The 243,793-nt window shown below is 55.3% G+C and overlaps 11 protein-coding genes and 1 non-coding gene across 37 annotated transcripts; 8 read left to right on the top strand and 4 right to left on the bottom strand.

Annotated features, from left to right (window-relative positions):
* The first annotated feature begins 20,997 nt into the window (after positions 1-20,997).
* On the top strand, positions 20,998-101,890 carry ARHGEF18 (Rho/Rac guanine nucleotide exchange factor 18). Of its 3 annotated transcripts, none has more exons than XM_045989624.1 (29): positions 20,998-21,169; positions 32,118-32,239; positions 38,593-38,837; positions 39,505-39,655; positions 40,317-40,431; positions 41,387-41,444; positions 41,755-41,799; positions 42,295-42,372; positions 43,712-43,814; positions 43,950-44,091; positions 83,098-83,236; positions 84,049-84,161; positions 84,319-84,459; positions 86,112-86,362; positions 87,297-87,422; positions 88,895-89,012; positions 89,664-89,912; positions 91,060-91,136; positions 91,706-91,884; positions 92,610-92,734; positions 94,652-94,834; positions 96,011-96,148; positions 96,496-96,617; positions 97,372-97,428; positions 97,526-97,573; positions 97,695-98,165; positions 98,353-98,695; positions 99,530-99,655; positions 99,743-101,890. In XM_045989624.1, the coding sequence occupies exons 2-29, from the start codon at positions 32,225-32,227 to the stop codon at positions 99,889-99,891; spliced, it is 4,107 nt and encodes a 1,368-aa protein (XP_045845580.1). In that variant the 5' UTR covers positions 20,998-21,169; positions 32,118-32,224; the 3' UTR covers positions 99,892-101,890. The 3 variants fall into 3 exon arrangements, with proteins under 3 accessions (XP_045845580.1, XP_045845579.1, XP_045845578.1); XM_045989623.1 differs by lacking the exon at positions 20,998-21,169 and adding an exon at positions 24,163-24,257 and having other exon boundaries at positions 92,643-92,734; XM_045989622.1 differs by lacking the exon at positions 20,998-21,169 and adding an exon at positions 24,163-24,257.
* Positions 101,891-102,014: 124 nt separating this feature from the next.
* PEX11G (peroxisomal biogenesis factor 11 gamma) lies at positions 102,015-109,844 on the bottom strand. Its single transcript, XM_045989633.1, has 5 exons — positions 109,777-109,844; positions 108,097-108,285; positions 106,539-106,717; positions 104,710-104,772; positions 102,015-104,158 (listed from the first exon to the last, which is right to left on the bottom strand). The coding sequence occupies exons 1-5, from the start codon at positions 109,834-109,836 to the stop codon at positions 103,924-103,926; spliced, it is 726 nt and encodes a 241-aa protein (XP_045845589.1). The 5' UTR covers positions 109,837-109,844; the 3' UTR covers positions 102,015-103,923.
* On the top strand, positions 109,835-119,610 carry TEX45 (testis expressed 45). Its single transcript, XM_045991470.1, has 10 exons — positions 109,835-109,848; positions 109,976-109,995; positions 115,304-115,948; positions 116,855-116,961; positions 117,048-117,148; positions 117,379-117,491; positions 117,601-117,710; positions 118,057-118,261; positions 118,793-118,878; positions 119,383-119,610. The coding sequence occupies exons 1-10, from the start codon at positions 109,835-109,837 to the stop codon at positions 119,608-119,610; spliced, it is 1,629 nt and encodes a 542-aa protein (XP_045847426.1).
* A 7,154-nt stretch (positions 119,611-126,764) lies between these two features.
* Positions 126,765-130,804, top strand: ZNF358 (zinc finger protein 358). 3 transcript variants are annotated; one of them, XM_045989628.1, is made up of 3 exons: positions 126,765-126,964; positions 128,619-128,724; positions 128,983-130,804. In XM_045989628.1, exons 1-3 carry the CDS (start codon positions 126,767-126,769, stop codon positions 130,725-130,727), a joined length of 2,049 nt encoding a protein of 682 aa, XP_045845584.1. In that variant the 5' UTR covers positions 126,765-126,766; the 3' UTR covers positions 130,728-130,804. The 3 variants fall into 3 exon arrangements, with proteins under 3 accessions (XP_045845584.1, XP_045845586.1, XP_045845585.1); XM_045989629.1 differs by lacking the exon at positions 126,765-126,964 and adding an exon at positions 127,044-128,153; XM_045989630.1 differs by lacking the exon at positions 128,619-128,724 and having other exon boundaries at positions 126,833-126,964.
* An 800-nt stretch (positions 130,805-131,604) lies between these two features.
* Positions 131,605-131,706, bottom strand: LOC123933309. Its single transcript, XR_006816556.1, has one exon. It is a non-coding gene; the product is annotated as a small nucleolar RNA U13 (small nucleolar RNA).
* A 1,115-nt stretch (positions 131,707-132,821) lies between these two features.
* Positions 132,822-142,167, top strand: MCOLN1 (mucolipin TRP cation channel 1). Of its 7 annotated transcripts, none has more exons than XM_045989859.1 (14): positions 132,822-132,961; positions 136,098-136,294; positions 136,956-137,123; positions 137,206-137,371; positions 137,746-137,854; positions 138,107-138,203; positions 138,418-138,517; positions 138,736-138,842; positions 138,975-139,124; positions 139,213-139,314; positions 139,632-139,754; positions 140,036-140,251; positions 141,726-141,856; positions 141,954-142,167. In XM_045989859.1, exons 1-14 carry the CDS (start codon positions 132,931-132,933, stop codon positions 141,988-141,990), a joined length of 1,734 nt encoding a protein of 577 aa, XP_045845815.1. In that variant the 5' UTR covers positions 132,822-132,930; the 3' UTR covers positions 141,991-142,167. The 7 variants fall into 7 exon arrangements, with proteins under 7 accessions (XP_045845815.1, XP_045845813.1, XP_045845812.1 ...); XM_045989857.1 differs by having other exon boundaries at positions 141,444-141,856; XM_045989856.1 differs by having other exon boundaries at positions 132,826-132,961; positions 136,050-136,294; positions 141,444-141,856.
* Positions 142,168-142,259: 92 nt separating this feature from the next.
* Positions 142,260-163,840, top strand: PNPLA6 (patatin like phospholipase domain containing 6). Of its 3 annotated transcripts, none has more exons than XM_045989854.1 (34): positions 142,260-142,391; positions 143,371-143,576; positions 143,902-143,989; positions 144,134-144,216; positions 144,385-144,482; positions 146,268-146,408; positions 146,500-146,659; positions 146,992-147,072; positions 147,280-147,408; positions 147,732-147,812; positions 147,914-148,076; positions 148,332-148,415; positions 148,706-148,815; positions 148,943-149,110; positions 149,196-149,273; positions 153,372-153,577; positions 153,825-153,956; positions 154,038-154,161; positions 154,612-154,725; positions 154,964-155,039; positions 156,684-156,824; positions 157,030-157,093; positions 157,364-157,532; positions 157,694-157,876; positions 158,063-158,181; positions 158,382-158,538; positions 158,806-158,922; positions 159,010-159,079; positions 159,520-159,636; positions 161,363-161,664; positions 162,805-162,921; positions 163,131-163,227; positions 163,341-163,450; positions 163,550-163,840. In XM_045989854.1, exons 2-34 carry the CDS (start codon positions 143,550-143,552, stop codon positions 163,622-163,624), a joined length of 3,981 nt encoding a protein of 1,326 aa, XP_045845810.1. In that variant the 5' UTR covers positions 142,260-142,391; positions 143,371-143,549; the 3' UTR covers positions 163,625-163,840. The 3 variants fall into 3 exon arrangements, with proteins under 3 accessions (XP_045845810.1, XP_045845811.1, XP_045845809.1); XM_045989855.1 differs by having other exon boundaries at positions 142,305-142,387; XM_045989853.1 differs by lacking the exons at positions 142,260-142,391; positions 143,371-143,576 and having other exon boundaries at positions 143,709-143,989.
* Positions 163,841-190,152: 26,312 nt separating this feature from the next.
* CAMSAP3 (calmodulin regulated spectrin associated protein family member 3) lies at positions 190,153-204,653 on the top strand. 9 transcript variants are annotated; one of them, XM_045991288.1, is made up of 19 exons: positions 190,153-190,395; positions 195,865-196,118; positions 196,424-196,546; positions 196,629-196,724; positions 196,900-196,932; positions 197,836-197,883; positions 198,145-198,283; positions 198,838-198,977; positions 199,062-199,155; positions 199,250-199,304; positions 199,444-199,517; positions 199,768-199,837; positions 199,936-201,391; positions 202,391-202,530; positions 202,611-202,903; positions 203,299-203,398; positions 203,687-203,799; positions 203,886-204,004; positions 204,101-204,653. In XM_045991288.1, the coding sequence occupies exons 1-19, from the start codon at positions 190,248-190,250 to the stop codon at positions 204,404-204,406; spliced, it is 3,801 nt and encodes a 1,266-aa protein (XP_045847244.1). In that variant the 5' UTR covers positions 190,153-190,247; the 3' UTR covers positions 204,407-204,653. The 9 variants fall into 9 exon arrangements, with proteins under 9 accessions (XP_045847244.1, XP_045847249.1, XP_045847243.1 ...); XM_045991293.1 differs by having other exon boundaries at positions 199,250-199,322; positions 199,987-201,391; XM_045991287.1 differs by having other exon boundaries at positions 199,250-199,322.
* A 1,139-nt stretch (positions 204,654-205,792) lies between these two features.
* Positions 205,793-217,603, bottom strand: XAB2 (XPA binding protein 2). The gene is made up of 19 exons (XM_045991900.1): positions 217,411-217,603; positions 213,099-213,247; positions 212,732-212,855; positions 212,340-212,537; positions 211,454-211,588; positions 211,203-211,367; positions 209,888-210,032; positions 209,405-209,556; positions 209,188-209,307; positions 208,887-209,018; positions 208,651-208,782; positions 208,436-208,549; positions 207,356-207,518; positions 207,082-207,272; positions 206,875-206,997; positions 206,620-206,791; positions 206,214-206,343; positions 206,000-206,109; positions 205,793-205,902 (listed from the first exon to the last, which is right to left on the bottom strand). Exons 1-19 carry the CDS (start codon positions 217,459-217,461, stop codon positions 205,841-205,843), a joined length of 2,568 nt encoding a protein of 855 aa, XP_045847856.1. The 5' UTR covers positions 217,462-217,603; the 3' UTR covers positions 205,793-205,840.
* Positions 217,604-217,710: 107 nt separating this feature from the next.
* LOC123932793 (protein PET100 homolog, mitochondrial) lies at positions 217,711-219,234 on the top strand. 3 transcript variants are annotated; one of them, XM_045991410.1, is made up of 5 exons: positions 217,729-217,797; positions 218,069-218,144; positions 218,494-218,580; positions 218,747-218,779; positions 219,104-219,234. In XM_045991410.1, the coding sequence occupies exons 2-5, from the start codon at positions 218,121-218,123 to the stop codon at positions 219,185-219,187; spliced, it is 228 nt and encodes a 75-aa protein (XP_045847366.1). In that variant the 5' UTR covers positions 217,729-217,797; positions 218,069-218,120; the 3' UTR covers positions 219,188-219,234. The 3 variants fall into 3 exon arrangements, with proteins under 3 accessions (XP_045847365.1, XP_045847366.1, XP_045847367.1); XM_045991411.1 differs by lacking the exon at positions 217,729-217,797 and adding an exon at positions 217,840-217,929; XM_045991409.1 differs by lacking the exon at positions 218,069-218,144 and having other exon boundaries at positions 217,711-217,797.
* PCP2 (Purkinje cell protein 2) lies at positions 219,231-221,241 on the bottom strand. Of its 2 annotated transcripts, none has more exons than XM_045991407.1 (4): positions 221,136-221,241; positions 220,474-220,588; positions 220,063-220,187; positions 219,231-219,418 (listed from the first exon to the last, which is right to left on the bottom strand). In XM_045991407.1, the coding sequence occupies exons 1-4, from the start codon at positions 221,187-221,189 to the stop codon at positions 219,299-219,301; spliced, it is 414 nt and encodes a 137-aa protein (XP_045847363.1). In that variant the 5' UTR covers positions 221,190-221,241; the 3' UTR covers positions 219,231-219,298. The 2 variants fall into 2 exon arrangements, with proteins under 2 accessions (XP_045847363.1, XP_045847364.1); XM_045991408.1 differs by lacking the exon at positions 221,136-221,241 and adding an exon at positions 220,678-220,730.
* Positions 221,242-225,316: 4,075 nt separating this feature from the next.
* On the top strand, positions 225,317-233,078 carry STXBP2 (syntaxin binding protein 2). 3 transcript variants are annotated; one of them, XM_045992060.1, is made up of 19 exons: positions 225,317-225,382; positions 226,579-226,628; positions 226,891-226,972; positions 227,289-227,365; positions 227,533-227,611; positions 227,693-227,796; positions 228,138-228,286; positions 228,482-228,566; positions 228,651-228,781; positions 228,871-228,978; positions 229,259-229,316; positions 229,459-229,524; positions 229,605-229,685; positions 230,042-230,180; positions 230,681-230,790; positions 231,668-231,763; positions 232,305-232,390; positions 232,507-232,664; positions 232,943-233,078. In XM_045992060.1, exons 1-19 carry the CDS (start codon positions 225,346-225,348, stop codon positions 233,026-233,028), a joined length of 1,782 nt encoding a protein of 593 aa, XP_045848016.1. In that variant the 5' UTR covers positions 225,317-225,345; the 3' UTR covers positions 233,029-233,078. The 3 variants fall into 3 exon arrangements, with proteins under 3 accessions (XP_045848016.1, XP_045848018.1, XP_045848017.1); XM_045992061.1 differs by having other exon boundaries at positions 225,352-225,386; XM_045992062.1 differs by lacking the exons at positions 231,668-231,763; positions 232,305-232,390; positions 232,507-232,664; positions 232,943-233,078 and adding an exon at positions 231,309-231,622.
* Positions 233,079-243,793: the final 10,715 nt, after the last annotated feature.

Raw genomic sequence — 243,793 nt, 5'->3', positions numbered from 1 at the left:
GAGCTCTCAGTAGGAAAGCATGAGGGGGCGGGGTGGGGGGAGGAGACCACAGAGCTGGGAGAGAGACCTGGGTGGGCACCAGCAAGTCCACGTCCAAGTCCACGGTACCACTTATCTGGGTGTGATTTCAGACGAGTCCCCTCACTTCTCTAGACCCCGTTATGCAATAGCCTCATCTTTAAAAGGGCACCTACCTTGTACATTCATTCTGCAAATATTAATGAGCGCCTACTGTGTGCCAAGACGGGGAATCCAAAGGTAAACAGAGCAGTTCAAGCTTCCTTTCCTCATGCGGCAGGAGAGGGAAACACACAATAAACAAAATGAGTGACTGACCTATACGAAGCCCATCGGGCTGGCATGTCCACCGTGGAGTAAAATAAGCCAGAGATACAGATGTTGCCAGCCAGTGGTTTAGAGAGTGAAACTTTATACAGGAAGATCCAGAGGGCCTCTCTGATGTGGCAGCACTTGAGCAGAGATCAGAAAGGAGTGAGGGAGGGAGTCATGTGGGTTTCTAGAGGAAGAGCATTCAAAGAAGAAGGAGCAGTCAGTGCAAAGGTCCTGAGGCAGGTGCTGACTTGCTGGAGGACGAGCAGGAGGCTGGTGTGGCTGAAGCAGAGTGAGAGGCGGGCAGTCAGATGGGTAAGAGGCGATGTTCATACACCACAGGGTCTCATAGCCCATTGGAAGAACTTCAGATCTGACTCCTACGTCTGTGGATTATTTAATTTGGACTAAATGAGATAAGGCAGGCTATGCACTTAACACAGAGTCTGGCGTGTAGCAAATGTTCAGGAAACACCTGCCAAGGGTTATTTCTCGAGACCGGCAACAGAAAAGAGTATGGAGCCTTCTGTAAATTGCAATGAAAAAAATGGAACGTCATAAATAATAATAAAATAATTATCTAGTAATTAAATAAATAGTAATAAAATAATTATCTCCCACCATCACCACCAGGCTATTGACAGTCAACAAAATTCCTAGAACTCAGTCCCACCCTTACAGTTCTCTGATGTGGCCTGACCTCTAGTCCAAGGAATGGGTCTGTCTGAGACCTCATAGCACGTTCCCAGCCCAGAAGAACCCAAAGGACAGTTTTGAAGTCACATCTGCTGTCCACCATCAGGCACATCCAAAAAACAGTAGCAGATCAACCGACTCTGTTCCGAGTAGGTCCCCATGCCCCACCCGGCCCTAAATGGAAAGCTCTCCTTGGCTGAGATACGTAAAGGTGCTCAATCACACAGGAAGAAAAAGGGAATAAAATGATTCCAAGTGAGGAATTCAGACAGTTAGGATAGTCAGTTAGGTAAACCCCAATGTTTTAGTCCTGTCTCCGGATCTCAGTTTCCACATCTGTAAAACGGGCACTCTGGCTTGATGACCGATGATTCAGAGATAGCTCCCTCCACCTTGTGCCTCTGCGCTCCCTGGCATCTCTGCACACGATTGCTGCAGCATTCCTTGAAGGGGGACAGGGGAAAAAAAAACCCCAACTGTCCATCTGCAGGGGACTAAGTAAATAAATACTAAAAAAACATTCATGTCGTCGAACAAGGGCCTGTTTTCGGAAATAAAGTTTTATGAGCACAAAACCACACCCATTTGTTTCTGTATCGCCTGTGACTACTTTGGCTCAATGACAGCAGAGGTGAGTGGTTGTCACAGAGATCATTTGGACCTACAAAGCCTGAATACTTACTCTCTGGCCCTTTAATAAGTTGGCCAAGTCCTGGTACAGAATATTACACCACCCTTAAAAGTAGCATGCCAAGTCTTGTTTCTCCAGATAATGACATGGAAGGATGAACATGATCTATGATTACGGCAAAAAAAAAAAAAGTGCAGAAAATTGTGCATAGTACAATTCCACGTTTGCAAAAATATATGGGTATGATTTATTTATTTGAGAACAGGCAGAGAACCCTAGAAAAAAACATAGCGGCGTTTATGTGTGTTTATAGCATTCTGGGATGATATACAAATGGCAATTTTCACGGTTAGAATCACAGTACCTTTGCTTTATCCGTTTGTCCTTCAATACACATCTGGGTTTCTTCCACCTTTCGGCTCTTGTGAATAATGCCACTATGAACGTGGGTGTGCAAATATTTCTTATGCCCCTGCTTTCAGTTTCGTTGAGTATGTACCCATAAGTGGAATTGCTAGATCACATGGACAATTCTATTGTTAATTTTTTGAGGGACCACCATACTGCAGTATTTTACATTCCTATGAGCGATACATAGCTTCTAGAATGAAATACAGGGGCGCCTGGGTGGCTCAGTTGGTTAAGCGTCTGCCTCCGGCTCAGGTCATGATCCCAGTGGCCTGGGATCGAGCCCCACATCGGGCTCCCTGCTCAGCAGGAAGCCTGCTTCTCCCTCTCCCTCTCCCACTCCCCCTGCTTGTGTTCCCTCTCTCGCTGTGTCTCTCTCTGTCAGATAAATTTTAAAAAAGACTTGTTAAAAAGTTCAAGAAATAGGTAAAGATATCCAAAAGAGATGGAAAACATCCTAGTCATTCTATAAAGAGCCCAACCCTGATACAAAAGTGACAACCTAGAAAAACATTTGAAGACCAAGTTCCCCAAGTATATATACGTATATACATATACATATACATATACATACATATACATATAGATATACATATACATATACATATATATATAAAGAGCAAGGGCAAATGTACTGAATAAAAACCCAAGACTCATCATAATTCACAGACTCATCCATAATTCTGAAACCAAAAAAGCTCTTACCTTTTGGGTAAAGTTGCCAGCCAGTTTGACCCAAAGTGATGGAAGCCTCTTTATAGCATTCGTGACCCAGAACGTGTGATGCATTTTTGCTGCTAACATATTGACGTGCCTGATGGTAAGGTCCTCCCACACACCCCACTAGGAATATTTGGTGCCCACATCACATGCCATCTATGGTATGCGTGTGTGTGTTAAATTAATAATTTGCTATGACCTTAGAGGTCACATCAATGAGCGTGCATCAATGTTGGCCCGAACAGAGAGCATCTCCTCCTGACCCCTCACTCAGCGATATCGCACAGGAGGTGTACTTACACCCCAAAACCCAACAAAAACCAACACCCCCAAAACCAACATGCTTCCTTTTCCTCATTTGCCAGCACTCTACGAGTACGGAAGTCTTTTAAATGAAATTCACTATCAGCCAGTGAAAGAAAACATAAGGCATGTTCATCTCCAAAGAAGTCAAAAAGCTACTCTGATAAACTCTCGATCCAGCCCTGATGGTAAAAATGTAGCAAGTTAGGGGTGCCTGGGAGGCTAAGTGGGTTAAGCCTCTGCCTTCAGCTGGGGTGGTGATCCCAGGGTCTTGGGATTGAGCTCCACATCGGGCTCTCTGCTGAACGGGGAACCTGCCTCCCCCCACTCTGTCTCTGCCTGCCTCTCTGCCTACTTGTGATCTCTGTCTGTCAAATAAATAAATAAAATTTTTAAAAATGTAGCCAGTTAGTAACGGAAGGAGGTTTTTATGATCCCTGTGGCACATAGACACGAAATCAGAATTTCTTTTACCTGGGCTCAAACCCCAATTCCTCCATTGGCTGATTTTCCTTGAGTTCTCTGACCCTAAGCTCCTTTCTGTGTAAATAGGAATAACGAGTAACACCTTACCTCTCAAGGCTGTTTTAAGGAATTAAGTGAAATATTCCCTGTAAAATGCTTAGAAAAGTACTCGGCAAATATTAAAAACAAATGATAATGACTGCTATTCATTGCCAAAAATGGGGGGGGGGACCTTCCTCATGAGAAACTGCGTTTTATCTCAATGACTCCATCGCATTTAACAGGGAAATACGAACTTTCTTGTTACAATTAAAGGAAAAGAATATGTCGCCATGATTAGAATGTCTGCTGTCATTGTTAGTATTCGGACGTCCTAACCATCAGTTTAACAAGAAAAAATAAGGAGAAAAAAAGCATTAAGAGAAAAGGAAATCAAATAATATTTCTCTACAGGAAGTAACCTTATTTACCCTAGGAAAACTAGCCAAGAAGCTATTATAGTTAATAAGAATTCAGGAAGGCAACAGGATACGAAATAAATACATAAATATGAACAGACCAGTAATTACCAGGAAACATGGGGAAATGACTCATTTTATATTATTCACCCAAAATGTCTACAACCTATGAATATACTTCACAATAATGGCATAGGGGTTCATAGGAACAAAATCATTAAGTTCTTAAGGAATATTAAAAATGCTAACTAAAGTGTGCCTGGATGGCTCAGTGGGTTCAGCATCGACCTTTGGCTCAGGTCATAGTTCCAGGATCCTAGGATTGAGTCCCGCATCAGGCTCCCTGCTCTGAGGGGAGTCTGCTTCTCCCACTGCCCCTCCTCCCACTCGTTCTCTCAAATTCTCTCTCTCTCTCTCGCTCAAATAAATAAAATATTAAAAAAAAAAAAGCTGGGGCGCCTGGGTTGCTCAGTGGGTAAAAGCCCATGCCTTCGGCTTAGGTCGTGATCCCCGGGGTTCTGGGATCGAGCCCCACATCGGGCTCTCTGCTCAGCAGGGAGCCTGCTTCCTCCTCTCCCTCTGCCTGCCTCTCTGCCTACTTGTGATCTCTGTCCGTCAAATAAATAAATAAATAAAATCTTAAAAAAAAAAAAAAACTAAACAAATAAATATTCCTGGATGGGAAGAGTATTATGAAGATGTCTCTATGGGACAGATAACAAAAACGAAAACGATCTATAGAAAAGAACAAAAAATTCTTAAACAGACCCAAATATAGATAATGATTTGGTATTTATAGGTGAAGAACTTCACATCAGAATGCAAACGGCTACTCATTCCGTAAATGGACCTGGGACAACTCAGTCATCATTTGAAAAAAGCAAAATGAAGTCTGACATGCCTTCCCATCATCCCTCACAACCAAATAAATTCCAGACAGACAAAAACGTGAAACCTAAAAACACCGCAGTAACCCACCACTAGAAGAAAATACAAGATGGATATTAACCAAGAATATAAATAATAAAGGAAAAGACTAAAATATTTGACTAGATAAAAAAAAATTTAAACTTCTAGGGGCTCAAAACTACTTTTAAGAAATTAAAAGAGGGGTGCCCAAGTGTTTCAGTCAGTTAAGCGTCCAACTCTTTTTTTTTTTAAGATTTTATTTATTTGATATAGAGAGAGATCACAAGTAGATAGAGAGGCAAGTAGAGAGCCCGAGCAGAGGGCTGAGCAGAGAGCCCGATGCGGGGCTTGATCCCAGGACCCTGAGATCGTGACCTGAGCCGAAGGCAGAGGCTTAACCCACTGAGCCACCAGGCGCCCCAAGTGTCCAACTCTTGATATCAGCTCAGGTCTTGATCTCAGGGTCGTGCGTTCAAGCCCCCCCACTGAGCATAGAGATGACCTAAGTATATAAAGCTTTTTTAAAAAAAATAGTTTTAAGTTAAAAGGGAAAAGAAAAGCTAGAAAAGAATGTTTGAAATGTATTTGCTGGGATGCCTGGTGGCTCTGTTGGTTAGGCATCTGCCTTCTCCTAAGGTCCTGGGATCAAGTCCCGCATCAGGCTCCTTGGTCAGCGGGGAGCCTGCTTTTTCCTCTGCCTGCCTCTCCCCCTGCTTGTGCTCTCTCTCCGCCTCTCTCTCTCTCTCTCTCTGACAAATAAATAAAATCTTCAACAACAACAAAGAAGAGTATTTGCCAAAGGGTGCTTTTTCCATAAGAAATTTTAGAAATCCACATAAAAATATGAACAACACAAGGCCAGGAGACGCGTGAAAAATCTGACTTTTTAAAAAGGTGTCGACAGTTTATAAAATAAAATGAGCTGCGCTACTTGCCTATTGGTTTGGTAAAACATAATATCCCGTGCCAGTGAGGACGTGGGGAAGCAGAAACAATGAGTAAACTCAACGAGCATCCTGAACGTAATAAAGAGACTAGTGCCCGGTGACCTGAGGGTGAGCGATGGGTGGGGGTGTTTCCACTCCAGATAGCAGATACCATTTGACCCAAGGCCTGGGGAATGAGAAGAGCCCAGCTGGGAAAGTCTGGGAGGGAAGAGAACAGCAGACAGAAGTAGCAGCGAGTGCAAAGGCCCTGAGGTCAGGGAGATCTGTCAGAAGAAGAGACAGGCAGCCCGTGTGGCTGGAGGGTGGTGAGCAGTGGGAGCGGGGTCCACTTTGGAAGAGGGTGTACAATAGCACGGAGAGCATCTGAGACCAGTGCCCGGTCTGGCACACAGCCGAGGCTCAGTAAATGTAACTATTGTTATGAGGCTTCAAAGAGGTGGGAGCCACTTTACTGCCCTAGAGGCTGAACTTTGGGATGTTCCCTGGACTTCAGATGAGGCCAAGGTACAAGTGTCGGTCGTGGGAACCTCTACAGGGTGTGGCTCAGAAAGACCCTGGCTTGCCATCTTCCTCAGGTTCTCAGACACCGCCCTGCCGCCACCCACACCCGCCTGCTGGGAACTGGGCTGGAGATTCGGCACCGTTCTGCTGTCCCCCAAGAAACCTCTGGTCAGACATCAGTGACTCCTTTTTTATACAATAGCCATGCTCTGGGCAGAGATCTTAAGAAGCCAGAGCCACTGACCTTGTAATGGATGTCGATGCCCACCAAGGACAGAAAATCCTGAATCGTGGCATTTGAACTAGGCTCCCTCTTCCAGTGGGAAGCCCCACGGGCCCCACACCGCCTGGTCTTGAGCCTGGACAGTGATTCTCTGCCTGATCAGATCCAGCCCGGAACCCAGGCTGGCCACGTGACTTGGCTTGATGGACAGAACATGGTCGGACCCTCTAACATTCCGCCAGCAAGAGGGGAGGGTTCCAAGGGCTCCGTAATCTTGCTAACATTGGCTGTTACTGGCATTTCCCATGTTGGCCACTCTGGTGGGTGTGTGCTGGTATCTCATGGTGGTCCTCATCTGCATTTTCCTGATGAACGGTGATGCCGAGCAGATCTCCATGGGCTCCTGGCTACTCATCTGTTCTCATGCACTGAGCCATCCATCAAGTTTTTAGCACCTGAGACACCTTTTATGTCTTGAAACTCGGCTCACGCCCCGGGACCCTGTCTGCCTCCCATGATGTCCGAAATGCCTTACAAGGGTCTCTCAGCCTCAGCACCGTCAGCATTTGGGGCTGTATCCTTCTCTTCAACAAAGGGGGCCATTCCATGCTTCGTAGGATGCTTGGCAGTGTATCTGGTGTCCATCCACCCCTAGAATACAGAAGCACATCCCCCTGGCTTCAAAAATATCGTCAGACACGGACAGATGTCCCCCAGAGTGGGGGGAGGGAACGGCCCCTCATTTGAGAACCACAGGCTTGGAGTCACCCAGGCTTGGGTGACACCCCGCCCCTCTGGGTCTCTCTAGCTCTGGAACCGGAACTAACTGACACCACCCCTCAGAGGGGCCTGAGAATTCGGTGCCATAAGCTTCCAACTCACACCAGCTGTTCCATAGATCATGTTTATCACCTGGTTCTGTGTCTGAGCTTGGCAAGGGGGTTGCGGTGCTGGGTCTGGCCGGCAGAAGCAGTCCCCAGACATCCAAGCAGGTGTGGTCCCAGCTCCTGTACCCGGGAGCCAGGGGCCCCTTCCAAGAAGGCTGTTTCCACTGAGAAAGCTCTGGAGTCTTCCCTGGGAACAGCCCAGAGACCCGGAAGCTGCCCGGAGGAATTTCCTCTACTGCATCCTGGTTCTTTGAAGGCTCTGGGGAGGCCAGAGGGGCTGGGTTCAAGGCTAGGAGGAGAAAGGGAGTCTCTGTGGGCCAAGCTCTTCTCTATGTTTGAAATAGAGCAGCACGGCGGGGGGGGGGGGGACCAGGGCAGGGGTTGGGGGGTCAGGAAATCCCTGGGATCAGGCCTGGCCAGATCTGAAGGCATGTGGGCACCGTGCATGGACACGTGCAGACACACGTATGTGGGCGCATACAAAGGCATGTGGGGGGCACGTGTGTTCGGCACACACACAGACATGCTTAAGCACACGTTTGCACATTGGTAGGCACACAGGCAGGGATACGTTCAGACACACTCCTGCAAACACACGCATGGACAAGCCCGGGGGCACATGGACGCCCGCGGGATCCCACATTCACGGATACGCTCCGACGCACCCACGTGGGCGCACACACAGGCGTGGTCAGCACACACGTGACACACACAGAGGCGTGTGCAGACCCACACACAGCGTGGTGACACGTCTTTGGTCCCCGGCACCCTCTAGGGCCCCTACCTCTATTCCCGGTCCCCAGGTCTGCACACACTTAGAGTCGTGTCCCCAAACGTCTATGGAGCACCTTGTATACGTGTGGGGTTCTGGACTTGACTCTGGGGATCCCGTGGGAGCTTCAAAAAAAAAAAAACAAACCAGCCTGATCTCACCCTCCAGGAGCACACAGACCAGAGCGGAACCAACACCTCAAACCCAGCCACCTGCCAACACAGACCTAGGGGACCGCAGGAGTCAAAGATTTCCAGGGGGCATGGGGCGGGTGCAGCCAAGGGAGTCAGACAGGGTGGCCTCGGAGTGAGCCTCCCCCAGACACAGGCTTGAGTTCAGGAGCACCCACATATTTGCACTCCCCTCCCCACCTTCTCCCCACACTTTCCCCACAAGGTATTTACTCCCTAATAAGAAGCCAGGAGGACCCACAAGGAGCCGATGCCTCCCAGGGCGCACCTCCAGACCCCTCCCTGGAACTCCAGCTCCTGCCATCTGCCACCTCCCCTTGCCCCCAGCTTCTGACCTTGCCCCTCACCCCTATCCCCACTGCCCCTGCTCCTTCTTCTAGGCCCCCACCTTCTCCAACCACCCCCCACCCCGTGCTCAGGCCAAAACCCTCAGGGAATTATCACCCACAGCTTTCTCCTGTCGTACAGCCCCTCCAGTCATCCACTGTACTCAATTTCAAATCTCTCCACATGCCCAGTCTGCAAAATACCCAGAATTCTACCCCCTTCCATCCTCCACTGCCTCACCTTGTCAGCAAACATCACCCCCCTCCCCGGGACCCATGCGGTCCCCTGCCCCTAGTCCCCCTGTTCACACCCTCATCCCCATCAACTGTCCTCCCTGCGGTGGCCTCCAGAGGAGAGTGTGGTCCTGCCCTCCTCTGCCCATAGCCCTCAAGGGCTCCCACCTACTTTAGAGTAAAAGCCCAAGCATCCCAAGGCACACAATGTCCTGCAATCTCTACTCCTGTCCCCTCCCTCCCCTCATCTTCTCCCATTGGCCCCCTCACTCACGCGGCTCCCTTCTGTTCCTCCATCACACCAGGCCAGGTACTACGCCAGGACATTTGCACTGGCTATTCCCTCTGTCCAAACTGCTCTTCTCCCTGATATCCCCACATCTCTCTCTCTTACCTCCTTCAGGTCTTTATTTTCACTCTCTGTCCCCTGCCACTTGAAAAGGCCACCCTAACCGGGCTTGTCCATAGTCTTCATTCTCTGCTGGAGTTCCAGTTCCAAACAGCACAGGTGCACAATACATGCTCCATAAATATTCCTTAAATGTTGAGTAAATGTTAGGCATTATTGTTGCTATTGTCATCCTATTACTTGTCTCTCACCCCCCACCCCATCATCTCCCTGGGGGCAGGGGCTTTCCCCTTCTTTCAACAGATGTTTATTGAGCACCTACTCTGTGCCTAGTGGCAAAGGAAATAGACAAAAATCCCATTTCCCCCTAAATCTGCATTTGAATGCAGGAGGCAGATCAATGCTTCTAAACCCCCTGAATGACTTCAGAGAACAGCCAGGAAATAGAGACACTAGAGAAAATAACAAGGGACAGGTTGCCCCAGGCAGGTGCTGTTTGAGCAGAGGCTGTATTAAGAAGGAGCCAGCTGCCCGGAGGTGGGGGCGGGCGGGGGGGGGGGGGGGGGGGGGGGGCTTCAAGCCCAGCTCGCACCGTCTGGGCAGCTATAATGGGCACACGCAGACACGGGTGCACGCGCTCCAACAGGCAAGACGTGCACCCGGGCCATGTGCATACGTGTCCAGGGAACCCAAACATGCATGCCCCAGCCCCCCACGTGGACCTGGGATTCCTTGACCCCTGAGTCCACGAGGGCATGAGAAGAGAGGCCCCCATGGCTGAGACACCCTGCCCTTCCTCCGGGGTTCCCAGCCGCCCTGACATAGGCTCCCCTGGAGGAAAAGGAAGAGCGTCAGCCCGGGGCAGCCTCTGGCTTGCGGGCCAGCTGCTGGGGTGGGAGAACGTTTTCCCAGCCCCTCTTCCTTCCAGGGGACCAGAGGGGCTGCTGGAAAATCTCAGGCACAGGAAACGAAACGGGGCAAACGGCGGGAAGCAGGCAAGGAGGTTACACCCATAACCTCCCTGTAACCCAGGGAGGTTACACCGGACACGGAGACCCTCCGTCGCAAGCGCTGACCCTGGAGCCTCCCCCCACAACCTGCCATCTAGGGAGCCGGGTGAGAGTCAGGAGGCTTGCTCACTCTCTACCTAGCATGTCTCCACAAAGTCAAGCTCATTCTGCCTTCTGAGTCCCCTTCAAAGCCACCCACCGCTCTCCCTCCCGTGCCTGGGCTCAGCCAGCACCGTCTCCCCAGATAACAGCATGGCCCCTTAACCAGCCTTCCAGCCTCCAAGAGTGTACCCTGGATCCATTCTCGCCTTCACCCTGCCCCCACCCAGGCAGAGGGATCTTCCCTAAACAAAGAGCAGCCCTCACCACCTCCCCCTGCCTACAGCCTCTCATGGCTCCTCCTTGCCCTTGGAGCAAACGCTAAAGTTCTCTCTAAACCCAGGTCTCAGGACGGAGCAAACACCAGCCTCCGTCTCTAGCTTCCTTATTAGCGCTACTCCCCCCCCGCCCCCCCCCATGGCTCTCCTTGTTGCAGACAAGCGGGATCCCTGTTGGTCCCCGCTAGAGACCTGTGCTTGTCACAGGGTCCCCCAGCCTCACCCATTCTTCAGGTGTGGGCTGAGCACCACTTCCTGAAGGCCTTCCTGGACTCCAAGTTCAAGTTCACCTGGGCTCCCCCTAGAGCACAAGCCATATCGCTTTTTGCTCCCGCAGGTTGTCGGTCTCCCAGTGGACCTGAGCTTTGCAAGGGCCTCCCTCACCTGGCACAGTGTCTGGTCCTAAACAGATAAGCATGTGACCTCTTGTGCAAGGAGGCGGGTTTCATCTGACTGTGACAGGCACGGGCAGCCTGCTGCTGTTCTAGCCTGTTCCGTGGTTGGCCGGGGGGAGGGGGGGGGGGGGACGGTGATTACTAGGCACTTACTGTAGCCCTTCATGGCTCATACTTCAGGTGGTCAAAGGTGATCCCCTCTTCTGCTCTCTTAGCCAAGACAAGATCCATGGGCTAGAAAAGAAACCTTCTCAGCAGTGCCCAGGGCAGAATTAGAGTCTAAGAGTTAGTTATAAGCCTGGCTCTTCCCAGCAGGAGCCTTGGATGACCTTGGTGTTGGGTCACTCCCTCTCACTGGTGATGACCCAGATCACTGGAAGGCAGCCTTGGGCAACATCTGTCTCCAGCCTCTGTGAAGCCCACCCAGCGGCTGAGCATGACCCCTACCCCACCCCAAAGAAGCCCCCAGAGGGAGCTTTGGCTGGAAGAAGAAGCCACCAGACTGGGGGTCAAGGGCGACAAGGCACTGGGGAAGGACAACGGGGCCTCAGCCTTTTCCAGGGAGGCTGGAGTCTCAGGCTGGAGGAACCACAAGATGAGTGAAAGGTGGCAAGAGCCAAACTATGGTGAGAGCCCAGATGTCCATGCACAGACAGATGGATAGAGAAGAGGCGGTATATTTGCACAATGGAATAGCACGCAGCCACCCGAAAGAATGAAACCTTGCCATTTGCAGTGACCTGGATGGAACTAGAAGGCATTATGCTAAGCGAAATAAGTCAGTCGGAGCAAGACAGATACCACATGATCTCGCTCATATGTGGAATTTAAGAAACAGAACAGATGAACACAGGGGAAGGGAAGGAAAAGAAGATAAGATGAAAATGAAGGAGACAAACCATAAGAGATGCTGAACTCCAGGAAACACCGAGGGATGCTGGAGGGGAGGTGGGTGGGGGGATAGGTAACGGGGGGATGGGCATGAAGGAGGAGGCCCCGTGATGTAATGAGCTCTGGGTTTTCCCGCAACCGATGAATCACTACATTCTACCCGAATAACTAGTAACTAGTAATGCAGTACATGTTAACTAAATTGAATTTAAATAAAGAATTAAAAGAAAAAAGAATGCAGGGATGGGAAGGGAGCGGCTGGGGAATGGCGCTGTGTACCCTGATGTGTCTCCCATGGGTGTGGGGTGGGCAGAGGCTGTCCCTGTCACTGGCCACACGCGTCCCGGTCACTAGCAGAGACAGGCAGGGCTAGCAAGACAGGTGCATGGATGGCCCCCGAGCACAGTGGCTGACGCAGTGGCCCAGACACCGTCCCTCTCAACATGTCCTTAACCAGGCAGATGTTCTAAAGGTTTCTACACACCACAATGCCGGGGGCGGGCGTGTGGCACAGAGCCGCACCTCACCATGGCTCAGTTTCCCCAGCAGCAGAATGGGGCCAAGGGAACCCATTTCCCTGGTTGCCCATGATGATTAAACGAGAGAAATAAGCCATATAGAAAGTTCTCAGAGGGTCGTGACCCCCCTTTGTGAGTCACCACTAGCCCTGAGAGCCAGTCCAGGACGCATCTGACAACTGGCAGTACGGAAGGACACAAGGCTGTGCTTCTGCGGGCATCTCGTTATGAGAACGTTGGTTTCCTGGGTTATATTAAGATGTGGTTTTCCTGTTCAAGCCTCTGAAATCCCCTGTGGGTTCTCTGGGGTTGCAGCAGCAGGAGAAGAGGTTGGCTCTCAACAAGGAGTGGGCAGGAGAGGGAGGCCAAGCCTCCCTGCCCTTTGTGTTGCTGTCTGAACTTGGGACCTTGAGGACCTTTCCATGAAGGGTCCTTCCCGGGGCAGGGTTACCACCATCAGCAAATAAAAGCAGAAGAGGTCCGGGATGCCTGGCTGGCTCTGTCGGCTGAGGGTCTGGCTTGTGATTTCGGCTCAGGTCACGATCGCAGGGTCCTGGGATCGAGCCTCGAGTTGGGCTCTACACTCAGCCAGGGGTCTGCTTGAGGTTGTCTCTCTCCCTCTCCCTCTGTCCCTCTGCCCGCTCACATGCTCATGGTGTCTCCCTCTCCCTCTCTCAAATAAATAAATAAATCTAAAAAAAAAAAAAAAAGGCACGGGGCGCCTGGGTGGCTCAGTGGGTTAAGTGTCTGCCTTCGGCTCAGGTCGAGCCACGCGTCGGGCTCTCTGCTCAGCGGGGAGCCTGCTTCCCCCTCTCCCTCTACTGCTTCTGTGCCTACTTGTGATCTCTGTCAAATAAATAAATAAAATCTTTTTAAAAAAATAATAAAAAATTTAAATTTTTTTAAAAACTAAAAGGAGAAAAACGAACAACATAAGAGCTCCAGATGCCCGTATATTCTCTGACAACAACCCTGACCCTGGCCGTGTGCCTAGGACGGAACTCATATGATTCCCTGCATGTGCATAGGTCTATTTTTTGGTAACGTGGATTGGTGCTGTTTGGCTCCAAAAATACAAACTGATTCAATAAACTCCTCTTACCTCGTTGCTTAAACACACACACGTACGCACGCACATGCACACACAGAGTTGTGTAGTTGAAAGGAGACCAGAAGAATGTTCCAGCAAAGCGTGATACAGGGGCAAAAGCCTGAGGCTGCAAGGGGATGGCGGAAGGAGCATTGGAAGGTCTGGCTGCTCCTGCCCTGGGCCAGACTGTGTTCCAAGCCTGTCACCGGCGTCGTCTCAACAAAGCCTCTGTCACGGGAACCCAGGCACATTACAGACGGCTGAGCTGCAGGGGCAGACAGCTCGTACACTTGGTGATGACCGAATCAGGAGATGGACCCAGAGCCCTGCTCTCCTAGCTCTCCAGCTCCTGCCTCCACTTTCCATCACGATATCCGGGATATCATGAGCCCCAGCGGCAACCACCCCAGTTCTCTGATGTTATAGGGGGTCCTCCCACGATGAGGTGCCACTCTCCACCGGCTAGAATGGCCAACGTAAGTGTAGGGCCCCCCTGGGCGTTCTCCATCATTGCTGGTGGGAATACTATATTTTTTCTTCCGCTAACACAACAAAAGAGAGGATTTATGGTCTGCGTGTTACATTTGGCCACAAATAAAAACTGAATTCATCCCAAAGTCACAGGTCCAGGGCAAAGGACCCAAAGGGACTGTTTTGGTAAGAGCGAGGTGGGTCTCTCAAAGGTGGGCGTGGTGATCGCATGGTGATGGATGGTCTGGGTCCTTGAGTCACGTTCTAGAAAGCAGGTGTGCCGTCCAGCAGTTTGTACCCATATCCCCAGCTTCTGGCTCTCCTTATTTCTGCTCCTCTGGGCTCAGAAGGAAGCACAAGCTAGAGGTTCACTGGGACCTCTGCCTCAGCTTTCTTCTCTTTCACAAATCAGTGCATTTTATTTTTTTTTAATTTTTTTTATTTATTTAACAGAGAGAAATCACAACTAGGCAGAGAGGCACGGAGAGAGAGAGGAGGAAGCAGGCTCCCTGTGGAGCAGAGAGCCCGATGTGGGGCTCGATCCCAGGACCCTGGGATCATGACCTGAGCTGAAGACAGAGGCTTTAACCCACTGAGCCACCCAGGCGCCCCAAATCAGTGCATTTTAAACAGCATTTTGGAAGACAGTTGAAATGATCCTCATCAAGTTTAATGTACCTTCCCCAGAGGACCCAGCAGCGCCCCTCCTAGATATTCTCCCAAGAGAAATAAAAACTCGTGTTCTCACAGAAACCTCAGCACAATGTTTATGGTGGTGATATTCATAATTGCCCCCACTGCCTACAGTCTAAAGGACCAGCAGTGGGTCACTAGACAAATAGTGGTATACCTTATAAAAGTGATTTTAAAAAAAGAAAGAAAGAAAGACACAGGGGCACCTGGGTGGCTCAGTGGGTTAAGCCTCTGCCTTCAGCTCAGGTCATGATCTCAGGGTCCTGGGATCGAGCCCCACGTCTGGCTCTCTGCTCAGTAGGGAGCCTGCTTCCCCCTCTCTCTCTCTGCCTGCCTCTCTTCCTACTTGTGATCTCTGTCTGTCAAATAAATAAATAAAATCTTTAAAAAAAATAAATAAAAGAAACACACAGAGACATCTGGGGGAAGCATCTGCCTTCAGCTCAGGTCGTGATCCGGAGGTCCTGGGATCAAGCCCCGCGTCCGGCTCCCCGCTCAGCAAGAAGCCTGCTTCTCCATCTCCCACTCCCCCTGCTTGTATTCCCTCTCTCACTGTCTCTCTCTCTCTCTCTGTCAAATAAATAAACAAAATCTAAAAAGAAAGAAAGAAAGAGACACACATCTCAAATGCATTACGCTGGATGGACGACGTCAGATTCAAAGGCTAAACACCTGATGATCCCACTGATAGGCCATTCTGGAAAGGACAAAACTCTAGGGACAGAGAAGAACTCAACAAGTTCCAGAGGGAAAGAAAGAGGATGCCTACAAAAGGGCAGTAGGAAATTTGGGGAGACGATGGAATCATTCTATATCTTGATTGTGGCGTGGGGTGCGTGAGTGTATAGATTAGCCAAAACTCACAGACCTGTGCACTCAAGGGATTGCGTTTCACTCTTGTTAATCGTATCTGACTTTTAAACACTGAAAGAAGAGGGAGGGCCGTACTCAGAAAATGAGACCCCACTGGAAATTTTTCCTGCTTGGGTCTTTCCTGAAATGCAGGAGAAAAGGTAAGCAGATCCTGAGTGTAAATTCCACTTATGGAACGGGAGACCAGAGAGCAGGGCTGCTAAGGCTGTGACCATTTACTGGTGCACGCATTAGAAGAGCTTCCTTATTTTTTTTTTTAAGTTTTATTTACTTGTTTGACAGAGAGAGAGATCACAAGTAGGCAGAGAGGCAGGCAGAGGGAGGGGGGAAGCAGGCTCCCCCCTGAGCAGAGAGCCCGATGTGGGGCTCGATCCCAGGACCCCGAGACCACGACCTGAGACGAAGGCAGCGGCTTTAACCCACTGAGCCACCCAGGAGCCCAAGGAAGACTTTCTAAATACAGACAGTCTCTGACTTACGTGGTTCAATTTACAGATTTTCGACTATGCAATGGTGTGAAAGCGATATTCCTTCAGTAAAGACTGTACTTTGATTTTTGAATTTTAATCTTTTCCCATACTGACCCTATAGGGTATGAACCTGCCATGATATTGGGTAGTGGCCGTGAGCTGAGGCTCCCTGTCAGCCACGGGATCAGAAACTTAGGCCATCGATATATTATTGACTGCACAACAGTGTTAATGGGTACACTGATAACCATTCCAGTTTTCATATTCAGTACGGTACTTAATAAATTACATGAGATATTCAACATCTTATTATAAGATAGGTTTGCGTTCGATGATCTTGCCCAGTGTAGGCTAATGTAAGTGTTCTGTGTATGTCTCAGGGAGGCTAAGCCAAGCCATTCTATTTGATAGTTTAGATATATATATAGATAGATAGATAGATATGTATATATATTTTTAAGATTTTATTCACTTGACAGAGAGAGATCACAAGTAGGCAGGCAGAGAGAGAGGGAGAAGCAGACTTTCCGCCGAGCAGGGAGCCTGATGCGGGGCTTGATCCCAGGACCCTGAGATCATGACCCGGGCGGAAAGCAGATGCTCAACCCACTGAGCCACCCAGGTGCCCCTATTTTTAAAGATTTTGTTCATTTATTTGACAGAAAGAGAGAGAGAGAATGAGAGAGGGAACACAAGCAGAGGGAGTGGGAGAGGGAGAAGCAGGCTCCCCGCTGAACAAGGAGCCTGACATGGGGCTTGATCCCAGGGCCCTGGGATCATGACCTAAGTCTAAGGGAGACACCCAACAACTGAGCCACCCAGGTGCCCGATGGTTTAGGTATATTAAATGCATCTTGACTTACGATATTTTCAACTTAAGATGGGTTTATCTGGGTGTAACCCTGTTGCAAGTCAAGGAGTATCTGTGTATAACAATACATGTCACTACTCTTTTCTCTGCATCTCTGTCAGCAATAAGTGTTATCATTTTTTCATGTTTTTTATCATATTTTTACGTGGTTTTTTGACAACAGCTTGGAAATTTTAGTTCAATCTTAGAAAATATTGGAAATTATAGATAAATTAAATATATAGAATTTCACGAATTTTCTGATGTCCCCTATTATTTCTTCTACAATAAGATGATAAGCAGACATACATTCTCAGTCTTTTCTGTTGTTGTTGACACTCTCTTGGGTGTAAAGTGTCAGCCATTGTTACCGAAATTCATACTCTCTGGGCTCCTGAGAACTATATTTTCATATATTCTTTGGCTCTTGGTTTCGAGAAATACACCTTCATGTGATTTCTCAGTTTTCTATTTACGTTATTTGTCTTTTTCTTATCAATGTACAGAAATCCTTCCTACATGAAGGTACCAACACTTCACAGACAACTAAATGCTCCTTACTCATTGGTTTTGTTTATAACATCTCCTCCCTATATTTGTGTTAGTTTATATATATTCAGATATTTCTGTCTTGTCATTCATGCCTTCTGAGTTAAAAAAAAGAAAAGAAAAGAAAAAAGCTTTTAACCCAAAGTGTAAAAATTGCCTTGTAAATGCCTTCTACAATTTGTATTACTCTGAGGTATTTAGTTTTTTTTAACAATGGCCCTTTAGCCCATCTGGAAATTCCTTTTCCTGCAGCACAGCAAATAGCTCACTCAACCACATCTCCATCCAAAAAGTGAGAGAAAGAAAAGTAGACATAACCCAAGCAGGTGTCCCTTGCTGATGCAAGCCATGGCCCCGCCCTTAGGCAGTCTGTGTTGCAATCCCAGCCTGTTTTTCTGAGGCTTTTCTCTCTCTCTGTGGTCTTGGGCTGGCCAGCAGAGAAGCACTTCCCCCTAGTGGCCACTTCAGTGATACCAAAAGCAGGATGGGTTCATTCCTTCTGGGGTCAAAACTCTCCAGCAGCATATACCCAAAGGGGTTCGAATGAGGGATCCCAACAGGTGTTTGCACACACATGTTCATGGCATCATTATTCACGATGGCCAGAGGCGGAAAACAGTCTATGTGTCTGTCAACAGGGACGGGTAACCAAAATGTGTCCATCCACACAGTGCAATGTAATCCAGCCTGGAGAAGGAAAGGCATTCTCATACCCGCTGCGATGTGGATGAACCTTGAGGGCATTGGCTCAGTGAAATAAACCAGACACAAAAAGACAGAAATTGCTCGACTCCACTCATAGGAGGTACCCAGATGGCAAATTCAGGGACCAAGCGAGTCCCGTTGTAGACACCAGGGGGAGAGGGTGGGGAGTCAGAGTCGCACCTTGGGGAGGTGACAAAGTTCTGGGGACGGATGGTGGGGATGGTTGCACAAAACAGTGTCCCTGTGCTTCATGCCATGAGCTGTGCACTTAGAAATGGTTAGAGGGGCGCCCGGGTGGCTCAGTGTGTTAAAGCCTCTGCCTTCGGCTCAGGTCATGATCCCAGGGTCCTGGAATCGAGCCCCGCATCGGGCTCTCTGCTCGGAGGGGAGGCTGCTTCCTCCTCTCTCTCTCTGCCTGCCTCTCTGCCTACTTGTGCTCTCTCTGTCTGTCAAATAAATAAATAAAATCTTTAAAAAAAAAAAAAGAAAGAAAGAAATGGTTAGGATAATAAATCTTACGTTATGGATATTTTACCAGCAAGGAAAGCAGAAAAAGGGTAGTTCAGGTGGGGGAGATCTCCCTGGGGGAGAGCCAGGGGTACACAGCCGCATGATCAGCATCCAGGAGGCCACTGGGACCTCAGCAGTGGGAGGAGAGCAGTGAGGAGGGGGTCTGGCACAGAGGGCCAGGGAAGCCCCTACTGAGAGCGAGGAGAGGATTCCCTAGTGATCGGACCACAGAGGGAGAGCAGAGCAGGGAGCCCGGGAAAGGAAGAGGCCTGAGAGAATTGAAATTCAGGCAGGGGAGCCCAGAAAAAGAGGCGGAGATAAATGGAGGTAGGGGAGAGACAGGGACAGAGAGCAGCCCCTCCCGGGGCTAAAGACTTTAAACCCACCCGCCCTCCCGGCACCACAAAGTGATGGCGTCTGGGCAGGTATCTGGGGCTCTGCACCCTCTGAGCCATCTTGTCCCCATCTCTGCCCCTCCATTCCTTGCTTAAGAACCCCCCACCCCAATGACGCCCACCAATCACGCTTCTAATCTGGACCCCAAGGTCCTGCAGGTCTGAGCCCCCAGACTCACCTTCTAGGACTGTCCCCCTCCAGCCTCACGCCCACCACGCAGGCATTCCCCCAAAGACACTAAGCTCAATCCTACCCCCTGGCCTTTGTCCCTGCAGTTCCTGTCCCACGGAATGTCCCAGATCTTCATTTACACGCCTGGCTCCTCGTGGGCCTTCCCCACCCACCACCACCCCGGGCAAACGCAGCCTTCACCCTACCCACTCTCGGTCACATCATCAGGTTTGTTTCCTTTCACGGCAATTAATTATGGGGTGGGTCTGTTTCCGGCTTCACAGCCTGCCTCCAGCCCTCCAGAGCAGGGGGTTGTGTCCGCCCTGCTCACCACTATCCCACCCCCTCTACAAAAAGACCCAGTATACAGTAGGCGCTCAATAAATGTGTGTTGCATTCAACAAGTAACCAGTGGTCACAGAATACTTGTGCCCGTGAATCTGTGTGCTTCCCTGCCTCCTTGGGTCCTGCGTGTGTCTTGTGTTTGCATGTTTCTGCGGCGTTTGCCACCGTGTCGCTACCTCTCAGGGTGGCCCGTTTCCAAGTACCAGCGTGATGTCACCAACCTCGGGGCTGTCCAGTATCGCCCCCCAGACAACTGCAATAGTCGTAAACAACCTCAAGAACATGGATAAGAGGGAAAAAACGAAGCGAAATAATTAAGGAGGGCTGAATTTCTTTGTTTTGTTACAGTCCACCAGACACGACATAAAATCTACCACTTGAACCATTTCTAAGCATACAGTTCAGTGGCATTAAGCACACGGTGTTGGGTTCAAGGGGTTATTACTTTCGTTCTTGACGTGATTTATTCAACTGTAAGTTTATATCATCGAACGTTTATAACGGCAGCATCTAACACCCAGCCCGCGAAACTCCCGACCTGCTTACAATGGGCTCCGCAAGTGGGGGGGGGCCAGCTGGCTGTCCCTTCCTGTGTCTCCTCTCTGGCCTCTCGGTGTGCACTCCCAAGTGCCCGTGTGTGATTCCTCGTGTCCCCATTCAGAACGTTGCTGTCACACCCCTGAGTGCGAGTGTGCCCACCCTTCTCTGAGCATAAAGGAGCCTCCGTGGGCCCCACGTGCCCCCGGGGACTCTGAGGTTACACCACTCTGCATACCCGCACCTCTAGCTGGACCCACAGGTATCCACGCACCCGCCCGCCGCGGGGACACATGTCTCTGCACAGGAAACACTTACACCAGGAGTCGGCAAGTGTTATCTATTAGGGCTTCTTTGGGGCGGGGGGGGGGAGGAGAGCAGGCAGAGAGGTGATCATTAAACATTGACCGCAACACCTCGGCCTCGTGTGTGAACCTACACACACGCCGGTGCAGGTTCTTAGGGGTCCGAGAGCTGCGACTCTGCGGATACACAGGGCTGGCATGTCCCACGCATTTCTGTGCCCCCGTGGGCCCTGGTGAGGCCCTGGCACCCTGTTCCTCTCCGGCAGGCAGGCAGTTCCACAGGAAGCTGCTGGGGTGGGGGTGAGGGCGCCCAGGCTCCCCGCCCCTTTCCCCCCCACCCCCACCCCACCTCTCAGGACACCTGCACGTCCGGGGCTGAGCGCCGGGGGAGGCTCCCTGCTGCTGGAGCCCCAGCCTGCGCTGTGTCCCCAGGCCTCCTGCCCCGGCCCACGGCTGGGGTCATCAGAGACGCCAAGCAGGCGGGCAGGCAATTGAGGAAGAGGAAGTTGGGGCAGAGTTAGGTCACCCTGCGGTTCCCCCAGGGGCCCTGACCCACCAGTGCTCCCCCTGGGCCTCCTGGAAACCTTAGCCACAGGTCTTGGGGGCCGCAGGAGCTGGTAGCCAGGCCGGGGACCCACAGCAGCGAGGACAAGCCTCCCTCTGGTGAGTCACCGTCACAGGGGTGTGGGGACAGAGGGATCAATGGAGAAGAGTGGCGGTGGGCTGGGCGGTGGGGGAGTCCCTAGGGCAGCAGACAGACCACCCATGGTTTCTCCCCAGCTGGTGCCCAGCCTGCTCCCTGAGGGGGTGGGCAAGGCTGTTTGACCTGGGGATTGGTCTGCAGGGGTCTGCGTGCCCCCAGAGGTCACCCCAGGGAGCTGGGGTCCGTGACACGTGCAGTCCACAAGACAGGAAGATGGGGCTCCTTGTAGCCAAAGCCTCCATGGGGGACCCTGCCAGGGGGCAAAAGGGGGTGCTCACTGTGCCGGGTCCCCAGGCACGTTTCCTAAACTGGATCCCTGGGGCTCCCCCCGCCCCGGGCCCCCTGAAGCAGAATCTGTAGTTTGGGGCTTAGGTGTCTGACTTTCACAACAAACACTGCCTGCTAAGGTTGCTGTGTGAGAGCTAGTCCTGAGGACGGCGCCCCCCACCCAATCCTCCAAGGTCAGCTGAGGATGAGGAGGAACCCTCCTCCAGGCAGCCCTCCAAGTCAAGCTCTGGCCCCAAGGAGGCGCCCCCTGGCTCCCACTGAGGCCCACCTTGGGGAGCCTCACACCCGCCCGCCTGGGGTGGTGCGGAGGAGCCGGAAGGCTGCGGTCTGTGCAGGGCACACCCAGCCCTGCTTCCGGCCCGGCCCCAGGGCCACACAGCTAGTGGGAGGCTCTATGCACCTGAGGGTCTGGCGGGCCCCAGGAGCAGCCTGGAGGGGGAGAACTGGGAGGGGAGAGCTGGGGCTGGGGGAGTGGAGCTGGTGAGTCAGGCTGGGGGCACATGGGGAAAGCCTCGAATGCCATACTCAGGGGGCTGATTCTCCAGAGTGTTCAGCGGGCCCGATCACCTGCAGTTCTGCAGAATGGCCCTGCCGAGCAAGTGCAGCCCAGGGAGCGCTGCCCCCACTCTCCGTCACCTGTGGGTTTTCTAGTCTCAGCTGGGAGTCCCTCTGGGAGGGCTTCCTGGAAGAAGCAGGCTTTCATGGGAATGTCAGCTGCACACACATTGGTGCGTCTGCTCTGGGCAGTGCTCCCCATGTCCCCTCAGGCCCCCAGCACCTGATGCATGACTGGACACAGGCTGGTGCTCAATACTGTCCCTGGGGATGGCAGCATGGCTGCGTCGGCCAGGAGTGGGTTCAGATCCCGGCTCCCCTCACTCCGTGTGGCCACAGGCGAGGGATTTCACTACTCTGGTCCTGTTTGCTCCTCTGTGAAAGGGGTGTCCCGGGCCTTGCACGTGAAATCTGAACACAGAGCCCAGCCCACCCCCAGGAGCTCGGAAAATACGGCCAGTCTGCCCCATCCCCGTAGCCTATCCCCATCCCAAAGCCTTGCTTCAGCTGCCGTAGTAGGCTTGCAAGTAACCCTTCGAGAGGGGTCACAGAACACAGAAGAGTGACAGCCTTCTCCTCCAAGGGGATGGCGGTGGGCCAGGATGCAAGGAAGGAGGAGGCCTTGATCCTCTCACCAGGGACAGCGGCTTGGGGCTGGGAGGTCACAGAAAGGATTTGGGGAGCAGAAAGGGGCGTCAGCAGGGAACAAAGGCAGAATTTCTCAGCACAGGGAGTGAGGCTGCAGTGGAGAGGATCGGCCACCAGGGGGCAGCGCTGGCATGGCCAGGCGGGGACCTGCGCAGGGCCGCCCGCCCACCCGGCCACACGCCCAGCCCAGACACCCAACTCACAGGTGCACGACCCCACAGACACACAGAAAACCAGGCAGGAACCCGAACCCCTCACAGGTATGGACACAGATCCCCCCACGTCCCGGGTGAGCCGTGTAGATCCAACCCCGCGATTCCAACGGGCATTCAGACCTATGCATATACACATACATACATACATATTTAATGCCCATTTAACAAGATTCAGCTGGAAAAAGGAAATCCTGCCATTTGCGACAACATGGATGGACTTGGAGGGCATTCTGCTACGTGAAATGAGTCAGACAGAGGAAGACAAATACTGTATGATCCCACTTCAGTGTGGAATCTACAAACAGCACCGAGTCATGGATACAGAGATCGGATTTGTGGTTTCCAGGGGCAGGGGGTGAGGGAGGGGAGGGGACTGGAGGAAGAGGATCAAAAGGGACAAACATCCAGTTAGGAGATAAATAAGTCCTGGGGATGTAACGCACGGCGTGGTGGCTAGCGTTGGCACGGCTGTGTGGTATAGGGGAGAAGTTGCCAGGAGAGTAGATCCTAAGAGTTCTCATCGCAAGGGGGAAAAAAAGATTTTTTCTTTTCTTTTCTTGGGATGAATCTTTTTTCCCGTATCTGTAAGAGATGATGGGTGTCAAGTAAACTTGTGGTGATCATTTCACAACACAGGTTAGTGAGATCGTGCTGTATGCCTTAAATTTGCGTACGGTCGTGTGTTCATTATATCTCAATAAAACTGGTGGGGGGACCACCTAGGTGTTCATATCCACCCCCACATAGGCAAGTTCGCACTCAAGATTTGCTCTCAAACACACACTCACAGACATGAAAATACACACTCTATGTGCAAACTCACAACCCCCCCAAAATCACAGACAATGACACACACACACACACACACACAAACACTCGGACATTCAGACACGCACAGGCTCACCTCAGGACCCAGTCTAGACTTGCTCTCTGAGGACCCCAGTATCACCACCACTCACACCGCCGTCTTTGGCTCCTCCTGGGAATGTCTTGTCCAGCCAGGGTGAGAGGTTTATGGGTCAAGGAAGAGGTGGGGGGCTGTACTAAGGGCTTGGCCTCCCCCCAGTCTGGAGTCCCTGGGCCCCCAACCCAAAACCCCAGGCCCCCCTGCCCTAGCCCCAAGCTCCCATCAGCTGATGCATCTGGCAGCCCCTGGCGGGAGTCTCCGCCCCTCCTGCTGGCAGCCCCATCTTGGCAGGGCTTCCCAGCCAAGCTCTCGCTTCCTCCCCTTGCTGTTCACCCACACTCTCGTGCGCATGGGCCCCCATGGCTAACTCGGCGCTCAACCACTCCTGGCCAGCCCTCTCCAAGCTGTGGCTGAAGCGGTGGGCCTTCAAGAGAGGTAAGGGGGCGGGCAGTGACCAGCAGGCAGGGCTCCCTGGACAGCCTGGAGCCTTTTCTTGGCCCGGGACACAGATTCGGCCTGATCCAGCCCCAAATTCCATGACCCCTAGCTCCCGCAGCACCCACAGAATATCACAGACTTCTGTGGTCCCTCTCACTTCAGAGGAACCATCTTCCCAGGCTCAGCCAGGTCCTTGTCTCAGGAGGAAAATTTGCGGAAGAAGAATCCACCCCAGAACTCCCTCTGGGTAGCCCGGTGACTTCCTGGGGGTTCCTGATGCTGTTTGCTCCTGGATGGCTGCAGGACGGAGGCTCAGGGAGTTTGCAGGATCCCAGGGGTTCTGGTAGATGCCTCCCTTGAACACACACACACATTGTCTGGTGGCAACGCCCTCCCAGGTCCTAGGGCCTCAGTTTACCTCTGTGGGGGCTGGAGAGGCCCTCATAGTACATCCCCAAGGTGTGGGTGAATTGCTCTGGCAAATAGACACTTCTTAAATCTCGAGGCAAGTTCACTCTTGAAGATAGCCAGATGGTGTCCGGGGCCACAGGGCATGGAGCCTTCTGGACATCCTTGTCCCTCTGTGCCTCCCACCTTGCACAGCCCTCCCCCACCCCAGTCAGGCCAGCCCACTGCTCAGCCTCACAAGTCCTAGCCACTGCCACTTGCATGAGTCAAGTACTGGTCCAGGGTGGCAGTGGGTGTCCATGAAGGAGGGAGTCCAGTGAGAAGATTCATTAGCTCATTCTCCCCGCAGACTCCGTCTGAGGGCCGACTGGGTACCAGGCACCCTGCTTGAGTCAGGAAAGAGATGGGAGTATCAGAGACCCTGGAGGCTGGGTTGGGAAGAGAGAGGATGGTGTGGAGATCGAGATGCAACAGTAGTGAGAATGATGAAAGCTGCTGCCAGGTGTTGAACCCTCGTGATGTTCAGAGAGGTTGAGTGACTTCCTCGAGGTCCCACAGCAAGCACATGCTGGAGAAACCAGGATTTAAGAACAGTTCTATTCCAAGGCTACCTTTGTGGTGTGTTCTGGCCAGCAAACAAAGCTGCCAGTGTGGGCGGCTGGAGGGCCTGGGGAGGGTTTTCTTTGTTTGTTTGTTTTTTAAGATTTTATCCATTTATTTGACAGACAGAGATCACAGTAGGCAGAGAGGCAGGCAGGGAGAGAGAGGGAGAAGCAGGCTCCCCACTGAGCAGAGAGCCCGATGTGGGGCTCGATCCCAGGACCCTGGGATCATGACCTGAGCTGAAGGCAGAGGCTTAACCCACTGAGCCACCCGGGTGCTGGGGAGGGTTTTTAAATCCACCAGTGGACGGCAGTACCAGAGAACTAACACATCAACCAAGGACCACCAAAGGGCTTATCTGTGACCCAGACCCTTATGAAGTTCCACCCACTCCTGGCCTCTCTGCCCAGCCCATCTTCCAGCCCAGGCAGACTGAGACTGATTCATAGGCTGGCAAGGAGGGGAGTGAGCTGAGGGGAACCAGCAATGCCGCTTACACCCTTTTATGGCTGGTGCTGCAGGGGCTGATGGTGGAAGAGTCTGCCTGGGACCTAAATCTAGGCTTCTCAGCGTGAAGCATGGTGCTGGGGAGCAGAGTCTTTCCTAACAACGTCCTTCCAGTCTTCAGCCCTCGGGGGTGGGGAGGCAGATAGGCAGGGGCATTTTTGTACCCCACTAAAGCTCTGCAACTGGCCATCTGGGCACCTAATGGGACTTCCTGGGAAAATGATGGGATTGGATTTGAGGAAGTAAACGAGGCTGAGGAGAGGGTGGTTGGGACCTACAATGAGGTTCCCCCACTGAATGTGTAAGGAATACATTTTGTGTCTTAACTTGATTTCCTTCTTGCCTATCTTCTCTGACTCTGTTCTACCTCCCTTCCATCTACATGTCTTCCCATCATGCCCTCAGAATGCCGTCTCCTGAAGTTAATGCCTCACTGCCTCTAAACACAGCCACAACACCTATCCCAACTACCCATCCATCCATCAATGCATGCATGCATCCATCCATCCATCCACCCATTCATCCATCCATCCACCCATCCATCCATCCAACCATCCATCCATCCATCCAACCAACCATCCATCCATCCAACCATCCATCCATCCATCCATCCACCCATTCATCCATCCATCCACCCATCCATCCAACCATCCATCCATCCATCCAACCAACCATCCATCCATCCAACCATCCATCCATCCAACCAACCATCCATCCATCCAACCATCCATCCATCCAACCATCCATCCATCCAACCATCCATCCAACCATCCATCCATCCATCCATGCCTCCATCCATCCAACCATCCACCCATCTATCTATGCATCCATCCATCCATCCATCCATCCATCCATCCATCCATCCATGCCTCCATCCATCCAACCATCCACCCATCTAACTATCTATGCATCCATCCATCCAAATAGCCAGCCAGCCAAGCATCCATTCATTCAGGCATCCCAGCATCCATCCATCCATTTATATAAGAATCTACCCATCTAACTATCTATCCATCTGGCCATCCACCCATTCATTCATCCAAATATCCACCCATTCATTCATCCAACCATCCAGTCAGACAACTATCTATTCATCCAGCCAGCCAGACAGCCAGATAGCCAGCCAGCCAACCAATCATTTATTCACCCACCTGTCCAGTCATCAGCTTACCACAAGATAGCCTGGTGGTCATAAACCCCTGCTTTGGAGTTGGAAACCCCTGGGTTCACATCCCAAATCTTCCTCTTACCAGTATGGTGTGGCCTTGGGCAAGTCTCTAAGCCTCAGTTTCTTCTTTTGTGAAGTGGGGACTTGGGGGTTGTTTTAAGGATAGAAGAATGCAAAGTACATGGCAGATTTAACAGTAGGCAAGGCATAAAGGAAACGATCAGTACACCTAAGATTTTACTAATTGGGGCTTGGAGATGTAAAAGTGGAACAGAGTGTCTGCCCTCATGGACCTCATGGTCTGGAGCAGAGGTCAAAAAACTTTTTTCTGAAAAGGGCCAGAAAATAAATATTTTCAGTTTTGCGGGATACATACTCTGATGCAATTACTGAACTCTGCTGTTATAGCATGAAAGCCGCCATAAATAATGCATACACAAATGGGCATGACTTGTGCTAATAAAACTTTATTTATAAAATCAGATGTTGAGCCAGATTTGGCCCATGGGACTCCTGGCCTAGAAGGGAACAAGTAAACCAATCACAGTGCAACAGGGGGGTTAAAATTGTGGTTGATGATTGTTTGTGTGGGAAAACCAACAAGAATTGTGGTTGTGTAGGGAGAGGAATAATGGGAGCTGAATTTCAGACAGTGACAGAGGAAAGAAGAGAGGATGGATGGAGAAATGTCTGGGAGGTCACTCTGACAGGGTTTGGTGTCCTGAGGGGTAGTGAGTAGGTAAGACTGGTCTCCAGGTTTCTGGCCAGGTCACTGGGAAGATAGTGCATTCACACTGCTATGGGACACAGTAGGAGGAGAGAAAACAAATTTGGTCCTCACAGCTTGATGTTGGGTATGGGTGGGAATACTAGGCAGCAAGACCAGAGGCCACTGGAAATAATGCCTGGGGGGAGAGAATCTTCAACCAAAACCAGAGCTCACTGTGCAACATCAGAGCCAGAGCTCAGTCTGTGAGCAGCATCAGGGTTCAACCTGTGGCTTTAGGATAGGAACTCAGTCTATGACACCAGGATCAGGATCAGTCTATAATATTAGGATTGGGGCTTAGTCTATGACACCAGGATGGGGCTCAGTCTATGATATTGGGATTAGAGCTCAGTCTATGACACCAAGACAGGGCTCAGTCTGATATTGGGATTGGAATTCAGCCCATGACACCAGGATGGGGCTCAGTCTTTGATATTAATATTGGAGCTCAGCCGTGACACCAGGGTGGGGCTCAGTCTATGATATTGGGATTAGAGCTCAGTCTGTGACACCAAGATGGGGCTCAGTCTCTGGAATTGGATCTCCATCCACGACACCAGGATGGGGCTCAGTTTGGGACTGGGGCTCAGTCCATGACATCAAGATGGGGCCCAGTCTCTGATATTGGGACTGGAGCTCAGTCTATGACACCAAAATGGGGCTCAGTCTATAATATTGGGATTAGAGCTCAGTCTATGACACCAGGGTCAGCTTTCAGTCTATGATATTAGGATTGTGGCTTAGTCCATAACACCAGGATGGAGGCTCAGTCTCCAATATTGGGATTGGAGCTCAGTCTATGACACCAAGACAGGGCTCAGTCTCTGAAATTGGGATTGGAGATCAGTTCATGACCCCAGGATGGGACTCAGGCTCTGATATTGGGATCAGAGCTCAGTCTCTGATATTGGGATTGGAGCTCAGTCCATGACACCAGGATAGGGTTCAGTCTATGACACCTGGATCAAAGTTCAGTCTATGACCCTGAGCATCAGGGCTTATACTCTGTGACACAAAGATTGGGGTTCAGCATGAGATGCCAGGATAAGAGCTGAGCGCATCATCAAAGTCAAGCCCAGCCAGTTCTTGGGTCAGAAACTTCCACAGAAAGAGTAAACTCATCCTTGGTCTTTCACTTTCAGCCTGCAGAGCCCAAACCCCCAGGGTTTGCAGACTCAAGGTCTGAGGTTCTGCCTGTGGCCTCCACAAGCTGTCAAGGGCCTCAGGCCTCCATGAGACCCCTGCCCAGTGAAGAAAGCAGACCCTTCGGTCTTTCCTGAGACCCCCGGCATGCTTAGCCAAGGGATGGGACTGACCCTCAGACCAGTTCCTCCTCCTCCTCCAGGCTCGCATCAGCCTCCAGGACCCAGCTCCACATCTGGTTTTTCTCCTTCACAGCCTGCTTGTTTTGTCCGGACATTTCTCTGAGTCATAGATGCCTCCTTGGCTTCAGGGTGGGGAAGGGGGGAGATACAAGGCTTAAGTAAGGTACAGCAGAGCAGAGTCCCTCAGTCAGCCTGGGAGGGGAGCTGGGAGAACGGGGATGGTGGACACACTGATGTTCTCACACACGGTGGCAGGCCCAGACCTCGTCTACCCTGAAAGAAACGGAGCTGAAGGCCATAAGCACCCAGCCAATCAAAATTCAGCAAGGGGCCCCGGCGATATTTTGGGGCAACAATTCCATTGAGATAGAATTCACATATCCTAGGATTCATCCGTTTAATGGGTACAAGTCAATGACTTCCAATACATTCAGTGGTACGCAACCATCACCACAAAGCATTTTAGAACATCCTCATCACCCCAGTAGAAATTCGCATCTTCTAGCTGTCCCTCCACCCCCCATTCCCCCCACAGCCTCAGGCAACCACGAATCTGCTTCCTCTGTCCATAGATTCACCTATCCCAGACAGTCTGTATAGAGGGACTCGCACAGCATGTGATCTTTGTCAGCTGGCGTCTTGACTAATAATGTTTTCAAGGTTGAACCCCCCCCCCTTGTAGCAGGTGTCAGGATTTTGTTTTCGTGGCTGAATACTATTCCACTGTAGGTTTCCACCACACCTGTTGTCTCTCTCTATTCGTCCACTGGTGGATATCTGGGTTTTTTCCACCTTCTGACCTTCTGACTATTATAAATAATGTTGCTCATAAGCTTTGGAGAAGACATGCACTTTTTTAAAGATTTTATTTATTTATTAGACACAGAGAGAGAGACCACAAGTAGGCAGAGAGACAGGCGAGGGGCGGGGGGGGGGGGGAAGCAGACCCCCTGCTGAGCAGAGAGCCTGATGCGGGGCTCGATCCCAGGACCTGAGATCATGACCTGAGCCGAAGGCAGAGGCTTAACCCACTGAGCCACCCAGGCTCCTCAAGACATACAATTTTATTTCCTGGGGGATATGCCTAGGCGTGGATGGCTGGGTCACATGAGAGCTCTACAATTCTCTTTTTTAAGGGACTACCACATAGTTTTCCGGTTCCCGGTGTTCTTGCACACATGAGTGTGCCCACCTAATCCCTGGGCACTCATCTATTCATGAAGCGTGTTTATTTCTGCCTTGGCCGTTTTCTGCTGTCCTGGTTCAGAGGCCCTGGCAATTTTGTATTCATAAGAGGCTCCTCCGGATTGTGTATGTTTCAGGGTCCCAGAACTTGGAGCAGTGTTTGCAGGTAGCCAGGAGGAGAGGGGGCGTGAGCAGGTGCAGACAGCCCTGTTGGGATAAAAGGACACCATTGACCTTCCCCTCTGACAGACCCTTTGGACAAGGAACAGGGGTGTTGCTCATAATCACCCTGGCTCAGCGTTAAGTAGGACTGTCCACAGCAGACCAGGACATGGGGTCACCTAGCCATAGGGGACCCAAGCTATCTATTTAACTTGGCACTTTCCAAAAGCATCTGACGTCCCGCTCGCCCACCCCATCTCAGCCTCACCTGAAGCCACCGTTGTGCCTGTTAAGAACTCGCTGGTCTGGTCCGTCCCTCCATGTATCCCTCCACTGGTCTCCCCTGTCCTCCACCACTACCCACCTCCCCAGGCCTCTCCTCTAGGCACTCTCCTGTCCCCTCCCTGGTTTCAGCAGAGCCCGGAACGTCTTGAGAGGGGATGGAGGAGTGAAGGGAGTCCAGATGGCAAGGCAGTGCCGTGAAATGACATGCACGTGAGAGAGGCGCCATGAGTGGGGGGCGGACAGGGATTTCTGGAAGAAATAGAGTGAGGTCTTGAGGCAGACAGCCTCAGGGCAGGGATGGAGGGGGAGGGTCTCATGCAACAGGTCCTGCTGGAGCAGGCACAAGGCACAGAAGGAGTATCCTGGGGGACTTTGGTGACTGGGCCAGGAGTCTCCGTATTCTTCCTGCATGCAGTGAGGAACCTCTGCAGGGATCTGAAGGGGGGGGACCTATTTGAATAGGGTTGACCACTCTCACTGAGCTGTAAGAGGCAGTGGGAAAGAAAAGGGGGTACCCACTCCTCCCACAGCAGGGGGCTGAGTCCAAGACTTGATATCTCCTGACCTAGACAGCAAGAAAGATGGCCAAGAGTGGCCAAGGACCATACACACGCTGGGTGCCTTTGCCCTCCGCAAAGCTCTGAGCCTCAAGCTGCCTTCCACAAAGGGTGGGCAGCCGTTAGCGACAGGTCCAGACAAGGACACAGTCTTCTTGACCCTAAAGCCCTGGTTTTCTCCTCCATCCCACGGCACCCAGAGGTCCCTGAAACTCCAAATACAGCATCGGGGCAGAGGTAGTCAGAAGTCCCACTGTTAGAGACCCTACAAATGTGGGCGCTGGGCGCTTGAATTTGATCTCAAGGACCCATTCCATTGAATGAAGGCTTTTCTTTGCCAGAGCAGGCATGACCAACCAGCGTCATCTCAGGAGCCCCTCTAACTAACTGGAGATAGCTGCTGGAGATGCTGTCCCTGGTGGGGGCGGGGACATCCTAAGGGGGTGACGGATCCGCAGGAAAGAGCCTCATGATTGAACACAACTGTCTGCCACAGGCACAGGACAGGGAGGCTTATAGGCTGGCTTAAAAGTCATCGAGACCGGGGCGCCTGGGTGGCTCAGTGGGTTAAGCCGCTGCCTTCGGCTCAGGTCATGATCTCAGGGTCCTGGGATCGAGTCCCGCATCGGGCTCTCTGCTCAGCGGGGAGCCTGCTTCCCTCTCTCTCTCTCTGCCTGCCTCTCTGTCTACTTGTGATCTCTCTCTGTCAAATAAATAAATAAAATATTTAAAAAAAAAAAAAGTCATCGAGACCATCTTCCTCCACCAACCCATTTTATAGATGAGAAGACCGAGCCCCAGTGGAGCAGCAACAGATAGAAAACTCAGACCCCCGCTCCTCAGCCCTTCCGCCTTGGCCCTGACAGCTGGTCCCTCCTTTCTCCACAGGGTCTGATCCCAAGCCATGCGACCAGCCCTTTGACCCTGAGGCTGCAGCCTCGGCCACCGAGAGCAGCGGCGGAGCCTGGAGTCCCGAGCACCTGGACTTCCCCGGCATGGAGGATACGCAGGCAGGTGTCCAATGGCGGAGACGGGCGGGGGCGGAGGACACTGGGGCAGCAAGTACACTTTATGACACACAGGCACTCAACCAGGCACCTTATGCGCATTTTTTTCAGAGAACTGTTGCTAAAACTTGGCTGAGTGGTTATGATCCCATTTTATAGAAGAGGAGACCGGAATGTTCCTGGAAAAGGGGAGGGAGGGGGAGATCAGTAGAAGGCAGTTGAACGGATGGATGGAAGAAGGAAGAATTGACAGAGGGATGGATCCACGGATGGGTGGACGGACGGGAGGAAGGAAAGACGGTTAGATGGGTAGGTGGGTGAATGAAACAGGAAGAAAAAGCGTCCACGGGGAGCTCTGAGCTACAGCAGCCCTGCGGAGTGGTCTCAAGTCAGGCTGAGACGAGCAAACCATTAGGTCCCCACATGGATCAGTGGTGGCCTGTGGGCGGCCCAGGAAGGGGTGTGACTTCCCTGCAGGGGTCTGACAGCTGACAGCCCTCTGCAGGCAGCCCCCCTCCACGCATCTGGGGAGGCATGTCTTCACTGGAGGGGGTTCTGGGTGGCATTTGGCACTGCCCCCCACATTAAGGAAGAAGGGTCTAGGACAGTTAAAGCATATAGCACAGGGCACCTGGGTGGCTCAGTGGGTTAAGCGTCTGCCTTCGGCTCAGGTCATGATCTCAGGGTCCTGGGATCGAGCCCCACATCAGGCTCCCTGTTCAGTGGGGAGCCTTCTTCTCCCTCTCCCACTCCCCCTAATTGTGTTGCCTCTGTAGGTGTCTCTCTCTCTCTCTGTGTCAAACAAATAAATAAAATCTTAAAAAAAGAAAAAATTTTTGCTTGACCCACCAGGCCTGCTAATCCGGCCCAGGTTCCCCCTCTACACCTCCAGCCAGTGAGGAGCTCTTGCCAGTTGTTGGAAATCACCAGGACCTCCCAAGCCTTCAGGCTTCTGAACACCCTGTTCTTTTGATGCCTGGAATGCCCCTGCCTGTAGCTTCTGCCTAGTCGACTCCTATTTGTTCCTCAAGGGTTCACTGGCTGTTACCTCCTCCAGGAAGACACCCTGTGTGGTTCCTTCCTTCCTTCCTTCCCTCTTTCCATCTTTCTTTTATACATCTAGTAGGACTTCTTGAAAGTCTATAGTCTCCTAACTGGTAAGACGTGGATCTTTTCTTTTTCCTTTTCGTTCTTTTTATTTTTTTAAGTAGACTCCACGCCCAATGTGGTGTTTGAACTCATGACCCTGAGATTAAGAGTCCCATGCTCTACCGACTGAGCCAGCCAGGCACCCCAAGAGGCAGAGCTTTTTTAAACAATATGAAATGTGACTGATGTGTGAAACTTGGTGAGTTCAAGAGATCACTTACGTGTCGTGCGGATGCTATTTTATGTGGTCAGAAATTGGGTTTTTGGGTTTTGTTGTGCGATGGAAGCTGTCTAAAGATTGTCTACCCTAATTGAGTTGTACTTAATAGGTTTCTTACACCGATGATTATTCTGGGTTCCGTGCTTTACAATAGAGGGGACTTTCTTTTTTCTTTTTTTTTTCTTTTTAAAGATTTTATTTATTTGACAGAGAGAGATCACAAGTAGGCAGAGAGGCAGGCAGAGAGAAAGAGGAGGAAGCAGGCTCCCCGCCGAGCAGAGAGCCCGATGCGGGGCTCGATCCCAGGACTCTGGAATCATGACCCGAGCCCAAGGCAGAGAATTTAACCCACTGAGCCACCCAGGTGCCCCTAGAGGGGATTTTCGAGTAGAATTCCAATCCAGAATTCCTGTCCCTTCAGACAGAGCCTGCTGACCACCCCCCCCCACCAGTTCTTCAGCCTGCTTTCTGGAATATTCTATCATACTTGGTTATGACAGCTGAGTTAAACCATCCCTCCCCCTGCATCTAGCTCTGGGAGGGCAGGGGATGGGCTGTGTGACTGCATCTGACATAGTCACGGCTCCCTCGGAGGGAGAGCCCTGACCCCCGGAATAGAAAAACATCAAGCACCGTCAGATCTGCTTCCACTGACCCCGGGCTTGCGATGTGCACACATCATCCCACTGTACCCACACAGCAAGGACTCCTACAAGAAGGCAGCCTTGCACCCATTTTTCAGAGGAGAAAACTGAGACCCAGAGAGGGCTTGGGATTTGCCTGAGGTCACACTGAGCTAGTAAAGGTCATACAGGGATGCAAACCTTGACTGAGGTTTTCCTGCCTTGCGAGCCCCTCAAGGACCATTTGCCCTGTCATTCGTTTGCTTTTCTGTTCGATACCGATTTTCTTTCTTACCTGATCAAACGGAACCAGAGAAACAATATGCTCGAAGCTGCCTGGTCGTGCCACGCTGGCTCATAGACGATGAACTAAACAACTATTTACGTTTTTAAAAACCAGTTTATCCATGTACTGTCCAACGCTGCACCCAGTAAGTCCTTCTGCAGAGTGAGCATTCCTGGGACGTCTGGCCTCTGAGTCCGACGGACAGAGCCCATCCCCCAAGTTTCCCCAGGGTCCACGCAGCGAGAGCCTGGATTTATGGCATCCTCTCTGGGGTGTCAGGGTCAGAATACACTGTTTAGTCAGATGCCTGGAAAAGCCCCCCATTGGGTCGGTCCTGCCTTTTCTCACCCGGGCCACGTTGGAGGAAAGATTCGGGGTCCCCAGCAAAGGATGGGGCTCCCCTCCCCCTGCCTCCCTCAGTGTACCTGCTGCCCAGAGCTAGGACAGCCTGTGCCCGCCGCTGCCCACCACCCCTGCCACCCCCAGCTCTGGCCGGGTTCCCACTTCTGCCTCTGGTGAGGGAGGCCAGATGCAGGAGAGGGGGGGGGGGGCCCGGCCCAGGCCAAGAGGCTGTCCTGACATGTTTATATTTACAGAAGGATAAAAACCAGAGACACAAGGAAACCTTTCGGGCAGTGGCCGAGGAGACAGGAGTCCACAGAGGTTGTCCAGGCACCAGGGATGGGACAGGAGTGATTTGGGGAAAGTGGAGACCCGCCAGGAGGCTGCTGCCCGGGTCACGGGAGGGACAGGCGAGCCTGAGCCAGCCGCGACCAGAGACGGAAGAAGAGGGACCGCGGCATATAAAGGACAGAGGGAGGATGCGGAGGCAGAGAAGGAGCATCCGGGGAGGTGGGAGGGACAAGGATCGACAGTGCAAAGGAGAGATTCCAGAGAAAGGGAGGTCACTCGAACAGTAAGGTGCGTGCTCCAGAAGTCAAACCCAGAATTACTGCCGCTCCAACAATCCTCCTTCCCGGTATCTACCCAAAGGCATTGAAAGCAGGGACGCGAACGGGCTCTCTGTATGCCCATGTTCACAGCACACTTCACCACAACCCAGCGTGGAAGCAACCCACATCCATTGCAGGATAAATGGGTACGAAGAGGAAGTAAGGGGTAAAAACCATGGAGAGCTCCGAGGGGGCGAGGTGGGAGGGGGGCGGGGGGGCAGGATCCTGCCCAGCTCCCCTTATCCGGCACTTTCGACTTTGCATCGGATGCTTCTCCGTAAATCCCCCACGCCAAGCATTAGCAGGGGGACTCCCTGTCCTCCCTCATCTGCTAAGGACTGGCCCTGCCCAGCCAAATGGTCCGGGGGTAGGGTGGCAAGATGGAGCAAACAAAATGAAAGACACCAAAGACACCCAGTTAGATTCGAATGTCAAATAGTGCAATGTTTTGGGATATACTTATACTAAAAAAGTACTTGTTTATCCGAAATCCAAATTTAACCGTCATCCTGTATTTTGTCTGGCAATCCTGTCCCGGGGAATTTTTTTTTTTAAGATTGTTTTTTTAAAGATTTTATTTCTTTATTTGACATGGATAGAGAGAGAGAGAGCATAAGCGGGGGGAGAGGCAGAGAGAGAGGGAGAAGCGGGCTCCTTGCTGAGCAGGGAGCCAGATACAGCGCCTGATCCTAGGACCCTGGGACCATACCCTGAACCAAAGACAGACACTTAACCGACTAAGCCACCCAGGAGCTCCCCCTAAACATTTTATATATTCATTTGAAAGAGAGAGAGCAACACTGGGGGGAGGTACAGAGGAAGAGGTGCCCTGGATGACATTTATTGGGTGCCTGGGTGGCTCAGTGGATTAAGCCTCTGCCATCAGCTCAGGTCATGATCTCAGGGTCCTGGGATGGAGCCCCGCATCGGGCTCTCTGCTCAGCAGGGAACCAGCCTGCTCCCCCCGCCCCGCCTGCTGCTCTGCCTGCTTGTGATCTCTGTCTGTCAAATAAATAAGTTTTTCTTAATCTTTAAAAAAAATCACATTAGGGGCGCCTGGGTGGCTCAGTGGGTTAAGCCGCTGCCTTCGGCTCGGGTCATGATCTCAGGGTCCTGGGATCGAGCCCCGCATCGGGCTCTCTGCTCCGCGGGGAGCCTGCTTCCTCCTCTCTCTCTGCCTGCCTCTCTGCCTACTTGTGATCTCTCTCTCTGTCAAATAAATAAATAAAATCTTTAAAAAAAAAAAATCACATTAACTTCACTACCTATCTATCTATTTATTTATTTATTTTAAAGTAATCTCTACACCCAACATGGACCTTGAACTCATGACCCCAAGATCAAGAGTCGCTCAGGGCTCCTGGGTGGCTCAGTCGGTTAGGCATCCGACTCTGGGTTTCAGCTCAGTTCATGATCTCAGGGTGCTAGGATCGAGCCCTGCATTGGGCTCTGTGCTCAGTGTGATGGCTACTTAAGATTCTCTCTCCCTCTGCCCCTCCCCCTGCACTCACGTATGTTTTCTCTCTCTCTCTGTTTCTAAAATAAATATAAATAAAATAAATAAATAAACCTTAAAAAAAAAGTCACATGCTCTACCAACTGAGGCAGCCAGGCACCTCTCTTGTGGGTCTTTTGTAGAGTCCATGGGAGGGCATATCCCTTCAGACCACCAATTGGGACAGTCTATTGAGGGCTGCCTGAGACCACAGAGATGCCTGGGGCCACGTCTCAGTATTGGCTTTGCAGGGAGCAATGGGAGAGGCCCACCCACTCTCCTACCCACCAAATCCTCTCTGAGGTCCGTCCCAGCAAAGGTCTGGACAAGGAAAGTCCCCAGGGAGCAGATCACGACAACCCAGAGGAGGAACATCTTACCCTAGTCTCGAGGAGTCAGGAAAACAGCCTGGAGGGCATGCCCAAGCTGGCTTTTGAAGGATGAATAGGAGTTCTCCAGGCCAAGCTGTAGGTGGGCTGGGAGAAGAGGTTTTCCAAGGAGAGCGAAAGGCAAGTTCCCTGGCTAGGGGGAAAAAAAGGCAAATAGAATGATTTGGAGGGCACGAGAGAAGAGAAAAGGGAAAGGAGGAGAGAGATGGGAGAGAAAGAGCATAGGGCTTGCATCCAGACAGACCCGAGTTTGAGTCCGGCTCTGCTGTTGGTTGGCCCTGTGATCCGGGGCGGGCTTTCCTGGCTCCCTGAGCTTCAGTCTTCTGATCTGTAAAGTGGGCTAACAATGCCCCCTTGTGGTGGAGTGGCTGTGGCAGTAAAGATAAGGCCTGTTTAGTCTGGCGTGGCAGGGTGGCCGTGTGTTGGCGGTTGGTGGCTGCCACGTGGCCAACCACGTCTGTGTGTCTTCAGTGTCTGACGGGGCCTGGCACACTGCTGGCGGTCTGAGGCTACAGAGGGGCCAGAAGTGGAGGTGGCTGACCCTGTAGCCTTTTGTAACGTGTCCCCTGAGCTCCTACCTGTCCAGGAGGGAAAGGGATTGGCTTAGGCGCTCTGGGGTGGGAAGGAGCAGGGCCAGGAGCAGTGGACCCGAGCCAAGTGAGTGGTAGAGCGCAGGGTCCAGTACTGTCCTTATTTAACAGTTTGGTAACTCGCTGGCCCAGCGTGGATCTCCTCGCATTACCCAACTTTAAAAAAACATACGCCACTAACCTGATCGTTCTGGATTCCTGAGGGTGAGGGCACACCCTCTGAGTTTGTGCCTGAGGCAGGGTCCTGACCCGCCGAGACGCCCCCACGCTCCCCAGAGACATGACTGGGAGCCCCGACACGGCCTGAAACTCGGCATTAGCGTGCAGAATAACTTAGGCCCGCGCAGCTGCATTCCAAGACCTTGAACAAGCCAGGTGAGGGGGCAGGGCTGAGGTCAAGCCCGTTAGAGGGAATGTCAGCAGTGAGGTGACTTCGGGTAGAGACCAGACCTCCAGCCCCTTTTCAGGAATGAGGCCTTGAAGGCCCAGGTTAAACAGAATGCTGGGGGGCCTACCCCCGTTCCACCCCACCTGCCGCGAGCAGGGCGCTGAGCCCAGCTTGGATGGGAGGGGGATGGGCAGGGACTCGGTGCTGGGGCATCTGCTGCCATCAGTCAATGCCTTCTTCCCTCCCCCAACACCGGCCAACAGGAGGATGGTGTGCCCGGGCAGCTCGGGGACAGCACGGAGGACCTCAGCCTGGACCTGGGGGCCCTGCAGGGCAGCGAGTATCTCCAGGATCTGGGCCACAGCCAGCCTGGGGGAGCCAGGGACAGCGGACCCCCCAGCGAAGAGGCCGGAAGAGCATCGACCTTGTCCAGCTCCGCGGAGTCCCAGGGCCTGCCTCGGAGACGCAGCTGGGAGAGGTCGCGGAGCTGCTCCGACAGCTGGCAGAGGTCCGCTCCTGCCGCCAACAGCCGCCTTCTGGGACCCACCCCCAGGACAGGGCAGGGCCGCACCCCTGCGGGCACACGTCTTCGTGCACAGGCCAGCACCTGCACTCCGAGTGAACACACACTCCGTCCCAAAATGAAGACCGCGGGCTCACGCTGCGGGCACGCACAATCCCAAATGTGCACACGTGCCCTGCAGGCTTGCCCACTCCCCCCCTCCAACCCATACAGAAAAGCTCGTGTGCGACGAGCACGCGGGAGTGCACAGACCCACAGATGCACTTGCGGTTCAAACGCAGATTCCACACTCAGTAGCAGGCCCAGGCCAGTGGGGGGGCGTGGGGGGGGCGTTAGCCACCCCCACCTGCCTCCCTTAACACCCTCCCCAACTCACCGCAAGTAGAAATCCAATATGATTTTTCTGCCACTCAAAGATGTTCAAAATGTGTCCACCATTCAAAGACATGGATCTCCCTTCAAATTCCCCAGCAAGGCTCCCCCGACGACCCCTGTGATGGAGGGAACCGAAACCCCTCCAGATTCTGACCACTCCTCCCTGCCCCAGAAGGATCGCCCCGCGGGTCCCCCCAGGCCCCTGGATGCTGGCGCCAGGGCAACTGCCGGTAGAAGAGACGCCCTGAGGACCTGCCTTCCTCATTTCTTCCCCCAGGCTCAGCCCTGAGGCGTCCGCTGTGACGGAGGGGCCCTGTCTCCCTCGGACGCTAGCCAGCCTTGCTCTGAACCTGCCGGGAGAGGACCTGCAGGCCTGGACCCAAGAGTGTCTGTCTGGGGGTGTGACCCCAGCAGAGCACCCAGGCAAGGTGGGTACAGCCTCTGGCCACCTTGATAACGGCACAGCTCTGGGCCCAGGGGCCAGCGTGGAGGGTGGGAAGGAGCTCCTCACCGGTAGCTGGTTGGACTTACCTGTCACAGCGGGGCTGTCCTTGGGGTACCCCAAGATTAGGGAATCCCTGAATACTGAGAGTCCAGCCCCAGACTGAGGGTTTTTTGCTGGGGTGGGGGGTCCACAGGAGGGGATCCCCGGTTACAAGTACAACCCGTGATCCGGGAGGCGGGGGAGATCGTCTCCGCATCTTTGCAGCTTGAAGGAAGCCCCGCTCACTCCTGGCAGATCTTGTCTCAGGTCTGCGATCCCAGCTTCAAGGGCCATAGCCCGTGTCTGGGGCATCTTTGCCCAGGACCATGACCTGGGGAGCGATCCCTGATGGGCTGGAATCTGGAGCTCAGAGTTTTGGGGCTCCAGCCCACAGCTGGGGACATTCTTGGCCAGGACTGCAGCCCATGACTGGGGAAAGTATGGCTCCAAGCTTCAGCTGCTGCAACAGAGGTCCAGCCCCGTGCCCTGGGCTGAGCGGAGCCCCTGCCTACGGCTGGAGGTGGCGGCTGTGGACCCTCCAACTGGGGAGCTTGCCAGCCCCCCTCGCTGCCTCCCTAGCTTAGCAAGATGCTTATTCCCCGCAGGAATGTGACAGCCCTGAGAAAAGAGTGAGGTCACGGTCCGTTCCCGCATCCTTCGATGAGATCAGCTCCCTGGAAATCTCTCCGGCTTTGGACGCGCCCAGTCCAACTGCTCAAGGTAGCCCAGCCAGGGGGCGGAGAGGGTTCCCGCATTCAAACCGAAAGGGTAGGGGTTTCTGCTGGAGGGGTCCCTGGATGGGGACCCAGATGGGCCTGAGAGAGGAAAGACCTACTGATGGGGGGAGGCGGGGGCTTAGGGTCCCATGGGCAGGAACTGGGCAGAATTCCTGGGGTGGGGGTAGGGGGGCATGTGGAGGGGGAGGGGCATCCAGAACCGGCCTCTCCCCTTCCCTTTCCCCATCCCACCCCCAGGGTCTCCAGCCCCAGCGGACTGCACCACTACAATCCCTTTGCTCCCCTAGGGCTCACCTCCTGTCTCAACCTCTGTCCCCTACATTATGTCTCTCCTTATCTCTGGATCTCTGTCCTAACAGCTTGTGTCTCTCTGCTTTCAGAGGGACCTGAAGTCTATAAACCCAAAGCTACCACTTTCCAGTAAGTCTCTGAGCCTGCGGCTTTCTCTGTAAGAATCAGGGGTGCCCGAGTGACTCTGTCCGTTGAGTCTCTGACTCTTGATTTTGGCTCAGGTCGTGATCTCAGGGTCATGAGATGGAGCCCCAGGTTGGCCCTGCGCTCACCGGGGAGTCTGCTTGAGATTCTCTCTCTCTCTCTCTCCTTCTGCCCCTCCCCGCCCCGCTCTCTCTATAAAATAAATAAGTAAATCTTAAAAAGAAAAAAAAGAATGGAACAACAAGCGTATCTCCTTAGGGCTCCTTGGAGGGTCCACAGGGTCCACAAGCAAAGCCCTTGGCACGTTGTCCACCATCTTAAGACCCAGGGGTGCGGCCCCCGACACTGGCTCTCTGCCCTCTTGGTGCCTCTCCCCACCGAACAGCAAGCCCCATCGGGAAGGTCTCCAGTTATGCCGGATGGGTCACCGGGGACCCAGGCAGGGCTGGTCTACCCCAGAGTCCCCTCAAGCCTGTCCCTCCTGGGGTGGGGGCTGCTTCCAGGTTTGGAGCCCCCGGTGCTGGAGTGCATGGAAAAGGACCACGTGGAGCCCGAGCACGTGTGAGTGTCTCCCTGACGGTGGGGAGGGGACCCCAGGGGACAGCCACAGGGTCATGGCTGGGGTCCCTCCCCAACCCCCCATAACCTGGGGCTTCTCTCCCACACCATCCTTATCCCAGAGGAGACACCCAGGCCTCTCAGAAGGGTTCTCAATAAAGCATCAGGGGACGGGTCGGGTCTCCCAGTCAGGGTCTGCGTCAGGACCAGGGGGCCTGTTTGGGCAATCACAGCTCGTCTGGGGGAACACGTCTATGACCTGGGGCACCTGTGAGCTGTTTTTACCCACACTCCCTCCCTGCCCCCTGCCCAGGCTGATTGTCCAGCAGGTGCTTCAAGAACTTCGGCAGTACCATGGGTAAGTGGGAAGAGGGACAGGTGTGAGGGAGCGGGGGGGGGGGGGGGGGTACAGACGCAGAGGACAAGTATGGGGGAGAAGCAGAGGGGGACAGTGTAGGAGTGGACAGGTGGGGGACGGGCGTAGAGAAGACAGGGAGATAGGGGAGAGAAACAAGGACAGGAGAGGTAGTGGGGAGGGACTAATGTGAGCAAGGAGAAGGGACATGAGCCGGGAAGGAGCGAGGCCATGACGTACCTTCGCACAAATGAGAATCAGTGCCTCTTTCCCAAGACACGGCCATTTGCTAGAAAATCTCCCTGACCTGCCGATGTTGTCTGACCAAGATGGGTTGCCCCCTTCTGTGGAAAACCAATCAGTGACCATGGAGGGAGCACAGAGTGGGAGGGATGGTGAGGTCTCCAGGGGGCAATGGGGGGAGAGAGAAGGCAGGAGATGGGGCAGCTGGGGAAGGAGGGGCCGCTGACCGGGGGTCTGTCCGCTCTGACCCTGCAGGGCCCGGCAGAGGGCTGGCTTGTCAGGCAGCCCGGGAGGAGCCCGCTCCAACCTCACCTGGTTCGAGTTCCTGTCTGAGTACGTGTGCGGAGCTACCACAGGGGGGCGCTTTGGGCTGGGGCTTGCACCAATCTGCACACGCTTTCCCGCGGCCCTAAGCTGGGGCCGAGAGGTGGAGGCCCGTCCCCTCCCTGGAAATGCCAGGGTAACGGTGGTGGTGGGGTCTGGGAGGCTTCTCTTCCACGCTGGGAGGGCAGAGGAAGGCTTCCTGGAGGAGGTGACGGCTTGAGCTGGTCCTCAATGGAAGAGTAGGAGTTTGCCAACCCATGGAGAGGAGTATTGGGGAAATAAAGAGGCGCCTTCCTGGAGAAAGGGCAAGGCCTGAGGAATGGTGTCAGGTGGGGCTGGGAAGAGGGAAGGGGAGGGAAGTCAGCAAAGGCCAGATCACCTCGGTGACATTAAGGAGCCCCGTTCTTTGGTGACTGATGTTGGGGAGCACAGGCAGGGCTGGGGGCAGGCAGGGGCTGCAGCCTGCAGGGCTGGGATCTCCAGCCAGTGAACAGGTTCTACAGGCTCTGGGTTTGTTGGCTGCTGACATTATAATGAATACAGCTGATCCTTGAACAACGTGGGTTTGAAATACACAGGTCTACTGATAACATGATTTTTTTTTTCAACAGAGTATAGGGCTGTAAATATATTTTCTCTCCCTTATGATTTTCTTAATGACATTCCCTTTTCTCTGGCTCACTTTATTGTTAGAACCCAGTACCTAATACCTATAACAAAGGATACATGTTCATTGACTGTAGACATTATCAGTAAGGCTTCTGGCCAACAGTAGGCGATCAGTAGTGGGGAGTCAGAATTTAGACATGGATTTGTGACTGTGCAGGGGGTTAGGGACCCTAACCTCTATGTTGTTTAAGGGTCAACTGTATTTATTAAATGAGACGGTACCAGTAATCCAGGAGAGGCGTGACAGTGATCTGGGGCCAGAGTGTTAGGGGAAAGAGGGGAGTAGGATTTGAGAGATATCCCAAAGGAAGAATGAGTAGGATTTGTAAGCTGATTAGATATAAGGGTTGGGGTGAATCAGAGGGAGAAGGCAGAAATGGACAGAGCCAGGATGTCCAGCCTTGCCCACTGAGGGACCCCAAGCTTGAGACCACATCGCAGTCCCCTCTGTACAACGAGCCCCACAGTTCCTGGAACTTTGCAAACATTCATAAATGTTTGTTGAGTGAATAAGTGAGAGGCAGAAGGAGAGAGTTCAGAGACCACAGAAGAGAAACAGGACTAGGGGGTGTGGGGAAAGGGACAAATTCCAGGTGGGATCCAGGAGCAATCGGCAGGACAGGCTGAAAATGGCCCTCTGGCCCTGCTGTCCCCCCTCGTTCATCTTTCCATCCCTTAGGAGCGAGGATGGCGCCAGCAAGATTGAGCGGAGTAACAGAAGCACCAGGGTAAAGCGCAGACTGAGCTCCCTCCGTTGTCGGGTCACCAGGCAGAAGGAGAAGGTCAGGGGGCCGGGCCAGGGACAACCTCCCTCTACTTTCTCCGGCTTTTCAGTACGCCCCCGGCCCGGGAGCCCCGTGATTCAAGGTAGGTCTGAATGCATGAGGCGTTCTAAGGTTCACTTCTGTCCCCCACAGGGGAAGAGCCCAGTGGTTCTAAAGGACAAGGGTCAGGAGGCTAGAGAGAAGAAGGAATGTATCAACGGGCACCAGCTGGCGCAAGGGACCTACCTTGGCCACTCCAGCTGCCCCCTTTGTGGCAAACCCTTTCTGAGCTCTGGTAAGTCCCGTGGCTCAGCCTCAGCCCTCTGGATGGCAGCCACTTTCTCTCCTTCTCATTCCCTCACATGGCCTCCTTTTGCCTGTTGTGTTTTCATCCCATTTCTCACCCTTGCTGGAGGCTGACCTCAGCTCTCTGGAGAGCTCCAGGTCCCTTCAGGGCAGGGACCATGTGGTTACCTCAGGGCCCACAAAACACCTCTAAATCTCAGCTTTTGTCCCTGCGAAAACCCCAGGCGGTGTATTAGTCAGCTAGGGCTGCCTCGCAAAATACCACAGTCTGGGTGGTTCCACCAGGACAGCTGTCCATTTCACCCTTGAACAGTGCAGGGGGTTAGAGACGCTGACGCTCTGCCCCCCATACAAACACAGTCGACAATCCACATTGTCGACTTAACTATCTTGACACAACAGACTAACTCATTGTTCCCCTCGACTTTTAATTTAAGAAATCACAGAAAAGTGGAGAGAGCAGAGAGGGTCCCCCCTTCTAACTTTCCCCCGGATTCCTGTCGTGGTGGCATTTTCCATGGCTGCCTTTGTCCCAACTCAGGAATCAGCATTATACCGTATTATCGCCTCATGTGTCCCCAAGGTTTCTTCCTCCATTCGGGTTCTCTGTCTTTCCGGATGCAACTCGGAATACTGTGTTCTCTCTCATCATCCTGTCTCCTTCGTCTCCCTGGTCTGTGAGGTTTCTCGGTCTTTCCTTATTGTTCCTGACCTTGACAGTCTTGAGAGGTATTAGCCAGATGTCTAGGACAATGCCCTCCCGCCGCCCCCAATCTGGATCCGTCAGGTGTTTTCTCGTAATTACGGTTACGGGTTTGGGAACCTTCTGGCCTCATCAGATCAGGGGGTAAGTGCTATGGACCTCACATCCCTGAGGACATGAACCCTCATTCCCTGGTTAAGACAACATCTTCCAGGTTACTGTTCTTTCCCTCTCCCTACTCTATTCTTTGGAAGCGAGTGCCTCAATCCAGCCTTCTCGCGGGGTGGTGGAAATCAAGCCCCCACCTTCTAGAGACAATATTTGACTTTCAGGACAGCCATTTGAGATCACAGAAGATTGGAGTTGGTGTAAAAGAAAATGTGTAGGTTGCCCTTAGCGTGGTGCCTGGTACAAATGGGCAAGGATAGCATCTGTTGCCTTCGTCATCATCATTCCCCTGGGCTGCTGAGTTAAAGCAAGAGCTCAATCACAGACCCACAACCCTGGGCTTTGACCGCAGCTCCCACACTTGTGGAGGAGGCCCGTGGGGCCAGATCAGCTGTGGCTCACGCCCGACGGGCTGAGAGCAGGCACCTCCCAGGCATTACCAGCCACACGCCTATCCCTACTGGAGGTCTTCAAAGCCAGATGTTACTATCTGTCCCTTAGAGGAAACAGCCCCGCAGTAAGTTAAACAGAACAGGGAATGAGTCACACTCCCGGAAATTATGGAAGGTGGGTCACCAGGGCAGAGCTGAGATGCTTTCCCAGAGACCAGCCCTACTGACAGAACACCGTTCCAGTGTCCTTCTTTTTTTTTTTTTTTTAAGATTTGACTTATTTATTTGAGAGAGAGAGCATGCACTCAAGCAGGTGGAGCGGCAGAGGGAGAGGGAGAAGCAGAGAAGCAGACTCCGAGGTGAGCCAGGACGGTGGGATCATGACCTGAGCCAAAGGCAGACATTTAACCGACTTAGACACCCACACACCCCTCCAGACAGTCTTATTACTGGCCTTGACCTCTGAGGTTCTTCATGATCTGACCTCCACCTACCTGCCCACTTTTTCCTTCCACTAATCAGCCACCATGAAGTCTCGTGGCTGCCCACACACACCTGCACCTTGCTCACTGGGTGCTGTTCCTGGAACTCCTTTGGCCACCTAACTCTTACTCACCCTTTAGAACAAAGCCACGGCCACCTCCCCCAGGAAGCCTGGACTGTGGATGGGGCGACTGTATCAGTGTCTGAATGTCTCTTAGGCCAGGTGCTCTCAGCCAAGAGGACGTTGGCAATTATCTGGAGGCATTTTTTGTTGTTGTTGTCAGGACGGGGGTACTGCTTGCCTCTAAGTGGATAGAGGCCAAGGGTGCTGTTCATCATCCTCCAATGCACAGAACAGCCCCGCATCAACAAGCGACTATCCAGCCCCCGTTGTCAGTGGTGCCAAGACTAAGAAACACTGCCATAGACTTACATTCTGTGTCTCCTTAGCTCTTAGCAGAGTCCCTGGCCCACGAGAAAGGCATAATAAATGCACAATGGAAAGAAAAAAGAAAGGCATGAGACGCCTCTTCTTGTTGCCAGCCTCCTTCAGAAAGTTGGTTTCTACATTTAGGGGAGAAGTATGTCAACCTGAAGGTTTCTGTGACCAAGGTAGCTATAGCAATAAGGATCAGGCCGCTTTTCCTGCTTAAAATCTTGGATGGCTCCCCACTGCCTTTGGAATAAAGTCCCAAAGTCATAAGAAGTCAGAGAGTGAACATTTACGCATCCATCAAGACCTCAAAAGTCTCTGTGAGGTTTCTGACCTCTGATGGAGCACGTCCTTACACTTCTGGAAACTCCAATTTCCTGGACGTGCTCCCTCTCTTGACCATGACAAAATGGACTTAAACTGGAGGCAGGTTCCTGGGGACTCCGCCAACCTCAGAGGTCAAGGCCAGTAATAAGACTGTCTGGAGGGGTGTGTGGGTGTCTAAGTCGGTTAAATGTCTGCCTTTGGCTCAGGTCATGATCCCACCGTCCTGGCTCACCTCGGAGTCTGCTTCTCTGCTTCTCCCTCTCCCTCTGCCACTCCACCTGCTTGAGCGCTGTCTCTCTCTCAAATAAATAAGTCAAATCTTTAAAAAAAAAAAAAAAAAAGAAGGGGCGCCTGGGTGGCTCAGTGGTTTAAGCCGCTGCCTTCGGCTCAGGTCATGATCTCAGGGTCCTGGGATCAAGTCTCGCATCGGGCTCTCTGCTCGGCAGGGAGCCTGCTTCCCTCTCTCTCTCTCTACCTGCCTCTCTGTCTACTTGTGATCTCTCTCTGTCAAATAAATAAATAAAATCTTTTTTAAAATAATAAAAAAAAAAGAAGAAGAAGAAGAAGAACACTGGAACGGTGTTCTGTCAGTGGGACTGGTCTCTGGGAAAGCATCTCAGCTCTGCCCTGGTGACCCAGGAAGTGAGGAAGTGAGGGCTCTCGGCCACAGATTGTAGGTGTTTTGAAGGGAGTCTGGCTTGGACAGATCTCGGCCTGGTGGGCTTGAACCTGGTGAAAGAGGTGTTTGGCTCCTCTCCTGGGCACTGCCAGGCTGTCTCACCAGTGGCCAACCGGGATTGGAACAAGCAGCCTCAGAGCTGGGAACTCTGATGGCACCTGAGGGGGCGGCAGCAAGGGGGATGGCATCTGGCATGCCTTGCGGTGTCGCAAAACACCTGTTGGGGGATGGTCTGGTACGTATTTTAGACTCTGAATACCTGTGTGGGGGTATCTGACAATATCTGTATTGGGGGTACCTAGTATGTGTTTTGGGGGACTATCTAAATGTTTCCAGTAGGGTCTCTGATACGTTTCTCTTTGGGGGTATCTGATGGCTCCTGGGTGAAGGCGTCTGGTACTTTGGGGTATTTTGGCATGTTTTTCAGATTCTGGACACTTCGGGGTAACTGACAGATCCAGATGAATGTCCTAATCTGACCTATTCGAGGGTACCCGAAGGCATGTTTTGAGTATCTGATGGCACCCGCCTGGGTGTCTAGCGTGTGATGGGGGATCTGGTCGCACCCACGTTGGGCTGTCTGGGGCCCCCTGAGAGGCATATGGCTCATTTCCCCCAGATCTGTCTAGCTTCCTGTAACCTACACAGCCCCTTCTTCCCAGGCGACGGACCTGTTTTCGCCATCGCTTGCACGCTGCCCTCAGACTTCTCGCCCCAGGCTCAATCGCCTTAGCCATGCCCAGGCGCCCGCTGATCCCTCGCTCCAGGCACCCCTGATTCCCTCAAGACGCCCCCCACCCCCGCTGACCCGCCCCCGAGGATCGCCCTCCCCCCGCAGAGACCCTCCCGGCTAAGTCCACGAGTCCCCCACAAGGCCGGGAGGAGATCCTCTCCCGACCCCTCCCGCAGGGTCAGCCAGAAACAGCCTGCAGTTCCCGGGGACCCGAGGGCCCCGCCCCCTTCCGGGCCCCGCCCTCTGGCCCGCCCTCGGGGCGGAGACACGCACGCGCAGCTCGCGCGCGCGGCTTCCCGCTTCCGGCCCCGGGCTGCGGGTTGCTGTGGATTCGGGGAGGTCGGGCGGCAGCTGTGGCGGCGGCGAGCGGCCTGCGGGGGACCGGGGCCGAGGTGAGGGCAGCGCGGCGGGCCCGAGGAGGACGGAGCTCGGGAGGGAGGCCTCGGGCCCCGGGAAGGCGCCGTCGGGCCGCGGGAAGGCGCCGTCGGACCCCGGGGGCGGCCTCTGGTGCGGGACCCCCGGGGCTGCCTCAACCTCGGGCCGGGCCCCCGTGGACCCTCCGAGCCGGCGGGCGGGTCCTGCAGCTCAGGCTGCCCCTTCAGTGCGTCTGGGGTCTGACTGGCGAATGCAGGGGTGCAGACGATGCCCGCCGGCGCCATCCGAGTTCCAGCCCTTGGGCGGTGCAGCCTCCCCCGGCGCCGGAGAGGGAGGTCACCGGGCTCGAGGTTCAGGAGCGCCCGGGGCAGGACCGGGGATGTCGTGATTACCGTAAACAGTAGCCAGCGCCGTGGTGCTTCGGGCCTCTGCGGAGAACTCACTCCCTGGAGTCGACCCCCCGGTGCTGGGGAGCTTTGGGGTAACAGCTATACGGGGCGCGTGTGCTGTGGCTGTTCCCTTGCCGGTGCGGGGCAGCTTTCGCTGCAGGGAGAAAGCAGAGGCCCTTGATCCTTGCTTGGTTTGTGGTCGTTTCCTTCCCCGTCTTTTTCACCTGTTGCTCTGTTGAGATGGGAGCCTTAGGAGAGATGGCTGGCGCAGAGTGCAAAAAGTTTTGTTGGGAGGGAAAAAAAAAAAAAAAAAGTTTTCTATAAGTTGTACCGTGGGAGTGAAGGACACAACTCTCCCCCCTGTTCGCCTCATTCGGGGACAGTGGCAGAAGCCTTAAAGCACCTTTTTCCTTCTTGTTGGGTAGAGAGAGTTCAGGACACCGTGAACAGCCCCCCTGGCCAAGGGCGATTTGGGGATGATTTTGCAGGTATCTGGCTGAATGATTAATCCTGAAGCTGCGTGGAGTAGTGTCAAGAGCTCAGGCTTGAGTGTCAGATAAGCTCTGGGTTGTGGTCCCTGTGCCACCACATCTTAGCCATGTAACCTTACTAAGCCTCAGTCGCCCCACCTTTAAAATGGGAATAAGGATTGGGTAGAGAATCCATGAGGTAAGGTGTCTTAAGTGCATAGCAGAGTTCGTGGCATATCGCGAAGGCTCAGTAAATGTTGCATATTCTGTGTCGATGTGCATGCCCCCAGACCTGTATTTTTAGGCTGACGTCGCAAATAATAAAGAGCCTGGAAAACTTAAACATCTTGGTTGTTGTTTGGACGGGGTCAAAGTGTACGCCTTATCAGTCGTTTGCTGTCTTACGGGTCAAGCCCTTTTGAGAAAAAGGTTGTTCTAAAGCTAGTAAGAGCATAACGCCAGAAGGCGTAATAAATTCAGTCCTTGTAAACATAATTTGTTTGGGGTTTCTGCGGCTTATTTATTTTTAAATGGCATGCATAGAGAAATGGAAAAAGCGATAAAAGCGATCCTTTTCTCTCTCTCTCTCTCTCTTTTTCTCAGTTGACTTGAAAATGCCTCCACTTTGCAAGCTCAAGTGGCACGTACATTGTTTCTGGCATCAGCTGTGTTATAATTTTCATTCTTGTCACACAGTAGCAATTACCACTGGCTGCAGGGCCATTACCCTTGTCACCAGCCCCTGGAACTAGGGCTGTGGTCACCAGCTGTGCCTCCCTGGGTGTTTACCTACCACATGTTCAGCATATTTCTGATCCTTGTGTCAAGGTCTCCTTCGTTCTTCCTCAGTCACCCTAGGTTCTGTTTCCATTTCTTCAAATGCCCTCTAAGACTTCCAGAACCTTTTCATCTGGGCCCTCTTAAGGAATTTAAAACTTTACACGGAGCCCAAAGGATTTGTTTCTTTGTTATTTATTAGTCGAGTTCTACTGCGCCCCACCCCATCCCACCCTCCCTGTGCCAAAAGTGCTGGAGAGCTGCTGTGTTTTGAAAACCCTTTCTCCAGGTGCAAACTAATTCCTCTCAGCTCCTGAGCTGCCGGTAGGAATTTTCTGGAGGAGGAATGTGACGGATGGGGGAGGGGGCAAACTGATGAAAATAATGTCCTCAGTGAAAGGGCCCTTGCTGCTGTGCTTAATTTTTGTTGTTAAAATTGCCCTTGAAGGGGCACCTGGGTGGCTCAGACGGCTAAGCATCTGCCTTCAGCTCAGGTCGTGATCTCAGGGTCCTGGGATCGAGCCTCACATCGGGCTCTCTGCTCAGCAGGAAGCCTGCTTCCCCCTCTTTCTCTGCCTACTTGTGATCTCTCTCTGTCTGCCAAATAAATAAATAGAATCTTTCACACACACACAAAAAAAATGCCCTTGAAGTGTAAAATTCAACTTGCTTCCTTCTCCCCTCTTGTTCTGAGTTAGTTTTCAAGGGAGAATAAAGTTGCACTTGGTTGTGTTCAAAGTAGCAAATACACAAGGTGATGTACATCGTATCTTGAAAAAAAATGTTGCCAGGATTTAACCAAGCATATACATGGAATGCATCGTGGGCGGTTACATTTTAAACTCATGCCGCTCCTCTTTTACCCTCAATATAGCAGCTTTATTGAGCTGTAATTCACGTGCCATAAAATTCACCCTTTTAAAGCGTGCCATTCAGTGGCTTTTTCAGAGTTATGCAACTGTCACACTATCTAATTCAGAATATTTTATCATCTGGTTGTTCTCGTGGGTGAGTTTCAGGAGGTGAGAAAGGCCAAAGAAAGAGGTGGTCCAGGCAGGTGCCCCGTGGCAGCATTGCAGCATTCAACAGAGGGAGGGAAGGACCACATCAAAGTACTTGGCTGGAATCCAGCCTGTTCCTGCGCACAAGGACATTTATGTACTGTTTATGGACCCCTCGGATTTGCTGAGATTACTTTGGCAGAGCGAAATTGACTTGAAGAATAGTAAGTGGTGAAGCCATCCACAGTAGCTCCCCAGCCCCGCACAAGACTGAAATGGATAGTGACTGACTGGACATAATGCAGAGTCAAAAACCAGCATCTGTGGGCATAGGAAGCAGGAAGGAAGGTAGCTCCGTGCTGCTCGTAATACCAGGATATGGTGATGGGTGGCCCCTGTGATCTGCAGTGTCCACTTGGAGGCTCCTAATCAAAGAATTTAAAGAGAGATGGGAAGATGGATAAACTGAACCCCCGGCCCCCATATACTGCTGGAGGGGCTGTAGGAGGGGCCAGCCACTGTGGGAAAACAGTCTGGCAGTTCCTGGAGAAGTTAAACACAGAGTTACCGTATGATCTAGAAATCCCACCCCTAGGTAGACGCCCGAGAGGGATGAATATAGATCCATACAGAAACTGGTACACAGATGTTCCCAGGAGTGTTATTCGTGGTAGCCATGAAGTGAAAACAACCCAAGCGTCCCATCAGATGAAAGGAAAAATGAAATGTGCTGCATCCATACGGTAGCACTCAGCAACGATAAGGCGTGACATTCTGATACCTGTTACAACATGAGTGAGCATTGAAAACGTCGTGCTAAGTGCAAGAAGCCAGTCCCAAAAGGCTGTGTATCTTCTGATTCCATTTATGTGAAGTATCCAGAACAGGCCAATCTGCAGAGACAAAAAATAGATTAGCAGTTGTCTGGGGCTGGAAAGAGGGGACCAGGGAGTGATAGCCAAGGGATGCAAGGTTGCTTTCAGGGGTGATGAAAATGTTCTAAAATTATGATGGTCGATGCACAACCCTGGACACACTAAAAGCCATCGACTCGTACGCTGTGAAAGGGTGAGTTGTATGTATGTGAATTCCATGTCCGTAAAGCTATTGAGTAAGAGAAGCAGACAGGGGCGCCTGGGTGGCTCGGTGGGTTAAAGCCTCAGCCTTTGGCTCGGGTCATGATCTCAGGGTCCTCGGATCGAGCCCAGCATCAGGCTCTCTGCTCAGCGGGGAGCCTGCACCCCTCTCTCTCTCTGCCTGCCTCTCTGCCTACTTGCGATCTCTGTCAAATAAATAAATAAAATCTTTAAAAAAAAAAAGAGAGAGAGAGAGAGGCAAACAGAACACAGGCTGAGAATTAGAAGCACAATGGAAATGGTTATGGGCATGGGACAGAATCTCAAGAAGTGTTTGCAACTAGGAAGCTAGAAATCCAAGGGGAAACGATAAGAAAACCCTGAAGAGACAGGGAGCACCTCTCCAGCACGAATGGGAGCCAGGGAGCACTGAGTTGGGCATCTTACAGGCTGTCGTGTCACCGCGGAGGACTTTATGGCCCTAGCCGTCAGTGGGTGGAGGCCCGTTTGGAAAAGGCAGAGGCTGGAGACAGAGAGTTCTTTGAGAAATGACCTGGGCCTAATCAGAGACCGTGTGCGAAGAGGTCTTGCATCTGTGCAAAGAGGGGTGTGTCAGGGCTTCGATGGCATTGTGAGAGAGAGTAGGATGTAGGCGACCTGGTAGGTGATGGGCCCCGAGGTCATTGGCTAGTAGGGCTCTTTCTTACGCTGTAAGCCCGGCCTGAGGCATGTAGGTGCTGGCTGTGTGACCAGTTTGGACCTCCCTGGAGTTTATCTTGCCCCGGAGAGGGGGAAGCTGTGTTCCCTGGCCTTGAATCAGGGTCTCTAACCGGAAGCCCCCATCCTACCCCAGCCACATCCACCCGATCCCAAGGCTTCCAGGGTCTAAGCTGTAAAAGTAGCCCTTCATAGACCCTGGGGGGGCCCTGAGGTTGGAGTGCTCTGGGATGGAGTGGGGGCAGGACAGGATAGCAATCCCACCCGCCGGGGGTGAGGTAGGAAGGAGAGAGGCTGAGGACCTGGCAGCGAAGTGACGCGAAGCCCATCAGAAGAGAAAACGGAGTGACTGACGGTAGAGCCATGATCTGGTTAATGTGCTTATGTAAGGAAAGGCGACGCTGTGGGAGTTAGACTTCCTTAAGCCCTTGCAGTTCCCGGGCTCTCCTGTCCATTCGCAGCAGCGACCAGCCACCCCTCTCCTCCCCGTCGGGACTGGGAGCCTGGAGGGAGGGCCATCTGCGTCTCTCCTCTGTGCTGTGACTTCTGGCCCGCCGCCTCTCCCACCACACTGATGGCGGTGAAAACATCATAACTGGTGTGGGCAGGACAGTGGCCCGCAGAGATGCTCGCATCCTAGCCCCCAAGACTCACAAACATGTGACTTTCTATGGCAAAGGGGACTTTGCAGATGTGATTGAGGATCCGGAGATGGCAGGTGAGCCTGGATTATCCAGGTGAACCCGGTGTCATCCAAAGGGTCCTCATGAGAGGGAGGCGGGAGGGTCCAGGTCCAGGGAGGTGTGATGGCAGAAGCCGAGGTCAGCGGTCAGAGGTCAGCGTAGGAGATGGAGGGAGGGGCGGGAAGCCCAGGAGGGCAGGTGCCCCTAGCAGCTGGAAACGGAGGGGAAACGTGTTCTCCCCTAGAGCTTCCAGGAGATGGCAGCCCTCCCGGCCCGCTCATGCCCTCCAGCCCCACGGGAGAATAGCCTCAGTGTTGTTTTCAGCCACTGTTTGTGGAAATCTGTGACAGCAGCCAGTTGGGAAGCCCACACCCACTTTCCAGCTCCAGGGCTCGAAGGCTCAAACTCTCATTTGACTCAGGACCTGCCCTGCCCCCTACCCTCTCCAGCACTTCCTTCTCCTGTGGAAGTTTCTAGAACTCCGCGCTGGCCTCACTCAGGGTTCTGTGTGCCTCCAGCCAGGCCACTCCCATTGCCCCTTCTCCAGACACATGTGCACTCGGGAGCACCGTGAGCAGAAAGATGGTAGCGGAGAGTTAATGCCTGCTTCTCTGGTACCACAAAAGCTACTTAGGCCCTTGGATCCTCGGTTTCCTGGCTCTAAAATTACAAGTCTAATAGCATTCCTTGTTTCATAGGGTTGTGATTACTTGTGAAGGGCTCCACAGTGTCTGGGTGTGTCCATCTCTTCCTTCAGCACCAGGGATCAGGGACCCGACGTGCCACAATGAATACAACTTAGCTCGTTTTTTTTTTTTCTTTTTTAATCTGAAAAATATAACTTCGTTCACAAGGTGCGGAGTATATGTACAATTCGATAAAAAGGCATTGTTAAAAAAACGAAGTCCCACCACTGTGGGTTGCTCCCAAAGTCTGAAGATGCATTATAAGTCACATCTTGTAAATTAGTGCTTTTAAGTTTGTTATTAGCTCCACCCGGCTCACAGGCAGGAAGCTAAAACCTTCCTTTTGGTGTTTCTCCCTCTTCTAGAATGTTCCAAAAGCCTTGATCAGAGGGGAAGGCCCTCCAGTTTCCCTGCTGTCCACAGACTTGGCCATTCTCCTGCTTTTTTTAAAAAATGGGGCTATTACAATTCACATACCATAACATTCACCACTTGAATGTGTATGATTCAGTGGCTTTTAATATATTTATATGTACTTCTCACCCCATTCTCTTCACCCCAAAAGGAAACCAAGTAGCCACGAGCAGTCACTCCCCATTTCCTGTTCCCAAGCCTCCGGCAGCCATGATTCTGCTTACCCCCTGAAGATGTTCCAAACTGGGGTAGCTTTCCATCGGTCAAGAAGGTTCCCCTTGCAGATGGGCCCAAAGATGGGGGTTTTGCGACTCTACAGTGTGTTTGGTTTTGACCATGACCATGAGGAAAACCAACATTTTATGACATTGTGATCTTGTAAGCACATACATACACATACGATCGGATCCAGAGTTTCAGCAAAGAACAAGAATACTCATCTTCCTTACTCAAGATCGTTTCTGGCATTTTCTGTCCTATTTTATTTCGTGGGAAACTGTTTTCCCCAACTCACAAAGGGGTCATGGTCCTCCATGTCAGAACACTGCCTTGGGATCCCAGTGCACTATGCCTTAGGAAGAAAGTTTAGCAAAAGAGGGAGCGTTTGGCCGTACAATTAATAGCTTGGACTTCTGAGAAGCGTACTAGTTTCTTAGGACTGCTCTAACAAATTGCTGCCATCTCAGGTAGCTTAAAATAACAGATTCATTCTCTCACCATTCTGGAGGCTATAAAAGTCCAAAATTGAGGTGTCTGTAATGCTGCGCTCCCTCCGAGGGCTCTAGAGGAGGATCCTGGAAGGCTGCCCTAGGCCGTGGGTCCTTGGCTTGTGGCTGCATTATGCAAGTCTCTGCTTCTGTATTCACTTGACTTTCCCCTCTCTGTTTGTCTCTGTATCTGTGTCTCTCTGCGTCCAGATCTCCCTCTTGGCCTTGTAAAGATGCCAGTCACTGGATCACCCTTAATCCAGGACGATGTCATCTTGAGATCCCTGAGTTAATGATATCTGCAAAGACCCTTTTTCTGAAAGAGGCCACGTTCCGTAGAATTTCAGAGAATTCCGTGAATTCTGAGGGGACCGTATTCACCTAACCACAGAAGCCTTCCATTTCTATTGACTTGTAAGGGAGAACAAGCTGACAAGCTATTAGTATTCATTTCTTAGATTCTTTACAGCCATAGTAATTTTCACATTATTTAAAGTGAAAGGAAGCATTGGACTCAGCTCACGCTTGGGAACCCAGCAAGTGAGGAGAGGAAAGCAGAGGAGATCTTAACTAGTTTCTTGCCGGAAAAGCTTCTAAATCTGGTTCCTCTGAGAATACCATTCGCCATACGATATAGAGGTGCCTGGTGCTACCATACGCTGAATGTTCGCTTGTCTGTCTTTATATAATCTGTTCCTTTCCCCCATGCATTCAAAGACCACCTTCATCAAATATAAAAGTTTTATCAATTTAGAGAGGCAAAAATAGTTCCATCTGCTTGGCCCAGCACCTAGCTTACGTAAGTACATGAAACTGCTTTCTTCCTGACCTTGAGACGTGAAATATATTAAAATATATTCACACTCACACCTTTGCAGGACTAGAAGGAATACTAATGAAGGTCTTTGCAAGGTTTTGGAATTTTCCTAATATAGGAGCGGTTGCCGACTTACGTTAACTGTTGCAGCCAGCGTCCTTAGTAGTGACGGGATCTTGAGATGCTCAGAAAGCAACTTGGTACCTGTTTGCTACCAGCATAGACTTATCTCAGGGCTCTGGAATTCAGTAATGACTTCGCACAGTTAATCCACTCCACTGCTCTCTTTATTCTGTTGCCTTCCGTGTGCCAGGGATTAAAAATGGGAGCTCCTCGTGCCACATGAGCCCCGCCGGGTGCGTTCTGGTTGTTGGAACAGGCCCTCCCTTCCAGAACAAACCAAGCAGAGAAGGTAGACCAGGAATCAGCAGACTTCTTCTGTAAAGAGCCCCACAGTAAATATTTCAGACTTTGCAGACCACACAGCCTCTGCCGCAGCTACTCCCCAAAGCAGCACCAGACAACAGGGAAACAAGTGGGCGTGGCTGTGTTCCGATAAAACTTTATTTACAAAAATAGGTGGCTGGCCTTCAGACTGGAGCTTGCCCACGGCTACAGAAGACTCATGGTTTTTACCATTCTGTGTCTAGGGCTGTGACTCCGATGTTGTAAATTTGGTGAGGGACGCGCGTGAAGGGGACAGGGGGATCCTCTCGGATGTGCATTTGCACTGGGCTATGGAGGGTCCTTATGAGCCTCGACACCCCACCACCTTTTCAGTTGTCTTTTTTACAGAAATGCAGAGTCCTTGAATAATTGTGCAGGCCACTGAAAGCAGACGGGGTTTTTCTGGCATCGTACGCGCATGTTTTTGTTCCTCGCCTTCCACCTTTAACAGAATCTGCTTTTTATCCGGCGAAAGGGAAACCCACTGGACGCTGTCAAGTGTTTGATTTCCTCTGCCCTCCTTATAGCCACCTCTGCTAACATTTGCTCTTTATTTTCCAAATAAAAGGTTTATAGAGGGGCGCCTGGGTGGCTCAGATGGTCGCATGTTTGCCTTGGCCTCAGGTCATGATCTCCGCTCCGGGTCCTGGAATGGAGCCTTGCGCCACCCACCCCCACACCCCACACCCCCGCCCCTGTGGCTGAGCCCTCCCCACCGGCTCACATGCTCTCTCTGTGTCTTTCTCTGGACTAAATAAATAAAGCTTAAAAATACATAATAGCAATATAAGGCCGGTTGGGGTTTCCCGGAAGATTTCAGGTGTGCAGTAGGGACGCCTTGAAGTAATCTTTTCAAAATCGCTTGTTTTCATTAAAATGGTTTTCAGCTGCATCGTTTTGATTTCGGTACGGTCCACTGAATTCACATAAGTGTTTCAAAACACCAAGGAGGAAAGCAGGGCGGCCCTTCCTGGCGAGGCCCGGGGGAGTGGGTGGCATTGTCTTGGTGGGACCCCTACAGATCAGCCCCTGGCCTTGTACCCCGGCCACAAGGCATGGTGTAGGGAATACTCACATGGCATAGGTTTTTCAGGGTCTGAACTGCCCATGGCTGATGCTGCACGTACTTCCTTCCTGACACCAGGAGTCATGTGAACTTGAGCAAAGGGGAGCAGGTGATTCACGGGACAGGCCCGGGCAGTGCAGGGCATCCGCTCCCCATCCTTACCTCTGCAGGCTTTCTCCGATCTGTAAATAACGAAGTGGAACACCAAGTTTCTCTTACTTTAGCAGTCCCCCTCCAGCCCTGAGCTCACCCCTGTGTCCCTCTGACCAGCTTCGTCCCTCACCGACCCCACAGCGAAAAGGTCATTTCCACTGGTGTCGATGTCATTGTGGTTGTTACTGGTTCTGTCTCGGTAGAATGTTCCAGAGCCACCTGCACCTGGCTGGCCCCTGTGAACTGGTTGAACTTGTTCATCAGAATGAGTCGAAACACCCGATGGAGCAGGTTTTTTGTTCCCATATTTCCACTGACCATCCTCGTTCATCGCTAAGGGCGCTTTGAGGAGAGGGTGCGAAAACGCAGCGGCGGGGCCCCCTTCCAGACCATGTGGGGAGCCCTGCACAGTTCCCTGGGTACAGGAGCCAGTCTCCGGATGAGGCTAGTAGGTCTGGTCACGCCGAGAAGTGCCAACAGTGAAAGCGGACAGAAGTTCTTAAGTGGTGCCTTGTGTTTCCCTTCTGTCCTGGGGAAGGCCAGGTTCCTGGGAGAAAATCTAACTCCACGAGGACCAAGCGGCAGCTGCTCTGAAATTCAGGCCCCCGGAAGGACTAGTTGTGTCTTTAAAGACAAAACAAACAGAAAACACGTTAACCATTTTTCAGTGTCTTGTTGAGCAGCAAAAGTGTCGTCCTTGTTGGGGTACTGTCCCTACCACTCCTCTCCAGAACGTGTTCATCTTCCCCAAACGGAGACCCTGCCCGCATGGGACACTGTCTCCCATCCCCCTCCCCCAGCCCATGGCACCTGCAGTCTCCTTCCTGTCTCTCTGGAAGGGACTCCTCTAGCGACCTCACAGAAGCAGAACCCAACAATATTTGTCCTTTTGCGTCTGGCTTATTTCGTTGAGCACAGTGTCCCCAAGGCTCACCTGTGTTGGAGCAGGAATGGTCTTCCTTTTTCAGGCTCAATCATAGTCCATTGTATGGATGGACCCCATTGTGCTTATCCGTTTCCCCGTTGAGGGACACTTGGGGTGGTGTGGGCGCCCTGTGGCCACGGTGAATAGTAATGTTGTGAACGCGGGTGTGCAAGGATCTGAGTGTCTGCTTTTCACTCTTTCGCGTCTACACCCAGAAGTGGGATGGCTGGCGCTTGCCGTTCTGTCCGACTGTTCGAGGAGCCGCCAGGCTTGTCCACAGCAGCCGCACCGTTTTCCCTTCCTACCAGCAGTCCCTGCAGATTCCAGTTTCTCCACATCCTCATCAACACTGGTCATTCCCCGTTTTTAAAAATGATAGCATCGCCGTGGGTGTGAAGTGGCTTCTCGCCGTGGTTCCGGGTTGCATTTCCCCAATGATGGTGCTGTTGACCATCTGTCTTCTCGTGTGGCTGTTGAGCGCCTCTGTATCCCCTCTGAGCGATGTCTGTTCAAGTCCTTTGTCCACGTTTGTCTCGGTTGTTTGTTTTCTTCAAGGGTTCTCGCTAGTGGTTGCATCTGATGCCGTAGGGTTTTGCCAAGAACTGAAAAGCAAGTTTCATGTGCCTACAGCCTTTGACAGAGGTGGTGGGGGGGGCCCAGGCCCAGGCAGGAAGCAGAACTGGCATGGTGTGGCCTCCCAACCACAGACCAGCCTCCACCTTCCACTGAAGAGTGGGCATTTTTGGTTTTGGTTTTTTTAGATTTTTATTTATTTGAAAGACAGAGATCACAAGTAGGCAGAGAGGCAGGCAGAGAGTGGGGGGAGGGGAGCAGACTCCCTGCTGAGCAGAGAGCCTGATGCGGGGCTTGATCCCAGGACCCCGAGATCATGTCCTGAGCCGAAGGCAGAGACTTAACCCACTGGGCCACCCAGGTACCCCAAGAGTGGGCGTTTTAAGAGGCAACAGCAGTCATGAGCCCAAGAGCCAATATGAACCATTAGGAAGCGATCGTGACCCATCAGCCTGGTTTCCTCTTCTGGTGGCAGCAATCCAGCCCAGCAGACTGGTGAAAGGAGGTGGAATGTGTGGAAGTGGGAGGCATCTAATCGAGTCCCCATGACATTCTTGGGGTGGGATGAGAAGCACACAGAGGTGTTATGATAATCCTGAGCTAATCATCCTTTAGCCAGGCTCATAACTAGTTGGATAAAAGTTCCCGAAGGGTGTTAATTAGTGTCCCGGAGTCAGCTGAGGGGGACGCCGCCCCTGGGTTCCATCCTCTGCTCTGTCCCAACTGGCTGTTTGCTCTGTAATTTAGAAAGATAAAAGATGTAGAAAGTTCAGTTATCAAAGCTGGGGATCACAGCTGGAGGGGTGGCCTTCCTCCCAGTGTCACGGAGTCAGGGTGCAGAAATCTCAGCAACAGCAAGAACTGGTTGAAGGCAGTGAGGTAACATGAGTGAGAAGAGCGTGTCGGTCTCCGTGCCTGCCTCCGAGTCATCGCTTCCCAGGCTGGCACCCTGGACATTGGGGGCCGGGGGAGTCTCTACCGGGGGGGGGGGGCCCTCCTGTGCTCACGGGATGTTGAGCAGCATCCCTGGGGCTGACCCATTCCATGCCACGAGCTCCCCCGCCGTCATAACAGTCCAGAATGTTTCCAGACAACACCGCATGTTCCCCAGGACACAGAATCCCCCCTGGTGGAGAACCACCGGTCGAAATAAGCTCCTCCAGAACCACGGGATGGGAATCAGGACTGAATGACAACACGGAGAAACAGCTCAGAGATTCCAGTTAAAGATAATACCAGTTTGAGCAGTGTTTGTGACACAGCACTCCTACCCTGTTCTCTCCTCCCCCCTGCCCCCAGAGGAACTGATGCAACTAAATTAGGTTGTTCTGGTACCCGGAAAACTCGCAACAAAGCCAGGACCCTAAGACTGGTTAATTCCAGGTCTCATCTGGTTCCATCCCAGGATCCCCGGAGCGCTCGCCCTGGAACCACGCCCGCTCCCAGCCTTTTGGTCTTCGGCAGATTTCCCTCCCTTGTTCATGTCTCTGCGCACCGCCATATTCCAGCGTCCACCTGCCGTCCCCTGGAGTCCTCAGGGGCAGCTTGGGCCACCCCGCACGGAAGTCGAACTCGCCACCTCTCCCCACAGCCCGTCCCCTGGCTCTGTCCTTCGCGGGGCACCTGCGTCTGGTCCCAATACCCTCCTCGCCCGTCTCCCTGCATCCGCCAGCATCCCCTTGCAGGTTCTCCCCCACCACAGCCTCTACTTCCAGAGGCAAATATGACCGAAGACTCCGTGTATAAACTTGTCCGTGACTGCAGTTTCAGGGATAAAGTGTAAACTGCGAGGATCGCAAAGGCCCGCGACAGACCCCTCACACACAGGGCGTTCCCTCCATCCTGCCCTTCTGCCCGCTTCGTTTCTCCTCGTTTCTCCCCTGACCTACCCCAGACCCGGTCTCCCTCTGCCCCTTCCTTCAGCAAATATTTATGGAGCACCCACCCCACCCCAGGCCTTGTGCCAACGATGAACCACAAGTAGAGATCCCCACGCGTCCCCTCTAAGGACACAAATAGAGTTCACTGTTTGTGGCTTCCGTATTTACGAATTCACCCACTGGCGATGATTTATCCGTAACCCCCAAATCAGTACTCCCAGGGCTTTCTTGGTGCTTGGACAACACGCAGAGAGGCAAGACATTGGAGTTGCCCAAGGCACTGATTCCCACAGGGCCTCTGTCGAGCTCATTCCGTAAACAAGTGTCCTTTTTCCAGTGTATTTAAATTGCCACGCTCTGTGCATTCTTGTGCTTTTTGTTGGTGATTTTGCTGTTGGAAGATGGCTCCCAAGCACTGGGCCAAAGTGCTGTCTAGTGTCCCCAGGCCCAAGAAGGCCATGATGAGCCTTGTGGAGAAAACACGTGAATCAGACGAACTTCTTGCAGACACGAGTTAGAGAGCTGTTGGCTGTGTTGGGTGTTTATGATGCAACAATGTAGATTAAATAAGGTCTCTTCCAACCAAAACGCAGGGAACACAAGGTTGGGTATTGATGGGCTGACAAAAGTACGAGCAGAGTCTTCTAGGACCTGAATTCCCTGGAAGCAGGGGCTCAGCCTTTATCAGATCTGTGTTGGCAGAGCCTTGCGAGACTTGTCACAAATCCTGAGCGCCCACTGTGTAGCGGGAGAAGTGGCCGGAGACGTGGCGAGGAGGGCACAGCCATCTGATCCTGTGGGTTCCAGGGCGTGAGGAGAGGAGGTGGAGACCGTAGGGTGTGGGGAGGGGGTTCATAGTTCTTTTGCATTTCCCCAAAAACTGGTTTCCTAGGGGTCTTTCCCAGCACTAGTGACTGAGAGACCTCCCACATTGGGCTTCCCGGCTCCCCTTTCCCTTCATTTCTGCAGTAAGGGTGTGTCTTTCCTCTAACCCATAGTTGTCCCTTTTTGTCCCAGCCTCCCCGCCCCCCCCCCCATGCAACTTTACCGCAACCCATGGTGTCCCATTCCTGGTAGAGGAAATGGCCCGTCCCCAGCCTGTCTTGGGAGCACACCCTTGGCCTTAACCAGAGCCTGCCTTTGGCCTCGGACTCCTGTGACCCAGGCTTCTCTGATCCACCATATTCCAAAGCTTTTTTCATTAGATTCATTATTCCATGCTTGTCTACAGGCTCTGGACCAGCCAGCTGGAGGATAGGTTCGATTAGGGCGCAAATGAGTCACACAGGAAGTCTTGGCAGGGCCCTTTTCTCGGAGTACAGGCTTTTCAGCCTCCAGCCTGCCCAGGTGGCAATCTGCAGAAGGACTGAGCCCCTGAGCCCAGCCCCGGGCCCTAGCTGCAGCCCGTGTGCGCTTAGAGGTGATCAACGGACCGAAAAAAGCAGTTATTTTTTAAAATTAATAAGCCTTAACTACTTTGTGTAACTTAAAGTAGATAAACGTGCTTGTGTTTGTCAATCTTTTGGTATCCGGCGGCCTTTCCTTTGCGAACGGATATCCATCCCCGTCATCTTTCTTGCTTTAAAGCAGACCTGGAGAGGGTGCCTGGCTGGCTCAGTAGAGCACACGACTTTTGATCTCCGGGTTGTAGGCTCAGGCCTCATGTTGGGTGTAGAGATTGCTTAAAAATAAAGTCTTCTCAAAATGAACAAACAAGCCAGACCTATAGCATAGACTCTCCACTCTACTTTCCTTTGAACGAGAATTTCAAGGAAATGGGAAGCCTTCTGAATGCTGAACACTTCTGCACTAAAGCGGTTTGTTAGCCCTTATCTGGCTAGATCACCTTCTAATCAGATGGTACTTTGGTTTGCTTGTTAAGTTTTAGAAACACGAGCTCTTTTGCATTGGTGGTTCAAAAGTTGAAGTAGCATATTTTTAAGGAATGTATCTGTAACGCGGAGTACCGCCGGCGTGCACAGCTCTGGAATCGACTAGAAGTGGCTCTAGTTAAGCAAACGTTTGCCGGCAGATGGCCACGGAGCATCCTGGCCACCTCATTGGCCTCACCTTGTGTCGTGCACCCGGATAGAGAAGAGGCCCCAGTTACGGGTGGACCGGTTAAATGAAAGTTGCTTCAGAATGTACCTGTTCGGGGCACCTGTTTGGCTCAGCTGGTTAAGTGTCTGATTCTCTCTCTTTCTCTTTTTTTAAGATTTTATTCATTTGAGAGAGAGAATGAGTGGGCCGGTGGGGAAGGGGAAGAAGCAGACTCCCCTGTTGAGCAGGGAGCCTGATGCAGGGCTCAGTCCCAGGACCCTGGGACCATGACCTGAGCCAAAGATAGACAGTCAGCCAACTGAGTTGCCTAGGTGCCCCAAGCAAATGACTCTTGATTTCAGCTCAGGCCATGGTCTTGGGGTCATGGGGTCAAGCCCCACATCTGGCTCCGCGCTCAGCGGGGAGTCTGCTTAAGATTCTCTCTTCCTCTCCCTCTACCCCTCCCCCATCTCTAAAATAAATAAATACAATCTTTAAAAAAAAAAAAGTACCTGCAAAATCCTGTTTTTACTAAATATCATTCTTCAGAATCGCTGTCTTCAACTACTCTCATCTTATTTTCCTTGACTGTTCCAGCTGTGTCTACACATGGATTGGCCCCAAGTAGACAGTCCCAGGGTCCACTGTTACCCTGTATTTTCAGCGACCTTCGGGACTTCTGTACTAGCGTCCTGGGGCCGTTTCGGACTAATGGTGTCCACAGTGAGAACTTCGTGTTCCCCTTGCCACGGCTCCCTCTTCCTGGCTTCTGCCAGTCCCAGCCCCTGAGGGTGCCACCCGGTGGCCCAAACCACACGTCTCAGTCTTCCCAGTTTTCTGTGGCCGCCACACCCTCCCTGCCTGCATTAAGGACATTGTCACCGGCGTGCACACCTACGGGACTGGTTCCCTCCCTCCATCATCATTCCTCTGCCTTCTTTCTTTGCTCACCGCTGTCATCACCATCCTGTCGAAGAACGTGGGTCCCATCCTGCTTGTCCTTCACTTGAAATCCCCCATGGTTCCTCATCAGGAAGTCAAACACCTGCCCGTGGCGCATGAAACACCACACGCTCCAGCCCAGCCTGCCTTTTGATCTTCGTCTCTGGCCACACTCTTCCCCTCCCCACTCCCATGCCCCCTGCCTGCCCACCCCACACGGACCCCCACCACCCTCCCTTGGAATGGCCTCGCCTTACCCCTTCCTCCTTTTCTCCTAATGACCTCCTACTCATCCTTCAAGACCCAGTGCAGGTGACCCTATAACCTTCCTCCTCCCCTCCACCAGGAAGAATGACTCATCTTCCCCTGTGGGACACTCCTAGCTGCCAGTACTAGAAATCCCATAATTGTTTGCTAACGTGTCACCTTCTTGATCATCTGGGTTCCTCAGGGCTGGAGGTCTGCCTTACTCAGACACCATTATTAAGAGGTGTTTTATGTTTTCTAAACCAATTCGCAGACTTTTTATCAGTATTATTTGGGGGAAAAACCTAAACCTTTTAGAAGCTGTGACCACAGCGCAGGGCTCCGCGGGAGGAGCTAAGCCCCAGTTTCCCCACTTCCCAGTGTTCTAGGGTCTCGCGTAGTCCGGTATTGAACCCCATCCCACAGTCTTGTCTGTGTTCAGGAATATGTTGTCAGTCTTTCTTTAATGAGGTGCGTGGATATCAGGGGCAGGCATGAGGAAGCCACCAGTTAGCCCCTTGCCCCACTCCTACTCCTGGGGGTAGATTTATTTCCTCCCCAAATCCTCCCCAGAGCCCTGTGAGGTAGGCACCGTGTACTTTTCTGCACAGACAATGAAACAGTGTTGGGGAGACTAAGTAATTAGCCAAGATCACAGAGGTTAGCAGAAGCAGGTGACAGTCAGGATTCAGACCCCTACTCTTCCTGACCCCAGAACCTGTATTTCAGAAGAGAACAGTCATCTCCCAGAATGTCCCTAATTCTGTACCTCCATGCTTAGGGGTAGAACCTCAGGTGGTGGATCTTCTCTAATGTGACTCTGCAAAACCCAGCACAGTGCTGATTTGCGGTGGCGGCAGAAATTGTCACCATCTGCTTTGAGCTTTTTCCCAAACTTGTATTTTGAAATAATTTTAGATTTATGGAAGAGTTCTGAAGAGATTATGCAAAAAGTTGCTGCAAACAGGCCCTGCACTCAGCTTCCTCCTCATGCAAACCTTTTTTTGGAATTTATTTATTTATTTGACAGAGAGAGATCACAAGTAGGCAGAGAGGCGGGGGGGGGGGGGGGGGGGGGGGAGAGCAGGCTCCCTGCTGAGCAGAGAGCCCAATGCGGGGCTTGATCCCAGGACCCTGAGATCATGACCTGAGCTGAAGGCAGAGGCTTTAACCACTGAGCCACCCAGACGCCCAACCTTTTTGTTTTTAATTATAAAAGTCATACCAGCATTGCAGAAAATCTGGGAACTAGAACTATGAGGGGAAAGAGCCATGATCCCACACAATTACAGTGTGTCTACAGCTACAGTCCTCTGTCGTGTCACCTTCCAGGATTTTTTGTCTTTATCCGTATTGTCCTACACGGATGTCCTGGGTGGTGCAGTCCTTTGGAAAAGCAGTTTGGTGATAACCAATCCAACATCGTAAAACATGGGTAACCTTTGCCTCCAGAGCGCTGTCTCTGTGAGACTCGGGTCTGAAATTAGAATGAGTCAAATGTCTGACAGCAGAGGAGGAATTCAGAGAAGGTATAAAAGTGGAACTTACAAACACCAGAGCAGTGCGAGCCCGCCATGGTTAATGAACGGGAACTCCCGGGGCGCCTGGGTGGCTCAGTTGGTTAAGTGTCTGCCTTCAGCTCTAGTCATGATCTCAGGGTCCTGGGATCGAGCCCCACATTGGGCTCCTTGCTCAGCGGAGAGCCTGCCTCTCCCTCTGCCTGTACCTGCAACTCAAGCTTGCGGGCACGCACCCACTCTCTCTCTCTCTCTCTCTCAAGTAAATAAATAAAATTTAAAAAAAAGACGAACACTATGCAGATACAGATCAAGGTATAGAGAGACCCCTGTGAATGACAGAAAAAATATTGACTCGTGTCAGTTTTAATTTTTCCTTTTTTTTTTTTTTTTTTACATTGAAGTTCACTCTTCAATTGTTAATTAAGAGGGATCACATCCAGGTAACGGGGACTTGGGCGATGTTTTCTCATGTGCCCTTGTCAGTGTTTGGTGCGGGCCCCCTCTCACCAGCCAGGAGGGAATCTCTGCAGTCCGAGAGTTGGTCCCACGTGCCGGGGGCTGGATTTGTGCCCAAGAATGTTCTCTTTTGTTCCCTTCTTTTCTTCCCCTGCGATGACTCACTGTAGCCGTTTGCCTTTGTTCGTTCTTATCTTTATTAAACACAACAACTTAGAGAAATACCATCTTGGTATTAGACATGACTTTGGAGAAATGCTTTATTTATCAATAGAGTAAATAAAATAAGCTGGTGCCCCCCCAAAAGCCCTCTGAAGTTCAGGTTTATTAAGAATGCTGAAGATTGACCCCCAGGCAGTAGAGCAGGTTCTTACTGGACTTCTGGCGTCTGGGTACTAAGACCTCGCTCTCTGCCTGCCTGTCCCATCTGGGCCTCATTTTCCCTCTTGGGCAAAGTCACAGTGCTGTTTTTCTACACATGTCACAGAGGCGAGGGTGGGCTGCTCAAGGGAGCACTAGAACAGCATGGGCCACTTCTGCCAGGATTAAGGTCTTCCTCTGTATTCCCGGTGACAATACACGTGTGTTGTACCACAAAGCACCCCTGAGTCTTAGACATTCCAGAAGGAGCAGCAGCTCCAAATGGTTTCCGTGGAGACCTGGGGTTTCTCACCACGGACCCTGCGGTTTTTCTTAGTGTGCTAGCACAACTTTCTTATCGTGGGTCACCTCGCAGTGTTGGATCTGAAGAGCCTTCTGGATCTCAGAGGAAGACAACTCAGAGAGTTCCGGGGCTGGAGGAGGCTGGAGGAGCTCAGGTCCTGCTCCTGCGGGTTAGAGATGAGAACACCAATGGCCCCTTCCCCAAGTTTCCCTTGACAAGCTAGAGGCCACAAGTCCACAGGCTGGGGCCAGGGACAGGCACGCATGCACAGTTCCCGAGGACAGGGATGCTCTGGGCACCGGGCGGAAGGGAAGGCTTGTCCTTGTGACATCAGCCGGGGTAGCACGAGTCCCCCGGAGACTCGAGGAGAAGGGTGGGCTGGGAAGGGTCAGCAGCTGGCATGTCCGCTCCAGGGGCGGAGTTCATGAGAGCGTGAGCCACGGGGATTGCCAGTCCCTCACTTCCTAACCACGTCTCTCCCGTATCTTCCAGCAGAATCCAGGGGCCACGTAGCCTGTTCGGTGGAGCATTTTTTAAAAATCCCACAAGAGATAGTAGCCCTGAAGACAGCAGGTTGCCCTGAAAGTGAACCAGTCGGCCTCGCCTGTGGGTGCCCTCCCTGTCCCTCTTCCCTCTCCACCCAGTGCCCTCCCCACCTGGCGGGGACGAGGTCTGTGGACCCGTGCTGGGAGCGGGCTGGCCCGGCACATAGATCAAAGCAATGTTGACATCCAGATATGAGTGACATCTGACCCTTGCCCTCCAAGAGGTCAGGGTTCCATGAGGCATGAGGCAGTGTGATAAAAGCCATAACCGGTCGTGTGCACAGAGGTAAAGGGCACAGGAAGGCCTAGGCTGTGGGGGTTGGGAAAGAGGGAAGGCAACCCAGAGGGACTCTGGCCAGGCCCCAAAGCTCTCCAGGCAAAGGGGTGCCTCAGCCAAGTCACCCAGAGCTGCACGTCAGCATGGTTGGGGTGCAGAGTGCAAATGGTGCACAGCCAGGCCAGGGAGTCAGAGCCAAAGCTGTGGGATGCCCACAGGTATGTGCTGAGACCCTCGGGCAGCAGGGCAGGGAGTGAAGGGGAGGGGATTGGTAGCCCCCCAAGGAGAGGGCAGCTTGGGCTAACTGACCAGGGAATGGGCCCACACCCTGTGAAGTAGACAGAAAATAGGGCCAGTGTGGGCCCTGGGGGTGCAGGAGAAGGCTGGACTGAGGGTACCACCTCCCCCCCCCAGGAGCCGGCGCATGGAGGGAAGGTCCTATGAAGATGAGGGAGGTTCCAGAAGAGCACGGGGCGGGGCCTCAGTGAGAAGGGAGAGAATTTTACAGCGAGGGGAGGGCATCTCTCCTGGGAAGTGAGCCTCTGGACCTGGTTCCCTGGTGGGGCAGCTGGGCTTGTGTTCCCAGGGCACCAGGAACGCCCAGAAGAAATCTGTGGAACGTGTGCCGAGGGATCGGAGAATCCTCACCCTCTGCCCCACTTGCAGAGTGCAAGCCAGCATGCTCCAGGAAGCTGCAGATACAGGGCTTGACCGGACAGACTCTGGCCTGCTCTCAGGAAGCTTCGGCTGGAGGGGAACACTGACAGTCTGCACTGTCGTGAGAGCAGAGGGACTGACGAGACTTAGGGCAGGGGACGCAGCTATCCATACAAATTTATCCCAAGAAAATATCCAACGCAGATGGGCTATTTCATCCATCTGCCTGCCCATTGGGAGTTCCTTCCTCCCTTCCTTCCTTCCTTTCTTCTTTAAATTTATGTTCAGGTTACTGGACATATAGTGTAGTATTAGTTTCAGGGGTAGAAGTAAGTGATTCGCCAGTTGCATATAATGCTCTTAACCAGTGCCCTCAGTGTCCAGCAACCCTCAGTGTTTCCTGGAGTTAGGAGTGTCTTATGGTTTGCTTCTCTCTGTTTTTATCTTATTTTATTTTTTCTTCCCTTCCCCTATGTTCATGTTTGTTTCTTAAATTCCACATACGAGTGAGATCATAATGGTGTCTGTCTTTCTCTGACTGACTAATTTCACTTAGCATAATACCCTCCAGTTCCATTGGTTTTGTTATAACCATCGGTAGCATCCCGGGCACATGCCGTTGGAGGAATATTCCCGTTTACTGTTGGAGGAATATCCCCATTTAATACGCAGTCTCACAGCCACTGCAAGAGATTTCTGTAGGAAAGAAATTGTAAAAGGTTCCTGAAATATACTTTACAATATTAAAGCTTAAGCAGAAATGCAAGATGCAAATTTTGTATTTTCAGTGAGAGCTGACCCGTGCCTTAGGTCCAACTGTGTGAATTTTCCTAGGTTATAAGTGGCTGATTATTAGCAGCCAATTCCGCATAAATGGAATTAATAGAAATGAGAATGGGACTGGAATGTGCTAAAACAGGAGTATGGTTCTTTGTGGTTTGTGAAATACCGGGTGGTTGCTCTTTTATTCTTACTTAATAGAAATTCCTCACGTGCACTAAGCTCACTGCTGTGAGCCTCAGAGGAGAGAGACTTCTCCACGCGTGCCAGCAGGCCAGCCCTCCGAGAGGACCATCCTTGGGTTCCTTTTCCCTGGCCAGCGTCCCCCTTCTGACGCTCTTCCCCGCACGTCATGGCTTCAATCCCTTGGTTGTCCTAGCCACCCTCTGGGCCTGCTCCACGTGGCCTGCCTTTGGCCCTCGTGGGCTCCTCAACCCACCTGCACTGACCCCCTAGGGTACTGGTCAGAATACAGCTTTCTGGGTGCCATCCCGGCCGGTGTCACGATGTCACATCTACTCATTGAACTTGGCCTCAGCCTGAGATGAACCCCAGGGCAGGCTTGGCTGGCCAGTAGCTTGGCCCTCCAGACTCTTGTCATCCCACTGATATTGACAAGGTTTAAGATAACCCAGCTCTGCACGCACCCCATTGCTGGTTTGCTGAGCCTGCGGCGGGCACCCAGCAACCCTCTAGATGATCTCACCTAGAGGACCCCCCACCCAACCCCACCCATCTTTGCTGAGTCTCTTCACATTTTCTTCATGGCAGCCGGTCAAGTTCGTGTTGGGTCAACTCATCTCCCTGCCTTTATTTCCAAACCTAATTTGAAGGAGCTCCTCTGTTCCACGTGAACTTGATAAGCAAGCCATCTGTGTTCCCATGTCAGGCAGGCTGAGGACAGAGCCCGTTGGCATCCCACTAGAGATCCTCCTTCTGCCTGAGATGGGGCTGTGACCAAGCTCGGATACGAATGGCCAGCAAGTTTTAAAGGCATCCAACCTGTACTCCTCCGGCTCTTATGTCTCCCTCAAAGTCACTGGGATGCTGTGTGGGTTTCAGCCAGTACCTGCTGATAGCCCAGGGGCTGGTATATACTCTGGCTCCCCAGAGCCACCCAGGACAAGCCACCTGTTCGCTATAATGGCCATAAACACTGCTCTCTCTGCTCCACACTTGGGCCACAAAGCACAGCTCTGAGTTTAGTCTCTCTTTGTTCAAGGTAATGGGAAACCCTGATTCATGGCCTGTTTCCCGTGTTCACAGCTCATAAGCCTTTTTCTTTTTTTTTCCAAGGTTTTACTTATTTATTTGACAGAGAAAGAGGCAGCGAGAGAGGGAATACAAGCAGGGGGGAGTGGGAGAGGAAGAAGCAGGCTTCCCGCTGAGCAGGGAGCCCAACACAGGACTCGATCCCTGGACCCTGGGATCATGACCTGAACTGAAGGGAGATGCTTAACAACTGAGCCACCCAGGCACCCTAACAATGAGGTTTGGTTTTTTTAAAAGATTTTATTTATTTATTTGATAGAGATCACAAGTAGGCAGAGAGGCAGGCAGAGAAAGGAGGTGGGAGCAGGCTCCCTGCTGACAGCCGGATGCGGGGCTCGATCCCAGGACCCTGAGATCATGACCGGAGCCCATGGCAGATGCTTAACAACTGAGCCACCCAGGCACCCTAACAATGAGTTTGTTTGTTTTTTTTTAAGATTTTATCTATTTATTTGACAGAGAGAGATCATAAGTAGGCAGAGAGGCAGGCAGAGAGAGTGAGAGGGAAGCAGGCTCCTTGCCAAGCAGAGAGCCCGATATGGGACTCGATCCCAGGACCCTGAGATCATGACCTGAGCCGAAGGCAGCTGCTTAAACCACTGAGCCACCCGGGCGCCCCCCCCCCCAACAATGAGTTTTTAAGATGAATTTCCTTTGTCCTTTCGCGAAGCATCATCACTTTGCCCTCCTGCCACCTTCTGTCACTTCTCTCCTCCTCGGCTGCCCAGAGCTGCCACATAGAGGCTCAGACAGGCTCACCTTGACCTGTCTTCATGGCTACGGTGAACTTTTGATTTGGCGGCTTTGATTTGTGCCGTTTTGTGGTCAGCGGCTGCCATGTGCTATGCCCTGAGAAGCCAGGGTTAGCTATGTGTTCCTCTCTCTCTCCTTTTACCTTCCTTCCTGCCCTTCTAAGCACATTTCTCTGGCCCTTCTCTATGAAAGTGCCGGGTTATGTAAAGATCAGAAATTTGTTTCTCACATTCTGCTGGCCGCAGTTCAAATTCAAGGTGCCAGCAAATTTGGCTTCTGATGAGAGCTGCCCTCGTTATGCAGAAGGGTGGCGTGGGATGAGGGAGGCATCTGGGCTCTCTGGTGTCTCTCTCGCGTGTGCGCTCTCTTTTTTAAGATTTTATTTATTAGAGAGAAAAAAGCAGATGCCCCATTGAGCAGGGAGCCCAACACGGGGCTCAATCCCAGGACCCTGAAATCATAACCTGAGCAGAAGGCAGACGCTTAACCCACTGAGCCCCCCAGACACCCTTCTGGTGTCTCTTCTAAGATAAGGACCCTGATCCTATCCGGATCAGGGCCTCACTGGACGTTCTCATTTAACCTTAATGACTGCCTTGGACACCCCATCTCCAAAGACAGCCACTCTGGGGGCTAGGTCCCCAACGTACAAGTTTTGGGGAGACAGGAACACAAACATTCCATCCATAAGAGGGAAGGACTTTGAAAACATGATGCTAAGTGAAATAAGCCAGGCGCAGAAAGGCACATACTGTGCGATTCATTCCACTGATAAGAGGTACCTTGAGGGGACAGACATTGTTAGGAAACATGGTTTTATTCAGTGTAGGGTGCTATGGGCTGAATTGTGCCCCCCCCCACAGATGCCCATGTTGAAGCCCTTGCCCCCAGTGTGATGGTATTTGGAAGTGGGGACTTTGGGAGGTAATTAGGTTTAGAGGAGCTCATGAGAGTGGGGCCCCCATGATGAGGTTAGTGCCCTTGTAAGAGAAGACCCAGAGAGCTTGCTTTCGCTCTCTCCACCCCCTGAGCATAAGGGAGACCTGGGCTGGCTGGCTGCAAGCCAGAGAGAGAGAGCCCTCCCCCAGGACCGAGGCTGTCCGCACCTTGATCTTGGACTTCCCAGCCTCCAGAAATGTGAGAAATTAACTTGTGTTGTTCCAGCCCGCCAGTCTGTGGTACTTTATTATGGCGGCCCATGCTGACCAAGACCTTGGTCATGAGCGTCTCTCTGGTTTTGGTGGTGGTGCTGGTGCTGGTGCTTTTGTTTATTTCTGACTGCTCCTTTTGAAATCATTGTGGGCTCACAGTCCATTGCACAGCTCACATGTCCCCTTCTCCCAGCTTCCCTGGCGGTTCCTTTCTGAATAACTCTGTAGGATAGCAGAACAGAAAATTGCATCGGGCAGTGAGTGCGTCTACTTCTGTGCCTTTTGGTCACAAGTGCAGACTCCCGTGACCGCCTCTGTTACAGAGGTCCAGGGTGGTCCCGGCACCATGAAGATCCACCCCGGCCCGTCCCCTCCACCATCGCCAGCCCCAGCAGCCACTAATCCCTTCCCATCTCCCGCACTCCGTCATTTGAAGGAGGTGACATAAATGAAACATCCAGTGTCCCCCGAGATTGGGTTTTTTCTCTCGCCACGGCGCCTGGGGGGATCCACCCCGGTTGTTACATGTTATCAAAAGTTCCTTTTCGTGGCAGGGTAGGATTCCATGGTCTGGATGGACCACGACTTGTCAGGCTGTTTGCCCCGCAGGACAGTCTGAGGGGTTTCCAGTTAGGGGCTGTTCCTGAATAAGCTGCCACAGACGGTCACGGCCTACTGTCTGGCCGTATGTTCTGTGCGCTGAAATGAATACGCACGGGTGCCCTTTCTGTGTTTTCTCTGCAAACCTCCCGCCACTCTGCAGGCTGGTGGCTGTTCCCTTCCCGCCAGCCAGTGTGGGAGCGACCCAGCTCCTCCACACCCTCGTGGGCTTTACACTCGCCTAGCAGCCCTGCTGGTAGTGCCTTCTGGGGGTGGCTTTATTTGCATTTCTCTCGCAGCTCATGAGTGGAGCTCCTTCCCCGGCGCTTTTTTACCATCTGTAGGGTTTTTTTGGGGAAATGCATCTTCATCTTTTTTGCTGATTTTCGAATTGGGTTATTTGTGTTTTTATTATGGAGGTTTGAGAGCTTGTTGTATATTCTGCATGCTGGTCCTTTGTCAGATGGGCAGCTTGCAGTTACCCCTCGCCCCTCCCCCATCCTTTTTTTATTTTTATTTTTTAAGATTTATTTATTCCCTTGAAAGAAGAGCACTGGGGAGACAGTGAGCAAGCATGGTGGAGGGGGGGTTGGGCAGAGGGGGAAGCAGGTTCCCCACTGAGCAGGGAGCCTGATGCAGGACTCAATCCGAGGACCCTGAGATCATGACCCGAGCCAAAGGCAGATGCCCAACCGACTGAGCCACCCAGGCGCCCCCCTCTTCATCCTTTTTTTTTTTTATTTTTTTGTCTTAAGATTTTATTTATTTGACAGACAACGATCACAAGTAGGCAGAGAGGCAGACAGAGGGGGGGTAGGAAGCAGGCTCCCCGCTGAGCAGAGAGCCCGATACAGGGCTCCATCCCAGGACCCTGAGATCACAACGTGAGCTGAAGGCAGAGGCTTAACCCACTGAGCCACCCAGGCACCCCGCCTTCATCCTTTTAACAAGCAAAAGTTTCCAATTATGAAGTCAATTTTGAGGGTTTTTTTTGTTTGGTGGTGGTGGTGGTGGTGCTTGTTGTCGTCATCGTCGTCGTTGTCTTTTGTGGATCAGACATCCGGGGTCTTATCGAAGAACCCCTCATGAACCAGGCTCTAGTTCCTGAAGGTCGCATCCTTTTGTTTCCCGTGAAACATTTTACAGTGTTACATTTTACAGTGTTACATTTTACAGTGTTACATTTTGCAGTGTTACATTTTACAGTGTTACATTTTACAGTGTTACATTTTGCAGTGTTACATTTTGCAGTGTTACATTTTTCATTTCCCTCTGGCCCACTTGGAGTCCCTGTTTGGGAAAAGCATGAGGTTCCGGTTGCTTATTCCCCGGACACATGGGCATTATTGCCCTTTCTATTTTTAACTTCCAAAATCGTCCACGGAATAGTAATACTAAATATTTTGTAGTACTGTAATTCGCTCGTCGGCATGACCCACCTGTCCTGCGTGATATTCTTGCCAAAAATACCTATAGGCTATTAACATTATTCCTTTGCTGTCTGGAAGGGATTTCCGATGTTAAGATCACTCACTATTAAACATTATTTCAACTTACAACACCCATTTATACCGGAGCAATTAACTGTGGATGGCGGCATCGTGGAATATTTCTACTTTTATGCCTTTTTGGTGATTTTTAAGTTTTCTGCTCACCCAGTCAAGAAGATAAAGCGCATTTTCTTTTATGGCGTTTGCTGGGTTTGACGTAATTTGGGAGTAGAAAGCTCGTGAATGATTTCTATTGGGTAATATCAGGTTTAGGAGGAGTGTTCTTTGTGGCTCACAGGGACCTTCTAAGCCCCAAGCTGCTCCCCTCCCCTTTGTCCCCTGAGGCACAGGGTTAAGGTTTTTTGTTGTGTCTGTGTGTCTTCTGTAGTTTTATTCGTCTTTATACCATCTTGCTTGTGTAACGTCAAAATGAAACAGGCAGAGAAATCAATGAGTTGTCTTGGCATCGATCTAGTCTAGTCTCAGGTGGCTGGAAAGCCAGGAACTGTGAACTGAAAACTTCATGTTGTCTCCGATTTTCTTAATTGTCTCTCAAACACTTGCCCGAAGCGCGTGCTTGCTAGAACTCTCCAGAGACAGGCGGCAAGCTCAGCCTGAAAGAAAAGTCTTCACTGAGACAAAGAATGGGGGCAGGGACAGGGACACAGGACTTCAGTAAATACGAGAAAAGTGGCCGTTATTTTAAAGCGGCTGTGCAGCTGGGGAGGGCCAGCCCCGCCTAAAGCCGCCACTTGGCTGGTCCCTTTGTGTGGCCTTTTGCAGAAAATTGGGGGTGGGGGGAGGACTTCTGTGCCAGGGCCCAGCTGCCTACAAAAGATGTTCCCAGTTGCTCTCCCATTGAGCAGCTGGAGGGATCTGCCATTGAGAATATAAAATTCTTGCTGCAAAGTCAGTATTTTTAGAAACAAATGTGCTTCTAGATTATAAAGGACAATTTAAAGCCAATGAAGATGGTCACTGGCTATGTCATATTGGGCTGCCTCGAAAAAGGACTTTCAGCAGGTTTGTAACTATGAAGTCATGTTATTGGGTTTTCCCCGTGAGCCCTTGTGATTCTGCCAGAGCTAATGGGTCGTGCTTGTGTATCAGGGAAAAGTCTGGGGCCCAAAGGACCTGTGAGAGACCAGGGTCCTGCTGGGAGTATCACTATGCTGGAAATTAACCCCTCTGAACCTGAACTTCACAGTGTGGTGTCTGATGTGCGAGGGAAATAATGGGAATACCTCGTTGTACTGCGCGGGCCGATAACACGTTTTTTTACAGATTGAAGAAGCAAGTCCGTCCAAGCCATTTTCCTCACTTTGTGTCTCTGTCGCATTTCGGTAATTCTCACACTATTTTTATTTTATTTTATTTATTTTCTAAGATTTTATTCATTTATTTGTCAGAGAAAGAAGCAGGCTCCCCACTGAGCAGAGAGCCCAATGTAGGGCTCGATCCCAGGACTCTGGGATCGTGACCTGAGCCGAAGGCAGACGCTTAACAACTGAGCCACACAGGCGCCCCTATCTTATTTTATTTTTTAAAAGATTTTATTTATTTACTTGACAGAGAGAGAGAGGTCTCAATGAGGCAGAGGGGCAGGCAGAGAGAGAGGGGGAAGCAGGCTCCCTGCCGAGCAGAGAGCCCGATGCAGGGCTCCATCCCAGGACCCTGGGATCATGAGCTGAGGCAAAGGCAGGTGCTTTACCAAATGAACCACTCAGGCACCCCAACAATAAGTGTTTCTTTAAGGAGCTCCTGGGTGGCTCAGTCAGTTGGGCAGCCGGCTCCTAGTTTCGGCTCAGGTTGTGATCTTGGGGTCGTGAGATTGAGCCCCACGTTGGGCTTGGTACTCAGCACAGCGTCTGCTTCAGACTCTCTCTCCCTTTGCCCCTCTCTCTCAAATAAATACATAAATTTAAATATATGTGTATTAACCAATAAAGTGTTTTGGGGGCCCCTGTCTGGCCCAGTCAGTGGATCATGTGACTCTTGATCACGGAGCTGTGAGATCGAGCCCCACGTTGGGAGTGGAGATGACTTAAAGATCTTTTTTAAAAGGTGTTTTTAAAAAAAAAAAAAAAAAAAAGGTGTTTTTTAATTAAGGGACAATTACCATCTTTTTAGACGTATTGCTAATAGTCTATAGCATAGCATGAACATAACTTTTACAGGCACCGGGAAACCAAAACATTCTTGTGACCCGCTTTACTGCTTTACTGGGTCTGGAGCCGAACCCACAGTACCTCCAGGATATGTAAGTGGGATCATATCTGCCACACGGCTTCGTCGCCCTTAGTGCTCACAGAGCCCACTCTTCAAGACACCGAGACAAACAGGTTTTAAAGAATAATCATCATGAGAACAGGCAGCTGTCTGTGTTGCTGAGAACAGCATGTATATTTTCTTCCCCCTCTGGAAGAAGACCTTTTTCCATTTTCTCTGCTTGCTTCTTCTTTTTGTCCCTCCCTCTTCCCCGGGTCCCCTTGCAGAAATGGCTCTGCGGCATATGGTCTGCAGCAGGCCCGGTGCGCGGCGATCGATGGCCCCACTCAGCAGTGGGCAGACGGTGCTAATTAGGCTCTGAGGCCACTTCTCATGGCGGTGCAGACAGCGCTAGGCGGCTGCGTGCCAAACCCTGCACGGTGGCCCAGATCCCAGCACCGCCACTGCCCCTCCGTCCCACTGTGGCCGTCTGCTCTCAGAACACATGGTGGTGGGACGAGCACACAGTCCTGTCGCTCTCAGGGCCAAAGTCAGAGCGACTGGCTCAGGCTGGGTTCTCCTCCTGCAGAAAGATGTTTCTTCCTCCCGGAGTTTATTCATTCATGTGCTAACTTTGCTGAGATGGGACTCACACACCATACGGTCCCCCGGTTAAGTGTACCAGTCAGTGACTTTTCGTGCAGTCTCCACGATCGGCATTAGCACCCCCAAAGAAACCTTATACCCATCAGCCATCACCCCGGATCCCCACCCCTCCAGCCCAGCCCTGCACAGCTCCCCTTCCTTCTCCACGGATTTGCCTCTTGTGCCTGTTGCCGAGCAGCGGACTCCTACAGGCTATGGTCTTTGTGTCTGCCTCTTCCACGTGGCAGATTTTCCAGGTTCATCCATATGACAGCCCAAATCAGTGCTTCCTTCCTTTTGTGGCCGAATAATACTTTGTTGTATGAACGGACCACCTTGTGCTTCTCTGTCCTTCGGGTGACAGATGTCTGGGGTCGTTTCCACTTTGGGCTGTTGTGAGTTACACTACTGAGAGCACGTATGTGCTAGTGCGGCGATGCCTTCTCGCTTCTCTTGGGCATACACCCAGGAGTGGAAACCCCAGAGTGCAGGGTGACTCTCTCTTTAACCATTGGAAGAACCCCCAGTTTTCCAAAGTGCTATGCCATTGTATCTTCCCACCAGCCTTCCCTCATAGCCATGTGTCTAGATGTAGGAAAACTGCCCCTGGAGAATGTTCGAGGCTCAAAGCCCTGGCAGGGAGACCTCTGGGCCCCTGGGTGCCTCGTGTTGGAGGGGATCCAGGATTTGCTTTAGCCGGGTATGGTAAGCCATGCAGGTATGCGAATGAGTGCCAAGAAAGAAGTTTGTACTCGCAGTCCCCTAGGAGGAGAAGGCAGGGCACGCCACTGAGGGCCACAGGGGAGGCCCTGGAGCCAGAGGGCATGACAGAAGAAGGTGGGCCAGAGCCTTTGCCGTGGTTTCTGTGGGGACGAACTGGTGGGGCAGGGTAAACAGGGTTAGGACTGGCTAATTTGAAAACTCTCAGTGGGCCCTGGAGCGCAGGGGCTGTCCCTGGTTGTCTGGCACCAGCCCAAGGGGTGATCAGGGCAGGGGGACGGTGGCCCTGAGTGCGAGAGCCCCACAGAGGAGTCGTTCCCAGTGCGGGCTCTGGATTGGTGGGTTTGCATGTGACAGGCGCTCTTGCGAGTGAATCCTTCATGGGCTCTTGGAGTCCACCAGCTCTGGGAGGGGCAGGCCTCTGGGTCAGCAAGGGCCCCGATGTCAGATCCTCAAAAATACAGACTAGAAAGACGTGGTTGGAATGGCTGGTCTGTGGCAAAGCCACCAACTCGTGTCCTGATCAGGCGGTTGTCTGCATGACTGCACAAGTCACAGGAAGACTCGATGAGTGAACATCCACCCCTTATTTAAAAGTCTTAAGTCGTTTGACAGGGGCAGTGGTGGTTAGACCCTCCAGGGAAAAAGAAATATTTCTCCCAGCAGGGCCATATTGCTGCCGAATGAACGGCATCATGTTTTCCTGTAAGAAGTCCCCCCAGCTCGGACACTTCTGGGGCAAATGTGTATAATAAGCCATAAAGCAATGCAAAGAATATCGGTGCCCTGAAGAAATATCGTATGCATTTGAGCAAACAAGGGCGTTCTAAAACATCATAATCATTTCTCCCTCGATATCTCGCTTGCATACACTCAGTCCTCCTTTATTCACGGATTCCATATTTGCAAACATACCTGCTCGCTGAAATTTATCTGTGACCCCCAGATCCACACCCACGGGGCCTTCACGGTCCTGTGGGGCCATGTGCAGTGAAAAACAGGAGTCACCCACCCTGCGCGTTGCCAGCCGAGGCGGGACAGAGGGACACCCTGCCTTCTTGTTCCAGCTCGTGCTGCAGACAGGCGTCCTGTTTGCAGTGCGGTTAATGCCGTGTTCTTCACGTTTTTGTGCTCTCCGTTGGGGATGGGGCTGCTTGAAATGGCCCCAAGCATCGTGCTGAAGGGCCATCCAGCATTACCAAGTGCAAGGAGCCTGTGATGCCTGGGACGGAGAAAACCCACGCGTTCGCCACGCTCCCTTCAGGCCCGATTTGTGGTCCCAGTGACCGTGAGCTCAGTGGTAATAGATAATAGCATGTGTTCAGTCAGGTATCTTTCAAGGGAAACACATAAAGCAAGGTTACGTATGGAGGAGGTGATGGAAGTGTGGGCAGAAACTCCCAGGAGCCCAGCTCTGCGTCTCCATCCGGAGCAGATTCGGCCCCGGCTAATTCAGCGCCCGCCGCAACTTTACGGAACATGGAGACAGTGAACACCGAGAATCAGCTGCAACTGAAGCCTGGGTGGCTTAGTCACTTAAGCGTCTTGCCCTTGGCTCAGGTGGTGATCCTGGAGTCCCGGGATCGAGCCCCTGGACTCAGCGGGAAGTCTGCTTCTCCCTCTGCCTGCCGCTCCCCCTGTTTGTGCGCGCTCTCTCACAAATAAATAAAATCTTAAAAAAAAAAAAAAAAAAAAAGATTCACAAGAATTTGCAAAAAAGGGTACAAAGAGTCCCAGGTGCCCTTCGCCAAGCATCTTGCCGTGATGATACGCCAGCCCATAAGCAGATAATCCATGGTCAAAGCCAGGTCACTGGCGTGGGTGGAATATTGTCAACACAGGGACAGACCCTGTTTGGGTTTCGCCAGTTGTTACGTTGCACTCTGCGGTGCGGGAAAGGGAGTGTGTGGTTCTATGAATTTCTTTTTTAATTTTATTTATTTGAGAGAGAGGGAGAGCATGTGAGCAGGGGGAGGGGCAGAGGGACAAGCAGACCCAGTGCAGAGCAGGGAGCCTGGTGCGGGGCTCGATCCCAGGACCCCGGCATCGTGACCTGAGCCGAAGTCAGACACTTAACCGACTGAGCCCCCTCCAGGCGCCCCTAGTTCTATGAGATGTTATCCTTGGTATGTAGAGATATGAGTAACCAACACCGCAGTCAGGATGCAGAATGGTTTCCAAAGAAGCAATGATTTCTTTTTTTTCAAACTGTGGTAAAACACACCTAAACATAAAATTGACCACTCTAACCGGTTTTTAAGAGTATAGTCCAGTCGCATTAAGCACATTCACACAGGTGTGCCACCATCCCCAGCTTCTGTCCCAGAACTTTCCGTCTCCCCAGAAAAAGCACGGACTCCCCACCCCCCACCCCAGCCCTGGCTCCCACCATCTCTTCTCTGTGTGGACGGGATTCCTCTGGGGACCTCCTAGAAATGGGGTCCTGGGGGATGTGTCCTTCTGTATCTGGCTCCTCTCACTAAGGCCAGTGGCCTCCGGGTCCCTCCACTTCGTGGCAGGTGTCGGGATTTCCTTCCTTTGTATAGCTGAATAATATTCCATAAAACAGTGATTTCTTGACCTGTTTTGTGGGAGGCACTGTCTTCCATTCTACTGGGGCAGCAGACAGTGAATGATCAGAATAAAAAAGTCAGTTACATCGTATGTCAGAAGGGGCCGGCTCGTCATTCATTCTTGACACTGAAATTCTATCCCTTGGACCCCCTTGAGTGCAGTGGCGCCTGGTGTCCCCAATCATAACCCTTAGACACGGATACCTTAAAGTGTCTTCTCCATCATCGGGAAGGTTTAAGTTGCTGTAGATTTAAGTACCCATTGTTTATTAAAATTCTTTGGGAATGGTGATCCCCAGAGGGTGTGTATGGTGGCATTTCCTCCCGTGGACTGTGACTAAAGCAGAACCCATGTGACTTCAGGCAAGATCTCAGGTCACAGGAACAGTCTCTCAGGCAGGCAAAGGACTCAATTCAGGGCTTGTCCCGTATTTGTACATTGGGGCCATAATTGCTTAGGTGGCGTTTCAGGTGGTGTAGAAATGGCAGAAAATCCCTGCTCTGGACCACGGAGGCCTCAATTTATGACTTTCGCCTTTATGAATATGGGTGTTCTTAAAGGAATGATATCCTCATCACCTTTGTCTCGATGATGATAGTAATTGTTAGCCACTTAGGATCCTGATGCCGGGACGTCTGAAGTCACTGACCAGATGTCCCCTTCACCGTGTGGGGCCATGTTAATGAATGGCTGTGGATCTGTGCTCCGTGTGGAACGCGGCATCACACTGCCTACTCATGAAGTCTCCGTTGATGAGCTTTGTTCATGACTCCTTGACCCGAAGTGTTCTCTCTGACACACACCCACCTGCCCACCTGGAACTACCGTGCATTTCCACCTAAATTAGAACTCTGAGGGCAGGCACCTGGGTGGCTCAGTCGGTTAAGCGTCTGCCTTCGGCTTGGGTCATGATCTCAGGGTCCCAGGATCGAGCCCCACATCGGGGTCCCTACTCCAAGGGAGCCTGCTTCTGCCTGTTGCGCCCCCTACTTGCGTTCTCTCACTTTCTCTCTCAAATAAGCAGGGAGCCTGCTTCCCTCTCTCTCTCTCTCTGCCTGCCTCTATCTACTTGTGATCTGTCTCTGTCAAATAAAAAAAATAATAATAAAAAAAATAATAAATAAAAAAAAATCTTTTTAAAAATGAATGAATGAATGAATGAACTCAGATGTTGAATCCCTCTCCCCAAAAAAGCTCTTGAGAGAAGTACATTCATTTTCCTCTAGTGCTGCTCCCTTGCCCACCCTAAAGGTCATGGTCTGCGTGCCGCAGAGAACCACAGTGCCCACTACTTAACTTGTGTGACAGAAACCCGTGGGTGGGCGCACTGGGGACCCAGGAGTCACGCTAGTGGACAGATCTCTTTCTAACGCTGCGGGTTATCGCTGCCTCGAGGAGCGCTCTCGAGTGTGGTTTTCACCCTGAGAATGAGCGAGCCAAGCAGCCCATCCCCAGCCAGACGTGATTTGTCAAACTAAAGAGGGTGACGGTTTGGCTTTCTGAGCTTCACCGTTCTATCAGTGAGGAAGGTGATCAGAGCGTACGCACATCCCACTGTCTCTGTTCCTACCTTAATCAGCGGAGGAGTGTGAAGAACCCTTTGGAGCCCCCGTTGTGTGTTGGTTTACAATCCTCATGTGAGATGGGATTGTCCCCTCTTGTCCACTGTGGTGCTCAATTCTATCAGTGTACTTACGATCATGCCTTGTGGTCGCTGGGTCTCAGTGTCGTCCTGACATCTCCAGTTAATTACAGTCAGAGAGAGAGTGTGTGTGTGTGCGTGTGTGTGTGATGTCGGCACGAGCCACATGTGTGGCTCACACCAAGCACAGAGCTCCCTATTTAGTGATCTTAGATTACTTACAGTGACTCTAAACTCCTCTCTGCTTTTTTACCCCCCGCCAGGATGGAAGGGGTGTCAGGATTTTTTTGTTGTTATTTTACCAAAGGAGAAGCTACTGTGCGATTTCCAACTAAATGGTCACAGTGGGGACCAATTTCCTGCCTTCCAGACCCGCTGTCTCAGCCAATACAGTGGGAGAGGACGCAGCTTTACATTTCTAGAAGGATCACACGGAAGTATAAAAACGGCGCAGCCCGGCCTCGCACCGCGCTGGGTCTCAGAGCCCCGACCGTGAACATGGGGAACACGCATTCCAAAACCAGTGACAGACACAGCGCGCGCCACGGCCGCCCCGAGCTGTCTTTCTACAGCTCTTTTCCTCGGAAATGGAGCGAGAATGTCTTTCTAGATAACGAGCTGCTGACCTCCAAGATCCTGTCCGTGCTGCGGCCGCAGTCGGAACGGGGCTTTCGGACGGGCCCCCTGCGCTACCCTGCCCACTTTCTCAGCACCAACTCTGTGTTTGCCTCTGTCGCAGCATCCCTGAAGGAGCACCCGAGGGCCACCCTCTCGTCTGATGGCAGCCCGGCTCTGTCCAGGAATGTCGGCATGACGGTCTCACAAAAGGGGGCGCCGCAGCCAGCACCCAGCCCGGCGGGAACGGGGACACAGCTTGGGTAAGTGGGGTCCTGTCCCTGCGCCAGGTGCCGGTGAAGGGGGAGAGGGAGGGAATCAGATGTGGTGTCATACGGGGACCCCGCAGCCAGGCTCTCCTAAGGGAGACCCTCAGGTCCGTGTGCACCTGCCCGTTGGCCCCGAGCCGCGCCGTGAAATTCCTATTAACACTTCCTTCAGAGATCTGATCGTCTTTATTGAGACGCCGTGTGTTCTGGGGTACTTGGCCTTTGGGAGCTAGTTCTGTTTCATGCTCTCACAGGGCCCGTGGGCAGGGTTCCTGTCTGTGTTCGAGATGATGCTAGAAGTCCCGCCGAGGTTGCCATGGAGGTAGCATCCGTTATTGATGCCTTAACCCTGTCCTCCGAGGACTTGGAACTCAGCAGCGTTTGCGCGCAAAACCTAAGGCTAACGGATGTCATCGAGGCGGTCCTTGTTTGGGTTGGCGGGGAAAGGGGCTGATTATCTTCTGCTAAGAAAGGGCTCGCCCTCCACCCTCGGCCGAGTGTGACTGTGCCCACCCAACTCTTGCTGGAAAGAATTCCAGGGGCCCCGGTGAGCTCTGGTGGCTGTTAAAGGAAGCATATGTTGGACCCTTAGAACATACTGGACTTCGGATTGAAGCTAGTTAGGATGGAGGAAGTCCTGGTGTGATGTGGACGGACAGTCTCCTGATTTTTACACATGATCTGTGACAGAGTTTATGTTGAAATCCAGAAAGTTCTCAGGTAGATTTGCCTTCATAGAATGTGTGTGTGTATGTGTGTGTTTAGCTCAATTTTTAGAGTAACTGTTTTTATGATTTTTTGTTTAGACCAGTCGCAGGAGAGATGGATGAAGCCGACTCCGTGTTTTTAAAATTTAAGCAGGCAGCTGATGATTCTCTCTCGCTCACATCCTCAAATGCCGAGCCCATTTTTGTAGAAGGTATGGTCACCTCGACTCTTTCACGGGCATTCTGTGGTCTCCACCCGCCCTGGAAGGGGCTGCAACCCATGTCAGTGTGTCCCCAGGATGCGGGCTGGGGTGGCCCAGAGCCGGCGAGGCTCCAGCCCCCAGCCTCGGTGTCTTACTCCTCCCTCAGACCCCTGCACGGCCTCGCTGAGGAGTGAGATCGAGTCAGATGCCCGCGATTTTGAGGCCGAGTCCTGGAGCCTTTCCGTGGACGCGGCGTACGCCAAGACACAGAAGAAGGAGGTGGTCAAGAGGCAGGATGTGCTCTATGGTAAGAAGTTCTGCGCCGTCACACGGACCTTCCACTTGCTTCTTTTCCGCCTTTGCTCTCATTGGTTGCACCGAGGAGCCTGGGCTCCACTGAGAACTCGGGCTCTCCCCTGAGACTAGGGGGCTCACTTTGCCTGTTCCCCCGGGGCTGCCCTGCCTTCCCAGTCAGGGAAAAGGTGGCCCGAGAGGGCTTTATGAGAACCTGTCTCTGAGCATAAGTGTGGCCGAATGCCCAGTCCTGATTCATCCTGACCCTGCTGGTGACCCCGAGAGAGAAGGCCATCCCGGGCCCATCCCAGCCATCCCTGGTGACCTGGGACAGGCCTGGGGTGGCTGGGACTAGGGATGTGGGAGGCATCAAACACAGCACTGGTTCCAGGGTGATTGCCCTGGGCAGCCACGCTCCTGAGATGGGAGGTTTTGGACACAGAACCTGTCCCCAGGCCAGGTCCGTGTTGGGGCCCCACGGATGTCCCTCCAGGTCTCTGGGCCCCCTCTAAGCAGAATGATGAAGGCCCAAGACACTCACACTGGAATCTGGGGCCTTTCTCTCCCCAAAACCCTTACTTGTTCTTATTATTCTATCTCCGTGGGAATCATTCCCCAAGACATGGCTGCGTCGCCTAAGGAGGTATTTTCTGTCCCTCACTGGGGCTCTGCAAGGAGGCTCTGCTGTACAAGTGTCTTCCGTTCCACTGGGGTCCGGTTGGCAATATTGGGGTCCACTGGCCCTTGAGTCTCTCCGCATTTCATACCCTGACCTTGCTTGCTTTTTTTTTTTTTTTTAATTTATTTATTTGACAAAGAGAGTAAGCACAAACAGGGGGAGTGGCAGGCAGAGGGGGAGGGATCCCAGGATCCCGAGATCATGACCTAACCCAGAGGCAGATGCCTAGCCAGCTGAGCCTCCCAGGTGCCCCTCACACCCTGAGCTTTCTGCCCAGGCCAGAGTAGGTTGGGGTGTGGGCAGGAGGAGAACCCTATCGATGCTTTGCTGCAGGCCTCCAGACCCAGGGCAGAGATCTGGCAGGGAAGGACAGGGAGGACCAGTCTGGATGCTTCTATCCAGGCAAGCACAGACTGCCTCCAGCCCCCATGGCCGTCAGCACCGGGCCTGGCTCTGCTGACGTCTCTCTGGTCTCTAGCCACTTCCAGACCTTTTTGGAACAGCAGCTAAAGTCCCAACACAAAACTTGATCTGTCTTTGCCTTTTACCAGAGAATTAAATTCTACACTTGAACTCTGCTTTGTCGTTGGCTATGGTCTGGGTCTAGTCACTGATGTGCACAGGCGTGTGAGTTTCCCATCCCAAGGAATCGTATTCACTAGAACAATCTTCTTGCTTAAAACAGCCTCTTTGGGCCGGAAATCCTCCCCTGAATTGGAGGTCCCAGCACACATCCCGAGTCCTCTCTTTCCTGACATCGCTCCAGCCCTCCCGCTGCTCCCTGACCCTGGGGCCCCTGCAGCACTGGGCCTGGGGGGACGGGAGGCCTGAACACCCCACCCCCAGACAGTAAGACCACCAGGGGAAGGACTTGGGAGGAGAACTGGGAGAAGCCAGCCAGGTGCCCGGTGGGTAGGCGGTACGCGTGCGTGCCATCGCGGGCCGCAGGAGGAGCGACGTGCGTCCTTCGGTCCGTGTCCCCGCAGAGCTGGTGCAGACAGAGGCGCACCATGTCCGGACACTCAAGATCATGCTGAAGGTCTACTCCAAGGCCCTGCAGGAGGAGCTCCAGTTCAGCAGCAAGGCCGTCAGCCGCCTCTTCCCCTGTGTGGACGAGCTGCTCGACCTGCACAGCCACTTCCTCTCTCGGCTGAAGGAGCGCCGCCAAGAGTCCCTGGAGGAGGGCAGTGACCGCAATTACGTCATCCAGAAAATCGGGGACCTCCTGGTGCAGCAGGTGGGCACGCTGTGGCGGGCACCGGGCCCAGATGAGCCCCTGCCTCGTCTCGGCTCCCTGCAGTCGGGAAAAGACCGCGGCCTCTGTCGACTGAGAGCCTGCAGCGGACGGCGGTCCCGGGCCTTTGCAGGAACGCAGACGCCCGAGGGCTGAGCGCACTTGGGCAGACACTGTCCACCGTTACTGCATTCTGGGCTTCTGTCTGGTTGCTCAGCTGAGCTCTGTTTTTGTTTTTCTGGTTTAGATCTCCGTGGTTGGGGCTGTTAGAAGTCGGTCTGTGGTAAAGGGCAGGAGCCCTAAATTGACTTCTGAGTCATCGTCCCAGCCTAGGCCAAGGTGGACAGAGGGGCTCGAACTCCTTGTCCGACCTCAGAGTGCTCCAGGCCTCCAGAGTCCGCTCATTAGCGTTCATTAGCAGATTACCTCTTTTGCTTTTTTTTTTTTTTTAAGATTTTATGTATTTGAGCGAGAGAGAGAGAGAGAAAGCGTGCACCGTTGGGGAGGAGCAGAGGGAGAGGGAGAAGCAGGCTCTGCACTGAGCAAGGGGCACAATGTGGGGCTCCATCCCAGGACCCCGGGATCATGATCTGAGCCGAAGGCAGATGCTTAACCCACTGAGCCCCCCAGACTTTTAAATGTTTCTAACCTTCTTCGGCATAAATGTACTCCTCCCCCTTGAATTTCAGGAAGTTTTGCAGCTAAAGCCCATTAGAAAGTTTTCTTCTCTTGCCTTATTGTACCTTGCGATGAGATGCAGCCCCCCCCCCCCCGCCCCCTGTCCCCACCTCTGTACTGAGGTACTTCCCTGCTTGAATAAGAAAGTGGAGGCACGAGTTAATCGAGACCCGTTTTAGTAGTCAGCTGAGCCGGACGAGAGCACTCCGTGCGGGTTCTCCTGCTCTTTCCCGCTAACATCTGTGTGGTCTCTCTGCAGTTCTCCGGCGAAAATGGGGACAGAATGAAAGAAAAATACGGTGTCTTCTGTAGCGGCCACAATGACGCAGTCAGTCATTACAAGTTGCTGCTGCAGCAAAACAAGAAATTTCAAAGCCTGATCAAGGTAAGGCAAAAATGTCTTTTTAATTAAAAAATGTATCCTCTTTGCTGTAGCTTGTTCTCCGCTTGTTCTCCCGTAGACTTTGGGAGAGCGTACAATGAGGCACCTGTTGTAAACCAGCAATTTGCAAGTTTTTCAGGGAAGTCCAGATGTAGAGCAAAGCAAAACATACCTGCGGCTCTCTGTTCAGCGGGCTGTAGCGTGGCAGGCACTGGCCCTCGTTCCTCAGACTGCCAAGGGGACACAAGTGTCATTTCAAGGGTCCACCCTGCCCTGGGATCTGCCCCTCTCTTGCCTCCTTCCCTCTCTAGTCCCCACTTGTCCTCCCTCCACCCTCCAGGCCTGCAAAATGACCCCCACCTGCCTTCTGCCTAACGGTGTGCAGGTGCTCAAAACCCAGACCCCAAAACACACATCCAGCCTGAGTTTGCCAGGTCAGGCAAGGCCCTGCCTGCCGCATCCTTGAAAGCACACCTGGGTCAGGCCGCCTGGCGGTCAGCACGCGTCCTGCAGCCGCTCCGTCACCTGCTGCTTGGTCCCGCAGATTTTCATTTGAAGTGATAACCAATAATTAATGGCTACAGAAGTAAGAGGGACAGGTTTTTATTTTTATTTTATTATTATTTTTTTTTATTTATTTGACAGAGAGAGATCACAAGTAGACAGAGAGGCAGGCAGAGAGAGAGAGAGGGAAGCAGGCTCCCTGCTGAGCAGAGAGCCCGATGCGGGACTCGATCCCAGGACCCTGAGATCATGACCTGAGCCGAAGGCAGCGGCTTAACCCACTGAGCCACCCAGGCGCCCAGGGACAGGTTTTTAAATTCCGCTCCCTTACAGTCGCAGTGGACAAAGAAAAAAAGGGAGCGGGTGGGTATGGGATTGGCCCAGGAGGCTCACAAAGCCCACAGTCCTGCTCAGAAGCGGCTCTCACGATTGCTGGCATTCCTGGAGTGCATGAGGTCTGGCGGGGCAGAGAAGCAGAATGTGTGGAATGCTCTGGAGGGCACCAGAAACCGCCCTCCGCCCTGCCCAGAAACGGCTTCGGATGACGGCTTCCTGGGTTCTTAGCCAGAGCTGTGCTTCAGGAGCCAGCAGGGGGCTGACTTGGGCTCAGGCTCAGTGTGGTTCCAGAGGCTTCTGATAGCCACCAGTCAGGTCTCTGTGTGGATACCCACGTGTGCGTGGGTGTGCGTGTGTGGGGGTGTGTGTGTGTGCTCGCACCCACGATACACAGCTATCCGGGTGATTTTCCCCCCCGACCCCCCCCGCCCCCCTGCTGCTTCTGGTTTCTTCTGAACGGGTTTTACAAGAGGGGAGGCTGCCTTTGCTTCTGTGGCCTTTCTGTGCACAGCAGGCGAGCCCTACTTGCAGTGAGTACTTGAAAAGGTCTTGATGAGCTGAGAAAGGGGGGAAGCGCCCGGCCCATCTGGCACGAGATGACATGCCAACAGGACGTTTTGTTTCCCGTGTCGTAGAAGATCGGCAACTTCTCCATCGTGAGGCGGCTCGGCGTGCAGGAGTGTATCCTTCTGGTCACTCAGCGCATAACCAAGTACCCCGTGCTGGTGGAGCGCCTCCTCCAGAACACAGAAGGTAACGCCGCGCCCTCGCTGCCAGGCCTGCTTTGGCCTTCAGTGGCGATCTCTGTCTCTCTGGCCCCGTGTTGGCAGCCGACTGGGTGAGCGCCTCTCGGCGCTCCGTCCCCGGTGGTGTGGATTCACGCCGAGCGCTGGGGTTTCCGACCCAGTGTGAGTCCGGGCACAGAGATGGTCCGCGTGTTGCGTGTCTGGAAGCTGGAGGGCGGAGGAAACACGGCGCACAGCCCAGCCCCGAGTTCTCTGAGGCCAGGGCCTGACCACATCTGACCATACCTCCCCCACCCCCAGGAGATTCGGACCCTGGGAGCATGAGCGTGTTCTCCCGCCACAGAAGCCAGAGGCTTGCAGTGGCGGTGGGGGGGGGGGTTGGTTATGAAGAGCTGGTGGGCCCAGGGGCGCATGTTTAGCGAGGAGTGACCGCCGGGCCGCATGGAGCTCATGGGAAGCTCTGTCTGGGCCGGTCTGCCGCGTTTCTTTCCGAGAAGCATTTACAGCTCGGGAGATCCGAGTTAGCAGGTGGATTCTCAAGGGTCCCCTGAGCTGCAGCTTCAGGGAACAGCCCTCAGAGACCCGGCGTGTGTCCCCTTGGCGCCGTGGTGGCGGAAGGGGGTGGAGGAAAGCGCTGACTCGTGTGTGTGTGTGGCAGCTGGCACCGAGGACTACAGAGACCTGACCCAGGCCCTGAACCTCATCAAGGACATCATCTCCCAAGTGGACGCGAAGGTCAGCGAGTGCGAGAAGGGCCAGCGCCTCCGGGAGATCGCGGGGAAGATGGACTTGAAGTCGTCCAGCAAGTTCAAGAACGGGCTGACCTTCCGCAAGGAGGACATGCTGCAGCGGCAGCTCCAGCTGGAGGGCACGCTGTGCTGGAAGACCACGTCGGGGCGTCTGAAAGGTAAAGGCCCGTCCCTCCCCTCTGCTGGGGGGCCGTGGGGGGCCTTCCCGGATCAGCGGCGCCTTGTGCACAAGCAGGCGCCGACCTAGCTGCACACGGCCGAAGGGAGGTTGGGTGCACGCTGAGTCAGGATGAGATCGGCTGCCAGGAGCGTGGGAAGAATGGGCTTTGGGGTCCTGTGGGACCCACCACGAGGGCCACCAAGTCGCGGGGGCCCACTGAGCCCGTGGCTCCTGAGAAGAAACCCGAGGCTTCGGGACACCCCAGGTTTGTCAGAGGCCCCGGGCTGCCAAACAAGCAGCCGCTGAAGGCCCCCTGTGTGGGTGAACACACCACCCGGACCACTGACCTCAGCGGCCCCAAGCATCGCACTCCCTGCTCGGGGTGTCCTTCGAGCCCCACCCCCAAAACCCACCGTGTGTTTCCAGAACGGAGAGCACTCGGGACTCAACACCGAGTTTCCTGGCTCATTTCGTGAGCTTCTGGAAACTTCCTCACCTGCTCTTTGACATCAGTGTCCTTTTTTTTTTTAATAAGTTTTTTTTTAAGATTTTATTTATTTGAGAGCGAGCGTGAGAGAGCACGAGTGGGGTGAGGGCAGAGGGAAATGCAGACTCCCCGCCTGATGCGGGGCGTGATCCCAGGACCCTGAGAACATGACCTGAGCCGAAGGCAGATGCATCACTGACTGAGCCCCCAGGCGCCCCAACATGCGGCATCTTGAAAGATCTCTCGGGAAGGGTTTCAGACGGCCAATGACCGAATGTGTCTGTCTGGAATTTGCACAGGCGAGCACCCAGAGGATGGTTTAACACCCGCTGTGTGCGGGACACCGAGGTGGGTGGTGGGAGGCCCTCGCCCTCAGGGGACTTCAGTCTGTGGCCAGAAAGGGAGAAGTAAGGAAACAAACAGAAACTAGTGAAAAGTGCAGTTAATGCTTCAGAGGAAGCCGGCAGACCACAGGCGGGGAGGGTCATGGAGGAAGATAGAAAACAGTGAGGTCGACGGACACCCCCAGACTCCTGCAGGAGCATCCCAGCGCCACGCTGAGTGACCGGGACCCCTCCCCGGAGGCTGAAGTCTCCCCCAGGACGTACATATGGCCCTGCGACCCCATCAGACGTGTCCTTCTGTGCTCTCTCCTTAGACGTCCTTGCTGTCCTGCTGACCGACGTGCTTTTGCTGCTACAAGAAAAGGATCAGAAATACGTCTTTGCCTCGGTGGTAGGTGTCCTGTCTTCTTCAGAGGAAGGGTCCCGCCCGCCTTAGGGACCCTTAGGGGTTTGCTGGAAGGCTGCCTGCACAGAAGGCGGCTCTGTGTTAACCCACTGTCCCAGGTCCTCCTAGGGGCCAGAAGGTTCCAGCGAAGCAGGAGTAGAATTTTCTGTCTGGGGTCCTGTCTGGTTGCCTGGGAAGCCTTCACGGGCCCGTGCTAACCTGTCCAATCTTACTAGCCTTTACGTTTCTGTGGCTCTGCCTCTCTCGGGGCTCAGGGTCTTGGGGGCTCCAGCTGACTCTGTCCTGTCCCCCCCCCCAAGTATGACACCAGTCACCCCGGACTGGGCCCACCCTCATGACTTCAATTTACCTTCATCACCTCTGTGAAGGCCCCTTTCTAAATAATCACAAAGGGTTTCTGCCCCCCAGATGGCAAATATCTCTGAATTATTTGAGAACAAAGGGACACAGGAGCCCCCCCCCCCCACCCGCTTCCCTTCAGACTCGGCTCCACAGCTGCTCGGACGCAGCCCGGTGAAAGGGGTCCTCCCCGACCCCGCCTTGCACCCACACAGGACTCGAAGCACCCGGTCATCTCCTTACAAAAGCTCATTGTGAGGGAAGTGGCCAACGAGGAGAAAGCCATGTTCCTGATCAGCGCCTCCCTGCGAGGGCCGGAGATGTACGAGATCTACACCAGCTCCAAAGAGGAGAGGAACACTTGGATGGCCCACATCCGAAGGGCCGTGGAGAGGTGAGAAGGGCCCATGTGGGCGTTCCCTGCCCACAGCTGTTTGGCCCTTGGCTTTGGGCAAAGCAGCTGTGACCTTGAAGTACCCAGAAGAGGGCTGGAGGTCGCAGGAAGGCCGGAGGCCCCACTGCCGTTCCCTGCCTCATTCCGCCCTAGCGCCTTGTCCACCCGCCTCATCTCAAGGGGACACCTGACACCTTTCCAGCTCCTTCCGCCAACAGCTCAACCGGTCAGAGGCTAAAAAGACGTTGCTGGCCAGTGGGTGTGGGCCCAGCCTCTTCTACCCTCTGTACTGGTGGGGTGCAGTGAGGGACACCTGACCCGGGGGCCAGACCTGTCAGAGGAGGGTGTGGTATCCTGTCCCGTCCTTCCTCAGGCCAGGATCCCCTGGGGACCCCAGCCAGCTGCTGCTCCCTCTCTTTGTGCCTGGAAGCTTCCTGAACCTGCTCAGAGCTCCCTCGATGGTGAATTTCAGTTCTGCAGCCCCCCCCAGGAAAGGAGCTGTCCTCAGTCTCCTCCCACCACGTGGTGGCCAGGCATGGAACCCACGGCTGGTGACGGGTGGACACTTGAAGACAGGAGAAAGGCCGGCGGCTGCCTTGCTTTTCCCCCTCACGTCTCTCCCTCACTGTTAACGAGCTCAGTCACCGCCAGGACGAGGCGCTCTGAGCAGCTGCTTCTGCTGGTGCAGCGCTCGGCGCCCATCGCCGAGGCCAGCCTGCCCGTAGGCGCTGCTGCCCGTCTGCCCCCTCTCCCTGCAGCTGTCCGGACGAGGAGGAGGGGCCTTTCAGCGAGGCCGAGGAGGAGAAGAAGGTGTTCGAGGCCCGCGCCCTGAGGCTGAGGGACTTCCAAGGTAAGGGGAGTCAGGCAGGACCACCGTGCCCACGACATGTCCCCCCATATGGTGAGAAGGGCCCGGGACCGCCAGAGGCATTTCTGTCCTTTCCCACTAGAGTCGGCCATGGAGCAAATCTCCACCCGAGTGACCAGGTGTTTTATGAGGCTTTGTCATGAGAGGGCAGTGCTCGGGGCCCCTGAGCCATTTCCAGACACCCTGGCTTGCCACACACACACACACACACACACACAGACACACACACACACACACACACAGACACACACACACACCCCAGTCCCTGTGCAGGAAGGAGCTCGCTGGGGGTGTCCCAGGTCACATAAGGGAAAAACCCCACGGGGACTTGGAATAGCCCAGGACCCCACAGCCTCCTTCTAGAGCCTGGTACACCCACAGCAGCCCTGGCTCTGTGTCTGCAGACCTCAGTCTCCTCCTCCCTGTTTTAATTTGTTTTAACTTCTTCGTTGAGCTGTCACTCAGACACGATACAGTTCAGCCATTTAAAGTACACCATTCAGTGGCTCGTAGTCTCTAGCACGGGATCGCGCAGCTGTCACAGTTCTAGATTATTTCACCACTCCCGACAGCAAGCCCCTCCCCGCGAGCTGTCACTCCCTGTTCCTTCCTCCCTCAGCCCCTCGTAACCTCTGTTCTACTTTCTGTTCCTGTGAATTTGCACGTCCTGGGGCTCTTGTATCAATGGGGTCTTGCCGTGTTTCTCCTTTTGTGTCTGGGCTGACTTCACCGAGCGGGATGGCTCAAGGGTCAGCCACATTGTAGCGTGTGTCGACTTCCTTCCTTAAGGCTGAATCCCGTTCCATTGTAAGACGCACCCCCTCCCCGGGCCTAGCAGATTCCATTGAAACTTCAGTGAGATCATTGCCAAGAACAATGCCGGGGACTTTGTGGTCTCGATCGACCCCCCACCTCCCCCTCACTAACGGGGTCATTTATTTTTAAATCAGGGAACACCTAGGCCACAAAGACACAAAATTAGGTAGTATATATTTATTTTTCTTTGTGGGGAGAGGTATATGTTTGAGATTATTTATTCATAGAAATGTCCAAAAGAAAGGAGGGGGACATCCCACTGACCCCGGAAGCACGGGTGCGAACGCAGTGCCCATTCAGACTCTGTATTTCTACCTGCTGATAATAAAACACGGGTCCCGCATAGACTTATCTCCGCCGGTGCCTCAATCCTACAACAGTATCTATTCCTCATTCCTGACGGGATTCTCACTGCATTAAAAAACAGATACTTTTGCTATGGAGATGGGCTTTCCCATCTCCTTCACGCTGGCCCATCAGGGACACTCACCCAAATCAGGAGCCAGGCAGGACCAGCCCCTCCCACTGGGCTTCCCTACACCCTGTAAGTTCCTCCAGGGTCACAAGGGGAGAAACGGAAGTAAGACCAGGACTGCAGGGCAAGCGACAGACTTGTGTTTTGCATGTGATGTGATTACTTGCCTAAAAAATCTAATAGAACCACCTCGAAAACTGTTGGAACCTCTGAGGGCACCCAGTAAGTAGTTCAGCGGAACGTGACGTGTATACACGGGCAGCCACCGGTGAGAAAGTTGCTGTCGCAGCAACAGCAGCAAAGAGCATCAAACCCAGAGAGACCTGTAAGGAGTTTGGCCCAAATGCCTGAAGGAGGAGTTTTGGGAGAAGACTACGAAGTCTTGGAGGAGTCTCCCTGCGGCCCAAACGAGGAAATCGGCCTGTTCTGGTCCTCGTGCGCACCCCACAGTGTTTGGTTTCTGGAACTAGAGCAAATGATCCAGAGACAGGGCTGTGGCCTCCCCTGCCCCATGGGATGTTGGACTCCGGGTGGGCTGCAGGTGGGAGCTGGGTCCCCGGGGAAAATGACCCCAGAAGGCCAAGCCCCCGCCTCCCGTCGCTTTGCAGAGCGACTGAACGTGAAAGACCAGCAGATTGCACAGAGCCTTGGCGAGAAGCAGCAGATCTACCTGGAGATGGCGGAGATGAGCGGACTGGAAGACATGGCTCAGTCGCGACTCCTCTTCCGAGGAGGGGATCCCTCGGAGACCGTGCAGGGGGAGCTGATCCTCAAGTCGGCCATGAGTGAGAGTAAGGAGCCGTATCTAGGGGCCCTCACTGGGTACTGGTCCACGGCTGCCCTGCAGTTCTGCCGGGGGGGGGGGGGGGGGGCGGCTCCCGGCATGCTCCCAGAAATAGTGCCAACCCCCCAGCCGACTTACAGCACCTTCTCCCGGGCGCCCACTACAGGTGAGGCAGCACCACGCTGCACCCCTGGGATCTGAAGTCAACCAAGATGGGTTCCCACACTCAGGAGGTTCTTTCTGACAAGTGGGTCCCCAATGATGTCCCCAGAAATAAGCACACATCTGCATGTCGTGGGTCATTTCAGAGGGCTCCGAGGCCCAACTGGCCTCCCAGGAGAGCTTCCCGAAAAATCTAGGTGGGAAGAGGCTTTTGAGCACAGCAGCCACAGGAGGGCGCTGGCGAGCACATGGCCTGTGGCCTCTGCACCCTCAGCCACAGGGCCTGCTTGGGGGGGTGGGGTGTGGCCAGGGGCCTTGCCGGAGCCCCTAGTGGCCCCCAGGCAGCTGCTGAGCCAGCCCCACGTGAGGCCCAGCGTGTGTCAGGCCAGGCAGCCAGTGCTCATCGGGTCCAGCTGGGAAAGCAAACGAGAGAGACAGCTGCTGCCCTCCAGGCCTTTCCTTCGGAGTGAGGGGAAAAGAGGGCTCCCTTGTGGACTGTGCGTCTGCTCAGTCTCGTTTCCTCCAGCCACACTGACCTGCTTCCTCGCATTTCTTCAGTGGCCATTGTTCTTGGCCCCCTGAGGACCCTCTTGTGTCCCGTGCCTCAGCCTGGAACGTTCTTCTCCCTCCTCACTTGGCCAAAGCCTGTTTGTCCTAGAGCATTTAGTGTGACCTGACCTGCCCCCAAAGGCTACTCTCCCATGGCCTCTGACCGTCTGTGTGACAGTCGACAGCCAAGCACACACCCACGTTCCTCACCAGGCCCAGCGTGTCCCCAGCCGCCCCCCCTCCCGCCCCCTGGTCCAGCATCTCCCGCAGACACGGGCTGGCGTGTCCTGGTTGTTGTACCCAGAGTTCGGGCATGCACAGGCTGGGGGTGGTGGGGACTGAAGTCCCATGTCGGGGGGATAGAAGACCGTGACCAGCGAGCGCCCTGCAGGCTTCTCGGGCCTGAGTCCCCAGGCGCTGCCACACTCTGACACCCACAGCCTGACTCCGTTCCTCCCGTCTCCTTCCGCAGTCGAGGACATCCAGACCCTGCTCTGCAGGCAGCTGGGCAGCGGCAACAGCCAGGTGGAGGACGGGGGTGGCTCAGCAGGCCTGCCCCGCAGGGCGGAGACCTTTGGTGGCTATGACACCGTGAGCAGCCCTGGCAAGAGTGAGTGCTGCCCCTGGGGCTTTGCGGGGCTCCGCACGAGAGGTTGTGCGGGTTCTTGGAGCGTTCCCAGCAGTGGAGCCAGGGCATTTGCTGCTGGACATCTCTGCGTCTGCTTCCTGCTAACCCCCCGCCCCAAGTATGAACCCTCTGGGCAAGTTCTGGAACCTTCAGGGAGTTGTCCATCACGCTCCAATAGCAGCACACGGGCCAGCCCCTCCCTCTCCTGCCGGTCTCTGAGTCTCAAATGCTGCCAGGGTGGCATGGCCAATTTCCTACCTGGGTCTCAGGGACGGGGAGGGCGTGGTCCGGACCCCTGTGGGACCTCACGCCTGGATTGGGCTTTTCAGGTGGCAGTTTGAAGAAGGCCTCCAGCAGTGACCCCGGCCCCCGAGACTGGCAAGGCCCAGTGCGCCGCCCAGACTCGCAGCCCAGCAGCCCCCAGGACCCCCCCGAGGAGGCCCCACCTGCAGTACGTTGCTTCCTCGGGATATCCCTGAGCCGAGCAGGGTCAGCCCAAGCCCTTTGCGTCGGCATTCACAAGTGTGAGCCGCTTGTGTTCGGGGTGGTCTAGTTTGGGCGTCTCAGGACCCATAGTGACCAGCGCCGTTCCCATTGTCCCGGGAAAAAATCTCGGCCCAGATGAACCTGTGGGCAGGCTTCATGTTCCATCCCACACTCCCCAGGAATGGTACGAGGTGCCCAGGGCAGAGGTGAGGGGGGGACAAGCCCAGGGCAGGAGCTGTGGCCGCAGCAGCAGCCAAGGGGCACCGCGGGGGCCCTGAGCACCAAGTCTGCACGTGTGTCCTCATGCCCACGTGCCCTCACGCCCATGTGCCCTCATGCCTGCGGTTGCTGAGGTGCCTGACTGCTTCCCTCGGACTCTGGAGGCCCACCCTTATCAGGCGCCCGGGCCAGAGTCAGGCCGGGGTCAGGCTCCCCTCTGCTGCCCACTGGCTCCCCTGAGCCCGTGCTTCCCCTCTGAGAGCTGAGGCTGGGTGCACCTGACCTCCAAGCCCCCCCCCCCAACCCCAAACCCACAGCAGCTGCCTTCCCACTTCCAGGAAGGCCGGCCTGTGCCCTCGTCTTCCAGACTCCGGGACTCACACAAGTCAAATGACCAGGCAGGGCACAAGGGAGTGGTGGTGGTGTGGGGGGGGGGGGGGGGTCCCATCAGTAATAAGCAAGTCTTTAGCTCTTTGTGTTAGACACCGTTCTCTCCACAGGTCACTGTGCCGGGTGCGGAGTATGGCCCCCGTCTGCCCATGGTCCTGGAGTTTGAGGTAGGCTCAGGGCTCTCCGGGTCCCCAGGGGCGGGCATACACGGCCCACACGGCTTTGCAGAGAGCAGGGAACCAGCGTCTCTGTCCCTCCCCGCAGCTTGTCCAGCGGATCCAGACCCTATCCCAGCTGCTTCTCAGCCTCCAGGTACGGAATGGGGATGGGGTGGTTCTCCCCGGGTCGGTGACCTGGCCCTTCTCCAACCCCAGACCCCTGGGGAAGGGCAGACCTCGTCCTAAAACCAGCCCGTGCCCGCCGCGCCCCGCAGGCAGTGATCGCGCAGCAGGACAGCCGCGTGGAGCTGCAGAGGGCGTCCATCCAGGAGCGCGAGAGGCAGCTGCGGCTGCAGTCCACGCGCGGGAACATGCTGCTGGAGCAGGAGCGCCAGCGCAACTTTGAGAAGCAGCGGGAGGAGCTGGCGGGCGTGCAGAAGCATCAGGGCCGTCTGCGGCAGGAGCAGCAGCGCTGGGAGCGGGAGCGGGAGCGCCAGCAGCAGGAGCTGGACCTGGCAGCGGCGCAGCTGCGGCAGCGCGAGAGCGAGGCGCTGCGGCTGCAGGAGCAGCTTAGCCAGGAGCGCGAGAGGCTGGAGCAGCAGCGGCGGGCCTACCAGCACGACCTGGAGCGGCTGCGGGAGGCCCAGCGCGCCGTGGAGCGGGAGCGGGAGCAGCTGGAGCAGCAGCGGCGCCTCAAGAAGCAGAACACGGTGCCCGGGGCGCTGCCGCCGGACTCGCTGGCAGAGGTGGGGGTCCGCCTGGTGCACCCCGTGGGCGGGAGCGCGCCGGGCAGGGAGGCGCATGCGTGGCCGCGCGAGGCTGGTGGGGGCGGGAAGGGAGAGCACCGCGCGGATCTAAGGCTGGTGGCTTGCAGGGCCGGGTGGGGGTTGGGTTGGCTTTAGCAGGAACAGATTGGGGATGTGTCCTCTGCAGCCCTTTCAGGCTCAGCCCCCAAGCCACACTCCCAGCTTCAACGGGGACGGGCTGGAAGGGCCCGCCGCCCTCGCCAAGGCGCCGGGAGCCCGGACGAGCGCGCTGCTGTCCGGCGCCGGCCCTGAATTCGCAGAGCGCCCCGAGGTGGCCCGCCGGGACAGCGCCCCGGCCGAGAGCCGGCCGGCCAAGAGCGACGTGCCCATCCAGCTGCTTAGCACCACCAACCAGCTGCAGAGGCAGACGGCCGTGCAGCAGCAGATCCCCACCAAGCTGGCCGCCTCCACCAAGGGCGGCAAGGACAAGGGCAGCAAGAGCAGGGGCTCCCAGCGCTGGGACAGCTCAGGTGAGTCCAGTCGGGGCAGCGGAGCTGGTGCAGCAGAGCTGAGCGCCAGGGGAGCCCTCCACCCCACCCAGAGGTGTGGGACCTCGGGCGCCCGCCCAGTCCCTACGGCCCGGGACTCACAGGTCCAGTCGTGGGCAGTTTGTGAAGCCAAAGCAGCTTCTTATGAGCAAACCCAGACCGGACCCCAGGGCCATCCTCCGGAGGGGGCAACAGGAGGAACCTGGAAGGCACAGCTGGCAGCCTTGGCTACATGGCACAGGCCAGTCTCCCCACGTGGAGGTCTCATCCCGAGAAGGAAAATGAAAACATCAGAGCCTGTGTTTTTTTCCCAGCTCGGTCCTCAAACAGGGACCGGCGATGAGAGAACGTCTTGGCAGTTCAGAAAGAAGAGCCTGGGTCCCTTAGGGACATCGAGGCAACCAGTGTTCATGCTCCCCACCAGGCCCCCACCCCGGGTCCTCGTGCCTGGGTCCTCCCATGTCCTCATCCCAGAGGGGACGCTTGTGGAGCGTCCTGCAGTGAGAGGTCCCCCAGGAGAGAAAGCCCAGGGGATCCTGCGAGTGCTGCCGGCATGCAGGCTCTGGTCGAGGGGAGCCAGCCCTGGAATGTTCCTGAGGAGCAGGGCCTGTGTCCCAGGATCGCTGGGGCTCGAGGGCCGTGGGGTCGTGCGCTCGTCCAGAGATTGAATGACTCCAAGGACCCTCTGGTTCGGTGTCGCTCCCTCTGGGGCTTATTACCATCTGAGTGGGTGTGTCCCTGGGCAAAACGGGTTCTGCCCTGCTCGTGTGCCCAGAGCGAGGCCAGACACCTGAGGCTGTGTGCTCCCTCCCTCAGCCTCCTTCGACCTGAAGCAGCAGCTGTTCCTCGGCAAGCTCGTGGGCAAGGACGAGAACACCGCTCGGAACCGCCGCTCGCTGAGCCCCGTCCTGCTCAGCAGCCACGGCTCTGTGCCCCCCACAGGTGGGCCCAGCACCCTGTCCCTGGGACAGCAGGGCCACTGCCACGCCCGGCAGCTGCTGACAACCACCACTCCCCCCTCTCTTCCAGAACCCTGTTGCCCGGCCCCAGCCGACGTCCCTCCTGAGTGCTTCTCCCTCAAGCCTGGGGGCACCCCCATGCCCCCCTCCCCCTTGCCACTGCCCACCACACCACTCGACAAAGAGGACAGCAGCAAGGAAGACGTCATCTTCTTCTAGAGGGGGTGTGGCTCGAGGTGCAGACCCCTCCCTGTCCTGCTGTCTGGGGGACAGCCCAGTCGTCCCTCTCCTCTTCCCGAGCAAACCACCACCATCGGCCGCCTGGCTTGGGTCCGGGTCCAGGTCAGGGCCAGGGTGGCCCATTGTCTCGAGGCTCTTTCTGTAGGTTGAGCAGTGGTGCCTGGGTAACTTTCTAAGCCTCTTTTTTTAACACAAAAAGGAAAGTTTTTAATCGAAGGTTGAACCAGAGCTAACCCAGGGAGCTGTGTGCAGTCACAGCTCCCCTGTTGGGGAGGGAGAGATCAACTCCATGCCATTTGTTCCAGGGTAGTGACGAACAGTGGTGGCTGCGCAAGATGCCTGATGACAGGCCAGACCCCAGTCTGAGGAGGGGGGGCCACCAGGAGATGCTGGAACGTACCATTAGGATCCCAGAAGGGGCTGGGTGCCGTCAGCAAGCCCCACTTCCAAAGCTGAGACTTAACTATATTCCTGGTGAACCTCAAGGCCAGGGTGTGAGCTCAGACGGGGGTGGGGGGGTGGTACACAGCCCCCCCGGGGACAGTAGGCCACAGGGCAGGGCGAATGAAGAGGATGGCCAATGGCTCAGGAGACAGGCTCTAGACATTCTGAAAGGGACAGATCATAACTCATTTTAATTTGACAGAGGTTTTTAAAACCTGCTGTTGCCAAACTTGGTGTTTTGCAAAGGCACCTCAGCACGGAGGCCTGCTTCTGTGGCGTTCAAGGGCACCAGCCGTTCTCCGAGCACTCAGCCTGTCTGGAGAAGCCTGATTGAGAGCATTAGCCAGGGCCGCTCGCTCCTGAGGGTCCCAGCTCAAGGCAGAGGGTCCTCTGCCCCGATGAGATGGGTGTGGTCTTCCTGCGGCTGCCAGGAGGAGGGCCCTAGGGCAGGTGTCCTGCAGTGACGGACAGGTGCTGATACAAGAAACAGAGCAGAGAGACCACCATGTCCTCGTGGACAAGGGCGAAATGTTAGAGGGGTCACACACAGCCTGGAGACCTTAGATGGGTGGGTGGCTCCGGGTGCCTTGTGGCCAGTGAGCTCTGCTAGCCTGTTGTCCCCTCCCACTGGAGGACAGGGGTCACTCGTGCTGGATGTCCAGGAATATTCTGGGGCTGGCCAGTGGGTCAGAGGCACACTGTGGAGGAACTCAAGCTCGGGCGCAGGGTGGCTGGTGATACGCCAGCCTTTGCTCCCCAGGCTCCCCCTCCCCCGCCCCATTGAGCCCAGAGCCCTGGCCCTCCCAAAGCGGCAACCGGAGGACTGGGACCCCAGCTGACCGGTTCCAAACCTCTCCCGGGCACAGTGAATGGTGTGCCAAGCCCGGCGTCTCTGAGAATCTCTGCACGCTCCCTCCCCTCCCCTGCCTTCCACTGTCCTTGGGGCCTGCAGCATCTGCGCGTCCTCGGGGAGCAAGGACAGGCGTCCTCCCTCGGCCCCGTGACGCGTCCAAGCTCATCCGTGCCATGTCTGTGGTCAGTGTTGGTGTTTTCGTACTGAGACGTCTCCGAGCACTTTAGCAACGTTGACTTTAAGTTTCTGTCCTCTTGTGAAGAGAACATTCCCGGGCCCTCGTGCTGGGTGATTTCACCGCCACGTGCCCCTGGCCGCCTGCTCTGGTCTGACCCTCTGAAATACCACGGTTCCTCAGCCGGTGACAAGTCCAAGGACTCTCGGCTCGGCCGTGTGGCAGGAACTGGGGTGTCCTGCCACGGGTCAGCGTCGGTGGTAGTCTGTCTCTCGTCCAGGCGAGGTCCCTCCTGGGGAGAGCCCGATTTTACTTGTACGGTTGGTTGTTGAGCAGATCCTCTTTATTTCTGTGGAACCCGTGCACATCCTCGTTCATTGTGACCATAATCTTAGTCCACCCGACAATTACTTTTACGATGATTGCAGCATTTCCTCACCGCGGGGTCTTTGAGACCTGCCCTAGAACTGAAGACCTGATTCCGGCAATAAAGGTGTCGAAGATGAGCCAGCGGGAGTGTTCGGGGTTTTGTCGAAGGGGGCCCGGGGTTTTGTCGTAGGAGCCTCGGCCCAAAGGTCAGTGCTGAAAGGGGCGCCCCTCACACCCTCTGCTGCAGGACGACCTTGGGGAGGTCTGGACCCCATGCCCAGGGCCCCCCACACGCTGCACCCAGGAAGCTCCAGAAAATGACTGCATCCAGGCATTGGGAGGCGGAGGCAGTGGGGACGTCTGGGGCCCCCCAGGAACAGCCCTCCAGATGAGGCTGAGGCGTGGGGATGTGGCCAGGTCCTCCCTGCTCAGGTGGGGTCCCCGTGCTCTCGGGATGTCAGCCTCCTAGACAAGGAGCTGTCACCCCGAGCAGGACCATACCCAAGGCCCATCTGCCTCTCTGTGCCCAAAGGAGCTGAGTTGGTGACAGCAAGTGCTCCCTGGGGCCTGGGAGAACGCCTGTAGGTCCCGCTCCCAGGAACCGGCTGGCCTTGCCCCTCCGCAAGAAGCTAAAGTTGCCAGGCAGGGAAGGGCACTGGGCCAGGGGTGTGACCACACCACAGAGGGTGCTTCCTGGCTGCCCAGCCCTGGCATCTGGCTCTGCCCAGGCCCATGGGGACACCAGCCTGCGGAGCCAGACAAGCTGCCTATGCGGGTGTTCGTGTGGTGCCCCCCCAAACAGCACTCTGAGTGCCTTACAGGCAGGGAAATGTGTCCACCTGGAACTCCCCCCAACCCCCCCAGTGCCCGGAGTGCTGCGAAGGGGGTCTCTGCTAAGGGCCAAGGCAAGCATGACTCCCCTTTGCGAGAGGGGAGGGGAAGACTAACCAAGCCGGGCCCCTCCCCTCATCCAGGGCCAGGTGGGTGGGTTGACTGCGCCCCGTGTTAACCGCAAAAGGCCCTCCACATAGCTTCCTTGTAGGATGAGACATGGGGCGGGTGTCATATGAAGTCTCGAGGGCTGCAAGCCCATTTTTGTTGGCTCTCTGGTGCCCCCGGGATGTAAGGGAGAGCCTGATCCCCTCTGCTTTCCGGCTAGGACTCAGAGGTGGAGGGTCCGAGGACACATCAAGAGGGGCAGGGGCGGGCTCGCTGCCATCTGCAGGCGCCTGCCTGAGGCCACACACACGGGGCCTCTCGTGTGTCAGCTAGATACATCCCGACCCACCCTGATGCCCAGGAGGTGGAGGTGGGAGACGGGAGCCTGCGAGGCCCGGCCACAGACAAGTCCATAAAGCACTCAGAGGGGCGCTGGGTCTGAGCTGTGGCTGGGTGCGAGATGCTTTGGCCGCAGCAAGCACCCTGGAGCTGCCCAGGGGACAAGACAGAGGCATGGCCTGATGGAGGGTGGCCTCCGTGGCCCCTGTGCCCCAGACGGGAGAACTGCTCGCCTTGGCCAAGGGCTGCTCAGGGGCGGCGGGCTGTGCTGGAAGAGAGAGGACCCACCAAGCATGTTCCAGAAGGCGGGCGGGGGAGGTGTGGTTTGCAGGCATCACCCACACCCCCCTCCCCCCACAATGCACAAGGCTGCCGCCGCCCCGGAGGAAGAGGGTGTGTGAGCCAGAGGGCCTGCAGTGATTTAGAAATAAGCTCTCCTGCTTGGGCCTGGCACCAACACGCTATTTAATCAATCATCTCGACCTTCCCAAGGCCCGCGTGGCGCCCACCGTCCCGGCTCCCCAGCTCCCTGGCTCGTCTTTATTGGAATGCAGGACATGGGCCGAGCAAAGCGCTGCGAGGCCCCCAGCACCCTTCTCTGCACGTGAGGCCTGGGGACCCCTCCTCTGGCCCTGAGAGAAGCCTCCCACGTGGATCCCCAGCCTGGTTGGAAAGGCCCTGGCCCTCGGACCCCAGGAGACCTCACCCCTGCCCCCATCCTGCCCCAGCAGGGGCGTGTGCCCGAGGTGGTCCCGTGTGTCCTCTGGGTGACACTCCCTACACCTGGCATTGACTCGATCAGTTAGACCCAGCCCCCCGCCCCAAGTGATTTCTGCTTCGTGGGAGGGGCCTCCGGTGGGGTTCTGGCTGCAGCCACGCCTCCCAGGCCACATCAGGGGGTGGTGGCCTCAGCCTGGCCACTGGCCCAGACAGCCTGGTACATGCTGAGGAGGGAGGAGATGGTCCCAAGGAGCCCCACGAGCCACGGGGGGAAGCAGCCGGCCCACAGGACGCCCGGAGGCAGCCAGTGCACAGCGTTGGCCAGATCGGCCACGTTGCTCAGGAGGGTCAGCACCTCCGACTGGACCTGGGCCTCCATGGCCCTCCTCTTGCTCCGCGGCAGCCGACTGTGGGAGCAAAGAGAAGCGGCTGGGGAAGACCCACGCACACCCAGGCCCAGCTGAACAGGCAGGGAGAGGGGACAGCAGAGTGAGAAATGGTGGGGCTGAGCCCCTGTCACAACCCCCAGAAGGAGCCCCCAGCGTGAACAGGGCACAGACCAGCGTGGGAAGTCTCAAACCCACACCACAGTCCTCTGGGCCCTGGAGACAGGCCGGGAGCTGGCCAGTGGGCACGGCGTTGCCCCACATTCCTTCCCGGGATGCAACAAGGACAGTGACCTCAGTCCCTAAGAAACCTGTTTCTGACCACCGGTCCTGCATAGGGCGCGGCCAGGAGGGCTCAGCCACGTCCTGCCGACAGGGCTCAAGCCAGCCTCAGTTTCCCCATCTGGGCCAGCCCCTGGAGCTGCTCTAAGGCCCCCATGCAGGCCCGCACAGGGGCGAAGCTGAAAACTGGTGGCAGCTCAAGGCACCTCCGTGACTAGGGAAACCCACCAGGGTCCCCAACATGCGGGAGGAAGTCGGCTTTTCTCCAGGGCGAAACCGCGGGGTCGTACCTGGTGAAGGCCACCGCGGGGCCCCTCAGCCTCCATCTCAGCGTCAGGACCATCCTCAAGGACCTGCAGCAGGCAAGGAAAGCAGGGTGGGGGCGCAGGGGTTAGCTCCCCAGCGCCAGCCCGAGGGGAGACCACCACCCACCACGATGGCCACATGTGGCCGCAGCCGTCGTGCACCCTCCCAGAGCTCCAGACCCACCTGGGCCTCAGAAGCTCCCGGCGACTCCTAATTCAGGCCCTGACCTGCCTGCCCCGTCCACACAAGATCTGGAAGCATCTAGTGCTTCTGATGCGGGAGCCAGCCACGTGTCCCTGTCCACGCGGCCTGTCCCCAGAGAGCATGGGACCCAAGGCAGGCCCTGCAGTGAGGTAAGTGGGTCTGCATCGGGGCCCCCTGGAAGACCGGGGCAAAACGCACTGCATTGCTGCAACCCCCCTGCTGACTCTCGGGCACTTGGGGTCCTACGGACACCTGGTCGGGACCCCCACGCTTGCTCACCCCAGATAAGAGAGAAATGATGGAAAAAGTATAAGCTCTAAAAATGGAGAGGCCGAGCACAGACGATCTGAGGCCGATGCCACCAGCCTGTGATCGCACAGCAGCGGAAATGTCTCATTCCACACCTGTCCAGGCCCCCACGACACGCCACCCAGTGAATCCTGATGTAAACCACGGTCTTGGGGTGCCCGTGACTTGACGTGGCTTCATCGGCTGCTGGGGGAGTTTGATCATGGAGGGGCTGTGGGGCTGTGGGGCACCTGTGGAAGCTCTTTTCTTTCGGTTCAATTGCGCTGGGAAGATAAAACTAAAAACGAAAGTCTATTTTTAAAAATTAATGGATCCGGGGCGCCTGGCCGGCTCAGTTGGTGGAGCCTGCCATGATCGATCTCAGGGTTGTGAGTTCGACCCCCACATTGGGTGTAGAGATGACTTAAAAAATTTGTTTTTAATTTTTTTTTTTTTTTAAACAAATTGATGGGACCAAGTGTGCTCTAAAACAGGAACGCGAAGCCTCTCGGGGCCAGAGGTCCCAGGTACTGTGAGGAGAGGCCGGGAGCCAGCCCTCAGGGAGCTGTATGGAGAGTGGGGATCTCCGCACTGGACTGTGGATGGTTTGAACCTTCCACTCTGGGGTTTGTTCTCACGTTCCAGACCATCAGTGATAAGAGTATAACTAGGGGATGTGTCCCTGGGGAAAACAAGGGCTTTGGAATGTCAGTGTCTTGGGGGGAAAAGCGGCAGCTGATGTGGGCCCCGCCCCCACCCCTCCGGGGATCTGAGAGGCCCGCCTGTGCCTTCCGATCAGGGAGCTCAGAACAATCCCACTGAGCACCTGTACGGAGAGGAAAATGTTCAGAAGGAAACCAACCCTTATTTGAAAGTTCTAGAAAGTTCTAGTGTGGGTTTCAGCAGCACATAGCCAGTCAGGAAACTCCTGGCTGTTCTCTTTGGGGATGTTTACTGACAACTGCACAACTCCGAGGTTGAGACACCCCGGGGAAAGGCAGTCCCACCGACTCCTTCTGTCCCCAGCCTGGAGTTCCTTCTGCGTCCTGGGTCCAGTGGGCACAACCACGCCCTCCAAAGATGTCCACATCCTAATACTCCCAGGCCCTGTGAGCGTGCTCTCTGACACGGCACAAATGACTCTGCAGACGGGCGAGGATATGGGGTCCTCACAGGGCCCTCAGGAGGGGGAGGCAGCAGGGTCGGAGCCGGAGCCGTGCCCAAGCCAGCGGGCTGTCGGCATGTGCTCTGGAGACGGAGAGAGGGCCGGATCCAGGGAGGTGCCCCTTATAGCCAGCTGGAGGGCATTAGGGCCACATACCTGGCAATGCCCAGGAGCAGGGAGAGGCCCCAGAAGGCTGTGCTCAGTGTCCACCACCGGGCAGAGTCCACGCGGAGGATCTTGGCATCAGCAGCCCAGGCGATGTGCTCACAGGGGTAGTACAGCTGGTCCGCCAGGTTGCCGAGGACCGATACGCAGCGGACAAAGACGTCCTCCTCCTGCAGGACCGGGGGTGCAGGGCATGGGCCTGGAGTCAGACCTAGCCAGGCCCATCTTAGGGACCCAGACCAAGCCCAATAGCAGTCACAGGGCAGCGTCGAGGCCCAGGAGGCCGGCCCATGGATGGCCACCTCCGGGAAGAAAGGCCTCATTCCTGCTTCTCAGAGGTGTGGCCGTCATGGCCCGGTGGAGTAGCAGCGGTCAGCTTGGCTGCACAGGGGATTCCCTGGAGAGCCTCAGAACCTCGCCTGAGCCCCAGGGAGTCTGCCTTGCTGGGTCCGGCCTAGGCCCTGGTACTAGAAATGTCTTTTAAGTTCCCAGATGAGTCCCGAGTAGAAAAACTTTAAGAGGCGCTGCATCAGGGCCTTCCCACCCTGTAGCCTTCCATTCCTGCCCCCAGCTCTCCAGGCACAGGGCTCCAGGAGAGCGGGGGCCGGCGGGGGAGGGCCCAGACAGGGGACATGACACTCAGTGACGACAGTAAGTGGGCACGAGGCCGTAAGTCCTGGGTCAGCTCCCCAAACCAGACAGGGCTCACCAGCCCCTAAGTACCTCTTCCCCTGCAGTGGCCAGCCATGGACCAGGCTGCAGGGCCTGGACGTTGCCCTGTGACTGGCATCAGGCTTGGTCTTGGTCTGGGCGTCGAAACAGGAGGGAAGTACAGAAAGCACCTGAGATGGAGGTGACTGGGCCCTGGGCGTTGGGAGTGGAACGAGGGTGTGTGCGTCTGAACGTGGAGTGGCTCAGAGAGGGGATGGCGGGGCGGGGGGCGGGGGAGGGTGTCGGAGACAGGTAGGGCAACCCAGGGAGGGGCATAACTTGGCCAGGCTGGCCCAGGGCAGCTTCTGGACCCATCCCCCGGGGAAACGTCCCCTGCTGTAACAGCAAAATCGACAAGTCCGTTGGCGGGGGATTGATTAAATAAATCTCCGTCGGGCTCTAGAGCAGAGCACGGTATGGCTCTGTTTGGAAGCCTGGGCGTCCTCGGAAGGAAGAAGCTCTGTTTGGACCGATAGGGAGCGACCTCCAAGCCGTGCGGCCGAACAGTGCACAGAGCACACGACTAATTACATGAACAAGGTGATTTGCCTGTGCAGGGACGGAGAGGACGCCTCATGAAGGAATCAGAAACAGCTGACAACAGTAGCTGCCTGGGGGGAGGAAATCCGAGGGTGGGGGGATCAGGAAGGAGGGAGGCTTTTTAATCACACAGCCTTTGGGAACATGTGAACGGATAAGCTATTTTCTCATTTAAATTCAAATGAGAACAACTGATCATCTCACAAAAGCAAGTAAAATTTTGGCCCACACCATTACCTCTAGACAAGTCCATAAAGCACCGGTTGCCCAGAGTCTCCGGCCCCACACACGCGGTTACCTCTGCCCCCAGGCCATACTGCTTCGTGTAGATAAACATGGCCACATCGTCAAAGAGTCGCAGGACCGTCCTACAGTGGCTGAGCTGGGAGGACAGGGTCAGCAGGCGCGTCCCCACTTCCGACCTGGCTGGACATCGTTCCACCAGGACCCCGCCAACCAGCTGGCAGCAGTACCCCAGCGTTCGGATCTGTGGGAAACCAGAAGCAGTCAGCAGGGCCCTGCTCCTGGGCTGAGCTGGATGGGCCCCCACGTGGCCGTGGGTCTCATGGGATCAAGCTGGGGGCCAGGGGCGTTGTGCGGACTAGATCAACAAACCTCCAATAAAAGCTGCAAGTTTTAAGAGGTCCTTGCAGGTGGGACAAGTGAAGAAATGTGACCTCATTGTCCAAAAGTCACTGCAGAGACCCTAAGGCAGTGCTGGTTCACGTCCCTGAGGGGCACACCCTTTAGAGACGGTTGTCACAAGAAAATGCAACCATTCCGCACCTCGTGGGTCTTCCTTTCCTCAGCAGACGGGAGAATGAGGCGGGTGTATAATTGCACCTGCCCAGCTGGACCAATGTCAGTAGCTGGGCTGGGGAGCGAAGCGGAGGGGCCTCAGCCCAGTGAGCCAAAGCGTAATCTGCTCGAGTTACTTCAGTGAGAAGGAGTCCACTCAGTGGGTGACTTCGGGCATGGGGAACTGGGTCAGCTTCACCACCCTCACAGCTTTATTTCATCTGCTTTCCAGAAATTGCTTTCTCCTGCTAATATATTACTCGCACAATTTTTCAGTCCCTTTGTAATAGCAAAACTCTGCATTTTAAATGTGCAGCTTGGGAGTTTATTAAAACCTGAATGCCCGGGGTGCCTGGGTGGCTCAGTGGGTTAAGCCTCTGCCTTCCGCTCAGGTCAAGATCTCGGGGTCCTGGGATCGAGCCCCGCATCCGGCTCTCTGCTCAGCGAGGAGCCTGCTTCCCCCAGCGTCTCTGCCTGCCTCTCTGCCTACTTGTGATCTCTGTCTCTGCCAAATAAATAAAATAAAATCTTAAAAAAAAAAACCAACCCGAATGCCCAGTCATAAGGGATTTGAATGGGACCTAACTGCCCACCACTGGTACGTTTCCTGGTACAACCTAAATGCCGGCCTGTACGAGAGAGAAGCTTACGTAGAACAAGCTGAGTGTCAGCCTTCAAGGGCCTTCCAGCCATATGGGAAAGCCCTAAACATCTTAAATCCCATGTGAGATTGTTAGGGACGACCCAGGGACCAACTGGGGCAGCCTAGTCAGATCCTAAATGTTCAAACAGGGGTTGGGGTGGCCTGTAAATGTCCAGCCAGGCTGAGCTGGAACAACCTAAATGCCCAGTTGTAGGGGATTCGGTCGCAACCTCAATGCCCAGCCGTAGAGGGATCACATGAGACTGCCTGGGACAACCCAGTGACCGCCTTCGCGGGTCGGATCGGATCCCAAACGTCCAAACTTGCGGATTTGGCTGGTATTGAAAATATCCCACTATGATGAGTCAGCAGGAACGACCCGCTTGTCCACCGCTAGGGGACAGGGTCGGAGCCCAGCCGGGAGGGCGCCTCGGCGACGGGGATCCTGAGCGCCCCGCCCCGCTCCGGCCTCAGTTTCCAGTCACTGAGCTCCGGCCCTGATCCGGGACCTCCGGCCGCGCTCCGCCCCAGCCTCACCAGGCGGTCCCGACCCCTGTAGGATTCCAGCGCCGCCGCCAGGCCGCTCAGCGCCGCCATGGCAACTCCGCCGTGACGCCACCGTGGCGTCGGCGCGCAGCGCCGGGGGCGGGGCAAGGCGCGAGGCCACGCCCCGGAAAGCTCTGCGCAGGCGCGGCCACGACCCTTTGTCCCCAGACTGTCTCTTTGTCTGCTGCAGGGAGCTGCACTGGTTCGCAGGTTAGTGGCGGCCACGTGTGCACCCGGACGGCCCTGGGAGCCTGCTGCCTTCTGCCCCGCGACGACTGATCTTTTCACAGTGAACCACCTACCCACAAAAGTAATATCCAAGCGAAAGCACCAACCCGTTTGCTCTGGTTCAAGAAGGGATTTTTCTTTTTAATTTCTGCGCTTCCCCCTTTCTGCGTTGTGTGCTGCTCTATAGGGAGCATATGCACAGCTGTTGTAAATTCATGAAAGACATTCTGAGAATGTTAAGGAACTCCTACACTCGTTCTAGAAGAGGCGAGATTCTGGTAACGAGTTGCTTCAAGACGGTAACTGCGTGGCTGGGAAGAGGTTGTTAAATCGTTCACCTCTGTACCCCATCGTAGCTCCCCGCCCCCCATATAGGTGTGCATCACTGTATGATTTTCAGGTGCACAGCAGCAAGGTTTGACCCAGACACCATGAAATGATTACAATAAAGTTGAGTTAGCAGCCATCATTTGGAATAATTTTCGTAGCTTTTGAATTTTTTCAAAAAGTTAACATGACCGGTTTGCCTTTTTTTTTTTTTTTAATTGTGATAGCATTCACATAAGAGTCACCGTTTTAAGACATACAATGAAGTGGTATTTGCAACACCCACATGTACAAATATCACCCCTTTTCAGCTTCAAAACATTCTCATCGTCCTCAGAGGAGACCCCATAATTCTGGCAAGCAGTTAATCTATTCCTCCTTACCCAGCCCCCAACCCTCACCGTCTGGTTTGTCTCGGTGGCTTTACCCATTCTGGATATTTCATATAAATGGAATAATGCAGTGTGTGGTCATTCATGTTTGGCTTCTTTCACTTAGCATCACGTTTCCGGGGATTCATCCACATTGTAGCTTAGATCAATACTCCATTCCTTGGGACTCCTGGGTGGCTCAGTTGGGTGCCTTCAGCTCAGGTCATGATCCCTGTGTCCTGGGACTGAGTCCCACATCAGGCTCCTTGCTCAGCAGAGAGCCTGCTTCTCCCTCTGCCTCTGCCTGCCACTCTGCCTGCCTGTGCTCTCTCTCTTCCTTACAAATAAATAAATAATCTTAAAAAAAAAAATACTTCATTCCCTTTGTGGCTGTGTAATATTCCCTTGACTGGATCTGCATTTCGTTTATCCATTCAGCCATTGATGGACCATTGTTTCCACATTTTGGCAACTGAATAATGCCACTATGAACCTGGGTGTGCATGTATCTATCTGCTCAAGTCCCTGCCTTCATTCCCAGGAGTGGAATGGCTGTGTCATAGGGTAGCTCTGTGTTTGATTTTCTGAGGAACCACCAGACTCTTTTCCACATTGGCTGCACCACTTGACTTTCCCACCAGCAATGCATGACATTCTCCACATTCCTGCCAACACTTTTATTTTGCTTCATTACTACTATTATTGCCCTATTATTATGGCCATCCATATGGCCCCACTATCTCTCACTATAGGTTTTGTATTTCCCTAATGATTCATGATATTGACTGCCTGCCTTTTGTAAAATATTTCCCCTTAATTCCAACTTCTATGACCCTTTCTGCCTCATTCCCTTATTTTCAACCACACTGCCTTCCTCCTGGTCCCTGAAATTACAGTAAGAATACTTCTGCCCCAGGGCCTTTGCACTGGCTGTGCCCTCTGCCTCCAGATTCCCACATGGTTCCCTCCCTCACCTCCTCCTCAGGTTTACTTGGACATTATCTTTTCATTGGACCTCCCTATCACACCCTCCTGGACACTTCCTACCCACAATTCCTGCTGCCTTGTTTTCCTCCTAAGCTTAGAATAATATCTAACATAACTATATTGCTTCTTTATCTAGCTGCCTAGTTATTTGTCTCTCGACAGAATGTGAGGACTTTGATTTGTCTTGGCCATGGTTATATCCTCACAGCCTGGCACAAAACAGTTTCTCAGTAAGTGCCATAGACTTCTGGGCTCAGCTGTCCACCCGAAGCTCTGTGCTCACACTCTATCCACAGGATCCTGGGAAATCTCATCTCCTCCCACAACTTCCCTGACCCCCTCTTCACTGACCTCTCCCTCATGCCTCTTTAACCCTGACCTGACTCCTGCTCCCACCGGCCGCCTGGACACTTTCGCTGCACATCCCACCAACCCCATCCCCACACTCAACATGTCCCAGCATCCTCCGGGACATCTTGCTCTCCTGTGTCCCCATCTCCAGGCTGCCCCTCCAGTCCCAGACCTGGACATCATGCTCACCTCTTTCTCTCCACACACGCCCTCCTACATCCCAATGTCACGGAATCCATCCACTTCCTCCCGGCCCACAGCCCCCTCCATAGGCAGCCCCCTCCTCTCTCCAAGTCCTGGACCCACAGAACTGTCTCCCCCAGGTCTGTCTCCCCTACAGCATCTCAAGATGGGGAGTCAAGAGACTCTTTAACCCCCACATCTGACCACAGCCCTCCTTGCTTAAGGCTTGGGCACAGGCATCTGTGTGCCCCACCCCCCAACTAGGGAAGCTGTTCCTGTAGCAGAAAAAAACAATCCGAGCCAAGCCCAAGGCCTGCAGAGGGAAGAGGGTCTTGGGCTGTAGCGCACACTGCTGCCTGACCGGCCAGATCCCTTCTCTTGAGCCTCTGCTGTCCCTGACAGCTTCATAATTGCACAGTACATTTTCTGAGTGACTGCTGAGAGCCAGGCCCTGTGCCAGGCATCAAGCAGAGAGCAGTGAGTCTTACAAGCCCTGCCAAGCCCTCCCAGCATCCTCCACCATCTGGTTAGGGCCAAGCTTGACCTTTGAGAGGGAGACAGGAGCTAGCCTGGCATCCACAGCTGGCCTTGTTGTTGTTAGGAGCTGGCCTGGCTGTCCCAGCTAAGCCCTGGTGTTCTCCTGTGGGACATAAATAATTTTGCAGAATGCCAACAATGGACAAGGCCGCTCCATGACCGTGGCGGAACGAGACAAAACAAGCTGGCTCCGTGATCACGTCTGAATGCAGGCAAAACATGAGCCTTGTCCAAACCACAGCAGCAAACCAGACATCCCCTCATCCTGGATAGTCTCAGTGACTACTGATCCTTTACCAATGACAGATTTATTCTTGTTTCATTCCTTAGAATTTCTGATAAAAAGTAAGACCCTCCATAAGAGAATTACCTCCCCCCTTTGCTTCCCGACGGCATCTAGGATCCACTCCTGGGTCCTTTCCCAGCAGGCAGAAGGACAAAGCTGAAATGTGTCTTTGCAACAACCTGGCTGAGCCAAAGCCCTCAGCGGGGCTCCAGGCAGGAAAGCCAGTGACAGGACCTCAAAAATGACAATTTGCTAGAATTTAGTGAAAAGAAACCCACTCAGTTAAATAAGCCCTGGAGAGGTATTAGCTAATGTTACAATGACAGTTGAATTGCACTATAAATGTATCAAATCAATGTGTTGTGCATCTCAGACATAGTCAATCTTCTGTGTTAATTATATCTCAATAAGGAAAAGAGAGAAAAAGAAGGAAGGAAGGAAGGAAGGAAGGAAAGGGGAGGGGAGAGGAAGAAAGGAAGGAAGGAGGGAAGGAAGAGAAAGGAAGGAAGGGAGGGGGAGGAGGGGGGAGGGGAGAAGAAAAAAGGAAAGGAGGGGAGGAAGGAACGAGCCCTGGAATGACATTAAGCACTGCAGTGACCCAAAGACCAAAGATGCTGGCTCATTCTGCGTGGGGAGTGTTAGGAAGCTGACCAGCAGGAAAACTTTGGGAAATTATATTCATGAACACCTGCCCCCAATCCTCACTGCGGCTTTCTGAAGTGGTCACCATTCTCCGCCCCATTTTCCAGATGACAAAACTGAGGCTTTGAGAAATCACTTGCCAAGCTCTCTTGAGCTCTCAGGAAGCAGGATCCTCTGGCCTCACTCCTGATCTTCCTCCCAGCTGCCCTCAGAGCTCCTGGGAGACCATTGTGACAGCACCGCCTGGGGGAAGCTCTTTGGTCACAATGGGCAGAGCTGGGCCACACGGGACGGACGCAGCCTTGGAAGGAACAAGGAATGTGTGAATGTCCTCTGGGAGACTGGGGACAGAGGAAGTCTCGAGGGCCAGGCCAGTTGCCAAGCGCATCTTCTAAGACTCAGTAGTCCCCCTGCCACCCCTAGAGGTAAGTACCTTATCCTCACCCCTGATGTGGAAGCTGAAGCTGACGGGAGCCCAGTTACTTATTCCAAGGTGACCCAGCTAGTAACGTCAGTTGTCCGATTCTCCATCAACTCTAAGAAGACCTCTCAACTCTCAACTCTTTTTGCTGCCAAAATGGTAAAAAAAAAAAAAAAAAAAAAAAGAAAAGAAAGAAAAAAGGCAAACACAGACACTGAAAAACTGTGGTCTTGTTATAGTGCTTGATGCCTGCTTTCTAAAGAGTTCGACGTGAGCTAGCTGTGAGCTGACGTGGTCCAGGCAGGGGGTGAACCTGCTCTAGGGGTGTGGTAGGACGAGGGGGAGGGCAACTCTTCCGCTCTGAGCAAAGGCAAGGAAGTCCCTGTTAGCTGACTGGGGCGCTGCCAGCTGGGAACTGGAGATCAGGGAAGTGGAATGAGAGGTGTCTAAGCTTCAGAGAGTCTGAGGGAAGGAAGAGAACCTGGAGAGCAACTGCAGGAGGCAGGAAGCCCCATGAGGAGGTGCGTGCACAGATAGGACAGTGGCCAGGACTGAGCAGACACGGAAGGCGAGAGCCATGGCCTTGACCACTGACCGAGGGTGAGGAGAGGGGGCTCCCGTGTCAGACAAACTGTAGAATGCAGTGGTTCATTCTTCAGCCCTTTCTGGGGCTCACTCTGCACTGACCCCCTCCAGGCAGGGCCTTTGCACCTGCTGTTCCTTCTGCCTGGAATGCTATGCCCCCAGGTACCCAGAAACTCCCTCCCACCTTTTCCCACAGGTGCTCAGCTGTCCTCTCAGGGACACCACTCCATTGGAAACTGTGACCCTCCCATCCTCAGCCCCATCCCCCTACCCAGTGTGATGTTTTTACCCACAGGCCTTAGCTCCTTCTCCTAACTCCGCAATTGATAGCAGTGCATTTATTCAGTATTGTCCGTCGTCTCCTCGCCCCCGTATCAACTCCACAAGGGTACAGCTCTTGGTCTGTTTTGTTATCTGATGTTACCCCTTCCGAGAACCTTGAACAGTGCCTGGCACACAGTACGCGTCAAATGAATGATGATATCTCTCCCTTCCCTGGGGACAGGCACCGGGGCTGCGCCTGTTTTTAGTTTTTGGTTTTGTTTTTTTCTTTCTTTCCACAATGTCCCCAACCCCGAGTGCCCCGCGCCTGGAACACAGGCAGAGTAAAAGGCAGCATTGTCCTCCAGCCCGGCGCTTGCTCACTCCCGGATCTCCGCCCCTCCCAGGTGGCGCCCTGTCCCGCGATGGCCGCGGTCACCCCGCTGCCATGCCCGATGTCCCGGCTGGACTTCCTCAAGGCCTCGCACTTCGCACTGGGGCCCGACCCGCGGCTGCACGTGGGCGCCATGCAGTCCACATCGCATCGGGACTTCCCGGCCCACCCAGGCGGCACCCATGCGCCGCAGTGCCAGGCGCCGCCCCGCGGGTCCCTCTTCGCACAGGACACGCGCTCGGCGGGCACGAGGCTCGAGTCCGAGATGCACGGCGCGTACGCGCCCCCGGGGCCGTTGCAGTGCGGGCGGTCGGAGACGCGGGAGCGCACCCACGCCAGGCAGGCCAGCAACTGGCGCGTGCTCGTGGACCCGCGCGTCCGCACCGGCCTCTCCACCGTGCGCGCCGACTTCGGCTGGCCTGAGCCGCCGGCGCGCGCGAGCGAGCAGATCCGCGGCGCGCGGCTCATCTTCGACCGCGACTCGGTGCCGCCTGGCGACCCAGCCAAGCTGGGTATCCCGCCCACCACCTACCAGGCGTTTTACCCGCCCCACGACCCGTGCCCGCAGCCCCGCGCGCCCTGCTGCCTCGGTGAGCGCGCCCAGGCGGCCAGCGCGACTTGCCAACTCCCGGTGGGCGGGGCATTCCGCGCCCTCCCCCAGGGGACATGTGGCTGAGTGTGGAGATCGTTTTGGTTGGCGGAGGGAGTGCTACCAGCGGGGGGATGAAGGAGGGCAGGGATGCTACCACGCGCAGGACAGCTCGCCCCAGTCAAGAATCTCCCAGTCCCAAATATCAATAGTGCCGAGCCCAGGAAAACCTGGAACCTCCCGGATCCTCAGTTTCTATACTCATAGAATGGCATAGGTCCTGAATTTTTTTTTTTTTTCAAGGGGGTGTGCCAGGGCCAGAAGTGCTGGCTTGGAACCAGGTTAGAGCAAGGAGACCATTCCAAGCCTGAATTTTCCTCGGTGCCACAATAGCGTCCTGTTCAGCAGGAACTGCTGAAGCCAAAGGCGCCGAGCGCGCGTGGTGCAGCTGGCATCCAGGGCAGGGAGCGCTCGGAAAAGAGTAGCTGTCGTTCGTGCGCTTTTCCAACTCTGTGACTCGAGGGGACCCGCGGGGGGACGTCACTAGTCAGAGGCCCTCAGCGCGGGATGCAGGGATTGTCAGAACTGGACTGGACTCGGTTCTGGTTTTGCACTTCCGTGACTTCTGGCAAGTCATTTTGCCTCCCTGAGCCTCCCGCAGGCTGTGAGTTGGGGAGAACATGAACCCTGCAAATGAGGTTTGAAGCCCTTAACCGTGATGGCGGCTTCAATACTCCGTAGTTAGTCTTGTTATCATTCCTTGTGTTATTCTGGATGTTTTCCACACAGCGCTCCGGGGAGGCTAGGCAGGACTGCCCAGCTCCCCTTTCCAGGCAAGGACTCGCATCCCAGTGGGCTAGAGGCTGCGGTGGCTCAATGTCCTGTGTCTACTCTTGCTTATCTCCAGGGGGCCTCAACCCCCTCAGGTGGGACCACAGCAGACAGGACAATGGGACCTCCTACCGGAGACACTTCCAGGCCCTGCCGAGCTCACCGGCCTTGATGTGTAAGAGGGTAAATCCATGTGGGGCTGGGGCTGCGGGGGAGGGCAGTGATAGGGGCTGGGTGGTGTTGCCCTTCCCACCTCTGTGCACGCACAGGCCTTCTCCAGCGTCGAACTGGGAGACTCCAAGATTGGCTATGGGCCCATGTGTTCAGAGCAGAAGCAAGCCTACAGACCCCAGGGTCTGCCCCCAGAGAGGTACAAAGGGACGGTGGCCTTCCACCAGGGGGAAGGGCTCTCAGCGACACGTGGTGTGTGTCACCTAAGGCTCTGGGGCCAACCCTGTGGCTTGAGGCCTCCATCACCCACAAGCGAGGCTCTCCCACCATGAGCACCCAAGCACAGCCTGGCCTCTGGGAAGCCTTCCCCTCTGCCATTTCCTGGAAGTTGCAAGGGCCCAGATTAGACAAATCCCCGCTGATCTGCAGGTATGACAAGGCCCAGGCCGCAGCCCACATCCACTATGTGAATATTCGTCCTGGAGATGGGCTGTTCCATGACAGAACCACCAAGGCTGAACACTTCTATGCCCGAGAGCCAGGTGAGTCTACTCCCGGCCTGGCCACTCCTACCCCTCCTGACCTCCCCCAACCCTCCCTTACCTACCGGGGCCTCCCAGGCCTGCTCAGTACCTACTCTGCCGCTGGCAGAGCGTTTTGTCCTTCACCATGACCAGACTCCAGCGTCGCACATCCTGGAAGGAAACTGGCGCCCTGGTCCAGGCAGCCTCACCACGTCTATGCATTTCTTCCATGGCCAGGTCAGCAAGAAGGGGGGGGGGCCTGCCCCGCTCCCCCCGCCCCGGGTTCATCAGGGAAAAAAGGGTTTCCCAGGCAGGACGAATAGCAAGTGCAAAGGCCTTGAGGTGGGAGTGAGCTTGACATGTGTGGGGGGATCTCCTGGATCTACCTGCGGGATCTAGGGTTAAGCCACTCAGTGGCTCTTTCTGCAAAAAGAGATACAGTGCCTACTCCCAGCACCAGCAACGTGGGGCATATGGAGGGTGTGAGCTATCCAACGTCGTACAGCGCTCACCTCTTTCCTCCACCCGGGTTCTGGGAGATTCTGGACACGGGAGCTTCCTTGATGCCACGTGATCTTAACAGCCGCATCCGGTGACTGCACCGCCCAGCCGCCACGTGCCTTTAGAGAAACTGAAGAGTCACGTGTGCCTAGGGGACCCCTCGCTGCTCAAACAGTTCTTCCAGACTTCCATGGGCACGGACTATTGGCCCCCCGCGACACCAGAGAAGGTGCAGAAAGCACCCAGTCTTCACTTGATGCCTAGCAGCCTGCCCCAGGGCACTGACGGTGAGCGGGTTGGGGGCGGGGAGGGGCAGGGGGCCCTTCCCCGCCACCGCTCTAACCCCGCCCCGGCCAGTTTTGTCCCGCCCACTGACCGATTCTGGCTCCGCCTCCTGAAGCGCGAGATCCCACCCCCTGGGCGGAGATCTCCACTCGGCCCCGGGACAGCCCGCCCCTTCGTGGGCTTGAGTCTCCACCACGACCGCCACCTCCGCCACGGCACCGCCCCCTGCATGGCTATAGGCCCGCCCCTCTCCGTATCTGCCCTCTCCCGGCTCTAACCCATGCTCTTCGGCCAGACTCTGGCTCCTCCCCCTCACGGACTAGCTTGCCCTGCATTGCCCCGCCCTGCGCTTGCCACGCCCCTGGCTCCTCCCTCCGCCCCGCCTCCTAACCCATCCTTCGCTCCAAAGTCCTCGCTGGCTCAGGCTTTGCCCTGAAGTCTTACTCCATCCTTCATCTCCCACGTTCCTACCTGGGGGCCACACCTCTCCTCCCTCAGCCCCTCAGCTCGATTACTCCCACCCAAATCAACAGAAACAGATTTTTTAACCATGAACCAGAAGATGCTGAAGCCTCATAGAACACCTCCAGCCTCCGTGACTGAGGAAATGCTTCAGCGGGTGAGGGACGGGGAAGGGTACCTCTCTGAGCAGATAGCCCCCCCCCCCAATCAGTGTAGCTTTGTCTCAGGATGATAACACCGTCACCTCAGTCCAGAATTAGTGTTAAGTCCTTCCGGGGTCTCTCTAGGATGACCCCAAGTACAGGGTCATCTTAATGTCACCCAACCTCAAGGTCATCCCTAGCTCACCCCCATAGTCATGTCAGGGTCAGCTCAAGGACACCTTTATATCACCAGCCACCGTTATGCCCCCAGCTGAGGGTTAGCTCATAGTTGCCAAGGGTCACCACAGTGCTCGGGTCATACCAGAGGTCGCTGGTTTCTCTCCAGCTTCTCCTCTAGCTCCTGGCTTAGCCTGAGGTGGGGCATCTTTTGCCCACCTGCTCAGAGCCCAGTCATCAGCCTTTGCTGCTGCTAGGGTGGCATGGGGACCACGGGGTGGGCCCAGTAGGTCAGCCAGCCTCCAGCCTATCCTGCCAGGTTGCCCACCCTGTCTCCACAGAGCAAATACAGCCACATTGAGCCCCCGCTGGGCAGACAGCGCTTCTTCTCAACCCAATATGAGGATGAGTTTGTCTCCAAGTACCAGGGCCCAGCAGTACTGAGATTGACCAATCTTCAGGACAGCCATGTGCCTTTGGGCTCCCTTCACCAGTGGGGGTGTGGAGCTGGGAAGGGAGACCCTCGGGCCCCCCAGGCCCTCACCTACCCATGCCCTAGCCAACAATAAACACTGTCTTGGCAGCATCCCACCCCTCCCCATCAGTCAGCTATGAAAGAGGATGCTTGGTAGGTTGGGGACGGTACAGGAGAGAGTGATCCATCTAACAGTCCTGAACAGACACTTCCATGGGCCCTGAAGATCACCCCACTCTGGGCAAGGGGGCCGTCCCAGCTTGTGCAAAGGCTTGGCAGTTGGACTCAGTGTAAGGTGTTCTGGTTAACCAACAAATCTGAATGATGTGAAGAGAGGAGTCATAGCACTGAACAGGGCGGTGTGGTGAATGGCTGAGAACACAGGCTCCTAGGGCTGAAAGGATAGAGTCTAAATCTTCACTCCTCTACCCTGGACAGTAGCCTTGGGCATGTCCTTTAACCCCTCTGAGCCTCATCTGTTTGCTCATCTGTAAAATGGAGATGAATGGTAGCTCTCTCGTTAGAATGCTATAAATGAGAAATATACACACTTGTCAGTGTGTGTGTGACTGGGGGGTCAAGGAGGGAGAACACTTCCCTTCTGAGCATGAAGGTATGGAGGAAGGAGGAAGATGAGGGTATGGGAAGGAGCTTTCAGTCATTGAGAGAGGGGGTGGGGTTCAGAGAGGAGAGAGGCTGGGAGTGACCCAGCACTTTCCTCCATTGTGGGTGAAAGCTGGAAGCTCAACAGTGCGCTGGCTGGCTGGGCAACTGGTCCCCAGGTCAGAGGTGGGTCCAGGGACAAATCAACAAAAGTCATCAGGATATGATCAAGTCCAAAGGAGTAGGTGTCCAGCCAGGAACAAAATGGAAAGTGTGGAAAGGAGGAGGATGGAGTGGAGCCCCGTCATTGACAAGCGTGTCAAGTGGTACCTTGGACAGCGCCGCCCCCCCCCCCCCCCAACTTGAAGGCTGGCTCTGTTGAGGTTAGCTCTGTCTGGGGTAAAATGGGCCTTGGGGGCCATGCCCAGGGCCTGCTTCTGTTGGCTGTTGAGAATCTGGTTTCAGGGAATGCACCGTAGCTCTCTGACTCTGTCCCTGACTCCATAGTCAGATCTTCAAAGACCAAGGCCTTCAGTCCAATGAGCCACTAAGAGCCAACTCAAACCCAACCAGAAGCCCTTTCCCCAGGGGCAGCAGTTCTGTGAGGTCAAGTTGTCATTTCTACAAGAAGTACAGGAGTCCAGCTTTGGGTCCCACAGAATAAGATAGCCCTTTTGGCTACACTTTTATTATCTGTTCAAGGGTCTGCTAGCTGCGAAACCCCTCTTCTGCTTGCTTCCACGAAAGATCTACATGACACACTTCTGAATTGCCTCATGATGAATCAAGTTTTCTCAGTCCCAGTACTACTGACATTTTGGATGAGATTGTTCCTTATTGTCAGAGGCTCTCCTGCGCATTGTAGGACGTTTAGCCTCATCCCTGACCTCTAACCACTATATGCCAATAGCATTCTCCCTCTACGCCAGCTGGCTGTGACAACCAAAAATACCTCCAGGCATTGCCAAATGTCCCCTGGGGGTTGGGGGAAGAGTGGGTTGAAAAACCACTGCAGTGAACCCAACCTGCAATTGTCCCCAGGACAAAATCAGACTCTCCTGGTGAAGCTGGTCTGGTTGTTGATCAAACTACCCTTATCTAAAAGGCTTTTCATTTTTGCTTTGCCCGCCAGGAAGCTCAGAAAGCTGACTTTGATATTCATTTCCATGTAACTCTGGTTGGTGAAAAAATGCATGCTCCTGCCTGGTTCTAGAAATGTTTTAAAGCAACCCAGAAACAAGATGAAAAATGATGTGTAGGAGTTCCAAGGAGGCAGATTTCCACACAGATTGAAGCATTTTCTAACAATGGAACTGACTATCCCTTGGATGGGTTGCTAGGAAAGAATGGGAGCTTCACTAGAAATATTTTTAGTGCAGAAATATACTTCATCATGATTTGGGAGGTATTTTATGGATGTATGTCTATCCCTCCTCATATTCCACTCACCCTTCCCCACACCAAAAAAAAAAAGCATTTCATATCAACTACAAAAACCCAAAAGGCTTATAAAACAAGATGAATAAAGTAGGATTGAACATGGGAGAACAGATTAATTTTTTTAAAGATTTTATTTATTTATTTGACAGACAGAGATCACAAGTAGGCAGAAAGGCAGGCAGAGAGGAGGAAGCAGGCTCCCTGCGGAGCAGAGAGCCTGATGCGGGGCTCGAGCAGGACCTAGGATCATGACCTGAGCCGAAGGCAGAGGCTTTAACCCACTGAGCCACCCAGGCGCCCCCAGATTAATTTTTATAGGAAAACACGGAGCAGCAGAATCCAGACCTGCCACTTACCTTTCTGTCCTTGGGCAAGTAATGTCATGCTCTGCCCATCACTTTCCTTGTGCATAAAATGGAATTGACAATAGTTCTTCCTTCATAAAGTGGATAGGAGGTTTAAATAAAATGCACCTGTACCATTCTTAGAACAGGATCTAGCATTGAGCTTCAGCTTGATGACAGGTGCCCCTGTTTTTTAAATGTCTTGAGCCATTTTTGTTGCAAGTGACAGAAACCCGGCTTACTCTAAATCAAATAGAAAGGGATTTTATTGACTTTGTTACAAATAAAACCACAGGCCCAAAATGGTGTTACTTGGGTCAGGCTAAGTTACCGAACCAAGGGTTAGTACCTAACCTAAATGCAGTTTCCACCTCCCCCAGAAAGGTAAACCTTAATTTACCAATCGGGAATTTTTTGATAAGCACCAATAAAGTAATCTGTCTCATGGGCTTCTCCTTGCACAGAAGATGAGGTAATTCACCTAATATCCCCTACCTTTCCATAAGGGAAAGTGACTTTGCCTAGAACAATCCTTTTCTTTTGCCTATAACTTTCTTGCCCTAACCCCGTTCCTATAAAAACCTTCCAATTTGTACAACTCCTCCTTGTACAACTGCCCCTCTGTGTGTTGGGAGGGGATGCTATCTGATTCATGTATCTTTTTAAGATTTTATTTGAGAGCGAGAGCGCGCACGAGTGAACAAGGGGTTGGGGAGGGCGGAGTGAGAGGGAAAAACAGGCTCCACGCTGAGCAGGGAGCCCATTGTTAGACTTGATCCCAGGATCCCGGGATCATGACCTGAGCTGAAGTCAGATGCTTAACCGACTGAGCCACCCAGGCATCCCCAAGAGTCATTAATAAAGCCAATTAGATCTTCACATTTATTTGGATGAATTTTGTTTTTTATAACTCAGAAACAAGAAAATCTGAAATCAACCCCGCCATCTTGCAATCTACATGTAACCTTCCAAGCGGCGGCAAAAAAGGATGCTAGCAACCCAAATCCTCTTTTTTTTTTTTTTTTAAATATTTTATTTATTTGACAGAGGTCACAGGGAGAGAGGCAGGCAGAGAGAGAGGGGGAAGCACGCTCCCTGCTGAGCAGAAAAGCCCGACGTGGGGCTCAATCCCAGGACCCTGAGACCATGACCTGAGCTGAAGGCAGAGGCTTAACCCACTGAGCCACCCAGGTGCCCCCCAAGCCTCAAAGGAAGGAGAGGGTCTTGGCCCCAACTCCTCCTTATTGGAACTTATAAGACACTCTGATTGGCCCATTTAAGTCACATGCCTACCCAAGAACCAATCATTGTGCCCAGAGGGATAGAATGCTGATTGGATGGCCCAGCTCACACACCCACCCCTGGGTGATTTGGTTCCCCCAAAGCTCACCAGGATCTTTGATCCTGGAGCCCAACCTTGCTGGACCCTGTCTCCTAGCAACAGATCTGTGTCTGCCCATCTTAGCATCTCTATTGCCCCAGGTTACAATCTGGAAGACGGAAAGATAGCTAATAAGCTCTTCCTAATGGAGGGTAATTATACTTTTATAGACACGGAGTATTCAGTGTTAACAGGGGGTGGGGGGCATGACCCCCTGGTTCTCAGATAATCCCAGTCTTATCTCCAACCGCATTACTAATTTCCTCTTCTAGCTTGGAGCAGAGAATTCAGCTGTGTTAATCTCACCAAATCAAGCAGATGCTGGTCTCTGCCGCAAATTGTAAACAGAGGCAGCTTGTGTCTGTCTAGGGAGACCTTGATGAAAGCACCCAACTATTTCAACAGCCTGATATTTTTCTCCAAAGCCCCTCAAACCACAGTCTCAAGAAACACGTGGTTAGAATCCCAAGATAAAACAGGCAAGATTTTTTAAAAAGATTTTATTTATTTGGGAGCACCCAGGTGGCTCAGTGGGTTAAAACCTCTGCCTTCAGCTCAGATCATGATCTCAGGGTCCTGAGATCGAGCCCCACATCAGGCTTTCTGCTCTGCAGGACCCTGCTTCCCCCTCTCTCTCTGCCTGACTCTATGCCTACTTGTGATCTCTCTTTCTCTCTGTGTGTCAAATAAATAAAATCTTTTAAAAAAAGATTTTATTTGTTTGAAAGAGAGAAGGGGGAGGAGCAGAGGGAGAGGGACATGTAGACTCTGATGCAGGGCTCAATCTCAGGACCCTGAGATCATGATCTGAGCTGAAACTAAGAGTTGGGCACTCAACGTTAACTGACTGAGCCACCCAGGCACCCCCAAGTCAGCAAGATTTTAATCAGGAAAAAAAAAAAAGATTTTAATCAGCTTATTTTTCTTCCACATAACAGAGATTGCTTGTTTCTTGAAGGCTCTTCTCAGGGCAGATTGTCTGCATTGTGTAAATCTAGGGAGTCCCATTCACTTTGTAGTGAATGTATGTGTCTGTGGCGGCTCTGCCCCTCTACGTCACCTTTGCTCCACCAATTCCAGGTTTTAGGTTACTTCCCTCAATACCCTTCCCTTTCCAGGCACTAATTCTAAATTAGCGAAGAGTGTCATCGACTCAAGGGACAGAAACTCACTAAAGCCAACCCAATGCCCAGGAAATTTGTTGGCTCATGGATTGGAAAGAATGAGGGCTTCTGGCCTCAGGTATGGCTGGATCCAGGAGCTCAGCCAATACAGACAGAACTTTCTCCTCAACTCTCACCTGTACATCGTGGCGTAGACTGGCTTCATTCTGCAGACTGTTCTTCCTGACAACTGGGGAAGGGAACTGCTGGTAGGATGAGGGCCTGTATACACCTTATGATCCCAGAGGAAGAATGAGACATTCTATCCTCCAACCTAATTATTGTGACCAGGAGAAGAGGTTCTCTGATTGATACATTTAGATACTGTGGGGCTGTGTTAGATTGGCGTAGTGGAGAAGCATCCACAAATGGAAAGCAAGGTGCTGATAGAGATACTCAGGGGACAGGGGCACCTGGGTGGCTCATTCGGTTAAACTTCCGACTCTTGTTTTCAGCTCAGGTTATGATCTCAGGGGCATGAGATGGAGCCCAGCATCAAGCCCTGCATAGGGCTCTGCACTCAGTGGGGAGTCTGCCTGAGATTCTCTCTCTCTCCCTCTGTCCCCGCCCCACCCCACCCCTGCCTCTAAAATAATAAATAAATAAATCTTTAAAAAAAGAAAAAGATGCTTAACAGACGGAAACAACAGCTGTCATTACAGGCATTATTTGTTTTGGGACCTTCCAGGAGGTGGCAGTTTGAGGAACTAGTGACATAATCCAACTTCAGTCTCCCATCTCTCAGATCTGCTGTGGGCTCTTCCGTAGAAAGGTGGAAAGCCAGTTTCAGACCTTGCGTTCAGCACAGATCTAGAAGGTTCAGGAAAGAAGGGAGAAGACTCCTAGAAGCCTGATTTGCTTGAAGCTGTGTTCAAGGGTAGGTGGTGTCAAAATTCACCAAAGACCCTTGGAAATACAGCTGTGGCCAAAAAAGTGTTTTTCAACTTTTTAAAAGGGAAGCTCATATACCAGGAACCATGGGTGCCTCCATAGGAGGGTGTTGGGGGACAGGAGGGCACCTTATAGGATTCACGCCTGTGGAGCAGGGTGGGCGGAGTTTTAAGGAGAGTTAAAGAGAGGAGAAGCAATTCTAGGTTGGTGCTGTCGGGAAGCTGGGAGCGGATTGGTAACTGGGTATTTGGATGATTTTTATCTCAGAAGTGGGAGGATAGGGGTGCCTGGGTGGCTCAGTGGTTTAAAGCCTCTGCCTTCGGCTCAGATCATGATCCCAGGGTCCTGGGATGGAGCACCGCATCGGGCTCTCTGCTCAGCAGGGAGCCTGTTTCCCCCTTTCTCTCTGCCTGCCTCTCTGCCTGCTTGTGATCTCTGTCTGTCAAATGAATAAATAAAATCTTTAAAAAAAAAAAGAAAAAGAAGTAGGAGGATAGAAGTGGAGCTGTTATTGGTAAGAAGCAACAGTCATCGCGTTAGTCTGGGACAGGAGGGTGTGTATCCGTTTTTGTGGCCGCAGAGTGTCCTTGTCTCTGGCCTGGTTCAGACGTGGTCACAGAGCGGCCTTGTGTGATCATTGTTTATATTCTGTGACTGTTGTTTATGCTCAGTGAAGAACATCACGGCCCAGCTGTCAGCTGCCGGGGTTGGCTCTCACTCCCTCTTTTCGGGGATCTCTGTCTCCAGGTAAAGTCTGCCCAGAGTCCTTCCCCGCTGTGGCCTAGGCTTCTCCAGAGATCATCATGCCCGTGGGCATCAGACACAGGGAGTTCACCAGTAACAGCAGTGAGTGACCTATCAGCCGGGTAGGAGGAGGAAAACACTCAGGGACAGGGCTCCCAAGACTTTCCCTTGGGGAGTCTTACAGGGAGTCGCTGGACTGAGCAAAGATGAACAACTTTGTCAATTGCAGGCCTTCTCAGAGCCTTAGCTTCATTTATGTGCCCCGCCAGTCTGCCAGAGAAGAGAGGTTTGGTGCTTTCTGAACAAAGATAGCGTCAGAGACATGGGCACGAGGCAGAGACAGAGACAGAGGAGGCCAGAAACAGAGAGAGACAGAGGCAGAGGCAGGAAAAGTGGCAGGAACAGAGGCAGAGAGACTGACCCAGGGAGAGCGGCAGAAACAGAGGGACAGAGAGACAGAGAGGAACAGAGCTAGGCGCCCACAGGGGAGCAGAGATGCAGAGAGACACAGGGGCAGGGAGAGACCACCGCAGGGGCCGAAGCGGGCGGGGGCCCGACGGGGACGAGGGGGCCCGAGGCGGGCCGGGCCCGGCCGAGGGCAGCGCGGGAGGGCGCGGCGCAGACAAAGGCGCGGCCGGGGCGGCCGGGCCGGGACAAAGGCTGGCCCGGGGGGCGGGGGCAGCGATGGCGACGGCCGCGGCGGGCGCGGGCGAACTACAAGTCCCAGCAGCTCCCGCTGCGGCCCTCGGCCGGCCCCTCTCGCTCCCCGGGAGCGCCTGGCGGGGCCGCTGGGCCGAGGGGGCCGCCGGCGGGGCTGGCGGGCGGGGGGCTTCCTGCGGGCCCCGGGGGCGCGGCGGGCCGGGCAGGGGCGAGGGGCGCCGGGTGAGTGTCCCCGCGAGCGGGCCGGGCGGGCGGGGGCCGGGGCCGGGGCCGGGGCGGGGGCGGGCGCGGGGCGCGGCCCGGGGCGACCTCTGTCCGCCTCCCCACCTTCCCGGCCCGCGCGCCGCCCGCCTGGCCCGGGAGAGCGGGGTCGCGGGCGTGTGGGGAGGGGGCGCCCTGCGGCCCGCGGGCCTAGCGCGCCCTTTCCGCTGCCGTGGCCCCGGGGGAGGGCCCAGCCTGAGCTGGGCGCCTGAAATCGGGAGGTATGGGGGGGCACCCCTCAGTTGTGGGGTCGGGAGCTCAGGACGCCCCTCCCTGGAGGCGATCCCGACCCTCTCCATCCCGAGAACCCCGGAGGACCCCTAAGTATTGTTCTCCCCACCCTCCAGCCTCCTAAGGTCGGGAGTTCAGGAGGCCCTTCCTCAGGAGGGCGATTGGGGTTCCCTCTGATTCCCCAGGAGCCCGTTATTGTTCCCCTCCCTCTCCAGTTTTGGGGTCCAGAGTGCTGGAAGCCCTTTCCCAGGAGGTGATCCAGAGGTCCACCTGGCTCCCCCCCCACACCCCCCAGAAACTCAGTTCTCCTCCCCATTCCAGCGAAAAGATGGGAATTTGGAAGGCCCCTTCCCCCGGAGGCAATCTAAAGGTCCCCCTGTCCCCCAGGAACCCAGGCATTGTTTCCCCCCACCCTCCACATGTGGCGTCTGGGTTGAGGAGGTGGTGGAAGACCACCCTCTCCATTGGCTTAGCCACTTCCAGCTGCGGGGTTGTGGTTCTCCATGACCCTCTCCCCAGGAGAGCCAGAGGCCCCCATCCCTCCCTCCAGGAACAGCTGTGTTTGTTTGCTCCCCGGCCCGCAGCCATGGTGTGGGCAGCTCACGCATCACCTCCCCATCGGGTAGTCCTGAGCTCCCTCTGCTCCCCAGAAGGGCTCCCATTATTGTTCCTCTATCCTGCTTCCAGCCTCCAGGTATGGGGCCGGAATGCAGGATCTTTTCCCCAGGAGGGAACCAAAAAAGTGTCCGGACACCCATCCCCATACCTCAGCCTTGGGATCAGTTAGTTACTCAGGAATCTCCCTTTTCTAGGAGATGACCCAGGATCCCCCCAGTAACCCGAGAGGGGCCCTAAGTCTTATTTTTGCCCCCCCCCCAGGGGTTAGAATTCAGGATCTACTATCCAATTGGTGAAACAGGTATAACTCCTGTCCCTATACCCTGGCTATGGGGTCCATGGGTCTCCCTGTGCCCCAGTGGGTCCCACCTTAACCCCCTCCTCTAGCTCTAGGGACTGGTATTTGGGTACACAAGTGTTTTGACAGTCACTCCCACCCCTGAACTGTGAGGTGTGGCATTCGAGTCCCTCTTCCCCAGCAGGCACACCAGAGGTGGCCCTGCCCTCCCCCACTGATGCAAGGGGAGTACCAGCTGTCGTTTGCCCCCGGCTCATACCCCAGATATAAGCTTCAGAGCTCAGGATGCTTCCTCTCCACGAGGCAAGCCAGAGGTTGCCCTTACTACTAGGGAACCCCCAAATATGTCACCCCCAACTCTGGGACTGGAATTCGAGCCATGTACTTAGGAGCAAGCACAGGAACCCAGGCTCTTGCCCTCTTCCCCAGTCAAGCGGGTAGGAACCCTGGGCTCTCTCTCCTCCACAGGACCCAAGCTTCCCGCGGGAGGAGGAGCCCAAGATGGAGAGAGGGGCAGAGCCCTGGAGCTGGGCACTGGACACCTCTGGTGCCGGGTCCCATGACTTCCATCCAGGTGTGGTGCTGAGAAGTGAAGGTTCCCCCCACTCTACCCCCCCCCTCCATGTCCCAGCAGGGTCCCTCTTCTCCCTGCCCTGACTGGAGCACATCAGAGGTCTCCCTGCAATCTGAGACAAGAGAAGGATCCACGTGTGTATTGAGGAGTGGGTCCTGGGCCAGGGCACTGTCCCCTCTCACTTCCCTGCCCAGACTCCAAAAGCGATCCCCTGGCTTCCAGAACCTACCTCCAGCCCCCTCTGTCCTCCCCCTGCAGATCCTGCCCCGGAAGCAGCCAGCACTTCCACACCAGGGATGCGGCGCTCAGTCCTGGTCAGGAACCCGGGCCACAGAGGCCCAAGGCCCACTTATGAAGAGCTTGACTCCGACTCAGAGGACCTGGACCCCAACCCCGAAGAGCTGGATGCAGTCTGTGAAGACCCAGAGCCTGACTCAGAAGACCTCAACACTGTCTCCGAAGATGCGGATCCCAGCTACGAAGATCTGGGGCCGGTCTCTGAGGATCTGGACCCCGACGCCGAAGCTCCGAGCTCCATCTCAGCCGCCGCCCGGGACTCGGATCCCCAAGATCTCCACCCCATGGCTTCAAGTTTCGACCTGGATCCAGATGTCATCGGCCCTGTCCCCCTGGTTCTTGACCCTAATGACGACACCCTCAGCCCCACCGAATCCCCAGACGTGGACCCCCTCGCATCCAGCCTCACTGCCACTCCCGAGGCCCTGGCCCCCAGCCCCGCGGTGCTCCCTGCACCTGCCAGCCCTCCCCGGCCCTTCTCGTGCCCCGACTGCGGGCGAGCCTTCCGCCGCAGCTCGGGGCTGAGCCAGCACCGCCGTACCCACAGCGGCGAGAAGCCCTACCGCTGCCCCGACTGCGGCAAGTCGTTCAGCCACGGCGCCACGCTGGCCCAGCACCGCGGCATCCACACGGGCGCGCGGCCCTACCAGTGCGCCGCCTGCGGCAAGGCCTTCGGCTGGCGCTCGACGCTGCTGAAGCACCGCAGCAGCCACAGTGGCGAGAAGCCGCACCACTGCCCGGTGTGCGGCAAGGCGTTCGGGCACGGCTCGCTGCTGGCGCAGCACCTGCGCACGCACGGCGGGCCGCGGCCGCACAAGTGCCCCGTGTGCGCCAAGGGCTTCGGGCAGGGCTCGGCGCTGCTGAAGCACCTGCGCACGCACACCGGCGAGCGGCCCTACCCGTGCCCGCAGTGCGGCAAGGCCTTCGGCCAGAGCTCGGCGCTGCTGCAGCACCAGCGCACGCACACGGCCGAGCGCCCTTACCGCTGTCCCCACTGCGGCAAGGCCTTCGGCCAGAGCTCCAACCTGCAGCACCACCTGCGTATCCACACGGGCGAGCGGCCCTACGCCTGTCCCCACTGCTCCAAGGCCTTCGGCCAGAGCTCCGCGCTGCTGCAGCACCTGCACGTGCACTCCGGGGAGCGCCCCTACCGCTGCCAGCTCTGCGGCAAGGCCTTTGGCCAAGCGTCCAGCCTCACCAAGCACAAGCGGGTGCACGAGGGCGCCGCCGCCGCCGCTGCCGCAGCCGCTGCCGCCGCCGGCCTTGGCCTCAGTCCTGCCTCCATGTTGAGGCCAGGGCAGGTCTCCCTCCTGGGTCCTGATGCTGTCTCTGTTCTTGGCTCTGGCCTGGGCCTCAGCCCTGGCCCCAGCTCTGGCCTGGGCTCTGAACCTAGCTCCGTGCTGGGCTCCCTTCCTAATCCTGGCCCCAAAGCTCTCTCTGGCTCCGAATGTACCCCCACCCCTGATTCGGTCAAATCTTCTGACCCTAAGCCTGGTCCCAACACCAATCCTGACCTCGTGGCCAGCCCTGAGCACGGATCTGGTCCCAGCTCTGACCAGGATCCCGCCCCCAGCCCGGAGCCCAACCCTGAATCTCACCCTGATCCCTGCTCTCCCACCCACGACACTGTCAGTCCGGCCCTCCCTACTGGCGAGAGTCCCGAGTGGGCGCAGGAGCAAGGGGCTCTGCTGGGGCCGGATGGCTGAAGCGGATGCCGACATGCACGGGGGTCTGGGGACGTTGTGTGTCATGCAATTTAGTAAAATCCTCCCACTGCCTCCTGGCTCTGTGTTGTGTGGCTTGCCTCTTTCTCTTTTTTCTCTTTTTCCTCCCTAATGCATGGCCTCTTCCTCAGAAGATGGGAAGGTGTGGCCTATGCCAGCCATAACTGGAACCCCAATGTCCCTGCTCCCCGCTAATCCTCCAGGCTTCCCAGTTCCCCCACAGGGTCTCACACTGGTCCCTCCCTGCAGTTGCCCCTCTGCTTCCCCAGACCTGGCCCTCCTAGTCATGGACAGACTTCCGCGGCAGGTGCTTTGAGCAGGATCCTTTTCCTTTGGCTTTTCTATGAGTGGTGGAATTTCTGGCATTTTCACAGTCTAGCGAGCTGATAATGGAGGCTGATATGAGACCCTGAAGGCGCCCTACCCGATCTGTTCACATAACCTACCCTTATCCTTCACAGCCCAGGTTATGGGCACAGCACTGGACAGAAGAGGTTGCTTGTCTGTGTTGAACGTAAATCTGCCGATTGGTGGGGTCTCAGCCGGGAACAAGCATGGCCTTCACAGAACTCACAGATGCCAAGTTCAGGAACATTTAAGAAGTAGTTACAGGGTGTAGTTCCTTTTTTTTTTTTTTTCTTATTAAAATTAAAAAATTTTTTTCATGTAAGAGAGAGAGGCAGAAGCAGGAGAGGGAGAAGCAGGCTTCCCGCAGAGCAGGGAGCCTGATGCAGGACTCGATCCCAGGACTCTGGGATCATGACCTGAGCCCAAGGCACACACTTAACCGACTGAGTCACCCAGGCACCCCGGTAAAGTTCATTTTAAGAAAAGCATAACAAGACATTTCCCTCCAACACATCAGACAGGTAACGGTGAGGAGGTAGCAAGGTTTCGGGGAGACAGGTCTCATGCAACAGCATGAATGCTCAGTCACCATGCTCACTGTTCACAAAAGGATCAAGACCTCTGATTTGGGGGGGAGAGGCTGCTTTCCTGAGGAAGGAATCCATAATCCCAATAACCACTACTTTAATCTTCAGTACTGTTCGTCCAGCCTTGTGCAGCACTCTTGCATTTCATGCTCCTGAGTTTTCTCATTTAATTCAACAGCTCCAAGAGGTAGGTAACTATGACCAAGTATCCCCATTTTGCAAATGAGTAAACAGGCACGTGGAGTTTAAGAACTTCTTTGGAAGATGTAGAAGTGGCAGTTGGCCGGGCCTAGATTTCATCTAAACTGTCTGTTCACCAGAGTTTGCGTTCTTAATCAGTATCCTTCAAAGCAAGAGTGCAAAGGCCCTGGGGCCATTGAGTGAGGAGCTCGGGGAGGTGGGGTCTGGAACAGAGGGGCCTGGGGCCATTGAGTGAGGAGCTGGGGGAGATGGGGTCTGGAACAGAGGGGCCTGGTAGACTGAGGTCAGAATTCCCTTGTCATCCCAGAACAATGGGAAGACATCAGCAGGTTGTGGCAGAGGACTGGTACGAATTACTCATGGAAAATGCTTCTGGCTCCTGCCTGGAGAGTGTAAGGGGAGAGAGTCAGGAGTGGGAGCCTCAGGTCAGGGAGAAGGCACCAGGGAGCACTGGTGCAGGCCAGGAATGCTGGGGGACCCTGGGCTGAGGGCCATAGGAGTGGGTATAAGTGGTCCTATTTGGGACATACTTAGGAAATGAAATGGGATTTGCTGACGGTTCAGATGAGAGGAACAGAAGCTGAAAGAGAGTAACCACGGGGTTTCTGGGAGGATGGAGAGGCAGCCATGAGACAGGACATATGGTCATCACCGGACTCTGCGGAGGGTAAGGGGTCAAGCACTGAACATGGAACTCAGGAATCTGGCACCGGACGCGGTCCTAGAGCACTCTGACGGACAGCCCATCCCCCAGCACATTGAGCGCCCGTCGGCGTTAGGACCTCAAGGCCACCCTCCGGCCGCAAGAAGCCAGTTGAGGCACGCACGCATGCGTGCGGCGGCAGCAGGGGCTGTCGTGGCGCAGGGGGCGGGATAGAATCCGGTCACGTGCACTGGGGGCGGGGGAGAAAGCGCGCTCTGGTCACGTGATCGCGGCGGGCGTCAGCTGACCCGAGAGGGTTTGAAGCGGCACCGCGAGGGAGCGAGGCCGCAGCAGCAGGGGCGGCGGGCGCTCGGACCCCGGCTGCCCCGCCGCGCCCCGCCCCGGCATGGCAGCCCCCGTGGGCCGGCGGGGCTCAGGTGAGGACGCGCGCGGCCTCCCGGGACGCCGAACGCGGGCGGGTGGCCAGCTCCCCCGACCTGGGGCGGCGGAGCTCCCGGTTTCCTTTGCCTAAACTGCAGGGTTGCCCTCTCGGTGGAGATAAGGACAGATGGCTCCTAGAACCTGGGCGGCCGGTGGGCGCGCGCTCCTCCGTCCCTGGAGTGGCGGCACTCTTGGGTGCTCTCTCTGGACGCAGGCTCTGCTCAGAGTTCCTAAACTCGGGCAGCGGATGGGCCGCCAGCTTCTCCAGCTCCGGCCCGGGAGGTTCCCGGGGTTTGCGTTCTGAGCGTAGTTCCGATTGCTGGCTTTGCTGAACACAGCGGGCACCAGCTTCTCCAACCCTCACGTGAAACTCGCAGGATTCCCTTCCCCGATTCTTGAGGCCGTGCTCAGCTTCTGTAAATTCAGATGGGGGGCTGGGGGGATTACCTCCTTGAACCCAGCCGCCGAACTCGATCTCATGGAGTGGGAGCTCGGCTTTCTTGAACTCAGGCGGTGGATACCCAGCCTCCGGTCTCTTCGGCCTCTGCTTCTCATGGGGGAGTTCAGGGGTAGACTCTAAGTGTTGGTCTTCCCTTCTTGAGCTAGCTGGAGATACCTGAAAGGTGTCCCTGCTCGTAGGATCTGGAATGGGTTAACTGAGATCCCAGTTAGAGAGACCGATCTGCTTGCTCTCTGGCTTCCCATCCAACTATCTGGTAAACAAGCACAACAGCATCCAAGCTCCAAAGGGACCGGCCAGGAGCTGGCCCTCCCTGCAGGACAGGTTCTGACAGTGCTCCCATTTGTCCTGGTAGCTGTGACAGGCAGGCGGCCCGCCAGGTCCTGGAAAGAAGCAGGGTTGTCCCGGTCAGGGTGGTGGGGGTGTGTCAGGGACGCTCCTGGGCTGCTGTGACCAGCTGTGACCCTAGCGGTTAATGAAACCTTGGACTTTTCTCTTAGGTTGTTCAGAAGTGAAGAGAATAAGCAGTGCTTAGAATAGACTCTATTTGCTGAAGAATTACCGGGACTTGGGGGGTGAACTGAGGCTTCTGTCTGCTTTATCTCACTACATTCAGAGAACACCTTTCAGAGTGTCAATCTCAGGGTAGACTTTTAAGATTTTATTTTATTTTATAGATTTTATGTATTTATTTGACAGAGACACAGCCAGAGAGGGAGCCCAAGCAGGGGGAGTGGGAGAGGGAGAAGCAGGCCTCCTGCTGAGCAGGGAGCCCAATGTGGGGCTCGATCCTAGGACCCTGGGATCATGACATGAGCCAAAGGCAGACTTTTAATGACTGAGCCACCCAGGCACCCCTTAAGATTTTATTTATTTTTTATTTTTTTAAAGATTTTTATTTATTTATTTGACAGAGAGAGATCACAAGTAGGCAGAGAGGCAGGCAGAGAGAGTGAGAGGGAAGCAGGCTCCCTGCCGAGCAGAGAGCCCGATGCGGGACTTGATCCCAGGACCCTGAGATCATGACCTGAGCCGAAGGCAGCGGCTTAAACCACTGAGCCACCCAGGAGCCCTTAAGATTTTATTTTTTATTTATTTTTTTAAAAAGATTTTATTTATTTATTTGACAGAGAGAGAGACAGATCATAGGTAGGCAGGGAGGCAGACAGAGAGAGGAGGAAGCAGGCTCTCCGAGGAGCAGAGAGCCCGATGCGGGGCTCAATCCCAGGACCCGGGGATCATGACCTGAGCCGAAGGCAGAGGCTTTAACCCACTGAGCCACCCAGGTGCCCCTAAGATTTTATTTTTAAGTGATCTCTACACCCACCGTGGGGTTCGAGATCGAGAGTCGCATGCCTGTCCCACTGAACCAGTCAGGCGCCTGCCCCGGGCACATTTTTTTTGTTCCCACTTTTCTTTTCCTTCCTTCCTTCCTTTTTCTTTTTTTTTTCCTTCCTTCCTTATTTCCTTTTTTCTTTTTTAAGACTTTATTTATTTGACAGAGAGAGATGTCACAAGTAGACAGAGAGAGGGGGAAGCAGGCACCCCGCTGAGCAGAGAGCCCTATGTGGGGCTCAATCCTAGGACTCCGGGATTATGACCGGAGCTGAAGGCAGAGGCTTAACCCACTGAGCCACCCAGGTGCCCGTTTCCACTTTTTTTTTTTTTTTTAAAGATTTTATTTATTTGACGGAGAGAGAGATCACAAGTAGGCAGAGAGGCAGGCAGAGAGAGAGAGAGAGAGAAGCAAGCTCCCCGCCAAGCAGAAAGCCCGATGCGGAACTCGATCCCGGGACCCTGAGATCATGACCTGAGCCGAAGGCAGTGGCTTAACCCACTGAGCCACCCAGGCGCCCCTGTTTCCACTTTTGAAATAAGAAGATGGAGGCTTTGAAAGAAAACCAGGATCTGCCAACTGGGAAGTGGCAGGTCTGGGATTTGGTTCGAGAGCTGTGAGAGTTCCAGGAGCTGGTGCCCTTCGTGAAGATGCTATCTTAGCTGGTGAGCCAGCGACAGGCAGCGTGGTAATAACACCCACTGGTGTGCAGTGAGTCTGTAGCAAATGTGTTCTGTTATTCTCCCCTTCTCTGTTGTCATTCCCCTTCTCTGGGCCTGTGGCTTGTGAGACTGTCAGCTGGCTGGGCCAGGTCATGATGAGTGGAAAAGTCCTTCTTTGGGTGTTTCACCAGAAAAAAACTGGAATGTGGCTGAGCTCCATGCTCATGATTGGAGGCTGGAGTTGGGAAGAGCCAGTGGAAGCAATTTCTTTTCTTCCCACAAATCCACAACTGGAACAATGATGGAATGTTCCGACATTCTTACCACAAGCCAGCCCCTGTGATAAATGTCTTGTAAGTGTCCAGTGCTCAGCTTCCTGGTGAGAGATGTATTGCCCCATTCTGCAGATGAGAAGGCCGAGGCTCAGTGGCAGAGGGCCCTGCCCGAACCAGTGATAAGCAGGGTCAGGAATTAGCTCAGGCCCTCTTGAGCCCCAAATCCGAATTTATAATCTCTGAGCAGGAGTGCTTACATGTATCCACAAAACGTTGCAGGGCTCCTGGGTTTTCTGAGATCTCTCCAAGGTCTTTGGCTGGCGCGGTGAGACCTCTTTGCCCTGTTGGCAGGTGAGCCTGCCTGGGCCTGGTCCCCACCAGCGTCCCCCATTCCCACAGAGACCGAGCGGCTCCTGAGCCCCAGTCCTGGGTATGGCACCCAGGCCGGGGCTTCCCCCACCCCTCCGGAAGAGGAGGACCTCCGCCGCCGGCTCAAGTACTTCTTCATGAGTCCCTGTGACAAATTTCGGGCCAAAGGCCGCAAGCCCTTCAAGCTCATGCTCCAAGTCGTGAAGATATTGGTGGTCACCGTGCAGGTGAGCCCGGCAGGGGCCCCAACAGAACACCATCTGTGGCCGGTGGTGCTCCTAAGGGAGAGTCCTGGCGTCCAAGCCTGGCCCTGACCCCGCAGTAATGGGGTGATCAGTCAGGAAGCCCTCTAAGATTGTGCTGGGGACAGCTCCTTGTAACCTCACAGATGCTCTCTGAGGTCCTGGCAACTGCTGTTGCTATCATCTTATATGTGAGCCAGCTGAAGCTCAGAGAGGTTAAGGGATGTGTCCAAAGTCACACAGCCACCAAGCATGGGGAGCTGGCACAGGAACCCAGACAGTCTGATGCCGTGTTGACTCTCAGACCTGACTCAGTGGCTGAGCAGGTAGTTGCTGTCCCCCATCCCAGGCCCTGTGGTGGCCTTTGGAGACCCCACGAAGAATCAGACCCAGCCCTTGCCCTACGGAGCCTCTGGTCTGGTGCTGTGATTCAGGGTATGTTAAGATAGTTCTGATGTCCTCTCCGTAAGAGAGCACAACACTGATACTCACCCCGTAGGTTTGGGTTCAGCACAGAACTGGCCCCTGGTAAACATCCAGGGAGCACAGGCCTCTGTCGTCATGAGATACCTGAGCACCCGCTCTCTGCTGCTCACGGTGGGCATTCCTCGTGGCCAGCCGTGTCAGTTCCCGCTCCCCCCCTCAGCTCATCCTGTTCGGGCTCAGCAACCAGCTGGCGGTGACGTTCCGGGAGGAGAACACCATTGCCTTCCGCCACCTCTTCCTGCTGGGCTACTCGGATGGGGCGGACGACACTTTCGCGGCCTACACGCGGGAGGAGCTCTACCAGGCCATCTTCCACGCTGTGGACCAGGTGCGGGCAACCGTGGGCAGGCGGGCGGGCCGGCGGGAGAGAGTGCGCCGGGCTGACAGACCCGCCCCTTCTCTGCCCACAGTTCCTCCTGCTCCCTGATGTGTCGCTCGGCCGGTACGCCTACGTGCGAGGCGGGGGTGGCCCCTGGGCCAACGGCTCGGCCCTGGCCCTTTGCCAGCAGTACTACCTCCGGGGCCACGTGGACCCAGCCAACGACACTTTTGACATCGACCCCATGGTTGTCACTGGTGAGTAGGCGGGCTGGGCCACCGCTGTTGGGAGCACCAGCTGCTGGAATTAAAATCCCACCGGAAGATGGGGTCGTCCTGATCTTTAATCATTTGATGCTCTCAGCATCTTGGTAGAGTGTTTGGTGTGCGGAGAGGTGCAGCTGTTGGGTTCTACCACCGTTTGCTCACGGAGCCTTTGGGGGCCCACGGGGTGTCAGGCCCTAAGGGCCTGTGTAGGGAGTGAGACAGACTGAGCCCGCTCCAGGGGAGACCGAGGGGAACAAAGGACAAATGTTGAGTTCACAGCGGGAAGGGGGCTGCCGGGGACTCTGGGGAGACTTGCCTGTGCCTCTCCCGCCCCCAGTGTCCCTTCCCTGACTCCCTGTCCTCAGACTGCATCCGGGTGGACCCCCCCGAGAGACCCCTTGTGCCCCCCAGTGATGATCTCTCCCTCTCGGACGGCAGCGCCAGTTACAAGAACCTCACGCTCAAATTTCACAAGTACTGCCTGATGGAGGGGGGCCTCCAGGGCTGGGCCGAGGGTTGGGGGCGGGCAGGATGCCAGGCATCCTTAGCCGCCCCACCACAGGCGGGGACAGAGGAAAACCCTGCTGATGCCTCTGTGTGAGCATTTCCTCTTGGAGCTGCAGAGTCAGCGTGGGGCAGCAGCGCTGCTGGTGGGGTGGGGGCGGGGGGCAGGGGCGGCGGGAGGGACCGGCAGAGCCCCCTTCCTCACCGAAGCCTCCCTCCCAGGCTGATCAACGTCACCATCCACTTCCAGCTGAAGACCATCAATCTCCAGAGCCTGATCAACAATGAAATTCCGGACTGCTACACCTTCAGTGTCCTGGTAAGCCCAGTGTCCGGGACGAGGGTGGCAGGCCCGCCAGTGAGAGGGGTTGCCCACAGCACCCCTGAGCTCCGGGGCTGGGGACCCTTGGTCAGGGGCGATTTGGGGGGTAATAAGGGATTTGGGGCCAGATGGACCATCCATCATGCGGGCCTGGGAGCCTCGGTCTGCCAAGGTTTACTTTGGCTCCCCTTGCCCCGCCACACCCCTGCAGATCACTTTTGACAATAAGGCGCACAGTGGGCGTATCCCCATCAGCCTGGAGACCCAGGCCCACATCCAGGAGTGTAAGCATCCCAGCGTCTTCAGGCATGGTGAGCCCCCAACCCCCAGACCCATGTTGGCAGGGGCCCTGAGCTGCCCGGGGATTCCCCCAAGCCCCAGACCAGCACGGACCCAGTTCCTGGTTCCCCCAGGTAACCCGTTAGCCCGTAGAGTAGCCACAGCCCGTCCTAGGCCTGGCCTGGCCCCATCCCCAGTCTCCCAAGGCCTCAGGCCACGCCCCGGTTCTACCCAAGCCCTCCCTCGACAGGAGACAACAGCTTCCGGCTCGTGTTCGATGTGGTCGTGATTCTCACCTGCTCCTTCTCCTTCCTGCTGTGCGCCCGCTCGCTGCTCCGCGGCTTTCTGCTGCAGAACGTGAGTGCTGCCTCCAGGGTCACACATGTGTGCCTGAGCCAGCCTCGCCCAGCTCGGGGGGCCATAAGGGCCGGGGGAGAGAGGGTCCCTCGCTGGGGCCGGTCGGCCCTCACCCCGCCTGCCTCCTTGCAGGAGTTTGTTGGGTTCATGTGGCGGCAGCGGGGACGGGTCATCAGCCTCTGGGATCGGCTGGAATTTGTCAACGGCTGGTACATACTGCTGGTCACCAGCGACGTGCTCACCATCTCGGGCACCATCATGAAGATCGGCATAGAAGCCAAGGTGGGTCCTGGTCCCTCATGCCGCCCTCCCCACCCCTCCCGCACCTGCCTGGGGCCAAGCCACAGGGTAACACTGCCCCTGCCCCTAGAACCTGGCGAGCTACGACGTCTGCAGCATCCTCCTGGGCACCTCCACGCTGCTCGTCTGGGTCGGCGTCATCCGCTATCTGACCTTCTTCCATAATTACAATGTAAGCTTCGCGTGTGCAGGCTGGACCCTCCAGCTGGTGGCCACGTGCTCCCCAAGGCTCACTGTCCTCCCCTGGGTCGATTCATACACCTGTGGCCATCACCAGCCTCTACAGATGGCCTGTCATGAGCCTCTTGCCCACAGCGGCCCACCCCAGACTTACCTGCCCCTACAGCCAAAGCAGAACCATGGGCACGGAGTCCAGCGGAGGGGGCGTGGGGAACGGTCAGGCCCTGCTGGCTCCGCCCCCCCCATTCACAAGGCAGGTAGAAGTCGTGGCCACACCCACATGCCCCCCCCCCCATCTGCCTAGCACAGATTCTCATCGCCACACTGCGGGTGGCCCTGCCCAGCGTCATGCGCTTCTGCTGCTGTGTGGCTGTCATCTACCTGGGCTACTGCTTCTGTGGCTGGATCGTGTTGGGGCCCTACCACGTGAAGGTAGGGGCTGTCCGGGCCGTGGTGCTCCTGACCCACAGTCAACGGGCTCCCGTCTCCCCACTCTCCGAGCCCGCCGCTCAACCCTCTGAGCCCTGGTCTAACCCTGAACGGTGCGCCTGGACCCCTGGTACCTTACCAGGAGGTCTCCAGCAGTTCTGCCCCTTGTTCCCTCTGACCCCACTCCCCCCCCCCACCCCGGCCCACGACCCCACACCCCAGCCCCAGCCCCCAGTTGCGCCCACGGTCCTTCTGACCCCACAACCCCACTGCCCTGCTGGCAGTTTCGCTCACTGTCCATGGTGTCGGAGTGCCTGTTCTCGCTCATCAACGGGGACGACATGTTCGTGACGTTCGCGGCGATGCAGGCTCAGCAGGGCCGCAGCAGCCTCGTCTGGCTGTTCTCCCAGCTCTACCTCTACTCCTTCATCAGCCTCTTCATCTACATGGTGCTCAGCCTCTTCATCGCGCTCATCACGGGCGCCTACGACACCATCAAGGTCAGCGCCGGCCCGCATGCCTCCCCCCACCTGTCTCCATGGGGGCCGAGCCTCACGGATATACAGCCCTGAACCTTGGGCTCCAGCTCCCTTGGAGTTGGCCCTGGCAGGGTCTCAGCGGGGGCATGAGGCAGGGTGAGGAGGGAAAGACCCAGGGAGAGAAGATGGGAGACTGAAAAGCCGGAAGGGGGAGTGGGGCACGCTGACCGCAGCTGCCACATTCTCAGTTTTATCAAGGTGGGGCTTGGCCATGTCACGTTCCCATGTCTTTTACTGACGGGGAAACCAGGGTGTACCATTTGAGTGACTTGCCTGAGGTCAGCTGCTAAGTGGTAGAGCCAGGCTCAACCCAGGACTATGTGATTCCGGAATCCCGAATCCTATACATGTCCTGTACGATGGCCTGGGTGGGGGCTCTTTGGGTCCAGGGAATGGTGGTGCCCTGCACGCTGCAGGGGTCAGAGGAAAGAGGGGTTGGGGTAGAATGTGAGGGTGGCAGGTACACACGATTCTTTTAGCAAATGTGTGTCTGAGGGCCCTGTGCTGGGTATTTGGGAAATGCGGTATATACAGACCAGTAGGCAAGATGGGTGATCCGTGAACGGAAGTGTGATGACCAACTGGTGGGAGGGATGAAGGTCACAGAGGGATCCCCCGCTTTAGACTGGTATCGGGGTGAGCCCAGGAAAGTCTAGAATGTGCCAATACTGGTCCTAGCCACATGTGACTGTAAAAATATTGACTTGAAATGACACACAATTCCATATTCAGTTTCTGCTCACACCATTCACCTGGCAAGTGCGCAAAGGCTCATACGGCTAGTGACTACCAGATCAGATGGCACAGAGGCAAACTCTCCTGTATCAGAAACTTCTGGATTGCCCGGAGAGAGCACGAAGGAGAAGGAACAGCCAAAGGCCCGGTAGCCAGAAAGGACTTGGGGATGAGATGATGGCTTCTCTACAGGTTGGGAGGGGTGAAGGCTGAAAGCCAGGGTCCTGCTGGGGAGGCAGATACGCAACCCCCAAGCCTGGATACAGTCATACCGCAGACACACTTCTGTCACTCGGGCCCAAGGAGTCTTGGGTCTTGCTCTAGCACCTAAACGTCACACGTGTGTATCAGCCTCGGATATATAGGCCCAGACCTTGTTCCTGCGGTGTGCGCCCACTCAGTAGATGTTCCCTTCCAGGCCCCCGTCTTGTGTCAGGTACGGCTCTGGGTGCTGGAGCAGCGGCAGAGGGCACCAACTGACCAAGATGCGGGATGTGCACATTTTCGGGGGCCAGGGAATGTCTCCCGGGGAAGCAAACCCGGAGGAATGACAGGTGGAGGGGACCTAGCGTGCTTAGGCGTGGTGGGGGGAGCTTGGATGGTGGCAAGTCACAGGGAGGAGATCTCGGTGGCTAGCTGGCTGGTGAGGTGGGGTGGAAGAGAGCAGACCTCAAAGGGGCCACCCGCGTTTGTCCCCCAGCACCCCGGCGGTGCTGGCGCAGAGGAGAGCGAGCTCCAGGCCTACATCGCGCAGTGCCAGGACAGCCCCACCTCCGGCAAGTTCCGCCGCGGGAGCGGCTCCGCCTGCAGCCTCCTCTGCTGCTGCGGCAGGTGCGAGCTGGGGATTGCGGTCCGGGGACAGGGAGCGTGCCGGAGGGAACTGGTCCTTTCCGCCCCGGCTGGCAGGCTGACAGGGCCTCTCCCCCAGGGACGCATCGGAGGAGCATTCGCTGCTGGTGAACTGAGTCGGAGCCACCACTGCTACTGGACACTAGCCCTCCGACTGCGGAGACTCACGCTTATTTATTTGTAGGGTTTGCTTTTAAGGACCGGTTCCCTCCCGCGCCCTGAGGACCTGGGCCGGTCGGGTCGGACGCGGGTGGGGACGGGCGGGGTGGGTGTTAAATAAACGGGAAAATAAATGTGTCTTCATTTGTAGCGGGAGGGGCGTTCCCCGCGCCGGTCGGTTTCGGCTCCTTTAAGGCGTCGTCAAACAGCGTGGCGGGCTGCGCGAGACCTTACAAAATTGGTTGGGGGCGGGGCCGCGGCGCGCCCCGCGGGGAGTAATTTAAAGGGACCGAGCCTGCGGGCTGGGCGGAAAGCTACCGGTGTTGGCGCAGAGTGGACCGCGGCTGTGGCCGGGTGGGTGAGTTCGGGTTTTGATCGCCCCCTCAGCGGCGTCCCTTAGGGGGTCGTTAGCACCTGTTCTCCTCCGCTGGCCAATAGCGCTGGACTCTGATGCTCCCATCCCCCCAGTTCCCGGCAGGTGTTTCCCTGCTGGGAGCCAGGTGCGCGCTAGGGTGGAAGGGAACTAGTCCTCCCCATGAATTTTCCAGGTAATATCTCCAGGGCCAGTGACACCCCCAAATATCCGTTAGTACTCTAGCGGTGCCAGAAATATTCTCAGTTTTCCAGAGAAGTCCCAGTAATATTCCGGCATTCATTCCTAGGTCGATTCTTGCTCAAACGACCTCAGGGACGTGCCCACCCAGCTCCCAGTTTTCCCAGCAGTAGTCCTCTATTCCTGAGACTCCCTCAGTAACTTTACAGTGACTCCCAGTAATTCCCGCGTCCCTGGTTACGTCTCCCAGTAATGGCCCTAGCATCGTTCCCAGAGTCCCAGTGATGTTCCACACTGTCAGAGACCCCATAACTGCACTAAATAATGCGTAACGGTGAAATCTAGCACCGACTAGTAACCTCTTGGGAGCTCGCCCCACTCCGGGGGTCCCGGTATTCTTCCGAGACCCCCGCATCGCCCCAGGATCCCTTATGTGGGAGTTGCCGGCAGCACTCCGGTGTACCCCGGCCCGTAGGTCCCCTGGCTTGGGGCACCCTGTTTTTGCAGGGGGTTGTGGCCTAAAGTCTGCTGGGTCGGGATTGATCAATCCCGGAGGGCAGAAACAAGGAGGGAGCCACTTGCGGGAGGAAGGCGGGCCCCCTTCGGGGACCCACGCACAGGTTGCTGACTGTGGTATCCGGCCGGCTGCCCTTTGGCCCCAGGGTGGGGCTGTACCCGTTAGGGCGTCTGGTCAGCCCGGCGTGTGGGTGAAGGGAGCCAGGGACTCGCCTTACGCCCCAGCCCGGCGTCGAAGTCAACCTGTATCACCCCTTCTGCTCCACAGCGCCCCACCAGCCTTCCCGGGCCAGCAAAGCCATCCGGCCGGCGAATATGAAAGGGGCAGGCCTCGTGGTAGGGGCAAGGGGAGAAGCGGGCCCAGAGTGACGACTTGCACCGGTTCCTCCTGCTTCTTATTCCCCAGACTCCGGGCTACCAGACCTGCCGCCCAGTCTGAAGCAAGTGATGGAGGCTCCGCTGCAAACAGGAATGGTAAACGTTGGGTTGTGTAGCGCGGCGGGGACTGCAATTCCCGAAATGCTTAGCGCTCATGGGGCAGTCTCGCGGTAGTTTCAGACGGAACTACGTTTCCCGGCATGCACCGCGGGTCGCGGAGCCGCCGGAAAGAGTTGCGCCCCCGGGGAGGTAGCAGCGGCTGCCCATTCTACAGATGGGGACGCCGAGGCAGGGGCCGACTGTGACCTCCTCGGGGGCGCCGCACTTGACCGAATGGGGTGGAGTCGGGGGCGTCCCGGCCTCCGGGGAGGGCTCGGCAGGCCGTGTATGCGATGCGCAGCCAGTGCCCTTCGTCCCGCAGGTGCTGGGCGTGATGATTGGGGCCGGAGTCGCGGTGCTGGCCACGGCCGTGCTCATCCTCCTGCTGGTGCGGAGGCTGCGAGTGGCGAGTGAGAACCCGGAGGGCCCTTCCGGGGTGACTGCGGGAACTGAAATGCCCGGGTTCCTGAGGCAGTAGAGACGGGGCTTACGGGAGTCTGCACGCATGGAGTAGGCGCAGAGCTCAGGGTGCTTCTCTCCTCGCTTATCCCCAGAAACGCCAGCACCGGACGGCCCCCGGTATCGATTTCGGAAGAGGGACAAAGTGCTCTTCTATGGTCGGAAGATTATGCGGAAGGTGAGTCTAGGACCCCGGGGGTCCCCGCTGAACACAGAAGTTCTGCCCTTTTTCTTTTTACACGTCTTAGGAAGCCCGTCCTCCGTGACTAGCCTCCTCTGGATCTGGGCCCTTCTTCCCTCGGTCTGAACTGGCAGTTCACCCATCCCCCATCCTTACCCTTCCTAGGTATCACAGTCTACTTCCTCCCTGGTGGATGCTTCCGTCTCCACCACCTCCCGGCCACGCATGAAGAAGAAACTTAAGATGCTCAACATTGCCAAAAAGTAAGGCTGTACTGGGTGTACTGGGTGTACTGGGCACGGGGGACTCTCTCGGGGACCGTTTGAGTAATCAGCCCGCACCAAAAGGTGTATCTAAGGGTTCTTTGAGCTGGGAGTCTTCCCATATGAGGGGCTATCTCAGAGCTCTCCCACACGGGACAGGCTGGCTCTGGTGTCTCTGTGCCCTGAGACAATGTATCTCAGCGACGTTCCCCCTGCAGCGCAGTGTCTGTGAGCCAGTTGTCTCCGGTCAGTATCTTAGACGCTTTGTAATAGGTTTGGGGGATCTGCGCCTGGGTTCTCCATGTAGGATAGTTCCTGGGTCTGCCCACACAGGAGGCGATTCACTGGGGTTAAGTCGGGTGTTTCTGTGACCTACTAAAAGGGCTGTCTCTAGCTTTTGTTTTCTAGGGTTTCTCTCAGCAGTCTCTCTACGTCAGGAAGCATCTCTTTATGTCACCTACTCTGGAGTTCTTCCTACACTAAGGAGGCTATCTTAGGCGTTTCTGTTTCCCAGCAGTTATTTCAAGGATCTTCTTGCTCTAAGAAGCCTAGGAAGGACATCCCAGGGCTCTATGCCATCAGCAAAGGGCTATCTCAGAGTCTCTGAGAAAGGCTCTCCCAGGGAGTTTTCTGAGTTGGAAGCTGGCTCTGAGGTCGGTCTCCTCTCTCCTCACGTCATGGAATATACTTGAAGGTCTGTCTCCAGCGTGAAGCTAAGGGGTACCCCACTGAGGGTGTCATCCCAGGCTTGCCCGTGAGCAGCCGATGTGTCCTCACGTGGCTTTTTGTGACTCCAGTAGAAGGGCTAGCTTTAGACCCTCGGTGATCAGTTGGGGGTTTAGGCCTTGTGTCTCTGTGTGTCCTAGGGCTTGTCTTAATGTGTCCCTACTCTGGAGGAGCGACACTGATGTCAAGACCTTCAGGGGGCTAGCTCAGCTTTCTGTGAACTGGGCAAGGGCCAGCCCAAGATCTCTCTGATCAGAAGAAGAGCTGTGTCTAGATTTCTTTATGTTGTGGAATTTAATTTAGGAGTCCGTTCATTCTAGGGGGTGTGTCTCGGGGGCTTGTGACTGGGGAGGGGAGAGCTCAGTGGCGCCTGTGACTTGCAGGAAAGGGCTCTTTTGGGTCTATGAGTAGCAGAAAAGCTGTATTTGTGCTGTCCACATACAAAGAGAGCTATTTCAGGAGTCTTTGTGACCTTCGATGGGGTCATCTCAGGGTTCTCTGAGATCTGGAAGGAAAGGCCAGCCCTGGGAGCCTTACAAAGATCAGAGCAGCTGACGGGGTCTCCTGGTATGATGGGAACTCCCCCAGAGCTCTGCTGACCTTAGGGAGGCTATTTCCGGGTCTGGTCTGTGCTAGGAAGAAGGTCTCGGTTCCCATGATGAATGGAGATGCAGTTTCTGGGAATAGCCCATATTTTACATCAGGGCTCTGCCAAACACAGGGCTTATCTCAGGAGCTTATGATAACGAACGGGCGATCTCAGGGTTTTACATTAGAAGATGATAAATTTTTTTTGTACGGGGTCAGATTAGCAAACATCTTAGACTTTGTAGGTCATATGACTATGTCACAAGTTTTGAACTTTTTGTTGAGTAAAAGCAGCGACAAGTAACACGTAAATGATTGTGTGCCAACAAAGCTTTGTTTAATAGAAGTAGATAGCAGGCCAGAGTTTGCTGAGCCCTGTTTTTTGTAATTTAGAGGAAAGGCTCTGTGGGAGACTCAGGTCTGCCTGAGCCTGCTCCTACCTGCCCCCTGCGACCCCTCTCTTCCCCCCAGGATCCTTCGTATCCAGAAAGAGGCACCAACGCTACAACGAAAGGAGCCCCCGCCGGCGGTGCTCGAGGCCGACTTGACGGAGGGTGACCTGGCTAACTCCCACCTGCCCTCCGAGGTGCTCTACATGCTCAAGAATGTCCGGTCAGTGTTGGGGCGCAGACGGAGGGGGGTGGCCGCAGAGCTGGGGGCTCACTGAACCTGCAGTCCTCCGCCTCCCTGTCCCATCCAACAGGGTGCTGGGCCACTTCGAGAAGCCGCTATTCCTGGAGCTCTGCCGACACATGGTCTTCCAGCGGCTCAGCCAGGGGGATTATGTCTTCCGGCCAGGCCAGCCGGATGCCAGTATCTACGTGGTGCAGGACGGGCTGCTGGAGCTCTGTCTCCCGGGGCCGGTGAGTGGACCACCTGCGGGGCACCACAGGGAGATGGGCAGTGGGGAGTGGGGTAGGCGTTGCTGTCGGGCAGCGGGTTTCGCGGTCCTTGGAGACGCGCAGGCAGAAGTTGGGAACAAACGTGCAAGGGTGTCGGGGTGGTCTGCACGGTCAGCAGTTACGGTTAATGATGGCCAGAGAATAGAAGCCGGTCAGAGATTTGGCGGGTTCAGGGATCGGGGTGTCAGTGATCACCGGGTGGTGAGTTGAGAGCCCAGGGGTGGAGTGCCAGTTGGCAGGGTGGGGACAGCCCCAGCCAGCCCTTCCCCCCGCCTCCCCGCTCTGTGTCTCAGGATGGGAAGGAGTGTGTGGTGAAGGAAGTGGTCCCCGGGGACAGCGTCAACAGCCTTCTGAGCATCCTGGATGTCATCACCGTGAGTGATTAGTCTTGGGGGACAAGGAGACTGGGTATGAGGACCCAGTCGGTGGGTTGGTTCGGAGAGGGTCACGTGGGAGGCCTCAGTGTCCCAGGGTCCCCTCCGATGCTCTCAGTGCTCTCACAAGGCACTGGCCTTGGGCAGGACTCGGAGAGCACAGCCCCTGCCTGATCTCCCTTCTCTTCGTTCCGCGCACACCCACAGGGCCACCAGCACCCCCAGCGGACTGTGTCTGCCCGCGCAGCCCGAGACTCCACGGTGCTGCGGCTGCCCGTGGAGGCCTTCTCTGCCGTGTTCACCAAGTACCCCGAGAGTTTGGTGCGGGTGGTGCAGGTCAGCGGGCCTTCTGCCTCCCTCCGCCTGCCCCGACTCGTCCCGGGCTCCTGCGGGCTGCGCTTATCATCCCTGAGCAGTCAGATCTTTGGGGGCCCCTGTTCCCTCCCTTTAGCTGCCCCGCCCCCTTCTCCCCAGGCTTCTGCTACCCGATTGTGGGTTTCTCTCTGGCTCACCCTCTGCCGCTGGCCAGCCCCTTACTCCTCCCGACCTTGACCTTCCTGACCCTTCCGCCCCGTTAATGCCTAGTCCCCATTTTCTCCCGCTCCCTGTTACCTGAGTTGCGTTACCCAGTGTCTCCCGTCCCTTCCCCGTGGCCACAGATCATCATGGTGAGGCTGCAGCGGGTCACCTTTCTGGCGCTTCACAACTACCTGGGTCTGACCAACGAGCTGTTCAGCCACGTGAGTTGCGCAGGGAGTCCAGGGAATACGCGGCCGGGAGGGTGGGGGGAGGGGGCCGCACCCCTCCCAGGACCTGCCTCGAGGGTGCTCTCTGTCACCAGGAGATCCAGCCCCTGCGCCTGTTCCCCAGCCCTGGCCTCCCAGCCCGCACCAGCCCCGTGCGCGGCTCCAAGCGGGTGGTCAGTACCTCAGCTACCGAGGAGCCTAGGGAGAGTCCTGGCCGGCCGCCTGACCCCACTGGGGCCCCACTACCTGGACCTGCAGGTATTAGACGTGACCCCAGCCGTTTCCCAGGGACCCCACAGCTGGGCACCTACGTCTGGCTCCCTCCCGTCTGGTCCCCCGGAGACCCCGGCCTCGGCCCTAGGGCAGGGCATCAGAATCGTTTTCCTAGTCCCCTAGTCCTCAGAGACCGTGAAATGAGCCCTCTCTCAACCCCGCTCAGTGCCCTCGCCTGTGATCCTAGCTGTAGGCCTGGTGGCTCCGAGGGGCAGGAGCCTGACCACGTGTCTCTCCCAGGGGACCCAGTGAAGCCTACGTCCCTGGAGGCTCCCTCGGCCCCCCTGCTGAGTCGCTGCATCTCCATGCCAGTGGACATTTCAGGTTCGGGCACCAGGTGGGGGAGGGGGAGAGGCCACCAGGCTTCTGGGTTGCCTGTAGGCATTCCAGACTTGATTTTCCCCCTCTGCGAAGTGGGAACACGCCGTATTTTCGTGATGTTTTTGCGGGTGATTGTTGAGACCGTGTCTTCCCAGCTGTGGTTAAGAAGGATTCTGAGGGCACATGCAGTAACGAAGCAGTCGTGTTTGCACGGAGAGAGCATTTGGCGCCTAAGTCAACTGGGGTCAGGGTCAGCATGATCGTTTTTATAAAATAGCTCCTGCCCACCGCAGGCTTGCAGGGTGGCCCCCGCTCAGACTTTGACATGGCGTATGAGCGTGGCCGGATCTCCGTGTCCCTGCAGGAAGAGGCTTCAGGGGGGCCCCAGGCTGCTCCCGCTCGGGTAAGGCCTTGCCCTCTGTCCCCCTCCCCTCCCCAGTGCCCTCCCAGCACCCTGGCCTGGCCCACGGTGGCATCTCCAAAGGAGGGTCAGGGGGGAGCACAGAGGTCACAGGCCTTCTCCCGTGCAGACCCCCACTCAGGAGCCCCGGGAGCAGCCAGCAGGGGCCTGTGAGCACAGCTACGGTGAGGACGAGCTGGCCGCCGGTGGCTGCCCCTTCGGGCCCTACCAGGGACGCCAGACAAGCAGCATCTTTGAGGCAGCGAAGCGGGAGCTGGCGAAACTGATGCGGATTGAGGTGGGTGGCCTCGGGGTCCTAGGGCATGAGGAGTGGAGGGCGGGGAGGCCCAGATGGGCCCGTCTCAACCCCCCATTCTCTCCAGGACCCCTCCCTCCTGAACAGCCGGGTCTTGCTACATCACGCCAAAGCTGGTACCATCATCGCCCGCCAGGGAGACCAGGTGAGGCTGACCCCTGGGCTCTAATGCAACTCAGACCCAAGACCTTTTTCTGACTCTGATCCTTCCCTTTGACTCCATATGTACATTCCTCAGCGTGTGATTTCTGTCCCTGCCCCTAGATGCTAGGACTCTGATTCCTTTGCCGTCTGGATCCACTGACTTTTACTTTCTAATCCTTGAAACTTTTACCTGAGGACTGCAGCCCCTAGGTCTCTCTTACCTGTCCTGATCTTCCTTGTGACTTGTGTTTTCTGACTTTTCAAGTCTGCAGGATGCTCTGACGTACCACCTGCTTCTCTTCCTGCGTCCCTGCTGGGATGGGTGTGCGCTAAGGGCGGTAGGGATCAGAATCTGGACGCAGAGGCTGTGAACCAGCCCCTGGAGCTGGATGTCTGGGAGCTTAGGAAATTGTATCCCACGAATCTCTCTAGGGTCCACTTGGGGAAACTGAGTCCTGGTCATGATTTCACAGTCTGGAAGCACAGCGGAGGAAGAGGGCTCTGGACTAGGGGGGTGGGGAGGGTAGTTATGATCGCACTCTGCCCTGACTTCCTCTGTGACCTTGGCCAGATCATCGAGAAAGTTCTCAGCTTCCTCATGCACGGAATGGGGTAATAACGGTAACTGTCTGCTAGAGTTGTCACGAGGAAGGAAAGGCGGCTCTGAACCGCTTGAGGTTTTCAGAGATGCCAGGCTTGGGGGAGGGGTTGGAACAGTTCATAGGGAGACCACAGCCCCCCCACCCAGGGGAGTGGGAGGGAGGGCCTGGGCTTGGGTGGGGGGCAGTTGGAGTAGGGGCACAGCCCAGCTGGCTGGGATATTAAGTACTTAATCTGTTGCTCGAGCTGTCACCTGGAGTGCTCATTGCCGGGTGGGCTCCTATAGAGGAAGCTGGGGGAGGTCTTTGCCAGGTCACTGGTATTGGGGGGGGTGCAGAGGAATCGTGGTCACACGGTGGCTTTTGTTGTGGGCCCCTGGGCCCTGCCTACCTGGGAGACTCTGTTGGGCTCAACCTAGCCCCACCCTGGCCTGCTAACAGACTAGACTGGTTGGTTTGCCGCCACTCGAGGCTGCTGGGGGTCTTCAGAACATCGTTAGGGACGCTGATCTGCTATGCCTCCCTCCAAAATTTCATACCAGTGGTTTTTCATTTGGGGGCGGTTTTATCCCCCACCCCAACTCCAGGGACATTTGCTAATGTTCAGACTTTTTTTTTAAAAAGATTTTATTTATTTATTTGACAGACAGAGATCACAAATAGGCAGAGAGGCAGAGAGAGAGAGAGAGGAGGAAGCAGGCTCCCCGCTGAGCAGAGAGCCCCATGCAGGGCTGGATCCCACCACCCTGGGAACATGACCCGAGCGGACGGCAGAGGCTTTAACCCACTGAGCCACCCAGGCGCCCCTGTTCAGGCATTTTTTACTGACTTGGGAGGGTGCTGCTGGAATCTAGTGGGTAGAGGCCAGAGATGCAAAAATGCACAGGACGCCCCCCACAGCAGAATTATTCAGTCCCAAGTGTTAATAGTGCCAAGTTAGGAAGCTCTGCTTTACAGACATTCCCTGAAGTGTGTTTCATGGAACACCTGTATCATGAACAAGGGATCTGTGTTCAAACAGATTTGGGAAATGTTAGCTGTTTAATCTCTTTGTGGAAGCTCTTTGTGAACACCATTAGCATATTCAAGGCTCTGAGAAGTCCTGCAATGAAGAGATTTGTTTCTCAATCTGATGCCAAATGGCAGCTTAATATTAGTAATTCCTGTTCATATCCCAACCAGAGTCTGGAAATTCTGTCTTAGAAGGTTCTAGCACGTGTATGCATCTCCTGGGACTGCAGAGGCAGGAGACATCAGCAAGATCCCTGCCCTTGGGAAGCCCACAATTCTGACTGACATTGATTGCACTCAAAGAATCACACTAATTCTTGGAAAACCATACGTGCTTCGTGCTTACACTTAAAAGACAATCTTGGCTTTACAAAATCTGGCTTGGGCAGGGTAGCACCTCTGAGAAGGTGACTTCCAGCTAAGGAGGAAGGATGGGAGGAATTAACTAGGTGCAAGGGGGAGAAAAGAGCTTTCTAGACGGAGGGAAAGCTTGTGCAAATATCCTGTGGTGGGAATAGGATATGTGGTCTGTGGGAAACAAAAGGAAGTCAATAGGGATGGAGTGGAGTGAGGGAACTGGGAGCAAGAGGTATGTCTATACACATGTGCATACTTACTTATATACACATAACATATTCCGGGGTTTTAGCACATTCACAGAGTTGTGCAACCATTGCCACTGTTAACTTGGAATTGAAAGAATACTTTGATCACCTTGAAAAGAAACCTCATACCCTTTAGCTATCCCCCTCCTGCCTCCTAACCCCCACCCCAGCGATACGCAGCTCCTAGTCTTAGGTCTCTATCGATTTGCCTGTCTTAGATATTTCACCTAGACAGAATCTTACAGGATGTGGCCCCCTGTGGCTGACTTCTTTGATGTAGCATCATGTTTTCCAGGTTGGTCTACACTGTAGTGCGTGTTGGTGCCCCTCCCTCGATTATGTGGGCCTACCACGTTTTGTGTGTGCAGTCATCACGTGACAGACACTTGAGCGATTTCCACCTTTTGGCTATTATGCATTATGCTGCTACGAAGATTTCTGTACGAATTTCTGTGGGGATGTAGGTTTCCATTTGTTCTGAGTATGTATAGGAGTCAAGTTGCTGAGTCAGGACAATCCTGCTCTTTACTCTTTGTGGACTGTTCCTGATTTTTGCCAGACTGTTTTCCAAAGCAGTGGCACTCTTTTCTGTTCCCACAAGCGGCGTGTGAGAGTTTCGATGGCTCAACACCCTAATGTGTTTTTTAAGATTTTATTTATTTATGTGACAGAGAGATCACAAGTAGGCAGAGAGGCAGGCAGAGAGAGGGGGAGAAGCAGGCTCCCTGCTGAGCAGAGTCGGAGGCGGGGCTGGATCCCAGGACCCGGATCATGCCCTGAGCCAAAGGCAGCCACTTAACTGACTGAGCCACCCAGGTGCCCCTGATTTTGAGCATCTTTTCATGTGCTTATTGGACCTTTATCTTCGGAGAAGTGTCTGTTCAGAGCCTTTGCCCATTTTAAATCGAGTTATCCGTCCTTTTATTATTAGGTTGTAAGAATTCTTTACATATTCTAGATACAAGACCCTGAGCAAACATATATGATTTGCAAATATTTTCTCCTAGTCTCTGGGTTGTCCTTTTACTTTCTTGAAACTCAAAAAAAAAAAAAAAAAGGTTTAATTTTAATCAAGTCCAATTGATCAGTTTTTTGTTGTTCCTTATACTGTTGGTGTCCTATCCAAGAATGCATTGCCAAATTCAAAGTCACGAAGATTGGCTGCTGTATTTTCTGTAAAGAATTTTATAGTTTTAGCCCTTATATCCATGCCTTTGATCATTTTGATAGGGTGTGAAGTACGAGTCAAAAAAAAAAATTTTTTTTTTTCATTCATGAGAGAGAGGTAGAGGGAGAAGCAGGTTCCCAAGAAGCAGGGAGCCTGATGTGGGACTCGATCTCAGGACTCCAGGATCACAACCTGAGCTGAAGGGAGACACTTAACCAACTGAGCCACCCAGGCACCCCAAGAGTCCAACTTTATTCTTCCATGGGCTGTCTAGTTGTCCAGCATAAGCAAAGAGGGTTTTGCTCAGCCACACCCCTGCATAGCCAGTCCTTGCAGCCTCTTGCTGGCGTTATTGAAAAGAATTTATGGGCCTTGGAGCGCCTGGCTGGCTCTGTCCATAGAGCAGGCAACTCTTGATTCTGGGGTTGTAAATTTGAGCCCCATGTTGGGCACAGAGGTTACCTAAAAATAAAAGAAAACCTTTATTTAAAGGATAACTTATGGGCCTTAATCTGAGCTCAGATTTTGGTGATCCATTAGTAATGTCTGCCCTGGGTGCCAAATGGGAGTTAGATACCTACACTGTGCAGCTGAACGAGCCAAAGCCTTTACTCCTCCCCTTCAACTTTTCCTTCCTTGGCCTTTCTTCTGGGAGCACTGGGCTGGGTCGGGGCTGGGACTATTGTCCGTGTGCCCAGCTCTCCTGTGCCCCACAGGACGTGAGCCTGCACTTTGTGCTGTGGGGCTGCCTGCATGTCTACCAGCGCATGATCGACAAGGCAGAGGACGTGTGCCTGTTCGTGGCACAGCCTGGGGAGCTGGTGGGCCAGCTGGCAGTGCTCACCGGCGAGCCCCTCATCTTCACACTGAGAGCCCAGCGTGACTGCACCTTCCTGAGGATCTCTAAGTCCGACTTCTATGAGTATGGCTGGGCGCACACACACCCTCCCCCCGCCCCCAGCCCCAGGTTGGGTGGGAGTGGCACCTGGAGGGCCCCCACTTAGCTCCATTCTGCTGTGGCAGAGGTCATCCTTCTGGATGCCCAGTGCCTTTCCAGGGCAGCTTTGAGCCGTTCTGATACCACTGCCATGCCGCCACCCACCCTTTCCACTTGCTAAGGAATGTGCCAGCCCCACCCCCAGCCCATGCGCCCTAACTTTCCTCTCCAGGATTATGCGAGCACAACCCAGTGTGGTGCTGAGTGCTGCGCACACTGTGGCTGCAAGGATGTCGCCCTTCGTGCGCCAGATGGACTTTGCCATCGACTGGACAGCGGTGGAGGCCGGCCGTGCTTTGTACAGGTGCAGACCTTGGCCTTTCTTGCAGCTCAGGCCTTGCCTAAGACCCCGCCCCAACCCTGTCTTACCTGCCCCCCACCCCAGGCAGGGCGACCGCTCGGACTGCACCTACATTGTGCTCAATGGACGGCTGCGCAGCGTCATCCAGCGGGGAAGCGGCAAGAAGGAGCTGGTGGGCGAGTACGGACGCGGGGACCTCATCGGCGTGGTGAGCGCAGCGCCCCCCCCCCCCCCACGGCCCTCTGATCACTCCCGCTGCGGGTTCCCTCCCTCTACTCCCAACAAAACACAGCGTCCGCAGTAATCTGATGGATTGGTGATGGCCTCCCGACCGTTGGCCTAGCCCAGTCCGCTTGTCCAGCTCCTTTCCTTGGGGAAGGAGGAGGGGGAGAATTCTTGTCTTAATTGGACTCCGTCCCTAGACCTCTATTAGAAGAGGAGACAACCCCCCGCACACATGCGTACACACTCAAATACCCGGGCATGGATCCCTAACACTCTCCCTCTCCCCGAAGCCCTAATGAGTATTGGGGTTCGATTTCCACCCATCTCCGGGGTCTGTTGGGGGTAGGGCGGTAGCGCCTCTGGTCTGGGCCCCCCTTTCCTGTCGGGGCCTCCTGGCTCAAGCAGCCCTGGTCATAAACGGGGGGCCCCCCAGGTGGAGGCGCTGACACGGCAGCCTCGTGCCACGACAGTGCACGCGGTGCGCGACACGGAGCTGGCCAAACTCCCGGAGGGCACGCTGGGCCACATCAAACGGCGATACCCGCAGGTGCGGCTCCAAGCTGTGTGGGCTGGCGTCCTGGTGGGGGGCGGGGCTCGAGGAGGCAGGGCCTAATAGAGGGGCGGGGCGGGGTGGGAGTCCCAGGGAGCAGGGAGGAGGCAGAGACCCTCGAGTTAGAGCAGGGCTCTTGGGAGTGGGGCCCAAGTAACGGGGACCCAGGCGCCCAGGTAGGACTCGGACAGTTGCCCCTCGCGTCTTACTGGAACGTCCGCCTCCCCTGCCCCAGGTCGTAACTCGTCTCATCCACCTGCTAAGCCAGAAGATTTTAGGGAATTTGCAACAGCTGCAGGGACCCTTCCCAGGTGAGAGCCCGCCGCCCCGGGCAAGCTGCGGGAATGGAGTCCGATTCCTGGAACGCACCGGGAGGGGGAGCTCTAAGCCCGGGGCATGCTGGGAAATGGAGTCCGGCGTAGGAACCGCGTTGTGGGTGGGGCTTAAAGTAGGAGTGGGATCTGATGTCTGGTGCCTGTTGGAGGGGTGGGGGGTGGAGTTCGGCGTCCTGGGCACGCCGGGAAACAGAGCCCTAGACCCAGCCAGTGCTCTTAATGAAACCTAACAGTGTCTGTCATGTCGACTGACGGAGTCTTTAGGGGCAAACTTGGGTCAGGGTGTGAGAGCTTGCCGGCGGGAAGGAGTCCACGTCCTGAGCACGCTGGGAGAGGGAGTCCTGGAAGAGTATGCTGGGAAATGAAGTCCGTGGGGTGGGAGCTGGGGGCTAGGGGCCAGGCTGGGAGTGGCTGCTGAAGTTACCGGCGAGCTGAAAGGCGTAGTTTGCCGAGTTAGAATACATCGGGAATGAAGTGAGATTCCAGGTGCATACGGGCCTGAGAGTCTATGTAAGGGCCAGCCAACCCTGGATCAGCCCAGCCTCGACACCTGCTCCTCCTATCCCCCAAAGTCTTCTGTCCCTTTGGCCTTGACACCTGGATGGTGGGTGGCAGTGGTGAGCCTTGGCTAAGGACCACCCCCACGTTCAGGATCTTCCCGGATAGATTTCTCTCCCCAATCTTGGCCCGTGCATGCAAATGCCCCACGATTGTGGGGCAGCCTTGCTGGCAGAAATTCTCTGTTGATGAGATACAGAAAAATTTTCCAGGGAGCACCTAATGTATACGAGGCCCTGTGCTGGGCACGGGTGCCGGGGTGGGGGGGGGTGACCAGGCAGAGGAGGCTCTTAGAAGGGTTTACAGCTTGGCAAACAACACGTTTGAAAAATACAAAGAAGAAGTGTGACGTCACAAGCTGACATGTACAGTGAAGAAAACAAAAGGTCTTGATGGAACGTGATGAAGGGAGGGAGGGAGGTTTTTCTGGGGGCAGTGAGCTGGGACTTGATAAATGAGGTGGGGCGTGGCATTGACGAGAACTAGGAAGGCCCTGCACACAGGGTTTTGTGGGTTTGAAGCACTTTAAAGAGGAAAGTGAAGAAGGGGGAGAGATGGGGGGAAGGGGCTGGGAGCCCCAGAAAGGCATTTAGGCTAATGCCGATTGTTAGGAGAAGGAGCTGGAGGGGAGGAGGCAGTGAGAGATCCAGGCAAGAGAGGGAGGTGAGGGCTTGGTCCAGGGTGTTAATGGAGAAGCTGGGAAGCAGCAGATGGTCAAAAGATGTTTGTTTCTGCCTAGTTTTGTGTTCAAGTCCCTTGGGTGGACAAAAGCACCAAGGCCAGAATGGGGTAGGGGCACAGATCGGTCCACGCACGCACAGTGGAGCGCTTATAGGGTTATGCAGCACGTCCTGTCGAGATGAGGCCCCGAAGTGAAGGTCACATGTTTAGGTCTTACCAAGACAGGAGACCGGGTGAGGCTGTGGGTCCAGGCCTGACGCCACAGCCTCTGCTGTGGCTTCACTAGGTTAGCGGGGCAGGGACTTCCGAGGAGGAGGGGGAAGGTCTGCCTCTCCAGGTGCAGGACTGCACTGCGAATCTCCTTCCTTGGGGTCTCGGCAGGCTCGGGACTAGGCGTGCCCCCTCACTCGGAGCTTACCAACCCAGCCAGCAACCTGGCAACGGTGGCAGTCCTGCCAGTGTGTGCTGATGTGCCCATGGTGGCCTTCACTTTGGAGCTGCAGCATGCTCTGCAAGCCATCGGTCAGTGGGGGTGGGGTGAGGGCAGGCCATTGGGGGGGGCAGTGGGGGAGGGGGGTTGAGGACAGACCATTGGTGGGGGGGGCGGGGCGGTGGGGGAGGTGAGGACAGGCCATGGGTCTGTGTGGGGGCTGAGGCAGTATTGCGAGACAGGCCCCCAGTTCTCTGGACCTGGGTGTCTGACTCTCGCGTCCTCACCCATCCCCAGGTCCCACACTCCTCCTCAACAGTGACATCCTCCGGGCCCGCCTGGGGGCTTCTGCTCTGGATAGGTATGTGTCCCGAGTTTGAGGAGGTGGGGGATAGACCTGAAGTCCACAATCCCTTCAGGTCTGCTTGAGGTCTGGGCTGTGAACCAAGGACCGTGGGTCCCATCCCTTCAGTCTGTGGGAGACCGTGGGTCAGATCACCCCGAGGGCATGGACATGGTGGGGCTTGGGTGTCTAAATGACCATCCTCCTGGTGACGGAGCTGTGTGGTGTCTGGGAGGTGTGGGACCCCGGACAAGCCCCCTGGACGACTCTCCGCCGCCCCTGTCGCAGCATCCAGGAGTTCCGGCTGTCGGGGTGGCTGGCCCAGCAGGAGGACGCACACCGCATCGTTCTCTACCAGACCGACGCCTCGCTGACACCCTGGACCGTCCGCTGCCTGCGACAGGCCGACTGCATCCTCATCGTAGGCCTGGGCGACCAGGAGCCCACTCTCGGCCAGGTCCGGAGTCCATGCACAGGGACACCCCCACCTCTCGGAGAGCGTCCCCCTGCTCCCGCACCTGCACCAGGCCCCGTGCAACCATGGGACCCAAGCTCAGCCGGGTGTGGGGGAAGGAAATGACGGAGGGTTAGTGACTTCCTCCTCCGTTGCCCTCCCAGCTGGAGCAGATGCTGGAGAACACAGCCGTGCGCGCCCTCAAGCAGCTGGTCTTGCTGCACCGGGAGGAGGGTGCGGGCCCCACGCGCACGGTGGAGTGGCTGAACATGCGCAGCTGGTGCTCGGGGCACTTGCATCTGCGCTGTCCGCGCCGCCTCTTCTCCCGCCGCAGCCCCGCCAAGCTGGTGAGCGCTGCCCCGGCAGAGGGGCCCTCCCGGGACCGCCCGCCTCTAGGGCCATCGGTGGAGGGGGGCGGGCTCAGAGACCTGTGGGGGACAGGAGCGGTGGTGTGGAGGTCCGGACACTGCCTCCTGAGCCCCCATCCTCATGCGTTGCCTCTCTGTGCCGCCCCCCTCCACCCCGCATCCCAGCACGAGCTCTATGAGAAGGTTTTCTCCAAGCGCGCAGACAGGCACAGCGACTTCTCCCGCCTAGCGCGGGTGCTCACCGGCAACACCATCGCCCTGGTGCTGGGCGGGGGCGGTGCCAGGTGAGGGGTGGGACCTGCTCCCCGGGGCTCGCCCTGAGGGGCGGGGTCAGGGTGCCTGAGGGGTGGGGCTTATCTCCCGGAGCCGCCCTGTAGGGGTGTGGCTGGCGCTCGTTCCTTGCCGGTGCGGGAGGTGGGAGAAGGGGAGCTCCGGAGGTCGTGGGGCATCTCCAGTGGGTCCCTGGGTTTTGTCTCCCTGGCAGGGGCTGCTCGCACATCGGCGTGCTGAAGGCGTTGGAGGAAGCAGGGGTACCTGTGGACCTAGTAGGCGGCACATCCATCGGCTCCTTCATTGGCGCCCTGTATGCGGAGGAGCGGAGCGCCAGTCGCACGAAGCAGCGGGCCCGGGAGTGGGCCAAGGTGTGGGGGGGGCCACCTACCGCAGGAGTGTCCCGAAACCTGTTCCCTGAGGGGCTCCTGGGCTTTTTCCGCCCCTTTCCTGACTTCACCTGTGAACCCCTGCTGGCCCATGGCATTCCCTCCACGACCTTGCTGACCTCTTCTGACCTCCTGGCTGGTAACCCTAGTGCCCGGCTCCCTGCTGGAGCGATCAGGACCCTTAGTGCTCACCTTGTTAGTGACCCCAAGTGGCTTCCGTTTGACCCCAGCCGGCCTCCTTGCCCCTAGAGCATGACGTCGGTGTTGGAGCCGGTGCTGGACCTCACGTACCCCGTCACCTCCATGTTCACCGGCTCGGCCTTCAACCGCAGCATCCACCGGGTCTTCCAGGACAAGCAGATTGAGGTCTGCCCCCCTGCCTCGCCTGCCCCGCCCCTGCCGCTCCCCGCAGGAGTCCCCGCTCCTCTCCCAGCGTGGTCCTTGTCCCCACAGGACCTGTGGCTGCCCTACTTCAACGTGACCACGGACATCACTGCCTCAGCCATGCGTGTCCACAAAGACGGTGGGTGCCCCAGCTGGCCCCACAATGACCTCTGCGGCGGTGTGGGGAGGGGGTGCAGGGAGGGCAGCCGAGCATCTGGGACATTGTTAACATGAGTGACCGTCCGCCCCGGCCTGATTGCCGAGCATTAACCATCACCCACTAATGCCCCAGAGGCCCCAGGTATGTGTCTCCTTGGGGGTGGGGGGGGGCTGGGGGACGAGCCGGGCGCCTCACCCCCTCACGCCGTCCCCGCAGGCTGTGTGTGGCGTTACGTCCGGGCCAGTGCCTCCTACTGCCCCTACCTGCCCCCGCTCTGCGACCCCAAGGACGGGCACCTGCTGGTGGACGGGTGCTATGTCAACAACGTGCCAGGTCAGCGAGCCCACCGGGCTGGCCGGGCCTCCGAGCATGTCTGAGCGTGTCTGTGCGTGTCTGTGTCTGTGTGTCCCGCTGGGCAGGCTCCCTGTGGCGCTACGTCCGCGCTAGCATGACGCTCTCGGGCTACCTGCCGCCGCTGTGCGACCCGAAGGACGGGCACCTCCTCATGGACGGCGGCTACATCAACAACCTGCCAGGCAAGTGGCTGCCCGCTCACCCACACGCACGAGCATGGACAGGCGCCCAGGAGGGTGTGTGCACGCCCATGTGCAGCCACAGACCAGGGGAGTGCCCGGGGATGGAAGCGCGTCCACGTGTCATGTTCAGCGCGAATGAACGCGTGTAGACACACATGTGCATGCAGGGACAGCAGGACACCCGGCCGCGTTCACATCCGCCACACCCGGGCTCGCACGTCCTCGCGGCTGCTCGCAGTGCGGGCGGCGTGCTCTCACATATGCACGTGTCCTTGCACACCCATCTGTCCCCATGCACACTGCACGCTGTCTCAGGTGCGCACAAGCGTAGGCACACGGATGGCGGGCACGTGTGTGCCCACGGTGAGCTTCCGGCTCTGCTGACCTCTCGCCTGCTGAGGAGCGGGGGACCGGCTGTGCCCCGGAGAATGTCACGTGCCCGGGAGCGAGCACACCCCAGTAGACATGTGTGCTCGCTACACGTACACGCTCGGTGCTGGAGGCCAGAGACCGACCAACTGCCGCAAGTCCAGCCCCCACCTGGTCTTGTCAAGAAAGATTGATTGAGCACAGCCACATCCAGTGGTTTAGGCCTTGTTTCCCGGTCGCCCTTTGTGCCTCAGCTGCGACACTGAGTGGTTGTGAGAAAGTTGTTCTCTCTCTGGCCGCGTACAGAAAAAGTTTGGCAACTCCTGCCGTGCGTGCCCTGTACAGATGCCCACGCTAACAGCCACGTACACATGAGTGGTGTGTGCAGATCCGCAGGCGGGCAGTGCCAATCTAGACACGTGTGGACAGAAATGCGCTCAGGCCCAGGGGTGCGTATAGAGCTACAGACAGACCCAGAGGTGTGCGTGTTCACACACAGGAGACACACACAGATGACAGATGCGTGCAGGCACGTGGATATGGGGACATGTTCCTAGACACACAAATAGGCTCATGAGGGACTTGTGAAAAGTCTGCTGGAGACGGGTATCCTTCTGGGCTGGGCCTGGCCTTGGGGCCCTGTCCCCAAGTCCCCGGGCTCTCCCAGACCCGCTCAGGGACCCTCCATGGGACACATGGACACGCAAACACGGACCCACAGACACACCACCCTTCTCGCGGGGCCATCACCCACCCTTCATGCCTCCGTCCTGTTTCCCTGGATCTCCTTGTTCTTGGTCATTGTTCTCTGTCCCCGTCTCAGCCCCACATTTCCCCCCAGATTCTCTCTCCTTCCATATCTCTGATATCTCTTTCTCCCCTATAAATCTGTTGGTGTCTCCGCTTTCCTGCATCTCTGTCCCTTGTGGCTTGATTTCCACACCTCTCTGCGTGTGTTTTCTGGCCACTTGGACTGCCTGCCTCTCTGACTCTCTCCTCCCGTGTCTCTGTTTCCTGGTGTCCTTACCACTCTTTATCTCTCCACATCACTCTTCTCCACGCCTCTGTCCCCCATGGGTCTGACCTGGTGTCTTTTATTCCCAGCAACTTCGCCCCTTTATCTCCATCCCCTCCGTCCCCCTGGCCCTAGTTCCTCGGCCTTAACAGTTCCACCATCTGACCCCACCTCCTCAAGGTCATGGGCATCGGTGCCTGTGCCCTTTACATACTGGCATGTCTGTTTGCATGGTTTTGTTGTGGGTGACCATTTGCATGATGGTGTTTCTGGGACTGGGTTGAATGTCCCTGCCCTGGGCCCTGGTGGGGAGCTGCCTGCTGACACCCCCCGGCCCCACAGCGGACGTCGCCCGCAGTATGGGTGCCAAGACGGTCATCGCCATCGATGTGGGAAGCCAGGATGAGACGGACCTCAGCACCTACGGGGACAGCCTGTCTGGCTGGTGGCTGCTGTGGAAGCGGTTAAACCCCTGGGCGGACAAGATCAAGGTTCCAGACATGGCCGAGATCCAGTCCCGCCTGGCCTATGTGTCCTGCGTGCGGCAGCTGGAGGTCGTTAAGTCCAGCTCCTACTGCGAGTACCTGCGCCCGCCCATCGACTGCTTCAAGACCATGGACTTCGGGAAGTTCGACCAGATCTATGTGAGCGGGTGGGGTGGCAAAGCTTTGCTACCTAAGGGGGGGAAGGAGTGTAGGCTCCATTCCCAGAGGAACAGAGTGCTAATCGATTTGTGATGTCTGCAGTGAGTGTGGCAAGGGAACGTGGCTGTGTGTGTGCTGTGTACGCACTAAGTTTCCCGCTGGGTGCCAGCTGCACTGCCCAAAGCTCATTAGAAGTTTCTTTCTTTTGTTTTTGTTTTTTTTTAAAGATTTTATTTATTTGACACAGAGTGATCACAAGTAGGCAGAGAGGGAGAGAGAGAAGCAGGCTCCCTGCCGAACAGAGAGCCCAATGTGGGCCTCCATCCCAGGACCCTGAGACCATAACCGGAGCCGAAGGCAGAGGCTTAACCCACTGAGCCACCCAGGCGCCCGCGCATTAGAAGTTTTTTTTTTAAAGATTTTTATTTATTTATTTGACAGACAGAGATCACAAGTAGACAGAGAGGCAGGCAGAGAGAGAGGAAGGGAAACAGGCTCCCCGCTGAGCAGAGAGCCCAATGCGGGGCTCTATCCCAGGACCCTGGAATCATGACCTGAGCTGAAGGCAGAGGCTTTAACCCACTGAGCCACCCAGGTGCCCAGCGTTAGAAGTTTCTAACGACGTTTTTGCACTGGTGGGAATGCGAACAGGCAATCAATTAGTAATGTCTGCCACAAACACGGGAGGGGCGTGGCGCGACGGACATGCTACATGCTGCTAGCTGCTGATCTGAAAAATGCGTCCTGGCCCACGTCCCCTGAAATCGACTAGGAGCAGAAGTGTGCAGGGATGGATTGGTGGTGTCTCACAGGCTTGGGAGATGGGGCTGTCTGCAGGTGTACTGTGTCTTTGCAGATCGTGAAAGAAGCCGACACACCGTTTGGTGCACTGTGTGGGGCTGAGGGGGAAGGCATGTAGAGAGATTGACGGGTCAGGTCTGCTGGGGCACACAGTGAGGAATATGGGGGCAAGTGTGCTACGTGGGGCTGGCTCGGAAGTAAATTGAGTCTCAGAGGCCAGCTCCCCCAAGCATCAGGCTCTCGGGGGACCAAGGAAAGGTCAGCAGAACAGGGGGAAGCAGACGAAACATTGGGGCGGGGGCTTGGCAGGCCCAGCTCCAGTCTCCTCCCTTCCCGCAGGATGTGGGCTACCAGTACGGGAAGGCTGTGTTTGGGGGCTGGAGCCGGGGCGACATAATTGAAAAGATGCTCACGGACCGGCGATCTGCTGACCTTAACGAGAGCCGCCGTGCAGACGTAAGCCTGTGACCTACCCCAAGGGGGGGTGCTCCTAACAACAGAGATTACCCCAGCCTGGCTGAGGTACCCCCAGAACTCCTTGGATTTAGCTGAGCCCATCAGACCAGAGAGGTCCCCCTCAGATCTCGGGGCCCAAAGACACCATAGCCCTTGACACTCCAGAGTCCCGGGGAGCTCCCAAGACCCTCACCTGTGCCGCTCCCCAGGTGCTGGCCTTCCCCAGCTCTGGCTTCACTGACTTGGCGGAGATCGTGTCCCGGATTGAGCCCCCGACGAGCTACGTTTCTGACGGCTGTGCTGATGGTGAGGGCCCAGGGGCACCTTGGGGGAGCACGGAGCTGGGCCTGGGGTCCATGGGATGTAGAGACGTTAGGCCAGCCTGCGTGTCCTCACTTTGCCCTGCTCCGCGGTTCCAGGGGAGGAGTCAGACTGCCTGACAGAGTATGAGGAGGACGCAGGCCCTGACTGCTCACGGGACGAGGGCGGCTCTCCCGAGGGCGCGAGCCCCAGCACTGCCTCCGAGATGGTGAGACTGGGTGGCCCAGGCCCTCCACAGGTGGGGGCGGAGGTGTGCGCGTGTACCAGTGTCCCGTGATGTGTGCGTGTGGCGCTCCTGTCCCTGCAGGAGGAGGAGAAGTCCCTTCTCCGGCACCGGCGCTGTCTGCCCCTGGACCCTCCGGGCTCTGCTGCGGAGGCCTGAGGACCTCGAGAGGGGTCCCCCTGGGGCGGGGCCGGGGCTGAGCCCGGGGGGGTGGCTCACTCATTTTGTCTGCTGCTATGCCTGCCACGCTTCTGGGTTCCCCTTGAACCCCGGCCCCCCAGGGGTCCACACACTGGACCACCCTGCCCCCAAGGGGAGGGGCCACACTGCACTGACCGTGACCAGTCACTCCCAATAAACCTTTCCGTCTTGGAAGTGGCCTCGTGTCATCTTTGGGTCGGACGGTTGGCGCTGGGCCGGACAGCCTGGAGCTTGTCTTTGTACCCCACTGTGAGCGTTCTCGGAATCCTGCAGTCCCCCTCCCTGCTGACTTCAGACCGCAGGACCTCTGGGAATCCCGGGTGTTCTTGGGTGCCCACCCTGGCGCCCTCCATTTTCCTTACCGGACTCCCACAGGCTCTGCGCTCGGCTGGCCCTACTGTGTGTGGGCAGTTTATGTTTCCCATGTGTGCACCACAGAGCCTGGTTCCCGGGGGATTGTGTGCAGAATGCGAAGGCTTAAGGACTTTGAGAGGCTCCCAGGCATTGGCCCTGCTGTGTGTCCAGCTGTGGTCTCCCAGGCTTTGGCCCTGCTGTGTGTCCAGCTGTGGTCACACAGCACATGCCAGTCCCTGTGGTGCGCCAGGACCCGGCCCGGGTTCTCATTCACGGTCTCGGTGCACTAGACTGTGCAGCAAGGCTGCCCGGTGTGAAACCCCAGCCTTGCCTCTTACTGGTGGCCTCGGGCTTGTTACTGATACTCTCCGGGCCTGCCTTGCTTCGCCTGGGGAGTGGGGATGTGGGTGGTACGTGACTCACCCGATGTCACTACGGCCCAGGCCCGGCTCCCGGCCAGTGCCCCCCGCTGTGCGCTGCAGGGGGCTCCCGGTCACTGCCTTCACCACATGCTGGCACGTGTAGAGTTCACTGGCCCTAAATACGCACATTGTTGTGTGACCGTCCCCACCATCTGTCTCTGGAACTTTCTCATCTGAAACTGAAACTCTGCCTGAATTCAACACTGACTCCCCAGCCCCGGGCTCCCGCCACCTGGGCTCTGTCTCTGTGGATGTGACTCCTCTAGGGACCTCCTGGGAGTGGGATGCTACGGCATTGGACCCTTGGTGACTGGCTTAGTTCACTGAGTATGGCGCCCTCAGGGTTCCTCCGTGTCGTAGCAGGCGTCAGACCGTCCTTCCTTTTTAAGACTGTGAGATTCCACGGTGCAGACGGAGCACGTGTCTACCCACTTCCCCGTCAGTGGACTCCGGGGTTGCTTCCACCTCTTGGGGGCTGTGGATGGCGGCCGCGGCGACCACGGATGTGTGCGTGTCCAGGTCTGAGCCCCTGCTTTCGCTTCCTCTGGGTGTGGACCCAGCGGGGGGATTGCTGGGTCATTGGTCTTTCTAAGTTGGACTTTTTGAGGAATCCTCGCTCTTCTCACAGTGGCTATACCCCTTTCCCCGCCCACCGGCAACGCAGTGGCTTTCGAAGGTTTTTGCGTGGAGACTAGTCAGATCTGTGTTTCCAGAAGGGGACAGAGAGTGTAGGGGACCAAGGGGAGACGATGAGGCCTAAGTTGGGGCAGCAGTGGGGGGCACGGGGTGGGGGATGCCAAGGAGGAGGATGAAGTCACCTTGGTTGGCACGGGTCACTGGGGAGGGCCATCTTTCCCGAGATGGAGTGCAGGGAAGGACATAGGAGCGGGGGACGGTGCTCAGCTCTGTTTTGACCATGTTCAGTCTGAGGGACTTCAGGGACCATTCAAGGGGAGATGGCAGGGGCTCTGGACGTCTGGGGTGGGAACCTAAAAGAGATTTGTACCGGGAACCAGCCTGGAGGCCTCGGGACAGCAGCGGAGATTGATGCCATGGGGCTGGATGGCGTTGTCCAGAGAGGCCACGCTGGGCAAGAACAGCCCAGGGCTCATGTGTGTCGTGTCTCCAGATGCTTACCCGAAGCCCCCGCTCCATCCCCGCCTTGCAAGAGCCCAGAGTCAGCCGAGGTGGGCCAAGCACCCTAACTGGGATTCTCTGGGCTTGGAGAACGCTGCTCTTCAAGGCGGCCTCGGTGCACCTGGAGCTGGAGCTCCCCAGGCCCCAGGCGAGTGGCTTGGCTGTGACCGCCACAACCGTGTGCCCCGGCCGCGGGGCTCCAACGGCAGACCTCAATTTCTCAGTTCAGGAGTCTTGGAAGCCAAAGATCAGTGTGTCGGCAGGGTCAGTTCCTTCTCAAGCCTCTCCCCTTGGCTTGCAGATGGCCATCCTCTCCCTGTGGCCTTACGGGTCTTCCCTCTGTGCCCATGTTCTGATCTCCTCATCTTCTGAGGACGTCAGTCATACTGGATCAGGGCCGACCCTAATGACCTCATTTTAACTCAATTACCTCTCTAGAGACGCTGTCTCCAAATACAGTCACATTCTGAGGTCCTGGGGTTCTTAGTACGGGCTGCTGTAACAAAATACCATGGACTGGGCGGCTTGTCCACAACAGAAATTTGTTTCTCACACTGAGGTAAGCTGGAAGCCTGAGATCAAGGTGCCAACATGGCGGCCTTGTGGGGAAGGCCTTTTCCGGGTTGCAGAGTGCCGCCGCCTTGTACCCTCCCTTGGCAGAGGGAGGATGAGCGATGTCTCTGGGGTTTCTCTTACAAGGGCACTCACTATCCCCCTGGTGAGGATGCCAGTCCTGCGACCTAATTACCTCCCAGAGGCCCCATCCAATACCATTACACTAGGGGTTAGGATTTCAACATGAGAACTACAGCAGGGGACGCAAACCTTCAGTCCTTTGCACGGGGATTAGAATGCCAGCATATGAATTCATGGGATTGGCAGGGACCCGGGCCAGTCTGTAACAGCAGGGAAGGTAATTCCAGCTTGGTGAGGCAGTGTGGAGCACGGGCCTGGCATCAGACCATCTGGTTCAAATGCCCAGTTGTTCCAATTCCTGGATTCTGTAAAGGAAAGAGCCATCTTTTCTGGGCTTTGGCCCCCATGTGAGTTTCCTACTGCTTCTGTAACTAATCACCACAAACCTTCAAACAACACACATTTATTATTTTTTATATTATATTTTATATAATTTTTATATTTTATATTTTATATTATATTTTTATATTTTTATATATAAATTTATAATTTATTATGAATTATATATATTTATATTATATTATATTATATATAATATATAAATATATTATAAATATATTTACATTATAAATATATAAATATATTATATATTATATTTTATATTTTTATATTTTATATTATATTTTATATTATATTTATTATTTTTATTTTTTTAAGATTTTTTATTTATTTGACACAGAGCAAGAGAAGGAACACAAGCAGGGGGAGTGGGAGAGGGAGAAGGAGACTTCCCACTGAGCATGGAGCCTGATGTAGGGCTCTATCCCAGGACCCTGGGATCATGACCTGAGCCCAAGGCAGACATTTAAAGACTGAGCCACCCAGGTGCCCCCCAACACACATATATTAGTTTATAGTTCCAGAGGCCAGAAGTTCGAAATGGGCCTCTCTGAGCTAAAGTCCAGGTGTCTGTAGGGGTGCGTTCCTTCTGGAGGCTCTAGAGGAGAATCTGTTATCTTGCCTTTCCAGCTTCTAGAGGTGACTTTGAAGCCAGCGGTGGCCGGCTCTGTCTTTCTCACACTGCATCGCTCTGACTTCTGCTTCCACCATTGTCCCTTTTCGTAATGCTGACCTTTCTGCCTCTGTCCTGCAGGGACCCTTGTGATGACATGGGGCCCCCGTGGATAATTCAAGATCATCTCAAGATCCTCAATGTAATCACTTCTTCAAAGTCCCTTTGGCCATGTAAGAGGACATATTCACAGATTCTGGGGACTAGGATGTGGGCACATTTGAAGGAGGTGGGCATTATTTTGCCCAAGGACATGGGCTGAGCCGATAAGAGACCGTCAATAATCAGTTATTAAAAAATATATATATAGGGGCACCTGGGTGGCTCAGTGGGTTAAAGCCTCTGCCTTCAGCTCAGGTCATGATCCCAGGGTCCTGGGATCGAGCCCCGCATTGGGTTCTCTGCTCTGCAGCGAGCCTGCTTCCCTTCCCCTCTCTCTGCCTGCCTCTCTGCCTACTTGTGATCTCTGTCTGTCAAATAAATAATAAATTTAAAATATATACATATATATACACATATACACAAACATATATTTTTTATTTTTAAAAAGATTTTCTTTATTTATCTGAGAGAGAGACAGAGATAGAGAGCATGAGCAGGGGGAGGGGCAGAGAGAGAGGGAGAAACAGACTCCCTGTTGAGCAGGGAGCTGGACATGGGGTTCCGTCCCAGGACCATGACCTGAGCTGAAGGCAGATGATCAACCAATTGAACCACCCAGGCACCCCTTTATTTATTTATTTTAGAGAGAATGAATATGAAGAGCAGAGAGGGGGGAGAGAGAATCTCAACCAGACTCCCCACTGAGCACAGAGCCCAACTCGGGGCTTGAGCTTACCATCCTGAGGTCAAGACCTGATCCAAAGCCAAGAATAGGATGCTGGTCTCAGGTGTCAGCACCATGGACAGCGAGAGAGCTGTCCCGGGTGCTGCCAAGACCCCCTCGACGCCTTCTCCTCCTAGCCTGCCCCCAGGAGACCTTTAGGTTTTGAGGGGCACAGTAAACAGAAAATTCAGTCCCAGTTGGCCCCTTGTTGATATCTTTGCCCTGGTGTCCTTCCCCTCCACCCTCTCATGCTGTTCCCAATACACCAGATTCTTTTTCTCCAACTATCCAGATTCCTGCCTTGAAACGCTTTGTCCTTTGCTCTTTACTCTTTGTGTAGCTGAATAAGTCTTTTCTCAAATAACATCTTTTTAAAAAATATTTTATTTATTTATTTGACAGAGAGAGAGCGTCACAAGTAGGCAGAGAGGCAGGCGGAGAGAGAGGGAGAAACAGGCTCCTCACTGAGCAGAGAGCCTGATGCGGGGCTCGATCTCAGGACCCTGAGATCATGACCTGAGCTGAAGGCAGAGGCTTAACCCACTGAACCACCCAGGCGCCCCTCAAATACCATCTTTTCAGACTGTTCGAAACTACTGTCTAATGTAGCTTCCCCACCCCACCCGCACAGTTTCCTTGCTTTTAAATCACGATCTCTAGCCACAGTTGTTTTACATATTATCATCCTATTTTATAGGAGAGAAAACCGAGGTTCATGAAGGGATTAAGTTAAGAGATGGAGCCAGGATTCATATTCATAACCTTACTGTTTCCCAATGCTGTTTTCTCAGGGAGAGAACTTGCTGAGATTTCCACAATAGGCTGTAGTCCTGGGGCCAGCACTTAGTCCTCAAGAAGGAAGTCCTCCGTGGGCCTAGAAGGAGCCCCCGATCAATAGAGCCTACCTCTATGGTACCCCAAGTCTCACCAGCTCATGCTGGTATCAACCTTTTGTACCTTCTCTTACTGATCCTGGGAAGGATGAGACCCCTGGCACCTTGAAGCTGGAGTGGAGCCTGTTTGGAGGCCCCCCAAATTTATATGTTGAAATGCTAAACCCCAGGACCACAGAATGTGACCCTTTTTGGTAATAAGGTTTTTAAAGAGGGAATTAAGCCAGAATTAATCTAACTGGCATCCGTATAAAAGGGAGAAATTTGGACACTAAGGTACATGGAGGGAAGACAGTGTGAAGACACAGGGAGAACATCATTTACAAGGTCAAGGGATGCCTGAGGCCACCAGAAGTTAGGAAAGAAGGATGGGACAGATTCTTCCTCAGCGCTCAGAGGATTCACCCCTGTTAACACCCTGATCTCTGACCTCAAGCCTCCAGAACCATGAGACAAGAAATTTCTACGTCACCTTGTCCGTAGTCCTTCGTTATGGAAGCCCTAACAATCTAATATAAAGCCCTTGACTGGACCCAGGTACCAAGATGTGGTTAGGTTGGTGTATCAGTCAGGATAATTCAGATTATGCTGCTGTAACAAATGACTCCAAAGTCTGACGGGCTTAAAACTATGCAAAATTAACTTTTTGCTCTCAAGATGTATATGTTGCAAATCGTCCAGGAATTCTTCCCCATGTGCCTCACTCCTCCTCCCAGGTGATGAAACAGCCACATCTGGAATGTTTCAGGTTGCTGTCACAGAGAAAGGAAATCTGGGATGGGGGCAGTGCTGCACAGCAATTAAAAGCCCTGGCCCAGGGGTGCCTGGGTGGCTCAGGGGGTTAAAGCCTCTGCCTTCAGCTCAGATCATGATCTCAGGGTCCTGGGATCAAGCCCCGCATCGGGCTCTCTGCTCAGTGGGGAGCCTGCTTCCTCCTCTCTCTCTCTGCCTGCCTCTCTGCCTACTTGCGATCTCTGTCGGTCAAATAAATAAATTTTAAAAAATAATAAAAATAAATAAATAAATAAATAAAACATTAAAAAAAAAAATGCCCTGGCCCAGAAATGACACTGCTCGTTGGCCAGAACAAGTCACGTGGCCCGACTCAACCATGAGCGTGCAGGAAAGAACAGCCCTACCCCATGCCCCAAAGAGAGAGGATTGGAAATTTTTGGTGAATGTAGCATTTAACAGAATTAGTTCGGCTTCCACTGGAACTTCTTGGGCTGTCCAGGCTGCTTCCCCCTGGTTCTAGAGCTTAAGGCTCAGCTAATGCTAAGAAATCTTAGGGTTCCAGTGAAGGCTTTGGTTTTGGGTCAGGGGGCCTACCCTGCAGCTCACAGGAGCTGGCCAAGAGGAGTGGGATCAGAGGAGACTGATGGAGCCAGGCTTCCAAGGGGCTTCCCTTTACATGTTTCTGGCCAGGTCTCTGAAAACAACCACATAGAAGTCAGACCCCAGGACATCTGGAAAGCTTGTTAAAGGGTCTCTCCTATAGAGAGTGGTCTCCTAGGTGTCTGTCCCCGAGATGAAAACAGATGTCCAGCAAAATCTCATACTCAGAAGTTCCTAGCAGCATTACTCATAATAGCCGGTCAACCCATCAAGTGATGAATGAATGAACAAACTTTTATAGCCACAATGGAATATGATTTGGCCACAAAAAGGAGTGAAGTATTGCCCCATGATACAATGTGGATGAAGCTTGGAAGCATTATGCATAGTGAAAGAATGTATTAATGTGATGACTTGATGCATAGATACATTGTGAAAGGATCCCCCATTGAGGTGGGTAACATGTTCCTCACCTCGCATATTTACTCCCCACCCTTTTTAAGATTTTATTTACTTATTTGACACAGAGAGATCACAAGTAGACAGAGAGGCAAGCAGGAAGAGAGAAGGGGAGAAGCAGGCTCCCTGCTGAGCAGAGAGCCCAATGCAGGGCTCGATCCCAGGACACTGAGATCATGACCTGAGCTGAAGGCAGAACCTTAACCCACTGAGCCACCCAGGTGTCCTCCTTCCCCCCTTTTTTGTGAGCACATTTAAGTTCTGTTCTTAACAAATATCAATAATAATACAGTACAGTGTTATCAACTATAGTCATCATGTTATAGATCAGACCTTATCATCTTATAACAAGGTTTGTGCCCTTTACCAACCTCTTCCTATTTCTCCATCTCCCAGCCCCTGGAAACCACTTTTCTATTCTCGGTTTCTATGAAGTCAGCTCCTCATGCCCCACGCCCAGATTCCACATGTAAGTGATGCCTTACTGTGTTGGTCTTTCTCTGTCCGACTTATTTCACTTAAAAATAATGCCCTGCAGTTTTACTCATGTTGTTGTAAATGACAGGATTTCTTTATTTTTAAAATTTTTTAGGTTTTATTTATTTGTTGGGGTGGGGGGCACACACAGGAGGAGTGACAGGCAGAGGCAGAGGGAGAAGCAGACTCTCCACTGAGCAAGGAGCCAGATGTAGGACTTGACCCCAGGAGCCACTCGGGTGCCATTTATCTCAGAAATTCGGGATTTCTTTCTTTTTAAAGGTAAAATAAGGCATGTCTGGGCATCTCAGTCAGTTAAGCATCTGCCTTCGGCTCAGGTCATGATCCCAGAGTCCTGGGATTGAGCCCCGCATCAGGCTCTCTGCTCAGAAGGGAGCCTGCTTCCCTCTCTCCTTCTACCTGCTGCTCCCCCTCTTTGTGCTCTCTCTCTCTGAAAATAAATAAAATCTTTTTTTTTAAATTCCCAAATAATATTCCATGAATGTACACACTACCTTTTCTTTATCCTTTCATCTATCAGTGGGCACTTGGGTTGTTTCCATAGCTTGGATATTGTGAACATCCTGCAGTGAACATCAGGGTGCAGATGTCTCTTTGAGACAGTGATTTCCTGTTCTCTGCATGTATACCTAGAAGGGGAACTGCTGGGGCCCCTGGGTGGCTCAGTTGGTTAAGCGTCTGCCTTTGAGTCGGGTCGTGATCTCAGAGTCCTGGGATCAAGTCCCCCATTGGGCTCCCTGCTCAGCGGGGAGCCTGCTTCTTCCTCTCCCTCTCCCATTCCCCCTGCTGGTACGCTCATGCACGCCCTCTCTCTCTGTGTCAAATAAATAAGTAAAATCTTAAAAAAAAGAAGTGGAGCTTCTGGGTCATATGGTAGTTTTATTTTTAATTTTTTTTTGAGGACCCTCCGTCCTGTTTTCCATGGTGACTGCACCAGTTTGCATTCCTACCAAAGTGCACAAGACTTCCCTTTTCTCCACATCCCGTGATGGAAATGTTTCCAAGTCAACAGGGGAGGTGGTTGGACAGCTCTGTGAGCACATTAGAGCCCACCGAACTGTACGCTTTCCATGGGTGAATTGCGTGATATGTCAGTTAGATCCACAGACTCCAGTGAGAATGGGAACAGAAGATTTAGGCTGGTTCAAAACAGGGACCTGGATTTTCTCAGAACTGGGGGAAGATTCTGCCTCTTGCCAGCCAGGGAACTCCTTTTCTCACCTGGGTCTTTTACATAATTTCAGTCCCTGTCTCAAAGAGTTGCTTTGAGTGAAACAGAGTTCCTTACAGGAGGAGAAACAGAGTTCCTTACAGGAGGAGACACAGACACACATAGACAGACAGACAGACAGACACACACACACACACACACACACACACACACACACACACACACACACACACACACACACACACACACACTCTCTCTCCTGGAGCAGCCGCTGCCTCTTACTTGCCCGCCACCAGGGGGCGATCCTGCCGTGATAGTTGGGTGTCTGGCCCCTGGCGTGAAGATTTCAAGGGTGGACCGTTCTCCTGCGGACTCAGGGAGCCTGAAAGTGTGGGCAGCAGTTGGCTAACTCCTTGCTTTCTTTTGTCCTTTATGGTTTAAACAATGTGCACTGGGGAGGGGGTGCTTTTTCTCATTATAAAACGATCGCTGGTGTGTGTAAAATAAGTAAAGCATAAAAATAAAGGTGTTCATTAGGAAATATGTATTCATGATATACGGTCATTAGAACACTCAGAAAATACAGAATATAAAAAAAGGAAAGTAAGTCATCCGCACGCGTTCTACTCCCTGGACGCAAACACTGCTAATATTTTCTTCTCATTTCCCAGCTTGTTACTCTATGCTCAGTTTAAATGACCGGGTTTTGCTGTTATTGAAACTCAAAGCTCTGAACGAAGAGGCGGACAGATTTGATCACGTGAAAACACGTCATCGTGAACAAAGACAAAAGACCAACCAAAGCAAGTCTGGGAAGGGAACGCCGGCAACATAAAGCACAAACAAGGAGCAGGTACAGCTGTTTATTGAGTGCTTGCCGCACCCTGGGTACTGTTCCAGGTACTGTCTATATACAAATTAATTTCATCCTCAGCCCTAAGAGATAGATACCATTATTATCTCTGTTTTACAGATGAGAACCAGAGACACAGAGAGATTAAGTGACTTGCTCAAGATCACACAGCAGAGCCTGAATCAGAGCAGCTTGGCCCCAGGGTCCATACCCCTAACCTTACATCAGTGTGCCTCCTTATATAGTCCAGGTTGGCACCCAGACTGTGTGAACAGGCTAGACACGGGGGCGCCTGGGTGTCTCCATCAGTTATGCGTCTGCCTTCAGTTCAGGGCATGATCCCAGGGTCCTGGGATGGAGCCCTGTGTCGGGGCTCCCTGCTCAATGGGGAGCCTGCTTTTCCCCCTCCCTCTGCTCCTCCCCACCCCACTCGTGCTCTCACTCAAATAAACAGATACAATCTTCTTTAAAAAGATTGTATTTGTTTATTTTTCAGAGAGAGAGAGCACAAGCAAGGGAAGTGGCAGGCAGAGGGAGAAGCAGGCGCCCCCCTGAGCAAGGAGCCCCTGACTTGGGACTAGATCCCAGGACACTGGGATCATGACTGGAGCCAAAGGCAGATGCTTAACCGAGTCACCCAGGCATCCCTAAATAAAATCTTTAAAACAAGAACAAAACCAAACAGGCTGGACATATAAACTACAAATGAAAAAATAAGTAACAACAACAACATGCTTAGTCTCACTAGTAGTGGGACAAGTTTTAATTCTTATTCTTTCATTTAACAAATGTTAAAAATATCAAAAACATCGAATCTTATGGAGACTTTGATGAATAATGAGAGTCATCACACTGTCGAGTAGGGAAAGTGAAAACTGTTGAAACTTTCTGGGAAGGGGTTTGGCTATGCTGGAACAAAATATTTAAAGCACCTAACTTGGGGCGCCTGGGTGGCTCAGTGGGTTAAAGCCTCTGCCTTCGGCTCGGGTCATGATCCCAGGGTCCTGGGTCCTGGGTTCTGGGTCCTGGGTCCTGGGTCCTGGGATCGAGCCCCGCAAAGGCTCTCAGCTCAGCAGGGAGCCTGCTTCCTCCTCTCTCTCTGCCTGCCTCTCTGCCTCCTTGTGATCTCTCTCTGTCAAATAAATAAGATCTTTAAAAAAAAATAATAAAGCCCCTAACCTTTGACCCGGCCACTCTTTAGCCAACAACGGAGCCCATAAATTCATGCGCCTAAGGACGAGTGCTCATCTTAGCCTGGCTTGCAATGATGCCATTGCTTGTAAAAGTGAAACATGGCATAGAGTCTCCATGACTGACAATAGGGGCATAGTTAGACAAATTGGGCATGGCAATGTATGTGAACGCTCTGTAGCCATTAAAAAGAATGAGACAGACCCATATTCACTGCCATGGAAAAATCCCTCCACACCTTGCTCCGTGGGAAAAAAAAAACAACCCACATAACATTGCGTACAGTGTGAGTGCCTTTATGTTAGAGAACACGAATGCGCACATGTACCAGACACTTCGGAAGTCTCTTCCAGACAATGGGCAGTGGGTCCCTCTTAAGAAGACGTGGAGTGAGAGTTTAAGGGGGGAATTTCTGTCTCTTTTACTTTTCTGTTATTTGAGCCTTTTACAACAAGATTGTATTATTTCGATGATTTTTTTAAAAGCCCAGAATATATCTTGTTAAATATTCTTTTAAAGCATGACACCTCCCCCTCTCCCCTGCCCCCATAGCTGCATAATTATTTAACTTGTCCTTTCCTGCTGGGTTGTTTGTGACTTTCCACTGTTCTGTAGGAAACTGGGATGCATAGCCTTGTATGCTAATCTCTGTGCCTTTGTGATGAATTCCTGATGCTACTCCCAATTCACTGGTGAAGAAATGAATGAACAAACACAAATTCATTATTTCTTTGCTTGTGTTCTTACAAAAAGATCTCAGATGTAGAAATACTTGGCAAGTTGCTCTGGAAAAGGTGGGACACACCCCTGAGAATGGATGTAAAGTCTTGCTTCCTAGAACACTTGAAAATGCCAAGCAAGACAGCAATTTAAAAATATCTATGAATGCAAGTGAAAAAGGAAAGGCTCATATCCATATAGTGATATCATGTGCCAGGTTCCATTCTAAGTGTTTCAGTGTAATGGGTTTATTTTTGATTTAATATTTTAATTTATTGTGTGCAATAATCCTACTTTGCTCTTCACTTTATAGGTAAACTGAGGCACAGGGTGATGAAGTGATTCGGTCAGTGGTCTGACTTTTTAAATGAGAAGCCCAGAGGGGTGCCTGGGTGGCTCCATCTGTTAACTGTCTGCCTTTGGCTCAGGTCATGATGCCGGGGTCCTGGGATGAGGGGTGGGTCCTGAGATGGAGCCTCAAGCCCCACTCTGTCTCCCTGCCAAACTGGGGGAGGGTGATTCTCCCTCTTCCCCTGTCCCTCCCCCTCGCTCCTGCACACGCTCTCTCTCAAACTCTAGGTAGATCTGTTTGAGGCTCTGATTTCATGACCAAACATCAATTTGTTCTTAACTTTGCTTTTTAAGATTTTGGGGGGGGGGCACCTGGGTGGCTCAGTGGGTTAAATCCTCTGCCTTCGGCTCAGGTCATGATCAAGCCCCTTGTCCGGCTCTCTGCTCAGAGGGGAGCCTGCTTCCTCCTCTCTGCCTGCCTCTTGCCTTCTTGTGATCTCTATCTGTCAAATAAATAAAATATTTTTAAAAAAGATATATTTTAAAGTAATCTCTACACCCAATGTGGGGTTCAAACCTATAACCCCATCATCAAGAGTTGCACGCTCTATGGACTGAGCCAGTCAGGCACCCCCTTAACTTTTTCTATAAAAGGTCAGTTAGTAAATATTTTTGGCTTTGCAGGCCATGGAGTTTGTGTTGTGACTATCCAAACCTGCCATAACTCAAAAGCAATCAGACATCATGTAAATTAGTGGGCATGGCCATGCTCCAATGGAACTTTATTGATGGACACATGAAAAATTTTTTTAGGGATGCCTGAGTGACTCAGTTGGTTAAACATCTGCCTTTGGCTCAGGTCATGATCCTAGAGTCCTAGGATCCCCTGCATCGGGCTCCCTGGTCAGTGGCGAGACTGCTTCTCCCTCTGCCTGCTCCTCCCCCTGCGTGAGCGCTTGCTCTCTCTCTCTCTCTCTCTCTCTCTGAGAAATAAATAAATAAAATCTTTAAGAAAAAAATTTTTAAAGGAGGGGCTTGAACTCAAGACCCTGCAATCAAGACCCAAGCTGAGGTCAAGAGTCAGGCACTTAACAAATTGAGCCACCGAGGCACCCTGTGAAATTTTGAATTTCACATAATTTTCAGGTATTGTCAAATATTCTTCCTTTCATTTTTTAAAAAGATTTTATCAATTTATTTTATGGCTTTATCTTTTTACTCTTAATTCTTTCATCAATCTGAAATTTAGTTTGTTATGTGATGTGCTATAGGGTTTGAACTGATTATTTTCCCAAATGGTCAACCAGTTGTCTGATCCATAGGCAAAGCATGTTAGAGAGTGTTACATTTTCTTTTTTTCTTTTTTTTTTTTTTAAAGATTTATTTATTTGACAGATAGAGATTACAAGTAGGCAGAGTGGCAGGCAGAGAGAGAGAGAGAGGAGGAAGCAGGCTCCCAGCTAAGCAGAGAGCCCGATGCGGGGCTCGATCCCAGGACCCTGGGATCATGACCTGAGCTGAAGGCAGAGACTTTAATCTGCTGAGCCACCCAGGTGCCCCGAGAGTGTTACATTTTCTAATGTGTACTGAGAAGTGTGGTAGGTGAGCTGGGCAATCTGTTTGAACTCCAGTAAAGTCTTCACTGCCTGGGGTCCCCTTGCTTGTCATGGATTCTGAGAGAGGCACCATTTTCCTGTGACCAGTTTGGGATTGTCTCCCAGGAGGGACTTACACCAACAGTTCCCAAACTGAACTCCTTGCCTTCTTTCTCAGAGTTAGGCAAAAAGGGTCTGCAGACCAGAAAATGTATCAAATGATCAAAGAGTCAAATAGGCTTTCCTTATTCATTCAACAAACGTTTGCACCAGCTCTGTGTGAGCACCATGTTGAAGTCTGTAGCAACAGTGATGAGAAATGGAAAAACACAGTCGCTTCCCTTACATCTCTGTGGGAGAGTGAAATAGTTGTATCATATGTGATGTGTGTGTTTATTAACTTTACAAGAAGCTGCCAAACTGTTTTCCAAAGTGGCCACACCATTTCAGCAGTGGGCGAGTGTTCTAATTGCTTCACATACTCGCCAACCGTTGGTACTGTCCTATCTTATCTTTTATTTTTAATTTTAATTAATTAATTTATTGTTGTTATTGTGGTGGGAGTGCCTCTCCTTGCAGTTTTAATTGGAACTTCTCTGATCACTAATGATACTGAACATACTTACTTGCTGTTTGTATAACTTCTTTGGAAAAGTGCTCGTTTAATCTTTTACGCATGGGGGGAAGAACCACATTTTTTGTCATATTGCATTGTGAGGGTTTTTAATATATTCTTGGATACAAGTCTTTTATCACATATGTGCTTTGAGAATGTTTTCTCCCAGTCTGTGGCTTGTATTGTCATTTTCCTAATGGTATCATGGAAAGACTGACCAAAAGTTCCATCTTTTGGCTAAGTTCAATTTGTCATTTTTTGAATGATCTGGTTTGTTTTGTTTTTGTTTTTTTTGTGTGTGTATCCTACCAAGAAATATTGGCCTAAAATGAGGGTGCAGAGATTTTCTCTTATGTTTTCATCTAGAAGTTTTATAGTTTTAATTCTAGGTTTGGGTCTGTAATCTATTTTGAGTTATTTTTATATATGATGTGAGGTAGGGATCAAGGTTTATTTATTTATTTTTGCATACAGATGCATAATTTTTCCATCCCACTTGTCAGAAAGACTCTCCCTTTTCTCATCAAGTTACCTGGACAGCTTTATTAAGACAACTGATCATGTATGTGTGGGTCTGTATTTATGGGCTTTCTAGTCCACTAATATAAAGGTTTATCCTTATACCAACATAATATTGTTTAGTCTACTGTAACTTTATGTCTTGAGATCAAGTAACTTACATCCTGCAATTTCATTCTTTAATCCACTGAGCCACCCAGGTGCCCTGCAATTTCATTCTTTATTATTATTATTATTATTATTTTATTGGGGGGCCCATTCAGGCACCCCAACTTCATTCTTTTTCAAATTGCTTAAGCTCTTCCAGATCCTTCCCATTTCTGTAACTTTAGAATCCACTTGCCAACGTCTACCAAAAAAGCCTACTGAAATTTACAGTGGGATTGCACTGAATCTATGGGTCATTTTAGGGAGAAATGACCTATTACCAATATTGAATCTTCTACTCCATGAACATAGTGTATTTCTGTGTTTGTTCTGGCTTTCTTTGATTTCTCTGAACAGTGCTTTCTAGTTTTCCATGTATAGGTCTTGTACACATCTTGTTAGATTTATCTCTAAGTATTTCATGTTTCTGATGATATTGAAAATAATATTGATTTTTCACATTTCCATTTTCCAGTTGTCTGTTATTAATATGTAGAGACAGAATTCGTTTTTATATATTGATCTTGTATCCTACAGCTTTGCTAAACTCACAATAGGTCTAGTAGCCTTATGTCCATTCTTTTTGATTTTCTATGTAGATGATTGTATTTTACTGTTTTCTTTTTTTTCATTCATGTAGACAATCATGTTTAACTTTTCTTTCCTATTTGTGCTTTTTTATTTCTTGTCTTGCCTTATGACCCTGGCCATGACTTCAGACACAATGCTGAATAGAGGCAGTGAGAGCAGACACCTTGGCCTTGTTCCCAGTCTTGGGGTAAAACATCTCAGCATTCACTATTAAGTATATTGTTTTAGCTATAAGTTTTCATATATGCTTTTTAATACATAGAGGAAATTTTTTTTAAAAGACTTTATTTACTTATTTGACAGAGAGAGACACAGGGAGAGAGGGAACACAAGCAGGGGGAGTGGGAGATGGAGAAGCAGGCTCCCCGCTGAGCAGGGAGCCCCAAGTGGGGGATGTGGAGCTCCATCCCAGGATGCTGGGATCATGACCTGAGCCAAAGGCAGACGCTTAACAACTGTCTCCATAGAGGAAATCTTTTATTCCTAGTTTGCTGAGAGGTTTTCTCCAATATCTTGAGTCTGTGTTGATTTTTGTCAAATGAATTTTCTACATCTATTAAGGTGATGATTCCCATCTGATTATTCTTTTCTAATCTCTGGGTATGGCAAATCAGGATGATTGATTTTCAAATGCTGAATCAACCTTGCATTACTCAGATAAACCACCCTGTGATCATGATGTATTTCCCTTTGTATAAATTGCTGGACTCTATTTGCTAATATTTGGTTAAGGATCGTTTGTGCCCATATTCTTTTTTTTTTTAAAAGATTTTATTTTTTAATTAAAAAATTTTTTTATTAACATATAATGTATTATTAGCTCCAGGGGTACAGGTCTGTGAATTGTGTCCATATTCTTGAAAGATAGTGGTCTGTGGGTTTTTTTTTTTTTTTTTCTTATAATGTCCTTATCTGGTTGTGGTATCAGATTAATATAACCCTTACAGAATGAACTGGGAAGTGTGCCCTCCTACTTTCTGGGAGAATTTGTATAGAATTAGTATGATTTCTTTCTTATATTTTGTAGGATTCACCAATGAAGCCATCCAGGCATGGAGTTTTCTTTGTGGGAAGGGCTTAAATCACAAATTCCGTTTTTATTTTTTTTGAAAGATTTTATTTATTTATTTGACAGATGGAGATCACAAGTAGGCAGAGAAGCAAGCAGAGAGAGAGGAGGAAGCAGGCTCCCCGCTGAGCCACCCAGCACCCCTCAAATTCCATTTTTAAATAGAGGACTATTTAGGTTGTCCATTTTTTCTTTTTCTTTTTCTTCTTTTTACAGATTTTATTTATTTATTTGACACAGAAAGAGAGAGATCACAAGTAGGCAGAGAGGCAGGCAGAGGAGAGGAGGGAAGCAGGCTCCCTGCTGAGCAGAGAGCCCGATGCTGATGCTGCAGGGCTCGATCCCAGGACCCTGGGATCATGACCTGAGCCAAAGGCAGAGGTTTTAACCCACTGAGCCACCCAGGCATTCCTAGGTTGTCCATTTTTTTTCTTAAGTAAGCTTTTGTAGTCTTGCATTTCAAGGAGTTTGTATATGCCGTGTAAGTTCTCAGATTTATAGATATCAAGTTGTTCATAAAATTCCCTAGTTACCCTTTTTTTTTTTCTTTTTTAAAGGCTCTATTTATTTATTTGACAGAGAGAGAAATCACAAGTAGGCAGAGAAGCAGGCAGATGGGAAGGGGAAGCAGGCTTCCCACTGAGCAGAGAGCCCAGTGCGGGGCTCAGGGCTTGATCCCAGGACCCTGAGACCATGACCTGAGCCGAAGGAAGGCAGACGCTTAACTGACTGAGCCACCCAGGCGCCCTCTTCATTATCCTTTCAATGTCTGAAGGACCTATAGTGATCTCCTCTTTTATTCCACTGTGCAAGTGCTCTTGTTCAAGCCTCTGTCTCCGTCACATTTCCCATTGTCCCATTGGCCAAAATAAGTCAAACTGACTCAGGGTGGAAGGGGTCCCCCAGGTGGGTGGAGACACGCAGATGTGAACAAATTGGGAGCCATTACTTCAACAATCTGCCATACACACAACCTCCTCGTGGGAAGTTTCTGTCCCTAAGAAACAGATTTGTTCCTATTACTTGCTTAGTGACTTTGTGTGACCAGTTTTACTTATGTAAGTATAAGAAGAGTATTGCAGGGGCGTCTGGGTGGCTCAGTGGGTTAAGCCTCTGCCTTCAGCTCAGGTCATGACCTCAGGGTCCTGGGATCCAGCCCCACATGGTGGGGGGGGGGGTCTTTGCTTAGTGGGGAGCCTGCTTCCCTCACCTCCCCCACCTGCCTCTCTGCCTACTTGTGATCTCTCTCTGTCAAGTAAATAAATAAAATCTTTAAAAAAGAAAAAAAGAAGAGTTTTGCACATTCATGAAGACCACGTTATTGCATGGTCTTCCTGTCTACCAGTCCTCCTACGTCTCATTCTCTCAGAGCACGTACCACACCCGTAATTACATAATTGTGTCTTTAGCTGTTCAGTGTCCATGTTCCCACTAGAATATAAGCTCCGTGAGGACAGCGACTGTGTCTGTCTATCCGGGCTGTTTCCCCAACTCCTAGCACATAGGAGATGCTCTATTAATTTCTGTGTTTGAAATGAAAACCTGTAATCTACAAGCTACCCCACACCTTACAATTACCTTCATGTGTAGGATACATCATTTGCTAGGAAAATTGAGAAATGAGGCGGGGAGTCTAGGAAACAGACCCTCCAAGCATGAACTCAGTATGTACGGCCTGCATGTATGATTTGGTGAAAAGAATGGATGGGGGGCTGGCAGAGCTCCCTTCTCATGGAAAGAATCAAAGACAGGCTGTACAAGAGGAGAAAGAGATGCTCAGAGGGGGCTTGTTTTAGCTTTGGGGGAGGTTTGATCTAATCAAGGTTGATGGTTCCTTTCCTCTGCAGTATCCCCGCAGAGCAGGGATTGAGTTCAAGGGAAAGAGAAGGTATTTGTCCACAAAATACACACAAAGGGAAGACTCCGGGAGGTTGGGGGGAAGAACAGCTTCTTGCTCATTGTTGTTGTCGTTTTCAAGATTGTCTTTATTCACTAGAGAGAGAGAGAGTGAGAGCGAGTACAGGCTGGGAGGGGAAGGGACAGGAGAGGGAGAGGGAGGAGGAGACTCCCCGCTGAGCAGGGAGCCCGATGCGGGGCTCGATCCCAGGACCCTGAGACCATGACCTGAGCCGAAGGCAGCGGCTTAACCCACTGAGCCACCCGGGCGCCCAGAGGAGGAGCAGTTTCAGAGGACAGTGGGAGAAAGTCATGCAGGGTGGCTGGAGATGCTGCGAGGTTTCAGAGGGAAGATTTCAGAGGGAAGATTTTAGGTAGCTTCCACTCCCTCTCCTCTCACTTCTTTGACTCCCTCCCCTGTACCTCCCACACACACACCCTTAAAACTGCTTTCCTCAAGGTCACCATTGAACACTATGTTCCTGTAGCCACTGTGAGTGTTCAGTCCTTATCTCACACACCCTCCAGGCCAGCCCCAAACCCTGGGGAGCACTCCCACCCTCTGGAAAACCTTGCCCTCTTTGGTTTTCCTCTCCAGGCTCCATTATCAGCCTGTATCTCGGTTTCCGTGGGGCTTCAATTTCGGACTTCTCCAAGGGCACTCCAGGTTCTGGGCGTGACTCCTGAGGGGCTCCTGAGCCGAGGGGTCTTGGCAGACTGCAGCATCACAGGACCCAAAGTTTGTATGAGATCAGCCTTTCCCTGCATGTCCTTTAGCTGTCGCCTTGGGCTTGGCAAGGGCCAGTGGGCACAGCAATGAGCTTAGAGGATGATATGGAGCCTTCATCTGTGTTGGGCTCCTCCAGGCTTCACCAATGTCAGAAGAGCAGCCCGAACCCCCTCTCCTCTCCACGTCTCCCTCCTCCCTCCATTCTCTACAATCACATTGCCTTCAGGTTTTATATCTGCGAAGTCACTGCCTCACATCTGTTTGCCCAAAGACCTTGTCCTACCAGAGGGAGGGAAAAAAGAAAAGAGATGAAGTGGACAGAAAATTTCTTCCCATCAAGGACAATGCAAAGGACAGAAGGCATACTTGAGATAATCTCTGTCCCTTGACCTGTTTTTAGTACGGACTATGTGTGTGAATGTGTGTGTGTTTATTATGGACTATTTCATTTTTTTTAAGATTCTATTTTACTTATTTGACAGAGAGAGAGAGAGAGAAATCACAAGTAGGCAGAGAGGCAGGCAGAGAGAGGGGGAAGCAGGCTCCCCGCTGAGCAGAGAGCCCGATGCAGGGCTCAACCCCAGGACCCTGAGATCACGACCTGAGCTGAAGGCAGAGGCTTAACCCCCTGAGCCACCAGGCGCCCCTATTATAGACTATTTTAAAAGAACAATTTAAGGTTTGTAGTAAAATGGAGCCGAAAATACAGAATTCCCATATACCCCCACCGTCGCAAAATCACAGCCTTCCCCACTATCAACACCACCCCAGAGGGAGACGTTTGTCACAATCGAACCCACATTGACACATCACCATCTCTCAGAGCCTATAGGTTATATCAGGGCTTGCTCTTGGTGTCATACTTTTTGTGGGTTTTGACAAGGGTGTAGTAATGCGTGATCATAATTATAGTCTCATACTGAGTATTTTCACTGCCCTGAAACTCCTCTGTGCTCTACCTGTTTGTCCCGCCCGCCCCCATGAACCCCCGGCGATTGCTCCAGGCTTTCACCTTTTCCAGAAGGTCCTAGAGCTGAGGTCATATGGTCTGTAGCCTTCTCGGATCAGCTTCCTTCTCTTAGTAATAAGCACTTAAGATTCTTCCGTGTCTTCTTGTGGTTTGGAAGTTCATTCTTCTCACGAGCTTTATGATACGCCAGCGTCCGAATTGACCACAGTTTATGTATCCATTCACGTCCTGAAGGGAGTCTTGGAGGCTCCCAAGTCCCATTGTCCTTTCGTGTGGGAGAGGAGAAGGGCCATGAAGGAGAGCGGAGGTTCACGATCTCGTACACATCGTGATGAGCGATGCCGCACGCGCCCACGGAAAGTGCAGTATCCCCGGGGGTAATGTCGGAAGAGCGCGTGGGACTGTAGGGGACGGGGGTGGAGGGAGACGTGGAGAGAGAAGGGGGCTCTGGCTGTTCTGGCTCCTCTGGGAACGCTGTGCATTTGCATGGACCCACGGAGCATCACTCCTCCACGATGTGTACCAGACCGCGAACTTCTGCTCTCCTTCGCGGCCCTTCGGGACCTGAAACTCAACCTGTCCAAGACGAAACTCATCACCCTCCCTTCCCTCGCCCAGCCTGGCCCCTCATCTCACGTTCCCATCTCAGCACATGACACCACCATCTACCCAGTTGCGAAAGGTATCAGCAACCTGCGCTTCTTCCAAAACTCCTCCCTTCCTCTCTCTGCCTCCTGCCTCCGTGATCAGCAAGTCCGGTCAATTCTCTCTCCCAGACACATTCGGAATCTTTCCGTTCTCTGCAGCCCCAAAGCCACACCCTGGGATTGGCCTTCTGAGTGAAGCCTCCACGAATCCCTGTACGCCGCTGGTAGAGTTGTTTTGGAAATACCAGGCTCCTCCACGTGGCCCTGAGACTCACAAACACGCACGGAGCTCTCTGGCTTGCATTTCCAGACCTGACTTTGTTACCTGCTTCTGTGCATGGTTTCCGATGGGAAGGTGATTTGGCCAGCTGGGGACCATTGCACAATGTCCGGAGACGTTGTTGGTTGTCACGATCGGAGGGGCTCGCTACAGGCCGTCTAGTGTGTAGAGGTCAGGGATGCTGCTAAACACCCAGCAATGCACGGAATGGCCTCTCCCCCAAGAATGATCTGTCCCCAAATGTCAACAGAGCTGAGGGAGAAGAAACCTTACCTGGAACAGCTTAAAGCCCTCTACAGACCTCCGCTGTCCGGACCTGCTGATCACCTGTCCAGATGAGAGACTACAGAAAACAGGAAGAGCAGAGACACTTTATAGTAACTTGGCATAGTAATTTTACGACTTCTGGGCTCATGTTTTACATGTCTTTTGTTTTTTAATTTTTTTTAAAGATTTTATTTATTTATCTGACAGAGACAGAGATCGCAAGTAGGCAGAGAGGCAGGCAGAGAGAGAGGAGGAAGCAGGCTCCCTGCTGAGCAGAGAGCCCGATGTGGGGCTCGATCCCAGGACCCTGAGACCATGACCTGAGCCGAAGGCAGAGGCTTAACTCACCGAGCCACCCAGGTGCCCCTACATGTCTTTTAAATTCTTTTTTTAATCATTTTTTAGAACAATGTTGAATTTACAGAAAAATTGAGCAACTAGGGTAGTTTCTGTATACCCCCCCAACACACACACACACACACACACACACACACACACACACACAGAGTTTCCCCGTTCGTAACATTTTACACTCCTGTGGGGCATCTGTTACAGTCAATGAACCAGTTTTGACACACTAGTACTAACTAAAGCACGTGCTTTATTCGGATGTCTTCAGTTTTAACCTAATGTCCTTTTGTGGCCCAGGATCCCACATGACTTTAGGCTGTCACGTTGCCTTAGGCACTTCTTGGCTGGGGTGGTTTCTTGAGCTTTCCTTGTCTTTGATGACCTTGACAGTTTAGAGGAGAACTGGTCAGGGATCCCAGAGGGTGCCTCTCTGTTGGAATTTTCCCGATCTTTCCCTCACGGTTGTTAGGGTAGGGTTTCGGGTTCGGAGGAGGAAGATCACAGAGTGCCAGTGAGAGTACACACTACCCAGCCAGTCATGACTGCAGACGTGGTCTCGACCGTCTGGTGACCTTATGTGTATGTCAGGGCTCTGCCCTGGGAAGCTCCTCCTTGTCCCCCTCTTTCCACACTGTGCTTCTTGGAAGGAAACCACCCTGTGCTGCTTCATCCTTTCCGGCAGATGCAGTATCTTCCATAAACGATTCGGAATTCTCCTGCATGTCAAGTTCATTTCTTGCCCTTCCACTGTGAACGCATTTGATCACTTGTTTGTATCAGGACGAACTCACGGGTATTGACTTTATTCTTGGGGTTATAATACAACACAACATTGGTTTTGTTACTTAACTCGCTCCAGCTGTGGCCTGTGGGGGCTCTCTCGGTGGGCTCCCATCGCCTTTGACACTTAACCCCCTCATTGCCGGCCATTCCTTGCTTTCTGGCAACATGCATGTACTTTCCTGGAAATTTTTTTAAAAGATTTTATTTATTTATTTGACAGAGATCACAAGTGGGCAGAGAGGTAGGCGGGGAGAGAGGAGGAAGCAGGCTCCCCGCTGAGCAGAGAGCCCGATGCAGGGCTCCATCCCAGGACCCTGGGATCATGACCTGAGCCGAAGGCAGAGGCTTAACCCACTGAGCCAGCCAGGCGCCCCTTTCCTAGAAATTTTTATTGCATTTTATGGATGTGGGGGGGGGAGTAGTTCTTCACAGGAGAGAATTTGAGAAGCACTTCCAGTAGCTTCTTGTGCGCTATCAACGACCTTCTGCTGAGCACACCAGGCTTGCCCCTGCCCCAGGGCCCTCGTAGTGCTCTCGGCTTGGAATGCTTTTCCTTCAGCCCTTCCTTTTCATCCTTTCTGTCTCTGCCTATCTCCCCTCCTCAGAGAAGCCGCCTCCTCCCAGGCTGATGCAGCAATCCCCCCAAGCTTTCTCTAGTACTCTTGCTTTGTTTTCTTACCGCCCCAATAGTTTCCCCCCTGCTGAAATAATCTGACTGAACCTAAGCCTCATGGCACCCGGCTGGTTCCGATGATGGCACATGGGATTCTTAATCTCAAGCTTCTGAGTTCGAGCCCCATGTTGGGTGTAGGGATTACTTAAAAATAAAATCTTGGGATTTTATGTGTATGAGCCACTGGGTGGCTCAGTGGGTTAAGCCTCTGCCTTTGGCTCAGGTCATGATCCTAGGGTCCTGGGATCAAATCCCACATTGGGCTCTCTGCTCAGCAGGGAGCCTGCTTCCCCTGCCCCCCCCCCCCACCGCCTGCCTCTCTGCCTACTTGTGATCTCTGTCTCTGTCAAATAAATAAATAAAATCTTTAAAATAAAATCTTTTAAAAAAAGAAAAAGAAATGTAAGTGTCACGAGGACAGGGATAGACACTGGCATGCACCATATTGTGGCTTTTGGGGTGGTTTTTTTTTTTGAAATATTTCAGAACCGACTCTGGAGATCTCTGGATGTGGTGATGGTGTGTGTGTGGGGTGGGCAGGGTCTGATAATAATCTCCTTCCACGGAGGCCAAACTTCAGAGGGGCCACCGTGGGACACTGTGGGTGGGGAGAACAAAAACAGTGGCCATACTTGAATCCCTATGGCTACAGTTGGGTGTGGGTGAGAGGTGCAGAGAGGGAGTCCCCACAGCTGCTGGCCTTATCCAGCCCCATCTGAGGGCAGAAGGTGGGCTAGCCTCAGAGTGGAAGGGCAGTGTAGCAGATCAGCGGGTAGATCCAGGTGCCTCCCCTTCCATTCTCCTTGCCGTGTCCCCTTCGGGGCTCTCAGCCTCAGTGTTTCTGTCTGTAAAGTGGGTATGCGACTCCTCAGGCTCGGGGTAGTGTGAGAATTAAATGAGACTGTGCTGGGCATAAAAGATTCTCCGAAGTTATTACCTGTGGGTATGATCCCCAAAGGACACACACACGTGGAATTTTGCAGATAATTTTTGGGGGCTTCATACGCTTCCCCAAAACCTAGTCCTGAATTCTGACCTATGAACCCTCTAAGTCATCCCCACCCCCAGCTTCATAACCGGAGCCTGTCTGATGAGTTAGGAGGTGTGAGAACCCAAGGCAGCCCCAGGTAAGGGAGGAAGCAGCAGGCGAGGACTTGGGGAGGGTGGGAGGGGGGCCCCCCTCCTGCACACAGGGGAGCCAGTGTGTCTGGAGCTGCCTGGGCCCCAGGAACAGGCCCTGAGGGGCAGGTGGGACCTCGGTTCCAGCCGGCTGTGTGGGTGGGGCGGTCTGGCCCAGCCAGGAGTTCCGGTTGGCCCAGTGTGGGGGCTGGGCCTGAAGCAAGGGCATCTGTGCCCAGCTCCTTCGGGGACACCAGCGGAAGCCCCCAGGCCCTCCAGCCCGGGACAGGGGAAAGCCTGCGGGTCTGCTTCTGGGGCCAAAAGCCTCTCTTGTGTATTTACAGCCTCCCCCAGGGGTGTGGGCCAGCTGGTTGTTCGTCCTTGGGGTCCACAGAGGTCACAAGAACCTTTCCAGAAAAGCAAACACGAGCGTGAGCCAGCAGGACACACCACGCTCGCAGGAGTGGCAGCCCGTGACAGCATGCCCTTCCCGGCCGGGCACCTCCCCGTGCTGTGTGGGGAGCCCCAGCAGAGCCACAGAGAGGGAAACCGAGGCCCAGTGGGGAAAGGACATGTTCAGGTCTTTCACGGGGTTTGGGACAGGAGCCGAGGCATGTGCATCGCACACGTCAACATGTGTGTTCGCACGCATACACACTGGCCCCTTTGTGCGCCCACACCCACCTCGTGTGCAGGCACATCCAGACAGGAGGGCCGACGCCCCAGTGCCTCTCCCTCCGGCACGCCCACCCCCTTTCCAGTCACACGCGCTGGACCATGAGACCCACCCCTCAAACACATCTGTGCAATGTATGTTAGGGGACCCAGGAGTTTCCACAAAGTGTGGGCTCTGGGACCACCCCTGGGAGGTGGGCTGTCTCAGGAAACTGACTTGCTGTAATGCCTTCTCATCTCATAGAATTTTATATAGCTGAGAAAACACCGATTGTTCTGTGTGTGCGTGTGCGTGCGTGTGCGTGCGTGTGTTCTGAATGAAACTCCCTCTGTAGTTGTAAAGGCAGAAACTCACACTCACATCGCCTTACGTGGAATTCACCCACCTAGTCTCACTTAGCTATGACACACAAATGCATCTGGGTGCACACAAAGAACGGTACACACCCACAGAGCCCTTCGAAACACAACCACGAACACATGCATGCCCTCCCCCCCGACACACGACAGTCAGAGATTCACAATCAGGCACGCCCACAAATGCACTCACACATAAAGAGGCAGTTTCAACACTCAATCTACATTCAGGAAATAGACCCACGTGTGCACCTTGTCACACTCGTGCTCACACACAGACCCATGCAAATATCCCCAAATTCACACTGATGTAAAGAGCTTCACTCACATACACTCAAGCAGTCATACATGTCAAGAAGAGATAACGTACAAACCCAAACACATACGTACACTCACCACACACACAATCACACTCGACTACACACACTTAGACATACAGGCCTGCAAAGACTTAACACAAACACTCGGGCATTCACAGTTCCAAACTGCTAAGAGGCACGGGGTAGATGTTCTGACCACAAAACCACAGTGGAATACAAAAGCAATTATTAAACAAAGATCCACAAAGGGGGCTCCGACATTTGCAAGTGTGTCCATTCAGACCCATCCAACCACAGTCACAGATGCAAGTATTCACACCGGTGCATAAATACACACGCCCTCAGTTTCTCTCACAGGCTCCTTCATTGGTACTGATCACACCCTTATACAAAACACGGCATCTAGAAGCTCACTAATTGGCACACTCGCAAATCCACGGATAAAACACAAATACACACACACTCACCACTCCTATATCCTCTGGACACAGACACCAACACAGTACAGATCCTTGTACACACCACACACATGAAAAACACGGACACACACATGTGCCGTCACACTCCCACCCAGATACACACACGCAGACACTCTCAAATACACTCCCCACCCGACTACATTCAGGGACGCACACACTGATAAGAACACACACACACTCTTGCACGTTCCCAATACGTAGACGGACACAGGTGCACCCATGCATACGCGGCCTCTTGGCCGGGAATGACAAGCCCGCATGGATGCTCACACTCACATCTAAGGGGACACACTTGGGCCAGCACACACATCCGCAAACAGAGGGTCCCTCATCCTCCCCAGCGCACGCGCGCACACGCACTCCTCCGCAGCCTCCCGCCACCACCGCAGTCTGGGCCCGCCCCACCCCGCGGCAGTCGGCCAGGCACCGCGGCGGGGGGGTGGGTACCGGGTCGGGGTCCGGGCCGGGGGCGGGGCGCACCTGGGCTCCGCCCCGGGGCGGGGCCGACGCTGCGTCGCGAGCGCGAGCGGCCGCACCTGGCTCGGCGGCGGCGGCGGCGGCGGGCCGGGTTCGGGTGCGAGCGCGGCGCAGCCCAGCTGGAGCGAGCGCGGGGCCGGCGCCCGCAGCCCCGGCGCCGCCATGGTGGAGGCGGCGCCCCCCGGGCCCGGGCCGCTGCGGAGGACCTTCCTGGTGCCCGAGATCAAGTCGCTGGACCAGTACGATTTCTCGCGGGCCAAGGCGGCGGCCAGCCTGGCGTGGGTGCTGCGGGCCGCGTTCGGGGGCGCAGGTACCGGGGCCGGGGGCGGCAGGTGCGGGGGGCGGGGCGCCGGGCCGCGGAGGCCGGGGCCGTGGGAACAATAGCGCCGGCCGCCGGGGGGCCCCGGGCTCGGGCTCCGCCGCGCCGGGCCTCCGGGCTTCCTGCTCGGCCCGGGCGGTGGACTTTGCCCGCCGGGCTGCGGGAGCGCGGTGGGGGTGGGGCCGGCGGCCCAGATCCGCTCCGGGACCCGGGCGTCCGGGAGCCCAGGTGAGCGGGGCGGGGTCTCCCGGGCGGGCCTTGCACGCCCTCCCCCCCTTACACATTCACATCACGCCCCCGCGAGGACCCCCGCCTCCCCGCCGCCGGGACCCCGCAGCCCGCGTCAGCCCTCCCTGCGCTGCGGGCGGCGAGGGAACCCCTACTTTCGCCTCCATGGCCGCGGCCAGCGGCTGGCAGCTGTGACTTATTACCCCATTTTGCCTAGGAGGCGGGCGAGCCGGGGAGAAGGGAATTGGCTTGTCCGAGATCCGCGTGGTTGGGAGCCCAGGTGTAGGGCCTTCTCCCACCGGGACAGAGCCTCCACTCCTCCCCTAGGCCCACATGTGTGCGGAAGTCAGGCCACCCCAAGGGGAAGGATGCGGGTGGGTCCCCAGGATGCGAGGGCTGGAGTGGGCCAAGTCAGGGCCCTAGGGCAGCCCCACCACTCAGGCCGGAGCTGGGAGCCAGGGCCTGTTACCGGGCAGCTGGGGTTAATTAAGGTCTGGGCCTTCCAGGGAGTCCTGAGGAGCGCCTTGCTTTCCCACCGGCCTGCCCACTGGTCTTGGCACCGACCGGGCATAGCCCATCCCCCCTTCGGTGGCCTTCCTAGATCAACCTGTTCTGGGTGTGGGGCTCCTGGGTCCGCCCAAGCCTGTGTCTTCCTCCCAGCACCCTCCCATGCAGGGCCCACTCTGGGGCCTGTCATTCCCCGAGGATCTGCTAGAGGAAGAAAGGAGGCTGGCAGGGAGAGAGCCAGGTGAGCCCCAGCCTCTCCCATCCCAGGTTACGTGGCCCTAGAGGGCTCAGCTTCTGGGATCAGACGGGGTTGGAGCCCCCCTCCACCAGGTCATGGACGAATTATTACAGTTCTCCAGAGCTGCTGTTCCCCCCTCTGGAAAAGAGGGCATTTATTCACTTATCTATTCTGCAGATGTGGGGGGGGGCACCCACTAAGGGCCAAGGCAGTGCCTGGGTTGGTGGGGGTCCCAGGACCCTGTTCACAAGGTTGCTGGCGGCAGATCTCAGATTTCTTCGTGCTGTGTCTGGCATACTGTACCTCCTAAACGGCTGCTCGCTGTCCCTGCTGCTGTGATCAGTAGCGGTATTTTTATTAATAATATTAATATCATCATGGAGCAGAAATTACTGTCTCATTTTGCAGAAAGAAAAGTGAAGTCTCCCGAGGCAATGCCCTGACTCCCCCAGTTCTGTTCTCACTGACCCGGCTCCCTGCACTGTGTGGTGTCCTCCCTGAGGGTCACGTTCAGTCCTCAGTCCCGCCTTCCTTCTCTGTACGGATGGGGCAGAGGAAGGTGGCAAAGCCCTAAGAGGGAAGTGGGGAACAAAGCTCCTCTCAATTCATGAGCTCTGGGACTTTTTACCGGTGCCCATTGGGTGCCTGGCTGGTGCTGGGTGCTCCGGACAGAGGGAGTGGGGGCCGAGTTGGAGAGAGAGGGATGGGACAGGGGACCAGATCATGACTGCTTAGAGTGATAAGGTCTGTGTTGTAGAGGCTGCCCAGGGGCTCGGGGAGGAGATCGCTGAACTCTGCCAGGGAGGGAAGGAGAAGGGAAGTCTCCCCAGAGGAGGGAGGGTCTAGAGGAAGAAAGAGGCTGGCGGGGAGAGACCCGGGTGTGCCCCAGCCTCTCCCATCCTTGAAGGATGCATAGGAGTTTTCCAGGGGGAGGAGACCTCCTGTGAAAAGGCCTGGGGTTCGGACCAACAGGGAGTTCTCAGAGGAGGCTGTGCAGGTCCTGGTGGCGGGTGGTGGCTGGGGGAGGTGGGAGAGGACACAGGCTGGTGGGACTGAGGATGGCCTCTCAGTGTGTGTGGGGGTGTTTTGTGGGGGATCTGAGGGCACTGGGGAGCTATGGAACATGTTTGAGGACGTGACAAAATGAGATCAGGTAGGCAGTTGCCCAGGGAGCAGGTGGTTCTGGTGGTCGGGAGGCGCAGGTGTGAGGAGGCTGGACGGGAATGCAGGCAGCTGGGCTGCACGGGACCCTGGCTCAGAGATAAGAAAGGGTGCCATCCCTGTGCAAGTTTAGGAAACACCCCACGAAGTCCCTTATGTCAGAGCATCACTGTGACCCATAGGGAACCTGGGTTCGCGGCAGCTGAGCACTGTTGACGAGCTGTGTGATCTCGAGCGAGTTATCTCAGCTCCCTGAGCCTTGGTTTTCTCATCTGGACAGTGGGGCTAAGAATAAGTTGTCCTAAGGGTTCCACCAGCAAACACATGCAGGGTGGCATTGGTCTCAGTGCTAGCTAGCTCTGTTGTAGAGCCGTGCGGTCCCAGGACTCCGCCACCACCGCACGGGGCTGCTCTGAGTCGTGATCCGTGAATGAACCACCCCGTGGCTTCCTAAGACTTCATAGTAAAAAAAAAAAAAAAAAAAAGTGAAATATCGCATAATGTTTTTATATTAACTACATGTTGAAATGCTAGTATCAGGTATAACTATATTATTAAGGTTACTCGTTTCTACTTTCTTTTTTTTTTTTAATATTTTATGTATTTGACAGAGAGAAATCACAAGTAGGCAGAGAGGCAGGCAGAGAGAGAGGAGGAAGCAGGCTCCCTGCGGAGCAGAGAGCCCGATGTGGGGCTCGATCCCAGGACCCTGGGATCATGACCTGAGCCGAAAGCAGAGGCTTTAACCCACTGAGCCACCCAGGCACCCTCATTTCTACTTTCTTAATGGGGCTAGTACCCAGTTGAAAACTATGTCTGTGGGCTGAATTGTATTTCTCTCGGACAGCACTCCCTATGGTGAGTGGCTAATGAACATTTTGAGTCGTGCGTGGTGGCTCGCTCTCTCCCCAGCGGGGTGGTTTTGCCTCTTAGGAGACCGTTGAGGGCATCTGGAGACATTTTTGGTTGTCGCTACTTAGGAGGACGGTGCTCCTGGCATTTAGTGAGTAGAGGCTATGGACTGTGCTGATTATCTTACAAAGCACCGGGCAGCCTTCACCATCCCCTGCCAAACACGGAAGAATTATTCAGCCCCAAATGCCAGCAGTGCTGGGATGTTGGCACACACACACACAGGTGTAGAGGAAGTGCTTGATCAGCATTAGCTAGTGGTAGCCTGAGCTCATGGTTTTCATCTTGAAGGCCCTGACAAGTCCTGCAGGAAAGGAACTTTTTTTTCTTTTTTAAAGATTTTATTTATTTATTTGAGAGAAAGCGAGAGAGAAAGAATGAACAGTAAGGAGGGACAGAGGGAGAGTGAGAGAGACGTGGGGCTCCAACTGAGGACCCCAGGATCATGACCCGAGCCGAAGACAGACGCTTAACCGACTGAGCCACCTAGGTGCCCCAGAAAGAAACTTGTTTAATTTTGCCAGTGGGAGCAGGAAGTGGGCAGGGCCTGGGGAGATAGGGAGCAGGGTTTGGGTTGGGGAGATGCCAGGAGGTTGAAACCCGAGGACATTAGGTGTTGGAGGGGGAGGGGGAGATGATGATTTCTCAGTGCAATTTCAGAGAGAAGGAGCAGGTTTGGAGCAGGTACTGAGCAGCATGGGAGATGCCCAGAGGGCAGTGGGACACAAGGCCTGGGCTGCAGCAGGTGGCCGTGCTCAGATGGCCGTGGAAGCCACTACTGGGGTGGGGGTGGGGGTGTGGAGTCCATCTCCATTTACAGGGCTGTTCTGACCGAGTGTCAGGAACCTGGCATTGACGGGGCACGTGGGGAGGAGGCCTGGCCTGAGTGGTGGGACAGAGAAGATGGGAAGCTGGGAGATGCTGGGGGAGGAAGGTTTCCGTAACAAGGAGGTGCTGGGCAGAGCGCCCGGGCAAGATTCGGCCCACAGCTGTGCGTCGGAGGGCGGCTGCTGGCCTTGGGGAGGCGAGGAGGCTGGGAGGGCGGGAGTTAGAGAGGTCGGGGTGGGGGTCCGGTGGAAGGAGGCAGAGCCTGGACAGCTCTGTTCTCTCAAGAAGCTGCGCTGAGAGGGGCAGAGAGCGGGCACAAGTCTGCACAGGAGTAGAGCATTAAGAGGGAAGGTCAAGTGTGATTTTAGGGGGTGGGTCAGGAGCTGGGGCGGGGAGGGACTGAAGGGACGGATGCCCGGCTTCTTGTAGGGGAAGGCAGGGGGCCTCTGGGGAGCATGGCTGTGAAGACAGGCACCTGAGGACGGTCTGGGATGTCCTGTGCAACTGTTCTTAAGCGGTAGAGTCCTGCTCCCCATCCTCTCCGACACACAGAACCCCAACAGGCAAAACAGCTGTTCGGACTGGAATTAAGAGTTGGGGCCTCCCTGGGAGACCCCCCATGAGGGCCGGCTCCCCATGCTGGCCTCAGCCACTTCCTCCTAGACCTCCCCAGACTCGTCCTCGTGGCCTCTTCTGGTCTTTCTCCTCCCCACCCTTGGGTCCTGCTTGGGACAAGCCCTCCCAGCGCCCACCTCCACCCCTGCTGGTGTCATTCTCTGTCATTCGGTGTTGTGGGGGAGGGGGGGCTTGTGGCTGCCTCTGCTAGATGATCTCACCTCTGTCCTCCGCCCAGCACCTCACACTCAGTCTCTGCTGCCTCACCTGCTGGCCCTCCTGTCCCCCCACCTCGGCCACCTCCCTTTCCCCCATCTTTCCCTTCACACCTGATGCGGCCTGGGCACCTCCCTCTCCCTCCCCTGCCTGTGGTCTGGAGTCGCCAGGTACAGACCGCTCCCCCCCACCCCCCAGCGTCTGCAATCTGGCTCCCTCCCCCACTCTGTGCCCCACCAGCCAGCCCTGCCTGCCACAGCTCACCCCAGCCTTCAGGAGGAGAGAGGGTGTAGGGTCTGCTGAAGGCCCGAGTTTGAATCCCAGAGCCAGCGTGGCCCAGCTGTGTGGCCGTTCCCACCCTGTGCCTCAGTTTCTGGAGTTACCTATTGTGCCGGCGGCTGCGGCTTCCCCGGCTGGCACGCCACGCAGGGAGATCCGTTAAGCCATCTTGTCCTTGTCATTGTTCTTTGAGGGCCTCCAGGACCACCAATGTCCCCACAAGCCCCTGCGCAGGTGGCAGCCTCCTCTCGGGTCCCAGAGCTGCCCTCCCCTCCGCACCGCAGGCCCTTTGCTCTTCCACCTCCTGGCCCCAGCCTGGCGCGGGCCCCTCTGCCCGCAGCCCCTTCTTCCTCCGGGGGCCGCCTGCACACGTGCGCGGCGTGCCTCCCCGCGCAGGTCCCCCAGCCTCGCGTCCCCGTGCCGTCTTCCCTGCCGATGCCTGGGCCCTGACCCCCGTGCCCCGCCTCGCCCCACAGAGCACGTGCCCTCGGAGCTGTGGGAGCCCTTCTACACGGACCAGTACGCGCAGGAGCACGTGAAGCCCCCGGTGACGCGGCTGCTGCTCTCGGCGGAGCTCTACTGCCGGGCCTGGCGCCAGGCGCTGCCGCAGCTCGAGACGCCCCCCAGCCCCTCGGCGCTGCTGGCCCTGCTGGCGCGGAGGGGCACGGTGCCCGCGCTGCCCGAGCGCCCGGTGCAGGAGGCCGACCTGAGGCACCAGCCCATTCTCATGGTAGGCCCCGCGCCTTCCCGCCACGCCTGCCTGGCTCCTTCCTGAGGGCTCCTCCCGCCAGGCTTGGCTCCTCCCCAGAGGCACCACCGGGCCACTGGGGACCTGCCTTCTGGCCCTCCAGGACCCCTCTCCTGGTTCCTTCCCTGCGGCCCCGCCCACTGACCCTGGCCCATCCCCAAGGCCCCTCCCACTTCAAGCCCCGCCCCCTACCCCAACCTTCAGGGTCTTCCTCCTCTTCTCCCTCAGAGGTGAGGGGAGCGTCCATCCCTCGCCCTGGTCTCACCCCTCAGCCCTTCCCTCCACAGGGAGCCCACCTAGCTGTCATTGACGCCCTCATGGTTGCCTTTGCCTTCGAGTGGACAAAGACACTGCCCGGTCCTTTGGCCCTGGCCAGCTTGGAGCACAAGCTCCTTTTCTGGGTGGACACGGTAGGTGGGGTTAGGCTGGTGTGGGCTGGGGGCCGGGATGGCCCGGTGACCGGCGCTCTGATGACCTCTCCCTGCTCCCCAGACCATCCGGCGGCTGCAGGAGAAGACAGAGCAGGAAGCTGCCCAGAGAGCCTCTCCTGCGGCCCCTGCCGATGGGGTGGCCCCAGCACAGCCCTCGGTGAGGCTAGGGCGATGGACGGATGGACGGACACAAGGACAGTTGGAGGGCTGGGTGGGCAGGGAAGGGCTGCACCTGGAGGCCATTCCTGCACTGGGAGGGGGGGCTTGAGGTGACTCTCTCTCTCTCTCTCTGCCCTCTCCCGCTGCTCTCCCCTCTGCCTCTCTGGCGTCAGTGCCCCACACGCTGGTACTGGAAGCTGGTTCCTGTAAGTGGGGCTGTTTCTCCGCCCCGTCTGCCGGCCTTGCTTGTCGCTTTGTCTCTCCCTGTGTCTGTTCTGGCTGCCTGTTGGCTCCCTCTCCTACTTCTTCCCAGCTGTGAGCAAAAGACAGGGGACCCCAGCCCTGGGCGGGGAGAGAGAAGCCCTCTGCAGACTCAGAGAAGAGACGAGTCTCTGCCGTTAGCTGCCGGGGCAGACCCCTCCCTAGTTCAGGGGTAATGGACCTCCCCTCCCAGTAATCGAGAGGACAGAGCTCCTCGGCTTGTCCGTCTTAGCTGAGCGGGGAGACTTCCAGCACCTCTGAAGGGAGGACCCTAGCCCGTCAGACATACGGATCCTGACCGCAGTGGCAGGGCACACGGAGAACACCCCCTTAGTAAAGAAGAAGACCCCCAACCCGGGGAGAAGGTGGAAGGACATTCCCAAGACCCCAGTTTCCCTAAGGACGGGTCCCAGCTTTGGTGGGCGGGGGGTGCCCATCCCTGAAGCACAACCAGGGGCAGGTGCCCCCTGCAAGTGGGAGGCTTCGGGCTGGACGGGGTCCCTCCCTTTGCTCACTCTGGGGCCTCCTTCCTTCCACTCTTGGGCCTGGGTTGGGGGTTCCTCTCTCCTTCTGCCTACCTGCTTCCTCTGCATCCCCTCCCCAAGCTGGGGCCTGGGTCTTTTGTTGGGGGGGGCGGAGATTCCCTGCATGGGAGGCTGCTCTGTGGGGTCCCTCCAGGCTGGGAGGAGCTTGGGGTCCCCAAAGCTGGCCAGAGCGTGGTCACAGCTGGATGGCCAGGGCTCATGACAGGGTCAGGGCGAGCTCCCCCTCCCCTGGAAGTGAGCTTGGGGGCCCAGCAAGTCAGCACCCCTCCCGCCCCGCTGACGGCTGCTCCTCTCCCCCCCCAGCACGCAATTGCCTTCTGTTTGAAGGAGTCGGGGAGCAAACCCCCCATGGTAATGTATCCCCCGCCCCAGGCTCCCCGGAGTCCCGCCCCAGCCCTTGCTGCTGGCCTGGCTGCTCGCAGACACTTCCGTTGCCTCTTGCTGCTGCCCTTCCCCCGCTCCAGGCTGGCCCCACTCTGGCTCTGGGACCCCCAGCTTCACACCCCCACATAGCGGAAACCCCAGGCCCCCCACCCCCACCCAGCCTGCGCGACCACTGACTTGGGACCAGCCTGACCCTCTGCCCTAACTCCGCTCTGCCCCCACCCACAGATCCGTTACCGCAAGGACCGGGCTGTGGCCCGACGCGCCCCCTGCTTTCCAAACGTGACCACCCTCCAGGATCTGGCAAGTGGGGCTGCACTGGCCGCCACGATCCACTGCTACTGTCCCCAGCTCCTGCGACTCGAGGGTGAGTGTGTGGGCCTGGGCCCCGCTCGTCCTTGGGAGCCTCGCCCCGGGGCATCCGCCCCAGAACGGTGCAGTAATTACGAGGGCGGCTTCCAGAACTGGTGGAGCGGAGCTTGCACGCTTTCCCCTCAGTGAGCTGTGTGACCTTGCACAAGTGTCTCAACGTCTCTGTGCTTAGTGTAATTCATTCCTGCAGCAAATATTTAGAAAATGCCAGATTCCATTTCAGAGAGAGCCAGTGAGAACAGTACAGATGGGTTCCTGACCTCAGGCAGCTCCCATCCTAGTTGGGAGAGAAAGACAGTAAGTTCATCCAGAAGAACATTCTGGACCTTAGGTGCTCCAAGGCGGGCTGGGTGGGTCAGGAAAAGCTTTTTGAGTTGAGTTCTTGGAGGACTAGTTCTGCAGGCAGTTGGGAACAGGTGCAGAGACCCGGGAACAGCCTGTCCTAGAACCCACTTTGTCAAGGACACCTAGCACGAGGAGGCCCTCCCTTCCCCAGGGCCCCGTCCTCCTTCCCATAGATCTGGGGACCCAGGTATCCTGTCCCTACAGAGGTGTGCCTCAAGGACCCCATGTCCGTGGCAGACAGCCTGTACAACCTTCAGCTGGTGCAGGATTTCTGTGCCTCCCGCCTTCCTCGTGGCTGCCCGCTCTCCCTCGAGGACCTGCTTTATGTCCCACCACCCCTCAAGGTAAGGTCAGCTCGAGGCCTTGTGGGCCGAGGCAGGTGTCCAGGGTCACAGGCGCCGGGGGCTGACCCTGCCTTCTGCCTCCAGGTCAACCTGGTGGTGCTGCTCGCCGAGATGTTCATGTGCTTTGAGGTGCTGAAACCTGATTTCGTGCAGGCCAAGGACCTGCCTGATGGTCATGGTGAGGCCTGGCCTCCGGGGTGTGGGGCGGGGTAGGGAGGCCAAGCCCGGCCTGACCCTGCTTTCTTGGCCTGACCCTGCTTTCTCTGCCGTAGCCGCCTCCCCCCGGGCCACAGAGGCCTCTCCCGCTCAGAACAGCAGTGGCTGCAGGTACGGTGGCCCTGTCGGGTGAGTCTCCGTGGCCGTGGTGGGCTCCTCCTCTCACTGGGACACCCTGTGCTCCACTCCTGGGAGAGATGACCCCCTTGCTGTGGAGGGACCCCCTCGGCTGACGTGCATCTCTTGGCAGCTCTCCCGTCTTCAACTTCCGCCACCCGCTCCTGTCACCTGGCGGCCCCCAGTCCCCGCTCCGGGGATCCACAGGTGAGGGCAGGGGCACAGCTGGTTGCTGGCGACCCCCACCCAGACACGGCTTCAGCAGATTCCACTGCTCCTGCCAATCCCTCCACCAGGTCCCCCGACACCTGAATGACCCCATGGTGACCCTGACCTCCCCAGTGACCCCAGCTATCCACATAATGCCCCGTCAGTGACACACTCTGGCTGACCCCACCCAGGGTCCCCAGCGACTCTGTGGTGGCCACTGAGTGACCACTTAACCACCCCTCCCCAGGCTCATTGAAGTCCTCCCCGTCCATGTCCCACATGGAGGCCCTCGGCAAGGCCTGGAACCGGCAGCTCAGGTGAGAGCATCTCAGGGGCCTGGCTAGGGGGGAGCAGGCTGGGCGGGGGCGGGGCCGGGGCTCGTCCCAGGGGCTGACCCCTCCCTCCTGCCGCCCAGCCGTCCCCTTTCCCAGGCAGTGTCGTTCAGCACCCCCTTTGGCCTGGACAGCGACGTGGATGTCGTCATGGGAGACCCCGTGCTGCTGCGCTCCGTCAGCTCGGACAGCTTGGGCCCCCCGCGCCCTGTGCCAGCCCGGACCCCCGTCCAGCCGCCCCCGGAGCCTGGTGACCTGCCTACCATCGAGGAGGCCCTGCAGATCATCCACAGTGCCGAGCCCCGGCTGCTCCCCGATGGGGCTGCCGATGGCAGCTTCTACCTCCACTCCCCTGAGGGCTCCTCCAAACTGCCGCTGGCTTCCTCCTACCCACTTGAGGGGGCCTCAAAGCCACTGCCCGATGGGCCCACCAAAGCACCCACCTACGTGCCCCACCCCGAGGGCCCCTTGAAACCATCTCCCTGCCCGGCAGGGGAGGTGTCGAAACCGCTGGCCCTATCTGAGGGCTCCCCAAAGGCAGCAGCTTCGTCCCCAGCAGCCAGCAACTCTGAGGTCAAGATGACCAGCTTTGCTGAACGCAAGAAGCAGCTGGTCAAGGCTGAGGCCGAGGCAGGGTCCCCGGCAGCCACCCCCACCGCACCAGAGGCCCTGAGCTCAGAGATGAGTGAGCTGGGGGCCCGGCTAGAGGAGAAGCGGCGGGCCATCGAGGCTCAGAAGCGACGGATCGAGGCCATCTTTGCCAAGCACCGCCAGCGGCTGGGCAAGAGCGCCTTCCTGCAGGTGCAGCCACGGGAGGCTGGAGGGGAGGCAGAGGCAGAGCCGGGCCCGGTCCCTGGTGGGGAGCGGCCAGCGGGTGAGGGCCAGGGTGATCCATCCCCACGGCCCAAGGCAGTGACCTTCTCACCGGACCTGGGCCCGGTGCCCCCTGAGGGGCTGGGGGACTATAACCGGGCGGTCAGCAAGCTAAGTGCCGCGCTGAACTCGCTGCAGCGGGACATGCAGAGGCTCACAGACCAGCAGCAGCGGCTCCTGGCCCCACCTGAGGCCTCAGGGCCTGCCCCGCCGCCCGCCGCATGGGTCATCCCCGGGCCCACGGCGGGTCCCAAAGCCGCCTCTCCCAGCCCTGCTCGGCGCGCCCCGGCTGCCCGGCGCAGCCCCGGGCCCGGCCCCAGCCCGACACCCCGAAGCCCGAAACACGCACGGCCGGCGGAGTTGCGGCTAGCGCCCCTGACGAGAGTGCTCACGCCTCCCCACGACGTAGACAGCCTCCCGCACCTGCGCAAGTTCTCGCCAAGCCAGGTGCCCGTGCAGACGCGCTCCTCGATCCTCCTGGCGGAGGGGTCACCTCCTGAGGAGCCTGTGGCCCGGCCTGGCCTCATCGAGATCCCGCTGGGCAGCCTGGAGGAGCCCGCAGCGGAGGACGAGGGAGATGGGAGCCCCCCTGGTGCTGAGGATTCCTTAGAGGAAGAGGCATCTTCAGAGGGAGAGCCCCGGGCCGGGCTGGGGTTCTTCTATAAGGTCAGCGTCCCCTAAGCCTTTGGGGGAAGGGACCCGCTGGCTGGTCAGGGAGGGGGGATACTGGTGGATAAACGGGGAGGGGGCTGGCCAGGTGGGAATGCGCAGACAGACGAGGTGTGTGTGGCCAGATGATGGGTGGGTGGGTGGGCGGCGGGCAGACATATGGGTGGGTGGGTGACAGACGGAGGGACAGGAATGGGTGGACAGATAGGGCTGGGGTCTTCCATGGCATCTCCTCGCTCATGTTCTTTCCCACTGTCCCCATCACGGCCCTGCCAGTTCCCCGTCCTCCTCTTCCATCTCACTGTTCTCTGTCCTTATAGCGCCCCTGGCCTGGGCCAGTGGTCTCACCTGGACACCTGCAGTCACTTGCTGACTCTCCTTTACCATCCAAGCCCCCGCTCCATCCCTGGCCATTTTCAACAGCGCAGATAGACATATAGATATAGATACATTAACGTAAACTAGACTTTGTCAGTCCCCTGCTTAAACCCTTTTGTGCAATCCCTTGCTCTTAGAATAAAAAAAAGTCTTTCTCGTGGCTTTGGGCCCATCCGCCCCACCTCCCACCGCCCCGCCCCACCAGCCTCTTTACAGTTCCAGGCCTGCTAGGCTTGTTCCGGCCTCAGGGCTTTTCATTTGCTGTTCCCTTCCTTTGCCCCTCCCCAGTGAAGTCCCGGATCTCCTCCGGATCTCCTCCGGGTTGCCGCCTCCAGGAAGCCTTCTTTAGTGCCCCCAGGCTAGGCTAGGCGTGTCCCCACGCAGCAGACTGATAGCCTTCAGACCTGTCCGATTGCCTTCCCCATCAGGTTAAGCTTGTGGTGTGAAGAGCACCCATTTAGCCCTCGTACACAGCCCAGGGCCGCACAGGAAGCAGGAACCCACTGGGTGCCTTCAGACCACTTACACAAGGCAAAGGAGGGGTGTGTGGGTAGCAGGCCGGGTGGGCGGAGAAGTGCTAGGGGAGGATGGCCGGCCCGACTCGGTGCCCGCCTGCAGGATGAAGACAAGCCGGAGGACGAGATGGCCCAAAAGCGGGCCAGCCTGCTGGAGCGGCAGCAGCGGCGGGCCGAGGAGGCGCGGCGGCGGAAGCAGTGGCAGGAGGCGGAGAAGGAGCAGCGGAGGGAAGAGGCCGCACGGTGAGGCTGGGGGCTGCCCAGGACACCTGCCGCCGGTGACCCTGTGGCCCGTCTGACTGCTCCGTCCTCTCGGTCTGCAGGCTGGCGCAGGAGGAGGCGACGCAGGCCCCCCCAGCTCCTGTGGCCCCCGCAGCAGCCCCTGCTGGGAGGGCCCCAGCGGAGGAGGAGGTGGGCCCTAGGCGGGGGGACTTCACTCGGCTCGAGTATGAACGCAGGGCCCAGCTGAAGCTGATGGATGACCTTGACAAAGTACTGCGGCCACGGGCTGCGGGGACCGGGGGGCCAGGCCGGGGCGGGCGGAGGGCCCCCCGGCCGCGCTCCGGTTGCTGTGATGACTCGGCCCTGGCACGAAGCCCTGCCCGTGGCCTGCTGGGTAAGGACCCTGTCGGGCTGGGGCGTCAGTGCCTGCCCACTGCGCTAGTCCAGGGCTCGCTGAGACCCCCCCCCATGAGTACATAGGGCGAAAGGGGTCTTGAGGGGTTGCCCGTGTCTGTTAGACTTCAGAGGGGTGTGGGGTCCACACTGGCGTAAGGCACGCCCAGAGCTTAAGGGCTGCGAGGCCCTCTCGGGAATGCTTAGGAGCAAGTGCTTTTGTTGGGGGGAGGGGGGAGGTCTGTCCCAGTCGGAGTGCAACAGGGTGAGGGTCTCAGGCAGGGGTGACCCCATGTTCCTTCCACAGCCTGTCAGGTAACACCCCCCCCCACCGCCCCCAGGCCCTTTGGAGGCAGGGGGATTTGGGTAGGGATGACTCCATGCCCTCTCTCCCAGGCTCCCGGCTCAGCAAGGTCTACTCTCAGTCCACCCTGTCACTGTCCACCGTGGCCAACGAGACCCCCAATAACCTTGGCGTGAAGAGGCCCATGTCTCGGTGAGTTTGGCCCGGGCAGCCTCCTCCGGGTCTGTGTGTCTCGTCGAAGGGAGAACGCAATCCTGTGCATTGCGCCAGGGCGCTGCTGACGGGCGTCGAGAACGTGCCTGTGCGCCCGAGTGGGGGGGCAGACGAGTCGGGGTGCAGGCACCTGCCGCCGGAGTATATGCACACACGTGCGCGTCTCCCTGCCGCAGGGTCCAGGCTGGTCCCTCCCTGGTCCCTCTGCTTCTGGGGAGGCTTCTCCTACTGCTGACTGCATCCCTGTTGCCTCCTGTCCGCCCACAGGGCTCCGTCCCCATCCGGCCTTATGTCCCCCAGCCGCCTGCCTGGCAGCCGTGACCGCGACTGGGAGAACGGCAGCAACGCCTCGTCCCCCGCATCGGTGCCCGAGTACACGGGTGAGTGGGGCCGGCGCTGGCAGGCCCCAGGCCCTGCCTGTCCCCCGCCCCGACCCCCCAGCCCCGCTGACTGCCTCGCCCCCCAGGTCCACGGCTGTACAAGGAGCCCAGCGCCAAGTCCAACAAGTTCATCATTCACAACGCCCTATCTCACTGCTGCCTGGCAGGCAAGGTCAACGAACCGCAGAAGAACCGCATTCTTGAGGTGAGCCCGTGTCTGGGGCGGGGGCGCTGGCCGGGGGGCGGGGTGTTGGGGAGGCCCTGCCCCCGCCCTGGCCAACCGCTTCCGCCGCCCCACCAGGAAATTGAGAAGAGCAAAGCCAACCACTTCCTGATCCTCTTCCGTGATTCAAGCTGCCAGTTCCGGGCCCTCTACACACTGTCCGGGGAGACAGAGGAGCTGACCCGCCTGGCGGGCTACGGCCCCCGCACGGTCACACCCGCCATGGTTGAGGGCATCTACAAGTACAACTCAGACCGCAAGCGCTTTACCCAGATCCCTGCCAAGACCATGTCGATGAGCGTAGACGCCTTCACCATCCAGGGACACCTCTGGCAGAGCAAGAAGCCCACGACTCCCAAGAAGGGCAGCAGCACCCCCAAGTAGCCTCGTCCCGGTGGTACAGGGGGCGGGCCCTAGCCTCGCCCTCCCGGAGGACAGCCTGGAGGACAATCAGTTGGTATTCCTGGGTCTCGTCTGTCCCCAACTTTGTCTGGGTAGGGCTGGAGTCCCTACCCCCTAACTTCTGTCCTGTCCTGCTGTGGGGGCTGAGCTGGGAGGTTCAGGGACTCAGGGCTCAGCTCAGTCCCCTGTCCGTCCTCCCCATCTTCTTGAATAAAATAATTTAGAAAGAGCTTGGGTGCTGGCATTTTCCTGAGGCTGATTGGGGCGACTGGCGATCTCTCTGCCTGTTTTCCTTTCTTCTCAACAGCCTAGATACGGCTTCCTGCCAAGGCCCCTCATGGTCCCTCCTTGGCCGCCTCTCCCCATGGCCTCCCCACCCGCCACTCACTCCACTCTTCTCACCGCGGAGGTTACCGGCCTTTCCTGGCATTTGGTCTGCGGCCAGCAGCTAAGCTTGACCTTTTCTCCATCCGCCACCTGCCTCCATTTCTGGGCTTAGTTATCACTGCTAGAAAGGATTCCCTTGTTTCTCTCCCACGAGTTCCACATTAAGGGTCCTGGTCCGTCCTTGGCATGGCCATGGACATCTCAAATGTAGGCCCTACGCTGTGAGCTCAAGCTGGCCTGAGCTCCTGGTCTCCCTGTGGCTCAGGCTCGGGGCCAGCTTCCCTCCTGCCCCTTCTCCCTGCCCCCCCCCCCCATGCCTAATGGCCTCTTCGGTCTCACTTGCTTCTCTCCATCCCCACGACCATCCCCCAGTCCAGGCCAATGACCTGGGCCTCCCCACCCCGCCTCAGTGCCCTCCCACCATAAGCCAATCCCTCAGCCTGCATGGCCCCTTCAGGGCACAAATCTGATTACATCCCTCAATGCTTAAAATCCCTTATTAGTTTAGAGCCCACTAATGGCTTCCCAGAGCTTAGGCCTAAGGACCACGCCCTGGCCCAGGGCTAAGGACAGCTCCTGGCTGCTGTCCAGGGTGGGAAGTACATTGCTAAGCTCGTCGACCTGCCTTCTCCTGAGAGGTCGCCGACGCCCTGGCTCAGGAAGAAACAGTCTGGAGAGGGGAGTTGAGTGTATCCACCTGCCAGTGCGGGCATGGGCTGGCGAGACTTGGGCAGTCGGGGGCAAGGCCCTCAAGGAGGCCCCAGGCGGCAGAGACTGGCCTCGGAGTCCAGAACTGGCTCTGCAGGATGAGGGTGGGGCGTAGGCCCGGGCCTGGAGCCCAGCTGCCCCACCCCTGCACCAGCCAATCTGGGGGTGGGGGGGTGGCGAAGGGGGGGTAGGCTGGGCCCCTGGCCAGAGCACCACTGGGCAGCCAGTCCCTACGGGCACCTGCGCAGCAGGAAAGAGGCTCAGACCATGACGTACAAACACAGGCTATATTAGGGGAGGCTGGGTGGCGGCCAGGGCGGGTCAGTCCTCCTTCAGGCTCCCGAACACGGCGGCCGGCACACTCTGCTGCTCCAGCCGCACCTCTGGGAAAGGGGGGAGGCAGGGAGGACATGGTCACTCCAGGAGGGACGGTCCTGCCCCTGCCTCCCCCCAGACTGCCCCGTGTGGCCGGCCCCTTACCGTTGGGCTCCAGGTCCATCTCGTCCTCGTCCTCGTCCTCGCCCAGCTCAATCTCCTCGGGGTTGGCCTGCTGGGCCAGCTCGGCCAGCTCTTCCCGGGAGGCGTCGCTCCTGGAGGCAGGGAGCCATCAGGGAGGGGGGCCACATGGCTCGGTCTCCCTGGCCCCTCCCTTCTCAAAGAAGAGCTGGCTCACCCCCTGCCCCCCCACCCTTACCTCACGAACAGGATCTTGCTCTGGGCCCGTGGGGGCTGGTCCCGCTCGGCCTCAGCCGCCAGCTGCTCCGCCCGCTGTTCCAGCAGCTTCATGTCGTCCATGCCGCTCTGCCCGGGGGCGAGGTCAGACACTGGGAGGGGGAGCGTGGGGTCAGACAGCTTCAGTGGGTCCTGCCCTCCGAAAACCACACCAGCCCCCACCGCAGCCCACGGGCCCACCTCGCTCTGGGTGCTGCTGGGTGCCCCAAGCTGTCTGAGGAACACAGCCCGCAGGGAGTTCCCAGGCTCCAGTGGGGAAGGCGGAGGTGACCCCCAGAGCTCCCAGCCCAGAAGGTCCAGGCCGCACAGGGGGCAGAGGCCAGGCTGATGGGGCCTGGCTAGGATAAGGGGGAGCCGTGGCCACTCACCGGTGCCCGTGGCGCTGCCCGACACCTTGAGCATCTGCGAGGCCATGAAGTTGACCTGAGTGTTGTATGTGGCCTGCACGCTGCGGCGAATCCGCAGCATCTCCCGGATGGTATCCTCGTTGCCGTGCCGGACCTCGAAGTCCTTCCACGTCTGCCAGAAAGCCCCGGTGGTCTGTGGAGGGTGGGCGGCAGGTGTGTGAGCGGGCCGGCTTGGCTGCAGCGCCCCACTGCCCGCCCGCCAGGCTCTCCCCCTACCCGGGGGTCACAGATCTGGGAGCAGAAGCTGTAGATGGCGCGCGCCCGGTCGATCTCGCCGAGCCTGCACTCCATGTCCGCGAAGCGCAGGCACATCTCCCGGGCATGCTCGTCCGACAGCACCTGCCAGGCGCACGGGGTGGGCGTCAGCGGGGTCCCCACGCCCAGGGCCGGCCTCCACTGCCCCCAGCCACCCCCATGGGGCACCTCGATGGCCTTCTGGTAGATGCCGCGGGTGTGGGTGACGCCGTAGATCTCGGCCGCGCGCTTGATGTAGATGTTGAACATGTCGTACTGCTGGGCGGGCTCCACGGCCCTGGTGGCGCGCTCGTACACGGCCATGGCGTGCCGGGCCAGGCCCCACTCCTCCTCCAGCTGCGCGTACAGCAGGTAGAGCGCTGCGACGGAAGGACGGCGGGTCAGAGGCTGGAGTCCAGCCCGGGGCACCCTGCCCGGCCCTGCCCGGCCCTGCCCGCCTCACTCTTGGCGTATTTGGGAGGGCAGCCGTCCAGCGCCTGTTCGAAGAGGTCCCGCGCGCGCTCCAGCTTGCGGCCCCCATAGCGGGCGATGAACTTGGTCAGGTAGGTGCTCCAGATGTCCGACACGTTGGGCCACTTGAACAGCGAGATGCCACGCTCGTACGCCTGCCCCAGGAGAGGGAGTCATGTGCGGGAAGGCGGGGCGAGCGCGCCTGGCACCTGGGCTGCCGGGAGCCTGCCCCCCATCTCCCTTGGGCTGAGCAAGGCGGCCTTTCCCTTGCACCCCCTCCTGAGTGTCGCGATGCCGTCGAAAAGGCCCGTGTGCCTCCCTCCACAAACTGCAAAGTCCCCAACAACCGGGCGGGACTAGGACTTACCAAGTCACCAAGAGGCACTGTTAAGGGCCGGGGAGCTGGGGGCATGGGGGCGCCTCAGCTCTGCAGACACTGGAACCCAGAGCCCCACACGGATGCTCACACACCGACGCCAAGGGGCAGGGCCCGCGTCACTCAGGCTGGGGGTGGCCCGTGTACCATGTACCACCTTCCCAGCCAGGTGGGGCGTCCCGGATGCACATGCGCAGACCTACAACCCAGGCCCCCACACGCCCACCAACCCCTGCCCCGTAAACACGGAAGCAGGACTCGGGGCCTCTGAAGGGGTGAACGCGGTCCCCCCAAATCCTGCCAAAGCCATACCCTCAGGACCTCAGAATGGAACTGTACTTAGAGATGAGGAGTTTAAAAAAGAAAACGAGCATGAAGTCGCTATAGCGGGCCCTAATCCAAGAACTGGGGTCCTTATGAGGAGAAGAAGTCACAGACACACACACAGCGACAACCATGGGAGGCCACGGGGAGAAGACGGCTGCCTGTGCGACAAGGACAGAGGCCTCAGGAGGAACCGGCCCCGCCGACACCACAATCCAAGATTTCCAGCCTCCAAGACTAAGGTGACACGTCTCAGCTGTTCAAGTTCCTTGGTCTGTGATACCCCGTTCGGACAGCGAGAGGACACAACAGTGCTCGAGGCTCTGAAGCGGACACGCTGTCATCTGGGACCCCCAGATCGGCCCCGCTCACCTTGAAGCTCTCCTCGAAGTACTTGTGCTCCTCCAGGAACATGGCGTAGTTGATGACGATCTGGGGCGTGGCGATGCGCAGGTCCAGGATGCGGTCATACACGGCCTTGGTGGACTGCGGGGCAGGGGCGGGTTGGAGCAAGTCCCGGGGCAGAGTCCGCAGCCCTGTGTCCCCCCTTCTTCCCCCTGTAACAGGCACTTGGCCACGCAGCTCACCTGGAAGGTGCCCAGGCTCTCCTCTAGGTCGGCGAGCATCGACCACACCTTCAGCGACTTGTACACACGGTTCTGCACGGGCTCCGAGCCGTCGAAGTACTCGGCACGGCGGGCGGGCAGCGCGGTGGCCTTCTGCAGGGAGCCAGCGGTGGACGCGGGGGCTTAGGAGCGTCTCGGGTCCAGCCATGTGGCCCCGCACACCCCACGGCCCACCCCAAGCCCGGGCTTGTGTTTACCCGCAGCAGCCGCAAGGCCTGGTCGTAGTTCTCGTGCCGGAGCTCCAGCTCACCACACTCGCACCACACGCTGGCCAGGTCGTCCACCTGCTTGAAGCTCACCTTGGTGGCCTTCTCCAGGATGATGCGGGCCTGCCGGGGCGCAGAGAGGGCAGGCTGAGACCCTGCCTGCTCGCCCCCGCGCCACGAGGGTGCACGTGGATACACTCGTGCAAACGTGACTGTGTCTGGGCCTCCTGCATCCTCTGGCCAAGGACGCATCCACACACACACACACACACACACACGACGTAGCACTCACATCGTCCAGCTGCCCGTTGTCCTCGTAAAACTTGGCAAATGCGACCCACAGTGTGTGGGGCTTGCCCGTTGCCTTGAAAGGGTCCACAGTCTGCACAGCCTCCGTGTACGTGTTGATGATCTGGTGGGAGGGATGGAGTCAGGCGGGACAGTCGCGCCCCCAGTGGGGGGGGGGGGGGGCGGGGACGGCGCAGCCGAGGGGAGGGACCGTCACGCACCTCCCGGGGGCGGCCCTGATGCAGGGCCACGCGCTTGTGCCACTCGTGCACGTGGTGCGGGTTCTGGCGCAGCAAGACGCTGTTGAGCAGCAGGGGCCGGCGACTGATGAGCTGCTCGAAGCGGGCCAGCCGCAGCTCCAGGTCCACGTCATCTGGGCTCCGAGACGGGGGTCGGGGAGCCCAAGTGAGGGCCTCCGCACACAGCCGCCCTGCTCCCCAGCCCCCACCGCGCGCCCTGGGCTTGGCGGACGCAGCCCACTGGCCACCGCAGCCGGAGACATGCACATCGTCCTGGCTACTCGCCAAGGTTCCATGTGGCCTGGCCACGCGGCCGGCCTCCCTCCCTCCCTCCCTGCCGGCCCCCGACGGCCCTGGAGATGCACCTCTCCCCTGCCCCAGCCGCTCAAGACCCTCGGGGCCCTCAGGCCAGCCAGCCCGGGCCTTCCCTCCTTGCCGGCCCAGGACGACTGCCCGGCAGCTCACCGTCCTCCTCCCGCCCCAGTTCTGAGGCCGTCTCCATCTTGGCTGCGATCATGCTCTCTTCGAACTGTGCGTAGCTGTCAAACACCTGCGTGAAGTCGCGCACGGTCATCACGGTCCGGATGGCCTCCTCATACACATCTCGGGCCTGCGGGCACAGGAGGGCGGAAGGAAAGTGCTGGCAGGGGAGGCACAGATGCCCGTCCGCGTGAACACGGGGAAGCCAACAGCACGGCCCTGGCGGTGGTCCCGAGCCGGGATCGCCCCGCTCGGTCAGGCTCTGACGGCGACAGCAGAGCCATGATGAGCTGTCCCCTGCCCCCCGCCCCCCCAGTGCTCTGGGGCCCCCACTCCTCCCCAGGAAATTGACGGTGATGCTCCCTTGTGCAAAGTGAATGACGCTCGAGGGAAACGTGTGTAAGGTGCCCGATACCCAGTGAGACTCATGAAGTGACCAACCCCGTGCCCTAAGGTCCACGCCGCAGGGCCCCTGGCCTCGGCTCAGCCATGGAGGGCCCCGCCGTGGCTGTGGGGCACCCCTCGTGCCAGGCTGGCCCCACAGCCGAAGCTCATGGTCTCCACATTACTCCTGCCCCCCCAGCTTGGGCCCCATCTCTCTACCCAGCCCTGGCTGGTCATCCCACGGCCCCCGCCTGGCCACTGGCTCCAGAGCCTCCCGGCTGGTCTCCCACCATGGGCCTCAGCCTGTGGCCACCCAGGGGCTAAAATGCAGAGCTGGTCCTGCCTCTGTCCCGCTCATGACGGGCCAGTGGCTCCCCTCTGCACGGCCCAGCCAGCCCCTCCTCGGCCCGCAGAGCTCTCCCTTCCCTTGCCTCCGCCAGCCGCCCCTCTGCTCCAGCTCTACTCCCCTCTGCTCCTTCCTCCCCCAGCCCCCAACAACCCCAGCCAGCCCCTCCAGGGACTTGTCAGAGCCCCAGGCACCCCCCCCCACCCCGGGCGTGCCACCCCAATGACAAGCAAGCAGACAGGGACACGGACAGGAAGGGCTAACTCTTTGCGAGTGACCCTCCCGCCAGGCGCCTGGGTGGCACCAGACCCCTCACAGGTGAGGGAGCAATTGTCACTTTCACTTTGCAAATGAGGACGCCCGGGCTTGGTGGGTTCAAGGCCACCCAGCCAGGAAGGACTCAGGTCTGGCCAACCCCAAAGCGGGCGTGCGTGCCAGCAGGGCGTGGCCCGTGTGCACAAACGGCATGCCTGTGTGTGTGCTGCTCCCGCACGTGCCCGCCTGCGTCCCCTGAATGCCATGCGCTGGAAGGACCGCCCCCTCCCCTCACCAGCTGCCGGGCCCGCTCACCTTCTCGAAGTGGCCGCTGCGGATGTAGTAGTCAGCCAGTGAGCACCAGAGCTTGCCCAGCTGGTCCGTGAAGCGGGTGAGGCCCCCGCGGATGATGGCGTCCACGTTGAGCGACTGTACCTTGTCTGGGTTCTGGGAGATGAGGTCACAGAGCTCGTGCCACAGCTGCAGCGCCAGGAGAAGAAGTCTCAGCCGGCTTCCCCCACGGGAGCGAGCCGTGCTGCCCCGCCCCCATCCCCCCACAGGCCCACCTGGTAGTTGGACTTGCCGGCCTTGGACACGAAGCGCTCATCGTTGACCACGGTGGCCAGGCGCTGCGCGGCTTCGTCCAGCCGGTCACTGGACTTGAGGTACTCGATGTACTCCTCCGCGCTCTCGGGGCTGAGCTGCGCAGCGACCGGCCCCATCAGCAGTCGGGGGGGGGGGGGGGGGCGAGGAGCCACACCACGACACCCCCTCCCCCTTGGCGGCTCCGGGTCAGCCAGCCACCACTGCCCCGGTCCAGAGCCAGGCCCTGCCAACCCGGCCTCAGCCACCCCTGTCCAACCCGGGTCCCACCAGAGCGGCTTCAGCCCCACTGAATCCAAGTCTGGACTGGAGTCAGTCTGGGCCCCACTGGTCCAAGGCCAGCCCCGACTGGTCCAGCTTCAACAGCAACGGAACAGCCTGCACCCTCTAGGCCTTGCTTTTTACCACAACCCGCCCTACGCGGCCAGGGAGCGCTGTGTTAAGAGTTCCGTGGCATATGACAGTTGCTGCGAGTTGAAGACAGCCACACACCGTCCGCACCCGGTTTCTACCCAGACACACTCCCACAGCCATCCGCCTCGCATTCCCTGCCCTCCCGTGGTGGCAGTTCTGTTTACATGGTCAGCTCGGGGCGTCTGTCTGCCCGGTGGGACCAAACCCCTCCACGTGCAGAGACTGTCCCTGCCACCCATGCCAGGACGTGTCTCGAGACCGGACGCACAGCACGTGCTAGCAAATGTGTGGAGAATAAACAAACTGCCGACAAAATCCGTGTCAGGAAGCCGTCTCCCCACTTCCTGCCCCGTGACATCGTGCCAGGGGCTGGCGACCAGGGAGCCAGTCCTGGGGGCCTCCTGTCACGAGGCCGTGCCCCCTACCCCCGCCTACCTTGAGGAAGCGCCGATAGCCCCGCACGGCCGTCTCGGGCAGCGGGTGGGAGCGCAGGAAGCGCAGGTACAGGGGCCAGATTCGGGAGTGCTGGGTGATGGGCAGGGCCCGGAGGGCACGGTCAAACGTGCGGCGCGTGTGCGTGACGCGGCCCTGGTCCATGAGGAACTGGCAGTAGTCCAGCCACAGACGGGGCATCTGGCGCGGGGCAGAGGCGCGCGGTGAGCCCAGAACTCCCTCCTCCATGGCCAAGTCTAGCTCAAGGGAAGTCCACCACGGTGATAGGACTCTGATCTGCGCCCCCCCCCCCCCCGCTGCTCTGCCCACTGCCAGGGACCCAGCGTCCCCCCCTCCCCAGTTCCCCTGCCCCGCCTGGCCTCCGCCCTCCCCACCTTGTGCATGAACACGAAGGCCCTCTCGTGGCAGTTGTTGACGTCTTCGTAGGCAGGGTCAGTGACACAGCGGTGCTTCACCTGTGCCCGGCGGGCCTTCAGGTATCGGTACCAGAGTTTGTAGCTGGGGAGGCAGGCGGGGTCAGCCTTACAGACTCCGCACCCCCCAACCCTTCGCCCTGCCCCCGCGAAGCAACTGCTGGGAGAAGGGGCCTGAGGAAGGAGGACAAGTCCCTGCAACAGGGGTGGGGATGTGCTGAGCCGTGGGGGGATGGCTACTTAGCGCCAGAACGAGAGCCGTCCCCTGGGACCTCCGGGCCAGTTCTGTAAGGACAGGGCGGGGTGCGGGGGCTGCAGCGGGTCCCACCTGCACGGCAGCAGCTTCAGCGCCCGCTCATACAGCTGGTTGAGCCGGGGCCTCGGGGCACCTTGTTTGAACTCGATGTAACGGAGCCAGCACTTGACCGAGAACTGGTTCCGCATGATCTCCTCCTCATAGGGGAGGTCCTCTTCCTCCTGCGGGAGCCAGGGAATGGGGAGGAGAGAGATCTGCCCTCAGAGCCTGCTCCCAGGTCCCCCCGCTCGTCGGAGCCAGGTCACCAGACACCCAGATCCTAGGGCTCAGGTCCGGGTTTTACTCCTCGGAATCCCAGCGGCCACCACCTGACCCAGTCATCAGACCCCCCAATCAGGGTTCGAGGTCAGACTCAAGACTGTCCCCCAGACACCACTCTTTTGGACTTCCGGATCGAGCCACCCACTCCCTGGCCCCGATCACCGGATTCCTTAGACTGCCGGGTCCAATGCCAGACCTCGCTCGGACCTGGACACCAAGCCGTGACTCCGTACAATGTGTCTCTTCCCGAACACCAGGCCTCTGACATCTCGGGCTCCCACTAGCCAGACTGGAGCTCAACTCTGCCCCAGAACTTGGATAAGTTGAACTATGAATAAGGAAACCCCACCTGGAGTGGAATGGGGAAGCCCGTGGGGGGAACTCTCACGCCTACCATCTCTCTGTCAACTGCAGAACCCCCATAGGAAGATTTTCTCCTTGCCTGGCAACAGCCCAGAAACTGCCAGAACTCAGTCAAGGAGAAGCCATCACCACCTCCGGAATATCACTTTCTTCCAAAAGACTTTCCTTCAAAGCAGCCCCTCTCAGCTGACTTTTTCTCTACAAAGTGACAGTCTTCTTTGTTCTTCAGAGCTGGCTTTGGTTTTACCAGAGCTTGCACACCCCTGTTTAAAATTCCTCTGCCGGGGCGCCTGGGTGGCTCAGTGGGCTAAAGCCTTTGCCTTCGACTCAGGTCATGATCCCACGGTCCTGGGATCAAGCCCTACATCGGGCTCTCTGCTCAGCAGGGAGCCTCTGCCTGCTTGTGATCTCTCTCTCTCTCCCTCTCCCTGTCAAATAAATAAATAAAATCTTTTTTAAGAAATTAAAAAAAAAGCTGTGTTGTCATTTCAACAACCTTCATGGCATCTTCACTGGTAGAGTCCATCTCAAGAAACCCCTTTCTTTGCTCATCCATAAGAAGTAACACACTCCTCCCCATTCAGATTTTAACACGAGACCGCAGCAAGGCAGTCCTGCCGTCCGGCTCCACTTCTAATTTTGGTTCTCCTGCTGTTTCCACCACATCTGCGGTTGCTTCCTCCCCTGAAGGCTGGAATCCCTCAGAGTCATCTGTGAGGGCTGGAGTCTACTTCTTCCAAAATCCTGTTAAGGTTGATACTCTTCTCATGCATCAGAATATTCTTAATGACATTTCGAATGGTGAATCCTTTCCAGAAAGTTTTCAATTTGCTTTTGCCAGATCAGAGTAACTGCCGTCTCTGGCAGCTATAACCCATGAAACGTATTTCTTAAATAACAAGACTTGAAAATCGAAATTACCCTTTTGGTCCGTGCACTACAAAACAGATGTTATGTTAGCAGGCATTGAAAACAACATTAATCTCGTACAGCCCTGTCAGAGCTCTTGGGTGATCAGGTGCATTGTTAATGAGCAGTCATTTTCTGGAAGCAATCTTTACTTTCTGAGCCGTACGTAGCTCTCAACATTGGGGCTCAAAATATTTAGTAAACAGTGTTGTAAACAAATATGCCATCATCCAAGCTTTGTTGTTCCAGTTATACAGCACTGAGTAGTTTTAGCTTAATTCACAAGAGCCCTAGGATTTTTAGAACAGTAAACAAGCACCAGCTTCAGCTTAAGTCATCAGCAGCACTAAGCCTCTAACAATAGAGTCCGCCTGTCCTTTGAAGCACTGAAGCCAGGCACTGACTTCTTCTCCTCTCTAGCTATTTAAGTCCTAAATAGCATCTTCTTCCGAGAGAAGACTTTTCCATTTATATTAAAAGTCTGTTTGGGGCGCCTGGGTGGCTCAGTTGGTTAGGCGTCTGACTCTTGATCTCAGGGTTGTGAGAAAATAATAATAATAATAAGGGGCGCCTGGGTGGCTCAGTGGGTTAAGCCGCTGCCTTTGGCTCAGGTCATGGTCTCAGGGTCCTGGGATCGAGTCCCGCATTGGGCTCTCTGCTGAGCAGAGCCTGCTTCTCTCTCTCTCTGCCTGCCTCTCTGTCTACTTGTGATCTCTCTCTGTCAAATAAATAAAAATCTTAAAAAAATAAAAAAATAAATAATAATAATAATAAACTTAAAAGTCTGTTTCATGTACTCACCTTCGTTAACTATCTTAACTCTTTTTTGAGATTTTATTTATTTGCGAGAGAGAGCATGCGTGTACACGCACACAGATGTGCACTCGCACACAAGCAGGGGCAGCAGCAGAGGGAAAAGGAGAAGCAGCCTCTCCGCAGAGCTGGGAGCCGGACATGGGGCTCAATCCCAGAACCCAGGGATCATGACCCGAGCTGAAGACCGACACTTAAACCAACTGAGCCACCCAGGGGCCCCTCAACTAGATCTTCTTCTTATTATTTTTTAAGATTTGATTTATTTGAGAGACAGTGAGAGAAAGAAAGAGAGAGAGAGAGAGCAAGAGCAGGGGGAGGGAGAGGGAGAAGCAGACTCTTCACTGAACAGGGAGCCTGATGTGGGGCTCAAACCCAGGACCGTGGGATCATGAGCTGAACCTAAGGCAGACACTTAACAACTGAGGCACCCAGGTGCCCCTAGACCTTCTTTTTTAAAAAAGATTTTATTTATTTATTTGACAGATACAGAGAGATTACAAGTAGGCAGAGAGACGGGCACAGAGAAGGGCAGAGAGAGGGGGAAGCGGGCTCCCTGCGAAGCAGACAGCCCGATGTGGGGCTCCATCCCAGGACCCTGGGATCATGACCTGAGCTGAAAGCAGAGGCTTAACCCACTGAGCCACCCAGGCGTCCCCCTCCCCTGATCTTCTGATTAACTTGCTACAGATCCTACATCCCCCGCTTCACTTCACACTTCTGTTACGGAGATGGCTTCTTTCCTTAAATCTCGTGAACCAGCCTCTGTTAGCTTCAAACTTGTCTCCTACTGCTCCCTCACCTCCCTCAGCCTTTGTAGAACCAAACAGTTAGGCTTTGCTCTGAATTAGATTTTGGATTAAGGGGATGTTGTGCCTGGTTTGATCTTCTACCCAGACCACTAAGACTTTCTCTGTAACAGCAATAAGGCTGTTTCACCTTTTTATCATTCATGTGTTTACTGGAGCAGCACTTCTAATTTTCTTCAAGAACTTTTCCTTTGCATTCACCACTTGGCTGTTCGGGGCAAGAGGCCTTGCTTTCAGCCTACCTCAGCTTCCAACATGCCTTCCTCATTAACCTTAATCATTTCCAGCTTTTGACTTCAAGTGAGAGACGTGACTCTTCCCTTCACTGGAACACCGAGAAGCTGCTGTACGGTTATTAAGTGGTCTAATTTCAATATCGTCACGTCTCGGGGAGTAGGGACAGAGACAAGCAACAGCCCATGAAGCAGTCGGAACACCTACATTTATTAACTTTCCCTTTTATTTGGGTGTGGCTCCTGGTTCCCCAAAACAAAACTAATGGAAAAGTTTGAAATACTGTGAGAATGACCAAAACGTGACACAGAGACAAGAAGTTAGAAAATACAAGCCTTCAAAAAAGCAAAAAAGAAAGAGAGAGAGAGAGAGAGAGAGAGGAAAGAAAACAAAGATGTCCTGCAATATCTGTGAAGCACAAAGGACATCTATCAGTGCTCCAGATACCAGGTCTTGGACTCTTAAGGATCCCACTGGCCATCGCCTGACCAGCTCCACATCTGACTCCAGTTCTCCGAATCCAGACACCAATCCTTTATTCCAGAAACTACAAGGCTCAGGGCCAGACCTAGGCCGTTTACTCAGGACACCAAGACTTTATCACAGAAACCAGAGCCCTGGCTTAGGGTCACTACCCTCTACTTCAGACACCACAAGATCTCTACAAGATTTCGCTCTGCGACCTACCCCTCTCCCCGCGCGCTCCCATTTCCACCGGAGGCCCGGGCCGCCTGGCCCTTCACTTCGACAGAGCTCTTCACTCAGACCACCTGGACTCCGGCACCAGAACTTGGCTCCTGGCAGCCCGGCCCGCACGCCCTGCTCTCGGGTGGACAGAATTTGGCCGACACCCCCGGCGGCCAGACCCCGAACCTCTGAAGCATCCAAGCCCTGTGCTCTCACAAGGGCCACCCCCGACCCCGCCGCGGACTCACGAAAACGAGGTCCGGCCGCTCGGACCGGGAAAGACGCGCCATCACCACCATCTTCCTGGCTCTCCAGCTACGGGCAGGAGTCGCGTTACAATGACGCCTCCTGCGGAAGGCCCGCGCCCCGCGGCCAGACCTATTTCCTATTGGTTGAACCCCTTGCGACCCCGCGGACCGAGTTTGCTGACTTTCGCTTAGAAGGCGCCGGCGACCGGAAGCAGAGTAGAGACGCCCGAAGGTGACGTCATCAAGAAACTCGTCTACCAATCAGCTTCAGTAATGGAGGCAACAAATGCCCAATGAGCTGCAGTTTTGCTGGAGGGTTGACTTTGGGCGGAAGCGGCTTTGTAGCCTAGGAGAAGCGAGATGGGGGTGAAGCTGGAGGTGTTTCGGGTCAGTGAGCTTTGCAGCCGGTGGACTGTTGGACTCCTCCGGCCACTGAGGAGGAGGCTTTGGAAGGGAGGGGACTCCAGGAAAGAGGGCAACGTGGGGAGAGAGTTCTGAGTTTTGAGAGGGATCTTTAAGGTTGGAAGCGCAGCGGAGGGGGAGGGCTGGTGGGCGGCGGGGCGTCCGAGAGGAGTGATGTGGGCAAGGGGCTCCAAGAAGGAAGGCTCCAGACCCTGGGGAAGCTCATGGGCTCCGGGTGGTTGTGTGTTTCTGATAGACCCCTGTGTTTGGGAATCGATTCCAAGTAATGAGGCTTCCAGGGTCTGAAGATGCTCCAGGGATCTGACGAACGGGTGGGTAATGAGGTCTCACGAAGATGCCTTCGATTTTAGTACGGGGTTTTGTACTCTGAGTCAGGGGTCTTTCCGCACGCGCGTGTGTACGTACGTATGTGTGTGTCTTTGAGGGGGCGTTTCCCCAGACGTGGAGGAGGCTTTGAGATCTCTTGAATTATTATTATTAGGGGTCTAGACTTTAAGGTGTGAGGCTTCTGTGCCCTTGGTGGGAGTTCTGCGGTTCTTGGGGACCCTGAGAGGCACTCCGGTCTCCGTGGGAGGATGGCCCTCCAGGCTCTGAGCAACCTATGCGTGTTGTGGAAGAGCTAAATGCCTGGCTCTGTTCATTTACCCCCTGTCCTTCTAGATGACACTCTACCTCACCTTCCCTGTGGCTATGTTCTGGATTGCCAATCAGGCCGAGTGGTTTGAAGACTATGTCATACAGCGTAAGGTGGGCACAGGGAGAGTATTCATGGGCTCGTTCCAGGGCTGGGGGAGAGAATGTGGCACCAACCTGCTGGGGACCAGTGTCTGCTTCCCACCAGCCAACCCTGCCCTGGGTGGGGGGCTCCGGAGGCTCCTGGCTCATGCTTTCAGCTGTTATTTTGTCCCCGCAGAGGGAGCTGTGGCCACCTGAGAGGGAAGACCAGGTAAGTAACATACTCTTCTTCCCCTAAAGGGACAGAGGTGCCTGGATCCCTGTGGTCGTGATGGATTTGAATGAAAATTTTGCTCTCAGTCCTGAGGAAAGAGAACTGAGAGCAGAGGGGTGTATAGTTTCTTTCTTGCCCTTTTCCTGAAAGGTGAAGCTAATCCCACTTGGACCCTCGCTGTAATTGGTGCAGGGCTTCCAGCGTAGACGCTGAACTCTGAGGCTGTGGCCTGGGGGAGGAAGGGGGTGAAGGGAAGGGAGTCCAGGCCCCTGAGGTGTGTGTCCTCCTCCTTTCCCATTCCACCCCCCCTCCACCCCCCAGCGCCGGGAGCTAGAAGAATTCAAAGAGAGGATACGGAAGCAGCGGGAGGAGAAGCTCCTTCGTGCTGCCCAGCAGAACTCCTGAATCCTAGTCTGTCCACCCAAGAAAATACACATACACGGTTTCTTGTTTCTTGTGGAAGTGTTTTATTGTCTGTTTTCAGGGGCCAAGCAGGGCCCAGGATGGCTCAGGCCCTCATGGGGCTTGTGTCTGGGGTTGGGGGCTGCTGTTCCGACGGAAGCTGAGAGCAGTTGGGTCTTGAGGGGTGAGGAGGGGTTGGGGGCTGAGCGTCCCGGCTCGTTTCTGCACTCCGTCCTGTGGATGAAGAGGGGTCAGCCAGAGGGAGGGCTCATGGGCAGTGCCAGCCGAAGGTGACCCAGACATCGGGAGACGGTGCCTGTGTACCAGCTCCTGCCATTCGCCCCTGCCATCCCCCGGCTCCTACGTGCATGAGTTACTCCTTTAGTTACCTCCTGAGTTACCACCTTTAGGGTGGTATTTGGGGTCTTGACCAGAACCCGGGGTACACGTGTGTATGTGCGTCAGACACACACTACTGTATGGAGGTGTGGGTCTCGTGTATAAACTCAGGGGCCCTCTTCCTCGGAGGTGTCTTCCCAGGAAGGGGTCTGCTCATTCTGTCTTCCCTGAAACCCTGAGACAGGCAGGGGTCATGAGTTCCAGCCACGGTTCTGACATTCACATGCTCCCGGCCTGACCTTGGGCCCCTCTCAGCCCTGTGTGGGCCTTTGTCCTCCCACCCGAAGTTGGGTATCCAATTGTCCAGGCACTTACACCCAGGGGGCACTTATACCTAGGCACTTAAATCCCTAGGGGGCAAATCGTGGCTAGACATGAGGGTGAGGAAGGCCCCATTTGCTCCTGGCTGGGGGTGGGAGGCAGGGTCAGAGCGCTCAGCCTAGCAAGTCTCTGCTCAGCCCCGGCAGCACGTCACCTACCTTGGGGCCTATGGGCTGGAAGCCAGGCAGGCTGCTGACTGTCACACGCTGGTCATCCATACGGCGGCCCTGGGTACTGGCCAGCATGTCCATGAGACTGTCCATCTCGGGTGCAGGGCCACTCTCTGCGTTAAGCAGAGGCATGCGGGGATGAACGTATATGCTGACTCCAGGGGACGCAGCCGGAGCCCCCAACCCGCTCCTCCGCCCCCCACTCATTCTCTAGGAAGCGCACTGGCCTCTCCCTCCCATCCCTTGCCCAGTGTTCCCATTTGCAGCTTGCTTTCTCAGACTCTTGCCCACAGGCCCCCCAGATGGCCACTCTCCCTGGATCCCTATGCCCTTCCCTGTTCATGCCCCCAACCATCACACCAGTCCCAGCCCACCCCCTGCCCCGGTGCCCGTGCTCACGGCTCTCAGAAGTCGGACCCGGCCCTGCCTGCAGGGAGCACCGCTGCTCCTCCATCCGGTCGCCCTGCACGTGGCTCAGCAGGTTGAAGAAGCCCTCCTGGTCTGAAGAGCCAGCCTGGGGGACAGACACACTCAGTCTAGCTGGCTTCTCAGCTGGGGAGCCCCTCCCCTCCCCTCCTCTCCCCTCCCCTCCTCGGCGCTCACCATGGTCCCTGCCGATGTGCTGCTCTGCAGAGCCGCTCAGAATGAGACCTGAGCCTCCTTCCCAATCCCGGCCCCTGCCCCAGGGGTCCCGCCAGCAGGGCCACTCCACGTGGTGCTACCTCCGGGGAGAGGCTGCCGGTGCCAGCATCCTGACGTCCTAAATTGGGGCCTGACTGCAGGGTGGCCTGGGGGCTGGGATGTGACCCAGGGAAACATACCAAGGGCTGCCCCTGAATCCCAGCATCCCCCACCTCCCAGGGGTTAACACTAAGAGCCCTGACCTCTGCCCTGGGGCTGGGCTAGGCCCTTGGACCCCCATGCCCACCAGCACTTCCTTGGGCAGCAACTGGGTCAGGGGTCCCAGGAGACTTGCTTGCTAATTAGGTGCCCTACAAACCAATTAGTCTTGTCATTCACAGGCCCTTGAGTTAGAGATGTGTGGGGTGGGATCTGCTTACCTTGACGCAAGGAGCCGAGGTCCCGTCCACCTTCTCTTCCTGGTCCATCATCATCCCCACTCCCCTTCCCTGGGTCCCGTCCACTTCTCTGCTGGCCTCTGTCCCGGCCCTGTGCCAGAGAAGGCTTTTTAAAAGACTGGGATGTGGAGGAGGGGAGTGGATACCCAGCCCCAAATCCCCAGCTCATGCCGCATCTGCTCCCACCCAAGCTTAAGCCCCATAAGGATGATCCAGATAATTGTTTTTTGCAGCAGGACACAGTGCTGCTGTGGGGGCAGGAGACAGGGTGACCTGGGTTTGGGACCTTGCCCAGCAGCAGGACTCACTGGGCCCCAAGAACTCTCAGTGGGGCTCAGCAGCAGGCCAGAGCAGTGTCCCCCCATGGTGGGGCTCGGGCTGGCTGGCACCGCTGGGAGAGGTCAGGCCACCAGGGCAGCTCAGGCAGGGTCTGTAGCCCTCCAGTGGGGAGCAGAGTGAGATGGGCTCACCCTGCTGGTAGGGCAGTTGCCAGCAGCAGGTGGTAGGGGAAGGAGGTGGACTTGAGGACCACTGAGGCACCACCAGGCTGAGTAGCTCCGTCTCGGTCTCCCAGCCACCCCTCCCAGTCCCTGGGTCTGGTTGCCCACCACTGGCCCTAATACCAGAAGGTCTGCGATTCCTCCCCCACCTTTTTTTTTTTTTAAGATTTTATTTATTTATTTGACAGAGAGATCACAAGTAGGCAGAGAGAGAGGGAAGCAGGCTCTCCACTGAGCAGAGAGCCTGATGTGGGGCTCGATCCCAGGACACTGAGATCATGACCTGAGCCAAAGGCAGAGGCTTAACCCACTGAGCCACCCAAGCGCCCCCGCCACCTTTTTAAAGGTTTTATTTATTTTAGAGAACATAAGCTGGGGGCAGGAAGAGGAGGGACTGAGGGAGAAGCAGACTTCCGGCTGAGCAGGGAGGCCAATGCGGAGCTCGATCCCAGGACCCTGGGATCATGACCTGAGCCAAAGGCAGACACAACCAGCTGAGCCACCCAGGTGTCCTAAGAAGGTCTGGGATTTCCTGTCCTGCCACCAATGCCAGGTTGAGCTTTCTCCTGAGACCTGTCATCTCAGTACCTGGGGATGGCAGGCAAGGAGGAGAGTCCCTGCCCCCTCCCCCAAGCAGCTATGACCTCCTTTCAGTGGCCTGGGAGAGGGTGCCACTGGGAGGATCCCACGGGCACCCCATCCCCTACGCAAGATACCTTTCTAGAAAGCAGTTAAAACCTCTCCTTGGAGTAAATGGGCCACAATGCGACCACACCTGCCTAAGCGCGAAGCTCGGTCCTCTTCCACAGGCAACCGTTCCCCATCCAGGGCGCCACCTGCACGCTGTCGGCAGCCCCGAGTCCTCGATGCTAATGGGATGCCCTGCTCTTCCGCAGATGTACTCGTTTCCTGCTGCCTTAACAAAGTCCCAAACTGGGGGGCTTAGAGCAACAGACAATTGTCACACAGTTCTGGAGGCCGGAGCCAGAAGCTGGGGCGTTGGTGGTACCATGCTCCTGAGACCGGTAGGGGAGGGTCCTTCCTTTCCTCTCCCTGGCTCAGGGTTGCAGGCAGCCCTCGGCGCTCCTTGGCTGGTCGCTGCAGTATTTCAGCCTCTGGCTCTGTCATGTGACATTCCTCTGTGTCCCTGTCTCCACATGGCCGTCACAAGACATGGATACCAGTTGCGTTGTGTTAGAGGTTCGTGCTATGACTCTTTTTCCAAATAAAGTCACAATCTCAGGTACCAGAGCTTAGGCCTTCAACCTGTCTTGGGGGAGGGTGGACAGAATACCGTTCAGCCATTAACAGCAGAAGACCTGGTCACCCTCACAGAGTCCAGTGGGGGTGGTAGAGGGGCGAGACGGAGAAGCTGGAGCGGGCGTCATGGCCTCCCAGCTCCTCCCTCTGCCCCTGCAATCCACCCTTCCCCTCTAGGGGCCGCAGGGATGCCCTCCTTTCCCTGCTCAGAACTCTCCCTGGGCTCCCGTTGCCCTCAGGAGAAAACGCCACGGAGTAATGGAACGTTCTAAAATTGGGGATGGAGGCACAACTCTGAATATGCTAAAAGGCATTGAATTGTACACTCTCAGAGTGACTGTGTAGTATGTGAATTATATCTCAACAAAGCTATGAAAGAAAGAAAAAACAACGGGCACCTGGGTGGCTCAGTGGGTTAAGCCTCTGCCTTTGGCTCAGGTCATGGTCTCAGGATCCTGAGATTGAGCCCCGCATCAGGCTCTCTGCTCAGCAGGGAGCCTGCTTTCCTCCCTCCCTCTCTCTCTCTCTCTCTGACTACTTGTGATCTCTGTCAAATAAAATCTTTTTGGGGGGTGCCTGGGTGTCTCAGTGGGTTAAAGCCTCTGCCTTCAGCTCAGGTCATGATCCTGGGGTTCTGGGATCGAGCCCTGCTTCAGGCTGTCTGCTCGGTGGGGAGCCTGCTTCCCCACCTTCTCTGCTGACCCTCTGCCTCATTGTGACCTCTCTCTCTCTCTGTCAAATAAATAAGTAAAATCTTTAAAAACAAAAAAAAGAAGAAAAACAAGAAAGGAATGGAGGGAGGGAGGAAAACATGGAAGAAAACCCCAAATCCTACCTAGAGTGGCCAGCGATCCTGGTTTGCCCAAGACTTTCTCAGTTTTAGCTCTGGAAGTCCTGTGTCCTGGAAACTTCTCAATCCCAGGCAAATTGGGCTGGGTCAGTCCTCCCTTGTCCCACAGAGGTCTGGCCTCCAAGCTCACCTCACTCCCCCCTGCTCCCCCAGCCACACCCCCTTCTCTCTGCCTGCATCGCTGTATGGCTCCTTGACGTTGTTCAGGTTAAATCTACACGTCACCCTGTGAGTGTCCCCCTCTGGTACCACACACGATAAACCGCCGCCCCCCCCCCCCCCCCCCCGGCATGTGCTCTCACATCACTGTTTCCGTTAGAGCAGAACTGACCATTTCTCTCCCTCTTCCGCTTCACCTTAAGTGCCACGTGGCAGATTTAGTTTTATTCACTAATTGAATTAGCGAATTGCCTGTCCCATGTAAGGGGCAAAGGGCCAAGCACCAGACTCATTACCTTTTTTTTTTCTTTAAGATTTATTTATTTGAGAGCAAAAGAGCATGAGCAGTGGGAAGGGCAGAGGGAGACGCAGACTCCCTGCCAAGCAGAGAGCCTGACATGAGCTCCAACCCAGGACCCTGGGATTATAACCTGAGCCAAAGGCAGGCTGCTTAACTGACCAAGTCATGCAGGTGCCCCATCCAGACCAGTTCGTAATAAACATGGCCAAATGAAGGAACAAGTTCTGGACTCTGCATTCACACCCGTGCATCACACCCGAGATACAGGACCTCTTTTGGATGGGTGCTGCTGGACTGTGCCCTCTGTGTGGCAAGGTGGCAGCCATTTGCTGGGGCACAGCAGGAGCAGGCCATGAGCTTTCGAGTCAAATGTGAATTGGGTGTGTGTGTAAGTGTGCAAGGGGTTGAGCATGCCGCTGAACCCACGGGTTCATCAGCAGAGAGATGTGATTACCATGCCCTGAAGGCAAGGCATGACAAGCGGGCCCCCTCGGACAGGGTCCGGGTTCAGATCCCAGCAGGCCTATTCATCGTGTGGCCTTAGACAAGGGTTCCGCTGAGCCGTGGTTTCATTGTCTATACCGCACTCCCCGTCAGGGCTTGTCCGGGGATGGAGTGAGACTCCGGCACAGGTCCTTGGCACACAGTGGGTGCTGGTTTAACTTCAACCCTTCCTGCAGGCTTTCTCGTGAGTTGATCACATGTTGTCCAGCCCGCGGCTACGCTCTGGGAACAGAAGGTAAGTGGGTCACGGCCCGGCGGCGGCCCCGGATGGGCACACAGCACCCGTCAGCCGCGGAGAAACTTCTGGCAGGGTGGTAGCCGCGTCTGGGGGAGATTAAAGCGTTGTTTCCCGGCGATCCCGCTTGCTGGCTGCACGCAAGCAGGGAAGATGTGTCTGAGCTCACGTCTGCGTGTGTCGTCGGGGGGCCCCTCCAGCGACTCCGCACTCGTGGGCGAGGACACATCCGCCCGCCCACTCTGCGGGGGACAGATCTTCCTCTCCGAGGACCGGTGGGGGAGGGGCCAGCTCCGCGGGGCGGGGTCCAGGTGGCTGACGCGCGGGGCCACGCCCCTACCTTGGGACAGACCCGGAAGCGGTGGCGGCGGCCCTGGGGGAAGATGGCGCCCTCGGGGCTGAAGGCGGTGGTGGGGGAAAGTGAGTGCGTCTCCTGGGGGGCGGAGGTCGGGGGGTGCACGAACCCTGGGACGCCGGCGGCGGGGATTTGGCGGCCGGGCTGGGCGTTGGGCACCTGATCCTCGAGGGCGGGCGGGGACTCGGTCCTGCTGGACGTCCCGGCTCTCCCATGCCGGAGCTAAACAAAGTTGGGAGACTGGACTCCCGGGACCCAGTCTAGGGCGAGGGGTGGCGTAGGCAGGCGCCCGGGCTTGCCGTCCTGGACCCCCTAGGCTGCCGGCGAGGAGAGGGCGCAGCTGGACGCCCGACTGCCGGGTCTTCGAGCCTGGCAGAGTCCGGGGGGCTGGACTCTTGGACTGGGGCCCGGGCTGGGTGCGCTGGTCAACTACCCCAGGTGGTGTGAGAGCTCGGGGGTTGTGGTCAGGCCAATGTCCAGGCCCGGGGGGTGGGGGACACCTTCCTTCTTGCCGGGTCCCCACGAACCTCACGGAGCGTGAGGACTCGGGCGTCTCCGCCGTGGGTCGGGGCTCTTGGGAGAGGGGTGGAGGTCGCCCCTTCCCCCATCTCAAGTAGTTCCGGTCGCAGCACCTCCTTCCTGCTCCTTCCGCCCTGGCGGTCCTGATAAGAGTGGACAGGACACTCTGGGCGGGCGGGGCCGCCCTGTCCCTTCTGCTTCTCCCTCCGCAAGGCAGGGCAGACTGTGGCTCAAACCCCTAGCCGCCCAGCCCGAAGCGGAGCCTCCTACACGGAGGTTAATGCGGAGAAGCCAGGCCTGCTTCAGAGCCGGGAGTCAGGGGTCCTGCAAGGAAACTGACGGAGGCTGTGTGTGGGGAGGGTCTGGCTTCGAGACCCCCACCAGGAGAACTCGAGGTTGCGATGGCGAGGCTGAGAGCTGGGCTCGGGAGGGAGGCAGACCTGTACATGAACTGTAACTTTTCAGCTACTCGTTCATCTAACGCATGTTTGTTTTTGAGTGACTACGTAAACCCCAGAGACTTAGCCACTTAGGTCTGAGGGTACTGAGGCTGGTCACCTGTCCTCTCTGAACCTGTTTCCCTGTCTGTAAATTGGGGGTGACCCTAGCGGTGACCTCCCCAGACTGATGAGAGAAGTAAACAGGACTGAAGACGGAGGCCCAGCCCCGAGACTCAGAAGGCTTGGGGCCATGCTGGGGCCAGCAAATCCAATATCCTGAGCCCGCTCTACCTTTCCCGCAGAAATTCTGAGCGGAGTCATTCGGAGTGTCAAAAAGGATGGGGAGTGGAAGGTATGGGGTTGGCAGAATGCCTTGTCCAGACCCATGTGGGGGGCCATGACTGTGGGACCCATAAGCAGTCCCTGGGGAGGCTGCTGGTCCAGGGGGTTGGGGTGGGTGTGTGGGTGTGGGGCAGGCTGCGGTCGGGTCCTCCCATCCAGCAGCTCTGGAAGCTGTCAGTCCTGCCCGCCACCCCAGCCCTACCTCGGGGGCAGCTGGAACCTCTCCTGCCCACTCCTCAGTCCATCAGTCGGTCTGTCCATGCACCGGACAGGTACTCATCATGGACCATCCGAGCATGCGTATCTTGTCCTCCTGCTGCAAGATGTCAGACATCCTGGCTGAGGGCATTACAAGTGAGTGGACACCCCCATCCCGTGCTGCCCAGATGGGACCTGAGCATGGGGTCCCCTAATGCCCAGAATGTGTCACTTTCTATGGGGGACCCCTAGAGGGGCTTGGCTGTGACCTTGAACGTGCTGAACCCTGCCATGTAACCCGTAGCCATGTGCCCCACGGGTGGGTACCCCCCCTTAGGCGCCGAGAGCGTCCACTCCCCCTGCCCTGGCATCCAGCCCTCTTGCCCAAGTGTCCGACTCTCCGAGTCTGAGACTCTCCGTGAGCCCCGGTCCCAGTGCTGCCTACATACAGCCCTTTCTCCACTCCTGCTAGTTGTTGAAGACATCAACAAACGGCGAGAACCCATCCCCAGTTTGGAGGCCATTTATTTGCTGAGCCCCACGGAGAAGGTGCCGGTGTGAATGAGTGTGTGTGTGTGTGTGTGTACGCATGCCTCTGTGCATGTCTGCACGTGTTGTGGGGAGGGCGGGACAGGCCGTGGCTGAGAGGCTGGGGCAGGGTTCTGGAGGGGCAGGACCAGGCTTGGACAATGGTCTGCCCCCCCCCCCCCCCACAGTCAGTGCAGGCCCTGATCGCCGACTTCCGGGGGACTCCGACCTTCACCTACAAAGCAGCACACATCTTCTTCACTGACAGTGAGTGAAACAGGCAGGGGGCATGGGGCAGGGCAGGGGCGTGGGGCCACTCTAGCCTGATGCCCTCTCTTGCCACCCCAGCCTGCCCTGAGCCCCTTTTCAGTGAGCTGGGCCGCTCCCGTCTAGCCAAGGTGGTGAAGACACTGAAAGAGATCCACCTGGCCTTCCTCCCCTACGAGGCCCAGGTACGGCCGAGGCTGCTCCAGGGTGGGGGGCGGGAGCCCATGACCAAACAGCCTGGGTTCCCTTGGAAAGACACTGAATCCAGTAAAGAAAGGGGCCTTGGGGTCAGAAAGGAAAGCAGCCAGCACAGAGGGGCCTGAGTTCTTCCCGTCGAGGGGGAGGGGCCCTGGCTGTTTCTCCACCTCCTGCGGGCATCAGTTGCAAGCAGCCAGGCCTGCCTCCTAGGCAGGCCAGGCAGGTTCCAGAGCCCAGGGGAAGCCCCGGGGAGCTGCAGGTGCTGGAGGCCGTGTGCAGGCCAGGGGTACCCCCAGAGCAGTGGCCCCGACACTTATGCCCCCCCCAGGTGTTCTCCCTGGATGCCCCCCACAGCACCTACAACCTCTACTGCCCCTTCCGGGTGGGGGCGCGGGCGCGGCAGATCGAGGCACTGGCCCGGCAGATCGCCACACTGTGCGCCACACTGCAGGAGTACCCGGCCATCCGCTACCGCAAGTGGGGACCCCCCCAGGGTCGCCCCCGCCCTGACCCCATCCTGCCCGCAGCCTTGAACCTCACTTTTGACCCCAGTCCTGGTCTTCCCCCGGGGCCCGACTCCCATCCCTAACCCCTTCCTTGACCTCCCGCGTGGGCCTGGCCCGCTTCTGCCCCAAGCCTGAGGCCCCCCGTGTCTGCCCACCCCACCCCCAGGGGCCCAGAGGTCACGGCGCAGCTGGCCCACGCAGTCCTGGCCAAGCTGAATGCCTTCAAGGCAGACAATCCCAGTCTGGGTGAGGTAAGGGGGCCTGCCAGGGAGGAGGGGGTGAAGCCGTGACCCAGGAAGGACAGGGTCAGGGTCCTCATCCCTGCCCACCCCCAGGGCCCTGAAAAAACCCGCTCACAGCTACTCATCATGGACCGGGGGACGGACCCCGTGTCCCCACTGCTGCATGAGCTCACCTTCCAGGCGATGGCCTATGACCTGCTGAACATCGAACAGGACACATACAAGTACGCAGAGCCCAGGCACACTAACCCCGGGCCGCATCAGCTCCCGCATCCCTCCTCTGCTGCTTGCCCTGACCCTCCGTGTCCCGCAGGTACGAGACCACGGGGCTGAGCGAGGCCCGCGAGAAGGCTGTGCTGCTGGACGAGGACGATGACCTGTGGGTGGAGCTGCGGCACATGCACATCGCCGACGTGTCCAAGTGCGTGGGCCACTCCGTGTCCCCGGTCGCGTCCCCTCCCCCAACCCCCACTGTGGGTCACGTGCGTGGTCTTTGGCCCTGGGTGAGCGCCCCAGTGCAAGCCACGCCCCTCAGCTGACTCCTCGGTATGGTCTTGCCCATGGCCTAGTACAGGGACGCATGTGTCCCCTGGCTCCCACGTCCCTGCTGTGTGACACCCCACATCCCCCGCACACACTGCCGTCCAACTACAGCCTTAGCGCCAGTCCCCAGCCCACTCCTGCTCACTCTTCACCACCAGGAGGGTCACGGAGCTTCTGAAGACGTTCTGTGAGAGCAAGAGGCTGACCACGGACAAGGTAGGGGCGGGTCCCCGGCTGGATGGGCAAGCGGGGAGGCCCCTGCCGCCATCGAGCGGGGGCGGGGCCCCAGTCCCATGGCCGAGCCCGGAGTGGGATCCGGGGTGCGCAGGGCCGGGCCTCACGGCCTCCCTGTCCCCAGGCCAACATCAAAGACCTGTCCCACATCCTGAAAAAGATGCCGCAGTACCAGAAGGAGCTGAACAAGGTGAGCCTGGGCGAGGAACCTGGGTGGGGGACTGGGACTCAGTTTCCGTCACCCCCCAACTTCCTCCTCCCACCCCGCAGTATTCCACGCACCTGCATTTAGCCGACGACTGCATGAAGCACTTTAAGGGTTCCGTGGAGAAGCTGTGCGGTGTGGAGCAGGTGGGGGCGGGCCTGGGACGGGGGTGGGGCCTCAGACCGGCCTGTCGAGGGGGCGGGTCTGCAGGGGAGGAGCCCTGGAGGGGTGTGGCCGGTGAGGGGGCGGGGCCTTCGGAGAACCCACGGGGTCTGTGATGGGGCTCCGCCCTGGGAGAGAGGAGGTCTGTGGGGTGGGCGGGTCCATAGAAGGGGTAGGACCCGGATAAGGGGTGGGGCCTGTGGAGAGGTGGGGGCCTTGACAGGGGCGGGGCCTGTTGATAAAACCTTCAGAGACCGGTAGTAGAAGCCTGTTCCCAAGGTCCTGCCAAGGACCCTGGGGGTGGCCTAGCTCTGGAAGCCCAGCGACCCCTGCCCTGCAGGACTTGGCCATGGGCTCAGACGCAGAAGGTGAAAAGATCAAGGATGCCATGAAGCTGATCGTGCCAGTGCTGCTGGATACGGCGGTGCCGGCCTATGACAAGATTCGGGTCCTGCTGCTGTACATCCTTCTCCGGAACGGTGGGTTGGGGGCGTGGGAAGACCTCCGGAGACCTCCATTCACAGGGGTCTGCAGTGGTCCTGGGAGTCTCTCAACCCCACAGTTTTCCCGACCTTGGGATGCCCCCATTTAACAGGCACACCAGACCCGACGGATACACCCACCTCAAACCTGGGAACCCCCGCCACTGATCTGGGAACTCTCACTGACATGAGGGCTCCGCTGACATAGCGACCCCCAAACCTGACTCCTCCAAACTTGGCCCTGTCAACTAATTTCGGACCCCCATCTCTCCCTGGTGGGATCCCCATCCGGAATTCTAGCATCCTCCCTGCACCTGCCCCAGTGGCTCCCTTGGTCCTGAGGAACCCCCCCATCACAGTCTTGGGACCTCCTCTCGCCACCCTCAAACCCCTTCACCCAGGAACCCCATGGCCACCTTTTGTCTCCCTGCCCTCTCTGAGCCAGCCCCCATCATGAGGGTCCCATCCCTAGAAGCCCACCCGTCCTCCTCCTCCAGGTGTGAGTGAGGAGAACCTGGCCAAGCTGATCCAGCACGCCAACGTGCAGGCACACAGCAGCCTTATCCGGAACCTGGAGCAGCTGGGGGGCACGGTCACCAACCCCGGGGTATGCTGGCAACAAGCCGTTAGGGTCAGACTGGGCGGAAGGCAAATGTGGGCATGGGGGGCGGTGCCTGGGAATCAGCCTGGGGCCTGGGAGGCTGGGGCATTCAAAGCATGGTGGGGCGCTGGGAGGACCAGGAGGTCTGTGCAGGGTCAGGTCTGGGGACCAGCGGGCACCGCAGCTGTCCCCAATCATGGGTTGCGTGATAAACGGGTGAGGTGTAGCCAGAGCTGTGGTCCTGCTGATGGTACAGTGTGGGGGGTGTGGCCGGTGTCCCAGGGGATAGAGAGCAGGGTCTCCAGCACACAGTCGACCATGGGCTCCTGGAGGACTCAGAGGAACCCCCTCCACCCCGCACACACACACCCCCAAACTCACCCACACAGCAGCTTCTTGTACTCAGCTGTCTGCTTAGCCGCTCCTGTCTCTCTCTGGCCCTGTGTGTCCCACCTCCCCTGACCCTGCCTCCACTGCTGGGGTGGCTCTCCTGTCCCCTCACCTGTCCCTTATCTCTCTCCCAGCCCCCCGTCACCCTGCCTCCCACCTCCCCATTCCGCTGTTTCTCCATGCTGCTCCTCTGTTTCCACCTGTCTGTTGTCTCTCTTTGCCACAGGTTTTGGTCTCACGGGCTCTGAATCTCTTTTTCCTTCTCACTCCCTGTTCTCTTCCTCTCCCTCTCTCTTTCCCTCTTTCTCCCTCTCCCCCTCCCCAGCCCTCTCTCTCCTTCTCTCAGCTTCTTCCCTCTCTCTCTGCTTCTCTGTTCCATTTCTCCATCTTTTTCTGCAGCCCCTCCCCAAGCCAGATGAGTCCCCAGTCCTCCCCATGACCCACCTCCTTCTCCCCCATCCTCCCCCGCCCCCATCCCTGCACCCGCCTGTAGGGCTCCGGGACCTCAAGCCGGCTAGAGCGGAGGGAGCGCTTGGAGCCCACCTATCAGCTGTCCCGCTGGACCCCAGTCATCAAGGATGTGATGGAGGTACCGCTGGTGGGGCCTGACCTCCCCCTGCCTCCCCCCTGCATGGCAAGTCCTGCCCTGATCTAGGCGGTGGCTCAGTCCTCTTCATGTCACGGTGCTAAGCCTCAGGGCTTAAGGGAAAATCCCTCATTATGGGCATCGCCCTGGCATCCGATCTGCTCTGCTGTGGGGGGGGGGTCCCCAAGCCCACACCCGAGAATTAGGAAAGCAGGGGCGGCACCTCAAGGGGGAGCCTCATTTCCTATCCAAGCACTGGCCTCTTTGTCCTCCTCAGTTCTCTTCCCCCTGCTCCCCTCCCCCCCCCCCCCCCCCGAGAAATCCCTTTGTTCCTGCTTCACCCTCCCCACCACCAGCCCCTACCCGGTCCTGGGAGCCCAAAGCAGCAACAGGCAAAAGGACCAGGCCAGGGACCCGCTGTTCCTCTGGCCCCTGGCACCTCTGCCCACCTGGGGGCCCAGCAGCCCTGCCCCGCCCACCCCCGTGGAGCCCGGATGCCCATTACCTGAAGCTGCTGTCCTGAGCCTCCCTCTCTGGCTCCCAGGATGCCGTGGAGGACCGGCTGGACCGAAAGCTGTGGCCCTTCGTGTCCGACCCCGCCCCCACGTCCAGCTCCCAGGCTGCTGTGAGGTGAGGGCCCCCGGGGGCCGCCTCCTGCCCCACACCCAGGCCCATGGGAGATGAGGGCTGTGACAGGGCGGGGGTCTCCTGCCCGGACTGACCTGTGCCCGCCTCCGCCTGCACAGTGCCCGCTTCGGCCACTGGCATAAGAACAAGGCCGGTGTGGAGACGCGGGCCGGGCCCCGGCTCATCATCTACGTCCTGGGCGGCGTGGCAATGTCAGAGATGAGGGCCGCCTACGAGGTGACCAGGGCCACCGACGGCAAGTGGGAGGTGCTCATTGGTGAGAAGCCAGGATGGGGGTCCCCTGGGTGCCGGGGCTGGGCTCCTACGTGCTTTAGAGGGTCGGGCTGACAGGGGACTCCCTGTTGGGTCCCCAAACCTTGGAGCCTGTGCAGGGCCTGTGTCGGGGAGCCCCAGGTGAGTAGCTGGAAACTTCTGACTTTCTGAGGGACTGGGGCTTGGGTTCCCAGGGAAGGGGTCCCCTGGGGGCTGGACTCCTATGTTTCTAGGGAGTCTAGACTTCTTAGATCCACCTCCCCAACCTCCCTCGCTGCCCAGGTTCCTCGCACATCCTCACCCCTACACGCTTCCTGGATGACCTCAAGACGCTGGACCAGAAGCTGGAGGACATTGCCTTGCCCTGACCCGCTCCCCTCCCTTCCCAGAGAAATAAACTCCTCCCTTCTCTTCTCCCGCCGGTGCGCACCTTGCCTTCTTTCTGATGGAGCTGACCTGGGCCAGCCTCCCGTGGACCCTCCTCCCTGACCTGTCCCTCAGGACCTGCCCTTGTCCTGCCAGAAGGCATCTTAAGCTGGGGCGAAGCTTGAGAATTGGGCCTCGTTTGAACATTAGCTCTGAGCGGGACTAGCTGTAAGGCCTTGGCCGGCTTCCTGGGTTCTCCGTCCACACAAAACACGGGGCCGCTTTGCGAACGAGGTAGAGATCATGCCAGAAAGCCGATGGCATGAGGGCGTGACAGCCGCTGTTCCTCCATCTTGAGTCATCTTGGCTGTTGTGATGCTCCTGTTAGTACTGACAAGCAGAAGGGACCCGGTATCCTGTCCTCCCACAGCGCCGCCCAACCCCCACTCCAGGAACTGTCCTGATGGGCCCTGGAGCCAGACGGCTAGGGGTCTTCTCCAGCTCCTGGGATCAGAGTGTGCTTTTGCGTGTGACAGGTGCACAGCCTGCCACGCCCACTTCCCACCCAGCCCAGAGCGTGGGGGCTCCCCTTTCTCATCCTCCGCCCCACCCCCAGGGTGTTCACAGGGGCCGGAACTGGTACATGTGTGTGCTGGGGCTACCCCAGCCTGGGTGAACTTCAACAAAAGAGATGTGTTCTCCCACGGCCCTTGGAGGCTGCAAGGTCAAGCTCAAGGTGTGAGGGTTGGTTGTTCCTCTCACCCTGGCGAGTGGATGCCGGAAGGCCCTCTTCTCCCCATGTCCTCCTGTGGCTGTCTCTGCACGCCGTGTCCTAATCCCCGCTTAGAAGGACACCAGCCATGTTGGAGTAAGGCCCACCCTGATGACCTAGTTTTAACTTAATTATCTTGTAAAAAGACTCTCTCCAAATAAGGTCTCATTCTGAGGCGCTGGGGGTTGGGACTTCCACATGAATTTCCGGGAGAGGAGGATACAGCTCAGCCCGCAACACTCAGCTAAAAAGGAGATAGGAATCTCGCAGCGTGAATGAGACATGAGGACTGTCCCTCTCTGGGGCACAGATACAGAGCCAGGTGGACAGCAGCGGAGGGGGCTGTAGGAGCCCAGGGGATACCCTTATCTATCCAGTTCGGGGGCAGTCAAGGAAGGCTTCCTGGAGGAGGGGAAGTTTGAGTTGAGAAGGAAAAGAAGAGTCCGGGAAGGCGGGGAGGGCACAGTGGAAGCCAAGGCAGTAGAGTGAGCTGGAGCGAAAAGGATATTGGGGGCGGTAAGATCTGAGAGCCACGAGCGCCTGGAGGGCCCAGGTGGGGATCCGTCCCCTGCCTGAGCAGTGGGAAAACTACAGAAGGGATCTGAGCAAGAGCCGGCGGGGCCCACGTTTAACGCTGGCAAAGAGGTACTGCCCGAAGGGGTGCCCGGGAGGGGCTCCGGGTGGGCAAAGTGGGGATAGCGCCCCCCCCCCCATGGAGCGCTACTTATTCCCATTAGGTCACCTTAGGGGATGTGGCCATCCAAGGCCGGGACCGGGAGGGCATGGGCGGAGACAGGACGCATCCTCACCGGCTATGCAAGACGCGTCCCCGATTGAAGTCACCGCTCCTTTTCCGAATTCAGGGAACTCTAAGGACGCGTTTGCAGGCGGGGCCCTGGAGAGGGGCTAAACCCTCTGCCCCAGCAAGTCTACTTCTAGAACACACGCGAAACCCCCACCAGGGCAGAAGGCTGGGTGTGCGAGGTCGTCGAGGAGGCGGGGTGGGGCCCCGACCCCCGGGACGCCCGCGCTGGATGCGGGGCCCCCCGTCCGGCCTCGGCAGAGAAGCCATTTAACTGGCCGGAGTCGGGGCGGGAATGGGGTGGTTTCAAAGTCTGACAGTGAAACTCGCCTCCCCGGGAAGCCGCGGTCTCCCCGCTCCGCTCCACCCCTGCCCGGGGCCCGCTTATGTAGATAAACGCCGTGAGCACCAGGGGGCGCTGTGCCCCAATTTTCCGGGGTCTTGGCTCTTTCCCGTCCGTACCTGGAGCCGGAGTAACTCTCACTGGAAACTCTTAAGTGGGTCAGCGGTGACTCCGAGCTCCTCTGCTGCAACAAAACTCCCTGCTCCCGCCGCCTCAGCCTCTGCCCTTTATGCCGAGGAGGTGTTGTAGCGTCTCCGACTTGAGGACAGTTTGATTCAACAAAAATTCATGGACCCCTGTGGGCGTCAAGCATCACGCCAATCCCTCCGCATGCATGACTGAGACTTGTCAAAACCCTCCTATGAGAACGAAACCCAGCCTCCCTCTCTCTGTGTTTTACAAAGTCCCTCTTCAAGTCCATTCCCTACTGGCTCCCTCAGCCACAACTGCCATCTTTCAAACACACCTCTCCATTCCAGCCACAGGACCTTTGCACCCGCTGTTCTCTTTGCCTACCCTGCTTTTCCCACAAATCTTCGAAACTTCCTTCCTTCCGGTTTTAGCTAAAATGTCACCGTTCTTTATTTCCTGAGGACATCTATCCCGACGTGGTGTATGTTCTTTGGGGTTCTTCAGGGTTCTCTTCCTTCTGGATGTGGCTGGCTGCTTCTTTGTGACCCTGTATAACTTGTTATTAGCATCTGTTCCCACCATCCCCACTGTGCTGTTTCCTCAGATCAGCGGGTGGTTAGCACTACCTGAACCAGGTTCTACTGTAGGTCAGAATAATCTCTCACCGGTGGGGCTGGGCACCCTCCTTTGCATCTTCTCAGGGGCTCCATAAGGTCCGGGTGCTACAGTTCATCTGTGGGTTGGTGGGAGTGGGGCAGATGTCCCCCGGTCCCCACCAGTTCTCCACCTAAAGGTGTCAGCAGCCATCACGTCTCCATGCCTGGACCCATTCTCTCCTGAAGATTATCCTTCCACTGGGATCCTTCTCAAACAACCTGTCCCTCGGCAGCTAGTTGGAAAGTAACAACCTGATACATTTTCTTAGGTATTATCTGCAGGGTCCCCAGGAGGCAGCAGGATATTTGAGTTTATCAGGGAGATCTAGGGTGGAAACAGATCTCAGGGTGACCAGTGGTCACATTGTAAGCATATCGGAGGCATCCTGGAGACTCTGGCTGCCGTAATCATAATTATCATCATGATGATTTATGGATATAATAATAACGTTATTATTATTATTATTATTTGACACTCTAATGGGGTCCGGCCCCGGGCTAAGAAGGAGAGCCCCACAAAGTGAGCAAAAAGGATTTCCCAGGCTCACACCAGCGCTTTGGAGGGTCTGAGGGCACGTCCCCAGGAGAAGTGAGGACGGACGGTCTCAGGGTCAGGAATGCATTAGAGCGGGAGCTTCTCCACCCGTGCCGTGCGGGGAGGTCCTTGTAGAGTAAGATTTCACCCAAGGTTGTGGCCTGGAACTTGCTCCACTGAAACAAACGCGAGGCTCTGGGGCACGCCAGAGCTGCCAGGTGGGCAGAAGGGGTGAAAGCAGGGACCCTGGCAGAGGAAGGAGTGTCCGAAGCCTTCAACTTGGGAGGCAGGGGCTTAGGGGCCACAGGGCAGGGACAGGAAGTGAGTGTGACTCAGCGAGCCAAGGAAAGCTCCAGGAAGGAGAAGAGGGCAGGAGGCTGTCAGCTGTCAGCTCCAGGGGAGCCCAGACAGCCAGGAGGTCACTGAAGCAAGCTTCCCGTTTTTTTGTTTTTCTAAAGTTACTCAAAATCTTCAAACAGCCGTTAACCAACCGCTGCCAAGAATATTGTGAAAAGGCCCCTGGAGTGAAGAAATGGCCCAGCGAGTGGGAAGACTCTGCTGGGGGGTGGGGTGGGCAGAGATGGAGTCCCCAGGGCTGGGGCGCTGGGAGTGGGGACAGGACAGGAAGAGGAGGCCCATTCCTCTAGTGACCAAAGTTCATGAGACCACTCGGAGTCTCCGTCCCTTTCAGTGGCCAGGGACATTCTGGGAAAATGATGGTGAGGAAAGGGGACAGTTCTGCAGCATCTGTTTTGTGTGGTGTCCCGATCCGCATGGTCTCTGCAGTTGCCCGTGAGTAAGTCAGAAGGAGAAAGACAAACACTGGGGGGCCTGGGGGGCTCAGTCATTAGGCATCTGCCTTTGGCTCAGGTCATGATTCCCAGGTCCTGGGATCAAGCCCCGCATTGGGCTCTCTGTGGGGCAGGAAGCCTGCTTCTCCCTCTCCCACTCCCCCTGCTTGTTGTGCTCCCTCTCTCGCTGTCTCTCTCTCTCTCTCTCTGTCAAATAAAATTTTTTTTTAAAAAAGATTTATTTATTTATTTGACAGAGATCACAAGTAGGCAGAGAGGCAGGCAGAGAGAGGGGAGGGGAGAAGCAGGCTCCCTGCTGAGCAGAGAACCCAATGCAGGGCTTGATCCCAGGACCCTGAGATCATGACCTGAGCTGAAGGCAGAGGTTTTAACCCACTGAGCTACCCAGGTGCCCCAAATAAATAAATATCTTAAAAAAAAAAAAAAAGGAAAGACAAAGACAAACACTGCATGGTTTCCCTTATATGTGAAACTGATGTCCTCCCCCATTATGGGAATGTAATTGATCTGTAACATTGTGTCAGTTTCGGGTGTACAATGTAGTGATGTGACATATTTCAAAATGATTTCTACCATAAGGTTAGATAACACATCCATCCCCTCATAGAGTTACTGTGTGTGTGTGTGTGTGTGTTGCAAACCTTTACAATCTACTAGCTTAGCAACTTTCAGACACACAATGCAGTAGTGTTTACTGTGACCCCCCCCCACCCCGGGTACATTAGATTCCCCGGAACTTATTCATCATCTAGCTGGAAGTTTGGATCTTTGGACAACCTTCCTGTATTTCTCCATCCCACCCTCGACCCCCAGCAACCACTGATCTGTTCTGTTTCTGTAAGGTTTTGGGTGGTTTTGTTGGTTTGTTTTAAAGATTTTATTTATTTACTTTAGAGAGCGAGAGAGCAGGGGGGAGGGGCAGAGCAAGAGGGAGAAGGAGTCTTGAGTTGCCTCTGAGCTGAGAGCGGAGCCCAACGCAGAATTCGAACTCAGGACCCGTGATCATGACCTGAGCCAAAACTAAGAGTCGAATGCCCAATCAACTGTGCCACCCAGGCACTCGGTTTTTTCAATTAATTAATTAATTAGTTAAAGTAATCCCTACACTCAATGTGGGGCTTGAACTTACCACCCCGTGATGAGGAGTCACATGTTCTTCAACGGAGCTAGCCAGGCAGGCTGTTTGTTTGTTTCTTTAAGATTGATATGTGGAGGGGCGCCTGGGTGGCTCCGTGGGTTAAAGCCTCTGCCTTCAGCTCACGTCATGGTCTCAGGGTCCTGGGATCGAGCCCCGCATCGGGCTCTCTGCTCAGCGGGGAGCCTGCTTCCTCCTCTCTCTCTGCCTGCCTCTCTGCCTACTTGTGATCTCTGGCTGTCAAATAAATAAAATCTTTAAAAAAAAAAAAAGATTGATATGTGGAATCTAAAAAAGCCAGGCTGGCACCTGGGGGGGGGGTGGTCTGTTGGTTAAGCATCTGCCTGCGGGTCAGGTCACAATTCTGGGGTCCTCAGATCCCAGGATCAAGCCCCACATGTAGGACTCCCTGCCTCTTCCCCTGCTCATGCTCTCTCTCTCTCTCTCTCAAATAAATAAATAAAAGCTTTAAAAAAATGAAAAAGCCAGGCTGGATGGAAGGAGTTTCCATGAAACTCTTTCCCGCACCCCTTTCCTTTGCGATCCACGCATCCCCACCCTGGTCCGCATACTGCCCATCCCAGGGTTTGGGGGAGAAAATTCCTTGGTTAAAAGGGGAGACTTTGGCATTGGACAAATCCCAGGACCCTGGGATCATGACCTGAGCTGAAAGCAGACGCTTAACCAGCTGAGCCCCCCAGGTACTCCAAAATGTCCCTATTTCAGGGCGCCTGGGATCCAGCCTGCTTCTCCCTCTGCTCCTCTCTCTTCCCTCTCCCTCACCCCTGCTTGTGCTCTCTCCCTCTCTGTCTCAAATAAATAAAATCTTAGGAAAAATAAATAGGGACATTTTCTCTCTGTCATTTCTTCAACAGCAAAAGAAAAGCTGTAGGGATATTCTCCCATCCAAGTACTAACCAGGCCCGACCCTGCTTAGCTTCCGAGATCAGACAAGATCGGGCGCGTTCAGGGTGGTATGGCCGTAGACTGTAGGGATATTCTCAAAACAGTGTTGCTTTTGTTCTTTCTCTTTCTTTTTATTTTATTTTTTATTTTTTCTTTCTTTTTATTTTGTAAGTAAATCTGGGATAGGGCTGTGGCCATTCCAGGGAGCTCTGCCACACACTTCTTGAAGCTGAAAGGTACATGTCTTTGACCCAGACCACCAACTTGCTGTGTGACCCCAGACAAATCCCTTAGCCTCTCTGGGCCTCAACAGCTCCTTTTGTAGAGATAATTACCATCTCTACCTGGCTGGGTGGTAGTCATATGTAGATATTGCTCAACAAATAGTAGACATAGTCATCTCAGAGCATCCCAAGGAGCCCTCATGGGAAAGATATTCTGTAAGGAGTCCGGAGGCCCAAGGAAACCAGGGACGAGAGGCGAGAGTGCGTCTCTGCAAAGGACAATCTCAGGTCGTTAACACTGGAAATCTCCATGATCCTTACCATCCAATCTTCAGGCTCTCGCTGTTCCTTGCCCCAAGGTGCAACCTGGCCCCATCGGGTCTTGCCTGTCCTCTCCCCACCTCTGCGCAGGTAGCTAGAGGCTCACACTCCCCTTCCGCCAGGCAGCCCCTGCCCCCCCAGGCCAGAAGGGTTTCTAAATGAAGCCGGGCTTGCCAGCTCTTGCTACAGAAAGCGAGCAGGGTTCCAAGGTTTTTGCTTTGCTTTTCTGTCATTCATATGGGACAGGAAGCAAGTGTCAGTGATTCTTTCCTGATTTGGCTGAGTCTCCTGTCATCTGAGTCTGTCAACTGGACAGCACGTTGTTATCTGGCGAGGCAAGTAACTCAGGTTACTTCTGGAGGTCAGTTTCCCAGGTCCTCTGGGTTCAAAATAACCCTTCAAGGACAGCTGTACAGTCACAGAGGCAAGAAGAAGCTGGTAATACTTGTGAATTTTCACAAGGTCTGCTGGGCCATGCGGGAGACGGGTGGTACGGAGCGAAAAAATCCTCTCTGTGGCTTCAGGACACAGATGTCCTGATCGTTGGGAAGTTCCTTTTTCCCCCCAACTGTCACTTAAGTAATAAGTATTGGGTGGTGATAATCACGTAACTCTGTGCATTTGTCAAAACTCCTAGAACTCGGTAAAAAGAGTGAAGTTTGCTTTATGTAAATGACACCTTATTATTTTTTAATGATTGTATTTATTTATTAGACAGAGATCATAAGTAGGCAGAGAGGCAGGCAGAGAGAGAGGGAAGCAGGCTCCCCGCTGAGCGGAGAGCCCAACGCGGGGCTCGATCCCAGGACCCTGAGATCATGACCTGAGCCGAAGGCAGAGGCTTAACCCACTGAACCACCCAGGTGCCCCTGAAAATATATATTTTTAAAGTTTATTTCTTTTTAGTTATCTCTCCACCCAGTGTGGAGCTCGAACTCATGACCCTGAGATCAAGTGTGGCATGCTCTTCCAAATGAGCCTGCCAGGCGCTCCCAAAATATCTTCCTTTCTTCTAAGAGAATGAAAAGGCATGTGGCCCTTTCTTGCTACTTGAAAACCAAGGGTTTTCAAGCTAAGTCCCCAGGGAATCCTAGGGGTTCCACCCACCCCCTGCTTTTTCCCTGACTTATAGACAGAGAGGCCCACTTCTGTGCCTCTCAAAAGTTTTTATCTGAAAAGTTCTGAGACTGAAGGATCAGCGCTCTCAACCGAATGACTCTTGCTGTGTCCCGAGCTACCTTGGATACAAGCTGTGTCTCGGGGTCTTCAAGGAAGGGAGCCTGTGGAATTTGTTTATGCCAGTCAGGCTCTCTGCCTTCCTGCCCACTGGTTTTCTTTCAGTTCCTCAAAGCTGGTGCACACTGTCCTTCCCCAGGGCCTTGGGACATGCTGTTCTTCCACCCAGAATGCCCTCCCTGACTGGCTCTCCTGCTTAACTCTTGCTTACCCTCCGCTCAGCTATCTCTTCCTCCATAAAACCTCCTCGGATTCTCCCAGTGGGGACCACATTCTTCTGCCAGAAGTTCTCCCAGAACTTGATTCCTCTCCTCCAGGGCAGAGATGACTGAGGGAGGGTGAGGTTAATTGAGCTCTCTCTCGGTGTCTGTCTTCCTCCGACAGACAGGGCAAAGTGCATGAGGGCTGGTGGGGGGGTCCCCTTGCTCCCCACGGCAGGCACGATGCATAGCATCACATCTGGCACATAGTAACTGCTCAGTAAATATTGTCTACACTTTGGCCCTGTGTACACAGTTGTATTTACACAGGGATTTGACACACACATCACTTTTACTGAAATACAGCAGGCGTAAAGTGTGCAGATGTAAGTGTACGCTCGAATTTTCACTAGCTTCCCATTTCCCCTCACTCCCCAGGAAACTTCCAGCATCATCTCCAATAACATAGATTAATTGGTCTTTCTTCTTTCCTTTCTTTCTCTCTCTCTCTCTTCCTTCCTTTTTTTTTTTTTTTTTTTTTTTGAGAGTGAGTGAGTGTGTGTGGGGAGAGGGGTGGTGCAGAGGGAGAGAGAGAATCCCAAGCAGGCTCCACACCATCCCAGAGCCGGACACAGGACTCGCTCTCAGGACCCTGAGATCATGACCTGAGCAAAAATCAAGAGCTGGACGCCTGGGTGCCCTGCCCTGGTCCTTTCTAATAAAAGGATTTGTGTAGTTACATTCTTCTCTGCGTCTGGATTCTTTTGCTCGCAATTATGTTGGAGAGAATCATTCAGATTGTTACACGCAGCTGCCACTTATGATCTCTCATTCACACTCTGTGCTACTGACCAGTGGTGGTCAAATTTTTTTTTTTTTTTCTGTAAAGGGCCAGATGGTAGCCGGGGTCACCTCTGCAGGGCATCGTCTCTGTCACTGACCTAGGAGAGCAGCCTTAGACCGTCTTTTAAAAAGTAGGCATGGCTGTACTCCAAGAACACTTTATTTGTGGGCACTGGGATTTCAATTTCATGTCCTTTTCAGACGTCACTGTTAAAAATTTTTTCCCCCAATGATTAAAAAATGTATGAACTGGGGCGCCTGGGTGGCTCAGTGGGTTAAAGCCTCTGCCTTTGGCTCAGGTCATGATCCCAGGGTCCTGGGATCGAGCCCCACATCTGGTTCTCTGCTCCTCGGAGAGCCTGCTTCCTCCTCTCCCTGTCTGCCTCCCTGCCTACCTGTGATCTGTCTCTCTCTCTCTGTCAAATAAATAAATAAAATCTTTAAAAAAAATGTATGAACTTTTTGGCACCTCCTCGAAAAGTTAAGCACAGAATGGCCATATGATCCAGCAATCCCACTCCTGGATGTGTACCCAACGGGACTGAAAGCAGGGGCTCAGAGATGCTCATTACACTCCGCGGTTTACAGGGGTGTCATTGACAAGAGGTGGAAACAACAGAGCAAGTTGTAAGTAACAAATGAATGGATAAACAAAATGTGGTGTGTCCCTACAACAGAATATTAGCCATGAAAAAGAATGAAGTTCTGACCCATGCCACAACCTGGATGGATCTTGAAAACATTTATGCTAAGTGAAAAAAGACAGACACCAAAGGATAAGTACTGTGTGATTCCGCCTACTTGAGGTGTGAGCAGGCAAAGTCATAGAGACAGAAAGTGGATGGTGGAAGCCAGGAGCAAGTGGGGATAGGGAGTTAGTGTTTCAGGGCAACAGAGTTTCAGTTTGGGAAGATGAGAAAGTTCTGGAGACGGATCATGGGGTTGGTTGCACAATGGTGTGAGGGTACTTAATGCCAGTGGTCTGTACATTTAAAAAATGGTTAAAATGGGGCACCTGGGTGGCTTTGTCAGTTAAGCGTCTGCCTTCGGCTCAGGTCATGATCTTGGGATCTTGGAATCAAGCCCCCTATCAAGCTCTGCTCTCAGTGCGGAGTCAGCTTCTCCCTCTGCCCCTCCTCACCCCTTGCGATCTGTCTGTCCCAAATAAATAAATAAACTCTTTTAAAGAAATGGTTAAAATGATAAATTTAATGTGAAGGAGACACGTGGCTGGTTCAGTCGGTTAAGCGTCTGCCTTCCGCTCAGGTCATGGTCCCAGGGTCCTAGGATAGAGTCCCACATGGGGCTCCCTGCTCAGCAGAAAGTCTGCTTCTTCCTCTCCCTCTGCCTGCCGCTCCCCTGCTAGTGATCTCTCTCTGACAAATAAATTTAAAAAATCTTTTTAAAAATTTAATGTGAAATGCATTTTGCCACAATTTAAAAAATCCATTCGTACTAAAAACGAAAACCCCCAAAATGAAAAATGTAAAAACCATTCTTAGCTCGCGGGCTGCACAGAAAGAGACAGTGGGCCAGCTTTGTCCCATGGGCTGCAAGGTTGTCACTGTCTGTTGCAGACTGTTCCATTGAAGGAAACAAAAACATGATTTTATCCATTCTATTGTTGATGGGCATTTGGGTGTGAACACGATATGCAGTTCTCACACGGGGTTGTTTTGGTTATGCTTATGTGCAAAACTCCTGTTTCTTTGCCCGTCCCTGGGACAAGGACTTCTGGAGTCATCCCCCAGGCACTACCTCCTGGACCAGTCCCAGCCCGGATGTGAGAAGATGGGCTCTTGAATGGGGAAACTGTGGCAGGGAAGGGGGGAGCAGAGCTTCCTACCCCT

The sequence above is a fragment of the Meles meles genome, chromosome 20, assembly GCF_922984935.1.
Source record: "Meles meles chromosome 20, mMelMel3.1 paternal haplotype, whole genome shotgun sequence".
In the NCBI taxonomy this organism is placed as follows: domain Eukaryota; kingdom Metazoa; phylum Chordata; class Mammalia; order Carnivora; family Mustelidae; genus Meles; species Meles meles.
The sequence above is the reverse complement of the archived record's forward strand: the minus strand, read 5'-3'. Positions and strand labels throughout refer to the sequence as shown.

Excerpts from the sequence above, each read along its gene's own strand:
- ARHGEF18 (XM_045989622.1), top strand. The coding sequence starts at position 24,182 with ATGGCTAACTCGGCGCTCAACCACTCCTGGCCAGCCCTCTCCAAGCTG. Across the intron at positions 41,445-41,754 it reads CACGTGGAGCCCGAGCACGT|GCTGATTGTCCAGCAGGTGC; the intron begins GTGAGTGTCTCC and ends CCCCCTGCCCAG. Across the intron at positions 91,137-91,705 it reads AATACGTCTTTGCCTCGGTG|GACTCGAAGCACCCGGTCAT; the intron begins GTAGGTGTCCTG and ends GCACCCACACAG.
- TEX45 (XM_045991470.1), top strand. Across the intron at positions 117,492-117,600 it reads CTTCTATGCCCGAGAGCCAG|AGCGTTTTGTCCTTCACCAT; the intron begins GTGAGTCTACTC and ends TGCCGCTGGCAG. Across the intron at positions 118,879-119,382 it reads CTGAGGAAATGCTTCAGCGG|AGCAAATACAGCCACATTGA; the intron begins GTGAGGGACGGG and ends CTGTCTCCACAG.
- PEX11G (XM_045989633.1), bottom strand. The coding sequence starts at position 109,836 with ATGGCGGCGCTGAGCGGCCTGGCGGCGGCGCTGGAATCCTACAGGGGT. Across the intron at positions 108,286-109,776 it reads ACAGGGGTCGGGACCGCCTG|ATCCGAACGCTGGGGTACTG; the intron begins GTGAGGCTGGGG and ends GGTTTCCCACAG. Across the intron at positions 104,159-104,709 it reads CCCGCGGTGGCCTTCACCAG|TCGGCTGCCGCGGAGCAAGA; the intron begins GTACGACCCCGC and ends TTGCTCCCACAG.
- ZNF358 (XM_045989628.1), top strand. The coding sequence starts at position 126,767 with ATGGCGACGGCCGCGGCGGGCGCGGGCGAACTACAAGTCCCAGCAGCT. Across the intron at positions 126,965-128,618 it reads GCAGGGGCGAGGGGCGCCGG|GACCCAAGCTTCCCGCGGGA; the intron begins GTGAGTGTCCCC and ends TCTCCTCCACAG. Across the intron at positions 128,725-128,982 it reads GTCCCATGACTTCCATCCAG|ATCCTGCCCCGGAAGCAGCC; the intron begins GTGTGGTGCTGA and ends CTCCCCCTGCAG.
- MCOLN1 (XM_045989856.1), top strand. The coding sequence starts at position 132,931 with ATGGCAGCCCCCGTGGGCCGGCGGGGCTCAG. Across the intron at positions 137,124-137,205 it reads TCTTCCACGCTGTGGACCAG|TTCCTCCTGCTCCCTGATGT; the intron begins GTGCGGGCAACC and ends CTCTGCCCACAG. Across the intron at positions 139,125-139,212 it reads AGATCGGCATAGAAGCCAAG|AACCTGGCGAGCTACGACGT; the intron begins GTGGGTCCTGGT and ends CCCTGCCCCTAG.
- PNPLA6 (XM_045989853.1), top strand. The coding sequence starts at position 143,755 with ATGGGGACGCCGAGGCAGGGGCCGACTGTGACCTCCTCGGGGGCGCCG. Across the intron at positions 149,274-153,371 it reads TCGCCCGCCAGGGAGACCAG|GACGTGAGCCTGCACTTTGT; the intron begins GTGAGGCTGACC and ends TGTGCCCCACAG. Across the intron at positions 159,637-161,362 it reads CTACATCAACAACCTGCCAG|CGGACGTCGCCCGCAGTATG; the intron begins GCAAGTGGCTGC and ends CCGGCCCCACAG.
- CAMSAP3 (XM_045991287.1), top strand. The coding sequence starts at position 190,248 with ATGGTGGAGGCGGCGCCCCCCGGGCCCGGGCCGCTGCGGAGGACCTTC. Across the intron at positions 201,392-202,390 it reads GGCTGGGGTTCTTCTATAAG|GATGAAGACAAGCCGGAGGA; the intron begins GTCAGCGTCCCC and ends GCCCGCCTGCAG. Across the intron at positions 202,904-203,298 it reads CCCTGCCCGTGGCCTGCTGG|GCTCCCGGCTCAGCAAGGTC; the intron begins GTAAGGACCCTG and ends CCTCTCTCCCAG.
- XAB2 (XM_045991900.1), bottom strand. The coding sequence starts at position 217,461 with ATGGTGGTGATGGCGCGTCTTTCCCGGTCCGAGCGGCCGGACCTCGTT. Across the intron at positions 208,783-208,886 it reads AGGCCTTGCGGCTGCTGCGG|AAGGCCACCGCGCTGCCCGC; the intron begins GTAAACACAAGC and ends GGCTCCCTGCAG. Across the intron at positions 205,903-205,999 it reads GATGGACCTGGAGCCCAACG|AGGTGCGGCTGGAGCAGCAG; the intron begins GTAAGGGGCCGG and ends CCCCTTTCCCAG.
- LOC123932793 (XM_045991409.1), top strand. The coding sequence starts at position 217,771 with ATGGGGGTGAAGCTGGAGGTGTTTCGG. Across the intron at positions 218,581-218,746 it reads ACTATGTCATACAGCGTAAG|AGGGAGCTGTGGCCACCTGA; the intron begins GTGGGCACAGGG and ends TTGTCCCCGCAG. Across the intron at positions 218,780-219,103 it reads CACCTGAGAGGGAAGACCAG|CGCCGGGAGCTAGAAGAATT; the intron begins GTAAGTAACATA and ends TCCACCCCCCAG.
- PCP2 (XM_045991407.1), bottom strand. The coding sequence starts at position 221,189 with ATGATGATGGACCAGGAAGAGAAGGTGGACGGGACCTCGGCTCCTTGC. Across the intron at positions 220,188-220,473 it reads GGGTCCGACTTCTGAGAGCC|AGAGTGGCCCTGCACCCGAG; the intron begins GTGAGCACGGGC and ends TGCTTAACGCAG. Across the intron at positions 219,419-220,062 it reads TCCAGCCCATAGGCCCCAAG|GACGGAGTGCAGAAACGAGC; the intron begins GTAGGTGACGTG and ends CTTCATCCACAG.
- STXBP2 (XM_045992060.1), top strand. The coding sequence starts at position 225,346 with ATGGCGCCCTCGGGGCTGAAGGCGGTGGTGGGGGAAA. Across the intron at positions 226,629-226,890 it reads AAAAGGATGGGGAGTGGAAG|GTACTCATCATGGACCATCC; the intron begins GTATGGGGTTGG and ends TGCACCGGACAG. Across the intron at positions 232,665-232,942 it reads CAAGTGGGAGGTGCTCATTG|GTTCCTCGCACATCCTCACC; the intron begins GTGAGAAGCCAG and ends CTCGCTGCCCAG.